The sequence below is a fragment of the Pholis gunnellus genome (genome assembly GCF_910591455.1).
Source record: "Pholis gunnellus genome assembly, chromosome: 3".
Lineage (NCBI taxonomy): Eukaryota > Metazoa > Chordata > Actinopteri > Perciformes > Pholidae > Pholis > Pholis gunnellus.
This window is the reverse complement of record NC_136529.1, coordinates 21,824,886-22,106,929: the sequence shown is the minus strand read 5'-3', so window position 1 is coordinate 22,106,929 and position 282,044 is coordinate 21,824,886. Positions and strand designations below refer to the sequence as shown.

At 43.0% G+C, this 282,044-nt stretch overlaps 18 protein-coding genes across 24 annotated transcripts in view; 6 read left to right on the top strand and 12 right to left on the bottom strand.

Moving 5' to 3' along the window:
• Positions 1 to 51,651, top strand: part of cdh4 (cadherin 4, type 1, R-cadherin (retinal)) — a gene marked incomplete at its 3' end in the record, with an annotated part of 174,740 nt that extends 123,089 nt beyond the window's left edge. Inside the window, exons 6-17 of the mRNA XM_079186667.1 lie at positions 12,306 to 12,461; positions 16,322 to 16,466; positions 25,113 to 25,285; positions 33,080 to 33,217; positions 38,658 to 38,843; positions 39,148 to 39,401; positions 43,862 to 44,013; positions 47,869 to 48,105; positions 48,905 to 49,138; positions 49,261 to 49,400; positions 50,799 to 50,963; positions 51,445 to 51,651. Coding sequence (XP_079042793.1) covers positions 12,306 to 12,461; positions 16,322 to 16,466; positions 25,113 to 25,285; positions 33,080 to 33,217; positions 38,658 to 38,843; positions 39,148 to 39,401; positions 43,862 to 44,013; positions 47,869 to 48,105; positions 48,905 to 49,138; positions 49,261 to 49,400; positions 50,799 to 50,963; positions 51,445 to 51,651 — 2,187 coding nt within the window. The remainder of the gene's footprint in view (positions 1 to 12,305; positions 12,462 to 16,321; positions 16,467 to 25,112; positions 25,286 to 33,079; positions 33,218 to 38,657; positions 38,844 to 39,147; positions 39,402 to 43,861; positions 44,014 to 47,868; positions 48,106 to 48,904; positions 49,139 to 49,260; positions 49,401 to 50,798; positions 50,964 to 51,444) is intronic.
• A 10,727-nt stretch (positions 51,652 to 62,378) lies between these two features.
• LOC306715942 (transcription initiation factor TFIID subunit 4-like) lies at positions 62,379 to 71,311 on the bottom strand. The gene is made up of 15 exons (XM_079186448.1): positions 70,588 to 71,311; positions 70,302 to 70,435; positions 69,686 to 69,796; positions 69,064 to 69,153; positions 68,800 to 68,922; positions 68,526 to 68,615; positions 68,223 to 68,435; positions 67,983 to 68,103; positions 67,791 to 67,893; positions 67,487 to 67,656; positions 67,270 to 67,400; positions 66,904 to 67,029; positions 66,078 to 66,134; positions 65,870 to 65,992; positions 62,379 to 63,690 (listed from the first exon to the last, which is right to left on the bottom strand). The coding sequence occupies exons 1-15, from the start codon at positions 71,294 to 71,296 to the stop codon at positions 63,526 to 63,528; spliced, it is 2,466 nt and encodes an 821-aa protein (XP_079042574.1). The 5' UTR covers positions 71,297 to 71,311; the 3' UTR covers positions 62,379 to 63,525.
• A 2,150-nt stretch (positions 71,312 to 73,461) lies between these two features.
• On the top strand, positions 73,462 to 75,932 carry LOC306694146 (protein LSM14 homolog B-B-like). The gene is made up of 8 exons (XM_079156875.1): positions 73,462 to 73,635; positions 73,777 to 73,940; positions 74,066 to 74,195; positions 74,287 to 74,466; positions 74,578 to 74,655; positions 74,904 to 75,044; positions 75,151 to 75,277; positions 75,379 to 75,932. The coding sequence occupies exons 1-8, from the start codon at positions 73,509 to 73,511 to the stop codon at positions 75,533 to 75,535; spliced, it is 1,104 nt and encodes a 367-aa protein (XP_079013001.1). The 5' UTR covers positions 73,462 to 73,508; the 3' UTR covers positions 75,536 to 75,932.
• Positions 75,933 to 77,618: 1,686 nt separating this feature from the next.
• On the bottom strand, positions 77,619 to 86,445 carry cdh27 (cadherin 27; the record flags this gene model as incomplete). Its single annotated transcript, XM_079186355.1, has 14 exons — positions 77,619 to 77,828; positions 79,085 to 79,171; positions 79,577 to 79,692; positions 79,801 to 80,019; positions 80,107 to 80,331; positions 82,397 to 82,539; positions 82,740 to 83,047; positions 83,245 to 83,427; positions 84,214 to 84,345; positions 84,557 to 84,720; positions 84,804 to 84,945; positions 85,265 to 85,414; positions 85,635 to 85,757; positions 86,425 to 86,445. The coding sequence occupies 14 exons, from the start codon at positions 86,443 to 86,445 to the stop codon at positions 77,619 to 77,621; spliced, it is 2,223 nt and encodes a 740-aa protein (XP_079042481.1).
• A 353-nt stretch (positions 86,446 to 86,798) lies between these two features.
• On the bottom strand, positions 86,799 to 98,306 carry LOC306693911 (dysbindin). Its single transcript, XM_079156575.1, has 4 exons — positions 98,101 to 98,306; positions 87,903 to 88,055; positions 87,666 to 87,809; positions 86,799 to 87,581 (listed from the first exon to the last, which is right to left on the bottom strand). The coding sequence occupies exons 1-4, from the start codon at positions 98,141 to 98,143 to the stop codon at positions 87,328 to 87,330; spliced, it is 594 nt and encodes a 197-aa protein (XP_079012701.1). The 5' UTR covers positions 98,144 to 98,306; the 3' UTR covers positions 86,799 to 87,327.
• A 9,219-nt stretch (positions 98,307 to 107,525) lies between these two features.
• Positions 107,526 to 116,315, bottom strand: LOC306693908 (bone morphogenetic protein 7-like; the record flags this gene model as incomplete). Its single annotated transcript, XM_079156571.1, has 7 exons — positions 107,526 to 107,675; positions 107,767 to 107,877; positions 107,982 to 108,055; positions 108,187 to 108,393; positions 108,673 to 108,821; positions 111,643 to 111,832; positions 115,910 to 116,315. 7 exons carry the CDS (start codon positions 116,313 to 116,315, stop codon positions 107,526 to 107,528), a joined length of 1,287 nt encoding a protein of 428 aa, XP_079012697.1.
• A 1,889-nt stretch (positions 116,316 to 118,204) lies between these two features.
• On the top strand, positions 118,205 to 122,837 carry rae1 (ribonucleic acid export 1; the record flags this gene model as incomplete). 2 transcript variants are annotated; one of them, XM_079156573.1, is made up of 13 exons in its annotated part: positions 118,205 to 118,298; positions 118,900 to 119,018; positions 119,108 to 119,212; positions 119,377 to 119,469; positions 119,569 to 119,655; positions 119,741 to 119,827; positions 120,101 to 120,172; positions 120,278 to 120,385; positions 120,598 to 120,704; positions 120,802 to 120,877; positions 121,459 to 121,653; positions 121,785 to 121,870; positions 122,449 to 122,837. In XM_079156573.1, coding segments are annotated over exons 2-13 (1,107 nt in total). In that variant the 5' UTR covers positions 118,205 to 118,298; positions 118,900 to 118,928. The 2 variants fall into 2 exon arrangements, with proteins under 2 accessions (XP_079012699.1, XP_079012698.1); XM_079156572.1 differs by lacking the exon at positions 122,449 to 122,837 and having other exon boundaries at positions 121,785 to 121,874.
• A 1,856-nt stretch (positions 122,838 to 124,693) lies between these two features.
• Positions 124,694 to 134,909, top strand: LOC306693910 (RNA-binding protein 38-like). Its single transcript, XM_079156574.1, has 4 exons — positions 124,694 to 125,115; positions 127,333 to 127,456; positions 127,931 to 127,985; positions 133,047 to 134,909. The coding sequence occupies exons 1-4, from the start codon at positions 124,903 to 124,905 to the stop codon at positions 133,393 to 133,395; spliced, it is 741 nt and encodes a 246-aa protein (XP_079012700.1). The 5' UTR covers positions 124,694 to 124,902; the 3' UTR covers positions 133,396 to 134,909.
• A 12,110-nt stretch (positions 134,910 to 147,019) lies between these two features.
• On the bottom strand, positions 147,020 to 150,623 carry tada3l (transcriptional adaptor 3-like). 3 transcript variants are annotated; one of them, XM_079156773.1, is made up of 8 exons: positions 150,539 to 150,623; positions 149,936 to 150,183; positions 149,270 to 149,710; positions 149,036 to 149,171; positions 148,837 to 148,940; positions 148,574 to 148,680; positions 147,683 to 147,874; positions 147,020 to 147,562 (listed from the first exon to the last, which is right to left on the bottom strand). In XM_079156773.1, the coding sequence occupies exons 2-8, from the start codon at positions 150,143 to 150,145 to the stop codon at positions 147,370 to 147,372; spliced, it is 1,383 nt and encodes a 460-aa protein (XP_079012899.1). In that variant the 5' UTR covers positions 150,146 to 150,183; positions 150,539 to 150,623; the 3' UTR covers positions 147,020 to 147,369. The 3 variants fall into 3 exon arrangements, with proteins under 3 accessions (XP_079012899.1, XP_079012900.1, XP_079012898.1); XM_079156774.1 differs by lacking the exon at positions 150,539 to 150,623 and having other exon boundaries at positions 149,270 to 149,375; positions 149,463 to 149,710; positions 149,936 to 150,276; XM_079156772.1 differs by lacking the exon at positions 150,539 to 150,623 and having other exon boundaries at positions 149,936 to 150,279.
• Positions 150,624 to 151,029: 406 nt separating this feature from the next.
• LOC306715509 (actin-related protein 2/3 complex subunit 4-like) lies at positions 151,030 to 153,674 on the top strand. The gene is made up of 6 exons (XM_079185906.1): positions 151,030 to 151,184; positions 151,859 to 151,977; positions 152,282 to 152,393; positions 152,476 to 152,571; positions 152,837 to 153,007; positions 153,163 to 153,674. The coding sequence occupies exons 1-6, from the start codon at positions 151,182 to 151,184 to the stop codon at positions 153,166 to 153,168; spliced, it is 507 nt and encodes a 168-aa protein (XP_079042032.1). The 5' UTR covers positions 151,030 to 151,181; the 3' UTR covers positions 153,169 to 153,674.
• A 5,206-nt stretch (positions 153,675 to 158,880) lies between these two features.
• On the bottom strand, positions 158,881 to 172,177 carry pfkfb4a (6-phosphofructo-2-kinase/fructose-2,6-biphosphatase 4a). 4 transcript variants are annotated; one of them, XM_079186672.1, is made up of 14 exons: positions 167,904 to 168,742; positions 166,729 to 166,845; positions 166,492 to 166,588; positions 166,329 to 166,395; positions 166,149 to 166,223; positions 165,783 to 165,839; positions 165,567 to 165,688; positions 165,151 to 165,358; positions 164,918 to 165,064; positions 164,717 to 164,821; positions 163,779 to 163,908; positions 163,149 to 163,211; positions 162,954 to 163,018; positions 158,881 to 160,052 (listed from the first exon to the last, which is right to left on the bottom strand). In XM_079186672.1, exons 1-14 carry the CDS (start codon positions 168,103 to 168,105, stop codon positions 159,993 to 159,995), a joined length of 1,515 nt encoding a protein of 504 aa, XP_079042798.1. In that variant the 5' UTR covers positions 168,106 to 168,742; the 3' UTR covers positions 158,881 to 159,992. The 4 variants fall into 4 exon arrangements, with proteins under 4 accessions (XP_079042798.1, XP_079042796.1, XP_079042795.1 ...); XM_079186670.1 differs by lacking the exon at positions 167,904 to 168,742 and adding an exon at positions 171,982 to 172,177 and having other exon boundaries at positions 158,883 to 160,052; XM_079186669.1 differs by lacking the exons at positions 158,881 to 160,052; positions 167,904 to 168,742 and adding exons at positions 160,886 to 161,690; positions 171,982 to 172,177.
• A 2,469-nt stretch (positions 172,178 to 174,646) lies between these two features.
• On the bottom strand, positions 174,647 to 188,999 carry mapkapk3 (MAPK activated protein kinase 3). The gene is made up of 10 exons (XM_079186673.1): positions 188,215 to 188,999; positions 182,876 to 183,015; positions 180,124 to 180,188; positions 179,862 to 179,941; positions 179,626 to 179,752; positions 179,354 to 179,429; positions 179,092 to 179,216; positions 178,006 to 178,091; positions 177,814 to 177,894; positions 174,647 to 175,759 (listed from the first exon to the last, which is right to left on the bottom strand). The coding sequence occupies exons 1-10, from the start codon at positions 188,509 to 188,511 to the stop codon at positions 175,604 to 175,606; spliced, it is 1,233 nt and encodes a 410-aa protein (XP_079042799.1). The 5' UTR covers positions 188,512 to 188,999; the 3' UTR covers positions 174,647 to 175,603.
• Positions 189,000 to 189,292: 293 nt separating this feature from the next.
• Positions 189,293 to 217,385, bottom strand: dnah1 (dynein, axonemal, heavy chain 1; the record flags this gene model as incomplete). The annotated part of the gene is made up of 72 exons (XM_079186354.1): positions 189,293 to 189,414; positions 189,837 to 190,071; positions 190,290 to 190,496; positions 191,053 to 191,197; positions 192,227 to 192,357; positions 192,576 to 192,746; positions 193,261 to 193,437; positions 193,670 to 193,849; positions 194,015 to 194,185; positions 194,319 to 194,450; positions 194,968 to 195,126; positions 195,403 to 195,547; positions 195,660 to 195,856; positions 195,949 to 196,100; positions 196,187 to 196,382; positions 196,540 to 196,765; positions 197,239 to 197,399; positions 197,522 to 197,671; positions 197,974 to 198,093; positions 198,251 to 198,376; positions 198,613 to 198,744; positions 198,962 to 199,132; positions 199,247 to 199,438; positions 199,717 to 199,888; positions 200,011 to 200,210; positions 200,473 to 200,608; positions 200,981 to 201,177; positions 201,392 to 201,622; positions 201,891 to 202,069; positions 202,454 to 202,627; positions 202,872 to 203,029; positions 203,125 to 203,285; positions 203,460 to 203,600; positions 203,687 to 203,788; positions 203,914 to 204,072; positions 204,773 to 204,892; positions 205,008 to 205,202; positions 205,285 to 205,462; positions 205,557 to 205,711; positions 205,816 to 205,907; positions 206,008 to 206,194; positions 206,310 to 206,396; positions 206,714 to 206,863; positions 206,952 to 207,065; positions 207,637 to 207,742; positions 207,834 to 208,022; positions 208,111 to 208,224; positions 208,365 to 208,528; positions 208,676 to 208,816; positions 208,943 to 209,122; positions 209,214 to 209,319; positions 209,687 to 209,808; positions 210,625 to 210,789; positions 210,900 to 211,109; positions 211,453 to 211,703; positions 211,804 to 212,002; positions 212,241 to 212,396; positions 212,650 to 212,791; positions 212,903 to 212,985; positions 213,074 to 213,193; positions 213,343 to 213,568; positions 213,688 to 213,881; positions 214,014 to 214,161; positions 214,399 to 214,697; positions 215,071 to 215,282; positions 215,406 to 215,563; positions 215,696 to 215,951; positions 216,059 to 216,229; positions 216,319 to 216,451; positions 216,571 to 216,721; positions 217,011 to 217,188; positions 217,352 to 217,385. The coding sequence occupies 72 exons, from the start codon at positions 217,383 to 217,385 to the stop codon at positions 189,293 to 189,295; spliced, it is 11,694 nt and encodes a 3,897-aa protein (XP_079042480.1).
• An 8,262-nt stretch (positions 217,386 to 225,647) lies between these two features.
• On the top strand, positions 225,648 to 230,208 carry LOC306693971 (netrin-4; the record flags this gene model as incomplete). The annotated part of the gene is made up of 10 exons (XM_079156661.1): positions 225,648 to 225,768; positions 226,311 to 226,804; positions 226,894 to 227,214; positions 227,521 to 227,647; positions 228,190 to 228,378; positions 228,663 to 228,879; positions 229,023 to 229,150; positions 229,264 to 229,332; positions 229,435 to 229,605; positions 229,771 to 230,208. 10 exons carry the CDS (start codon positions 225,648 to 225,650, stop codon positions 229,905 to 229,907), a joined length of 1,974 nt encoding a protein of 657 aa, XP_079012787.1. The 3' UTR covers positions 229,908 to 230,208.
• Positions 230,209 to 230,477: 269 nt separating this feature from the next.
• Positions 230,478 to 232,420, bottom strand: chchd4a (coiled-coil-helix-coiled-coil-helix domain containing 4a). Its single transcript, XM_079185937.1, has 3 exons — positions 232,282 to 232,420; positions 231,778 to 231,876; positions 230,478 to 231,690 (listed from the first exon to the last, which is right to left on the bottom strand). The coding sequence occupies exons 1-3, from the start codon at positions 232,301 to 232,303 to the stop codon at positions 231,314 to 231,316; spliced, it is 498 nt and encodes a 165-aa protein (XP_079042063.1). The 5' UTR covers positions 232,304 to 232,420; the 3' UTR covers positions 230,478 to 231,313.
• A 1,232-nt stretch (positions 232,421 to 233,652) lies between these two features.
• On the bottom strand, positions 233,653 to 238,464 carry LOC306715902 (protein transport protein Sec61 subunit alpha). Its single transcript, XM_079186384.1, has 12 exons — positions 238,363 to 238,464; positions 237,472 to 237,539; positions 237,314 to 237,379; positions 237,142 to 237,220; positions 236,838 to 236,969; positions 236,547 to 236,656; positions 235,975 to 236,128; positions 235,710 to 235,870; positions 235,382 to 235,579; positions 234,999 to 235,190; positions 234,833 to 234,909; positions 233,653 to 234,719 (listed from the first exon to the last, which is right to left on the bottom strand). Exons 1-12 carry the CDS (start codon positions 238,367 to 238,369, stop codon positions 234,533 to 234,535), a joined length of 1,431 nt encoding a protein of 476 aa, XP_079042510.1. The 5' UTR covers positions 238,370 to 238,464; the 3' UTR covers positions 233,653 to 234,532.
• A 5,140-nt stretch (positions 238,465 to 243,604) lies between these two features.
• LOC306716120 (inositol hexakisphosphate kinase 2-like) lies at positions 243,605 to 249,839 on the bottom strand. The gene is made up of 5 exons (XM_079186699.1): positions 249,347 to 249,839; positions 246,993 to 247,215; positions 246,292 to 246,443; positions 245,626 to 245,801; positions 243,605 to 245,130 (listed from the first exon to the last, which is right to left on the bottom strand). The coding sequence occupies exons 1-5, from the start codon at positions 249,588 to 249,590 to the stop codon at positions 244,465 to 244,467; spliced, it is 1,461 nt and encodes a 486-aa protein (XP_079042825.1). The 5' UTR covers positions 249,591 to 249,839; the 3' UTR covers positions 243,605 to 244,464.
• A 24,604-nt stretch (positions 249,840 to 274,443) lies between these two features.
• Positions 274,444 to 276,000, bottom strand: LOC306694166 (G-protein coupled receptor 22-like; the record flags this gene model as incomplete). Its single annotated transcript, XM_079156899.1, has 1 exon — positions 274,444 to 276,000. One exon carries the CDS (start codon positions 275,998 to 276,000, stop codon positions 274,444 to 274,446), a length of 1,557 nt encoding a protein of 518 aa, XP_079013025.1.
• Between the last annotated feature and the right edge of the window lie 6,044 nt (positions 276,001 to 282,044).

Below are 282,044 nucleotides of genomic sequence, written 5' to 3'. Positions count from 1 at the left end.
GCAGTCTGAATATGGGAGAGAGAAGACCCTCCTTTCATTGAACCAGGCCTCAAACACTGGCTTCCTCTCTGACCCACGGTTTGGACAAGGAAACAAACAACATGAGTTGGAAATAATTGAGCACATTTTGGACAGTCATTTAATAATTATGTTATTCCACAGCCAAGGGAAAGGACCAGACAGAAGTTTGTGTTTGCTGTTTCTATTCCTCTCTGCATGACTCCATGTCCTTTCCATGGAGCTAAATGAAACTGTAATGATATCTGTAATATACAGTCCTTATCATGCATTCACATATCTTGTAGAAGAACGCAGGTCTTAAGGTGAATAGGTGAACCGGCCTATTAAAATGCATCTCAGCATGATTTGGTTCACCTCATTATTTTGAATAGCCCATTACGGTAGTGCTCATGGGTAATATAATACGGCACAGTGTAGTGTTGAATGTGTCACAGTCAGAATGACTGGGGGCTCCTCATTTAGAGGGATTTCATCAAAAGCAAACGGAAGCACACAAAGAAAAACAAATGTTCACTCACCACTCAAGTTAACTTCCCCCACTTTTGCAGAAGAAAACTTTAGAAACAGGAGGGAACGTGTGCCTTTTTTACTGTTATTTGATTTGATTTTCTCTACACACACATATCTATATATATATATGTGTAATATACAGTCCTATGTATGTGTGTGTAGGAGCAAGTAAGCTCAGTGATATTGAAATGTCAGTACTGCTGTTTGCTCAGTACCCAAAATGAAAACACGGTGGGTTATTTACAGCCTCATATTGCGGAGTGTATTTCATTACAGCTCGTAATGAGCTCGTAATATGCATTTTGGATACGCTTGTTTCGTCTGCAGTTTTATTGCATCTCGTGTTGCATTGGCATATATTGTTTCCACTGTATCTAGTTTGTGTATGTGGGTGAGCGTGTGCACGTGCGTGTTTCCACCAACATATAGGTAAATTAGGTAGTACGATGTACGCCATTAGATTACATCATTCGGGACCAAATGTATCTAAATTTAACACTTAACAGAATTCTTCACCCGGAAAAGGAGAGGTTTTCAAATCAATTACTTTGCTAAATCCACCAGCACAGTTTTCGAATGGAAAGCACATTCCTTCACTTCTGAAAGAGGCAGTGAGGGACAGTGAAGGACACACAGCAGCAAAATAAACCTCCACTCATTCAGCATACAAAGCACATGTAGTTTCAGCAAAGTATTGCATAACAAACGACTTCCTGTAAATCATCTCATGTCTTATACCACCTGATTGATTGGCAGGGAGTCATAGCTCAGTCATTGGCTACTCTGAGTTTCAGTTGTTGGGGAGCCCAAAGGCTTTAATTCAATGTTTTGTAACTTAAATAATACATTCAAACGTAGCATGATATGACTGGTGGCACTCTCTGTAAGGAAGGTACTAACAAGAGTTGTCAGCTCACCCCAGGTTACACGTTACTTTATCTTCAAGGGGGAAGTCTCGAACATGGCAACGTTTTGACATGAACCCTCATCCTGCCAACATATACAACATGTATATGACGACCAAATACGCTACTATAAGAAGTCATATTTACAACAACAAAAAAAACGCTTGGCAAAAGTCATGAAGAATCGCCAAGACAGAATAAAACACCTGTGACAAAAGGTAGACTACCACTGGGGCCTTCGGGGATGAGGGTTAATGTCAGAACTTACATGATATCTGCGTGCTTCTCGACAGTATGAACATCTGAAAACACGAGGAGTTTGATTGTGCAACATCAAAATCGTGGGGTTTAGTTGGGTTTAAGCTATTTAAAGGGCTGCAGGGGTTTGAATCTTGTGGAACTGTAGTTTCTATACTCTTCACTACTTGAACAGAGCACTGCTTCCTGAGTAGACTGTGTCACATTTTCTGTCCTAATTGCTAAGCCACACAGCAGTAGGCTCCGTTACATCGAACTAAAGTCTGTCTGTCTATCCTCTGCATATCTCGAGAACCGCTCATCTCCACTTCATCGACTTCAAACTTGATGCTTGTGTTGCTGGGGACCCACGGGAGTGCTTTTGTAGAATTTGGTGCAATTTAGACACGTGACACGTTCAATGTGAATAAACTCTAAATAAACAGCAGCAAGCTAACTCCTCTTCACTTCCCTGGAATCAACACGTGCGGTTAGCCAACTGGAAGCACAATCAAAACCAGAGTGTATTTCAACAGTGTTTTGTGACTTGGCTGTGTTCTTCTCCCCCATGAGTAGGACCATATTTCACTAATAACGTTACCGCCAGCAAAATACCTGCTTCACAGCGTCGCTGGTGTGTTTTTTCAGGGGTGGATTTAGGGATTTCGGTCTTGCTTTACTTGTTGGTAGAAGAAGTTTTTGCTGAACAGCAAACACAACAATACATCTACACCAATCTTCATGGCTGAGCTGAACAGTGTGAACTAAATTATTTCCACTCTACTGACAGCAGGTAAAGATCATCATTTAATTAGCATAACCATTTCAATACCTCAAAATGACTCCAATAGTTCAATCTGTAATTCCCTATTGCATAGCCGTTAACACCGAAAGAGCCAGTAAGAATTAGTTCATACAATCAGTTGCTCATTACATTTCAACTCAGCTCAATTTTCACCCACTCCACCTCCATCTAGAGTCCATGTCCTCTCGAGTGGTCCAGCAGATGATGATGACTCAAGACTATTCATGTCGTTTCTTTCCTGGTTTTTTTTTGTTGCTCTTTTAAGAAGGTCAGTCTTGACTTGCTTTTAGTGACAAACCCACAGAGAATTATAATCAAACTCTGCAGTTCCCCTCATTGGAACATTGTTGTGTCTTTTAGCTCTTTGTTTCTGTTTCTTTTCTTTCTCTCATTAACTTCATTTCAAGCAGCAGCCGCCAGCCTTCAGCAAACACTTTACCTGCCCAGCACCAACAAACTGTGAGAGAAAGTTAGGAACTATAGTGAAGACATAATATACACACATAATGTAAGTATTCTGTCAAATAGTCCCTTGCCTTTGCTGTTGATGGATGTGCAGGTCAGTGCAGTCTAACATAATGTGAGAATTTCCCCATGAACACAAATCGCTTTCAGCTTAAAAAGAGCACGTACAGTATGTGTAAACATTTGTGCACATTGCCTTCTGTTTGCCGGTCTGTGCCAGCGTCTGAGAGTGCACGGGTGTGTACCTTCGTATCTGTGTGTGTCTCCTACGCATTGTCTGTGTATTTGAGCGCACGTGTGCGTTTGTCATTCTCTGCATCCCCAGTCAGACAATTAGAAGGTGACAGTCCCATTAGAGCCGGCCCAGTCGTACAAAGGCGGAGTGTTGTTGTGAGTGACACAGAGCTCAGCCTCTCACTAAATAACTGTCAGTCTGCCCTCGTCCCCTCTGACCCCTCTGGCAGCCTCCCTCTGAGCCACTCGAACTCCCCCTCTGGACTCCCATTGGCAGCCTTAGCAGCTCCCTGAGCCAAGCATGGCCCTCCTTTCAAGCCTGGCCTCTAACTGATTGGTTGGACCCCGTTAGCCTTAGGCACGCCAGAAGGGCTTTCAACCGGCCTCAGGGTGCTGCTGATTGGCCAGGCTGTCGGGGCCGCATGTCCCCGATGGGAGCGTGTGGCAGCAGCTTCGGTTGAAGGATGCAATCTGACAATGGCGGTAGGTGGAGGGGAAAAGTGCAAGAGCAGCAGAAAGCTCCTCGCATCCCCCTCCCTCCGTCCATACCGCTACCTATCTATATATCTACCGCTGCATGCTGCTGTCTTTCCCTTTAGTCAGCCTTCCAGCAGCCAACCATGTCTTCACTGTAATTATCTTGTGGGATATTCTCTGTGCATGGAAGACCTGTGGTTTACCTATCGTTCTAGTATTGGAAATCCTTGTGTAGAGCAGGAGAAGTGTGCTATTTATCGAGTTGCAACTCTCCAGGGGGTCCGCGGTCTGTTTGGGGGCGGGTAAGACAGGAACGGCGGCCTTCTTCTATTCCCATCGCAGAATTATGGAATGTGGTTTTCTTTATAAAGGAGACAGAATGGCTCTATTTGCTCTATTCTTCTCCCCTCGGTGGGAATCGGGTGAATTAATGCCATTGTTAATGCAGAGAGACCGCTGGTACATTTCAACAGGATTCTCTCCTTTCGCAGAGCTCATCTAAATTGCCTGGCTAATGCTGTAATTGGGTTTGTGAGGCACTTCTTAACTTCCATTAATATTTGTTCTCCTTCTAATTGCCCCTTTCTCCGATCCTACATTTCATTCCTCCGTCTGGTTAATGGTCTGAGGTGGAGGCAGCGACTTGAGAAAGCATCTAATCTATTTTTGAGCAGATACAAAAATGTGAAAGCGCCGGGACGTCTTTCTCTCCTCTGGGTAACGACGGATGACATACAGGAGGGAACAGGAGGGTATTCAAGTTCAAGAGAGAGACGACAGAAAAGGTTGGCGGTCAAACTTTTTAGGGGCAAACTCCAGATATCTTTGATCCATATGAGATTGGATAAAAAAAGAACTTTCATCTCACGACTTCATATCTGTTTTTTTAGTTTTTTTTTAAATTTGAAGGTTATTTATTGGATATGCTGCCGGGATTCAGAATGCTTTCTGGTGTTCATTAAAAGAGATATTTCTTGACGATGCCTCTGCGTCCTCAGATGTGGCCTTCTAAGCTTCCTCCCACTTTTCACACTCACATAACTGGATTGTCTTTTTCTCTCATGCATCACATTAAAACACCTCCTCTGTAGGGAGAAAAACATCCTCCCCAAAAGGTCTCAGCTTTGTTTCCTTAAATTGCCTTGAGAAAGAGAAAGTCTTACCCTATTATCTTTAAATCCAAACCCACTTCACAGACGAATTGCCTCAGGAAACCTTAGCAACTCAAAGGATTCAATTCAATTGACCGCGTTAGAAAGTGGAGAAGGATGGCGGAATAACAGTGTCAGTACCGAAGCAGACAAACCGTCCTCAAGTGGCGACTTTCGCTCGTTTCGTATTGATGGGACTCTCACTGCTTCCCTCCCGCTGGGAGCATTGGGAGGAGAGTGAGAGACGGAAAGAGACAGACGAACTGATGCGGCGGCACAAACACAGAAAGAATGGCGATGAAAAATAAACATATTGCAGAGCTGCATGGAGCTTGGTTCATTTCCCATTCAGTTTCTGATCCATAATGCACTATGCCTGTGTGCCGAGGCCCAGACGCGGCTGTTCGTTATGAGTATCAGGGATAACTGTGTGCGACGGTGGCTGTCGGTGGCTCTCGCTTGAGATATATTAAACCTGAGCTCTCTGCAGCTCCTCTCTCACACACAGACCTCCAATGTGACTATTTTTAAAACCATCCGCACCATTCCCTTCTCCAGACGCCACTAAATGACAGGTTTTACCCCTCTTCATCGCCGCACTCTCTCGCGTTTATTGTATTTTGTACGAGGGAAAGTTTGAAGGCTGGCAAAAAAAAAAAAAGAAACTTGAGGTCCCACATTTTGTTTCCATTTTGTCAGACTATCTCTCTTTCTTTCATCTTGTGCTTCATATTTCCTCCTCCTCCTCCTCGTGGGATGTTTGTGTGGATGGCCTATCAGATTATTTGAATTCCTGCGCCCTATCAGCTTTGAAGAGTGACAAGCACACAGCAGGAGAGATCAAAGCAATGCAAAACTGAAATTTAAGAGGAAGTTAAAAAGCATGTAGTTTTGCCATTTCCCTCATGTTCAACAAAGAGAAAACAGATACTGTATAACAGCAGGGAGAGATGAGACGTTATCAAACAGCGATTTTCAAGGATGCCTGTGTAGTTTTCTGATGCCCTGATGCTTTTGATAATGCCGTTCAACATGGCAGTTCATCCATTTGCGGTGACTCATGTAAGCAGCCATTTCAGCGCAGCCACGAGTGTAAAGGTTTATTGTCAGCTCTGAATATTCTAAACCCAGTGGTGACACTGAAGGCAGACTGCTCAAGATATGAATATCAGTAGTCTCCTCCAGCATGATAGTGTCATTTCTTCCCTTTTAAACCACTCACTAAGGTGTCAGACCTGCTGTGAATCTGCTATGGAAACATACAAAAAAAAAATGAAAGCATATTTTGTAACCATTAAAGAGCTTGCTAGCGATTCTCCAGGTCGACAGGCAGCCGTGTATAAAGGAGCAGTAAAGCAAATAGAAATTAGACGTATGAGCTTGCGGCGGAAATTACGAGAAATTCACACTACTTGAGGGAAATCTGAGTCATTTGAAGGGAGAAGAGTAGGAGCATGAAAGAGCAAATTAGATTTGATTATCTTTAAAACCCCTGTTCAAAAATGTCTGATTGTGTTCCGCTTACACTAGATCCACATGATGGACCAGCCATCATCGACAGAATACCTCAATCTAATCCTGAATTTTGCCTCATTATTTATATTTTTGGATATATAGAAAGTCTGAATAATCTTCATCCCTATTTTACAACCATTTTGTTTTGTCTAATGTGCTCCCGTGCCAACGTAGACAGGCGGTTCAGAGTCTAAAAGCAGAGCAGGCTTGTGAGTAAATTCGGCATCCAGTCAATAAGTCGTCTCTATTGAAGGCATCCAGATATTTGGCAGACGCTGTCTTAATTATGGTTGACAGCTATGACGGCTAAAGCGTGACAGAGAGGCCTCCAGAAAGGCTCAGTCATAGTCTGTGCCCTGAGTGTTTGGCATCACTTCCTCCCACAATGCACCTCAGCATGGAAATGCCATTAATTTAGCTTTACTGCATATTAACCATCCCTCAAACTTACATACTTGCATACCAAACTGCTGTGTAGTAGGCGTTTGTCTATGTTTGGCTAGTGGCGCCACTCAGTAACATAAATAGCTGACTTTATATGCCACTTGCCTCACTCTATTTACTTTATACACATAAAACATTATTGCATATATCAAACGTATCTATATTGGGTTAGGATTGAGAACACAATTATTAAAGCACAACCCGTTATAAAATAGAATTATTTAATAAAACTATACGTTTAAATGTAACTCCAAGATAGAAAGAAATAAAGAAAAGATTGCACATAGTGAACATATATGAAAAGGATTGATCGAAAGGTAAACACACAGAGGGAGAGAGACAAGACGAGAGTCTGACTCTCCTGGAGGACAGAGAGTAGATTTAAACCATCACCCAGTTTCTCACAGACTCACGGGATTTTATCTTTCAACCTGGGTCTTCTTTTCTTTTTTTTTATCTTAATTGTTTCTATTCTTTCTGAGGGTCATGTTAAAGTTGCACTCGCCAACTCCATTAGAAAGATTTTATTTTTTAAAACGTGGTAAATGGACTGCATTATTATAGCGCCCTTCTACCTCACCAGACAAAGCGCTTTACAATGTACCTCTCATTCACCCACACATTCACACACCGAAGGACGGCCTCCTGATACATCGACTGGGGCAAGCAGTGCAAGCCTCCTAAAGCTTTAAACTTCCAGTCTACATTGCCGCTAAAACCTTTTCCATCTGTAGCACTAAGGTGCTACACAAGCTACAGACAAAGCAACCGTTTATATTCAGGGATTTGACCAAAGCAGGTTAAAATAACAGGAACGGGTTGAACTGGCTTCTTTGCAGTCCTAAAATAATTCAGCTGCTTCTATTTTACGTGCATGTGTGACATTTACACGTCTTTAACCTACAGTGGAGCACACTTTTCTTTTTTATTTCATGAGCATTTGATCAAATGAAAAAAGAGGCAGCATTGTCCTCTTGATGATAGAGTAGCTGAGCGTAAATTCATACTGTGTTGAATAGATCTGTGGTATTGAATGATCCCGTGGTATCCTGGTGTGGCTCTTGTGAGCCTGTGTAACCTCTGGGGGTGTTTGATGTGCCCTAAAGGCAGAGGGAGGAGGCTGAGCCCATAAAGAGCTATAAAGAGCGAGAGAGAGAGAGAGTGAGAGAGAGAGAGAGATGTGTGTGTGAAGCCGAAGGACTACAACACAGACCTGAACCATTAAGCGCAGCCGAGACATAAAAGAGGCTATCAAAGAGTGTAAACTACAGATTCCCATTATTGTGTGACATTAGCCCATAGCACACAGTAACCCTTAATGATCCCATGGGTGCCCGCAGCACACTGTCCTTTAATGACTTGCTGGTTGAATGAATGTTGCTTCCTGGAAGCCAAATACTGCCAGGGAAAAAAGAGCACTCCAGCTCCACGCGCGCACCTCCTTTGCATAGCAGAACGCTGGTCTGTTCGCTGTGCGGTTTCGCTGAAAATAAGTCCGACGTGGATTGAAGGGATGAAAGGCAGACTACCATCAAACAAACAGCAAATTAGTCCCTGTTTATGTAGGCATCAAACTATTTATGCAGATAGGGTGATCATACAGGGTTGGATCAATTAAAGGAGATATGGACAGACTGAAACTTCACACTGCGCTAATTAGGCAGCCAGCCACTATGCTCAATAAATGGAAATGTATTCCTTTACATTCCTTTCCCTCTGTCTGTTTGCGTGCCTCGAATCACCCTGAGGAGTTTAACAGAACACTAATTCCCCATCTAATTTTCCCCCAACTCCTCGTTGCTTTCGCTCCCCGTGTCTCTCTGCCTCCATCCCTCTCCGTCTTTCTTCTCACGCTGATAGCTTGTCCCACAGGATCCCAGTAGTTGTCAGTAATCAAGGAAATCACTCTCAAAGAGTTACAAATAGGTCACTTATCTGAAGTCTGGTCTGATCTGACGGAGACAGACAGCCAGTTAGTTCCTTGCATCTGCTATTTTTTTGCATGATTAGTAGCTATTCTATCTGCCAAGAGGTACTGAAGTGAAAGAATGAAGGACAGCGATAGATAGATAGATGGAGAGGGATGGAGAGGAGGATAGAAATCCCAGCTTTCATCATTAGCATTCCATTGAAATGGCTCAATTGAGCAGTTGTCACTCATGGGATTCCCAGGACTCCGAGAAGCCGTGTTTCTTCATTTATTCAATTTATTGATATAAAGACTCTTCATTAAGAGACACCGGCAAATGTGACATCTGGTCTCAGGTGGCCTTAATGTGGAATTTTAAAGCAGGCGTGGAAAGCCGGAGGCCGCATGACGTGTAAGAGCTCCTTTTGTCTCCTCTTGGGGCTATTCCACCAGTGTGGCAGCTACACGCTGTCTGCTTTGAAGCTCCAGCGAAGAGACGGATCGCACGCGAACACTCAGACACTCGCACCACCAGACACGCAACCGCGCGCGCACACGTCCGGATGCAGAAGCGCAGCGCCGTGGCAGGTGAAAACTTCACATGTTCGTTTCCCACATGACGGCCTTGTTAATTATTGAACCGAGCTGGTCCTTTTGATCCTCGCTTTGGTGTGCTCACAGAGAATCTCTTACCTGTCAAACACTTCACATCACACACATACACGGCTACAAGCTGCCTCTTATGCACCCGAGAAAAATACTTACATTCAGAAATAGATGCAGGGTAGTGTTCTTTGTTTTTTTTCTCATTGCAGTATTTTTTTTTTGCATGTTCCCACAACTCGACCACATCTGGCTGAGGCCTTGACAAATTTGTCTACTTCACAGATAACACAGAGAATTTCTCAGGCATGTTCTCGTTACTGCGATGCATAATCCGTCTGTTCTGCACCGCGTTATGACACTGATGAGGGTGAATGATCAAATTAAGTTATTATTGATGCGTCATTTCATCCCGCTTTGATTGGCAGAGGGTGGGCGTCGTGAATAATAAATGTAATCAGTCTTACAGTATCATTGTCATGCTACAGTGATTACATGTACGCCAAGTAGAAGAGCCTGAGTGCACAGATTGATAGGAGTAATACTACGCTCTGCATTACACCTGAACCTGCGAGGCCCACATTTGGATCCTGTGTGAAGCGAGCTCAGGAAATGAAAATTGCGGGTGTGAAAGCTCACATCAGAGTGCTACACCGTGGGTGTGGGAGGACCACGTTGGAAATTAAGAGACGGGGTTTCATGTTCAAACAGAGAGATGTTTTATGCAGAAGCCGCCGTCACTGCTGAACGGATGAAGTAATTTCATTTTCATGCATGATCTGCAGCCCCACAGACCGGGGAAATTGCAGAGGAGGAGAAGAGAAAGATCAAGAGAGAAAAAGAGCCAAGCCTTCCTTTTCTCACCATTTGACTCTGGGATTATTACCTCTGATTTGTAATTTGTAACCATAGTGATGGTTCAGTCCCAATAAAAAAAAGAGTCAATCTGAGTTCGGAGGGAAGAGGGTATGAAGATAAAGCACCAAGAGATAGATTAAACTGTCCAGGATCCATAAATCCATAAAATCAATCCATATTACTGGATTTATAGAGTCATTGGCCACTGTAATTTGGTTAAATGATTCCTGTGAATCGGTATACTAAGCGTGAACACAGTAATCACATTACAGCTTTGTATACTGAGTCGTACTGTAGTTTGTTTTAGATGATGATTCCCAACCACAAAGGGTCATGAGATGAATCGCTGTGGTCATGAAACAATTGCTTTTTCAAGTTTGGAAAATGGTCAGAAACATCTGAACAAACTGGTTCACAGGAAAAACACCAGGACCAGACATTTAGGCAAGGTAGGCAACTGTCTGGGGCCCAATTATGCAACTCATCTGTATTCTACTTCCTGTGTACTTCAGAGGAAATCATTGTTGTACTACACTACCATACATAGAGATGTTACTGGTTGCGTTACAGATTAAGATTTTTACTCACAAATTGTATCAATTTAAATATGATTAAATATTATTCATTAAACTTAAACATTAAATTCAGAACATATCAGAACACAGATTGCGTTCACACACAGGTCTCATCATGGCGGCGGCTGGGCAAGCGGCTTGCAGCTAACGGTGCTAACAGCGCGAACAGTGCTTGCAAAAGCCGCCCTGAGCATATTGAAGATATTGAATATATCGAAGGTCCAAATTGCACCAACTTCAACACTGCACTTCCTTGGGTCCCCAGCAGTACACACGCCAAGTGTGAAGTAGATCGGATGAGTGGTTGTAGAGATATGCAAAGGACACACACAGACAGATATTCTTTGATTTATAGTTAGATAATACTGCTACAGCGACGCCTATTGACACCAAAATTTCCCATGGTCCCTCACAGACATCATATCTACACATAACATGTTTGGTAATATAAGCTTTGCCCACAGAAGGTATTTGAGCAAACTGTATAGAACTTTAAAAATCCATAAAAGTCCAGAGATGTTCTGCACCAATTTGGTGACAGTGCTCAAAATTGAACGTATGATCATGTTAAAAAAGAAAAAATAATAAAAAAGAAAATGTGGACACAATTCAAAAATTGTTCCTGAATATGGATAGATTTGTCTGAATACAAAGAAAAAAAGAATTTTAGTTTTTGAGGTTCTAACGTTAAGTTGTTGTTGTAGCATCACCATCTGGCCAAATCACTCCCAGTTCAATGTTCTTAGGTCCCCAGCAATACACCGGCCTGGTGAAGTAGATCGGTTCTTGAGATATGCGAAGAACGCACACACACTCGCACACACGCACACACAGACAGACGTACAGAGATTCTTTGCTTTATAGTTAGATGTCACATTAACGTTGCTGCATTGTGTTGTGAGATAGTTGAATCCTGGGAGCCCATTGGAAATCAATGGCACAGAAATGCTTCAATCCCATCTCCTTTTGTCTTCTTTTGAGTCAGGACGGTGCTGAGCAAAAGTATTGATATTTCTATTGCAGTGGCAGTGGAGGCGTACAAACTGAAACTTGTTCAAAGTAAAATATATCACTCTTTAAATGTCACATTTAGATTAGTGTGAGAAATAACAACTGAGGTGTTGAAGGTGAAACAGGCACATTGAGATATTAAGCGCCAGTCAGACGTGGTTGAGAATAACGGGCCGTTAGCCGTCAAAAATACCAGCATAGCTGGTAGTAAGGTCCTTTTACACTTGCTCAAGGTCTGCCGAGACGCCGCCATGCAGGTAAAGAAAACCAAAAACTCAACAGGTCAGACAAAATCACCTGAACGTGGCTCTCGTTCCCTCACTGCACGTTGTTCAATTTTCAGGTTTTAGCTTCAGGCTGTAGGTTCAAAGCGTGAGCTCAAAAAGAAAGAAAGCAGTGGAAATGTTTTCATCTGTGTTTCTATCAAACACCCCGTGTCCTTTCACGCTTCTCTAAAACTGTATTTCACAATGCGTTTTTTTGACAATTCATACCTCTCTGCTCTGATCGTGTTGTGCTTTCTGTTGCAAGTGCAGGAAGAAAGCCGGGGCAGTGTTAAACTTGTTTCTCTGGTTCTGTCCTCAGATCCGCTCTGACCAGGACAAGGCGTCTGGCATCCGCTACAGCATCACGGGAGCCGGCGCCGATCAGCCCCCGAGTGGGATCTACAACATAGACCCCATCAGCGGCAACATGTTTGTCACCCAGCCCCTGGACCGAGAGGAGAGAGCCTCCTTCCATGTAAGGACGAAACCAGTCCGTCTTGTCTGTTTCTGCCCCCCCCCCCCCTTCCCCCCCTTTTGCTCTATTTCCGTCCATCTCATTATCTCCTAATCATCCCTGTGGAAACGAGCCTCGCCTGTCCTCTTCCCCATCTACCTTTCATTCTAACCCTAATGTTGCCTGCCGACAAAACAAAAGCACAAGTTGGAGCGCGTTCAGAAAAAAAAGTGTACAGTGCCTCCACACCAGCGTCTCAAGGTTCTGATTGATGCCGAAGCCAGCGACGAAAGCTCGAATGGCTCGACAAAACACTCAGCCACTTTAACTGGCATTTGTATCAAGGTTTAACCGCACAGAGTGGCGCGGCGTGGATAGAGGAACAGAGGGAAGAGAGACAGAACCAAGGTGGAGTGGAGAAAAACTGTTGTCTTTGTTCTCACCATCAGAGCTAATGAGCAGGTGCAGCGTCTCGTGTGTACGAACATGTCTGGAATGCTGATTGATACACAATGTGTGTTTTTACCATAAACACGGTCGGGTCTCTCTTCTTACTTTCTGCGTGTGTGCGCCCCGTCTTTCACCGTACTGCTGTACCCCCCCTTCCCCACACATGTTGTCCCACGCTCACCTTGTGCACTATACAGCTGTGCCGTTCAAAGGTGCAGGCCAACAGCTGTACAGTTAGCACTGCATCTGGCCCATAGGATTCCTCGCCACACACACACACACAGGAGGCTGGAGGTTGGAGTTCATGCCTGGCCCCTTCTGGAACCCCCGGGGTTAAACAGCTTTATGAGTCTGTGAATTAAATGTGCAGACCACATGAGACTTGTGTTAACGCTATAGGCCATTGGTTTACATACACACATTACAGGCTTCCGTTTCTATCCAACATCCCCCGCTCGAGGTGAGTGCTGGTGTCAGACTCCCGACACCCGCGTGCCTGACAGCATGATAGATGGCTGCGCTGCTGATAGAGCTAATTCAAAAGCATGCTGCCATCTCAGAGGAAGAATAGAATAAAGGAGAGTGGATCTCTGTCAGTGCACACATTATAAACACCAATGCACACGCGCCTAAGCAAACACTAAGCTCTAGATGATTGCCTTCTTGATTGGTTTGTCACATACTTGTGTGAGTGTGTGTGTGCTCTATTTAGTTTTAGATGAGCCTCTTGTTATCTTACTTGCTGCGTTCAGGGCTCTGGACACCACTGCGCGTGTGTTTGTTGTCTCTCCATACCTGCTCTTACACTCAACCAGCAAATTGGGATCAATAAAGCAGCCCAGGTTATTGGTCCCTGGGAAAGGACAGCCGCTCAGTAAACAGTTCTTATTTGACACTGCCTGTAGTGAAAACAGCATGTTAGGTTGAGGGCACTTCAAGTTGAATGCGGCTCCTGTTTAGACTCCCGTGGACCAATGCTGCCTGTGATGCGATGTATGATTTAGTGTAGGAGAATGTAGCCAGAGTTCGACCCAGGGGAAATTTAGTCCATTGCTTACTTCCTTTGAACTAGACAGGAAGTCCCCAGCACTGCCGCACTCTCACTGGCCAAACTTTGCTTGTTAGTTTTGGGTTGAAGTGAAAAGAGCGACGAGGCTGCTGTTTTTGACAGACCGGCAGCAGAGGGGAAGTGATCTGCGAGGTGAGGAGCGCGGAGGTTAGCGTCAGTTTTGTCACAAATATGAGAATGTTTTTAGGGTTGCATGAATGTGTGTACTTCAGTGTACAGTGAGTGTTTGTATGTGTGTTTTAAACCGATTACAATTAGTGTTTTATGCTGTACAGGTTGGAAAGCCCCTTGAGGTAAATTTGTGAATAATTATAATATTTATTATGTCTTGATTATTAAAATGACACAATTATTTGCTCAAGGTTGCTGACGGTGCTTTTTGTAGGAACGAACCCCTCACTTTTGTTCGCGCATGAAGCCATGTTATTATTGTACCTGTGTCTGAGGAGAACTTGCGTATTTAATTACCCAGGTTAAACGGAAAATTGATTTCCAATTTTAAACATCGTCCTAAACCAATTTGAATTAATTGATAAAAGCGATTTATAACGCAGCTCCAGGGTAAGGGGACCGCCGGGCCAAATACAAACTGTACTTCTCCTCTGTGGTTGGTCCAGTCATACTAAAGCTCGCCCTGCAGAATACTGATGTCGGTACACACACACGCACATACGCTTGCAGTCTGCGAGACGCACACACTCCTCCAGGCCCCAAGATCGCATTTCCAATTCCTCCATCGAGCACACAAACACAGTAACATATGAACCGACTCTGGCGCTCACGCACGTGCACACAGACGCGATTATAGAGGTTTAGAGACACACATAGGCAGGGATGCACACACATATCCACAGGCAGAAAGGCCTAAATATACACACACAAAAAACACATTTTACCACAGACAAAAAGGCACAATCATTATCACACATTCACACCCACACGCACCGGAGCAGTCACACATATCCCAGTCACACATCCCTCAGCGTGCAGTGTCCACAGAAAACAGATTGGGCTTGTTTGTTTGTTGGGTCTCCTCTCCATCTTTGTTTGCTGTGCTCCGGCCAATAGAAAACTAGCATCTTAAGGACCATTAAGTGGCTAAAGAGGGGGGCTCTTTTGATTGTGTGTTTGTGTCCCCCCCCCCCAGCGTGTATTTGTTTGCTTTTGTCAACGTCCGCATCTGAATTGGTGTTTGAAGGCGGCGCGGGCGAATGCTCAAGCGGCCGCGTGTTCGGTGATGTTTCGAAACATCTCTGACAGGCAGGCACAAAGCCGACATGATTAGCCGCGTTGCGGCGAAGCGCAGGTGCCGCCACTCCATCTTTCATGTCGCCCCACAATACATCACTTCCTGTGAATAGGCTGGCTGGCAGGCAGATCCTCCTCAACTGTTGTTGACAAAATATTTTGCTGCCAGTGTGTCAGCTTTAGCCAGAAAGAGAGCCTCTCACCACGCCAAGCTGTGATTGAATAGCATTTCGGCAGAGGATATGTATTCCTAGGCAATTGGATGAGGGTAATGTAAGTCACAGTGAACAGTGCCGGTTTGGTTCCAGGGCTATTACAAAGCTCCGCGTTATGTTAGATATCATTAGCGGGGATTGGTGGGGAGTGGAGGGTGTGTAACAGCAGCGGTGGAGATTAAGACATCCCAGTGTCGATGATGATTGCTTTTGTCAGTCCTCCCTGTTCTAGCCCCCACTCCCCCCCCCCACTGCCTCTTTGTGCTTTCATCTCTCATTTACTTGCACAAGGCTCAGTCACTCTCCTCCTCTCCTTCCCATCTCATTCAGCCTTTTTTTCACTTTCCCTTTTCGACACTCCTCTCCTTCGTTCTCTTCCTCTTTGCTCTCACTCCTCTCGCACACCGCGAGTTGTCGAGGAACAGCTCATCAGTCGGAGACATCCATCCAAAAGGCTGGCTTTTGTCGAAAAACAAGCGCGAGACAAAAAGAAGCCACAGCGTGAGCAGAAACGCATCTCTGATATTTTCTCAGGCCTCTGGCTGCGCTAACAACAAAATAGGTGTTGTTTGTGTGTCCGGAACATTTCACGACTTTGTCCCTTTCCGTGTTGTTGTGGTCCGTGCCAAGATACCAACAGGATACTCGTGCCCCGTTGGCAAACAAGAAAACGGACCGTTTGCCAATTAGATGAAGTTGCCAATTAATAAAGTCAAAGTGTGTGTGTGGGCGCCGAGTTTGTTCCAGTCCAGACATTCTGCACACGCTCATATCAATCAAGCCAGCGGCCTGTTGTCAGTTGAGCTACTTTTGGAATATTTATTCACGCTCATGTTCAGCATTGAATGCTAATAACGCCATCTTTCTTTGTGTGCGTTGCTGTTTCCCTCTGTTGGCAGCTGCGAGCCCATGCAGTGGACATGAATGGCAACCAAGTGGAGAATCCAATCGATCTGTACATCTACGTGATCGACATGAACGACAACAGACCTGAGTTTCAGAACCAGGTGTACAACGGCTCCGTGGCTGAAGGGTCCAAACCAGGTAAGAGTGACCGGGCGTGTTTATTCCTGCTTTGAAATACAACAAAAAGGAAGTTTTGTTTTGTGGATTCCCTGCTTTGTTCTCACTAATGCAGCTCCCTCTCTCCCTTTCCTCTCTCTATCTCTCTCTCTCTTCTCTGTCTCAATTTATTCCTCCCTCCCTCCCTCTTTCTCCCTTCCTCTCTCTCTCTGTCTCTCCCTCCCTCTCCCTCCATCTCCTTCCTCCCTCACTCTCTCTTTCTCCCTCCCTCTATCTCTCTCTCTCCCCCACTATCTCTTTCTCCCTCTCTCTCTCTATCACTCTCTCCCTCCCTGTCTCTTTCTTCTCGCTCTCTTTCCTCCTCCCTCCCTCTCTCTCTCCCTCTATCTCCCTCTTCTTCTTCCCTCCCTCTATGTCTCTCCCTCCCCCTTTCTCCCTCTCTCTCTCTCACTGTCTTTCTCCCTCTCTCTCTTTCTCCCTCCCTCTATCTCTCTCTCTCTCCCCCACTATCTCTCTCTCCCTCTCACTGGCTGAGTCAGGGAGGAGAGAGTGACTTTGAATGGTCGATGCCAACGATGCTGCATAGTACTTTTAACAGATACTTGTGGGGATTTGTACATAGACTTTGTTGTATGTATGCAAGAGTATCATGTTTGCGCCTCTCAAATTCAGGATTACCGAACATACCAACTCAACAACAAAGCTCACATTGTGACTAAAGAAGAAGCAAACAGGAAGTGTCGCTTCATTTTAGGGGAACAATATCAGCTCAAACTGCGCTTTTTGTTCAGCTCTGACAAGAGAATGGAGTCATAATAGAAGCCATAACATACCTATAAATACAAGCCTGCAATCATCTCCAATTGTTACACTTCAAAATGTATAATGTAACAACTGAAGTGAACACAGAAAATGCAATAATCCATTTGAAGCCGTTTTTATTGTATTGGTTTGAAATACTAAGAATTGCTGGAAGACAATGTTTGAAATGACGACCTCTCTTTGTTTAATGATCTGGGTTACATCCTCTACTTCAGTCAAATTGACCAATCAGATGCTCTTTTTTTTTTCCTCCACTCTTCAGAGGGCCCTTCAGAAAACCTTAATGCTTCAATCTTACTCACAGTGTCCTTGACTAAACTTGGACTTGTATGCCCAACCCGACATTCTGACGTGTGAATGCGCCGTGACTCTTGACGTTTTCGTGCCGGTTCAGACGAGGGCGAGTTCATGAGATATTTGTGTCACAGTATCTTGGCTGGATGCATCATTATCAGATTCTGCAGAGCATGGAGAGATGTAGACCCTCGCTCGGAATCCGGGAACAGAGCTGCGGTCAGTGCGAAGCCAGAGACGAGAGCAGAATGCGCAAGTAGCTTTCATGTCTCGACTGGAAGAACTCTTGTTCTAACAATCAGACCCCGAGGACCCATGTTTGTCTTCACAGCGTTCAGATATTGTTCTGTTGCAAAGTTTAATCTCAGGGGAATTTGTAAACAATATAGGAAAGCATGTTGTGCGTGTACGTGTGTGTGTGTGTGTGAGCAAGTATGGGATTGACTTTGTGTGTCTGTGTGTGTGTGTGTGTGTGTGTGTGTGTGTGTGTGTGTGTAAACTCTGGTTACTCCTCAGTGGAGCGTGAGTCTATGTACAGAGCTCCTAATTAGCGAGGGCAACCAGACATTCCAAAAGCTACTTTCTTCGTTTTTTCACTCTGATAATCTCTGTTTAGTTTCAAATGAGAGCCTGCGACGACAAAAGTCTTTGAGTTAGATTTAGTTTTGAACAGAAGGTAATCTGTGATACCAATTAACAAAAAAATATGTTACACTGTGTACAGTGTAATTACGCTGCTCTTCATTAAGCAATCACTGCCAAGAAACATTTGTTCGTGGAGCGGAACAATGTCAGGTGTTGAGAGTTGTGTCAGAGAAGCTTAACGTGTGCGGAGCTGCCTTTGCGAAGTCATTTGGTCTCTGAATTGATGAATTTAAATTAGAAAAATAGGCCGCAACGCCGTGTTGGCCTAATTGCCTGTTTAGCCGAAGAAAACGGGAAGGACTGCGATTCATCTTCAGCGTCGGTTTAAGGAGACGTTCCATACTTTTCTGGCCCATTTAAGCCTTTAATATATCCTCCGCCAGTTAAACCGTTTACTCACTAATAATGAAGTTCCGCACAGCTTTGCTGTTCCCAGCAGTAGCGCAGATAGAGAGAGCGGGTTACACATGTCTTTTTTTAAATTACTTTTGTGATCGGATGCACCAGATTAGAACTCAGTTGTGTCCACACTTCAGATAATGATCCAATATCTTTTGTGATCAAAGGAGCGGCTGGAAAACGGTGGATAAACACATTTAATTTCCTCTAAAGTCTTTACAATAAAAGTACCCCGTTGTTTTTTGGCTGCTTATGCTGCATTCGTACTCGTCATTTCAATGGAAGTCGGTGACATGAAGCTACAAACTGACTTGTCGATGTGTTTTTGTTTTTAAAAAAATGCTGTTACCCAGTTCCTATTTAGCAGCATAACTTCATCCACGAGCATGTGTGCAACATTTCAACGGTGACTCATTTACAATGCAGCTGGCCACACTGGACCGTTTTGTTGCTTTTGTTGCTTGTAAGGTGAACATCGCATTACTCTTCCTCCCTGCTGGATCGGTAGACTTGTTTTATTGAAAAATAGTTGCCAACAAAGCTTAATTAATTCAGTGATTAACACATTTTCCTATACGTTCTTCACCTTAGAAGGTCCCCCAAATGCAGTTTAGATAACAAGCATTAATTGATATCAATTCTGACTTTGACTAAACCTTTTGGGATGCACCTTTCTTTACACACCAGAAACTCTTGTTACATAGAATCACAAAACCTATGGCAACAACAAGAAATATTACGACTAAATAACAGAACTATCTGAACAATGAATGGAGAAGAATGTGAGGCACTGCCGAGCACAAATAGTACTTATTTCTGGCTTGGGAATGCCTCAGATTCTCTGGATTTATCACATTTTCTCTCTTTCAGTCTTTACCTTTCAAAGTCCTGAAGAGCACGTTAGCTGCTGTTCTATTTGTTCATTTATTTTCTTTACACTTATTCACTATTTTGGCCCACTACAGCACCTGAGCTTCACAGATCCCCAGTGTGCATCAATCAGACTCAAAAGACACCCATGGACGTTCCCGAGGTGTTCCTCCAGGTGACACTCTCTCGTTGCCTCCTGCCTACAGGTGGTGTTTTGAAACCTATCACAGCGTTGCGGCTGACAGGTTCTGCTCGGGGCGCGGTGTCCAGCGATGCTGCCGGAATATCTCAATTCTCTGTCTCCCACTGCCCGCAGCAGGTTCAAACAGTGGTGAAACATCAAAGAATATTCCTATTAATGATTCACAACAACATACAGTTACAGTCACAAACATCTATGGTAGCCATGCACTGCTTGTGCCCATCAGGACACGGAGAACTTAATACTTAAAGAAAACCATGCTAATATGAGATGCAATAGTTGAGTGAGTTGCGGTTGTCGTAAAACTTGTGCCATGAAATGTATTTAACGACCCTGCAATTAAAAACACATTTTCTCACTTACCTCTTGATTCTGTGAAGACAAACTTCTCAACAGAAGGAAAGAAAAAGGAAATGATCTGCATGATAAGACACTACTCAGTGTAAGTGCTTTAAACTTAAGAAAATGCCCTGACGGCATGCAGCCGATGCTAATGCTTTATTATCCGAATAAGAGCTCAGTTGAAGACGTATTTATCGGCGCTGTCTCAGCAGAAAGATGTATATATCTATATAGAATCATTTCAAATGTTTAATGTTTTGAAAATGTGTGGAACAGCAACAACCCTTCATTATGGATAGTAGTTCGATAAAAAGCCTTGGGCCCCTATTTTGTTTCCTAAATGCCAAGCAGAGGGGGTGATATGTGTAAAGCCGCAGTGGTATCACATTCTGTATCTACAGACCCCGATATCAAAGGTTCTCCAAAGCATTACAACACATCTTCACATCTAGCGCCGTGTAAAAACCATCAAAGAAGGGAGACCTACAGGGAACCGCCCTTATCGCCGTCACCAGATGTTACGTAGTGAGAGATCCGATCAAGCCGTCAGCCAGGATCAGTCTGAAACGGCTTCATTTGTCACTTTCTTCCTCCGGGCCCCTAGCTCAGCACCGCGTGAACCTGTGACTGATAGAATTTAATTTGTGCAGGTAATCAAATGTAACAAAACAGTGCATGACAAAATGAGCTATCGGAGCACATTCACCTCTTATTAATGAGTAAATGGGATTCAATATGAAACTAGGATTATCCTGAGAAACCTGTTAAATGTGTGCAAATAGGTTGAGTATCATGTAAACAAAACATCTGTAGCTCAAGAGCTACACAGTACACACACATACATTGAAAAAAAAATACATTAAACACATTCGCCTCTTCAAGGTCACCAAAATGATCTGGATTTCTGTAAAATCCTCTGGACTGATGCATGAGAGGGTCCCTGCGTTGTGTTTCGTGGCCTCGGATAAAGATATGCTTACATGGCGTGACTTCCCCAGAAAGCCCTCACGTTGTGATGCTGCAGTGTACTCAGAACATCTGCCCTGTGACGCTTCTGTCCTTCTCCTTCCCTCCCCCTTCGCCCCGACTCTGACCGCAAGTTGTTCCCTTTTATGGAGCGTCTTCCTCAAAAAGGCCTCCCTAAATGAGAGTGCAAGATCAAAACCAGCCGCTGAGTGCCTTCTCTCACAGTCGATTTGCTCTCCAAATGGGGGGACAGGTGCGCTGCGTCTCTCTCTCTCTCTCTCCCGCTCTCTCTCTCTCTCCCTCTCTCTCCTGAACAGTTGCAGAGAGGTTTAAGAGACTTTCCCTCTCCGTCTTACCTGGGGGGGGTAATTAGGGATCGGCACAGGAGGGAAAAATGGAGGCGAGCGGAGGTGAAAAAGCACAACAATATTTCAATCAGTATTTACTTTGTGCGCAGGTGTGTCTCACTGTGCTCCTTATTGTTCGTCCATCATGCCAATCCAGAGAATTTCTAACGACACAGAGCGTCAGCGGTTAGCGCTGTCACTTTGGTATAAAAAAACTGTCTCTGTGTCAGTTTCCTTTTTCTTTTTTTTTTGACAAGTTTGTTCACACGCAAGCAATGCGGAGCAGATAATTAATTGTACCTGTAGGTATAAGTGTTATAAATAGGTACTTTAACAGCTTCACAAGCGTTCTGGTACAGTGTGTTCCAATGGCAGGCTGTCAAAACATCATCTGACCCTTTTGTTGAATCCCACAGTAGTAGACACCCATTTAGCTTAGAATGTGGACCGCAGGCCCTCCATGGAAAACTCCCAGTGAGATACGTTGACGTGCATTTGGAGTCCAATCATGCCAACTTTAGCCAAGACATTTACGGAGAAGAAGAAGTTTCTTTAAAAGTTATTTCAATGAATTTGTATTGTATTTCCATAACGAGACTTGCGAGAGACAGATGTAATAAAGAATACTCTAATTCAGTGCTGCCGAGGCCAAACTATCTTGACCTTTAATCCCTAGAATGGTTCAAGCCCCAAAAACACTGGATCCTACTATTCCCATAAATAAAAGCCATTTTAACGTTAATGGCATTGTCTTTGCCAGAACCGCAAAAGGCAAATGTTTTCTCAGGTTAAGTAGTTCTACCTAGTGGAGTGCCTCCTTAAAGAACCAAAGAAATGCAAACACTACTGCTCATCTTTCGTACAGATGATTCAACCGGGATCATTTTAGGCCCGTCCGAGCTTTGGAAGTGCTCCAGCCTCCAATCAGCAACCATTGTCCAATGCAGAAAATGAACAGTAACTGCAACCGGAAAAACCCTCGACATCCGAAACAACTCCTCCCATGTAGTTGCTCTATTGCCTTTCTGTGTGACAGACTGGAGTCCTCTGCAGGTTCGTCTGTTTGCCCTCCACACTGGCTCGGGCGTCAGCCTGCATGAGGGTAAACAGGTAGCGATGCTCCTCAGGCACGGCCATCATGCAGTATTAGTGAATAGTGAGCATTTGATCTGGCCTTTGCATCGATTTAGTAATGCTGCCTTTTTCTGACCTCATTTATTCCAAACGGTTTGAATGGTTTTACTCTGTCTTCGTGTTGTCGGAGAGTAGTGGGCTCAATTAGAGGCCCCTGTGTGAACACTGTGTGTCCCCTTCATCACCTCCTCCAAGATTCACCGGGTTTCAACCTTTTCTCTTCCCTCCCTTCTCTCTCAACCTCTACCTCGCCTTCTTGCTCTCTATCCACTGTACGGTGGCCTCTTTTTCAACCTCTATCTTCCCTCCACGGATGAGAGTTATTATCCTCTTACACCGTCCATCCCCTGCCCTCTCTGCCCCTTACTTCCCCTTGTACTTTTGCTTTTAGTGGTCTTTATAAACCCTCACCTCTATTCTCGCCTTCACTTTCTTTTTCTGCTCTGCAATTTCCTCCTCTGCTTCCCATCTTTGCATCTCCGTGTGTGTATCACCCTGTTACTGCTGTCTATCTCTATCCATCTTCCTTCTTTTTTTCTCCTCTATCTTCCCTGTAATTGGGAGGCAGATGTTGACTCTGGCTGACTAATGTTTCCGCAGCAGCTAGACCTCACCGGTGATCTCAAGTCACGTGAGCAAAATGGCCGACAATATGCGCGCCTGCCACCAGTTACATTTTCAGCTCCAGCGATTTTGCCGGAAAAGCAATTAGGATTTGGAATTAGTGTTCAAATTAAAGAGGAATTAAACAGGCTCAGAGATTAGCCCTTTCAGGCATGGCCGCCCCTCTGTGGATGTAAAAGCGCACCATCATCATATCACTGAATCCTCCTCGTTGAAGTGAAAGGTAGCAGCACTGACATGTGATTCAACATCACGTCCTCTCCCTCCCTACGGGACTGGAAAGGCTGATTATATATATATTGACGCTGTCCTCGGTGGAATAGCCGTAATTGTTTTTCTTCTTCTTCTTCTTCCTTGGACTCTTTTCTTTTCATTGCTGGAAAAAAAAGTGACAAATCCTTCTTAGAAACTTAATGACGTTTGAAATAGAATTCGAGGCTACAATTATCCTGTCCATACAGGCTGTCACAGGAATGATGGTGCCATCTAGACCCAATTATGAGAATGGAGTCACCTGTAACTGCTCAGACCCAGAAGGGACAGCCGAATCTGCCACCAGTCCGGCAGCTCTGCTGGCTCGGCTGAGACAAAACTTACTTCTGCTGTACACTGAAACATACAAGCTTTGGGGGTTTCTTTGTGACTTATTGTAATTGCTTTGGATGTGATAATTGAACATTGTTGGTTTAGTGCGTGGTCATCATGGCACCCACCACCCACCGCCGTGCCCACTGAGGTAACCAGAGTGCTCATGCATTAGCTGCTGAGATGCTTTTTCGTGCTCACTTACATAAAAACAGTGGTATGTTTTTAACATTTTTATCAAAATTACAACATGTAGGCGTTATAATTACCACTCTCTCCTTTCCTCTGTTTCCCCGTCAGCTTTTTATACTACAGCAGCTCCGATGTCCTTGTCTCCCTCCTTTTATACGTTTTTCTCTCCTCACACTGTCTTCTCATTTGAGCATGTTAGTGCTCCAGCCATCTCTCCTCTCTGCTGTCCCCCTCCTGCGAGCTGACAGTATTTTTTTTGGCTGCTGCAGCAGCAGCAGCAGCAGCACCAGCCGCCTGTAAATAGCTGCCTGATGGAAAGTGACATTTTCACAGAACCCTTTGAGAGAGGCGAGGTGATCTCTCCTCTTTCCAGCACAAAGTGCTCCTAATTGCCTGGTCGCATTTGTGAGCCCAGCTGACAAACTCGTGCAAATCAATAATTCTGCTCGGGGAAGATGCGGGGCCACGGGGCCCCTCGCACTGATACGTGCTGTGAAGACACACACACATACACACACACACACACACGTGCATATGCATACAGATGCACACATATACGCACATATATGTACGTAAACGCAGACAAACATACACTCTTTACACTTTCACACACACACACACACACACACACGCACTCGCCACTGCTATGCTGTCTGCCCTCAGTGGCAGTGTTTATCCGTGATTCTAAGACAAATGGGGAGAGAGCATCGGAGCATTAAGGGCAGCCACGGTGCCGCTGAAGGCTGAAATAATGGATGGTGGAAATTGCAGAAGACCCAGCGCTGCTCATGACTAAATGGACTCTGCAGAGGTGGAAACTTTGCCGCACCAGCTTTCTATATACAAATGACAGAACAGCGCAGCCTGAAAAACGGGGGCTTGTTTAACAGCTTTTGTTTGTGTTTTCGTGCTCTCCTCTGGAATGGCTCTCGCTCTAAAAGATGCTTTGCCAAAGAACAGAGAATGTCACAGCAATTAGCAAAGTCTGATTGACTTGAGTTTCTCTTTGATATTCTTTAAATGTATTAACGGTAGCGGGAGACCTTCATTGTGCCATACATATTTAAAAAAAATGTGTCTGAGCAAAGGGACCTTGAAAAGCACATCTTTGTATTTTAATGAATGCCGCGACATGTTTTTTTCCCATCTTGCTTTCGACCCAACTTGACCCTCTCTAGTGCCGTCATCTACTTTTCAGATAGTTCTATCAGAGTCTCCCCAGCTAACTTAACTTTCTCTCCACAGGCTCGTCTGTGATGCAGGTGACAGCCACCGACTCCGACGACTCCACCACAGCTAACGGCATGGTGCGCTACCGCATCCTGTCACAGACGCCCCACAGTCCCATCCCCAACATGTTCACCATCAACAGCGAGACCGGAGACATAGTGACGGTGGCAGCCGGCCTGGACAGAGAGGTCAGTGTCGGCGTTGTGTCCCTGTTACTCTCACCGTTCGATCATTTCCCGTCTCATTTGTGTCTCATTTGTGTCTCATTTGTGTCCACCTAGCCATGAGATACAAGTCAGTGACTTGATGTCGTATTATTATTCTCCTGGCCTTCAACGGTTTGTATGACACATTCAAGGTTTAATGTAGAGAGCCAGACAGACCAGAGCAGATTTCTTTTTTTTACCTTTGAACAGAGAGAGGCAAGCTGTTCCCCGTCTTTACACTAAAGTACAAAATGTATCCTGGCTCACGCTTCAGATTTGTACCAATCTCCTATCTGAGTCTTGGTAAGAAAGGGAATAAGCATGTTTTCTAAAATGTAGAACTATTTCTTTACCCACCCAGCCACCAAGATGCCCATAGTCACTCTATTTTGGACTTACTTGATTTAAGTTGGAAGCCATGCTACCGAGCTTCTCCCCCGATGTGCCCCCTGCTACAGAAAGAACCGTATTATTTCACACAGCAGTTTTGCAGGAACAAAACCCCACATCATTTGCTCACACACGCACACAAAACACAGCTGGGTTGTGCTTCACAGCTGCTTGTGTCTCCATGAAAACGTCAAGTCAATCAAATGTGGGTCGGCCACAATACAGGTGAGTTGTCATGATTAATGCTTGGTTTAAATGTCTTTATTTGGTCAGACCATTTTGACTGTTGTCAAATAATGAACTGAAAATCCTCTACATAAAGGTCTTCTTTTTCAACATCCGTTTACCATCAGCTTTTTCTGGATGCACAATGCTATTAAATAGCGACCTGTAAATCCAGTCCTCCCTGCCTCACAAATCCCAATTTCATCCCTGGATGTCACTAAACCTTAAAAAAAAATGTCAGGATTACTTTCAGCAGCTTTTCGCCCTTTCAAAAATGTCAAATAAAACAAACCAAGCACCAAATGAATTCATTCGTTCCAGTCATTTGTGTAGAAATATAAACAGCAGGCTAATATCTCGTGTTTTTTTCTCAGTGCATAGAGCAGGGCGGATATAATGGCAACGCAAATCCAGCACCGCTCTGCTGACAAGGTTGCGGGAGCTTTCTCTTCACTGCCGTCTTTTGTCTCATCCACTGATGATGTGTGCGCGTGTTGCTTTCTGTGGTTGTTCACCAACCCACACACCACCACCACCACAACACACATCTTCCATCTTAATCTGCTAATGAGGAAGGTCACGCTGGGTCGATTTTTGTTTATCCCAAGATGCATCAGGTGACTGTTGGCCGTATAGTGTTTCATAGCAGATTGTTCATCCCGCCGCCTTTCTCTCACACACAGACACGCAAAACCTTCTCTCATCTCTCTCTGTGGTGCAAGATAACAAACCAAAAAATACAATTGGCAAATACAGGAAAACGTTCAAATTCATATGCCGCCATTATGAGAATAATCTCATCCTCGTAATTTAGTTGGCTGATTTTACTACCGACATTAAAGCAGCGTTGAGTGTGTCTCATAATGTTTATATTCTGAGAAGTTCCGCTGGTCCCTCTCGACACTAAAGCCGGCCAGGCAACACTTTTGAAATTAAAATTGGATTTTACCAACAGTTAGAAGGAGCGTGTTTGGAGAATAATTACGGTTAAAATCTCAAGAACAAAAGTAGGTTTCGATAACAGAAGAGTACAATACCGTACATCAATGCTCGTTCTTTATTCAAATGTTTCACGGAGCTGGCATGGCATGATAGCGTCGTACATTTGTGGGACAACATAAATGAGTCAAGTGAGTGCGAGCCAGTTCTGTGTCCCTGTTTCCAGCTTGGCCCTGGCGGCAGCAGTAGCAGCTGATGTGAGCGAGAGAAAGCTCATTAATCTGGACACATCAAGCCAGGCTCGGTCCCACCTGCCTCTGATCCTCCCACTAAAACTGGGACACACCTGGGAGTTCACCCACCTGCTGTCAAGGTCATCATCGCAAACACACAAACGTGCTCAGACACACGGGCACGTGCTGGCATACACTTTACTCCAATGCAGTTCTGTTTGTTGTTTAGATGCGGTGAGTCTCAAACAGAGTGAATGTGAACAACAACACGAACGTGCATACTCGCTGTATGGACACTGGATACCTTTATAAACACCTTTTGCTGCACAAACGTGATGTTCCACATCTTCTCTCCCATCTCTTTCTTTCACACTTTAGCTCATCCTCGTCCGCCATGCTGGTGTCTAATTACAATATCCATGTGCTAATTAAGGGGTGAGGCAGGTTCTCTCGTGTTGAGGAGACCAGGGGGTACATGGAGGTTAGCCTGGTATCACTTTCCTCTGACACCGCTGAATACCAATTATTCTCCATCACTCGCCGCCTGCAAAAACCTCTCTCCTCTCCTGACCTCACATGCTTCCACTGTGTTCCTGCACACAAGCTAACAAGCCGGGCTAAAGCGAATACGTGTGTGTTTGACTCTGTGCATCCTACAATAGGACATGGCCATTCGTATGCGGGTTTATGGTTTGATTTTGTGATGTGCTGCATTTAAAAGGTTTGGGTCAACATTTAAATTGCAATAGATGAAGGTTTAGGTTAGAGTGTGTACAGTTTATAGGGCTGGGACAATATGCGTATCTAACAATTCATTGCTGTCACAATACTCCAGTGTTGATTCGATATGTATCAGGATTTTTATGTATTGCAATTGTACAGGTATTGCGATTCGATATTGCAGTTCATTGTGATTTTTTTTTAAACTTTTAATAACACTAGACCGTGGGAAAAAGTTGAATCAAAACTTCTAGAGACTTTCACTTTGTATGTGGTCAGAGATGTCCTGAATTCAAATGTATCAGTAATTGTAAGGAGTTAAATCTAAGAAAAAAGAAATTTCCGTGACAAATTAAACAATTTGTAATTCTTTTATTTAGTAATTATTTATGTTAATTTAACACGGACACAGGTAGCATGCATTTAACATAAATGTCAGTTCATGGGTACATTGCAGTTGTAGTGCTGGTGGATTTGACCACGTAGATGTGAGTGAAGGCTGGTTTGACCGTAGTCGAGGCATCATATTGGATGTATTAACATTACTGCAAAATGATAACGCTACCTGTCCATGACAAAGTTTGCATGCAGCGTTGCTTTAGCCGCGGCAAACTCTGCTCTTTCTGACAATGTTTGAAACCCAAAGTGTTTCCATACTTTACTGTGTGTGTAGTGTTTACCATATTTGGGATTTAAAATGTTAGGGTACAGGGCATATCCCCGCAGAACTCGGACCGTCCACCGTTTTTTGCTGCCTCGCTTCAGCTTTGTTTTTCTTGAAACGCATATGACATCACGTTTCTCATAGATTACAACTACGAAAGCAGTAACTTCATCCTACCCCTGCATAGACTAAAATAAAGCAATTTAATTTAAATTATACCGATTTAAGGCATTAAAAAAAATGTGAATCTTTTCTTTTTCTTCCACCCCTACAGTTTTTTTGTACAGTATATAGTATGCTGTACCAAAAATAGAGTCGTCTATCAGTCTACCGTGAGAATACATTTTTAATGAAGTTCGAGTCTGGTGCAGCAGGTAGCAGAGCGGGAGATGTCAGGGTGCCACAGCTGGCGTGGATGTTCTCCCTTTGTGCCCTCTCTCCATGGCTGCGATTCTACTGGCAGGCAGAGCTGTTGTCTTTCATTACCCCAGGCTGTCTCAATCTCCCACGAGTCCTGGATTGGAACGGTCTGGCGTGGCGTGGTGGGGCCCGGCGCCAGACCGTCCACCGGACCGATGCCAGCTCTAGGTTGGACTGTCTGGCTGATGATTAGGACATCGCCTGGACTGCCTCAAGGACATGAGTGCCCACAGCCTGGCTCTATTACGATCTGCAGAGCCCCACTGGATACAAGCGGACGTCAAGCATCCTAAATGGGTCTGGGATTTTATTGTCTCAGAGACCCTGAGTTATGTTAACGCCTCGCCTTGCACCAAAGCTCCAGGAGCCAGACAGCAAAGCCATCGGAAGATTGTGAGCAGGTTACTGAATGGAGAATATTGATGCATGCAGCTGGATGTTGACTGCTTGTTGCCCACATTCAATCAAGAAAACATCCACTCAATATCCACCTTATTATGTGCACCGAAGAAGTATTGAATTGGACCTTGTTTTGTCTTTAGAAAACATGAATTGTTGCACTTATGCCCTTCTAGTTGTTTCTCTGCCCTCTCTTGTATTCTATTTTGGTCTGGGTTTAGGTCAACAGCTCTCGGATGAATATTGCCTACCAAAGCAAAATCTTAACAGATATTTGCAAATCCATTCTTTTGTCTGTTCTTTTTTTCCCATGAATAATCCCTCGATGACTTCTCGACACCGGCCTATTCTTTAATTAAAGGGCTTTGTCTCATTTGTTTACAATAGAATTCCCCAATACGTCCACAAATATTTGGACCCCATAAAGGACCCTTTGGGAGGATGATCTGGGAGAAGAAATACTAAATTACCTATGGTCAAATATTTTCCATTGTATCAGCACAAGACATGCCTACAATCCTGCAGTATATATAAAACTAATACCAGGTTATCTCAAATCCATGTGATAAATGTCAGCATTTTCCTTCAAAACTTATACACATATTTACCTTTGTCCATCCTGCAGTACTGGAAAGAAATGTAAACACTATTTCAGATATTGACACACCTGCTTTATTCACGATCTCTCACATTCCGTCTCTTTCTGTATGTCGACAGCATAGCTTTCAGACTGAAATATCTCAACTATACCTCTATATCTAGACCAGACTATCTTAACTATACTGGATGTACTGTCATCAAATGTACAGATATGGTCCCCGCAAGCTGAATGCTCATGACGTTGGTGATACACTGACATTCCCTCCAGCAGTTCAGATTTTGTACTTATGCTATGAAATATCTCTCTATTTAAAGAATTGGCACAACATTTGCTATAAACATGAACGGACCCCAGACATGTTCCTAATTACATTAGTGATGAACATAATACCCTTCATCGAGCACCACCATGAGGTTGACATTTGTAATTTTTAGTGAAATGTCTTAGCAAATATTGGACGGATTACCCTAAATTGTAGAAACGTTGTTGATCCACTCACAGTTCTCTAACAATGGGTCGCTGACACTGTGGGTCACTGAGGTAGAGAACAAGTGTAGTCAGAAGAAGGAAGGGAGCTGGTCTCCACAGTTTTCGCCACCAGCACTGGGCCATTTGAGACAGATTGTAAGTGACAAGCTAATGACTCTGGCCACTCGGAGCCTGGCAGGCCTGAACTCAATCCTCAAACGACACAAGTAAAAGCAAGTCTCTTACTCTCTGAGTGGTCCTTTACGGCACGCCAAGTGGAAACGCACACTCAGCGCAGGTATAATTAATTCACCACTGTATGTGCTTCGGCAGAAAACCACTCCTCTCCATTTTCTTGTTTGACACCACCTTACATGTTCAGACCATTATTTCCCTGACTTTCTTCTTTGTTCTTCTCACTAAAGAACAAGTCCATTTGCTTCCCAGCCCATGAGCAGCCAGGTTTTTCCCACCGGTGTGCTGCCTGGCTTGACTTGTCGGAGGGGAGCTAACAATGATAGCCTTAAGCCATTTTCCTATTTCTTTCTTCAGTCTCCTGGTTGGTGAACAACCTCATTTGTTCTCGGATTGGGTTTTTTTTTATAGTTGGTGAAGCTCTGTGTACAGGTGTTTCTCTGGTCTCTCACGGCTTTCAACTTCCACAGATTAAGTCCGTGAGGCTCAAGGCCTTTGGGGGAGTCTGGGCTGTTGCTGTTGGTCGTGATACAAGGGGCTTTATTTCCTGCCAGCGCTGGACTCTGATCTAACAGAGAGATTTTCTGTTCAGCACTTCTGTAGGACTCATTAGAGAGCCCTTTATTGGCTTGTTCGGGCAGATACTTTTGGACAGCAGAGTGTGCTTGGCTCTGTGTGTGTGTGTGCGCTCGGTGTGCTCGTGCACGTGGTTACACGGTGTAAGAGTGTCCCACCTGTTCCCACTCACTGGAGCGTCAGCGGATGTGTATGTGTGCACTAGAAGGGCCATAAACTCACAACTGCTCTCAGATGAGTGATATAACCCTGCAGGGGAGCACGCATCAGCCACATCTCATACTGTGTGAGAGCTCCACCTGCTGGCTCAGCTCCCGTCACTTTTCCTCACCTGACCAAAGAAGACAAAGGCGTTCATCAAAGCTCGAGCCTATTAGCCTTCTTCAGCCATCTGGTGCTTTCTCTAGATTGATGTATGTGACGGGATCTAAACGAATCTGCAGAGAGTCGCATTCATCGGAGGCTCTATTTACTGATGCGCTCTATGAGGGGAGATGGTATTGATATTTCATTACGAGTCTAATAAAGGGCAGCCAGTATTGAGTTTTTATTAATAGGGCTGGTTTGGTGCAGATTAACATGTCTGCGCCGCTCATAATGACTTGGATAGATGCTAAATGACTCCGGTTGGGTGTTTTTAACTGGCCTCAATGGTTTGACTGATCCAACAATCAACTGCATCCGTCACGACCGAGAAAATAGTGAGAGTGAGAAAGGAGATATGGAGATACGCAGAGACTGGCAGAGAGACAGGCAGATAGAGAACAGACAGGCGGAGAACACTGAGCAACCAAGATGAAATCAAAAAGATAGCAAGAGATCAAAAGAGGTGCAGAATGTGAGTTAACAAAGGGAACAGAATAAACCAGAGGATGAGGGAAAAAGCCACGACTCAAAGAAATAAAAAAGCAAAGCAATAACTCTCCAATCTGTTTCTACCAGACCTCTGTCTTGGTTGGTTCTGGTTCCTCCAGGCAGTCCCTGACATCAGTGCCACTGGCTGTCAAGTCATTAGTAAGTGCGACCCACCGGGTGAATATCTCGAAACTAGCCTAATAACAAACAAACATTAGACCATCGATCCGACGCATTGTGGATGCTCCACAATGCAGCAGGCCCTGTGCGCCCAACACTGGCCTGTCCTTGACGTCTACACCCGCTCCCTCTCTTTGCTCTGACACAATGGAGGTTGTGGATGGATTAATGGGAAGAGAAGAGACCACAAAGCACAGAGGCTTATACTGTCAGGGTGGAAACACTCACACACACACACAGGGTCTTCTTTCCAGTGGTGAGTCTGGGGACAGACTGAACTTTCAGCACCATGGACAGTGCCACGATGTTGGGATGTGGATGCACTGTCTCTCTGCCTCTTTGTTTTGTGGCTGTGTCTAAACTAAGCCTAATGTTTGATGGTGTTTCTTGTAATGGCACAGTAATATAACAGTGTGTGCTGCAGTACACTCTGGAAGCGACTCCCCCTCACTGTAACTGGACTAAATAAGGCCCATTCACCTTCTGGTATTATCTGCAGCACTGTGGTGCATCTTAAAGTGGCAGCGCCTCCATTAAAATGAGTGATGATCCTGGTCTGTTCCCACAGCGGAAAGCCAAGACTTTTAGGCAATAATGGATGAGCCTTTTACCAACACGGTGCTCCCTCCCTGCAACTTTGTGTGTGTTCGTGTGTGTGTGTGTGTGTGTGTGTGTGTGATGTCTATCTGTTATTGAGGAAAATAAGGTTCCTAACAGTCTCCAGTTTTTCTGCTGTTCCAGTGATTGAGTAGAATGAAGGGACGATGTGTATACATGGCTGCTTTTCATTCATGCATTCACGTATTCATTAATTCATATGATATATGTCATTGTCACTTGGCAAAAATATTTATTTGCCGCAGCATTTTAGATATCAATCCTTGGGTTTGTTTTCTGCTTCTTTTTTACAGAAAGTGTCCCAGTATACCATCATTGTCCAGGCCACTGACATGGAGGGCAACTTGAACTTTGGCTTGTCCAACACAGCCACGGCCCTCATCAGCATCACCGACATCAACGACAATCCCCCAGAACTGACAGTCAGAACGGTGAGTCCCAGACTTTTCTTCCTGGTTCCCTCATTTGGTGTCGTAACCATTTTTTTTAACAGCTCCTTAGTCAACATTAGAGAGTGGCTGTATTTTCATCATCTTGTTGTTTGCTATAAATAAATTATTTAAAGACATTTGCGGAGGATATTGCATGGGGGTCAAGGGGTTGGAATGAAATTTTTAGATTGTTCAGCCACCCTCCCCACCCCAATCTTCTTTCGGTTCTGTGCTAGTCGCGTTGTAAACAACGAATGAGATTTGGGGACATTCTACAGCAAGCCTTTTGAATGTTTTTACAGTCCCACATCCACCAGCCATCAGTGACTGGGAGGACGACATATGAAAATGTACTGAAATCACACATGAGGACATTTTAACTACTTTGTGGCGTCGCCGCTATGAGGAACTACAAAAGTACCGAGGCTAATCAGTGCATGCCGGTAAAAGCCGGCATAGTAAAGCACATGTCGGCACATTAGTTCATCTAGAGAAAGAATTAAACCTAATCTGATAGCTATTTAGCTTTCGTCAAATTGGTGATTTTTGGGTTAATATATTATCGTTTTTTATACCCAGTGCGGACCTGTGTCCACCCTTTCTGACGTGAAGAGTAATTACACACATATCGTCAACGTGTGCCTTTTCTACACTGACCGCTGGTCTCTCACAGCCAGCAGCTCTTCACAGCTCTCAAAACGTTGGCGTAAATGTCTAAAAATAGGCATTATTTGGATAAAATGATCACATATTTGGAATCTAGATGGATATTTTCAGCTTTTTTTAAAGCCTGAGATTGCAAAATGAATGGCACTTCTGCTCTAAAACAGAAGTAAGATTATACAATGACGTGATGCAGAAATGCCCTAGTTCAGGCAAAGAATAGGATCAATAAGGAATGTAATGTCAATATGAGGTCAGACTCCACCAAACAGTTTCACCTCAGGGCTTGACCCTGCATCAGTCATTTTAACAATTGCTCATTTAATCTTTACGCTACCCCATTGTGCCATAGAGCCATTATGCTGCATACACATTAGCATATGAGGTTTTATTATTCTTGGGCAGAACAGTGTACACAGGCCTCCGTGCTCCCAGATAATATTCGAAAATATGTTATCAACAACAACCACGCAACAGTAGCTCAACTGCAATGTGTTTTCATAGAGCGTCGAGATGAAGGGAATGCAAATGCAGCATTCAAAGACAAAGATATAGGATAAAGACAGCTATAATAACAATATGAAACAACAGTGACAGATAAAGAAAGGCTGTGCAAGAACATATGGAGGGACAGAAAAAGCCACAGTGAATGAAAGTGAGAAATCAAGATCAGTTTTGGTGATGGGAGTTGCACTCCTCGCTCCTTTCCTCTCTGTGTTCTTCCTGCCAGCGGGGCCTCTGGTGGCCGCGTTTGTCTGCAGGCATCTGGCCCCGGTCCCTGATACCTCCGCATTGGTCTGACAGGAAGCCATGCTGGCCCACTTTTGCACGGCCGTGTGTGCGGTGAGGTAGGGAGTTACTATATGTGAGGTTATTGACGAGTAAGCAGAAGCCCTCTGCCTCATCTATAGCTTGTATTCTCTATTCTCCTGACCGCAACCTGACAAACCTACAGGATTGTATAGCTGCTCCTCGTGCGAGCGCTTGGATTTCTTAGATTCCAGAGAGAAACAGATGCTGTCTGCAGCCGGGCTCAGAGGCAGAGCGAGCAGTGTGTCAGCGTCACACACTGTGATCCCTGTCTCCGCGGCGGGGCCGGCGGTGGCGTGCGTGCCAGTACAGTTCCAGCCGCATGCTCTGATAAGAGCTCCCCAGCTGTCAGGGCTAGAGCTCACCGAACAAGGCTGCCGCTCCGCTCATAGCTGCGACGTCCCCGTCTGCGGTGCTGCCTCCGTTACTGCTCGTCACCAGGGCGGTGCCAGCTAGCCAGAAAATGGTCATGCTGCACTTCAATAGACACTAAAAAACTAAAAAACTAAATTGTACATTGTCCTTGACATATAGAGTACACGGGGATGTATGCTCTGACACGTTTGTCCGCTCTTCAGGGTGTCGTTACTTTCCCCGAAACCCTGCTTAGCAAATGACTGTAGATTTGCCTGAGCTTGTCAAAGGTAATAATTAGAAATTAATAAAAAAAACGTGTTCTCGTTGTATGTCCTTATGACGCAAACAGCCCCACGCTCTGACCTGAACATCCACGGCAAAAGAACATTTTTATATATAATATAAAACCAGATGCCATTTCCGCTGCTTTGTCAATCTCTACTTTTTGTTTTGCTTCCCACACAAACAACTAGACTCGGAGCAGTTCAGTAATTATTTGTGCATGACAGACGCGAGAAGAATTCATCGCTCTCTAAGGGAGGCATGGAGAAAACATAAGCGCGCTAATTAAGTGAAATTGCTTGCGGGGGCGTAACCCGAGCTGATATACAGCATCTAATTTGAAAAAAAACTAAACAAAAAAACAAGAGAAATCTTTTATTCATTTCACCACATGGGCCTGGACGTGCAATGTTAGTGCTATTTGTCATTGTGTGATAAACAAAAAAAAGCCTGGTACTTGGGACAATCTATCTAATCGAGGTATCTAATCAAGTGTATCACACCCCTGCTAAAGTGTACTCCAGTGGTTCTTCAGTCAGTGAACACTGATGCGGAGCAGGAGAGTTGTTTGGAAGACTTGTGGGGTTGAAAGCTTGAACTCCAAGACACACAGGCTTACAGATCTGAAGAGAGTGCTTTTGGTGATTCACCTGTAGAGCTGCAGCTTCTAAATAGCTGAAAGAGTTGGAGTGCCAGAGATTATTCACCACTTTCCCTTGCTTCCCACTCTTTGACTTTGATTTGTGTTAAAAAAAAGAAAAAAGCGCAGTACTGCCAGGAAAAGCAGCTTGATATGTCTGTACAACATGAAAAATGAGACTGTTGGTAGACCCCGGTTGCCAGTAGCTGTATCTTTATTACTCTATAGTGGAGACATAACAGCGTCTTAAGTGGACTGATGGCAGTCTGATATTAGTAGGAGTCTGTTTTGGGACATTTATTGGTACACAATGCTGTCATTACCCTTTGGTGGTGTTCTCAATACCCCATGAAGGAAAAGAAGTCCTCTTTTAGTCTTTTTTGAGCTGTAGCTCTGCTGTCTGAAAGGGGACATTTTCATTTGCTGGGTCCTTTTTTCAGTAAAACGGTAGTGGATTTCCCCTGCCGGGCAGTGCACCTTGATGCAGATTTATATTTCTAAAATGGTTTGGTTTCTGCTACAGCGCTGTAGCCACACTGATTTCCCCTGGCTGTACTACTGTAGTACTCAAACGTCTGAAGGCTCGTCGTGTTAATAGACAGTTTCAAACATGAACAGCAATCATTAGAAATGATCCGGCATAAGTGGCTCTGTTTCTGAAGGGTTCTGTGTAGTGCTGACCTGCATACATTTGTGATCTATTGGCATGTCGGAAGGCTCATAAATGAAGACCCTGGCACAATCTGTCAATGCGGATTCTTTGAATGGTGAAGTTATAAAAGTAATTTTCACCCCCAGGGTCAACATCTGTAGGCCTAAAATGTCCCCATCTCACCCCCCCGCCTAGGTGTTTTTGTCTGCCCAAGTTCTTTAAAGCAAAACTATGCAAAAATTTGAAAACAAAATGAATTATTCCTTTTTACAGATGAAAAGTAGGATTCATAAGCAATAAAAACGCACCTTTGTTCAATTCAACCCACTCTGTGTTTTTGGAGCCACGGTCTCACGTGGTGTGGTATGACCAGTAACTCGTGTGACTCACTCTTCAGTACATGTGCCGCCAAAACCGAACACACTGAGTCTTGAAAGTGACTTTACTGACCAAATGAGTATCTCATTGGTGACTGACAGTACAGTCGTGAGCTCAGCCGTGATACACGATACCTTACTTCCTGGTTGTAAGCTTTTTTTCAAAAGAACATGAAAACCACACACAATCTTCACCTGATGTTGCTGTACGAGCTCACGCTGTTCCTAAGATATAGCAACTCTAATTCAAGTTTAATGATTCTTCTTCATTTGCGTCATTTGAATTTTATATTCAACTGGCGAAATATGGCGGAGGTTTAACGATTACCTCTGAGTGAATCTTATTCGCCCTGCTCCTTTTCCCCCCCTTCTTTTTAACTACCAAATCCTTCAGAAACTGGAAGTCTGTTTTCTCTGGTGGCTTATCAATGAGTCCACATTGCATTTTAGTGAGAGTGGCCATTTTGGAAGCGTCCTCCCCTCCAGTCAGCACCATTGCGTATGCCTCTGAGAGGGCATACTCCATTTGGCCGTCTGACAGCGCAGCCCAACAAGCTTGGAAGGTTCGTGGTGCTGTTTGTTGCTAAAGCCCGGGGTGGAAATGAAATGGAGGAGCCCACGCGCACAAGAGACTGAGAGTGCATATTTAATTTGCTCTGTGCTTATCAGCGTGGTCGTACTGCAGGGGATAGGAGAAGAAGAGACACGCGTGCATGGAGGGGGGGAGGGAGGGAGGGAGGGAGGGAGGAAGGGAAGAAGAGAAAGAGAGGAATGGGGCGGTTTGGACGCTGCTTCAATCCCACGATGATGAAGCCATTAAAGTGAACAGCATCTGGCAGACACACCCCATAAACAAGTTAACGCTTCACAAGAGGAAACGTGGATTATTGCCTGACAATGTGAGCTTTTAGTGTGTTTGTGTGCGTGTGTGTGTGTGTGTGTGTGTGTGTGCCTTGGAGTGCCCATCCCTCTGTAGCTTGGTAAATCCCTATAGAGAAGGACATGCATCCTTTTGCGCAGTGAATTCTTCTTCAGGCTCTGCAGCTGTAACCAAGTTTTCTTTCAGAGTTAGTTCAGAGGGGAGTTGTTTCAGATTGCAATATAATGAAGATCATTAGCCAAAGATTATTGCTACCACTGCCTTAATTATAGTACTTATCTAATTGCTTATTAAGACCTAGATTTGGTGAAAGCACAGAATCTAAATTAAATGGGTAAACACCTAATTGAACAAATCCATTAGTTTAAATAAGAGTTTCATATGAGCAGGCATGGCGTGGAATAGGGGACAGCATTAAGATAATGGGAGATATGATTTCCTATTATCCACATTTTAAACAAATACGAATCCTTCTGTCTGCTGTCTTTCTCTCCTATCTTTTTAATTTCTGCCCCATTTGTTTCGCTCTACACTCTCAATGTAATGAGCATTATTGGCATGACCCTAAAAGCAGTTTGTTTTCCTAATAACAGTTATGGAAAATGCTAAAAGATTGATGATGACACAAGCGAATGTTAAGAACCTCAATAAATCAACTCATTAGCCTGCATTAGCCGACTGCTGGAGCAACATCAGCATAATGTTATCTCTCCCATGCTGCCTGCTGTCACCTCCCTTCCCTGCCTCCCCTCCCTCCCTCCCTCCCTCCTGCTCTGTAGTTTTCAGGGGAGGTGCCAGAGAACAAGGTGAATGTGGTGGTGACCAACCTGACGGTGGTGGACAGGGATCAGCCCCACAGCCCCAACTGGAACGCTGTCTACCGCATCGTCAGCGGAGACCCCACCGGACACTTCACCATCCGCACCAACCCCATCACCAACGAGGGCATGCTGACGGTGGTCAAGGTACAAGTGACGCCGCGCGTTCGGCTTCTCCACACACATCCCCGATGTCTGCTATTTAGCTTTGTTCTCCATTATTATTCCACATGACATCTTGCGTTTCCACCTGCTCTGAAGTGCCAGATGTTGAGTACTTTGGTCTCACATTGTTTTCACTGAATTATATGTCATTTCTCAAATTGGAACACAATTAGAAATAATCCCGCAATCAGCCACACTCATTTCCCTCCCATTTTGTTTTCTGCATCTGTCTCTCTCTCTCTCTCTCTCTCTCTCTCTCTCTCCCACCTCCTCTGTTCTTCTCTAGCCGGTGGACTTTGAGATGAATCGTGCCTTCATGCTGACCGTGGTGGTTTCCAACCAGGCCCACCTGGCCAGTGGCATCCAGTCCTCGCTTCAGTCCACAGCGGGAGTAACCATTTCTGTTCAGGATGTGAACGAGCCGCCTGTCTTCCCTGTCAACCCCAAGATGATCCGCTTTGAGGAGGGTGTGCCCGCAGGGACCACTCTTACCGTGTTCGCTGCTCAGGACCCTGACCACTTCATCCACCAGATTGTCAGGTGCTTTAAACCGCAGTGGTGTCATAGACCCGAGACTATTATTGTTATAATAATAATACCATACAGCTATCTTCACTTATCTACATATGTGTGTGTGTGTGTGTGTGTGTGTGTATAATGTCTTCTCCATTTAGATCTACTAAGGCCAATTGAACTGTCTATTGGGACTCCACCAAAGGTGGGGCTGTGGGGACTAATTGTTGTGTTTTTGTTACTCTTGTTAAAAGAAAAAAAATTGGAAAAAAAAGACACAACGCAGTGGCGCAGGGTAGTTACAATGGGCCCCAGTGTACACGATTATGACGGGCCCCAGTGTAGTTATGAAGTTATGAAGCACACACCCACACACCTTCTATATCGGCTCGTCACATGATCAACTAGATTAGATAATATCAACAAACATTACCCAGCAATCATCATTAAATATCTGTATATGACAAAAGTACCAAACTTGGTGAACGAACTTGGTTCATTTTTGAACACGTCTAATTCCCGAGTGGCAATCTGAATCCCCCCCCACGTCACGGCCCCCAGTGCAGCCGCACTGCTTGTCTTCACGCCCCCGGCACGCCGCATTCTGGAAGGTTCACTTAATTGCTGCATGTGACACAACATGACACAACACAAGTACACTTTAGACATCCTGATTAGCATGTTTTGACAGGACCTGCTTAACACGACATATCCAAATTATCTTTAATACATTAATTGATTTTTCGGCCTTTATATAAATGATATCTTATAACACAATATTAAAGGTACACTAATTAGAGTAAGTGTCATAAATAATAAAGCAAACCATAAACAAAATTACCTCCTACACACGAATCAAAAAGACATTAATTTATTAAGGAAATGAGGAGAAAATGTTTATGGAAAATGCAAGAACAGAGTCATCATAGGAATCCACCTCCTTAAATACTGCGTTTTTGCAGTATTAATACAATATAGTATTTGCTAATTGTCATAAAGTCCCAATAGATCCTTTATATTTATGAATGAAATTATTTTGATTTGATTTATGTGTACTTTTTTAAAGTTTTAGTTTCTGTGGGTGACACTTTGTCATGTCAGCAATCACTGCTCATGCCACCTGCTGCATCCTCAACCTGTTTAGTTCAAACAACCATCTGTCATTTCTTTAAAACACGGAGATTCTGGGATACATTTGCAGTTCAGGACTCTCATTACTGTGAGGACTAAAGCTCCTCTGAGCTCCTCTTGACAGTCTGTATAGCGAGGCATTTCCAATATTTCGCCCACACTGTGTACTGTATGTATCTCCTTTTCAATCAGTGTGTCACCAGTGTTTTATCAGCTGTTAGCAGTTTCTCCACCGTTTATCCCTCTTTGGTGACATTCTCAACCGACCCTCCGCCCACAGACCGGGCTCCGGTTACCTCCCCGTTGCCAGGCGACTGGTGTAAAGAGGTCATCCCGTAATGAGTTGGACACTGTCTGTCTGCCCTCCTTAGATCCCTATCTTCTCTTCCTCCTCATTGAACCCATCCTTCATCCATACTGGGGTGGCACACCGCAGGCATGGTGCCATCCAGTCATCGACCCTGTGTCACAGAAACTCCCACATGCCCACTAAGGTCCAGCGGCACCGTTCCACTCCGCAGCCAGCTCCAACGTGAAAGATTGATTTATCTTAATGTCAGTGAGACGGCCTCTTCCACTGAGGAACCCAGTGGAAATGTTACTGAATTGATATTGAGGGAGGGAGTGGGAGATGTACTCATATATATATACACACTGCACAGAGGAGTGAGCAATATCCACTCTTCAGGTTTCTTCTCCAAAAAAGACATGTCATGCAAACTAAGTGGGCTCAGCTCCTCTGCTCTTTGAGAGAAGCAACTCCTCTTTTACTCTCTTTTTTCCCCCTCCCTCCCTCCCTCCCTCCCTCCCCATCCCGCTGACCCTGTCACTTTCTTCTCTGTCAGTCTGTGTGTCTGTTATTGATGGGAGCTCAGAGCTGCTGTCTTCTCCAAAGCAGCTTGCCAGCAGACGCTCAGCTCATGCTCAGACAGCCTCATCTCTGCCGCTGCTGCTGCTGCTGTATTCCCTTTAGGTGACCTCGCTTGAACCCTCACTGAAGTTCACAACAAAACAAAAAAGACACAGAAATGCAGAGCCGTAGACTCACAACATGCACACGAGCTCCCACAGAGGATGAGTGAAAGGTCTGTGCGTGAGCAGTGGCTGGGAGAGGAGCCAGCTCATGTTTCTGAATTCTCTTGCTTTTTCCTCTCTCTGGTGGAAAAGAGAGATGATGTGAGGGCGAGCCTTTTTGCCAACTGATTTTGCTGTTAGATGTGATTTAAGTGGCAGCATGAGCCAATTAATGTGTGTTGGTGTGTGTGTGTGTGTGTGTGTATGTGTTTTTCTTTATTTGTTGTTAATATGAGAATATTAGCCCTGCTGAGTGAGGACATGTTGGTTAGTCCTCACTTCTAAAGGGTCTTAGTTTAAAGCGTGTGTTTAGGATTAAAGGGGTACTGTGAGAATTCAGCAACGCACTTCCATGAAGACTCAAGAGAGACAAATTAGAAAAGGAAAGGTCAAAATCAAATCAGCATGGGTCGAGACATCCTGACATTTACACAATGTCTACACAGCCCGCAGAGCAGAAGCAGCAGATTAGCAGAGCAGCAGCACCAGCTTCAGTCCTCAGGCTGTGTCCTCAAGTGATGCGTTCACGCGCAGTATTGAGTGTATACTGTACGTCACTTGCGTTTTGGCAGCGCTCTGAGCCTTCTCAAACATTTAGTCTCAAGTGCGGGTCCAGCTTCAATAAAGATGGATTCTACAATTCCAACAATGCAACTCAACAGTGTCTTTCATTGGACCCTCCAACCTCCAAAATGACCAATTATTTCAAACCCTTCACCGCAACTGTGTAATGCAAGACCTGTCATCAGTGGAGTGCCCTTTAAGGTTGGAATTAGTGGTGAGTTTACAGGTTCTCTCTACGAGAGTCAGAGCAAATCTATGATTGAGAGATTGCCTCTACACGGCTCTCAACATGGCGACGCCAATGCAAACAAAAACAGTGCTGACAGAGCTACTGTGCTACGCTTTTGTGACATCGGCGTGGGTCAGAACGGCGTTATTAGCCGTAAAACTACCGTATGAGTGTAGTGCGAAAGCGGCGGCCATGAGCTCACCAGAGGGGCGCAACAGAGACACGTGCGCTAAAATGCCCGAATATTTTTTCAGAGGAAAGAAATAAATCATTTTTATTAGTAATTCCCCTAAAATTAGGAAAAGTCATGAACTATCACAGCTGATTTAACTGTAATGTAGGGTATGTTTTTGAGCTGTCAATGTGGGCCAGGAGTCTCCAGGGCCCCAAACAGAACATTAAGGGTTAAGGGTTAAGACAATTTGCTCTGCCATCTGCACATGGAGACAGCAGGAGGTGACATCTTGTTGGCACAGGAAGGAGATGAGAGTGCCAGGCATGACACGCAAGCGCCAGTCTAACCTGCAGGGTAACAACAGATCCTGACTAATACTGCATGACAATGTCTTTCTCTAGAAATTAGATTTATTTTCATGTATTTATTCAATCCTCTAAAGAAGAAAAATGTGATAGCTGTCATTATGTCCCTTTATCTGCCTGTTTACTAAGTGTGCACCAGCGTAGAAGTGTGTGTGTGTGTGAAGCTGGCGGTGGTTTTTTCCATGCCTGTGAGGCTCAAACTAACCAGTGTCAGCCTCCAACGCACATTAAATAAGCCCCCTTTCCCCCTGATCACTTTTTCTACCGGCCATGCTTACATTCAGACACACGCCTCTGATCTCTCTCACTTTTCCTCTCTTGTCTGCTCTGATCTTTCACCTCCACCTCCTGTCGTTGTGGTGACACGCTGACAGTCTAACCTTCTCATGAGACTTCTCGCTTGTACGCAATTAAACGTTTCTCATTTGAGACCTGAGAGAGAGAGAAGCGCTTCCTCCGCTCGGCAAGTTTTTAGGACTCGTCATAGTTCTTAATGGGATTCACAGACTTTAATTGCAGCTGTGACGTTCCACTCCGTTGACGTATCGACCGGTGACAGCGATGAGAGTTGCTGTGGCAGCTGTGTGGGTACAAAGAGCGGGGAAGTTGTTAAGACCGCTGCTTGGCTGTTCTGCAACTGGGTTCAGGTTTTCATCGGTCTTCGTGCTAATGAGCTGCTGCTATGATAAGCTCGGTGAACATATGTTCCGCTTTCCATGTCACTGTAATATATCAAAGGTGCTCACCTGGTATTGCTTATTATGGTAATGAACATTCAACCTGGTGATGGGTACTTTGGAATAAAAGATGCAGAGCTGCTGGAATTCAAGTAACAATTGGCTGCAAAAGTCAACATCTGGCATAAGTTTCCATACTATTTGTGCTTGGATTAATGAAGTATCTGGCTTTCTCGCTGTCCCTCTGTCTCTGTGGATTTGTGCGTGCGAAGGTACTCCAAGCTGTCAGATCCAGCTAACTGGCTGAAGATCAACAGGACCAATGGTCAGATCACCACCATGGCCCTGCTGGACCGAGAGTCCATGTACGTCAAAAACAACGTGTACGAGGCCACATTCCTGGCGTTCGACAATGGTAAGTCCGGTAAGTCATGATGACTGTGTGTGTTGTGACTCTAAATAAATATTAAAACAGTAGGACACGATTTTCGATCCACCACTTTGGTCTAGACCACAAAAAATCTCTGCAACTATTCGATGGATGGCCAGGACATTTGGCGTAGCCATTCATGGTCCCCAGAAGATGAATCCCTATGACTCTGGTGATCCCCTGACTTTTCTCTAGCGCCACCATGAGGTTGGCATTTGTTGTTTTGACTGAACAATCCCAAGAAATATTTGGTGGATTGAGTTTTCATCATCAGGTCACAATTGTTCTTTGTCCAATACTTTTATGACCAAATACCTGTATAAGCCCATCAGCCACAGTGCTACTTTGCTAAACATCAGCACGTTGGCATTGAGCATTTTAGTATGCCGATATTAGCATTTAGCTCAAAGCAGCACTACGTCTATGAACAGCCTGCATAGCCGCTAGCACCAATGGAGACTCATAATCTGGTTTGTTTTCTATGTGTTTTTGTTGTGAAAACATTACATCAGCTTCATGTTAATGTTGATAACCATACATCAATCATCATCTGACTGAAAAGGAGGCTGCTTAATATCGTTTTCATCATCCATCATTAGAATGAAAGTACTGTAGCACAGACGGGACGAATGTAGTGGATGTCATTATGGGCTACAACGTAGTTAAGTAACACATTTTCCTGGCATATTTCTCACTGCTCTCGCACTTATCATCCAAACACATTATGAATCATGATGCATTATATTATAAATAGGATCCATAACGTCAGGCAAGGTGCTGTCGTGTGACATAATAGTGTTTGGTAACTTGCTTGGATAAACAGGAACATAACTCTTGTCACTGGCACAGGTCTAACTTATTACATAGGTTAGCGCCTCTAAACTCATTATGGCCAAACTGAGCAAGGCTTCCCGTTGTACTTAATATTAAAATAATTGTATGGACCAGAGCTCCACAAACACCGAGCAAACAGTTGTGGATTTGTGACATGGAACTCCATAAATGGAGGTTGTATTTGTTAAATATGTCACTGCTGACTTCCTGCCAGATACTCTACAGTGTGTGTGAACTGTGAATGTGTGGGCCGTTCTGTTCATATACTGTACTGTATAAAGTAAACGGTGCATAAATATGCACAGACCTTCATTGCCCTGCTTCTGATGGATGAAAAATGAAAACAGGATCTGCCAATGAAGGTCTTGACAATGTATGAAGCTTAACTAAAGCACTACAAATAGAGGCGCTTGCTCTCTGTGTAAGTAGGAGGGACCCAGGTGTTTTTACTCCAGTGAGAAATGAGGGATCGGATGCCCCGAAGCAAACCAACTTAAGCTCAAAGTGTTGACTTCCTATTGATTCTGGAGCCCAGTGTCAACAAGGGGATATATTCCACTTTGATTGAAATTCTCTTTACTTATTCTACTCAAGCGGAGCGAAAGAAGCAACAAAGCACCCGGCCAATCATAACCGACAAGACGGTCGATGGGCCTTGGGGCCTGCCAGGGGCAACGAACCTTTACATAGTTGATGCACCAAGTTACTGTCTGATAGAGGAGAAAAAGTTGAAATATAAAACTGATGAGCTACTGGGGTAAACTATGCTGCATTGCATCAGGAATTTTGTCCTGCTTGCTGACAAGTCTGTGGGCAGTGGGTTGTCAACTGAATATCAAGGCTATAATATATCACTGCAGTCTGTTTGTTCAACGGAGCAGTACACACACACACTTTCTTCATCTGTAGTTGGTAATGTTACGATCACGCAAACGTCCTGCATTCACTTAAGTAAACGTGAAATAGTAGAATCAGCAAACTGTAGTATTCATTTTGCAGAACGACACATTTTAAAGTGGTTTATATTAACTGTATATTATATTATTGGCAAATTATTACTGGTTACTATTATTTGTGATGAATACAACTTTATCGACTTTCAGTGGAAATTCATTGTGAGAATACAAACATTTCGTCATCGTATTACAAGAGTTAATGGTTCTTGGCTAAATGTACTCACACGCGACAAACATTTGTTACTAAAGCTCTTGATTTACATGCGTTTGTCAGATTATTTCACATGTGATTTTGCATCAATTTGCTATATTGTGACATCTATTGTTGCTGGAAAAAAAACACTCTTATCATATCGATTCAAACCATGTGAATGAACCCGACTGATGCTCGGTTATTTCTGTGTTGCCTACTTTAATCTAACAAATCATCATATCATAATAAAGGATATAAACAATAGATCCCTCTAAAATGCAGTAAATTAGAAGAACCTACCTTTTTTTTAATTGAACTACTGCACTTCAGTTAATTCACCCCTGGAGAGGAGAATGATTAGATGATCACATCCACTGATTTTTATTGAGTCATTTTACAGATTTCTCCATAACTCAAGAAAAAACAACCTTAATCGCCTGCTATTTGTTTTACAGCACACTGGAGTCTGTTGATCATTTTAATGCTGCCCATATGTTTGTATCAGTAATTTGAACCACATCCCAGTAGAAGCAAGCACTAAAATGAGAGAGATTATCAATTATGAGTATTTGTTTTGCAGCGTGCCCACACTTCTGCCAGTGCTCGGATCGCTTTAAGCCCCTGAAAACTTCACATCTTAAAGTAATTCCCTATTACATTGAATATTAATGACTAAATAAGAAACTATCAAAGTAAGATTTTGCGAGAAAACATCCTTCTGTGTTATTTATAATGTGGTTTTAGCACTCAATAACGCTGCTAATAAGCTTCATTTGGTGTGTGGTTTGATCAGATTACATTGATCGCAGCCTGGCAACGTAAATAAACAACCCCATAACTCTCACATTTGGATTTAGATGTTGCTAAATCCTGATTGATGCATGGAATTATGTCATCGCATCGCCCTGACTTGGCCTTCTTGTGTTCATGCAGGACGCCACCGCTCAAAGTAACAAGCTGATTGAGAAAATACATTTCCAGGGCCTTTTTAATATTCTATTCAACAAAATCAGTTCGAGGCATTGAGTCAGACTTGCATGTTTAACCTCACTCTAGAGTGCAACCTCATTACAAAATGAGACAGCCCAGCAAGACAACTTCCAGTTCACTTCACTTTTTTGAAAGCAAGCGGTGCACTAAAAAAGAACAATGCGGCGCTTATTCCCAGCACCGTGTTGAACACCACCGAGAGCAACAGAAACAGCGCGGCAGGAAAAACAACATTTCTCAGTCAGTTATGCGCCGTAATTTAAGCACATAGGAGATTTGCTGCAAATGCATAAAACATCAAAAATGTGTCTCACATCCTGATGGTTCTGTTCCGGCCTGGCAGCTGTGAGAAACCCTGAATAAGTTATGATGAGCTTGTGTTGCTGGATGTAGCGAAGGGTTAGCGTCATTACCCAGTGGGCTTTCGCAGAGTGCAGATAACAGTAATCTTTATGTGAGCGTTGTCCCATCCAGAACGAGTCTCGCTTCGGCCTTTTCAGGAAGCAGCCACATCTGAACTAAACTGAAATATTAAAGTGTGCGTCCTTTCATTTGTTCTGGCTGTTTTGTTTGGGTGCTCTGTACAAATGTACTCAGTATTGTCCCTCCACTTTCAGCCCCTCAGTAAACAAAACCTCTCTTCTTCCCAATTGTTCATTTGCCTGCACGCCTCATTTTCTCACTTCCGCGCTCGAATCAGCTAGAAACATGTCTCTCAACTCCCCATTCCTGTTTGTTTTGTTTTTGCTCCATCTTCAAAATCCTTTCCTTTTGCACTCCTCTGCCTCACAGCCGTTCACTCCTCTCTCTCGATCGCCACGTTATTATCTCGCCATCTCCTCCTTTTGATCTCTTTACCTCCTCTCGTTCCCTCAGGCTCGCCTCAAGCCAGCGGGACAGGAACCCTCCAGATCTACCTGATCGACGTGAACGACAACGCGCCGGTGCTGATACCCAGGGAGTCCCAGGTGTGCGAGCACGCGCGCCCCAACTCCAGGGTCAACATCACAGCCGCAGACGCCGACGCCGACCCCAACGTGGGGCCCTTTGTCTTCGAGCTGCCGTCTTTCCCCGCCAGCGTTCGCCGCAACTGGACTATCTCCCGACTCAGCGGTACGTAAATGCTGTACATTGCTTTTACTGCAGCTCCGATTCATATTGCAAATGTTTCACCCGCCCGCGTGTGATGCATAATGTAGGAGGTATGTGGGGAATGATATATTTAGCATCCCCATCTGAATTAAACCATAAACGTAACAGATGGGATGCAAAAGCCCTCTGCAGAATAACTGGTGACATCAATCAGGGGACCAGGGATGGCTGTAAGCTGCGAGAGAAGTCCAAGTTTAACAAAATGTCTCACAAAGCTCACAGTGAGAGACGCGGGTGCCATCCACTGTTGACGTACGATCCATCGTTTGTGACAAATGAGATCCATTCATCTCTCTGTCCCCCGAGCAGCCGATCTGTCACCTAATCCACCCAGATGGATGTATCACAGCAGTTTTCTTGAGGACAAATCTGATCACATACCTGGATTCTTCTCCCACCGAGGCTCTTGTCTTAGCTTGACTGAGTGATAGATGCTGAAGGTCATACATTGTGTTTTCTTTTTATATCTCTAATGCCTCCTCGCATACATACATGTCAGAATGATTGCTGTGCAGTTTGTTTGGTTGCAGCTTTTATTTGGTGTGTCAGTCCCTCGTACCTACGCACATGATGACATGATATCCTGCAGTAAACAAAATGTAATTCCTCCGCAGTACACTGTCTAATCTTATTTTACCCTTCTTCTTTTTCTCCTCCTCCTCCTCCTCCTCCCACTCACTTCCCTCCATCTCCTATTATTGTCCCCACGTTCCACTGTTTTCTCTCCATCACCAACGCTATCTCGCTCCCCACTCTCCAGGCGACTATGCTCAGCTGAGGCTAAGGATCGCTTACCTGGAGGCGAGTGTGTACGAGATCCCCATCATCGTGTCCGATTCGGGGAACCCTCCTCTGTCCAACCGCTCTGTGATTAGAGTCAAAGTTTGTCCCTGCGACGATAACGGGGACTGCAGCGCCACAGGGGCCGTGGCGGCCGCCGGCCTCGGCACCGGGGCCATCATCGCGATACTCATCTGCATCATCATACTGCTCAGTGAGTGTGGAACAAGCAAACCTCTGCACTATTTGGATCGGCGTATCAGTATGTATCGTGTCGTGAAAATGAGAAAAGGTAGTTTGTAAGACTACAACTGCTGCCGTTTCTGTGCTTCACAGGCATGGTTCTGCTGTTTGTGGTGTGGATGAAGCGCAGAGAGAAGGAGCGGCAGGCGAAGCCCCTGCTCATCGACCCCGAGGACGACGTCAGAGACAATATCCTCAAATATGATGAGGAGGGAGGAGGAGAGGAGGATCAGGTATCGTTTGACGATCATAAATATATACATAATGAACTAAAGACATAAAAGGCTGTACGCTTTTTGTTTATAGATGGTATTTACGGACTATTCTGAAAGGTCGGGAATGTATTGATATATTACATTAGACAACTTTATTTATCCCTTTAAGGGAAACTAGTTTGGTCAACCAGAAACAAAAGAGACACAAGTCAAACTAGCTACTGTATATTCCAAGAGGACATCAGCATGGTTCAGGAATCTGTCCAGTCACTCAATAAAAAATCAATCAAATTAATCAACTAATGATTATTTTAAATATAGTCTGCTGATATTTTCTTGATTAATAGTTTTGTGAATGTCAGAAAATAGTGACACTCGTCGCTAATTCCCACAGATCATGGTGATGTATTCAGATTGCTTGTTTAATTTGACAATCCAACCCAAAAATATTCAGTTGACTAGCATATGTGACAAAGAAATGCATCAAATCCTCACACTTGAGAAGCTGGAACAGGCGAACGTTTGGCATCTTTGCTTGAAAAACGAGTAAATCTTGTCAGTTAATTAATTATCAAAATAGTCGTTGCGAGTGTTGCAGCTCCACAATTATTAAAGATAAGCTGACACATCTGAAACAGGACCAATGTTTCAGTTAATGAATATGAGATGAAACGCTCAACTCCTCACCAAAGTTATATTCAAAGAAAGACATAGAAAATTGACAATGAGGATTGAGAAATAATAATATACTTTTTGTTCGACTTCGAAAAAAGTTTTCAGTCTGCAATCTGCCCTGTGCCCTACAAGCAAGTGCTGAGGCTGAATGTGCTGCTTGGCTTGAATGCCAAGTACAGTTGGAAGTGCAACTCTTTCCATGTGAGGAGTCCCTTTTCTGTGTAGATATAGCTCTATAAGTTATAGCCCTACCTCAAACCACAGATTCTATCGCTTCCAGTATATATTTATCATTTTAGACTTCCCTGAACGTCCTTGTTTCTAACAGTAAAACACTAGGAATTGTGGGTAATTCCCTCAAGCAAAGACTGCAGCACTGCAGATTTACAAAAAAGGGCTGAAATCTGTCAGAAAGCCCTGTAGCACAGATGTATCTGCAGGTCAGCCCTGAGCCCTCGCAGACTGAAGAGCAATGATCATTAAAGTCTGTGAGGCTGTGAGGACGGACAGTGGGAGCCGTACCCACTTGGGGCTAGATTCATAACACAGTGCATGTCCAGTACTGTATATAGAGAAAAGGGTTCATGATTTGGGGTTTAATTGCTAAGTGACCCAACTGAATGCTTTAAAAAAAACACATTTTAACAGCAGAGAAAAAATTGTTGAAAAAAGTAGATCATTATGTTAATACGGTTCAAATCTTGATTTTCATTCACCATTCCCTCTATGGCCTTCATCCAGGATTATGACCTGAGCCAGCTGCAGCAGCCCGAGTCTTTAGACCACATCATCAGTAAGCCGGCGGGGGTGCGCAGGGTGGACGAGAGACCTGTGATTGCTGAGTCACAGTACCCCGTCAGACCCAGTCTGCCCCACCCTGGAGATATAGGAGACTTCATCAACGATGTAAGTTCAAGAATGGAAGGAAACTGTCTCGGTGTTGCATAGTTCCCTGAACTGTTTCTGTGTGTAAGCTGGGCAGTATAGCAGTGTCCACAGACCTCATTGATGTGACTCGTACAAAGGTTTATTTTCCAGAAATGTGCTCCCATCAGCAGGGGGACTGTGATAAATATTTGTCCCCCTGTACAGAGCTCAGTGTCAGGCTCTGAAGCAGCATTCAGACCATGATGGCACAGTAAAACCCTAATGGCTGGGTGAGCAAGAAGAGATGCGGTTTATTGCAACTTTTACTGTCTGGCCACCTGAGCCTGTGAAAAATCATCATCTTGGTTTTATTGTTGATGAGCAAAGACTGGCTTAAATCCAGTGTCGCTAAAAGACCATCCTGAGAGTATGTAGGTCTAACCACACCAAACAGGAAGTGTCGTTACTGTAGAGAGGAGGTTGTATATCGTTCATTCTTTATCTGTCTTTATGTCTCCAGGGTCTGAGGGCAGCAGACAACGACCCCACAGCTCCTCCCTACGACTCCCTGCTGGTGTTCGACTACGAGGGCAGCGGTTCAACCGCCGGATCCGTCAGCTCACTGAACTCCACTAGCTCAGGGGACCAGGACTACGACTACCTCAACGACTGGGGCCCTCGCTTCAAGAAGCTGGCCGATCTCTACGGGGGAGGGGACGATGACTGAGAGCGGGGGTGCTGGGTGGGGCTGCGGCAGGAGTCAGGAGAGGCGGGGTCGGTTGGATGGATGCTCCCAGAAACCGGGCAGGGGCCGAGAACACAACGCAGTCTCCACGGTAGACGTGTGAGGAACAGACCTCGCTGCGTTAGTTTGCTCACAGCGACCGATGCCCGCAAACATGAATCCCCGCTGCAGCGCAACTGTATTCTGGCTTTATATTTCGTAGTGGCGAGTTTCTAGTGTGACGTTTTTGTTTTTTTTCTCTTGGTTGTTCTCTCACCGTGCTGGACCCCGGAGCTTTCTGGGGATGAATCAAGGCGGTCGTGAGAGACACGAGTAGTGAATTTGTGCTGATTTGATTTTTTAAAAACGAAAAAAACCATCTCTTGCTTTAGTCTCACACTGAAGAGAATGTTTTTGGGGGCGATGCTCTCCGACTCTCTCTCTCTCTCACTCTGTCAACTTGAATTTCCTTAGAACAGAAGCACTGTCATTTTATAAAGTGCCTTTTGTGGTGTGTTTTTGTATCAGACTCCTGCTATCTCAGGATCGGTTGCCATTTGTGCAGTGCAGTGGAGGCGCGTTCTCTTGTCGCCCAACCCCCACCCACCCACCCACCCACCCACCCCCTCACGCTCCTCAAACCAGCCCTTCCTGTCACTCTCCCCCCTCCCCTTCACAGTGGTGCAGATGAACAACCCCAGCAGCCAGTCCCAGGAGGGAAGGACACAACCAGGGCAGACTATCGGATATCATAACCCAATGAATTATGGCCTAATAGACGAGCCAGTAACAGTTGCTGTGGGGAAGACAACACTCTTCCCCCGAGGACCTGCTCAGTTTGACTTTCACAAGCATCACCTGTCGACACGCTGACATTGTGTGAGACCATTTTTATACGTGTGGGGGTTTTCTAATTTAGTGGAGAATGCCTGCCTTTCCTCTGTGGACTCACGAGTTTAGGAGCCTTTATGTTGAGATGCTTGCCTGCCTTGTATGGTTTTGTGTTGCTCTCTCCACAGTGTAAAGCTTATGTAGGCATGATCTGAGTAGTCAGACGGTGTAAGAAAGCGGAACTTGAAATGACTTGGAACAATCTGAAAAAGATTTTATTTTATTTTTTTGTCGCCTTGAACATTCCCGTTTTTTATAGGCCAACAAAAATATTAAAAGGTGCATGATTTTTATTTATTTTTTTCTCAAGCTGTTTTACTCAAAGCACTTGTTACTATGTGGTGAGAATGTGAAAATAGTCAGCGGAAACTATATGAGTATACTCTGTATAAAGACACTGAGAAAATAAAAATACTGTAAGATACCTATTTTTGAAGTATTGATGACATAAAAGTTGCTGCTCTTTCTCTAGCTCTTCATTGGGCTTAGGGGATTTTTGGCCCGTTCATTTTTAAGATGTGGTTATTTTTGTTTCTTTGTCTTCTGTTGAAGCATTATTCAATTTTTTTTTTTAAAGATGCCTGCTTAAACATGTTATGTTTCAGTTTTGCTCTGCTTTTGTTCTCATGAGATTGTTTTCTAAAAAATGCTTTGTTATACTCCTTTTATATGTGAAAACACAGCCTTCCCCTTTCACTCTCTATTGTCTCTGACAGATGTGTTCCTTCTGTTGGCCTCTGACCTCGGGGACAGAGGAGGGTTCATTAGCCATGCCTGCTGATAGTTGTTCTATTATTCAGTGTCCTGGAATTCTTTTATTCAATCATCTAGATACTGGATGTGTGCTTCAGAAAATAAACAAGACGTGTTTTGAAAATGTGCCATCTTTTTTTTTTCTTTTTTTTTATATTCCCTGCATTAATCATCCTCAGGTGTATGCTGAACTGTGTGACGTGGCTATGACTATAATTGGACTCTTTAGATTATAATGGGCTCATCTTGTTTTGAGGATCATTTATAATTGCAGCTCCATGTCGAGTAGCCTTGACTAAAAAAAACCCCTATGTGTTGGAATTTCTGATGTGTCCCCCCCCCAGTGGTGATATTGAAAAAAAGATACATACATTGTATGCCTCTAACCCTCCATACACATAGAAATTCCACACATAGTAGCTTTAAATTACTGCATTTTCACCTTTGTTCATGAAATTATTTTGTATTTTGCACACTGAATGACCATCTTTATTTTTTTACAGTTAAATAATGTATTTTTAAGTGCAGCATTTTTTCATTTTTACGTGATAAGCAAAACAGACTCCGTTTGGAATTACGCAGATAATCTTTGACCCTATTGTTTGGAGATGGCTTCATTTTCTAACAAAACACCCGCTATCCGTCCTTTTATTGCATCCCAGAAGAGGGAGTAGGAGAGGTCAGGAAGTATATTTGTGTCCGTTCCTGTGATTTCAATTAGTCAGCTGAAGCACCAAAAAACCCACTGGGGACTTAAAGGGATTTAATCCTCTCCGGCTGTGTGTCTATCAATTAGCCACACCATTAATCCCCACGGCGTAATCTCATTAGATAGAGCGCCTTTAATGAGACACCCAGAGAGAAAGCAGAGAGGCAGGCAGTAAGAAAGAGGGAGAAAACCGAGGCGGTGGCGAGATGCAGGTAGGCCGTGTGTAGAGGTGATTAGTAGGATGGAAGAGAGGGTCAGCAGAGAGAGAGGGGGGGGTTACCAAGCACGGCAGGGACGATGCACAACATTTAGAAATGGTTTGGGAAAAAATGGTTGAATATGAGGAAGAGAAATCGAGCGATACTTCATCGTGTGTTGTCCACTATGGCTCGAGATTGGAGGAGTGGGCAACGGAGAGGGAAAGATTCCTCATCTACTGGAGTGTCCCAGTAATGAGAACATCCGGTAATAAACCTAAATTAACCTTTCCAGTAGTGAATAGGGAAGTCTGCTATGGACCAGGCAAAAATCTGGACCTATGTCTCTGTAATAAGAGAGCCATTCAGAGGTGGGCTCCACTGCTCTGAACTAATAATCAAGTTGGTAAAAGGTCATCTTGGTCATAGCCAGTCAGCAGATAAGCAGATTAATTTCAGAGAAAGTTTCTTTGATGGGCTTAGCCGAAGTTCACTTGGTTTCCGTGTGGCAGATAGGCAGAAGGGAAGAAGAAAGCACACTCGAGTTGCCCCCTTGATAAATGGCGTATATAGACAGAGCTTTTTGCTGCTGGCTGGCAGCCAGTGCCTTGTGTGTTGTAAATAAAGTTCTCCTCTTCAAACACGTCCAAGCCTGGCTTTTTTCATTTCCTCGCTATATAGCTAGTGAGTCTCTGGGGCTGGTGCTGGGAAAAAGTCCAATTTGAAAAAACACCACCGGATGTTGGTTCTGATGCCGGCTGTGTGATCAACTGTTCCTACTTTAGTGTTGATGTTGCTATTCAGCAAAGGTACCGCCCGGTACGGGCTGGCTCTGCTGCCTGCTTTTCTGCTGACACCACTCTGAGCCTCCTGCTATTTCAGGACTTTAGAACGAGATCAAAGCAGCAGAATAAATTTGATGTTCCTGCTGCAAGTGTGGGGATGGTGGGGGGTGGATATCTACTGTTTAATGACCAGCCATTTATGGATGGCTGGTCCACGGGAGACACTCTGCTATTACCAGGACAGGATGTTCATATCAGTCTGTGCATTATCAAACAGCATTTGAAAAGAGCATTTCCTGCTAATCGTGATTGCTTTTTGAAACGGAGTATCATATCAATAAAGGGCCATTTTACTCCCCTACATTTATTCAGCAGCTTTAGTTACCGTTGGTGAAGTAAACGCAGCCAGTGAAGTAACTATTGCAGTAGAACAGTAGTTTGTAGTAAAGCGCCACAGGAATGAGTCCTAAAACCCGGTTCCCTAGTCTTAAAGTCAGTGTTTTGTTTTTTATGTGTTAATGTGTTAGCTGCCTGAAATAAGGTCTGTAGTTAACACAAGCTTAAGGGATTTTAATGTTTTTCCCTACGTTACAAAGTACGTAAAATGCACCTCTTGTGGATTTTGAGGCTGTTAAGTGTTTTAAAAGAGGCTGGTTACTAACAAGTGGCTAAATGAGACAGAGTGTTCTGGCCCACTAGTACGCTGTCACAGCCTCGTTGTGTATATTCTGCTCATGCAACCGTGGTGTAGCTGTGCATTTGTTGTACCCCCAATGATATGACGTGTAACATCTCCTCTTTTAACCCGCCTTCAAAAATACATCATCCCTGCAACGCTCTATTGTAGCACTGCCTATAAAAAAAAAAAACTGGATTAACAACTGAGCAAAGCAGGCAACTACCCTGGGGCCCCGCTACCTCCAGGGCCCCCAAAAAGCAGGCTCACTAAGTCAGTTAGTTGCACATGAATTAATAAATCGCTAATTTGAGAACACTTTGACTTGTCAGTACTAAAAACCACAGTAATTACTTAATTAATGAGGTGTTCCAGTAAGCTATAAGAGTGAGTGTGTTTACATGGATATGAGTATAATACCATTCATGCTCAAAACTGGTATGATAACAGGGACACTCATGTCCATGTTTACACACTCAGGGTGCATCAACTCGTGTCTATTCGAAGGGTCATATGTCAACATCTATTCCTAAGAGCTATATTATATAAATTATGTTAGAAATAAGGGATTAAGACAAGTTAGTTTCTAATATTAGTTGGATGAATTAATTATGTAAGGCAATTAAACTGAAGGTAATGAGGGCTTAAGACTTACCATATATACCCAGTAGGATGCAAATAGTTGAATAATGAAATGAAACAATATTGCAGAAAACAGTGGGTAAACTAAATATAAATAAACACTGATTGCGTCTTTAGTTTCAGGTATATTTGTTTGATTGGTCACTGTCGGGTTGAGTCACTACCACCTGTAGTAATTGGTCGCAGGTCCGGAAGAGGGCGGGATTCAAAAAAGAAAACAGCGGACAGAGCAACCGGAGCTACTTGCTACTTGCAGACCCCACGGTGACCGGGATAGCTGTGTGGCTCCCCTGATGAAGACCACTGCTGGGCCATTCAGATGCGACGAGGCTGCTGACCGGAAAGGACGAGGATTTCACCTCCGCCACCGCGCGGCATCCAGCGGGGAGGGTTCCACAACCAACCGCTCCTCCAGGACTGACAACTAACTGTGAGTTGAACTTTTCAGATTCAAGCCTGCAACTTTTTAATTAGTAATTTTGCGTTTTACATTAGTTAACTATTTCTATTTTGCACAATTTAAGCAATACAATTAAAATAAACCAACATAACAGAGATGAATAAATATCACAGTGCAGGAAGAGGCAAAAAGCCAACTGGGTTTATTTGAAGCCTCCATCTGTATAATATTGAAATTTGACAATATTACAGAGAACATAAAATGAATATGCATAAGATATGACCATGTAAAATATTATTGTCAAGATATGAAATATGACAACAATATCAATAAATTACAAACAACAAAATAAAAGGTAATTGTGTCGATTGTGTGCCTGCCTGTGTGTGCGTGTGAGAGTAAGCATGAGCTTGTGTTATATTGGTTTATACACCTGCATTAACTCCTAAGCAATAGTAATTCTCCAAGTCACTATGAGTGAAACAACTATAAATATAACGGCTAAAACAAGAAAGACGTTAACAATAATACATTAAAAAAAAGCAATTACAAAACAGCAATTAGATTTTCTTTTAGGCACCTTTTGAAGCATTTTATAGAGGAACATTTTATTGTTAAAACTATATATTTAAACTGAGCTGAATTCAAACTTAGTTTGTTATGGGAAAGTGTTAGTGAGAAGGGGTTAGGGGTGAGAAATAGGGTAGAGGGGGGAAGAAGGGCGCTGCAATGCTATACATTTTACATGAGTGCATACGTTTTAACACTTACACTATGCATGTTCACACAACTGCCAAAACGTATTTGGATGTGGAACTATTCAGGAACATCTATCATGAGATCACCATGAATGATGCATTACGGGATTGTCCCTGTAATATTTGTTGACGTCCTCAACACAAGTACATGAAACCTGTGGTGGTGCTGCAAATGCCCAAGAGCCCCTTCGGAGGCCGCCTTCTCTTGATGATTACATGCTAGAGTGCGGCTGGAAATTCAATCTGCATCCTCGAGCAGAGCAGCTGCTCTAATCAACTGGGTGAAATTCTTCACCTTAGCCACAGGTTAAGTGCCTTTCCTGGGACACTGGCTACATGTCTAAATGGTTTGAGATGATTCCTTCACAGCCAAGTTAGTCTCTGGTGTCCTTAAGGGTACAATCAAGCTTCCATTCCCATCTGCCCAACCATTTCCCTCCGTCAGCATCACTCCAGGAAGACAGACCAAAAGCTTACCATGAATAATGGATGTGCAGCACACTCATTAGTATAAATAAATAATTGACCACCACACGTGAAACAGAATTAATCTTGTAAATGTATGATGATGATATTACAATAACATGAAGGGACGGAACGACAACCTACGTGTCTGGCCTTGTTTCCTTTGTAAGCTGATTAGTTGCAGCTTGATGCCTCTTGTTCTTTTGTTTGTGTGCTATGTGTTTTATTGTGATGCTACTATGGATGAGGCACACATAGGCTAATTCATTTCTTTGGCCTAAAGTTCTCTCATTCATATTCCGTTTTGTTTTTTTCTGATCCAGAATTTGCAGACATTTCATTTATAGTAGTTCATTATTGGGCTGAGTTTGCGTATTTGCGTGACTATATGCATGACAATGTTGGTCTGTCGACCTCTCAGCCAAAACATAATGTAACTCTTTATTATTTTCCACATTGTTGACAGCTTCACTCCTTCCAACTTTACCTTTCACAATAAAAGCCCAACTTAAATTTGCTCAGCATTTTGCTCAGAGGTAACTCAAGAAAACAGCTCACCACTGTCTCAAAGTCTCAAAGTCCGTGTAAACTGTAAATGATATCCTTTTACTTTGTTATTGTTGTCTAAAGTGGTTAGTTGCATACAACTCATAATTCAAATGATTAAGGAATGAATAATTGTATTTGTATACAAAGTCGACTACATTTACCATAAACACTGATTCGACTTCCACATAAAAAGTGGCGAGTACCCATCAAGATGAATCACTTTGTCCAATACTTCAGTTCAGTCTCCGTCGGCTAATGCTAGCATGCTTATTAACAAGATGGTGAACATGGTGAACATAGCTGCTCGGGATACTGTGCGTTAACTTTTTTTGCACATAGCACTGGTGCTACAGAGTTTGAACGTTTTGTAGCACAGGCCACAACATTGTAGCACGAGTATCAAGTGAGTCCACTTTAGTTCGAGACAAATCAAATTGTGTGTGTGGAGAGGGCGTTGAGCATACAAAAACACAGTTTAGAAAGTCATTTTCCATGACTTTTGAATGGAATATGGTAAGTGCTATTACTGCTGCGGTACACTGACACTGTAGACAATGTAGACTATGAGTTTTGTGATTTGGTTCTAGCTATTGATTATACAATAGATCTGGCAACTCTGAGATGTTTGACAGAGTATTAACTTAATGTTTAAATGTATATTAAAGTTTTTTTAGACGTGATACTAAAACTTTCTCTGACCTCGAAGCCTCTGGTTCCCTGGTTTATCAGTGAAGTGTATGAACTACACTGCGACTGTGTGACGGCTGACTCATATGAATGGGTGACCGCCAGACATCCCGAAAAGCTCGGGACAGTCCTGATCCTGAATTACAAGCGGGTCTCTCGAATCCCAAATTCTGTCCTGTTTGTCTTGAAAATGTAACTAAACCTGAGCTTTGATTAGTTATAGCCATTAAAACATGAAATACTGATCGTTGTGAAACATTACCTTGGTGTTGCGCAATGCTATGTCCGTAGCCTGCATGAATTATGGCTGTTGTAGTGTATTTTTTTTTTTAGCCATGTACAGTTGGGCCGCAAATTGAAAGCTACACAACAACGCATAGCTGTGACGCGCATAGCTGTGATTGAAATAGAACATTTCCCATCGCTGAGATGGAGCCCAGTGTCCCAGAACCTGGCGAGCATTCAGCCAAAGAGCAAAAACATTATTGCAACTACCGGGAGGAGTGGTGAGGGAAATACCCATGGATCATTGCTGCCTTTACGACATCCAAACAAAGCATTTTGCACCGCCCACCCCCCAACTCCCCTGTACCCAATTTCACTCCCATTCTCATCCGGTCACCCTATAGTTGCCATGCAAGCATTTAGCTCAAAGCACCGTTGTGCCGAAGTACAGCCTCACAAAGCCACTAGTATAGCCATACTCTGTAGTTTTGTTTTTTACATGTCTCTGTGTGAACCGGAGGTGTGTATGCTCAACACATTTCGGTGCCTGTCCCGCCTCATATAGGAGATGACTTTATAAACGGAGATGTTCCTCTCCTGTGGGCTGACGGCGCCTGCTGCTTGACCTGATTCAACTCCATTAAAGAGGCCAACAGGCTATTAACCCCCGCGTCAATACTGCACAGGTTTAGCCACACTTACAAACCCATTTCAGCAGCAGTCATAAACACTGGCCTTATTATAGTATCTCCGGGCCAAAAGCAGGCCGGCCCCGTCGACCCCATAACAAAAGAGTCCTAAAGTCAGCATTAACGCGGGTTGGAACAAGGGCACACAGGAAATGGACTTGCGAGGAGGTGTAAACTAATGAGTTGTTGAATGTTATATTGCAAGGTTTGATTATTCAGGAAAGGCTGCAAATCATTCACTTTCATACCAGGATGAGAGTGGTTATAGGCTACTGGATTTGTGCATCTTAATGGACGATAAAGTGCCACATCAGTTCATCCAAATCCCATTCTCACGTTCCTCCTTGGGGGGAGTTTTATTCATAAGCTCCAAGCTTAATCAACAATATGCAAGGAGGCGTTAAAGGGGATAAAATTAATTAACTGACTCTTAGTATTGCATTTGTCTCACAGTGTGAATATGGTGGGATTACAAATGGAATTTTGAATTCATTGGTTTGCAAAGTAGTCTCAATGAAAGAACACCACAGCCCCCTTATTTATCTTGCTATAGGGGTCTTACCTTTAATACAAATGTTCATAACCATCTGATTCATGTGAGTGATGGGGGCGGGGCGGGGGGGCTTTCATCAGCCTCTAACCATCATTAAAAGTGAGCCCCTCTGTGAGCGTAAACAAGCGACATAATTTCAGGCTGGAGCAGGAGCACCCTGCTGAGAAGCACTATCGCTGCAGTCAAATCACATTTTGGATTCTGACAAAAGCAACAGAGCAACAGTCACAGTCACGCACAGTGCCTGCTCACGCGCGCACACACACACACACACACACACACACACACACACACACACACACACACACACACACACACACACACACACACACACACACACACACACACACACACACACACACACACACACACACACACACACACACACACACACATTAATGAACTTACTTTTATGTGTGGTTTGTTATATAATCTCACCCGGGGGTCATAAATGACAACAATGAATGTAACAAATTAATAACAGCCCCCCTTTTTAAATGAATGTCACGGAAGGAAACGGCGATGTTACTCCTCTCCTCTTCCCTCCGGCAGGCTCGGGGTGTTTACCCAACACCCTCAGGTGCAGTGACTGAGACGTCGCTAGGCAACCGCACCATCCCCGTTGTTGCTCTGCCTCTGGCACTCAAGTGGGAGCTTATGTGGACTTAACTCTGAAAGAGCAGCAGTGTTGAGGAGTGGAAGGAGGATTACCAGGAAAAATATTGGATTGGGCTGAGGCACGAGGGTCGAGGCCTTACCTGAGTCACCAGCACCAAGACGGACTGCGAGGCCACGCCGGTTCTGTACTCATGATGGAAGGCTTGGGTTTTTTTTATATCCAGCTCTGCTCTCTCACAGCATCACAGTGCTGCGATATAATTGGCAATCCAGGGTGTTTCTCTCCTTTTTCTTTTTGTCTCACAGATTGGCTTAGTGGTCTGTATTGTCCAGCAGAGCAAAGCGAGAACATGTGAACACTTAACGTCAACCAAAATGTAACAAGATAATATTAACTATAAAAGAAGAACCTGCCGTTTCAGTCCACGGGAGAATCCTATAATGGGGTAAAATTGCCACCTAGTGGCTCCCAGATGTACTTTCATTATAGAAAATGACAGTGTGGCTCATCACCACTGATGGCTCCAAATATACACTTATTGTTCCTCTTTGGTCAACGCCGATACGAAAGCTGCTCCCAATCATTGCGGCATCAGGCAACTGTCCCAGTGGCAGAGCGGCCTAATCATTTCCAGCCCATGCTTGTGGAGAACGTTCGCAGCTGATGTTGCAGCTGTTGCCAGTGCGCCGTGTGTTGGGGCCCATAATGGAGACGGACTCAAACGAGACTTCCCAACATAGACCTGCACAGACTGGTGGCAGACTGTGTGTGTGTGTGTGAGTGTGATTTGTTTTCGTTCTAGGTTGAGAGCTGTGTGTTCTGCTCATGGGAGTTGTGCTCACTAGATGCCTGTGTAGACCCAGGGGGACACGCATTGTGTACTACATGTGGCTTTGCAGATGTTAGAGGATTAAGTGGAATTATCTGTGAACAGGTAGTCAGAAGGAATTAAAGGCATTCAGCTCATTCATGTACAAAGCCTCAGTATCCTCAGTGCCACACGGAGCTCCCATCCAGATGTTCTAATAATGCAATGCTGCCCCCTAGTGTGATACAACGCAATACAAAAGCTCTCTCTTTAAACACCAAACCATACCAGTTACTGTAAAATCATTATTTATTCAAACTATTTAATAGATAAAATGTGGTTTTCTTTATGCTGGGTGGGTCAATTCTATACAAAAACCATGTGTAAACTTTAGGTGTAACATTTACAAATATACAAGAAGATGCTCCCGAGTCCTTCTTGAGTCGGAGGACAGTGTCGGTCACTATTGAAAAAGTAAAAATGTGTGTTGGTGGGCAGCTACAAAAATAGAAATCACTTTCAGGTAGATGTATGTTTGGTATAGCAACACGGGTTAAAAGCTTTCTGAAACCTACTAAGTTATAGAAATCAATACATGTCAAACTAATTTCATAAAGAAAAACTTAAAAGATTAAAAAAAGAACAAAGAACAAACCCCTCTTCACTCACTGAAATCTAAAACACCCAACAACATATCAAACCTTATTTTAAACATATCCTATGCAGGTAAATGCATTTAGTTTTAAATTGAAGCTACATGAAACAACTGGCACGCCACGGGAAATTAAATAAATAACTAAACATTCATTTAAACTCAAGTTTAGTAAATAAATATGCTGAACAGATAAGGTATAGTGATGGAGATGACGGATACAGAGCTACTGCTTCGTGAGTTACAGCACGGTTAATTGCTTCAGGGTGGCTATATGGCTTATTGATAGTTAGGAAGGCAACTCAGTAGGTTACACAGTTTGGAGTCAAACTAATAACAAATCATCAAAATAAAATCATTGTTCAATAAAATGAGTCGGCGGTGGATTAAAACTTGATTTGAAAACAAAATGATTTTCATTGCTTTTAAGTCTAATGCGCATACAAAGAATCTGAAAACATACTGTACTGTGCGACGGTGCATAATGTACAATAAGTCATGTGTTCATACATAAACCCTTCCTCATAACCCACAATCCATTACTGCACTTTTTGAATAGTTATACAGGGTAAATAGCATTAGTCCATGAGTGCTCTGAAGCTAAATAAGCATTATTTAAAGGGGGGGGGGGGGGGAGAGAGGCCATCCAATATGGTTATTACTGTACTTCAGGTTATCGGGTATATCCAAAAAGCTTCCAAATGTGCCATGTGACGCCACTCTCCTCCTCCTCTTCATTTAGAAGATATGCCGTCTCTGTGGTGGGAGCGGTTGGTCTCTCCACACACGTTCCCCCTCCTCTCCCCTCTGACGTCGAGCCTATTTGAGAAAGCCCTTGTAGAGGAACTGGGAGTGACTGGTGGATCTCTCGTTCTCCAAACAGAAGAGCAGGTCCCTGAGATTGACGCGCGTGATGCGCTGCCGCGTGGGTCTGGAGCCCGACGGACCAGCCCCGCCAGACGGAGAGGAACCCGGTCCTGATCCCTGACAAGATGGGCGGGAGAAAGAGAGGTTTAGAGAGTGTGTGTGTGTGTGTGGGGGGGTGTATGTGACATGTATATGATGAGTAGACCCAAAGAAATATTCGGAAAAGTTTGTGCCTGCATGCGTCTTTACCCACATATCTTTTATATATTTTTTTTTTACATTGAAATGAATATTGTTTAGCAGCAGCGTGGCGGAGTGTGTGCACTGTTTGAAAGCCCCATCTGGCTGGAGCCTTCCCCGGGCACAGTTTGCATGTTCTCCTGCATGGGTTGCTCCGGATTCAATTCGACAATCCAAACGCATGCGGTCAATGAAATCCATGCAGGAGAGCTCGTACCCCAGAGCGCAGCCCTATTTCTGCAGTTACCGGGGGGAGTTGGTGGAGAGCTTGTGGAATAGCTCAACTAAATAGAAATGTACCATTTGATCAAGATAAATATATCCACACTGCATGAACACCAGCGAGCCAGCAGAGAGGTTTGAGTAAAGCTATAGGAAAATGATGAAATATTGAAATAGATAGCTATGGTTTAACTGTTGGTATGCATGTGAGAGCACTTAAATAGACCCTGCCTCTTGTCAGAAGCATGATGGGATAGACGTCCGCTCCACACAACCCTGAACTCCTTTGAGAGCAGTAAAGAAATGTAATGGATAGATGCATGTTGGCCAATGAACTTGTCCTTTACTACATCAGAACTATTTTTTTCCCCTACAAGAGTAAGGTTTTAAAGTGCTTTAGAGCTCAACAGTTTGTGTGACAACGGCACAACACATGACATTTAGAAATGGTTAAAGAAAAGGCTTTTGTGACACCGTAGTGCCATGAAGTACAGCGGGAACCGCTTCTATTTTCATTATTTCTCATGCAGATTGCCATCTAATTGACATTTGTATATTAATTACATGAATATAAAGTAGTGATGAGTATTTGTATGCATATGACTGCTAGCAGACGACACAAGGAAACCTTTGGAACACTACGTTTTAACTATCATGACTTCAATATGCACGCAGCACCAGCCTTAGGTAGCCAGCCTGAAGCAGACAGTTTACTTTACGTTTTAAAAAAGATTGTCATGTATGAAAAGACCAAAGATGAACACTGTAAGTGGACTATTTCATTACTATAACAAATTATTTTAACAGCGTTTGTAAAGGAGTGATTCTGTCCCAAGCTTTGTGAGCCATTGATCACTGTAACCGTGATCATTATAAGTAGTTTCTTGCATGCTTTTAACTCTGTAAATGCCATTTTTTGCCAGCAATGCCATGCAGATTATTTAGGAAGCCCTGCAGTCATAACCTCTATTGCTTATAGAAAAACACAATACTGTTTGGTTTAAATGTTATGTCCATGGGCGTTTGTTTGTTTTGATAACATCTTACCCACTTACCATTTACTGCTCCAGCAATTTGCATCGTACCCAACAGAATACAATTCAATAAACATTATGAAGACGTCTACAGAAGAAGACCAGCACAAAGGGAGGGAAGGTGTACAAATAAACACCACCTTTTTAAATTACTGCAGCCTTTGTCAAAGTAAGTAAACAGAAGAAGGGATATCGCACGTAGCTTCCTGAGGGAATTAGACCGGGCCAGTTATTGCAGCGAATGGTTTGACGCTCATTTCTGAGAACAGCCTCTGCTATTGTGGATGCTCCCTAGTGAATCCAAACAGTGGAAGATTGAATGTGGAGAGAAAGAAAACACTAAACAGAGCTGAACCCCCAACACATGGAGTGTGTATATATATATATAGCAATCAAAAATGTAGAACAGAGAGATTTGTAGTCAGTAGATAAATCAATTAATTAAACCAATAACGGTGATGTGTATAAAAGAACAACTAGCAGATGAATGTGAGTATTTAAGGAATGTGACCGGTGACTTCCTGTAGTCAGCTGACGTTGTGCATGGGTATTGTGTACTCTCAGAACTACCGAGCAGTATGTGAAAAGACTCTCCATTCCGCCTCTGTCCAGCTTATGCTAATTAAGGAACGTAAAGAGATGTTCGCTGCAGGGTGAAGACGGCTGAGGTTGTGAAGGAAAGTGGTGCCAAAAGGTAGATGGTGACTTTATGGATAAACAAGATACGCCACCGCTCCTTTATCCCGCTGGCCCAGGACAAATAACACTATTTGGGGAATGTACTGGGTAATGAGCGTTACCTCGGCTGCAGCAGAGGAGGATGGAGAGCCCAGAATCTTCCTCTTCTTCCTGGGACCGATGGCTGCCAAAGCTGTTAGGTTGGCCTCCCTCTGTCTCATCTGAGCCAGCTCCTGCTGCTGCATCTGGATAACGCACACATAGCAACATGAAAAATCCCAGCATGCTTTGCTTGAACACTAGTTGACTGTCCTGCCCCTCTCATCCTACCTCTTTTGCCTTCTGTTTCAGGCGCAGCTGCTCTGGGTCCTCCTGCCGAGCTCGAGACTGCAAAGCCGAGAACAAGACACGTTAATCACCGATGTTGGCAGAAGCAGATTCTACATAAATTACTTGTGAGTTCACGTCCTCTAAATAGTCTCATAAACATCAATATTTACTTTTTTTTACTGCACAATTCTTCAACAAAAAACATGTTTTTTTAATATATATATATATATATATATATATATATATATATATATATATATGTATATATGTATATATGTAAATTGCTATTTGATATATCACACAGTACATTTGTTAGAAATTGTTCAGAGTTACGTCCTGAGGGTGAGTCAGCATCAATCGCAAGCGAGCTTTAGTCAAACTTTACAGAATATGAATGTGTTTCTGGGGAAGAGAATAGCTGCGGGATACCAAAGCACTAAATGTAGGCCAAACAAATCAGCATTTATGACACCTGCTATTATAAATAAATGGGTTGATCTCATCCAGACATTAAAAATGCAACACAGTATGCCCTATAAAATAAAAATAAAAAAAAATGGATGAAAGTTTATTTAATCCCAGAAGATCTTCAATGCCGTGCCTGCTAGCCACGGCAACAAAGTGCGTGTTTTGATGAGTGCATAAGATGTTTCATTCTAACGCAGAATATTTGATCAAAGTATTTATTAAAGAAAGGAATTGATTGTAACTCTTCCCTACAGCTACCCCATTACCTTTTACGACAATTTTGTGGAAAGTGAATTTCACCAATAGCCTTTGGACATATTTGTATGATTACTATTAGTATCTGTGAGTGAAGCTGCACCTTAGCTGCCTTTAGGAGGATCTCTCTCTCCTGTTCCTCCTTCTGTTGTTTCTCCAGCTGGTCCAGCTGCTCAAAGAACTTGAGCTGAGCACGAACATCACTGCTCTGCTCATGCGTGTCATCCTCCTGCCGACAGACAGCAGAGTGTCACAATGTTATCCCACAAAAGAGATTACAAAAGAGATTACTGCACATATGTGGACTCAAAACATTGTATCTGTCACTTGCATCGTAAATACAGTGGACCCTTTAGTGTCTTAGCGCCAACATTGATTGGATGCAAGCATCTGGTGAAGGCTCAATCTAAACCGTGGGGAGGAGACACGTACACTCGTACGAGTCGCTCTAATGATGCCGTAAACAAACCTTGAAGTTGACGTTTTTCTGCTGAGCCACGAGAGTAACCTTTCCCATCAGGTTCTGGAGCCGCTGCTGAGTAGCGAGGGAGACAAAGTTCACCGCCTCCGCACCCAGGTCTGTCACACCATACCTCCGACCTGGAAAAGAAACGGAGACATCTTGGGGCTTTAGGATAAATAGAGGGATAGATGCCGTTATGTCAAAAATGTTGTACGCGTCTCACCGATCTCCTGCATTCTCCTCTGTAGAAAGGCAAAGGAGAGGAAAGCCTCGTCCTTACAGGAATGTGTCACCGCTCCCACTAGTCTAGAATTGGTTGCGAGGATATTGGCACTTTCCTCAGATAGGTTCACTCCAGCCATGGAGGCCACATCGTTGATGTCGTCCTCGTCTCTGTAAACATAAACGAAGGTGTGGCAAAACAAAAGTTGATTTTCCACCAACAAGTGATGCTTTCCCTAGAACCTTTGTGAATAAGGGACATTTATGGTGAAAACTGATTTGAATTCTGTAATCTTTGTTCTTACTTGAATGTGCCACCCGCCTCTTTCAGCTTGTTCTTTTGAGCCAGGGTCAAGGACGCAACAGAGACTTGTTTAAAAAAAGGTGACACCTCCGACCTCACAGGAACTGGCAGAGACACAAAAGTCTCAATGAATACTACAGGTCACCCAAAGAAAGACAGACAGACGGGGATGTGATCAAATTGACTTCCTCACCCGGCTGTTGCTGTCCCAGCATGATGCGGCCAGGGGCCTGATTCCTGAGAGTCACCATGGGGGTTGTGGGTAAGACTACCTGAGGTTTCAACATTGCTCTCTGCTGTTGGGGCTGGATAACCTGCATGGATGAAGTTCCAAATGCAGATCGTGTAATTATTACAAGAATAATGTCAAGGAGTGGAAATATAAAACGCCACTCAAAGTTATAGATTTGAGTTCGGTCGACAGTCGGTTTACCAGTGAGGGGGTCAGTCCTGGTTTGCTTATGCCGGGCTGGAGCTGAGGCCTGCTGACTGCAGCAGTGAGGCGGGGCACTGGGCTGCCCAGGACCACCGTGGTGGGGATGGGTGAGGTGGAGGCGACCGGACCCGAGGCCTGCTGGGGAAGCTGACTCTGCTGGATGAAGGTTGCCGAGTCTGGGGTGAGCTGCCTCAGGGCTGGGAGGCTTCTCTACAGAAGATGAACGGGTTACAATTTAAAGAAACGCACTTAAAAGACGACACTCCGGGGAAAACGACAATAGAATACAAGCTATCTTACCTTGAGGAAAGGCACAAGGTAAGGTTGGGGGGAGGAGTTGAGCTCTTTGTACAATCTGCTGGTGAATTCCTCCGCTTCCAGTCTGCCCTCCTAGTACAACATTCAGGCATAAAGAGCTGAGAGAGAGCCATCATCAGAGGCTTCCACTTTTAAAGGACAGCTGGGATTCTTTTTTTTTTTACTTTTAAGTCAACAATTGTATTTATTTGTCATTTGACAATACCCTTGTCAAATGAGAAAGCATGTGTGTCTCCTGTATGTAGGGCTCACTCACCAGCAGGTTCTTGACCAGATCTCTCACACTGGCTGCCGTCTCTGTAGATTGCTTCCCAGTGGATGCCAGCTTGATCAACGTAGACAGGAAGTTCTTACATTTCTTCACGTTCTCTATTGTCTCCTGCCGAAAAAACACAGAGCATGAACAGATTCCCGTCTGGTTTTTGAATAACCAGGCTATACATCGCCGCATCTTTTGCCTTCTTTTATGATACGACTATTAAACGACCGTCTTATCCCTCGGGGCCATAGCACAACTCACTCTGCTCATCATGATTGAGGGAACTGCCGTCCCAGCTGTTTGGCTGACGGTCCGGGAGGTAATTCCTGGTGCTGCAGCCCCGACTGAGCTCTGGGAAGACAGACATCACCATCATAAACATGTTATTTAGGTTGTTCAAATGTTTCAAAACCCACGTTTCAAGTCATGTGTGGGTTTTCGAGTTGCTTCAAAGTTGCATCAAATGTCAGGTTCATAAGAGGAAACAGGTGCTCTTCTCCTGCACTGAATTTCAGTTGGGTTTCCTTCCTCAAAAAAATGACATTAGTAAAGACGTCAGCGTCCTATATTTGTGACTGGCAAATCTGCTGACGTATTTCAGTTTCAACTCTTTATAAATAAATGAATTCCTTCAATCTAGGTCTCAACTCCACAACAGTAAATCCAGGAAACAAGTTTCAGGATTACCAATAAACCCAGGGAATGGGAAAAACATTTATCCACACTATGAACCAAACAACACATCTTCTAGAGGATGAGAGTTTGTATCCTGTATTATAGTAGAGTGTGATATTACCAGCTTATGTGTCAAACAGTGAATGGGTCACTTTGTATCATCCGTCAGTCTGTAGCATGAGCAAGTTATGATGTCAGTCGGGGTTACCTGAAGGATGGGGGGTCTGTGAAGAGTGGTGGTCGCAGCGAGTGGCGTCGGGGCGGGACAGCCTTGACGGATTGTGCTGGGGGCCACTAGTCTGTTGATGTTTCCAGGAGCCTGAGACGAGACACAAAACAGGACGTGATGGACATCAAACAGTTTCATCAAAACCAGAAGACATCTACTGTCTACATCGTAAATTACATAAATAAAATGCTAGTTAGAATTTAGCATGAATGTGAATGTGAGTGAATGTGAGTTCATATGCATGTAAGTAATGTAACCGATTGTGTTAAATGTGCAAATGATACCGTCTCAAATCGATCGCATGCCCCTGAATTACATCGAATTGAAACTGTAAACATGAAACAGGAAACATATAGTTGTCCAAAGAATCTAAATAATATATTGTGATGAATACAACACAATAATATACAAGCACACTGCTATCCGTATACCTACACATGAGCTATAGATGAACTAATATTCTACTCAACAGGTGCTACCCTGCGCTATAGGCAGGATGGCGACCTGTACATGGACTATAACACTGGCCGTGACACTGAAGTGACACAATGGTTGACGGTACAAAGCTCTTCCGAGGCAGACTAAGGGATCTTACCTGACCAGGAGGAACGTTTGTCGGTGCAGCGGTCCGAGGGGCCATGCCTCCTTGTGCCTGGGCCTGCATCTGGGCCAGAGCCTGCTGAGGAATCATCAGCAGCTGTCCACTCTCACTGCGCACAAGCACCATCCCTGAACCATAAATAATAACAGTTCTGTGTTATTTAGGGAATCTGGTGCACTACTGATGTTGAGTCTGAGAGGACACATACTTTCTATTGGATGACCAACAAACCAATGATTGGTGAATCAGTCAAATGTGTAAAAACAATGACTTCACTCACCCGGAGGGAGCTGGATGTTATGCAGGCCGATACTGGGCTGTCCCGGTGAGGTCTGGGGCAGCCTTGGGGCCAACATCTGAGGCGTCAGGGCTCGGATCCCGCCGGGACCGCTGGCTACAGTCGGAGGAATCCGGGCAGCGCCGACGGCACCAGGACTGACAGCCGCCTGCAGCGGTGCCGACTGTATTATTGTTGTGGGTGGCTCTGCTTTGATTATGTTCGACCCTGTGCTCACAGACACAGAGTTGGACGGCGTGGTTTGTATGCCTAAACCCGTGTGACCTGCTGTGTTGAGGCTCGCATTAGTATTGTTCCCATTCAAAGTTGCACCCGACCCCGCGGTGTGCACGGGCGGCCTGACGAGCGTCACCGTGGGTCCTGCAGCCGCAGAGACGACACTCGGTGAGTTCACGAGATGCGTCTGAATTACACTGTTTGACGAGGGATGCATTGCTGCACTGGCCAGCCCTTTGGACACCACTGGTCCACTGTTGTTGACAGATATCACGGTACCACTTGTCACCGTCGCCCCCGCCAGAGAGTCGGCACTTCCTGAATTGTGAGAGTTCATAATTCGGCTCCCATTGAAAGTCTGCGCTGAGTGTGAGTCTACTTTTCCCTGGTGATTAGGGAGAGAAGTCACACCGCCACTAACAACAAGTGTTTTGTCCGGGTCGTGTCCCGTGGTGGAGTCCGTTGACGCATCCATGGTTGAACCATGGGGACCTCGTTATGATGAGACCCCCCCCCCCCCCCCAAACACACACACACACACACACACACACACACACACAAACACTGCACTTCCAACTTGTTCAAAAGAAGCACGAACAATCTTGAATTTGTGATGGGTGCAAGACTCGGACACTGTTTTTCTCAGTCCGCTGTTGCTTTTCGTGTATACTCGGAGAGACAAATAGGTAAACAACAGTAGTAGTTACAGCGTACCTGCTTTTGGCAATCGTCTTGACCAAGTCCCAGCTGGACATTAGCTCGCGCTACCTTCTTGTCCGTGAACTATAGCCGTGTAATTACCGGCTGCCTCGTGCCTACACCAGTGGTTGTTGTGACACAATAACGACAGATGTGACTCTACAGACTGAACGGAATGACGAACTACCGCTTTATTCGCCTCTGTGTGTAAAAAAGGCTCATCCAGCGGACCGGACCCAACCGCCATCTTCACACTCCTGCGAGCTTGTGAGAGAGCGGAGGGACTTACCAACTGACATGCGCATGCGCACAACAGCGAAACGTCTCCGTGCGGGGGATTTCGGCGAGCTGTGATTGGCTGCTCCGCATTCTAAAAGGCGGTACCAATGGCTTCAGCTGTCATTCCGGGGGATGAGTAAGACGGAACAACATCGTATCGGAGACGAATTGTCTTCATCAAATATTACATCGTCGCCGACGTGTTTACACAAACCCAATGGCGATTTGGTTTCAGAATTGCACCGCGCGACTATTGGTAGAATAATAACGTGGTTTACAACAAGCCAACGAACCTAATTTCAGAGTGTACTCACTCTTGACGCGCGGGGCAAGATGGCTGCAGTGTTTTTGGCCAACAAGTGAAGTAGCTGTTGTAAAGAGGCGTTTGAGGGAGCCCCGCCCTCCTGTTAGAGAGCTAATAGTGTAGCCTACAGTGCTGTCAGCAGTCATCGGACTAACACTGTGGTTAAGGTCCCACGTGCGCTGATTTTTTTTAGATAAATGCACGATGCAAACTAAGTGTGTGTTTACGTTTTACTTTCATTTTAGAAATATTAGAATCAGAACCGTTTATTTGCTAAAGTATGTTGCACATACAAGGAATGTGACATGGTGGATGGTGCATAACATTAAACAGTGCACACAATATAAACATTAACATTTACAATAAAATATAGTGCACCAAAAAAACACAACAGTACTTTAAACAAGTGTAATGTAAGTGTAATGTAAATCTAAATGTGAGCTAAGGCTACTGTAGTCATGTATTCAAAAGTTAGAAATGTACAGTCCAATCTAAGAGGCGTTAGGCTGTAAGACCCCTCGCTGCTAATCATTTTCTGGTAGGCTTATACACTTTTCATATGAGCAATTATCGCATCCTCACCTTTTTTATCATTATCAAATGCAGCTGCAAGGAATTTAGCATGTGTCAATTGTTATGGAATTTCACGCACAATTGAAATAGAATGATAATGGCATATCATTAGTGTTATATTGTACTACTTATGGTAATCATCTCGTATATATGTTAAAAAGAAAAGGGAAACTGAAGAACGAAATTTGATATATGATATAAAAAATGTGTTAAACCCCTGTAACCTGTATCTACATTTTCAAACTGCCATTTCACAATTTACTTTTCTTTTTCACATCCAAATGTGACTTGATTATCTTGAGTAGTATAATATGATATAGCCTATACTGTGATAATAAATAAATAAATAGTTGATTTTCCATCTTCTCACCTTTCTGGGGAGATCAAATTCCTCCCATAGCCTACATAATTGGCAGATTAGGTGGGACAGATGAATCAAGTGCTCATAATTGTGTCGTCAAGGGAGTAAAATAAAAGTAATTTTTTAAAACCACTTTCCACCGCTCCCTCAAACTCCTCCATGGTCACCGCTAGCCTTTCCGGTCGTTTTGCTTATCATAGCAACAGGATGTCCAGTGTTACCAAGGCCGTATACTCCACACAGGCTTGCGCTTCGTTTCTTGCGGTGTACGCCGGATAGCAAAATAAACTAACCCCTATTTCACACGCAGGTGAGCGCCATCGGCGAAGAGGCGCGTCACTGACAATCTTATAAAGCGCACAGGTGCGCGCTGATTGTGCGCACAGCTTGATCTGATTGATTCGTGTCGGATGTGTGCCGTGGTTCAACGCGCTGAGATTTAGCCGCTGCTTTTGAGTTTTCGTTGCAAACATGAGTGCTGGAGGAGGCACCCCGTACATCGGCAGTAAGATTAGTTTGATATCCAAGGCGCAGATGCGGTATGAGGGGATATTATCGTCTGTCGACACGGATAGGTCCACCGTTGCGTTAGCCAAAGGTAGGTTGGTAGGCCTGTATGCGACACGTGTTTTTCTCTTTGACACTTATCTCAATACATGAAGGTAGAGTGAGCTTTCCGTCTGTTCCTTAATGTAAACTGTATGCTGTACTTAAACAAAACGTATTTATTTCCCAACAGTTAAATCCTATGGGACAGAGGACCGGCACACAGACAGACCGGCACCACCCAAAGATGAAATTTATGAATATATAATCTTCAGAGGAAGTGACATCAAAGATATCACTGTGTCTGAGCCACCGAAACCCCACCATGGACTTCCTCGTGACCCTGCTATTGTACAGGTGTGTGTGCTCTGAGATTTGGCAGAGGTTTTTAATGTTATTTACACATGACGTTCATCAAAATGTCATATTGCTCTATTGATAAAACAGGGTTTTGATTTGTCTTATCTTTTTTATGATTTCAGTCGTCCCTTGGCAACTCTTCTGCTGCGTATCACCCACGCTGGAGTTCATACAGAGACATGATGCCCACCTACAACCAGCTGGCTGCTACTTCTCTACTCAACCAGCAGTACAACGCAGCACTGGGCCTCGGTACATTGAATGTTGTATTCCGCTTTTTTTCCAATGCTAAAGTGGATTGTCAGTGGCTATTTACCCACCATGTTTGTTCCTGCTCCCTCAGTGCCGGGACTTCATGGCATCCCAGCCAGAAGGGCTCCCATGGTCGAGCAGGCTGTCCAGACCGTGCCCTCGGTCAGTGCCGCCCCGAAAAAGGGAAAGACTTCTACCCAACCACAGGCCAAACAGCCTGTTCGTCCAAACCAGCGCTCTGGCCAGGTTCATAAGGAGAACGTTCCCACCAGTAAGCGCTCTCGCACAGTGGCTCATATTGTACAAGAGAAAGCACTCTTCTGTTTTTAGCATTGCTTCTAATCCATCTAAAGGCTTAAACATTTAATTTATTTATGTTTAGGTCGAGCACCATCTCAGCCAAGTGCAGCCAAGGTTCAAGTCCAAGACACTGAGAACCAGAAAGAAAGGCAAAAGCAAGGTATTGCAATTAGAAATGTACGCTCTAAGCTATTTCTTACTGACTTGTTGCAGTATTTTTGTCACTGTTTGGTCCATCAGATGGCAGACTTGCAGCAGGATCTTTTTCCAAAGTAGACTCTTTTAGCTCTGCTGTCTGACATGCGACTATACCAAGACTAGATGAACCTGTTCTAAATGGTTACTAAAGCCGGTTTTACACTAGTCTTTGTCATTTGTCCAAAAAAATGTTCTGGTGCTCACTTGCAGGCAGTCGCAGGTCTAGGAATCGAAGCAGAGGCCAACTTCTCGTGAAAAACTCAAAGGCCACAACCTTGCAGTTTGAGTCAGATTTTGATTTTGAAACTGCAAATGCTCAGTTTAAAGATGATCTTACTAAGGAGGTTGCGGGTATGTTTATTTCAAAGGATATCTGTCAAAAGTGAACATCACGTAAAGCAATTTAGGGTATATATGCATTTTAGTTTTAAGTTTTGTTTTTTGTGAATTGCTGCAGTGGAAAAGTCTGATTCTGGGGAGGCTCAGGACAGCCCGGGTATGCAGGAGGACGACACTCTCGGAGAGAAGTACTACGACAAAGCCAAATGCTTCTTTGACAACATCTCCTCCGACCTTAAGCCCAGGTGATTATGTAACTATTGCTGTTTTGTCTTTCTGTTACCTCAGCGGTTTGTAATGCTCAACAATATATGTAACTTGTTTTTGTTTTTTTGTGCGTCCGAAGGAGAACCACCTGGGCGGAGGAGAAAAAAATGAACATGGAAACATTTGGAGTGCCCGGCCGCTTCCTGCGAGGCAGAGGATTCAGGGGCCGAGGACGCAGAGGGCAGAGCACCCCCGAGCAGCGACCCCTCCCAAAAATTGTTAGTGGGAGGGTGTAAATGCACTTTTGTTTGTCTTTTTGTTAACCTTTTCTGTAAATATTGTAGTTTTCTACTTGTTTAAAAGAAGTACCTCCCTTTTTCCCCCCAATTTAAAGCGAATACTTTTTTTTTTTTTTTTTTTTCCTTTATCCCAAATTCGCATTCAGGGAATTTTGTACTTTGAAGCTTTATTATATGAAATGGGAGAGCAATTTCTTTTAATCAAGCAGCTGGAAGCAAATTTATTAATTTGCAGTTAGCTTGGTAAAACTAATGTCGAATGCGTCTTTTGAACAGGCCAGCAGGCCCGTAATGTAGTTTTTGTTTTTGCTAGATGTATTCAATGCTTCTCTCTACTTGACTGTCTGAATGTAACTCCAAATTGCTTTTGGAGGACAGCTCTACTTTACTTTTGTTCGCCTACTTGTAAAATGAAAACTGTGGAGGACTTTGTAACAGTTGTTATTAAATAACATATAATTATCAGAATGACTTCCATCTCTGTGTTGGCTTTGGCATCCATCAACCTTAAAACCACAGCTTGGCTGCGGTTGAAAAGTCATTTTTGCTTAGGAAGGTTCATAACTGAGTGAAATGACCTGGAAGTATCAAAGTGACTGTATGATAGAAGTGTCTAAATGCTCATGAAATCTGCTTCAATGCTTCCTTTCTTAGCTCATTTAGCATAGGAAACACGACCTTCCTTTACCAAAGGGAAGATGATGCAGCCCCACAATTCCTTGCAGCGCCTTAAAATGCCACACCCTTCGGTGGTCCTTAAACAAATGAAATGCCCTTTCACCGATTTTTGACACTACTTTTCATAAACTAATGAAATTCATGTTGATGAATAGACTGACAACCATTTTCTTTTTTATATGTATTTATTCCCTTCTAACCTGTTAAAAAAAAAAGAATACAAAATGAAAAGTAAATGTGACAAACCAACTCTCATAACGGATTAATTGATAAATGTTCGAAAAGGAGCCGGAACAAATAAACATGCATACCTCTTCACACCTCAATCAACTCATTTATCATATAATCCTTCGTGACTGATAAGGTAAGGCAAGTTTATTTGTATAGCACATTTCAACAAGGCAATTCAAAGTGCTTCACATAAAACCATTAAAACATAAGGCAAAAGAAAAGGAGATTTAAAAATGAGAACATTCATTGAAACATTAAAAACTAAAAAGCAGTGTAAGAAATAAAATACACTAGTAAAATGCAGGAGATTGATTAATATCCTTGAATGTGGTTCAATTAAAGGCAGCAGCAAACAAAAGTCTTCAATCTTGATTTAAAGGAGCTGAGGATCTCAGCAGACCTGCAGCTTTCTGGGACTTTGCTCCAGATATGTGGAGCAGAAAAACTGAACACTGCTTCTCCATGTTTAGTTCTGACTCTGGGAACAGAAAGTAGACCAGTCCCAGACGACCTAAGGGGTCGGGATGGTTCATAAGGTAGCAGCAGATCAGAGATGTATTTTGGCCCTAAACCATTGAGTGCTTTATAAACAGCAAGATTTTAAAGTCAATTCTTTGTTGGACAGGAAGCCAGTGCAAAGACCTCAGAACTGGAGTGATGTGATCCACTTTGTTGGCCTTAGCCTGTATTCCTTTTGCAATTTTAATTCCAACCTTGGCAATGAAGTCATATATTTCCCCAGAGTGTACAAGTTTATATATGAAAATAATCCTAGGTAGGTCTACAATCAAACGGTAAAAAGCTCAAAACTGAATGGTTGAATTCACATTATGCACGTTGGAAATAGTGATATTTAACAGTTAATACTGCACATGAACGAATTGTCTGTTTTAAGAATATTTTATGTATATACATAAATATATACACACATAAAATATTCTTAAAACAGACAATATATATATATATATATATATACAGTGTGTAATGAATACACAGGGCGAAGTATCTGATGCGCTTTTTGTAGTTAATCTTCACCATGATTTCGCCATGCCAGCCCCACGTCGGTAACGTCTGTGGTCATATCACAATCACGTAGCTTAGTGAAAGTGTAGTCGGATTCTCCAAGCACCACAGTTGTATTTTCCTAACTCTTCATGAATTCTCCATCACATTATGTGATGTTTTGTGTATGTGGCGGCTTGCAAATGGAAGCCAGTTTCTTGAACTTGGGGCCCAAGTCTTTCAGCGCGTTCTCGAATGAATCGTCGTCGGGAATGTCGATGCTGTCCAGCTCCGAGAGGTTGTCCGAGTCCCTCTCATCTGCGTAGGGGTGAGGCGGATACTCCGGCAGATCTTCCTCTGTCTCCAGGTGAGAGAGCTTCTGCAGGAGGAGTCAAAAAAACGAGCAAAGTCTTAACTACACTGCGTGCACAGTTATTAGGCAAGTTGTATTTTTGAGGATTCATTTTATCATTGAACAACTACAGTGCTCTCGGTCAATCCAAAATGTTAATAAACCTCAAACCTGATTATTTAAGAAAGTAAGAGTGAGGTTTTGGCTTTCTTAGGAGAATATCTATGTGTGCACAATTATTGGGCAACTAAATGAAAGATTATGAAAAGGAAAGGTCCAACTAGCTCATCTTTAATAATACCAGCTAGTTGGACCTTTTGGTGTTGAAGATGGACTCAAAATCAACTCCCAAAACTACTGCCAGTGTTTAGAAGACACTTTCTTCAAGTCAGTGGTGCAGGAAAAAGTCTGCATCTTTCAAGAAGACCATGATTTTTATGCAGGACAATACTCCATCGCATGCATCGAAGTACTCCACCGCGTGGCTAGCCAGTGAAGGCCTTAAAGATGAAAGAATAATGACATGGCCCCCTTCCTCACCTGACCTAAACCCTATTGAGAACTTGTGGGCCCTTCTTAAACGGGAGATTTACGGTGAAGGAGAACAGTACACACTCTCTGAACAGTGTCTGGGAGGCTGTTTGCTGCTGCACAACAAGTTGATCGTCAACAGATCAAGAAAGTGACAGAATCCATCAATGGAAGGCTTATGACTGTTATTGAAAAGAAGGGTGGCTGTATTGGTCACTGATATTTTTTTTGAAATTTCAGAAATGTTTATTTGTAAATTCTGAGTTGTTTGTTGACCGAGAGCCCTGTAGTTGTTCAATAATAAAATGAATCCTCAAAAATACAAAACAATTGTGCATGCGGTGTATACAGCGATTCTTCTGCTGCAGGCGCATGCATGCGTGCATGCTTTTACAGTGCCTTACTTTGCAGAGTATACATGATACTGTAGCTGCACTACCAACCGTATGAAGCAGGGCTGGGAGAGCTGCGTCCATTATAGAGCTTGAGTTCCTTTTGTCGAGGAAATTCATTGTCCTCTTGTCATCAATCTGTACAAAAAAACAGTTCACATGATTACGTTTCTTCAGCTGCTTCCTCAAAGTAATGAGCAATAATGACAATTCAAAACAACTGTCTACCTGGTGGTTGCGATGGTTGCCATTGGCTATTAGAGTTTCCCAATTTGCCTACGATTAGAGGAAAGAGTGATACAGGAATTATTTGCATGCACAGTCGTAACTGATAGTTGACTTTCAATAAGTGCATATTACCTGGATCGAGTCGTCATTGAATAGGTAGGAAACATTCTCCGCGCTGGAATGTGTGAAGTGTTTGCTGATGGAGGTTTGCTCCCTGTCCTGTTGAAAAGTGACAGGAGCAACTGTGATAAACGGATCATTTTGACTACAGTGGGTCCACTCAAAATAGCAGTCTTTCATTTTTACAAGGCAGGTTATCATCAAAGTATGTTTAAGAAAACCTTTGAAAGTCCAACATAAAAACGTATACAAATCTGAAGATTATTGCAATTAATCAAACACATAGTCTCCATAATTTCCATCTTTTCCCACCGTTGTTGAATCTGAGCTGTTTCTGTCATGCAGACTTCTCCATTGAGGTGATAAGTAGCGCATCTTATCAGTGTACAGTGCCAGGACAATGTTAGTTAACTTGAGGGGGAAAAAAACAGTGACTGATATTAGCATGAACACAAATCTGGAAAAGTATCACAGGATTGTTTGCAAACGTTTTTAAGCAGTGACCTTGCAGTCAGTTCCAGGTGTCTCAATGTTCGATTCAAGGAGTGTTCCTTCATCACTGGTCTCTAAAGGGATGAACTTCTTTTTGCAGGTGATGACGACCGCCATCAGTAGCAGAACTGTCAGCGAGCAGGAGACCACACAAAATGCAATTTGCAGTGAGTAATCAGAATTGTGACGATATCACAGTATTCTCTGATACTAAAGGCAACCATGTCATTTCTTACCCAGGAGTAAAAACAGTGAGGCAAACACTACGCCGATAGCACCGGAGGCAGCTTTTGTGGCAACGCGGCCGCTTTGGCAGTTGGATGTCACAGAGCAGTCGCACACGGTCACACTGAGGATATAAGCGCCAAACTGTCCCTGCATGTCCGAGATCTTCAGATTAATTGTATGCGGGCCAGCCATCACATCGGGCATCTTCACCAGTCCAGCTGTGTATCCTGTGAGAGACAGTCCCAAATTTAAATGTTTTTTTAGTTTTTTTATGTATGCCCCAATATTTCACTTCATGTCATTGCTGTCTCTACCATATGAGGGATCCAGTTTCCATTTTCCGTTGACATCCCCCGGCAGTTCAAATGTGAAAGGCCCTCCGAATGGATTGTCATCCAGGTCAAAGGCGGTGATGTTGGTGGTGGTGGGGCCGTCAGACACACACACATCAACATAGTCCACCGTTAGGTGAGGCACGTTGTCGTTCTTGTCAGTCACATGGATGTTCAATGTGGCTGTGCCTGTCATTGGTGGCTTACCTGTCCAAGACGGGGAAAAAAACAAGAATACGAGTTACTTACACTTATAGGTCAGTATGCTAACATGCTCACAATGACAATGCTAACATGTTGATGTGAAGCAGGTGTAATGTTCACACTATTCTCACCACCTTAAATTAGCATGTTAACATTCGGCAGTGGGAGGTTTAAGCTATTTTGCTGGTATTTGGTCAGAAATGGAAATGTTGACCCCGATGGTGGTGCCAGATGAAAAGGATCACCAAAGTTATTCCAAGTTATCTTTTAACGAGTGCTTGAATATATGTTGCAAATTTGATGGCAATCCATCTAACAGCTGTTGAGACATTTCACTTAAAACCACAAATGTGAACCTCATGGTGGGCTAGAAGAAAAGTCAGATGATAACCAAAGTCATTAGCGGTGCAAGTGATTAATTACATGTACTCTCCTTATTGTAACAAAGTCATGTTGGAGTACTTTTACTTTTTGGAGATTTTTTTTTTTGTCTGTAAATATACTTATGCTAAAATGTATCACAAGCACTTTGTTAAAGTTGCATCCGTTACAGAGTAAAAAAGCACAAGTGACATGAAAAGCCCTGATACACTGAGTGGGAATAGAACAGAGGAAAGCACATAAGAGGAAAGCTCCACGTTCTCTTCATACATCCTTATCCGACGTGGTGACACTCCGGAGAAGGTTAGAGATTTGACTGGATTGAGTTCACGGGTCACGGGTTCAGGTGCCTGAGCCACTAGCACCTCCGGCTCAATCAAGTTATGGATCACACGGTGATCACACGGTGCGGTTATAATTAGCATTATTGAACACCCTCGCAGTTTACAAATGTTATATTCATCTTAATAAATGACGGATTCATTAAACCACCTGGCGAGCACTCATATTTGACGCGCCCACGGGGTTCATAACCTTGCACAGTAGTGGACAGCTGGGTCTGGCTAGCATGCTATATGCTGACATGCTGTGGCGGATACTCAGGCGTGTGAGGAACGCAGTGGGACCAGAGAGGCCGAGTTGACCGGTTACGCTGCGGGAGAGAGACCGGTGGACTGGTCATGCTCTGAGACGTTGAACCTGGACCACATTATGGAGGACTTCACGGTGACGTTTCAGATGGGTGAGTACCACAACACGCTGCTGAGCGCCGATGAGAACGTCAACAACCGCTGGCAACGTAGTTAGTGCGTTTGTTTTACATGTCCACGTGGTCTGCTTTGGGGATGTTTTTGTTCTACTGTTCGATTCTGAAATGAAGTTTCTGGCGCCGTGGTGTCCATAGCTCGCTTTATTTCTTGAGTTTAGTCTCTTTTTCGGGTTCTTTCTTGTGAGGCTACACTGAGGAGCGCAGTTGTATATGTATAATTGATAATCAGTTGTATATTTAGAATTAATAATCAGTTGTATATGTATATTTATAGTTGATAATCGTATATGCACCGACTGCCCGTCTGTTGGTTTGACCAGAAGCGGTCTTGTTGCTGATGTTGTTCAACTTGTGCATAAGTTAAGTGGAACAAATGATGCAATCTGTTTTGTAGCCTAAATATGTTCTTTAATTCAACAGTATCATACACCCCCCCCCCCCCCCCCCCCCCCTACACACACACACACACACACACACACACACATACACACACACACCCCACCACCCCAGCGTCCCCCTTTTTATAATGTCATACATTTTGCTTTTACTTGAGTACATTTTAACAAAATTAGTTTTTCTTTTAAATTTCTTTTGAGTAGCAGATGGTGATCTAGTAGGCTACTTTGTCCACCTCCGGGGATAATCATCTGGGGAAAGTACATGTCTGTACCACATTTTGTGCTAATTCATCCAGCAAATTTGGAGTTATTTCACAAATTAGTTGAACACTTTAAATTGCTTGTGGCACCAGAGGAAAAGTCAGGGGATCACCAAAGTCATCCCTAGAGCCATGCTGCTATAGCATGACTAAAATAGTGTGACAAAGCAGTAGAGACTTGAATAAAACATTTCCTCAGTCATAAAAATATCAAATAATTGGTTTGCGTCTGTGCCATTCAGCAACACTTTGAGTTTTACCAGCGTCCACTGCATGCACTAAGATGGTGTAGACACCGTCAACGACATGAGGGGATTCTCTGTCTGGCGTCTTGGATGTTGTGATGTCTCCTGTGTGTGGATCCACCGTCACCCAGCCAGCAGGGTCATTTCCTACCTCGTACCTGAGGACAAATACAATGTGCTTTAGTATAGGAGTTCCCAGATTAGAGCTCCCACATATTATAACCTAGAGCACTGGACTTTTACGCAAGTGAAAAATTGTACGTGTTGTGATCCAGATCTGTTAAAAATCAGGCTAGTTTTGTTTTCTCTTCCTTAATCCTGCCGACAAACAAACCAGACCGTAAACATAGCCTCTTACACAAAATCTCTTGCGTGACTGGAGTCGGGATCCACAGCTGTCACCTTCTCCACCCAGGTTCCAATGGGTGCGTTCTCCTCCAGCATGGCGTCTTTGACCGTCACACTGAAAAGTGGGGGGTCGTTGGTGTCCTCAACTTCGATGACGACTTTTACAGAGTGAGGCTGAGGATCATCATCCCGTTCACTGGAGTCAACTTTCCAGAGGCCCGAGGGCGTCTTCTCCCTCACTTTACAGGAGACATATGGCGCCTCATTTTCCACTGAAATGGTCAGCTCCACTTGTGCGCCACCCTCAAAGTCTAAAGGCTGAAATTGTACTCTGGGTTTTTATTTTTAATTTATTGTATGCATCATTCATAAAACATTCATTATGTTAAAGCACTTAAACATGTAAACCTCAGGTGAAAGCAGACGTACTGTGACAAGCATGCGATGTAGTAATTACATGTCCGACTAGAGGTGGGGTCGCTGTAATGTATAGCATGCAGCTAGGCGTCACTTACTTTTATGACTGTCAGGATTCCATCATTGGTGTCTGGGTCTGTTTTTATTTGAAAGTGCTGTCCCTCGTCACCCTGAATGGTGTACTTGGCTCTCCATGCCGGGCTGTTTGGGGTGTCTTTGTCCGAAACGTGCAGCCGCAGAGGAGAGGTCCCGCCCTCATCTTCTTTTACTTTGCCAGAGCCCTGTGGTATGAATCACAGGTGCAGAGGTCAGGGGGAAAGAAATCTGCCATGCTGCTTCTCACCACTTACCACCAGGATCAAGTATAGTATAGCCTACATTTTCCACCTTCAATAACTGGGAGTTGACGAGAAAATATAAGTGTAAAATTATCTGGATAAACAAAGCACAGAAAAATCTGTTGTATATATTCCTACCTTATCTGAAAATAATAATAATAATAATAATAAATTACTGACAAAAGCGTTTGAAAAACATTGCGTCCACTTATTGAAAATCATTATATTAGATGATGAAGTGGAACAGAAAAAGTAAATGGGTTTTTTGCGTTATGCAACTCCAACTTGCAGCACGAGTTCCTCTTTCGTTTATTATCGTTTCACATTTCCATTTGTACATTTTGCCTTATTTATTTCTACTTACCAATTTCTCTGTTTTGGTTTGTTTGTTTGCTCTTAAGTCCCCATATGGACAATAAAAATAATACATTTATATTTTTAAACCTCCTACATTGTTTTTTATTTTCCTACAGTAATTGAAAATAGGCTTTTAAAAAAGCTTGGCCCTTTTTGCCCATAATTATAGAATTTTGAAGATTAATGTTTTGACACAAACATGACTTCCTCTCATATTTTCAAATGGCCACAGCAATATGTCAAGTCCAGCATGTACTGTACATCAGAATCATAGATTAGAGGTGTGACTATTGCATGTGTTTGGAAAAATATGTAGACGTGAGTGCTAAAATCGTTGTGGTGATGACATTGCTAACCAGGACAACTGCTTACTGTTTGTCCGCTGATGGTCGGGAGGTGGTTGTTGCCGTCCTCTACGTAGATGACGACAGTGGTTGAACTGGAAAGACTGACTACGTCACCGTGGTCCTTGGCCTCCACCACCACTGTGAACATTTCAGCCACCTTAATGCAAGAAAATTAAAAATAATTAGATTAGATTACTCTTTTAAAAAAGCCTCACATACGATAAGCGTGTTTGTTAACATACATTCACATTGCTCAAAGCGAGCTTGCTGTATTCCCTTGCATACACATCATATTTTATATTCTCTAAGTGAAGACCTTGCAGAACAGCTTGTATTTACTCTATAGTATGTACTGTACAGACACTTGCCTCATGGTCCAAACACCCTTTAAATGAGATCGATCCAGACTTGTCAATGGTGAACTTGGTGTCTGGAGGGTTTGGAGCCACAGACTTGATTTCATAGTGGAATGTTGAATTTGGCGTCCCTCTCTGGTCTCTGTCATAGGCTACCACAGTCAGGAGATGTGAGCCTGTTGGGAAATGACAAGAAAAGAGTGCACTTATTAGACACTGTGAAAGAACAAAAACATGTACTCTTTACTGTAGGCTTTACCTTGTGGGGTTTCCTGCTCAACGTTGATTTTAAACAGATCCGTCGGAAAGCGTGGTGGGTTGTCGTTGATGTCCAATATGGAGATTTCAACTCCTAATGCGGTGTCAATCGACAAATCAGACTTGCTGGCCTCAAATTTCAGCTGCGGATTGAAAGATGTGTCACAATGCAAAGAAAAAAATGTGATTGAATTAATGGATATTGTAAAATGATATGGAGTAAAACTAGATTTAAGTGTGCAACACCACTGTGAGGAGTCCTGCTTGTATGAGCTGCAAGGACCCGAACGAAATAATACTAAATAAAAAATGTTTACTATGTTAACTGTAATTGTTTTATTTATTACAATACCAATATGACATATTGTGCATCCCTAATCAGTGTGTGGAACTTTACAGCAGTGTGACAAAAGTGGATTCCTAGTTGTTACGAAATGTTGGAATGTTATATGCGAGTCGAACCTTAAGCAGTTTATTCTCCTCGTAGTCCACAGCCCTGTGTACAAACACGATGCCAGATTCCTTGTGAATAGAGAGAACTCCTTTTGGCTCCTTATCCACTCCTTCTCCATAGAGCTCAAAGTTTACTCGATATTTCCGCTCAACATTTATCTGTAAGCAACAAACACTTTACAGTTGGCTTTGGGGAGCCTGAGACTTTTTATTTGTCTTTTATACATTTTCATGATGAAATAACTTGATCTGCCATGTTTGGTAACTGTATTTATTATAATCAACAGGTCTATCAATGATATTTGGTATTTGAGCTTGAAAATGAACACATTGGCTATTCTGGCTGAACTTTTTATTTACTGACTGGATGGTTTCTCACCTTTCCCAGCTCATATGGGAAGGGCCCTGAATGCCCCTCCTCAATAGTGAAGGAGTCAACGATCCAAGACCTTCTGTGACGGCTCAGCAGCCTTGAGCATGTTGCAGTTGAGGAATACAAAACCTGAAAGACAAGAAGCCAACCAAACCTGAAGCACTGAACTTCACTATGAAGACATTCTTCCTTAGAATTTGCAGTTTTAATGACACTTCTTTGTTTGAGGCGCAGCTCATATTTTATGGTTTCTCACCAGTTGGCAATGTAAGTGTTTAAAGCTCGTGCTGCTATGTTGGGAAACCAGTTCAGAAATGCACACACACACACACACACACACACATTTCCAGAGAAATGATTACATCACAGTGGGATGCTGTACTTTGCAACTCATTTTTGACTATACAGAGTTTTTTAATTATTTTGTATCAAAAAGGTCAATTTTACACCACTGACTCGCTTAAACACTTGTGGGAAGACATTAACCTCCACGGAAACATGAACTTAGACCAGCGGAGTGATGGAAAATAATATTGACTGTAAACAAAGGTAAAAAAAGTGACTGATTTTCATAGATAACCAAATTCTTGGAACCCTATTATTATAATAAAATTATTGATATTCCATCATTTAAATCATATTGTTAAACTTTCAATCACAATTAAAGATAAATGAATATTCCTTTTTAAGTAACACTGACTTTAATCAGAAATTGACAGCTATAAAAATGAAGTAATAGCGTCTAACTTTAACTGAAGTCATTTAAAAAAGATTTCAAGTCCGTGTTGCTACTTACCAGGAGGAAGCAGCAGAGCATGGTGCTTGTTCAGTACAGCCAACTGTGAGAATGTACGAGGACTGGCTTATTCTGACATTTCAGCAAAGGGAGACGAGACCATGCCCCCTTTTCTTTACACACCCACACACGAATAATAATAATCGTGTGTGTGTGTGTGTGTGTGTGTGTGTGTGTGTGTGTGTGTGTGTGTGTGTGTGTGTGTGTGTGTGTGTGTGTGTGTGTGTGTGCTCCAACATGTCACTGTTTGCTCATGCGGGTTCCTTAGAATTTTATCAACGTTTACAGGGAAGCAGCTAAGCATCTATCTAATCCACCTTGAAATAACCAGGAACAGTTGTGTTGATTATCAGAAGCACATGAATACATTTTCCTCTCTTCCTTTATTGTTAAAACAAAGAAATCTTGTTTGAGATTCATTTAAAATTGGAACTTCGAAAACTATGAATTTTGCATCGGCAGGACAATGTGTTGGTTTGAAATACAGAACTTTTAACAGTATGAAGCCTTCTATTGCGAAATGTACCGGGAATCACCCAATTATCATTGTATTGTTCTCGTCACTGCTTTACTGTACAAAATGCATCATTTACCAACAACACGTGACGTGAGGTCACAAACCGGGGAGCAAATCGTATCTGTCAAAACATGCCAAAACATACATGGAAACGGGTGAGAATGAATAAATCTCCATATTTACAGTTCGCGGCCTCCACCTCCAAAACAAACTCACAGAGCACAACTCATGAATCAAAGGAAAGGTTGAAAGCAGCTGTAGGAGCCAGTGTGTCGCGGCTGAGAGGCCTCTTTCAATAGCTTGTATCCCAAAGTCAACTCTTTTCCCTCGGCCGAGGTGTCAACTACCGCGCTGCAGGCGGAGACCTGTTGTGCAGAGGGTGCTTCCTACGAAGATGGAGTCTGACTTTTCACCCTCTCTAACTCTGGAGGCACGGCTCTTCGCTTGACTGTGCTGGTGTGCGTTTCCTCATCGTCTGACCCGACGACTGGGGTGTCTCTTCCGTTGGCATTGGTGGTCTGACTGTCAGAGGAGGAGTTTGAAGACGTGGAGGACGCGCGGGACTTGGCATCAAGACCCTCAAGGACGTGTCTAAAGAGTCCATTCCTGATGACTTCGTTGTTGTTGTTGTTTTCTTGGACTGTGGGTCAGAAACAAAATCTTTGTTAGGGATGTAACTGCGCAGCGCTTCTTGTAATCTCTGCTCTGTTTCTGGTTTCCATACCTGGCAGCGGGGAGGTCAGCATCCCCTCTTCTCCCCCAGAGCTGAAAAAGACATCCAAGGCCTCCTGGTCAGAGATGTCGATCAGCTCCATCTGGTCCAGCAAGTCCACGTTCACCTCCATGGACGAGATGCTGCCAATTGGAGCTGCAAGAGAGGGGAAGCAGTGAAATGATGCGCATCTGTGTATGAGCGTGCATTTGTGCATGGATTTACCAAACGGCCACCAGTCCGACTCACGCCTCTTATAGTCTCGGATGCACAGGTGCGCCGAAGACGGGTAGGCGTCCACGTCATGTTGGAAGACCTCCTCGAAGAAACGCTGTCTCTCTCTCAGCTTGAGCTGCTGTGCTGCGTCCACATCTGGGAGCCTCTGGCCTCGCTCGGTCTCCGCTTTGCCATCGCAAAACGGGAAGGACATGAAGTTAGAAACCAGCTCAGGGAAAGTCTAACATCTGATACCAGGAAGCTGCATTACAATCAAGGCACCATACAAGGAGATTTTCAAACCAGTTCCTCCTCTCTGGACGTAGGTGTGCTAAGCAGTGAGATAACCTGGTGTTGTATAATATGACGTATTGTTTGAGATCCATTTTGCAGTCACTCAGGGGTCAAATGTTGGTAGCCAGAAGGGGGAGCCATTGAGCTGTAAGTGAGACATCAGGAGGCGGATTCCCTTTTGTATGGACTCATGGAGAGGTAATGAAAAGCTGGTCACATATATCTCGACTACGAAACTATATTGTTGATCAACTGTTTCCATTTGTCCACTGAGCTTCCACTGACAAGCTGCTTTTTCTGTCTTTTGTCAGGACGCTCATAAAACAAGCTTGCCAAACATTCACCACTGTACTAGCCTGCACATTTATTAAATGTCCACAGATCAAGCAGCCAGGTCCTTTTTACTAAGTTAATCTTGTCTGAGATGCCATACGGTCCCATTTCCCCCCCTCATCAGCATCATTCTAATGAGGCTGAGTGCAAGTCGGATGTGTGCGAGTGGATGGGTGAACTGCAGCAGTGTGACTGCAAGAGGAATGAGGAGAGGGGAAATGCTGGACTGTAAATGTCTGACGCCATGAGTGCTCTTTTCTTCCACTGAGAAGGAAACACTTGAGCAGTTGCTTTGTACAACAAGTTGTAAGCATGAAGTGTGACTTGTAAACTAGTGAGCTTTAGAGGGTTTTGTAGGTGGACCGAGCCAAGCTAGCAGTTTCACCCTGTTTCCATTTATTTTGTGCTAAGCTAAGTTTACCATGTCCTGGTTGTAGCTTCATATTTACCTGACAGACATGTGAGATGTCATTCTTCTTATGTAACTCTTGCACATTCTGTGAGTATGCACTGACACATTTTGCATTCTTTTATTATCTCCACCAGGCGTAATCCTGGAGAGAGGTTATGTGTTCGGCCGTGCGTCCATGACTGAGTGCGTGTGCGCCTCCTGTGTCTGTCCGCGGCTAATCTCACGTTCTGCATGCTTAACCCCTCACTCACCACTCTTAACTGCCCCACTGGCTGGTGGGGCCTGTTAGTGAGGCACTAGTCAGCGGCCAGAGACACGGTGGGACAAAAAACTGTTTTGGCTAACGCAACTACAACTACACACACTGCGGAGTACCCTTTGGCCGCTGCTCTGCGGCTCACTTTTATTGTATTTTTTTGACGTTGTGTTTGGCTAACCACTAGCGGAACTACCAGTGTACACACTGTTAAGTACCTCGCCACCACTCAGCCGCTTAGCCAGGCGGCTTGGTGAGTTTATCTTTGTGTTTTGGCATGATTGCATGAAATGTACTTGGCTATATGATGACTTTACAGCACTGGTTGTATTCATTCAATCACACAATACAGCGGTGGTCATTGCAGACACACCTGGCGGAGATCTGCGCTCTACTGAGTGCACCTTTCTAGTTGTAAAGTGCATTTCTATTCTGTTTTTCCACCTCAGCTTATAACTGATATGTTGCAGTGTCTGAGTTATTTATTAGCCATTACAACATGCAGTCAGGGATTGAGCTAATTGGATGAGGCTTTCAAGCCATGTCTAAATTCCAGGGATTGTCTGTTATCGCTGACAATATTAGGGGACTCCCGTTAAGATGCACTACGGCCATAACTTAACAACTGCTGCAGTCAGGATGAAGCTGCAAAGTTGCCTAATAGCAGCAACAGGTTGCAATCCTCGGAGCGCTGTGTCAGCGCAGTCCTCCCCACAAGCCTGTGGTGACACAAGGACACTCGCCTGTCACTGCAGCTTTGCTCTGCCCTGTTTGACAGCCTGCCTCCTGGGTGCAGGGACCTGCTTGGCTCTGGGATCAGACTGGGCAGACAGCTTTGGAGGGAAGAGCAGTATAGAGGACAACTCAAACCCCAGGGTTGGACCGGCTGACTGCACAGGTGTGGACTTACAGTATGTGTGAGACAGAACCCGGAAATATAGACTGGAATTCCCCAAAGACTGAAAACACACAAAAAAGTGATGAGTTGACAATATCTGCCCTGACACAGTTATCATAGTGTAACTGCATGTGTTTGGTTCAAAATATTGAGCTGAAATAATAGACGAACAAAGCATCAATGTGTCTTGCGTAATGACATTTTGTAGGATCCTGTGAATGGACACATTGTCAGTGATCATAACAAGTTTTTTTTAGCTTGATATCAATAGTGCTGTGCAGCCTGACTGGCTAGTCTTCAATAAAAATGATCTGATAAACCAACCTCGTATGCCTTTCTCTGGCTTGTCGGACAAGTTCAGATCCTTCTGTGCACAAAACTGCTCCTCTCACCCTAATTCCTCCTCCTTCTTACTCTTCATCCCGAACCAAAACGTAATTTATTTCCTGTTCCATATGGACTTACTGCATGTCTAATGCGTACCGCATTTTAGCTCCTAAGAGAACAAAACATGTTGACAAAGATCCAGCTTCTCTCATCTCCCTTTTAATGGGATACCGTCCAGAGAGTTTGAGGCCTTCCAAGAAATCAATTTGAAAATAATAATAATGGTCAAAATTGGTGGAGCAGAGACTGAGATACTATTATTATTATTATTATTATTATTATTATTATTATTATTATTATTATTATTATTACTACTACTATTTTAGTCTCTAGTATGGGTCAGGCTCCATAAATGCTGGAGCCTATGCTAACCATAATGCTACTCAATAGCATCTTTTATTTTTAGTCTCCCTGCCTAGTTAATGCCAATATCTTTCAAATTCCGCAGCCCTAATTTACAACTGAGGCTTTCTAGATTTGTAGTCTCCAAACTCAAGATGAGATAATCCCGACCTTTCCTGAAAGCTTAAACGAGTTCACCAGTTTATCATTGTACTTCTATAACTTTGATCAGGATCAGAATCGATGCAGCAGAACCAGAGACATTGTCTTTTTCTTCTTCCTTGTCAAAACCTGTTGACTACATTACCCATAATTCAACTCCAACATTGACAGTTTGGTCGGAGATTTAAGTACGTTATGTAGCTAGAGATGAGGAGCCGTCTGGTGAGCTCACTTCTTTCTAACTCAACATCACCAGATTTTTTTTTCCATCCTCAAACTTCAGCCCCAACTGACGCTGACTCAAGTGACATCTCTTGAGGCAATTTATCAGATTTGGAGCAGCTCCCTCTGGAAACCTGTACACAGACTTTGATGTGTAAAATTGGCGCACTTCACCCTTTTTAAGTAATTTCCATCACTGCTCTTTAACAAGCAGACACAGGAAGTCTGTGTAGGAGGCGATGTTAGTGATTACAATTATGCAATGAAGGAGTCACTCAGCGCCGCCAGTCACATGGCACAACTTCTCTTTAGAAGCTGCAATCTTCCATAAGTAAAGTGAGATGGCAGGTGAATGATTACAAGTTGTCTATCTTGTGCCAGTCGTCTTTATGGGCATTTTGTGTTTGCAGCATTTCTGTGTCTTAATGTAGACGTCGGAGGTTGTGCGAGTGTGTGTGATGCGTCCCTTTTGTTGCACTGTTGCACAATCAGAAACACTATATTGTCTACGGAGTCTTTCGGAAGCGAAGGGAGCAGCGCTGACAAAGCAAGATGTCATTCACAATCAGGAGCTGCCTGTTTGACGCGTGCGTCTAAATGAAAAGAGCTCCTTGTTTAATGTGACCAGCCGAGGACATCGCGTCTGACAAAACACTGTATTTGTGCGAGATGAAAGACTATCCTCTCTTTACTTTTCAGAAGAGGGGCGGACAGGACTTCAATAGAATGTTTGTGCTGAAACCAAGAAAAATTATGCTTTTCATTAAAAGCTGCAGGTTTACACAAATTGCTTATCCTGTTGTTTTTCTTCACGCTCTGTTAAACACTGATTGATCACAGCATTGATTGTTTCCACTTAAAGGCTGAGGCCTGTGGTGAGCTGAAGGTTAGCTACAGATGCATATCCTCGCATTGATTTTGCTTCCCTATCCAGTTCTTTTCTCATTTAATCACCTCGATCGATACGGCTTCCCTGGCCGCGGACAACCCCGGTGACCTCTGATTAGTACAACCACTCACACGGGAAAAACGTCCACTGCTGATGAGATGTACAGTCCGCTGCAGCCCAAAGCCTTTAGTCTCATACTGCAAGATGTCTGAAGGGCCTGTGGCTGCTTAAGAGATTCTTTCTTTGCCTTTCTTTCTGTATGGGTTCTTTCTGCCTTTATTTATTTTTCTTTCTTTGTCTTTCTTGTTTTATATCTTGTTATCTTTCATTCTTTCATTCTTTCTGTCTGTCTTTGGGTACATCCCAAGTCTCTCATTTGTCATTTCCTCGCTCCTCGATCCTCGCTTGAACCGGAAGTTCAGGGGATGCAATTAAGAGACTTGGGATGTACCCCTCGTGCATCCTCGCTCATGGCTCCTCAGAGCAGAAATAAGAGCTTTGAGACGGCCGTCAATATGGCGGCGCAGAACAACTTCCGGTTATGGTCTCTCTCTCTCTCTCTCTCTGTCTCTGTCTCTGTCTCTGTCTGTGTGTGTGTGTGTCTCTGTCTTCTTTCTCTCTTCTGTCTTTCCTTTTCCCATCTTTTTGTGTTTTTGTTCATGTTTGTCTTTTTGTCCCTTTTTGTCTCTCTTCATGTTTTTGTCTCTGTATTTCTTTGTCTCTCTGTCTATTCTCCTTCCTGTTAAACTTTCTTTCTTTCTCTCTCTCTCTCTCTCTCTCTCTCTCTCTCTCTCTCTCTCTCTCTCTCTCTCTCTCTCTCTCTCTCTCCTTCCCCTGAGTCTTTTAGGGACTGGAGAAAGAAAAGGTCATGGGTTCAGACCCAGTTGGACACATGCAGAATGACTGGAACAGACAGAAAGATAGAGACAGACAGAGCGGGCCTGACGTGTTTGTGTGCCACTCTGCCTCCCTACATAAAGACAAACCCAGAGCCCCCGCTCAGGAGGCAGAGAGAGAAAGAGCCCATTCAGAGCCGGACAAAGGCTCAGATGTGAGGGAACGGGACTGGCCTGCTCTCCTTAGTCATGATGCCATTTACAGGAAATCGCTTTGAATTTAGCCACGGTTGAATTCACCTAAACTCAGCCTGTAATGTGTTTAGTTGAGTTACATCCTTCTACGTTTGTTAAATTCCTCCTTTTTGCTTTAATCAAATTCGCGTGAAAATTCATCAACGTCATCGCTTCTCAGCAGATATAATGCATCATCCCCACATGATTGCCAATGCTCATCTGTCTTCACCTTGACTATGCATCTATATTCTACAGAAAAAACATCACACAAATGCCGAGAATCAGGTCACTTTCTGTATCAATGTATTCAAGCATCATGTGCTTCATTCCGAGGATGGGACCCTGAAACGCCGCTTTAGAAGTGCTGCACAAACAGCCGAGGCAACACATTGATCTGAAGGCTAAGTGAAGGAATGGCAGGAGGGCTCGGTGTCGCTCACAGGCTGCCATTAGCCCAGCGCTGTGCAAAATGAAAATGTGAGCTCACTGGCTGGCTCCCTTGTGACGGGTAAAGAGAAGGTCAGGGCAGAACGGAGCAGAGAAAACTGCCTCTCCAGACGATCCAGTTGTTTTTACACTTGTTGGTCGAAGGAGCAGCTCTGGCTATGACCCCAGAGTAAACACTAGTTGAACAGAAACCCCAGTGGGAAACATCACAGCCTCCTCAGCTTTGATTATGGAGCAGTTCTTCCAGACTCTCAGCCTGAGTCTATTCATCCAACCCAAGGCTTTTTCTAAGAAGTGGTTGTCTTTGTACACATGGATGAGGTCATCCCTGTTTAAATGGCTGTGGTGGTGGTGGTGGTGGTGGTGGTACATACTTCCATGTGTGACATCCATGACATCATCCATAAATAAATACATCAATACATTCTAAAATTAATATATGTTAAAATCAAACATATGAGTAAGTACATAGAGCTTTTTCTGGATTTTAAAAATGTGTTTATACTTATTGTTGAAAAAGTCATTTTTTTTTGTCTTCCATGCTTAAATAATAGTGCAGCTGTAACACTTTGTGATTGTATATTGACTAGTTGAGGCATGACCACCTGCTGACTCCTAAACACTGGGACAGATGTGGTAACACTGGTTTGGGCTGAGGCCACTACGAACGGGCTCTCTGCCCTTTCCACCTTGGCACTCTTCATCAGAGGAGCAATTTTATTTCACATAGATGGGTTCTCAACTGCGACGAGACAGAAATAGAGAGAGAGAGAGTGGCTGTAAACACAGAAAGGCTGCAAGTGAGGGAGGAAAGGTCAAGGAGGACTGGAACACTTGAAGAAAGGCTAAAAACGAAGAGGATGTCTTCAAAAAAATCCAGGGAATGACGGAATAGAGGTTAGCCAAAAGTGAGTCAAGAGTGTGGGTTATAGAGATGGAGAGGATAAAGAGAATGAATTCTGCACCGGCTCATTAGTTAAAGAGGATGTCTTGTTATTTTTTACTGAGAGTCTCTTCTGTTTACCTTCCAGCATTGCCTCCAACAGCAGGCTGCTAGCAGTCTACATTGGTCATTAGTGGATCAGTCTCTGTGCTAGAGCTGTTACAGTAATTAATGGTGTCTCAGTGAGGAATGGTACAGCGCCTGTTTGGCTACAGGTAGAAGATTTATCCGGCTCTTACAGCAAGAGCAGAGATCTATGAATGCAATGTGCTTATTTATCACATTGCCACATCCTGCTCAGCACATCCCAAAGGGTAAAGTTTCTCCTCCCATATTGCACTTTTCTATTTTCTAGTGACTCTTTCACATTGCTTTGCTTGTGTCTTTTCCTCATTCCTCAGAGCACATGATGCTTTGAACTAAAGTGGAACAGACAACTGGCCACGCTAGTAAAATGGACGATACTATCTTTGGAGACGATGCACTTGCTCTGTCTCACACTTTTATTTTTGTTTCCCACAAAAAAAAAAAAAAAAATCCCTATTTCCTCTCCAAAAACCTGCCACTTACTGGGCTCCAGTTTCAAGCGCCGTAAATTATGTATGGGAGTAGTTGATGTGTGCTGGTGTGTCTGTCTGGTCTGTATCTCAATGCGTGCATGTGCGTGTTATCATTTGCATTTATTAGATCTGTTGGTTTCCGCCGGGACAAAAAAGCAGCGTCCAGCCCCATCAGCCCAGTCCGCCAGGACAACAATGACAGCGGTGTTAACCCTCTCCTTCCTTCCCCGCTGACAATAGGACTGTTTTGTAGGTCAGTGTTCTGTCCTACTGTCCTCCATCAGTCCACAAGCAGACCGTCATGAATTCTGATCAACACAGCAGGCTTCACCAGCTGACAAAACACTTTTACAAATCCTCTTATCCAGACTTACTATTAATAAACAGCAGAATAAGATCAACATGTACTCAATCAAGCCAACCTGTTAATAATGTTCAAGGCGCTGTATGGGCAAGATAATTAATGCTAAACAAGCGTCATTTTAACACGATTAATCATCATAGAAGCCTTATTATAAAGAAAACAGTGTTCATTGGTTTGTTCCTGTTGTTACAGTAAATGCAACGTGCATCTGGAGTGATGACACTGATGACTGAATCTATAATTACACTCCAACATTGAATTGTCTAGTGAAGATTAGCCGAGTACATCCTCTCTGTGAGGCTTGAGGTTAGGGCTCCTACACATTCCTGTGCCTGGATCAGCTGCCTCTCTCTCTCTCTGTGTTTGTGAGGTCGGTTTAAAGCTATTTTCACTTCAGCTGGGAGAACTGTAGGAATGTTTGCTTAGACTCAACACAGAGTCTCAGACATATCTCAGATGTTTGTTGAGGTTGAGGCGGGTTGGTCCGCAGATGCTGCTGGATACAAAAGACTTAACACTGTTTTATCATGATGTATTGTAGCGCTGACCTTTTTTAAATACTCTTTCTTTATTACATTTGGGAAACTTATAAATGCCCTGTGCACTGCACTATAATTGTATTTGTTCTGTATTATTTGGTCATTTTTTTACATTTTTATTCTACTTTTGATGGATTTTATTTTCCTTGCACACCCACACAGGTGTATAATATAAACGTATTGATTTTAGCAGCTTTAACTTCCAACCTTTTTCGTTTTGTTTTGTTTTGATAGTTTCAAATGATGAATGATGTTTCCTCTTCCCAGCGATGCCAACGCCTCGGCGAACAAACTCCGAATCATTAATTGACCAAACGGAGGATTCAGCTGAACAGTGAGTAGATGGATTTGTTAGAGAACTAATGAGAGGAGCTGGTCTATGTCCCCCAGGGCCGCACAGCTTAGACCGTTGGATTGATGGGATCCTTAGTAACCCATCTACCCACGGCGGTTTAATATAATCATACACAAACACACACAGAGTATATTTAGCCACGTGTGATATGCCACACGGCATTGTTTATAATAGAATAATCTGTGTATTTTCCACATGTGTGCTTTTCACACGTTGGTAAGCATTAGTATTAAGTATTTACGCGTCTTCGGTTTCAACAACTGCGACCTAATTGCTGGAAATTTGCAACTGTAATCATGGCCAATTGCTTTAACAAGGAAATCAGCCAATAATATTTTTCACCCTTTATCGTCTTTCATTTTTTATTTTCCAATATGAAGCTCTGAATGTTGTTTCAAAGCCTTTTAACTTTTAGTTTGGGAAGTAATGTTTTCTTCAACTTTGTATTTGTTGGTTGTCCCCTCTAGCTCATGAAGCTCCAATGAGTAGAGCAGCACAGCAGATAAACATACTGTATTGATCCCTCAGAGAGTGATCCATTAAAGATACTGACGGTACATGTTATGGATTTTTACCTCACTAATTTGCTTAATAAACATAATTTACTCCTTATTCCTATCTGGGTCAAGTCAAAGGGGTCTGTGCTAAGAATACATGGAGAATAGGAACAATTCCTTCTCCACCCGACACCCTGCTGTCTGTAACAGGCTCGAAGCAGCTGGCCGGTCCTTCACTCCACAGCACACCGATGTGCCGCTCTCTGGCACAGTCCCACAATAATCAAAACGCGACAGAGCGGACTGTAGAGGCACAGAGGCTCTGCGCAGAGCAACAGATGGGAGACGTCTTTCTCTGGAGTCGCAGCCCTGATCCTTTTTAGCCTCGTGAAATCACAAACTGATCTCACTGGGACTAATTCAATCGCAGCTCTTGTGTGTTCCATCTGGGTTGGTGTGTCTGTGGCACAAGCTGCAGTCTAGTCGACTACGCTGAGATCTGCAGGCACAATCCCGTTAGAAATAAGAGATCTTTGTCTGGAGGCCTGCGGTGGCCCTAATCCAAGGCTGCCTCAGTGTGTGTGTGTGTGTGTGTGTGTGTGTGTGTGTGTGTGTGTGTGTGTGTGTGTGTGTGTGTGTGTGTGTGTGTGTGTGTGGGAATGCATCCCTGTTCCTGTGCAAAAAGAGTGTGACCTATTCACTTGGTATTACTGGTATATTACTCAGGGTGATGATTCAACATTCCTGTCTGATTTTTGGCTGGTGCAGCTATTGGACCATTCACTTCAGGCAACATCAACACAACAGCAGCTATTTAACACACTGACTGAGCCGTCACACCGGCTTCTACATTCTATCTGAAACACACACGCACACACACACACACACGCACACACAGCGTATGCCTCGTGGAGCAGTTAATACATTTGGTGTCTACCATAAATAAAGAAAACTCCAGCTCTCCTTACTTGACATTCATTTGACACCGTTTGATGCGTTATAGACACAGAACTTCTGACACGTTAAAAGATAATACATGAAATGGAACAGTTGGAAAGGCTTTCATTGTAGCTTGAGTTTATTTGTACTTCTGACAACCAAATATGGAAAATCCTTTCCTCCTCTCCAATGCCCCGCTCTACATCTGCACATCAAAACTGTGTAAATGGAGCAAACTTGTGGCTGCATCTCAAAATATCCACCTGAACTAAAAGATGAGTTTCTGAGTAAATGTTTAGAAGTTTTGAAGATGACTCACGGGGCAGGCATTTGCTGTGAAGGTTGGCTGTCGAGGAGCTCATGTTGCTGGAGAGTTGTAGAAAAGGGAGATAATCAATCAGAGATGATCGGTGACAGTTCAGCAGAGAGGCTGCCGATCATCTCCCACGCCCTCTGCTCACTCGGACTGCTCCAAGGTGACTGATGCTTCGCTGTCCTCCCTCCCAGCTTCCCCTCTTTGACTCGGTGGACTCTGAGCCACTTGGATGAGGCGAGAACAAGTTTGTGGCTTTGTGGAGCCGACCAGCTGACCAATGACAGGGAGGAGGGAGGAGCCGAGAGGGAGTCGGAGGAAAGGATTGATAAAAGGGGAAGGGGGGGATTTTATGTAACGGAGTGGAAAATACCAAGGAGAGACAGGCACATGCCTTTGTTATTTTTGTCTTCTTACACTCCCTCCCTCCCTCCCTCCCTCCCTCTCCTTCCCTCTCCTTCTGTCTCTTGTCCCGTTCTCCCTTTTTGTTACGGATTTAAAAGCTCACTCTTCTGGGTCAAGAGATGTCAACAAATGTTACATGAGTAGACAACAAATATGCCTTTCATTATTGTATTTCTACTTTTCCTAACTGGTTTAATAATAATTGGAACTGATGCCCCTTGAACAATTCAAATGCTTTGGTTTCCTCTTCACAAAGAACATGTCGATCCTTCCAGAATAATACACACTGAATGAGGGATTTATACTACGGTTAAGTTTGGATACAATGTGCGCACTATACTTTTGAAAAGAATCTCAAAATAGGTCGTACATCCAAACATTAAAAGCAACATTTTTACACAATAGTCGAATTGTTTGGTGTAAGATGAAGATCCTCAAGAAAACATTTGAAGAAAGCTCTATTTATTTCACATTAGAGCTAAAATGTTAATTGTTAATTAATTGATTAGTAAATTGACAGAAAATGAATCTGTGCCTGTTTAGTTGACATGTAAACATTAGAGTCATTAGTTTACTTTTTTTTTTTTTAGATGAACCACAAATGCCAAACAGCTCGATCCGGGAGCATTTGCAGCGTTTCTCTGTTTTATATTAATATAAATAATATACCTTTGGTTTGTCAAAAGAACTCATAAAAGTGGTATCTGTAGAGGTCTTGTTGTTCTCAATCAACAGTCCAAATAACCTGCAGATTAATTGTTAGTTGCAGCCCAAATTCACATTTCTCATGGCTGTTACATTTGGCAGTAAAACCTCTGTGGCCTCGAGGGTTTAGGTGTGTGTCCCCAGCCTGAGTCAGGCTCCGGACCTTTGTTGCATGTCATTCCCCTCATTTACTATCGGACTCTCTAATAAATCAATAACAATCTAAAAACAAGGTTTGGCTGCTGAATAATTGACTTAAGACAAAATTTCCAAATAGTGAGTAGAAGTAGATTACAGATAGACTGTGTGTCTTAGACACCATCTAGTGGACAACAGATGACACTTTCAGTTCTTCCTCGTTGCATTGCCGATTACACAATGTTTGCACGCAGAGGTTTCACAGAGCATCATTACATCATTGCCCTTTTTCTCAAAACACTGCATCGGCATTCAAGAGAGCCTTTGAAAGGATGCCGTGCCTCAGATACAGGCCGGAAAAGATGCTGTCGTGAGTCATTGCAAGAATCTGTGTGTAGGAATCGGCACAAAGGGACATGACTTGTTGATCATCCACTTTGATCAACAGCATATGGCACATAGATCTTCACATAAGGCAACAAATTAACAACAAACCTTTATATGCTTACGTGCATAAGCACCGAAACTTTCACTACCGAAACTGGCACTCTGCGTCGGTGCCACGCTGAAAAGTGAAACTTCAAATACAGGCTGTAATGTAGCAGTTGGGAAGTGGTGGGAGTGACTGGCGATTTCTATCCATAACACACACTCGAAACTGTAAATGTCAGTGGTTATGATGGTTTAGCCTAAATATGCATGTGTAATATATGTGTGTGTGTGTGTGTGTGTGTGTGTGTGTGTGTGTGTGTGTGTGTGTGTGTGTACATCTGAGGATAAAAAAGACAAAGATACAGAGAGCGAGAGAGAGAGAGAGAGCGAGTGGGCAGAGGAAGCATGATGTGACTCAAAGTGAGAAATCCTCTCCACCTCAAACTAGATTATGCGTGGGCTTTCTCATGACTGGGGGTTCACCTGCTGAGGCCCTGCAAAATCAATAGCTGAGAACTGGGCTGCTGTGCTGCAGAGGCAGCCATGAAGCAAAAGCCAAGTCCTCTTTCTTGTGTTTTAAAATGAGATGAAAGGGGGGGAGCAAGAAAGCAAGTGAGGAAAAATATATAGAAAGCAAGAGTGTGTGTGTGTGTGTGTGGGGGGGGCGGTTCATGTTGTCTGAACAACCATGAAAGACCTTCATGCTTTAATGCTGACCATTGAACGCTTTGCTCAAATGCATTTGCTTGCCATTTTCAAAACATTCACAGGGTTAGGTGTCGCGCTCATTCAGGATGAAACATCTGAAAGAACATCTGAAAGAACATCTGAAAGAATCCACAACAAGTGAGGGCTATTTTCTATCACATTGCAGATGTGATAGCACGATGTCTGTTCCCTCTTTTTTTTTTTTTTGCTCATGTGTGTGTGTCCACTCTTTAGTCTAAAGCAAGGTTTCCCGCCCTCACTCTTCCAGGCAAAGCGCCAAAGCCATCAGGCAGTCATACGCCTACCATCAGATGAGGAGTTGCACAGCAGTCTCATTTCTAATTATACACCCAACAGCAGAGAGCTGTGGAGCGAAGGAGAGAGCGTGTGGAATATGGAGAGAGGAAGAGGAGTGTGATTACGAATGGAAGAGAGGCTGAGAGTGCTACTCAGCGGCAAACACGGGGTGGGCAAGTTCAGATGAGAGAGACAGCGAGAGAGAGAGACAGACAGAGAGAGAGAGAGAGAGAGAGAAGTAAAAGTAAGAGAGGGAGAGACATCAAATCTGTCTGAGAAAGGTTAACAAGACTGACTGACTGAGTTGAGTGGGAGTGTAAAATGTAAAGGCGAGTAGGAGGGGGGAGAGGGAGCAAGAGAGAAGAGAGAGAGAGAGAGAGAGAGAGAGAGACAGAGAGAGCAGGACAAGAGAAAGGGAGGAGAGCGTGTCTGACAGACAGTCTGTTGAGCTTGTCTGGTTGCTTGATCATTCTGCTGTTTTGTCTTTCCACCTGCAGCCTGGGAGGAGGACACGAGCCAGACAGGTGTGTGTGTGTTTGTGTGTGTGTGTGTGTGTGTGTGTGGGGAGAGTCTGTGAACATGGATGGACACGCACTGTGAAGATGAGTGGCACAGGGAGACGCATGGACGAAGGGATGGATGGATGGAGGAACATGTAAGTAAGTCTCCAACATGAAGCTTCTCTGAACACCAGTTTATTTTCATTTATGTGGCATGTTCTTGTCTTTAAGTCCACCAAGGGAGCCAGTCGTGATACATGGATTGGTTTTGCTCTGAATGCGGGTTGATGGAACTCTTTGCGGTCTCTGGAGGTTATATTTGGTTGTATTGCGCTACAGCTCCCTAGATAGAAACATCAAGCTGACTAACTCACTCTATGCAAATAATCCCGTCCTCGGGCAGTTTATCATTCTCATGATGGCACTGAACACCGGCGTGTAAACATTTCATTTCCGTAGATTAGCGACCTGTGGTGAGCTGATCACCTCATAAGGTGATTCACGATGCACAGTGTTGCAGTGTTGGCCCGCTTGGGTCTGATCGTACCTGTGTGTCGGTCATTGTGGGTAAGCAGCCCACACCTGGAGGCTCTTGGAATGAATTTACATTTTCACTGCATGCATTTAGCTGACAAATACTTATCTAATGTGTGTGTATATACTGCTGAGCACTCGCACAGGAATGTCAGTGTGAGGTTGTTGTCTGATCCCACACACACACACACACACACACACACACACACACACACGTAATAAAGAAACGGCTCATATCAGAGACATGCCTGTCGGGCAGAGTGAAAGAGGTCCATTCAGCGGCGGTGCTCAGCTATGATGATTACATAATGCAGGGCATTGAGATGAGCTTTGCATTGACGGGCTGTAAAAGTCCTACACTGCTCTCTACTTGTTTTTGAATAGGTGAGAAACTGTGAACTGACTCACTATTGTGCATACGTGTAAGGAGGATGATGGGCTCTCAATAGCTTGAGATGTGGGCGATCACTTCAGTCCCATGAGGAAGATAGAGAGTTTAACATCCTGCAACTATTTATTCCCTGAACACAAACTCTTTCATTGTTTCCAGAGGAAAATGTCGCCATGAAAATGAAAATTGTGTCTGTAGGGTATATTGACAGGCAATGAGTTCACCAGGTGGTGCATTCAGAGGAAAACTCGGTCATTTATCAAGATTTTTTTTAAAAGAGAGATAAAGTGACAGAAACCGAAAGTCTGGATAGAGAACCTGATGTTTTTCTACAGCTTGACACCTTGTTCGCGAGGGTATTAAGTGCACTGATATTTGCTTCTTCGACTTCTCAGATCGTGACGACCTTGGACCTATATATCCGCAACGCCTGCCAAGAGACTGGAGTCTGTGATCACAATACCTCCTCAGGCCTTTGCAGGAGGACATGCAGTGCCAGTGTGAGTGACAGGCAGCGTGAGCCAATGAGCTTCACACCGAACCCAGCTCTAGTCCCAGACAGGGACAAACTCCCGCTCAAAAAGAGGGACCAAAGGCCGAGCTCACCATCGCAGCAGCAGCAGCAGCAGCAGCAGTGTGATGCTGCGACATTCAAGGCGCCCTACCCTTACAAGAGCCACAGTGAGTTCAAGACAAAGCACACTGGCCCTTTCCAGCCTGTACCGAGACGGGTTCCTGCACTGTACCAGCCCTGGATGCAGAGTCACCCATCCACCAGGTCCAAACCTCACGACCTCTCTGCATTCAGGGATCACCGTGGCTGGGCAGAGTGGAGACAATTCAACCCCGTGCACCCTGGATGGGCCTTTCCTCCCCACTATCAGCACCACAGCCACTTGTCTGGTACACCTGCACTCCACCTGGGCCATCCACACCTCCCCTCCAAATTCAGCCCCGTCTCCCTGGTCACTGAGGGTTTCCAAAGGGTGCGGGGAGGGTACGGCTGGGAGCAGCTCAAGACAATAAGGGACAAGAGTTTAGACACCGAGAGGCAGAGCAATGGAAGGAACAAAGGACCATATGTGAGGAGAAGAGACAGAAAAGTTGAGCATTTTCCCAGGGTTGAAAAAGCAAGTCCTCCGTCACTGAGCACATGCCTACCTCACTCTCCACTCGAGGACCTCACACTGCAATATGATGTGTTGCACAAATCAGCAAAGGTTGTCAAACATCCCGCTTCTGGACATTCCCTGATAACAGTTTCCCCTGATGATAGCTCATGCAAGAAATACACCTCCATGAAGGAGGACGCCTTGAGATCTTCTGCTCTCCCATCTTCTGAGCAGGCTTCTTCCTCCTCTTCCTCTCCGAACCTTTTTCCCTGGCTGCTCCCTCACTTCGGGGCAGGCTCTCTGATCGAGCTCAGGGACGGCCGGCTGAGGAGGGTGGAGCACCTGCAGACGGAGGACTTCATGCTGGGATCGTTGGCCTGTCCAGACCTGCGCCTGAGCTGCTGCACGGTGCAGAGCATCACCCCTTCAGCCTCCTCCTCCTCCTCCTCCTCCATCTCGCGCCTCCTCATCCTGCTCCACGACCAGCAGTCCCAGGTGAAGGAAAATCCCTTTGTAGTATGAAGTAATCATAACAGGCCCTTAACATGCATCATTTTAATAAATCTACCCAATGTTGCATTCGGATCATATGGGAGATGCTGCACAATCTTTGAATTTGACATTTAAAGTATAAGATAAATAGTGCAAATACTTAAATCCTCTCAAATTCTTCATGATAAAATGCCTTTAGTCTTTACTATTACATGTTAAAGGGCAAGGCTGGTGATATTTTATATTCTGAGTAAATACAAAATAAAATGGTATTGTCTATTGAGCCAAAACCTGATGTCTCTCAGTCCTCTGCGCCATAGAACTCCATCATCCAAAAAATATTACAATGCATAAATTGGCCAAACTAAGTGACAATGAGCATACACTGTCCTGGTAGCATACAATACCAGCACACAACATCTGTGATAATACGCAGTTAAAAATAGTCCCCATCTGCACCACTAACCTCTGTTTCAGTAACGTTTCAGGAAATAGAGCAGCCTTTGTAAAAAATTGAAACTATACGTTTGCGACCATGTCTTTCCCACACAGTGTATGGAAGAGGTTTCTCGGAAGTATTGTATAAAAAAACATCTGGCACGTCAGTTTAGGGTTTTGCTGACGGTAAAGAAAATATCTAGAATAAGCCCAACTTTATACTTTTAAACCCACTATGCGTAGATTTCTGACATTGGTGACACCCAAAGACTGACAGACACCAATGCATTCCTCCACGCCTCAGTTTTCACTGCGATTCTTTCATTTTTCTACAAACAAAAACTTCTGCCATAAGACATAACATTTGACAAGTTCTATTATTCTCTCACAAAAATAATAACAACAATGGGACTCATCTGTCTTTAGTTTTTAAATATAATTCCCAAAATAGATATTGACATTTAATCATTACTGCCTAACTTTGTGTTTGGCATGTGGTGAAATTATACTAACCACTCAGTTATATCTCAGGGGCATCAGTGTGAACTGTGAGAATAGCTTATCACCAAACTGACAGTACATGCATTCATCAATGGCCTCTATTGAATCCATTGACTGCTTCAGATAAGTAGCCTACATAAAAAATAAAAAATAAAAAGATTCTCCAAACAGTAGCACCCCCTAGTGAACAAGTGTGTAAGCTGCATTTCTGTGTCTCATCTTCCTGCACGTATGTATCATCCTCCTCCAGGAGCTGGTGGACGTCTATGTGGAGTACCCGTTCTTTGTGCGAGGGGTTGGCTGGTCCTCCTGCAGCCCTCAGAGGACTGCCCGTCTCTGTGGCCTGCATTGCCGCCAGCTCAGTGTGGGAGACATCTGCCTGGCTCTCACCCCTGTCTCGGCCTCCCAGCCTCCACCGTCAGCCACCCTGGAGCCAAAAACCTCAACCATTAAGTCAGAGGGAGGGTGGGAGTCCCTAAAGGCATCACCAGCCCGGGACCCTCCAGGGCCAGTGCTGCCAGCAGGGGGGCAGAAGAAGACGGAGGCAGACGTGGTCCGCAGGAGACACTATTCTGCCCCTGAGTTGAGAGGTCCAGGGACTAACTGCATGTAGTGAGGAGGGCTGATGCTTCAAGGACACGAAGCATGTCGATCTCTTTTAAGCTCCGCTATACTCAGCCTGTATTTGCTGTCTTTCTACCTCCCGAATCATATTTCTGTGCTTGACTGTCGTTGTTTCCATTGTACCGTAGGAGTAAAAGCTAAAGATGAAAGATAAGATAAACTCTCAGGATTCCCCCAGAGGGTTAACCTTTACTTGCAAATTTGTCAGGGTAAGTCAGGGATCAAACACTGACAATATAAGTTGAGTTAAACATTACAATTTCTGCAACGTGTCATGTGACGCTATGTGATTTATTTATTTTGGGAAGCTGTTTCAGTGACAGTGAATTTGAAAAAAGCTCTTGCAGGTTCAAAGAATATTGTTTGGGTTCTAAAGCATGTTCAAAGTGTTCGTCTCATCTCGAGCACTTCTGACTAAATCAGCCCACGTTCCTTGAACAGCAGAGAAGAATACTCCCTCAGGTCTTTCACTGCTCATCATATCGTCTAACGTTGTATCTTTTCAGCCTAAGATTATGTAAGACTTCTTTATGATCGTTAACGACGTTTTCATTCCAAATGATTGCATTTCCTTAATTCCTGTTGGAGTGAGTTTTCACATTGACAATCAACACCTCTTTGATTGCATCACTGGGATTACGTTTTACGCTTCTACCTCTATTTTCTATTTAAGGTGACAGATACGTATGTTCTGTTTTTAACGGCGTGGGCTGTGTTGTAATATGCTGTGTTGGAAGCTCTCGGCTTCTCAGTGAATGTCAGTGTGAATGCCTTTATTTGCCTGCTTGTCACAGTATATAGCTGCTTTGCTCTTTTTTCAAATGTCTGTCCGATTGTTAACAGCGGAGATGCTTCAAAGTACTTTAAAAGCACAAATCTGTGATTGGCGTACAATGTCATATGTCAGCACTGCAATGTGATTTTTGTACATAGCACTTATTTTGGCAAACTTGTAAATTGTGCAAAGTTGAAATGAAAAACCACATGGGCTCAACTATGATGTCCCAATTAGGGCAGACAGGGTGCTCTACACACAGATGGTGTGTGTGTGTACAATGTGAAACAGTTTTCTCACTGTTTAATAAATATATGTAAAGTTTCTGCCTCATTTTCACATAAATGTCAAAAACCCATGAACACTTACAAAACATTCATTTACAAGCCAGAGGTGCGTTGAATGATGCTGCAGGGAACATCATTGAGGCCAGATGAGGTAAAAAACACACACCTGCTTCTTGTTTTATAGTTTCCTTTTATTAACTTTAATCGGACTAAATCAAATTACAGCTTCCCTTTTATCATGAGAAAAGCAGCTGCAGTCGGGGCGAAGAAGGCGCACACCCTGATGTCCTTCTCATGAAGATGAATCACTGACATCGTGCAGATTTCACAGGCCTGGTGATGTCAGGAAAACTAGGTCCAACAGGCAGGTCGTCCAGTCTCACACTGTTACGAACAGTCTCGGCTGCCGTTCTTCACTGCGCTCCTCTGAATCAGCAGCACACACACGCGAGCTGCCAGATGTTATACACCTGACCTGGTCCAAGTGGCCTGCTGAACAACCAGTTCAGCAACAGCTGAATCTTTTTTTTTTTTTTTCAAGTTCCCCCTGCTGTTCCAATTCAACAGGAAGATGGTGATTTAAAGTTGTATGAGCTGTGGAATCTGTTACTAAATGCACATTTCCACCCAGGCAGTATTTTATATTCTGACGCCTTATGGTCAGTGCCTGAATTCAAATGCAGAGAGATATGAGTTGCCCATTAAGGATAATAGTAACCTTTGAATTTCATGTTTCCAGCACTGAATGTTTTGTTTGAGTCTCTGAAGTAACTCCACATTGCTTGGTGTCCTTCCAGTGCACTTTTTCTAGTCGAACTCAAGAGAAAGCAAAAGAAACGCCTTTGTTCAACCTTTCTCTGTTACCAATAGTTCTATTTGGTTTGTGGTAGTGGTTAATACTGCGTTGGAGGCTCAGCTGCTGCTCATAAAAAACAGAACGCCAGATTATTTAAAGCTCGTTCTGTGGCAGGAGCTCCCTGGTGACCAGCCAGTCAATCATCTCTTGTCTCTGGTTCCTTCACTTTCGCCTTTTTCAGCGTCCCCCTCTAAAATTGCAGAAATCACAGGGGGGGGGGGGGGGGTTTTGAGTGGTCAGTGGCAGCCACATGCTCTGACCACCATGTTGCGATACTTCTTGAGAATAACGTTGGAGCTGTCGTCAAAGTAGAGCACTGAGATGCCGTGGAGCTGCGTGGGGGCACAGCAGGGCTTGGGCACCGTGCCCGGGTTGATGAAGTGCACCTGTGGTCAGAAGAAGCATAAATTAATCTTCACAGGAAGTGGAGGTTGTAGTGAAAGTGCCATGTCATCATTGGGGCTGTCTGGGACTTACCAGAGTTTGCACAATGGCGTGATTGGTGGCATTCATGTAGGAGTTGAGAGGGAACGCGCATTCTCCCTCGCAGTAGTACGCTGCATAGCCCTCTGGTGCTATGATCCAGTCCTGCTCAGAGAAAAAACCACCGGTATATGCCAGTTAATTGTCACTCTAGGACATGTAACAAGGTGAAATTTTATATAAAAATGTGATTAAAATTGTAATTATACCTGCCATCCCAAATCTCTGAAGCTGACATACAGCTCATGCTTTTTACATCCCTCTTTGGAGATGCCAAGGTTATCTGAGATGGAAAACATGCAAGTATGAGTACACACAAGTATCAAAGTAGAAAAAGTATGAACGGCCAGTTTATCAGAGTCACTCAAACCATGACTAGAGTTGATGATAGTGAGATCTGAAGGGTTCGGGCACCTGTTGCAGCCTCCACTGCCTTTAGTGCATCTTGAACAGTCCTCTGGGGTTTGGAGCGGTTGGACTGGCGCCCCTTGTGGCCGTGGGCAGAGCGGACGCTGCGGAATCGCACCTCGTTGGCTTTGAAGAAGGCAACCATGAAGGGCTGCTTGTCCTGAGGTCCACTGCCCGTCACCAGCCCCGCCAGTCTGGGGTTCCTCCTCTGACCTATAATGGGAGAACAAAACTATTAAGAGAGTCAACCAACCACTGAAGATGACAATAACACACATCTAAGTCTCTACTAAGCAATCATTTGTTCATCCTAATATGACCACAAAACAACCAACTTGCTCTCTGTAAGAAGCCCCGACAGACAATTACTCAATATGTGGTGGTCCTTTGCCCCACAGGATTAGAAAGCAGTAAATCATCACTCCAGACAAAGACTGTAATCGTGCAATTGTTGCTGTTCCCCATATGAGTTAATGTATGGCTGTGACTGACCGTGGCTGTCCTCCAGGACCAGGTGCAGGCCGAGGTTCTGCTCAGGGTTGACCAGCCAGAGGTTGCTGGTGTCGGTCAGGTCAAAGACCAGCCAGCCCTCCTCTGCAGCCCACACTTCTCGCTGTTCCAGCAGCAAGAGCTGCACTTCACTGAGGAGAGGAGAGTATGTAATTGAATTCAAGGCATTTCAAGGTTGAAAGCATTGAGTGCCAAAACCCAGGTTTTCAATGGAGTATTGGAGTATTGGAGTAATGGAGTAATGGAGTATGTTCGGCTGCAGATGTAAATACTCTAAATTTTGCTTGGTTTGACAAAATGTCTACTGTGATTTGTTACCCATCGCTTCTTTTTACGCATATTCATTTTCATTCCTGAAATGAATTGAAAGCAAAGGCTGTCTAAAAGTGTCTGGTATGCATGGAAGGAAATTGTTGGCTGTCATGCAAGTTGCATCAAAATTAGTTTTTAATAGGCTAGAAAAAGCCCAACTACATGTGTGGTCCCGTAATTGTTAGAAAGTACTTGGACAACTTGTTTTATGTTGTTTTGGCAAAAGTACGCCAGCACATTGGGTTAAAAATGAAACGACCACTTTGAGGTTAAAGTGGTAATTTTCAGCCTTGTATTTGAAGGTGTTTACCTCCACACTCTGGGAACAGTGTAGGAATTGTTACCCTCTTTCTCTGTATTCCCCCAATTCTAGGACAATGCAGCAGGAAAATAATGTATAAAGACAGCCAAGAGGTTTATGGCCTAAAAGTGGAATGTTGTTGTTAAGCCAAGTCAGACACCTGACGTCAGTCCAACTCAGAATGTGTTTTGCTGACAAAGAAATTATTAATGAGGCTACATAGTTAATGTATGTAGGCTGCGAAGGAACCAAATATAAAACATGATAACTTTGAATAAGTTTACATTGTCCAATGACGCTGTGTCACCTAAAACTGTTCAAATATATAGAAATGGGGGCATTCCAACCTTGTTTATCAGATGTGGATTTAAACAACTTCAAACTAAAGCTGAGAGACATCTATTAAACCTAATAGTCATTGTTTCAATTTGAATCAAATATGTGCTGAAGCACAGAGCCAACACGACAGAAAATGTAAAAGTGTCCGTGTCGTGAATTGAATCAGCCAGAATTCTTCAAATAATAAATTAAAACAACAAATAAAAAATATTTTGAGTGCAGATTAAAGAAGATGTGTCTTGTCATTTCAGCCTCAAAACGATGTCTATAGCAAACTAAACATCCAGGGTGAGTCTCCTTCATGAAGCATCATGTGAATCATGCAATCCACCCACAACCCAGCAGCCATTATAAAAGCAGCACTTTCTTCACATCCGAGAAGAAATCTCCTATACTGATACGTGTCGTCTTAAGGGCAGATTTCACAGACAATGGCTGTGTTTGCAGACTGAGTTTCAGACCCTCAGGCAGACGTCTGCCTGTAGTCCTGCCGGCTGCTCGTCTGTGTGGATTGGCCTTTGTGTATCTGTGAATGACAATGGTGTTGCCTTTAACACCGTCGTCAGCCCCGCTGTCACCGGTGAAGGACTTTAAACCTACCGCTGCCAGCAGATGACTCATGTAGCTTTGATTTGTGAGAAAGAACAAAATGTGTGGGGTCTAGGTATTCTACAGTCGTGTTGTTATCCAATTTCAGAAGTGGTTTGAAAACAGTGTGAGTGTACAGAGGCTGGCAGGCTGAACGGCACAACAGAGCTACTGACAGTCAGACAGACAGAAACATGGAGGAATGACCATCTGTGTAAGAGAAAGAGAGTGGATGTCTTGAGGGTGGAGAGTATTATTTGCTGCGCGTTATAACTGCATGTCTCCTGGGGACTGTCCCGTTCTGACTGCGTGAGAGAATAAACTTGCTCTGGAGAGAATAATTGTGTTTCTGTAATTGACACTAATGTCTGTGTAAACAGCTTCGGTGCTGACACTCACATCAGCAGAAATAACCTGTGGGGAAATGCAGAGAGACACGGCCAAAGCAGACAGCTGAGTGCACATCCAGCAGCCTAACAACCAGCCAGAACAGGAAAACACACAGTAGCACAGAGGTGTTTGTTTGAACTCAACCACACTATTCAGACCATGTCACTAGCATAAGAGGATAATCATGTGTACCAGTGAAACAAGCGTTGATGACTTCATTTGAAAAATGCTTTAAAGGGTCAGTTCACCCCAAATAAAAATAAAAAAACATGCAGGTTTGGTTTTATATCTGGGTTTTGAGATATCTGTCTGAGAGACATTTGCTCCAATACAACAGAGGATCATTTCATTACATTGGTGGCGCTCACAGTACTGAAAAAGGACATTTAAAATATTCACCAGCAGCATGTCGTAGGAACTGGTTTCTAGTGTAGAAATAGTCACGATGTAAACTGTTGACGGTGGGCATTGTGAACATGTTGCTGACATTAGCTGAAATTTAGCTCGTAGTAATGCTAGTGTAGCTGTAGAACTGTTTAAATGTTACTTTCCTATACTGAGAGTGACACAAATGTAATAACGTTTGGTGTATTTGTACTTTACTTGCGTATTTCTTGCGTATTTCTGTTTACTTCATATTTCTACTTCACTACATCTCAGAGGCAAATAGTGTAATTTTTACTCACTACATTTATCTGACAGCTCCAGTTACCAGTTATTTAGCTGATTCAGATAAACACTACAAAATATTATCAATAAATAAATTACCCTGGTCTTTACTTTTGGTACTTCAAATATATCTTGAAACCAATACTAGTGTACTTTTACTTGAGTAAGGTTTTAAATGCAGGACTTTTACTTGTAACTACTTATACTTCAGTCAAATATCTGAGTACTGTAACGACTGCCTAAATGCGAGACACTACTGAGGAGATCAGGCTAATACATATGACAAAGGATAAAGCAAATCAAGGGTAAGCAGCAGTAATTCCTGTGAAATGTTGTAAAGAAAGCATCCGTACCTGTTTGGAGGCTCCTGCAGGACCTGGTACACACCGACTCTGAATGTCTCGTTCTCATAACGTTCCTGGGTGAAATCTTTATAAATCCTGAACTCTGCTGCTGTGACAACCTCGCCCTCGGGAAAGTGGGAAAGGTCGAACCGAAATTGTCTTCTGTGTTGCTGGTGCGAAAGATCCTGATCCTGATCGACTATCGGAAAGAAAAACAGAAAGCAATAGAGGTGATTAATCAACATTTGATTGAACTGCTTTATCAAAATGCTCCATTTATAATCCACCAGATAATGATACCATTATAAGAAGTGATTTATTGTTCGCCGCATCAGCTGACACACACACACACACACACACACACAGTGAAATAATACTTCTGCATGGGAAAGTTTGCACATCTGAGGGAAAGGCAAACCACTGTTTGTATGGTGAGCCAGTCGGTGGTTGCATATCTGTCAAAACTGTTGCAAAATCAAACGTTGCTCTGATGTGTGTCACTCTGCCCACATCTCGGAAGCACTGGGTCAGAAATAGGGAAAATCCTGCTGTGAAGCGATTGATCTAAGCATCACTAAAGTCTGCCATACGTGCCAATATATGTGGGGGGGGGGAAATAACACACTCCGGGCTCAGTTCGGCTCCCTGTTTAAATTGCACACATGTGCTGACCACAAGAAAAGGCCCGTTAAAGCACTGCCCGGAAAACCGCAGCTGCCAGTGTGCTTTTACAAACACACTCACATAAAGTATAGAAAGACACACAAATTCATGTGTGACTTAGCTACCAGAGTCTGTACCACCCACACCTCCCTGATCATTTTGCCATGTATCGCTGTGTATGTGCGGGCAGAGGATAAAGTAAAGCAGCAGTCGCTGATGGCACTGTGGGGTTTCCGACCCGCCCTGAGCCAGCTGAAGCTCTCCAACTCTCAGACTTTCCAGAGGAACGGTGGTCAGAAAGACCCCGAAAGCTTCCTGAAGCTTTCCAGTGTCGTTGTTTTTACAGCGTTAGCCAATGTGTTTGTCCTTGGAAAGAGCAGTGGAGGTCTCTGGTGAAGGTGTGCAGAGCGGAGCAGCGATTAGTCACCTTAAACACATCCTGCCCACTGGCGTACACCATGACATCATCATGACATCAGCCTGCACTCCCACTGATGGTCCACTATTGTTTCAGTGCACTGACAACCAAACACACAGCACCTCAAAACTAGAAACAGAAACTGTTTTTTTTCACAAAAGAGCACACACACACACACTACACTGACTCACAGGCTTCTAAAAACAATTCTAACGACACAGAAACACACACGTTGATCGTTAAGAGCAGTGCATTCTGAGCCCTGCTAGTCATTTGTTTGACCGCAATTAAATGCTGGAAGGGAACGAGGGGTGTTTTTATGAAAGCAATAATTGCTTGTAAGGACTCGGTGTGTTTATGTTAGGGACCATTAGCTGCAGAGATCAGGCCACAGATATGCAAACTTCCCTCTGGGAGGCATTTCAACACTTCAGATTACTCCTGACACTGCGGGGCCACACAGCCACGAAGCTATCATTGACCTGTGGCAATTTTATAGTAAATGTTTTTTTTTTACCCTTTAGCATGGGTGGTTTAAAGATGTATCATCACGTCTGCATAAAAATAAAACTTCAAAAATTACTAAAATATAACCTTTGTGGATAATAATACACTTCAGACATTATTTAGTCATTCTATGCAACAGTCAAGCTCAGGCTTTAATTTTCAACTGCTTGAAGTTAGTTGTAAACCTTTTACTCAAGTGAACATTTTTTCGCCCTTTAAAATCCATGAATGTCTGCATGCGCTGACAAGTTTGACAACATTTCTAAAGCTGTTTCCTTCCAGATTATTAAAACCACCAAAGAGGCATTTGCTGAACAAATATACAAGTATGTATACATTTCTATCCTACAGACTGTAGCACCATGTATGCTGATTGACGACAAACCAAATCTACTGTAAGTATTTCTGAACAAGGTTTAAAAAGACAGACGTGGGCTTGAAGAGTCTCGTCAGAGAGGAATTATTTTGCACACAGTGTATAAATAATGAGACGGTTAATGCGATTTTCTGGTGGGGTAAAAGAAATTCTTAGTATGATCTCCTTAGGCTTCTTACAGATCAGCTTAACAGGACAAACACATTTCTTCTCGCTTGCTCTCAAAAACACAATACACCTTCTGTTCTCCAGCGACACGGCCGTTCCTCCAGCTGTTAGTAGAGCATTTTGTACCCTTTCTATTTTCATTAAAGCCAGTGACATTTCTGGTCATCGGGCCTTTTCCCATGCACTGCAGGTGTGTTGAGGTCAATGCAACAAAAAAAAAAGCCCATACTGAACGCCGTCGATACGACGAGCACGAGAGCAGAACTGCAACAACTAAGTCAGTCTTCTGCACTACATTTGATGTATTTCTTTATAAATAAATGTACAAAGAGGGACCACAAAATGTGCAGCGCAATAGCAGCTGCCTTGTGTAATGTTGCATGACAATGAGACGAATGCTTCCTGCTGGTGTTTCTGAAGTATGACCCGTGGTTTGGCATTCTAACAGAAGGAAACACATGCAGCCATGTATGTGTATCAACATGTGTGCAGTGATGCAATATACTGTGTGCGTGCATAGACTCTTTGATATGACTACACAAGCCCTTAAATATAGTTTAACAAATAAAAAAAGAGGGGTTGAACCTTTCACTTTAACTTTCCTCAATCCTTTCCTTTTTCCATAATTTATTTCATACTGAGTAGATGACAATTGTCTAAAATATTATTCTATGCATTGTCCACCTGCAGGATGTACCTGGGTGCACTGGGAGAAGGGGCTGGGCAGCTCTACAGCAGCTCTCCCTCACACTGGAAGTTGTGGTCTTTGGAAGGGAAATACCATAATCCAGTTCAGTCTTGAAGCGATCATCCAGGGACCACCAAGATAGAGTCACTGCAGCACTTTGTGGGAGCCCCAGCTAAAAACTCTGACAATCATCAGCACAGGAGGAGGCCGTGGTGGGCTTGAGAGAGAAATAATGCACACTCATTGTGTCCGTTTTTTCCTCCTTCCTCTTTATAATCAACCCCCTCAGATGTGGAACCACAGAAGTCTGCTATGAGTTTTCAGAAACAATGTTTCCAGATCTCATTAGCTAAAGACCGTCAGTTAAAAGTTCATGACTGAGGACACAAATTGTTATGTTTTTTTTAAAGCCTCCAAATGTTTTGTATTAACTACACATGTATACGCAGAGAAATAAGTCTAAATGGCTCTTCAGTCTAAAGGCTTCCATTCAATCTCAATGGCATACAAACAGACAGAATGGGTTAAAGGTTTATTGGAGCTGTATCTCAGATAAAAGAAAACTTCATCTGTTCAGGTTGACCTATAACCCGCCTCCTGAGGTCAAAGGGGGGCATAAAGGAGACACAGGTTGGTTTTGGGTGTAACCACATCCGGATAAGAGCCAGAGGCACCATGCCGTCTGCTGCCTCACCATAGTGATATCAGAGCCGCTGTAGGATCTCCAAGGGAAACAAAGGAAGGATTTGCCTTTAATAAATGCAATAATGTCTGCGTGAGCCTGTGACCCATGTGATTTGCGCCCTCCAAACAAACACACAAACACAATACAGGAATGCAGTGCACACAACACAAGCACCTGCACTATCAGGGATTACTACAGCAATAACATGTGATGCAGTTAGTATCTTGATCTAACTTGACTCTCACTCCCTAGAGGTTTAGAAATGCCCGTCCAATTCCTGGTCATGCGAAACAAAGCTATGCTAAAGCCTCCCCCTCAAAGCTTTGAAGGGATTCTGGTGAAATCGGATACAGGCATGTTGTCATAACATTTACAGCTCGGAATGCTTAATGCCTGATCTCAAGTAAAGAAAGTGACCTAAAAGCCACAATGTCAGAAACACACACACTTAACCAATGCACTCTGTGGTGGCTGAATATCTCACAACAAAATGGAAAGCATTTTAAATCTTGGATTCAATCAGATAACAGAGATGAAACTTGAACCCCTGGACAACATAATAAGTACTCATTGATTTGGACATTTTGCAAATAATACTCCCATAGGCTTATCATTTAAATAAATAAGAAACATGTTCATGAAGCATTATCAAAGTCCCTCTAGTAACGTTTAGTAAAGCCTAGACTTTAAAACATATGAACACAAATAGAGAATGTTATGTTCGAATTAAAAACAAGACGCTGTCCATATAAAGTCAGATTGTAAACTTACCGAGATTGACAAAACTCATCACCGTGTCTGCGTCATCTAGCAAGCGGCTGTCCTGTGGGGTCACCATGGGGGAGACCTGGGTCGGTAAAACGGGCTTGTAGTAGGAGTATCCGGGCAGCTCTGCGTCTGTAGAGATGGTGTTATAGAGGTCCAGCATGAACATCGGGGCAGCGTTGTATTTGGTGTGGACGTGCGGCCGCGGACGATGCGGCAGCCCCAGGATGGAGAGGATCTCCCGCTGCATCTCCCTGCGCTCTTGGCTCCGCAGCCGCCGCTGGATGAAGCTGGAGCGCACCTCGTTGTCCACGGAGAAGTTGGAGAAGGCGACCTGCGTGGCCGACACGCAGTGACCCCATGACTGGAGGATTGTTATCGTCACCAGGGCGCTTGTCACAATTGTTCCCATTTTTACGCGCGGCTATAGTCGAAAGTCAGGATAAGACTTTGGATGCGCTTCCTACATAGCCTACACACTTTCCCTATTAAGAGTAAAACACACTATCCTTTCAGAAGAGCGTGCCCTCATCATCTGTTGTTGCGCGCTGTCTTGGTCGTGCGCTCCTCTTGATGGGAATTTGGGAATGGATTTTATCGAGGCGCTGTTTCAGGGGAGGGGCAGAAGGGGTTTAGAGTGGGATAAACCAATACTGGAAAGATTGGGAGAGTTTGTGGGGGTGAGTCAATGAGGGGTAATAGCTCAGTGTCCTGTCATGAAGTGCACTTCTCTATCTTGGTAATAAGATAGGGTGTGGACCTTTCACACAAAGTGTCCAATCACTGCGTCCTTTGTTTGGACATGATTGTTTGACCACTGATGAAAGTGGACCTTTTTTTGTCTTCTAGGCAGTAGCCTGCGAGCCATGAACCCATGGTTCATCTACATCGAATTATTTTCAAATCACATTCTCCATAATTTTTAAATGTATTGTCACAGTGCCTCAACACTGGGAACATGGGGTTACTTTAACACTTAGTGAAAAAAAACGCTTAATGATCAGTCCAAAGGTAAAGAGGTAAAATCCTTTAATCCCTCCTTCAACGCAGACACCTTTGAACTCAAACAATAAACTCGGGCCCACCCTAATTGTTGAGGGGTTTGAGTGATCAGCAGTACAGGCACATGAAGGGACATGCCAATAGCCCCAATGACTTACTACAACAATGTGTAAAGCACTCTGTGACTCCTTTAATAGAGAGGTAATGGGGGTGGGGTGGACAATGTATGACAAAGCAAGAATCCTACTAAATACAGATGTGTGCTTTACCGAGTTACTGAGACAGCGGTGACTGGATCAGAACATAATTGGAAGTTAATGTGTCATAGCCACAGAATAAAGTGGCCTTTTACTAACCCATACATGAACTAAAATCACACAACCAAATTTGCACTTGCACCATACAACAGTCACTTGAGATGTTTTATTTTCTACCAGCAGAAGTCACTTTATGACTCATCCCTGTATACTCTTTTAACGACAAGAGTCCCCCCTTTCCACTACAAACATCTGTAAACAGTAACCATTTAAGATGGTGCAATTCTGTTTTGCTTAAGGACTGTTAATGCATACAGGTCCTACTGACAGTATATCCACGTCATCATCCCAGATCCCACACATTACAACTGGCAAAATCAAAATTTGAATATAAAAAGAAAACAGGCTTGGTTATTACCAGTGTTAGAGAGTACATAGTATCATTATATAATTATAAGTAAAATAGTAGGTAGGTAGCCTACTTTATAGTATCTATTTGATGCTACTTCTAGTTCACTATATTTCAGTTGGCAATATTGTACATTTCACTCCACTACTCACCTGAAAACTGTCACAAATCATATTTATTGTATGTACAGTCATTTTGATATATTTCTTGAATTAATTTTTCTTTCAAATTTAGAGTCAAATTCCTGTGTACAATGCACACTTGGGTGAAAAATGTGATTCTGATTGTGGTTGGCACTCCACTAGTATTGTACACATATAGACATATTTTACATATGGGTGCATTTTTGTGGCAGGCAGATGAGGTGCACACTTGAACTACTGGGGCTCGGGGTTGTCGGTTAGGAATGATGGTAACCTGGCCTTCACTTCTTTTCCACCTGATCTGAGATAAACTAGCTTTCGACGAGATACAGACCGAAAAATCGGCAGTTTATACCACACAGATCTGAGTTACTTTAATTATACTGTCCATCAACGTGACTTGCTTTCATGTACTGCCTCCAAGCGTTTTGCTCGTGACATTGCATGTTTTTTTTTTGTACCGGGTCCGTTACGTCATCAAACTGCGACATATCGAGGAACAAGCGCCACATTTTCTGATGCGCCAAAGTATTTGGGCATTTCCAGCGTTACGGCACATTTATCTACAGCACAACACATTTGGGGTGAGTATATCCATGTGGTCGTAAGACTTATCTGCAGATAATACAATGTGTTACACTGGGAAGTTTGTCTTAATTGTCTTACATTAACGTTAGCTACCCTGCCACAGCAACTGATAAACTGAGTTAGCGAACGCTAGCTAGCGTTGAAATATCACGTTGTTTTCTTACGCTAATGACTGAAATAGAGAATGTTAAAGTTACCTACGCTCAAACGTATTTTATACACCAAACACGGTCAAACTGCCCATATGTTCTCACGTTAACAAGCTAGCTGACGTTAGCATTTGGAGCTAGCAACGGTAACTGATGTATCGTGAGTTAGCGTCAACATTAGCATCGTCTTGCCAAGTGGCAACTGTTTTGGTTTGTTTCCTGATATATAACCGTAATCTTTTTATTTTAAGTTGATAACTGAGTGCTATGATAAAGGTCGGTAGCTACAGTAATGTTGTGTAATGTACAGTATGTGCTTGCTTACACTCCCTTTTTAAGATGCAAAGCTACATACAGTGAGCGTCAGCTAATGCTACCTGTTACCTCATGATATTGATGACAGTCTGCTATTGTGTAGATTACACCGTGTCTCTGTCTTCTCTCTCAGGCGTGCGGTACGAATAACGTTGATGTACTATGAGTTTATTTGGGACAACCTCCGGGTTTGGAGCAGCAGGGGCAGGAGTCTTTGGAAACGCAACAACAGACAGCCACAACCCCATGAAGGTACACCAGCAGACTACAGGACAACAACATTTTATAAACTCTTATGATGGTTCTCTGAAAACAGTTTTTATTTGTTTATGTTCCAACAGGATGTTGAAGTGACTTCACCTCCAGATGACAGCATCAGCTGTCTGGCGTTCAGCCCCCCCACCATGCCGGGGAACTTCCTCATCGGAGGATCCTGGGCCAACGATGTGAGTTATTTATTCAATGATAATAATGGTGAACAGTCATCGATTTAATTTATATTATTCACCAGGCTTGTCTTCCATGAAGGACTACTTCTGCACCAGATAATGAGTATCGTATAGTATGCTGGTTAAACACAGTCTACGTATGTGGTATCATCTGACTGTAGGTCCGGTGCTGGGAGGTCCAGGACAATGGGCAGACTGTCCCCAAAGCCCAACAGATGCACACAGGTCCAGTGCTGGATGTATGCTGGAGTGACGTAAGTGTCTTCATACGAAGTAGCTAAAGCCCCGGAGTAGATGCTATCTGCTGGGCCATGGAGTCATTTATGATGCGCGTTTCTTTTTTTTTTTACCAGGATGGGAGTAAAGTCTTCACTGCTTCCTGTGACAAAACAGCCAAGATGTGGGATCTTAACAGCAATCAAGCTATGCAGATTGCACAGGTTGGATGAGAGTAAACAAATGAACTATGTGGTCATAATAATGAAGCAGAATCATCTTACACTTCTTCACCGTTTCTCCTCCCAGCACGACGGTCCGATCAAAGCAATCCACTGGATAAAAGCCCCGAACTACAGCTGTATCATGACCGGCAGTTGGGACAAAACACTGAAGGTACAACAGCACACAGAACATTTCAACACATCTTGTTTTTTTGCATTTAGGATCCCAAGAATATCTGAAAATTTACGATTGGCCATTCTGCTTCCCGTTTTCTGGTAATCTTAATTTCAGTCACCTCTGGACCATCAGCATTTTATCAATCTGCGATGGCAACTATTGAGACTTTTTGGTTGTATTTGTGTAGACACGTAAATGTAACCATGCTACTCACTTATCAGAGCTAATCAGATAGTTGGCATATCTACATTTTGTTTTTCTCTTCAGTTCTGGGACACCCGCTCTCCCAATCCCATGATGTCTCTGCAGATGCCAGAGAGATGTTACTGTGCAGATGTCGTAAGTGGTTTATGAGGATTATAACAAACACTGTAATACTTAGTGAGTAGATATTTAAATATGTGACTCTTTGTGTTGTTTTTTCACCTCCCTGGTTATATGTAGGTGTACCCCATGGCGGTTGTTGCCACAGCGGAGAGAGGCCTGATAGTGTACCAGCTGGAGAACCAGCCCTCTGAGTTTCGCAGAATAGATTCTCCTCTCAAACATCAGGTGAATTATTCTCCTCCATGAAATATTTTCTCATTGTCTTTTCTTAGTTCTAACATCTCTCTGTGTACATCGAGCCACTTCTTCTGGTAGTTTTATGTACAGCCGGATTATCTTTATTTTACTAGATGCTGGATATAAAGTCAAACTTAAGATAGATCCTTTTCATTTATACCTCTTTTGATCCAATGCACATTTCTGCCCTGTTCCCGCAGCACCGCTGTGTTGCCATATTCAAGGACAAACAGAACAAGCCCACTGGCTTTGCACTGGGAAGCATTGAGGGCCGGGTGGCCATCCACTATATCAACCCTCCAAACCCGTGAGTGTCTAAAACAATCAATAAGTTAAGACACTGCTATCACTGTCAAAGGCCTGAAGCAAAACATGACGTGAATATGTTCCCTGATCCCATTCAGAGCCAAAGACAACTTCACCTTTAAGTGTCACAGGTCGAATGGAACCAACACAACCACTCCACAGGACATCTATGCTGTAAGTTGTTCATGGTTTCTGAAACAGTGTTTACATTGTGAAAGGTTTGTATCTTTTGTGCTCTGAAATGAGATTGTATGAACTCATTATGTTGGAACATAGACCCATTCCACCAGTTTGTTGACTTTATTGCAAATTCTTACAATAGACCTTTTTGCACAACAGTCATTCTGTTTGTCATCGTAGGAAAACCGTAGGTGGAACTAAGGACAAAGGTGATAAATGCCTTGGAACTGACTAACCTAAAATTAAAATGAATGTAATTAATGGCACTTTAGCACAGTGTTCAATATCTAAGATCTATATTAATGTGAATATGGCTTAACATTAATGTAATTCGCATTTTTAAATGCACCCAATTAATATATAGTTGCTGCATTCTTTGAATAATGGAATGATTCCCTCACAAATTTGCATTTGTCATATCCACTGATTTTGAATGCAATGAGGTTGACGCCCACTTTGCTGGACAGCCCTTGTGTATCTTTTCACAGACTCATTGCAAAATAGTCACACTAACCAAACTAGTGTTAATGTTCCCTCGTGTCTCACCTCATGATTTCCATTCCCCCCACCATCAGGTGAATGCCATCTCCTTCCATCCTGTCCACGGCACGCTGGCTACTGTGGGCTCAGACGGACGCTTCAGCTTTTGGGACAAAGACGCCCGCACCAAGTTGAAGACCTCAGAGCAGCTCGACCAGCCTATTACAGCTTGCTGCTTCAACAGCAACGGCAACATCTTTGCATACGCCTCCAGTTACGATTGGTCAAAGGTAGGTGTTAAATCTTTACAATTGTGGTAAGCAGGTGTTTGTATTTCAACTACATCAGTAGAAAACTGTGGCATGCACCTCATGCTGGCCTTCTCTCTTTGTAATATTGTGCTCTCGTCTGAATTCGTCAGGGCCACGAGTACTACAACCCCCAGAAAAAGAACTACATCTTCTTGAGGAACGCTGCCGAGGAGCTGAAGCCTCGGAACAAGAAATGGTGAGAGAAGTGCAGCCACTGTCTGTAAACCTGGAGACCGCGGTCGCCGTACTGGGGCTGCCCCTCTTCTTCAGCACCTTTTTTGTGACTCGCACTGGGGCCTTCAAGGCACCCCGTGATCCCTGGCATGCATAACGTGGGCATGAGTCCGATGTCTGTACTGCCGTGTAATAATACAAGTAGCCATTTAGTATGGGAATGGTACCGTACTGACCTGAGTGAGGTCATTTTGAAGGCTTCTGTAGTTTGTGCTGTAAAGCTGCACTTGTACAGTCAGGAATTTTGGGATGAATTTAACTTGTTAGCACGAAGGCTTGGCAGAGTTTTCAATGACACAAAGAGGTATTTAATGATTATTTATGTAATTATGGAGATAACAATGAAAAGATTCAAGAAACATTGAACACAGGCTAGCAATGATTAACAATGAGTCAATTGCACTGATTGATTTTTGTCTGCTGAAGTGTGATACTGTTTATTCTGTGCAAAAAGGGGACACGGTGAACACTCTTTTAGGAATAAACAAAAAATCAAGAAGAATGTTCTTTGTGACTGACGGCTCCCTCCTGTCTTTTTAGATTCGTCGTGCCAAGTCGCATCTCTTGTGAAGAAATGTGGAAGACCTGCTGCTTAAGTGTGTCTGTGTGTGCGCTCGAGACTGACTCCTTCCTTTCGGCAAACACCTGGACCAATGCCGTGGTGCTGCGTTCTGTGCATGGACCAATCAGAGGGGCCTACCCAACCTGGCGTTTGATGACAGCTACGTGACAATTGGTCGTAGGGGTCATCATAGAAAGGGAGGGCTTAGTTTGGCATTCGTTTTGACGTTTCTAATTTTTTATGTGTCCAGCTCCTCTTTTTTCAGTTTGTTTTTTTACAGCTATCCAAAGACATTTCTTTCTCTTATGATTTGCTGTTACTCCGTGACTAAAACTGGGATGTAAAATAAATAACCACGTGCATACTATTAGATTTGAACATGTTTATTCCAACCTGAGGGAGTAGGTTAAATATTAACCTACTGTGTTTGGTGTTTTACGGGTGTGTTAGTGATTCACAGAACTGTCTTGTGCATGGCAACCCATTAACCACTCTCTGGTGTTTCAGCTGTAAATCTCTCTATGATGTAGGTCTCTCACACATGTTGGTGTCTTTACATTGGAATCATCACAACATCAAAAATGATAAACCTTGGACGTCTGTATCACAATGGCCCCTCCTGTCTGCTTGTTTTAACCCAAATTGACCAGCAGGTGGAGCACTTTGCCCTTCGGTGTCTTAACTGCAACAGTTATGTGGGAAAAGTCAAAGAGCTGAGGTTAGAGAGCAAAGCAGGACAAATGAGATCAAAGCAGTTCAGTGGGGTTCTTCATCCAGGTTAAGTCCTTTTGGCCCCCGCCAAATACATGGCTGGAAATGGGGGTAATTTACCAAGAGGATATGAATGAGGTAGCATGGGGAGCTACAAAGGCCATGTGTGAAAAGTGAACCAGTTCATAGAGGAGAAGGTGTGAATTAAATGCCTTTTTATTGAGGTCATTAGTGTGTCACCTAACTGTTAACTTGACCCTTGGTACTTAGCAGTGGAACTCCAAGGCACCGGGGGCGGGAAGATATGCTGCTGCCAGAGCTCACCGGCTCCTCTCTGCTTTTCAAGGGGTGACACTTGTACCGCACCTCTAGACCACCGAGTCCTGTCCTGTACCAAGTTTATCTTACCCGATTGAGTCCACGCATGAGCATATGTGAGGCTGACTCACTGGCTCCTATATTACAAGAAGAGTTGGGGTTTTTTGGGACAGTCGGGCAATTAGAAAGCTTACTGTTGGATTGACCTGTTGCCATGGACCCTTTGGATCAGCCCATTCATGCAAAGAGGTCATCAGTGTTTCTACGCAGCATGTAGAGATGTGTAATGGCATCAACAGCACTGGAAAAATAAGAGCTTGAAGTTCCAGTGCACATGTTTCCAGTGCCTTTTTTCTTTCTTTGCAAAATGTGCCAGTCATTTGCTTTTATTATAGGGTAATAACAGGAGGCCTGTTCTAAGGGTCCAATGAAGTAGTCATATTGTACATTAACCAGTTTAACAAAAGGACACAGCTATCTTTACCTGTCAGGGCGAAACAAATGTCCTCTCCAAAAGGGATTAAGGAAAAATCAAAACAACTTTATACATACTTGTAGTGGTTTTAGATTAATGTTCCGTGGCATGTTGTGCTGTACCATTATTCCAGACTCTAATTTAAAGAAGATTTTAAAAAAGACTTAGAATATTGTAAAAGTAAACAATGATGTGATTTCCCATGATAGGACACTTTTTAAAGGGAAGGTTACATGCCCAGCATAAACAGGTGTCTTAGTTGAAGTGGTGTGGTATCCACTGTTCTTTTGTTTATGACTGCATCGCATAATTCATGTATTTTTGCGTCCTGTTCATGGTGTATGTGCTATGTCGCAATTATAACGTGAAGTCGCGGCAAAAGCATAATGGGCATACTGTAATGGCTGCTTTTTTTTTTGTTAAAGTTTGAAAAAAGGTAAAATAGGTCAGAAGCCGAGGCAATTACTTCCTCATTACAGTAGTACCGTGTACCATGTGGCAAAGCCGCGCTTTCTGCCGTACAGTTCGGGCTTTTCTTTGTGTCGTAAAGGACAAAAGCAGGTGCAGCACAGCGCCGAGGAAGGCGGACCAATGGGAGGAGCCGCTGCCCAAGTGGGGCTCTCACCGGTCACGCTGATTGGTCTAGAGGTTCGGTGGGCGTGGTCTCGGTCATGGCATATAAAAGCTCCCGGCACTTTTTCCTCACAGCGGCAAAGAAAAGAAGTTTGGACGCGTCCTCGGCAGCTCGTACTTGTCATCATCAGGTTGCAACAACTCGGAGCGGAGGTCACAACACGAGAGGGAAGCTGCAGCATAATAACAGTGAAATACTCAGTTGTGTTGGACTGATGCTGGGACGTTGTTAGGCGCTTAGTACATTTTTTGTTCTCCAGCGTGCCTCTGGTGTTCTCTCTCCCACGACTGACCAATGCTTCTGCATCAGTTCATGAACGGCGCCCTGGAAGTCATGCATCCCTCAGCGATCCAGAAAGACACTACTTTTACCAAAATCTTCGTCGGTGGGCTGCCGTACCACACCACCGACGCCTCACTGAGAAAATACTTCGAGGCCTACGGGGACATTGACGAGGCTGTGGTGATAACGGACAGGCAGACCGGTAAATCCAGAGGATACGGCTTTGTGAGTACAAACAACAACAGCAGCCATGCACCCGACATCCACCATTAGACACGTAGCTCTCAGTCACAACTTCTAACACTATCACATTATAACTTACTTTTTTTGTCAATAAAACATGCGTGTTTTTAGGGTGTCTGCACAACACTTGCCTTTGTGCGCGTTGGTGTCTTTCCGCCATATGGGAATTATGTATCAATACGCGTCCTTGTGAGGTGCATCTACTGCATGTAGTCATTTAGATGCATGTCAAAGGGAATCCTTCACTGAAGCTTACACTCGTCATTAAACAGCATCTGCTTTGTTTTTTTTTCGACTGGCTTGCTGTTATTTTAGCTTAATGGGCATGAGGGATCACACGAGTTGATGGGTAACTAAGAAGATTATATTTCAACATATGTCAGATGTCCCCCCCTCTCAATGGAGCCCCCCCCCCCTCCTTACTCACCCTTGAGCAGCCCCAGCTTATGGCTGTGTGTGTGTGTGTGTGTGTGTGTGTGTGTGTGTGTGTGTGTGTGTGTGTGTGTGTGTGTGTGTGTGTGTGTGTGTGTGTGTGTGTGACAGTTTGCACTCCCTGCTCGCTTTATATGGTTATTTTGGAGCAGTGGGGAGGTTGACCTTGCACACCCTGCCCTCCATTGTCAAGTAACGGAGCAGTCGGCCGTAGCACGTGATTTGCATCACATCTTGGCTGCTTGGAAAGAAATTCCTACAACGACAAATTGGCTCTCTACTACTCTACAAATTAATGTTAAGCCTCCCTTTGATCTTATCTTTTCTTTTTTGGAGTCTGTGAGGAGTACAGGCCATTTAAAATACCTTTTAGTTAACACAATATAAACCACGCTGTACTTTAATCGACCCTGCCTTCTGATCTCTGTTCATGTTGTGTACGGTGGGAAAAGTGCTGTTTATCGCCACATTAATAACAACTTGAGCCCCCTGGCCACGGTTGCTTGAAGTCAGATTATTGAGAAATGTCCAAGGACTCTTGTGATGTCTCATTTAAACCTACAATAATAGGTTACTTGTCCTGTTCCAGACACATAGAGATGGTTATTCTCTCTTGGACACAAAGAACAGAAGCGGCCCAAGAAATGCAAATATTTACCAGAGCCTCCAAAAGACACATCAGTGCTAAAGTACTGTCAGGCCAAAGAAGGAATGGAAAACTGCCATGTGTGCATGTTTATCTTCCAAAGTCAGAATCGTAAGACAATTGCTCTCGGTGTTTACACATCAGCTCCCTAACTCAGAGGAAAGCCGTCCCGTGAGTCTAGCTGGTATCCAACGGCTGTGTGTTGAGGCCGGTGTTTCAGGTTAAACAGGCTCGGGGAGATGAGGGTGCTGCCAGGGACGCGGCGCGCATACCCGTGGTTGATCAGCACTTTCTGCACACTTTCCGTGTGGCATGAGGCAACCTGCTCATTCTGTTTTCTGAGCGGCCCGGTCGGAGAGGAAGCTGGCAGCAGGAGTGGAGGGAGGCGCTCCGAACGCTGAGCGCACCTTTTTTTCGAAACGCACACTTTAGAGGTGGATTTGTAAACCCCCCCCCCCCTTTCCCCACAGCAAGGCTCTTCACAGTGTAAACACAGCCTTGTTCCTTCCTGTGTGTTCACAACATAGGCCCTGGAGTGGGCTTTGTTCCGGATCCTTCCACAATGAAGAGGCATACTGCCTTTTTAAAAACGTCCTCTTAAACAATGCACGGCGTGGCCTACATTCGCTGCACACCGAGGTGACTGAACCCTCCCGAGTTGGCAGAATGTGGCAATCAAAACAGAAGGGCTCGTCTAATGCCAGGAGGGAGAGAGGAGGGGTGGACTAATACCAATCTCCTTAATAAATGTGTCCCTAATTGGATAAGCTCCTTGTTGCTCTTCCCAGAACCATATTTCAGCAGGTCTGCCGGGCCCGAGTGGCAGTCAAGTGGCTGGCTACTGCTGCTGTGGGCAGTTTTCAAAGCTTATCATTGTGTTCTTTGTTTGTCGTTTCTCTACAGTGGAAAGCCTGTAGGGGGGGTTTGTGATAAGACCAACAGACAAAGTCCATTTTTATGCATCGCGAGTGCTTTTGGTTTTTATTCTACCCTGAATAGTTGACTTATCACCAGCCGTGCTAGAGACTCCTAGAGAGAGACTCCGTGCTACCGTCCGTTACATGAGATGATGACATTTTTTTCATTTTATTTTAAAACCTTGTTCTCGACTCCGTCACCAGGTGACAATGACAGACCGAGGAGCAGCTGAGAGAGCCTGCAAGGACCCCAACCCCATAATCGACGGCAGGAAGGCCAATGTGAACCTGGCCTACCTGGGGGCCAAACCCCGCAGCATACAGACGGGTGAGATGCTATATGTTGTGTTAATGTTCAGTTAACTCAACCATGAAGTCGTGGAAATAATGGTCCTGATCAACCAATGGTGATTGCAGCGTAAATCACACAGAATATACGGTATGAATATCCAAAACGTAAAACAATAAATAAACAAAACTATATTCAAATAAAACTGGTTTTAAAAACTAGAGCTGCAAGCAGGTGTACCCGGGTTCAAGCAGTGTTAGTCCAGTAACACAACCCATACGGTCCATATGCAGCATATTTTAAATTGTCAACACCAAATATTTTTCAGTTTCCCCAGTGCATAAATGCTTCACTGGTGCTTATTACGCATTCGTAACTGTTGTTCCATTTGTGGTAGGTTGGAAACAGGCACTGCCTCTGTCTCTCCGTGCCCTCTGTGTATTGTTCTGTGGTCCTCCTCTGTAAATGCAAATATGTGTGTGTGTCTCTGACAGCCGTCCTCCTATCTTCCAGGCATATCCATCGGAGTGCAGCCCATTCACCCAGCGCTCATCCAGAGGCAGTATGGGTAAGTGAGCGGGAGTGGGCGCTTGTATTGCACTCTGTGGGACGCCACTAGGCTACTGTTTCTTTGACAAACGGGGGGGGGGGGGGGCCTCTGGAAAGTACATGTCAGTTTCTGTGTCCACATGCAACTCCAGAAGTAGGCTATTAGCATATTTGAGTTTTGTAGGGCCGGGTGATGTTTCACGTATCTGTGGTAATAGAAGAGCATTCCAGAGGTGAATGTGTGACTCACTTGTGGACTTCTGTCCTCTTGGCTCGTGTAGCTGCCTGAGTGGGCTCCGTCGCTGAGGCGTCTTCCTAGAAGTGGCCGTGTTGTAGAAACAGCCCGGGTAGCGTCTCGGAGCCACGGTCTGCTGGGCAGCTAATGAGCATTTCACTGATGTAATGAGTCTCCTCATCCCCCGCAGCCCTCAGATATCATCTCTCGCCACTGTTCATATAATACACGCCAAAGAAAAAACCTTCAGATCTGTCTGGAAGATTAACATACCCAGAGGGAGTCAAGTTAACTTTACAAAAGTGGTTTTGTGTTCCGATTTTGATTCCTGGTGCTTTATAAAAATACAAACAAACGGCAACATTTCTATGTTGAGATCTAAGTAGCCCTGAGAAGAAGCGGTTGATTATTTGATGAACAGAAAGGTCATTTATCAAGTATAAATGAAAACATCTGTTGGTTCTAGCTTCCTTCAATTTGCTCATTATAAATTGAAGAAAAAGATATTTCACCAGAGGCCTTCTCCACTGTTTTAAGACTACATTATTAATCCAGTAATTGAAACAAAATTATCAACAGATAATCTATAATGAAGGTAATAATTACTTGCTGCACAAAATATGTTTTCAGGAAGGAGCTGAACAGAAAATGAACGGTCAACAACAACTGATAATCCGTTGACTATTTCAGCCGTTTTCCAGCATAAATAACAAAGATTCAGTGACTCTAGCTTTGTCAAAAAAAGCTGGATGTCAACTTGCTCTTTTTAAAATGTTAAGTGCACTTTAATTGTGTCTGACATTTCATGAATTACATGACAAATAAAAACCACAACGGGCAGATTGATGTATAATGAAATAATCGGAAGTGCAGCCCGATCCAGTTTTTGACTCCAGAGTGTTTTAAGAGCTACACGGAAATCCCAGGACAATCCACGAAACAAAAGAAGAAACATTTGGTGTTTTTTTGTTTTTCTTTACGGTTGATGAACCCAAAAAAAGACAAGAAATTCATATTTGCCATACTCTGTAATACCTTACTGGGTCTGAATGATTAATCCCAAAGTCCACTAGGGACATGTCCCGTCATGTTCCAAGACCATAGGGGGGTGGGGGGGCACTAGAAGGTCCCTCCAACGTCTGTGCTCCAGCTACCATAGTGAGCACGGATGGCACAGAAACCCAGAGGGTTTGAAATGTGGAGCACAGTGCTGCTTTGAGGCATTTGCCAGACAGGTGCTGGCTCGTGTTACAGCCTTCTACACCCCCTTAATCTCCCATGACCACCACCCCCAGAGAGGCGCACGGAGCACCTGTCCGCCTGCCTCTGAGTTTCCTATGTGCGGCGGGTGACAGACGCAGGCCTCCCTAAGATGCAAGAGGGCACAAGTGGCTTTTCTTTCTGCCTCTCTACCCCCCCCCAAACCCCTTGACAACATATGGTGTGAGGACATGGTCTGAAGCAGGATTTTGAACAGTGCCGGAGTGTTGCGTGTAGCGGTGGTGTGCCTGTTCGGACTTACTGCTGGGAATGTATATGCATGTGTGTGTTTGTGTGTGTGTGTGTGTGTGTGTGTATAGCTGTTGTCAGCAGATGCCGTGGACTGTGAGGGCCAGAGGGGGTCACCGAGGTCGGGGACATAGTTTTGATGGGGAGGGGAGGAATTGTCAGTGTGCTCGCAAATTCGTCTCCTCTCATGCATCACCTCCTCCACGCCGTCCCATTTATCTACACTTTCCCACGTCGCATCGTGTATCCCTTTATTTTTTATTACTTTAAACACAGTTTTTTTTGTTTTTTTACTTTGATTTATCCAATTGAAGTGCTGCCACTAGCAGTGTGTCGGCTACAGACGCTGAAAACTGACACCTCTGTGAGACTGTGAGGGAGGAGGGGGTTTAAAGAGGTGGTGGGGGGGGGGGGGGGTGTATCTGGGGGTGTTTTCTGGGACTAATGCTTAATGAGGCAGTGTGCTCCCTAGGAAACTAACCTCTCCAGGTGCCAAACAAAACACCATTATTTCCTCCTGTTGCATTCACAATCCTCTGAAACAAAAGAGGCAAGGAAGGAACATCAAGTCTCCTTACAAGTATTGTGAGGTGTTGTTTAATCCCCCCCCCCCCCCCACACACACACACACACACACACCCAGTCCAGTCCAGTCCTGTCTGCTTTCACACTTTGTGTTGCAGTGAGTCATGCGCTGAAGGTCGTTTTGTCTTATCGTGTAGAAATATTTAGCTGCTCGGTGTGATATCGCCCAGGCTTTTCACATCAGCTCATTATGGTGCCTCCATGATGATGATGAGCATCACTTCAGCCTGTATCTGTAACGTTTTGAGCGTCTCTCTCGCTCTCTCGCTCTCGCTCTCTCTCTCTCTAGTGTTTCCGTCCGCCTGAGTGACACTATCTCAAACACACACAGACTGGCAGTCAGCACAAAGCCAGCTGACCTATGGTCTTCTGGCCGTCATCCACATTCCCCCTGCAACTTCCCCACAATCCACTTGGCATCTGGTATCTCGGTGGCCCCGGGAGCTCACTGCTGTCCCCAACTTGCCCTGGTCCCCGTCCCTCTCTTCTTTTTTTGATAGCAGCTAAAAAACAAATTCCATCTCTCTGGGCACACCACAGATATACTACAGGAGGGCTTTGTCTATCCTTGACTCCCTTCAGGCGTACATTATTTACTATTCCACTTAACCTAAACAAGGTCACTTGAATTTTAAGCCTTGATTAAGGCAAACGGCCTGTGGAGACGCACCGCGGAGAAGGCGGGCTTATTTTACTACATGATGTGAGTGAAAGCGTGTGTGCGTGTGTGTGTGTGTGTGTGTGGCTCAATAGCACTGTGAGGGCAAAGTGTAGATTGCATTCGTGGGTCGGAGGTTAACTTAATTTGCTTAATGCTTACTTGTTACTTGCTGCTGTTATCTGGATTTATGTCATTTCTTTCCGCTTCACTCACCAGGCGGCTCAGTGAGCCTCTGTGACTTGTTTCTACTTTGCCGTTAGAAAATGTCCTCATGGTGGAAAAACTCCACATTTCTTTTAGCCAACGCCGTCCCATCAGCCTCGCTCTTTGTGTGTGTGTGTGTGTGTGTGTGTGTGTGTGTGTGTGTGTTTGCAATGTCATATCATAGGTGGGGATTCTCCTTAATTTCTAATGAATACACATCTTTTATATTGACTCAATGATGCAATAGACCGTAATGCTGTTTCTGACAATAATCACTGCCATCCTCCTATCCAACCTTCTGCCGTGGCTGCTCTCTGCTGCCAGCTGACCAGTGCACCAGCAGATGATCAGAAGATGCCCACAGTGCAGGACTAGTCCCGAGGAGGGGTTTTGAGGAAATGTCTGCCCGCGCCCCCCCCCCCTCCTCCACTTCCCCCTTCCTCCCTCCCTCAGCCAGCCAGCCAGCCTCTCTCCAAGGTGCCAGTGATGGCTTGAGAGTGCAGTGCGGTGTGCTGTGATGGATTGGAGTGTCACTTTATCTTTTCTCTTCTGTGTGATATGAACTGAAGAGGTTTTTGCTGATTGTGGTGTGACTCTTTCCCTATTATGGCATGGTTTGGGGGTTTGCTGTTGTAACTGGTGTGGGTGGGTGGATGGAAGAGACGAGGGGGGAGTTGGAGAGTGTGTGTGTGTGTGTGTGTGTGTGTGTGTGTGTGTGTGTGTGTGTGTGTGTGTGTGTGTGTGTGTGTGTGGGTGTATGAGAGCGTGATGACATCCCTATCCATGCATGCTTCCATCTTTTGCTGTGTCGACTTCACGGCTGCCTCTCATTACTGATCCACTTCTTCTCCTGGATTAAATCTGGAGGGAAAGAAAAAGCTAAGACCGAAATTTAAATGCAGTCCATGAAGGGAAGATTTTCATCAGTACTGAGAGGCGGCGTCTGTGACATTTTGTTGTGACTATCTTGTCTTTGTCTCGTGGTGTTTGTCTGTGTATGTATTTCCCCCAAAGACGTACTATCAAAGATAAAGGCTCTCCAAATGAAAGTCGGTTACATCACCCTTTTAAATGGGAGGGTGGGCTCCTCACTGCCACAACCCATCCCCTCCCTTTAGACGGCAAACCAAGGAGAGATACTTCAAGTCCTGACTTAAAAAATAGACTCCTATACCAGTCTCCCCTTGCCTTTCCTTCATGGGTAAAGTGGCAAGAGAAGGAGAGACGGCACAGTCCCCAAACCGAGCCGCTTTAATCAGCTACATTTGAAAGCTGGCCCGTGAGGCGCCCGGGCCTGATGAGCTCCCCCGCCACCTCTCCCTCCCTCCCTCAGCTAGCATCGTCGCCTGTGATCACGAGATGTACCCTCAAGTGAGAACTAGGAGTCTGCAACTTCTGCACAGCCGTCATGTACTTCCCTTTTTGTGTGTGTGTGCGTGTGTGTTTGAGTGTGTTTAGCGAGTGAAGAGCAGCAGCTGTTAAAACACTCTGTTGATGCCTGAGTTTGAAAACCTGCCAGTAACGGCTGACTCTGTCATTCAACCCCCCCCCCCCCCCCCCCCCCCCCCCCCCCCCCCATCTATCCCAGGAGGCCCAACCGAACAGGTTTTGTAGGTTTTACTAACTGACACAGACAGTGTTGAGTCACCTTCGCCTCCTAACCTCCTCTGCCTCTCGTCTATTTAGTCTTTAATAACGGTGGCTATCTGTGTGAGAACTCGCCAAGTTCAGAACACCAGCAGAGAGTTTATATTCCCAAACATGCTTGCCCTCTGGGAGTAATGTAAACAATGGAAGCCAGGCCCTGAGATTTCTCTTTCCCTGGAGCTTCAGCACTTCAGTCTAACACCCACCCCCCCCTCCCCGGTCTTTGTGTCTGTCTACAGGTTGGCCCAGCCATACGTCTACCCACAAGCATATGTGCAGCCCAGCCTGGTGCTGCCCTCTCAGGTTTCCTCCGCCGTCAGCAGCAGCCCCTACATGGACTACAGCGCAGCCTACGCCCAGTACGCCCAGGCGGCCTTTGAGCAGCAGCAGCAGCAGCAGCAGTACCCGTACGCCGCCTCCCCGGCTAGCTTCCTTGGCTACAGCTACGCCACCAGCCCCACGGCCACCACCGGTCCGGCCGCCGCAGCAACAGTCCCGGCCACCGTCCACCCCTCCGCCGCAGGCCCGGCCCAGGCCTTCCTACACTACGCCCCGCAGCAGCACATCCAGCCGGACCGTATGCAGTGAGCCTGTGAAGGAAGCGGAGCAGAAGGAGCCCTATAGGTGGAGGAGGAGGAGGAGGAGGAGGAGGAGGAGGAGGGGGGAGTAGTAGTGGACGCAGACCTTTTTTGGACAGAGGATGGCAAAAACCCCCGACAGGGTGACCCAGCTATCATCAGCAGAGGCTTTCAGGAAAAAGGGTGGGTCTATTGCACTATAGGATCAGAATGAGCCGTTTGCTCATTGGTTAAAGGGGTTGGGAGGGGTTGGAGGACTCTCGAGGTTCAGGTTGGGAAGCTAAACGGCATAAAATATGTGATCACTTCCAGAAGCCGACACTTCATTTTTTTATTATTATTATTATTTTTATCGTCCTTTATTATTGTATTAATGTAATTGTCAATATTTGTTTGTATGCCTTTCTTATCAATGTTTATGGCTCAATCAGATGTGTGTCCATGGTGCATATGGATGAGTGGAGAGCCACCTGGGACACGTCACACCTCTTTCCTCCCGTCTCCAGAGTATCTGGGGGCGGATATGAAGGGCACTGCTGCTTTTAGGACACTCGGGAACAGTAAGATATCGGGGTGGTGATTTGGGGAGGCGTACGGCGAGCCTCTCCTCTGTGATCCCATCCTGGTGCCGTCCACAGTGAGGTAAAGCACCGTCTGCACCGCGAACAAACTCTTCCCCCATCACAGGAGGACGACGACGACGACGAGAAATTTCGCCTCAAGGACAAAAAACGGAAAGATAGTTTCAAGTATACAAGACAGTGGGGGCTCCATTGTTTTGAGACTGTGATGTCTGGACTACACTTTTTTTTTTTTTTTTTTTTATATATTCTTATTCATTAAAGAGGCCTTAATAAAAGAGAAACTTCTTTTAGAATCTCCTGTTTTTTTCTAGCGCCCCCCCCCACCACCACCACCACCACAGAACCAAGTGCATAGAGCCGTTTTGTAACTGGCATTTCAGCAGTCAGTCACATTAATCTGGCTTACTTGGGTCTTGATATTTTCAAATGGATGTAGATAATCACATGCAGTATGTGGGCGGTGGGGACCAGGAGGGCTGTGTATCGTTGTTTAAAGGTAGCTGACACTGAGCTCAGACACCGGTGTATTTCTCTTCTTTTCCTCCTTTTCTCACTGAGATTGTTGCTCTCTAAGGACATTCATGTACAGCAATTTGAAATGTTTTCAGTCATCAAGTACATTTACAATATTTATATGTAGGTATTTATATGAGGTACTAAGTTAAAATAGCATATTGTTTTTGTTACTATGACTATAGTTGTGGCACTGATGACATTTAACCTGCAGATCCACAGGTGTCGTGTCCCATTTTGTTATTTTTTTTTGTCCTTTCAGTCCACAGATCCACCATATCTGTGGATTTGCCCTGGTGCACGACAACCACAGTACAGTCCTGTTGCATCAGAAATTCTCTAGATTTTTTTTTTTTTTTCACTAAAGATGTCTTTTACAGTCCCTACAAAGAAGCCATACCAAAAAAAAAAAATCAAAATAAAGACTTTGTACTTAAAGATGCCTGTTGCCGTCTTCTTTGATTGAAGCAAGTCAAAAAGGGAGCTTAATCCTGTCCACGGTTCACAATGCCACCCCTTGAGTTATTTGTGTGTACAGTATGTAATGTCATTGCAATGTCACTGTACTCATAACAAAACTGACAGGCAGATGCTGCTGTGATGATACTGTGAAAACCCTCTAGGGTGATAGGGTTCAGTTATGTGTGTGCATGTGCCTGTTATCAAGGCAGTGTGTGTGCAGTTAGATCCCGTACAGGAGGGGAGCAGGGAGGGGGGGGGGCAAGAGGCCAGACATTTATCAAGCCACAAGACCGCCACCTGCCAGGGGTGCTGGCTGTTCCCCCGGCTAACACACTTGCCTACGTTCTAGAGTTTTGTGTAGAAGCCCTGAGGCCCTGTTATCCAAAAAACTGCTTAACAAGCTCAGCTGGCTCTGTTTCCCAGCAGCGTCTCTCCATGTTTGTGATTACATCAAATACTTTGGAAGATATGTCATTTATAAACCTCACTTTGACCTGGAGAAAGAAAACACAGGCAAAGCTGTTAGAAACATAAAGGTATCCATTATCTTATTGTCCTTACCCAGGGTGTAATCTTATAGTTTACAGACTTGAGTTAAATGTTTTTGTGTTGCTTTTTTATTGAAATACATTCCGACCTTATTAGACGTTCTGCACTTTTACCTGTTCATGTCAATGAGATTCAGTTCAAATGATGTCTTTTTCTGATCCCTGATACCCAGTCGTCCGCTTGTGTTTTATTCCATTAAGTTTGGGGACATAATAGGAATGCAAAAATAACAGAGTCCACTTAGGGGGAGCAGTGCTTTAAGATGATGTCATGTATAGATTATAAAAAGTCGTAGAATAGTCATAACAAGTATAGTATGTAAAAACAAATCATGCAAAACATAATTGTATAGTCTGTCATAAAGTCATAATTTAGGAAATCTTAAACATCAATACAAGTTATAGTTGTCATATAGTATGTCATAAAAAGGTAATAGTATGTCATAAGAAACATAAAAAGTCATACTATATGAACCATAGTAAAGTTTAAAAAGTCTGATTGGAGGACCCTGCTCTCCACTTAGCCACAGTCGCCCAAGTATGTCTAAAATAAATTCTTGAAAAAGTCAGTCATGAAAAAAGTAATGTCATAGTATAAGATGTCGCAAAAAGTGATGGTATCTAAATGCCAATAAGTTTACAGTTGCAAAAGTAAAATGTTGATGTCAGCAGGTACAGGTAGTCCTATAAGTTTCTACCACGTCCACCTTCTAGTATCCTAACAACTCAAAAGGTTATTTACAAGAATTCATGATCTAGAATCACTACTATGGGTATTTCCCATAATGCAACTTGGTGGTGTCTTTTGTAAGACCATCCTTGCCGAGTAAATGCCCACGTCCTTTAAACTCCACTCATCAGTTTGTAATGCACACTTTTTCTTATACATTGTATGTCTCCAAGAAGACGACGACAGGGTTGTTTTAGTCAGAAAGCACCTCACCCACAGAGGACATTACACAACTGATTTCACATGTTGAGTGAGTGTAAATACATAAATTGGCGTGCGTGCCCCTGAAACAGATTCGGTGAAGGTCTGTTGTATATCAGTTTTTAGTTTTTTCAGTGATGACAGCGTAGTGTGTTTGTGTTAAAGAGCTGTGTCTTGGAACAAGACAGCAGGTATAAGTACAAGTAAAAGCTTGATAGAAGCCATGCCAGTGTGTTGGGACAAGTTGCACTTCTTTATAGCTAAATCATGTCACCGATTTTTAAACACACTTGCATTCAACAGAATTGATGTCCATGCTGTTGCTGTGTTTGCTGGTTGTCACTGTAGCGATGCCGCTCTGGTCCCCCTCTCTTATCTTCACTTTGTCACAGTTTATCTTTCATTATCTCTCCTCCTTGTTGTTTGTGATCTCACTCACACATTTATTTACTCAACTTTTCTGCTTGTCATTTGTGTTTTCTCTTCCCTTTAACATCTCTTCTTGTCTCCCCCACTTCAGCACTCGTGGTCCTGTTTCTCTTCACGTGCCACTGTTCCTCTCTCCCTCTCTCCCTCCTCATCCCTCCCCTCTCTTCTCTGTCTCTCTATCCCTTCGCCCTTCTTGCGTTCTCCTTGTGAATCCAACCAGAGCGGAGCAGAAAGGGAGCCGAGCGTCAGCTTGATGAACGAGGTCATACAGGCCCAGCAGACATTGTTATGCTGAGTCACCATAAGGCCTCTCTCTCTCTCTCTCTCTCTCTCTCTCTCTCTCTCTCTCTCTCTCTCTCTCTCTCTCTCTCTCTCTCTCTCTCTCTCTCTCTCGCTCTCTCTTTCACATGCCCATGCAAAGTTGGTTCGGTCAAATCTCACTCACCACACGCTTCTCGCTCTGTCGTGCAACTCTGACGTAAAGGGATTCCTCAGAACTGTCATTAAAAAAAAGTCCCACCTTATCAGACCTCGGCTTAACTTTACTCACAAGCAGGCAAAGACACCGCTTGTTTACAAGGTCTTAACACCATGTAGCACAGCATGTTCCTTTTAAAAATGTTCTCTCTATAATAGAAATATAATTTATACATTTTCTACATGCATATATGGCACTGCCAAACAAGTTATCTTTTTATGCTTAATCGACAAAACTACAACAGTTTGGACCTCAACTTTGTTCTGCCTTTCTCTTTGGCTACATGCTTGCTGTGTATACAATAAGTAATAATTGTAACAGCTTGATTAATTACATCTAATCAAAGCAGAGTAATACTATTTTCTAAGCTACATACATTTTAAATTATATATATGATATTCCCTTGTTTAATTTCCTTTCCTTTTAAACTCCTCAGTTTGCAATGGGCTATATGATCGTGCATTAACATTGTTTCATGCAAATGCTCCTTTATTAGATGGCCTCTAAAAGCCCTGGCGAATTCTACCCATGAATGACCGTGTCTCTAGATCCTCCTGTGTCTGTGTGTCACGACAGAGTCCAGTCCCACATGGGTCTGTCGGGGGCCTGGTGAGTGTTGTTACTGTGGCTTCAGATAGGCCTCTGATACAGGCTATATTTACCCAGGCTCTTAGAGGAAAGGACCAGACCCCAGAAACCCATCAAATGCTCTTTACCGTGACCTTTCCTCTCTCCCCCCCCTCCCCCCTCCCCCACGCCAATAAACCATTCAGATAACGTGGTCTAGTCAAGAGAGATCCCAGTTTCAACGAGAAGACAGTCAGTAGGCAGCTGAAGGGGGAAAGTAAAAGTCCCGGTTAGATCAGAGTGATGTGCAGGATGGTGTATAGTTGAAAAACATAATAATTAGCTTTTACTTGGTGTATTAATGCTGTTTATTCATTATACGCCAAGCTAACTGGGGATAAATAGTGAGATTAACTGTAAGAAAGGGGGACTGTAGCTCAGAACAACCACAGCTGATAGAGTCAGCAATGAAGAATTTCCAAACGGTTGGGACACCTGTACCCAGGTGCTAAGATTTATGTAAGAGAAGGATGTTACACAACATCCTACATACCTGCACAAAGGTTTAAAGGACGACGAGACATACGGCTATAACGATTGAGAAGCAGTTCAACTGGCTGCAAAGTTGGAAATAACCTCGAAAAAAGCCGAGTAACCTGATCATTCAGCAGAGTGAACGATTCCGCTGGTTCAGCCGGTAAAACTGGGCACATAGCAGAGTCTTAAACCAATATACTGCTCGCTTCTACATAAACATGTCCCTTGGTCCCTACCGTGACCTATAGTCAGGGATGCAGGCTGTTGATGAAAAAGAACAGGAGTGAGTGTCGGTTATTTCTTCTTTCAAAAGTCCCTTCAACTGTAAGAAGAATGCTATTTCACTTACTTTACAATCACATACTCCCCTATTGGGAAACAATAAGCCTTTGTCTTAAGTCATGTTGTAAGTCAATGAAATTGTTACTTGAAAGGGACGAGGAAAGTGTACAACCAGGGCTGTGGAGGCTGGGGGTGACAGAGATTGAGATATTTGTGGATCAGTGTGAGTTTTCAGGGCTCTGGCAGAAACAAGTGCTTATCCAACAACAGGTCTGTTTCCTATCAGCTGCACTGATGGCCCTTCACGCCACTCACAAAACTCTCGCTCCTTCTGGCACTTCTGCTGGGGCCGGTGATAATGAGGCGAGCCGGAGGAGTTTATCAGAGTTAATGGGAGTGAAGAGGAATTAATTAGTTGGCCAGACAGATAAGACAGACGCAACAACAGCTGGAACAGGGTGAAGTGAAGTGAAGTGCATCTAAATCAACTGTGGATATATGGGATAAAGTTGATTTATCAATCTGTGTGTGTGTGTGTGTGTGTGTGTTTGTGTACGCTTGTTTGTGAGTTCATGAATGTGTCTCCTAGCCCAGTAGTAGTTGCCTTCACTCTGGGACTTCATCCAAGTCTCCAGCTCTGTAATGTGATCTGAGTTTCTCTCACTCAAGCAGAGCCTGGGGAGGGTCATCACAGCCCCCCCCCCACACACACACACACTCCCCTCACCAACAGCCCCTATCCCGACCCCAACGGAAAGCAGAGCCGAGGCGCCACAGACGCTTTCAGCCCCGCATCCTCTCATGTCCATTTCACACCACACCAGTCGTCCGGCAGTGTCGGCATGCACACACAGAAATGAGCGCTCCCCCAACAAACGTGGAGCAGGGCTTTGCAGAGAGTTGGTGTTTTGTTCCTTTTCCTCCTGCACGTGAGCAGCTGATGTAGCATGAGCAACACCCTAAACGGGGTGAGACAGAGCAGTGGTACAAGAAAGGACAAGAGAGGAGGTGAGAAGGTGAAACGTGCTAAAGCTCAGGGTGAAGCGAGGTCTAAGCTCTGTTTATAATATCACATATCACGGAATAAATGCCTTAAGCTTTGGCAACACTATTTCTGACACTTGTTTGCTGTGTGTGTGTGTGTTTTCGTAAGATGCTCAGCTAAGAGGGAGGTTTGTTGGTCCTGTGACACATTTCCTTATCTCTGGCCAACATGCTTGTACAAACCAGCGCCTCCACCTCGAACCTCAAACCCAGCCAGCCGCTGTTGGGGCACAAAAAAAAGAGGAGGAAGGGGGTTGGGGGTTAGCTTTAGCAGGATCAGCAAAGAAAGAGAGAAAAGCAGAGGCCTGACAACTACTGACAGCTGAGCTTCCTCTCTCAGTGGGGCTTTCACGACCACAAACTGACACAGTCTCACACTGGCACACACACACACACACACACACACAGATCGATCCACTTCAGCTGTACACATAGCAACTGAGTGGTCACGCACGAATTACACCCATTTTGTCTCTCATGCGGAGTTTGACATTGACTCAGTCAGACTGTGCTGTGGAGTTGTCTGTGTGGAAGAGGAGCTCTTATGTAAGAAGTGCTGATGTTCAGTGAGTGACTCTGTTTGTGTGTGATGTTTTCTACGCTTGCCTCTGGTACACAGTTTCAACTCGGACAGCTACGGTGATTTGTGTGTGTGTGTGTGTGTGTGTGTGTGTGTGTGTGTCCACATGTGTCTCAGTGTGTGGCCACGAACACACACACACACCCCACAGAGGACAGTAAGCAACAGGTGTAAAAGAGGATGTGAAAAACACAGTGAACCTATTTTCTCCCGTTTGACTTCTGATCTTTTGCTGTCACCGCTAGTATACGAGGACAGCTGTGAAAATGATCTTGTTAGCTTCACACAGAGCGTGGCAAACAATATGTGTGTGTATCGCTGTGCAGATCACCGTAAGTGACCTGCTTCTGTGTCTCCGAGTGAAACGTCTTATCTGTGGGGTGCGTTAACCAGCACATGACCGGTATATAGCAGCTGCTGATTTCACAGACGACAACAGCAGGAAAACAGCACAGGTCGTCACTGGATAGGCTATGCAAGTAAATCACATTACACACTCACATTGATGACGCAGCTGTTGGATTTGTTAATTTGTCATGTGGGGGAATGTCCTGCAGTGAAGAGGTCATCTTTATGTTGCTGACTCAAGCTTGATCATTTAAAACTGAGGAGCTTCAACTCTATTTCAGGTAGTACCTGTCTTTTGAGTGAGCCACGTTCAATATAAAACCGGTGTGCACCTTCTTAGTACGGCTTCTTCTGTGATTAATTTCCTCAAAGCAGTGTGCAAAGGGCTTTGCGGTACTTTTTGGTGGGTGTGTCAGAGGTGTTACAGCAGCAACGATAGGCCTGTATAAACCCCACTTTATTAAACAGGCAATGCGCACAATGGATCTACTCACACAACAGGGTGTGCAATGCACCACTGTTTCCGTTTAAAAAACTTCCCATTCTTCCAACTTGGGAGCATTCACACATTATTGCAAGATGATTACTGGTTATTTATTTCTAGTTGTTTGCATGAAGTGAAACTAGAGACAAGCAAAGAGTGTTTAGAGCCTTCTAGTTAGCTGAAATTATGTTACAAGCATTAATATTGGACTTTATTTAGATGTGACTGCAAGCAATGGAGGCTTTGCAGCCATGTTGACAGTTATATAAAAGGAAGTACTGTTCCTTTCACTAAGCAAGAGATATTGTAGTCGCTGGAAACTTTGAAATTTGAAATATCTTCAAACCACAACTTGACATTTTACGCTATGATTTTTGTTCAGACTAAACAAAAGATACAAAAAGTTAACTGCATGTAATTCTCTATCTACACAATCTTCCTTACATATATGTCTTCTCTAATAAAGCTACAAAAATATATATATATATATATATATATATATATATATTGTGTATATGTAACCTTTTGACAAACACAGAACAGCTGTTCCCAACTGTTTCCAGTCCTAATGCTAAGCTAGGCTAACTGGCTGCCGGTTGCGGCTAAATATTTACTATACAGGTATTGATCTTCGCTCCTAACTCACAGCAAGAACACGAAAAAAAACACATTTCCAAAGATGTCAAACTATTCCTTTAAAACAAAGCCAAGTTTAGAAGACAGAACTCTCTTAAGAAAAACAGAATGACCTTAATGAGGATTAGAGAAGTAAAAAAGCCCAAAAAGGGGCATCTTTGAGCTTGAGACTGTGTTGATATGAATTGTAATGTATAATCCATCCTTGGAGGTATTTTGGGGCATAATTTCATCTGTATCTTCATTCCTAATCTCCTCCACTGTCTTGAACTCTCAGGCCGAGAGCCTCCTCCCCCATCACTCATTTCTCCCATCATTTGTTCTTTGGAGGTTTCTTCGAACCTCTCCTATTTTAGTATGTTCCATCGAACATGATTTGCCCTCTGGTATAGAAGAAAAAAAACTCCCTAAGCGTCCATCCTCTCTCTCTCATAAAACAGCGTAGCCCTGTGTGTGCGGCTGTGTGTTTCCATGCACCAACAGTCATGTTCCCCATCATGGTGGGAGTGATCAGGTCTCAGTGTGTACAGGGATAGTACACCCAGATCCAACAGCAGCTCTTTATAAGGACAAGGGCCTGCTGCCTCTATATTTAGATGGACTTTATTGGGCCTCTTGTCTTCGTTTTTTTTCTCCCCCCCCCCCCCCCCCCCTCCTGTGCTGCCGCTGTTAGAAATCTCTCACCAAAGCCATGTGGGCGGCCGGCCCTCCTCTCCGTCACAGCGAGGGGAGAGTGAGCCTGATAATGATCTGGACTGGGTGATAATAACAGAGCAGAGGAAACGAGAGAGAGATGGGAAGAGGATGGAGGGAGGATGACAGGGAAGTGGTGGGTGGTGAGAGAAGTGTTTTTCATTGCGTCTTCTTCTCTACTTCACCGACCATTATCCTCAGTGCCGGTGATGTCGTCTCTCTGCCCCACCGTCCTACAGCTCAAAGGAACTGATCTGTTATCCATCCGGCACCCTGAAGTCCCACAACCACTGGACGGGTCTCTTCTAGTGCCATCGCTACAATACGCACACCATAATGAGAAGCTACAGTGGCAGACAGTATTGTATGTGGAAATATGAGCATATACATTCCCCTTATTGGTCCCCTTTACATACCTCTGCTTTCTGGCCTTATCTCTAGAGAAGCATATTTCTCAAGAGCTTTGACCTCTGCTGTCCAAATTTACTGCCAATGACAAACAGTGCTTTAACATGGCGCACTCTTATCCACCTATCTCTGTCTTTCTTATCTTCCTTGCTAACCTGGTGATTCTAATAGAGTATAGTCAAACACTAACGGACCCTTGTTAGCTCTCACTTTGCTGCCGAGGTGAAAAGGAGAAAAAGCTTTGCTGTGTATTTGCATCAGATGGGAGCTAATGGACTTGGCAAGACTTGAGCCTTTACAAAGAAAGGACTCAGAAAATGTGGAGTAAACATGGGCTGAGAATTGTTCACGACAAATTTTCAGCGACTTGTGTTATAGTCCTAACAGCAGCAGTAATTGAACCTCAGTCTTCAGCAATGTTAGCAGCTCTGGGAGGCTGCAATTAATCAGGCCGACGTGATCTCATAGAACTATTTGAAATGACCACAAACTCTGAGCAGCGCATTACGCGGTGGTGGCACTTAATGTGTCAAATCACATGTTGGCACCACAGACACAATTTAACGTTAGGTTCAGGCAAGAAAACCACTTAGTCGGGTGTAGTTCAAAACAAAAAGGTCAACTTTTAGCACACTGTGTGCCACCACAGCGTAATTCACTGTCCCGTGGTTGTGGTCATTTCACGTATTTCTTTGAGATCCGCCTGAATTAGGCCTGCTAAATGATAATGCTAGCCAGGCAACGTGCTCACAATGACAATGCCAACATGCTGATGTTTAGGGAGCTGTAGCTTCAACCATGGTCATGATGATGGCCAAAGTCATTACATTTCATGGCAAAATCAACCAATAGCGATTTTTTCACCAAAAAAGAACAATGTGAACCTGATGATGGAGCAAAAGTCTGGGGTTCAATCAAATCAGTGGGATTCATCATCTTGCAACCGGCAATAGCTGTTGAGATATTTCAGCCGTGACCAGAACGACCGAACGACGGACAAACCGACATTGCCGTCCATAGCATGGCTAATAATGCCCTTGGCAACTTATAGACTACACTTGTCTGACTGGGTTTGTTGCCTCAAATACTGTAAGTGAAGAGCTTGTCTGTGACTGATTGGGCTTATCTTGTACAAACTACCCTGGAGACATGGCAGGCTGGAAAGGAGACCAAAGGATCTTGATCTTTACCTCACAGGCAGGTGGGGCTGAACGAGGCAAAAAAGATTTGCATATGAGCCGCCAAATTCAGGAGTCACTCAAGAAAAGCATCAACTGCCATGCAAATGAGAAGCAAATGAGATTCAAACCAGACCAGGGTAGTGTTTTTGTGTGTGTGTGATACTATGTACAACCATCTCACCATGTATCCAAGCAGTCATTTGTACCACTGACTAAAAGATCTGTCAAGTTTTACCACAGCAGCAATAGCAGCCCTCTGGGGAAAGACAAGGCATGACATCAGAATAGTGGAAGCAGCACTGAAGACAATAGTTCTCTGTGCGGGAGTAGAGCCGAGGCGTGGCCTGGCTCCACAGAGGGTCGTCTCAGTGGACCAGTCAGCCTCAGCAGCTGTCTCAACCTCTGTCTGTGTCTCTGTCACACACACAATTCCAATCTAGCATGAAAGCTGACATAGCATTAGGACAAAGGATCAACAGATTTATGTTAAATCCCTTAACTCCTATGTATCTGTGTGTGTGTGTGTGTGTGTGTGTGTGTGTGTGTGTCCATGGTCAGTTCCAGCTCAGGAACGCAGGGACGGAGGTGGAGTAGGAGGAGAGCCCCGGAGAAAGAAACAAAGTTCGTACAAACTGACAAAACAAAGAGCCAATGGACAGAAAGGCCCCCACTGACAGGAGTCCTGGCGTGATAGTAGCCTAGATAAGTGTGCGCGCACGTGTGTGTGTGTGTGTGTGTGTGTGTGGGCTAATGTAAACAAATTACACACAGCCTGCCAACATGATAGCACTGTATTTACACTCCATTTGTCTTCTCGTAATTGCTTGAGGAGATGCAGGAAAAGCTTCCAGACATGCAGCCGCTGCACATCTTGTGCCAGAATGCTGAAGTTCAAGATACTTACGCAGACCCTCCAGTGGAGAGCCCTGTACTTAAAACAGCCATAAAGGTTTACAAACCATGACATAGAGGAGTGAAGAAGCTCACCACGTAGCTGAATTTCACGTTGAGAGGAGAGGGAGAGCGAGCTACATCACTGAGGGGAGCTGAGGCTGAAGTTAGAGCCTCTTCAGAAGTCTGTCTGGGTTGTCAAAAGGAGTCCAGCTAGCCTTTAAAAAGACAGCTCAATGCGTGGTGTGCAAACAGCAGGCGGGCATCAGTGAGCATGTATGAGCGATGTACCAACACAAGACCCACCTGCCCTTCAGTTTAGGTCTAATGACAACAAATGCAAACAATAGCCCTGTGCAATACGCCCAGCCTGGAGGGCCGCCTGGCTATTTGTTCAGCCTCTCATTCACCTGTGAGCAGGATTCAATGGGTCTGCATGTTAATAAAAGCTTTCGTACACACACGGGATGATGGCATTGTGAATTTGCAGAGGCCATCGACCTAAACTATTTTTTTTTACATGAGGATCGGGCCATTCTCGCAGCCTCCAGCCTGGCTGTAAGCTCTGCTCAAGGACACTGAGCTTGAGTTTGTTTTATCAACCAGTCCGTTCTGAAAAGATGGTTTAGATTTAGACAGTTTCCACTAAGGGTCTTACAAGCATACTGATAAGCTGTATATACACTACACATGTGTGCGTATACAATTAAAAAAAGAACCTTGTTAAGGTGAGAGGTATCATAGGTGCTGCCATATAATAAGATAAATGTATTTTCACACAGTAACAAACATCCTGACAGCACCATTCCTCTACACTTGCCAAAGCCTTATGATAATTCTTGGGCACAGCGGGTAAAACAAACAATTAGGAGATTGATATTGATGTCAATGCTTTCACCTAAATATATATATTTAAAAAAAAAAGGATTTGGAGCGACTGGACATGGCTGTTAAAACTTGGGTGGACACGTGCCTGTGACCATGTCATAGTCGGTGGAGGAGCAGCGTGTCCGACGTTTGTGTTGTGAACCCTCAAGCAGATGCACAGCGGTGAGAGACACACAGTCTCCTGATTTCTACTACTGGGATCAAGATAGGATCACCACACTGACACATGCTGTGTTGAGCTCATGTCAACCACAGGAGCCTTTGCTATGCAAATTCTATGGGCCTCGTCAGTCAACAGACGATGACTGCCATCTTGTGGTGACTCAGCAAAGAGGAGCACTGTCCGCTGTTATGCGAAGAGTTTAGTAAGATAAGACACTGTTTAACATGTTCTCTCACAAACGGGGAAAGTGAGCCAGAAGTAATATAATTACTCATTCCTCCGCATATTGACTTTTAAATGGAGCAAAAACAACAAGGTGGCTAAATAGAAAAAAAAAACATAAAGTAGAAGTACTTGTATGCTATTTTGCATATTCACACAATAGATTGTATGACTTTACATAGTAATAAATAAACAAAAAAGAAAGCGAGTTAAAAAAAACAAAAACATATGACAAATAATCTCGCTCATGGCAGTTGCCTTTGGCTTACCTCACAAGCTGCTCCCTCCTGTTGGTGTAATAATATTACTGTAAATACCAATAGAACTTATTCTACAGCCAGCACATAAAACAGTGGAGCAAGTTGAACCTCTGGCTTAACTTAACTTAAACATACATAAATATGCACAGAGATAAGAGTCATTAAAACATCAATGCACACATTTTTTTGTTGCATAATGTGTTTTGAGCATGACCTATTTAAGCCTATAAGCTTGATAAAATACAAAGTAAAATCTAACTTTCTGTCTATGCACTGTGGTGGCAGTTATGGAAAATGGTCAACAATAGGAATATAAACATAGCAACATAAGAAATATGAATTGATCCAATGATGTTTAAGCGTTATGTGAATCAGTAGCAGCAGTGTTTATTCAGTACGCAGAGGACTCGTCGTCTGCACTGACGAAAAGACCACGGCGCACACTATGATGATGATGCATTATCCTCTGAATTGTGCATTTCATACACTTACAAAAAAACTGTCCTCACGTGGTACTGATTTATTCAAACATTTGTGTATTGTTTTCACAACATTACAATAGTAAAAGAAAAAAAACAACATAAACATTCACCTGACAAAGAAAAGGAAAGTCTCTTTTGCGTTTTAAATGCTACTGATCAATCGAGCATTCTGCTGTACACGACCAACAAAAACGACTACAGAAATGTCCCTAATTAAATCACGCAGACCCGCAGTAAACAGTATCACACATCATCATAAATACAGCGGTTTACTGACCACCTAACAGCCGTCACAGCTATTCTTGATTTGCGTCAATCTGTGGGAAAAAGATTCTTCTTCCAACATTCTTTTCCGGACAAACACCAGACGCTTCTATCCGTCCAGTAACTTGAGGATGCTTTCCCTCTCCTTCAGTGCTTTCCAGGCCTGGTCCTTCTCCTTCTTGGTTGGAGTGCGTTTCTTCTGCCTGGCTGCCATGATTCGCCGAAATCCCTCCATGACCTCGTTGTCAGACACCCTGACTCTCTGCCTCAGCTCTTGCTTGCGCATCTCCTCTTTTGCCAACCTGTGAGGCAGCAGAAGTACAAAACTGAAGGTGAACTGCTGGTTTGTGGATCAGACTTTAATTGAAGTACAGCTTACTTTGTGGTACATATATATAGTCATTGTTGGCCTGTGTCCTCACCGGAGTAGCTCCTGCTTACGGGCTCTGTTGTGACCACTCAGGGCTTTGAGCTCCGCTTGCCTCTTCTGCAGCTCTGCCAGGACCTCGTCCTCAGAGTCTCCTCCCGGTCCAGGTCGCTCCTCTGAGTCCAGCAGCCCCTGAGCCACCAGCTCCTCTTTGATCCGAGCCTCTAGAGAACGTGTGTGAGGAACACTGGAGGGGGACGAGACAGATCGAAGGTATGAGACATGTGACAAAAAAAAGTTCAGGATGACAATTTGAGACTAGACTCACAACCAATATACGGTACAGTAGACAGGCGGCCGCAGTCAGATTAACAGTGTGACCCGCGTACATGTGTGGAAAGATTAAATATACTTCACATACGGCTCAGTTCTGTTTAGTGAATGTAGCTACAGTTCATGAAAGTACAGCTACAGACCTGGGTGATGTGAAAGACTATAGGCCTCATTCACAAGTCTGTAAACACACAACTTTTAACTAAATGCAGTAAATATTAAAACAGCATCCATTAAACAAGGCTTTAGTAGACAACAGTTAATCTACTCAACTGATACCGTCTCATCCTTATCAATTATTTTTAATCAATGTATATTTTGAAGCTTCCTTTAAAGTTTACGAATGAAGCTTACCATCAACAAAAATGGATTGAAGCAGAATATTTTGTTAGATAAAAACATGTGAATAGATATGATCCGTTTAAAAAAATTAATTTGGACTACACAACGCTCTAAAAGCAAATGTTTGGATCACACGAGTCATACAACATTCTGCAGTCTGGTACGAATGGCTTGAACATGTGTTTATTATCCTACGGTGGAGATCTAATCTAATCTAATCTAATCTCGATGCTTCTGATTTCTATATTCAAATGCAGCGTTGGACAACTACCTGAAAGCTTTTCCTTGGCTTCTAGGAGACGTCCCAGCGCCATCAATAGCATCCTTCCCTGAAATGTCCGGAATGGGTGAATCCTCCATGGGGGATATAATGTTCTCCTGGAAGAAAAAACGTGGTCGTGTTTGAGCGTTTTCACATTATTCAAACATGAATATTTCAGATGCCATACCTCACTCATCAGTCATTTGTATTTTTAAAAAGGCAAAATGCATTATTGGAAGTTTTATCAGTGCACGTGATCGCAGCATACTGACCTCTACAAGGGCCTGGAGCAGACGCTGTGTGAGAGGACCGAAGGGACATCCGTCTTCTGGAGATTCATGTTGGGACTCTGACTTTTTCAACAAGGAGTCCACATCTACAGCAGTTGAACATGAACAGGAGTATTAAGGTGGATACATGCTTGTGCAGCATGGTTATGCCGAGGGCATACACTGGCCCATGCACCCTCACCTTTTGCATCCAGCTCAGACAGCGGCCCTCCCATGAGGCTCTTCTTCTTGTCATTAGCTCGTGCTCCTTCCCTCTGCTCCTCCAGCAGATCTTCCTGAGCCCACCGCTGAGAGTAGTGTTTCCCCAGAGCCGGAATCTACAGTTCACACAGACAGTACAAAAAGCTCAACACACACCTAAAAATGATAATTGTAACACAATAAATAAGGTAGGTGGGGTTTTTTTATGTCGTACTTTGAAATACTCAGCCTCATCCTCCGGGGGTTTCAGAAGGTCTTCTAGCAATCGTATCTCTTCATTCGTGATGTCGGCACAGTATGGCTCAACTGATGCCCAAAATCTGAAAAAATAATAAATAAATAAATTGCCAGAACAAACAAAGCCAATACAGAACTGAGCGATATTATAAATGGCGGTTGTTGCTGACCTGTTGGGGGCATCGTTTTTAGGTGTGCGTGGAATGTCTTGCGGATCGTCTGTGAATTCATACTCGGGGACTTTAGGCTGCAGATTTTTGGATTTGGGTCTGCCAGGACCTGGACCTGGTGCGTGAGCGCCTTTGCCGTCCAACTTCTGCTTTTTTGGTTTGTGGCGAGATGAGGCAGCTGGGTCTGGGTCTTTTCCCAGCTTCAGAAAGCGCTTGTCTCCCTTCTTGTCCTGCCAGTCTGTGAGGATCTGAGAGGCAGCGCAGAGAAGAGGGGTTACAAACAGGACTGGATCACAGACCCGTGAGGCCCCTGGGCACATGTCTTGTGGTCACAAATAGCAAACCAACACAGGAGAGGCAATGTGAAAAGTGACACTTTTGCTGTCTGACCATACCACAAAACAAGTTAGATGAATGTGTGTGTGTGTGTGTGTGTGTGTGTGGGGGGGGGGGGGGGTCCCAACTTCCTATACCTGTCTCTGCTCCTCTAGGGCTCGGAGGCGGCGACTGGCTGAGGAGAGCAGCGTCTCCAGCTCCAGCTGCAGGGTGTCGAGCTCCTCAATGCCGATGCCATCGTCCTCCGAGCGGCCGAGCACAGCAGTGTAGCGGGGACACACTTTGACATGCTCGACGGGCTTGAAGTCGTAGTATTTCAGTGGGGGGCAGTCCTTCAATTCACTCATGATGCTGTGTGGCGAAGACCTGGCAGCGTCTGAAGGAACTGATACAAGAAGATGGGCTATTATGATCATTAAGACACTGACACAGAGGTGTCCAGCTGTGGTTCAGTTCGTCTGCATCTCTCCATCAATACATGCATTAACACACACACACACACACACACACTCAAGCACGCACGCACGCAAATACACGTACACGCAGGTCCGCTGTGTAGAACGCGAACTCGCTGGGCCCAAACGGCCCAAATTACTGTTACATGTAAATATCGGTAGCTATGATTTCACGGTTTTGCACACGAACATTTTACATTCAGTTGACCAAATTACTAGAATTGAATAGAACTAACGAAAAGCACAGATGTATATCGAAGAATGTTTAAGAGGATTGATATTTACGGTTAGTGTATGGCGTCCATGATGGATGGAGCCATTATGGTAACGGAGGGGTGTGCAAATTGAGAAAATTGATACATGGCCTCTTTTCGATAAAGTCGCTTTTAGAACATCATTTTATCACACCATACTATACACATTGCAGGTTTAGGCTGTGTTATTGTGTTAACATAGCAATATAATCTTGAGTGATGTGACGGCGAGTACCGAGCTAATGGTATCATCGGATCAAACCATATTTTGTCACGGTGCATACTAAAAACATTTTCGCTAAACCCGTCGTTCTGTAATCTAATTGGATCATATGTGTATTGCAACGTTGCTATTTAACATTGTTTTATTCAAGAACATGTTAAAAAACAGTAAAAATGACTTCTGAACCAACGGTTGCGGAGCGCTATGTCTCCTGTTCAGAGAACGGAATGGTTTCATCGTAGGGTATGTTCATTTTATAGAAAACATACCCCAACTGGGCGGAGTTATAAGCGAAAAACGGTTGCATGTCTGTGATGCGGAGAAATCCGTCTCGTCAAACCAAAGAGCTATATAGAAAACAAGCGCACCCTATCTGTACTAGACGATGTAGAATTTACGGAAGAGGAGTCCCAGGCGTGGCTGAGGAACTTCCGTCTTTTACAACACAAAAATGGTAAGTGTCTTGCTCTAAATGTACCTGTATATTTCATTATTTAGCCATTTATCTCCGCTAGCTGTTGCTGCATTTAAGGCGAGATTAGCTAGCTACCGTCGTATTTGTCGTAGACGGGGGTTTGTGGTGAAATGAGAGGACGGGCATCCTTGAAACGGTTTGCAGAAACTAAAGTGATCGAGCTGAGCTGTCTTTTTCCTCTCGGCCCCCCTTTTTCTCATCATTGCGAAGAGTCAGCTCCCCCAAAAGCTCTGTCACTAGACTAGGAGGAAGATGTGTATCTGTTGTGATGTAGGAGGACGTTAAATCATATGGATGAGCTGCAATGTCGGTCACCGATCTGCTAACGTTAACGCGAGCAAAATCAATGTTTTAAAAACCCTGATATGGATTACCATCATGTTTTTCTTTCTAAAAATGACTGATAGTCGTTCTATCTCTAAAATATAAAGATGGAAACCTTAAAATGTAACTGAGCAGCATCCACTGCACATTTTTGTTGGTTCCTGGTCAAACATGACCTCACAGGCTGACCCTGCTAATCAAGTCCCCCTCACTAGACTGGGAGGTTCAGTATGCTTATTAAACCTGATCCAAACTCTTGACTAACAAATGCATCGTCCAACAAGATCTCCTTGATACCTAGATAATGATCTAATGCAATGTCTCCTCAGACAGCGACTCTGCGCCCCTACTTAAACGCTGTGAGGGCCACCTTGCAAGCGGCCCTCTGTCTGGAGAACTTCTCCTCTCAGGTGGTGGAGCGTCACAACAAGCCGGAGGTGGAGGTCAGGTATGTTTGATGGCATGTGTGTTTGGAGTCGTGCAGTCTCATTGGTTGTCCCCCCCCGATTTTGCAGTTTCTGCAGCTTTCACACAAGTGCAGACTTGTGCCAACTTGCATAAGAACATCTATGAGGGGAGGAAAAAAATGGCACGAGCAAGGCCTTGAAATGGGCTTGCGGGGACTTGCCGCAGCCTATTTGGAGGTGTCTTTTTCAAATACAATGAGAAGATTGCGAGTTATTCAGCAAGTGACTTTAAGAGCCACTATGAAAGACAGTAATTTAATTTTCTTGATTGTTCTGTGGTTACAGGAGCAGTAAGGAGCTGCTACTTCAACCTGTGGTGATCAGCCGTAATGACAAGGAGAAGGTTCTCATCGAGGGATCCATCAACTCTGTCAGAGTCAGCATTGCTGTCAAACAGGTGATTTATAAAACAGGCTGTTATTGGTTATGAGCTATGCACAACACGCACTAAAATGCATTTTTAAACTTCTTCACTGCAGGCTGATGAGATTGAGAAGATCCTTTGCCACAAGTTCATGCGCTTCATGATGATGAGAGCGGAGAACTTCTTCATTCTGAGGAGGAAACCAGTAGAGGTGAGAGAGAGAGAGATGAACGGGTAATCTGGGTTTTGTATAATTTAAAGAATGTGAGGAACAAAAGAGGAATCGATATACAGGAAGAATTAAAAAATAACAGGAACAGAGTTTATCTTTAATATGAAAAAAATGTCGAAGTGCTCTTTATGCAAACATGTCATAGAAACGATACACTGGCATAAAATCCCTCAATAATCCCGTGATTACAATGACACAAGTGATTTCAGGCTTTTCTTTCTCCCTTGCACTATTTTCCTTTCAGGGATATGATATTAGCTTCTTGATTACCAACTTCCACACGGAGCAGATGTACAAACACAAGCTGGTGGACTATGTCATCCACTTCATGGAGGAGATCGACAAAGAGATTAGCGAGATGAAACTGTCCGTTAATGCCAGGGCCCGCATCGTTGCTGAGGAATTCCTCAAGAACGTAAGAAACTTGCTCTCTGCTTTTAATTTAGATATTATTTTGGGTTGTTTTTTTTCTGCATATAACAGTCCGACTAATAGCTGTAATTGTGGACACATGTTCTGTATTGTTAGAGACAGAAACATGGAAAATAATTAGATTTCTCCTCTCCACAGTTCTGAGTGCAGTGTTGGTCCCAAACAAGCAGGGAAAACGCTCCAAAGGGCCAATCGGCACAAGAGTGGAAAACTAAAGGAGTAAACAGCCAATCAGCGAGGAGATGAGAGGAACATGACCAATCCGGCGATGACACCATTTGCACCGTTCTCGAGTATTTCCCTGTACTCATGAATATCAATGACTGTATATGATGAAATATTTACCAGTTTCATTTTCAGCCACGTAGAACAAATCCCCATTCAAAGGCGGGTCCTTAAAGTATTAATCCAGATGATAGCCACGAGCACAGGGGCATTGAGAACGCGCCGTTGCAAATAAGGTTTTTGTATTTCGTGTATGCGAGTCAAATTTAGTTTCCCAAAAATGTCTCTGTTCAGGAACGCCATGTTTGCGGAAAGTAGTCTGTGTGGCGTTAAATGACTGTCATGGAGCAAGAGCTGTCTATAAATAAACCACCAAAACACATGTATGAAAATATTGATGAAAGATAATAAAACTCTTGTTTATACCTTTGGTGTTCCTATTTAAATACTAAATATCATTCTGTGTCGTTTGTGCTGCTACTGTACCTTTAAACAGATCTGTTCTGTCTGAGGAAGTTGTTTGTATTCAGCTCTTCACCACAACTCTCTTTATATACTTACTGTGTTATTTCAGCTGTGGGGAAAGGGAAGTAACACAGCAGACTGTGACACATTCTGCTTTTACACCATTTGTTCACATGAATGTGACCCAAATGATTCAACTATAGACTGTAGTAGAAAGTGGCAAATTCAAAATAAGATAAGAATACCTTTTAAAAATTCACTCTTAATTTCCTTGGGAGTATTCGCTGGACACACACACACACCTCTGATCCACAAGACTTGTAATGCTGGACGTGAAATGCCTTGCTCAACTGCACTGAAGTAATAATGGTTGAAGAAGGGTTATCCCAACCACAATTGTGCCACAACCTATTGGCATATTTTTTATGAAAATGGCAAAATAAACATAAAATTAAAGCTGCAAGCAGCGATGTACGGGCCCTCGCATCCTCCCGCACGTCGGAGGTACTGGCGGGATGCCGGCAGAAGCGGCCATAAATATCTGCGACCATCAGACAGCGAGCCCACAAGTTAGACTTATTTTTAATGATTGGACTGTGTGACACTGGAAATTATGTAGTGCAAATATTTCACCAGTTCCTGTATCCACTATGTGGCGCTAGAGAACATGCGCAAACATGCATTATGTTGCTCTATATCAAGTATAGACCACATCGTGTAAATCCAATTCAGTGTGTCACATAACGCTGTCTTCCTGTTGCCAGTAGGTGGCACTATGATTTTAAGTGGAAATTGGAAAAAAGTAATTAAAAAAGTAAAGTAACTAAAAAAGTAACTTTAAAAGTAAAGTAACTTTAAAAGTAACTAAAAAAGTAAAGTAACTAAAAAAGTAACTTTAAAAGTAAAGTAACTAAAAAAGTAACTTTAAAAGTAAAGTAACTTTAAAAGTAACTAAAAAAGTAAAGTAACTAAAAAAGTAACTTTAAAAGTAAAGTAACTAAAAAAGTAACTTTAAAATTAAAGTAACTTTAAAAGTAACTAAAAAAGTAAAGTAACTAAAAAAGTAACTTTAAAAGTAAAGTAACTTTAAAAGTAACTAAAAAAGTAAAGTAACTAAAAAGTAACTTTAAAAGTAAAGTAACTTTAAAAGTAACTAAAAAAGTAAAGTAACTAAAAAAGTAACTTTAAAAGTAAAGTAACATTAAAAGTAACTAAAAAAGTAAAGTAACTAAAAAAGTAACTTTAAAAGTAAAGTAACTAAAAAAGTAACTTTAAAAGTAAAGTAACTAAAAAAGTAACTAAAAAAGTAAAGTAACTAAAAAAGTAACTTTAAAAGTAAAGTAACTAAAAAAGTAACTAAAAAAGTAAAGTAACTAAAAAAGCAACTTTAAAAATAAAGTAACTTAAGTAAAGTTATGACTTTTCGACATGGTACACTGACTTTTTCATGACTTTTTTCGACATCCTATACTATGCTGTTTATAACTCCGCAGCAACTCCCTTCATCAACATCGATTGTCTTCCTTCAGGATGGAGTCCAATCGCCAAAGACGTTGCACTATTCACATTTGTACAATGTGTAATAAATTATTGTGAAATTCTAATGAAGTCTCTCCTGATTGAATGACTTTTTTGACTGTTTTTCGACTTTAACCCCAGTAGAACAAACTGAAAAAACACAATTGGGTTTCATCATTAAATTCTTTTCTTTACTGCATTTGCACATAATTCACTGAACACACGGAAGTCCAGAAGCATCCAATACATAAACTGACCGATAAAAACAAGGTAAAAACAATACGTCTGTAATAAAATACACTTTCATGTTCTTATATGAATAATATAAAAACAATAAAGGAAAATATTTAAATTGCAGTAATTATTATTTACAAAAGGCATTTTCTTTTAAAAGGAACTTTTACAACTTCAGTACCTAAAATAAATCAAACTATATGCAGGTCAGGTGCAGTAGTACAAAAAGGCTTTGATATCAGGAGAGTAAGGTGACAGTTTTACAGCAGGACAGAAAGGCTGGATAAGGCCTGATGAACATTAGGTAGCCTGGAGGAGTTCACCAATGAGGAGCGAGTGCTTTTCCTCCGTTTCGTCTCTGGCCGGTCCAGGTTGCCTTCCAACCCAGCTGATATCACGCAGAAGTTCCAAATCATCAAGGTTGATAGGGTGAGGTCATCGCTAACGGAAATAACGAGCCTGTTGACGAGGGCAAACATATCAATAGTACAAACTACTAAACTTTTTCCCCCTATCATGTCCTACAGCCCGTCAACGGCCTCCCTACTGCACAGACCTGCTTCTTCCTGTTTCGCCTGCCCCCTTACACGAGCCAGGCCATCCTCGCTGAGCGTCTGCGTTACTCCATCCACAACTGCCCCTCCATCGACAACTACATGCTGACCCACAACACCGATGCAACAGACAGCTCCGACACAGAGGAGTGAAGCGGCCAGCTGTGGTCAACCTGGTGATGAATGTATCTTCTCCCATGCCATGCACATTATGCACTGAACACAGACTTCTATTCGCCAAACCTGTAAGGTAGTGTACTGTACTGTTTATATGTTGGTTGAAATTAAAGATATGTGTAGTTTTGGTTTTCCAAATGTGCAAGGTGTTGTAATTAATGCAGTGCTTACTCTGAATCAACACTACAGGGATACGGAATAAGAGTTTTTCAAATAAAAATAAAGTAACTAAAAAAGTAACTTTAAAAGTAAAGTAACTTTAAAAGTAAAGTAACTTTAAAAGTAACTAAAAAAGTAAAGTAACTAAAAAAGTAACTTTAAAAGTAAAGTAACTAAAAAAGTAACTTTAAAAGTAAAGTAACTAAAAAAGTAACTAAAAAAGTAACTTTAAAAGTAAAGTAACTTTAAAAGTAACTAAAAAAGTAAAGTAACTAAAAAAGTAACTTTAAAAGTAAAGTAACTAAAAAAGTAACTTTAAAAGTAAAGTAACTTTAAAAGTAAAGTAACTTTAAAAGTAACTAAAAAAGTAAAGTAACTAAAAAAGTAACTTTAAAAGTAAAGTAACTAAAAAAGTAACTTTAAAAGTAAAGTAACTAAAAAAGTAACTAAAAAAGTAAAGTAACTAAAAAAGTAACTTTAAAAGTAAAGTAACTAAAAAAGTAACTTTAAAAGTAAAGTAACTTTAAAAGTAACTAAAAAAGTAAAGTAACTAGTAACTAAAAAAGTAACTTTAAAAGTAAAGTAACTAAAAAAGTAACTTTAAAAGTAAATTAATTTTAAAAGTAATTAAAAAAGTAAAGTAACTAAAAAATCAACTTTAAAAATAAAGTAACTTAAGTAAAGTTATGACTTTTCGACATGGTACACTGACTTTTTCATGACTTTTTTCGACATCCTATACTATGCTGTTTATAACTCCGCAGCAACTCCCTACATCAACATCGATTGTCTTCCTTCAGGATGGAGTCCAATCGCCAAAGACGTTGCACTATTCACATTTGTACAATGTGTAATAAATTATTGTGAAATTCTAATGAAGTCTCTCCTGATTGAATGACTTTTTGACTGTTTTTCGACTTTAACCCCAGTAGAACAAACTGAAAAAACACAATTGGGTTTCATCATTAAATTCTTTTCTTTACTGCATTTGCACATAATTCACTGAACACAGTTTGTTTGAAAGGGTCCAGCCAAAAAGCCATATGAAATATTTATTTCCATCACCTATGACACCTTCCTTGTGCCAGTAGGTGGCGCTATGACTTTGTGAAAATGTTGGCATGGAGATGTGTTCAGGCCTGGACCAGCATCATGCAAAACAAGTTTGGGGCAGATTGAATAAAGTACCTTGTAGTTACAACAACTTCCTCTTTCATGGCGAACGGCACGAAATGTGCCTGACATGGCCGCCACATAAAACGAAGGTCGTTCAATGTCAGTACACCATTTCAGTAACTTTTCATCATTAATGTCTTTAGATCATCTAGACCAAATTTGAAGTTGATTGTATAAATTCTGTGGGAGGAGTTCGTTAAAGTACAATGCCTGAAAACTATGAAAAATGCTGAAAAATGCAAAGAAATGAGAGTATTACTGCATCGGCCCCTAGTGGTTGTATGGAATAAAAATTTTAGGGTATGTTACAGGACACAATGTGAACATATGCTACAGATTTCGTGATGATAAGCCACATGGTTTTGAAGTTATATATATTGCTGTAGAAGGCCAACTCCTCATGAAATTCATTGGTCCATATATTCTTAATGCAATAAGATATTGTTACGTTCCCCGTTTGGCATCTAGGGGATGCGGGGAGTAACGGCGTTTGTTTCCCGGGGAAAGAGAGTCAAGGGCAACTGAGGATGGTTTAGCGCGATATTTATTCACAGACAGGCAGACAGGGTGAGTGCTCCAATGGTGCTCCCCAGCTTCACGCCTAGGCTGTGCTCCAACCCACGTCCGTGTGGCGCTCCTCGCCTTTTAACCACGGCCTAGCCGCGTTCAATCACCTGTCAGCCAGGAACAGGGCGGCACCCGAGAGGACACTGAGGATAATCAGAGGAGAGCACAAACACACAACACGTAACACCCCCTCCCATAAAACCAAACATCCGTTTGGCCACAAACACACCCCCAGAACACATTAGACCCATATTATACGAAGCAAAACATTTCTCACCCATCAGCCACCACATTGTCCGCCCCCTTCTTGTGCCTGATGTTGAGGTTATAACCACATAAGTCACTGGCGTGGAACTGGAGCCCACATATACTTCAAACTGTTGAAGGGCTAGAAGCATGGCCAGCGTCTCCTTCCCGATGGTGGAGTAGTTCAGCTGGGGGTGCTTGAACTTCACCCAGAAGTAACCCACAGGATGGCATACATCCCCCCCTCCGTCCTGCAATAGCACAGCACCAGCTCCTGACGCGCTAAAAAGATTTGAAACCGAAAAAAAAAGATTTGAATCTGAAAAAAAAAGATTTGAATCTGAAAACATAAGAACACAAATATGTGAAAGTGAAAAACGAAAAAAAAAAAATGTATTCAAAATAATTCTAGAACGGAATCAAAATTATATTCAACCCCAAAAAAAGTTTCATTCACTTATTTTTATTTTGAATACATTGCTGTATTTTTCAATGTTCAAGACCACAACTTGAACTTTAAGTTTCAGATTTTTTTTTCAAATGAACAAAACTTTTGACCTGGATTTAGCTCCATAACCATGCAGCCTCCTCCTCCTCCTCCTCCTCCCCGTCAGCTCCTCATGTCAGGGAACCAACGTGTGACGGAGACAACAGAATCTGACCCAACCTCCATCAGCCGTCACCGACACGTTATTAGTAAGCCAATCTGTCTCACCGGCACCCTCTACATGTTCTCGATAAATAACAGAGCAAACAATTCATTCATAAACAGAAAATGAACAAGCAACATTTGAGATATTCTATATATTTTAGCATAAGTGTGAATATAAGACATTAAATATCTTTGGGTTTAGAGGCAGTTGGTAACACAAAACAGCATTGTAGAATATATCAACTTGGGCTCTGATGCCCATTTCTTTATTTCTGACTTTTTATAGACTCAAATATTCAACGATAATGTGCTGGCAGATTCACTAGAGGTAAAATAATCATCAGAGCAGCCCCAATAAATACTTAGTCCCACAATGACAGAGATAATGACGGACTGGTTTATACAAATAACATCTTTAACTGGGACGTACATTTTGAAGTCATCACCCATATCAACAGCTTTGAGCTTATATTATTTATTTATTTTCCAAAACCTTTACACCTCAGTTCTTCACAAAAACATGTTCGTATTTCATTGAAGGTCTGTTTGTTACATAAAACAATGATTGTACAAAACGGTAGCATGTCAAACATGCAGCAGAAAGATCATTTTTATAAAGCCACGTGGTTAATGTTATTTCCTTCAGGGTTAATTCTACTGCTGCACAATATCAACACACTGTACATGAATATACGCTGGTAACAAATACACAAGAATCTACCGGGAGCCCAGTGTTTGAGTGATAAATAATCTACCAGCTATGCTGCGCACCAAACCGTGTAGCTTTCAATTATGAGCACGTGGTGTGTTCAGGTTGAGCTCCTTCAAATCATGAAGAGACAGACATAAGGGATACAGAAAGTTTGTGTGTGTGTGTGTGTGTTTCAGAGGTGAGGATGGAGGAGTAGGCAGCACATCACCCAGACGGTCACCACCGTGAGCACGAGAGGCATTCAAAAAGGGAGCGAGAGAGAGAACGAGAGGTCCAACTGCAGTCAGAGGTGAGGGGGGACGGTGTGCAGGGCGTCTCGAGTTGTCCGATGGATGTTCACATTCTGGAAAGAGGAATGATTCGATGTCAACATGCCGTGTTGAATAAACACTGCATGTGTATCAACACATTTACAGGGAGTTAAGAAAACGGTGCAGAAAGTGCAATTTAGTTTCCACGCATCAAACATAAGATATATACAACGTCATGCCGTATATATCCCTGATGTTTCTGCACGTGTGGCGACTACTACTGTACTGTGGCACGGCTTTCGAGACAGTTTGCCATATTAGAAATGTGTTTTTGATCGATACATTAGATGATTTGACCTTTTTTTCCTTTGAAAAGTCAAGCGAGTGCAGATTACCAGACCTATTTCATCACTATGTCTATTTGGCAGCAACTCTTGGGAAACTTCATTGGCATTGGAAGCTCATTCCTTTAGTCAAAAACTGACTAAGCCTTTAAACAAAGTGCCAGTATTACGCTGGGAGTATCAGCGCACGTTTTGTTATCTCTCTAAATGGAGGCAGGAAGAAATATGTGTGTGTGAGACACAGTGAGCGTTTTGTTCGGGGTGATGAATGGCAGCACTTTCTTATGCTTCCCAGTGGAGTCTTTGCATTTGAATGAATGGGAGGAACCTCAGAGTCTTCAGTTCTCACAGCAGCAGGAAGAGAAACGCTGTGGATCGTACGAATAAGAAGGAAGTGGTCTGACACTTTTGATCCTCAAGTATTAAGAGTAAGAAATATCCAGCTCAGCAGTCTAGACCTATTTTATCTCAAGATAAACCATCAAGGACCTTGATTCAAGATAAAGAATTCAACTCTCAGATACTAGAGCGGAAAGCTATTTTCATTTCACATTTTCTTAAAGTGAGGCACAAGAAGGGTGGGGTAGTGATACGTGAAATGGTTTGAGTTGTTTATTTCGAAACAAACAGAAATATTTCCTCTTATGTATTATACTTTAAGAACCGTCACAATGTTGAACACAAAAACAATGAAACAAAGTATGAATGTACTTCGAGGATCTCCATTAGACAGTGCTAGACATCCTAAAGCTAGAGACAAGCTGCAATAGAGGACATTTAATAAGAAAATAAACAGTTGATTCGTTTGTGTGCAAAATATAAAAAAGGCACAATTTTGTTTCGTGCAAAGCTGTGAAACTAAGAGTAGAGCGACCTGACTTGTACCAACAGAAATACAAAGTGAGAAGAGCGCTAAAGGTTAACATGGTAAAATAAGTTCAACGGGCAAAATCTATAAGAAAACAAACTAAATCCCAACAAACAGAAAGGTGCTTCAATTTCAATGCGTCACACTTTGGATTACGGGATCAGTTCAGAAAGCCTTCATCTGCTTTTTATTCATTCTCCAAAAATGGGAGAACGTGCTCGAGACACAAGATCCGCATCAAAATTAGAAACTGGATTCCAGTCAATTACCATCATCATCATCATCATCATCATCATCATCATGTCCTATAATATAAGTGGAGAAGGTCAGAACAGTGGAGGGTGATTCAATCAAAGGAAGGTGGAGAAGAAAGACTAGAGGTTGCCGAGTTTGCCTGGTAGTGTGCGTAAAGATGGGTGAAGGAGGAGGATGGGTGTGTGTGTGGGGGGGTAACTGCCTCATTGGTGAGCTGGCACTGTTAGCAAAGCCTCCTTTGACATCCGTGACACTTCTACGTTCTGTTTGATAAAAAAACAAAACACACAGAGAGGGGGAGGGATGAAAACACATAGGAGATACTAAATCCACTGCACACAGACGAAGCAGAGACCCGGACGTTTAGAGGTGTGTTTATGTGTCTGTCACTTACTGTATGTGTCCGTCACTTATGTGTTAGCAGTGCAAGAAGAAATCAAACCACTGCAGGCCTGCTTTTCTTAGAAAATCAGAGGATTTCTCTGCTACAAAAACATGAAAAAACGTTTGATCCCACAAAGAGGCGTAATGGACGATCATCTAAAAAGATCATCCTTGCATCATTTTACATTACTCAACTCAAAATGTGTATTATGACGGGTATATTTCACAGAGAACTACTCGACTACTTTTATCAGTCTATCAAACTCTAACACGATCCACACACTGAGGCATATTTATCTAGAGGGTGTGACGGTGAGAACGTGGAAGGTTGGACCAACTGAACGTAAGCCTGGTCTTAACTACGTAGATGCACGTTCATGTAAATGCCTTCACAACTATAATAAACATTCAAACCAGCAGCGTTATTTGTGCTTATGAGCCATAACTATCCCATAAGCAACTTTCAATTGTAAAAAATATAAACCAACTCAAAAAACAAAATCAGATTCTGCTCAATATTTAGTGATGATCTAGCTGGTGTGACAGACAGGGATCACACCATACGTCCCGCACTGCAGAAGTCGGATGAGTCATATTTAGCTTTGGGTACATAGCCTGTAGTTTTAGTTGTAAAATGGCTGCAGTGCACGACTCTCTGTGCACCACAGTGGCTACACACACACTCTGCCTTCTCCAGTCACCTCACACAGCACATCTTCAACACCTCCCGCACAGATAACTTTCTTGTTAATAGTTTCAGTTTCAAGCGGTTTTACGACATTCAGAGGGAGAGAGACAGTGTTTTTTTAAGGAAATAGTCGCCTCATAACCGACTACGGCCATGAGGCGATAAATGATTGTTCCAACTTGGATTTTGACTTTTCACCAGGTCCTGACTAGGCATAAGATTTACACCTGGTCTAAGTGAGAAGAAGGCTTAATTAAGCCTAGGTGGTGCAAACAGTAACTATTAGGTCGGGCTTAGAACGGCGAGTAATGACCGACATTAGACCTGTGGGTGCAACCGGCCCCTGAGGCTGTCGTAGCAACCCGTTTGTGAACCTTCCCTTTCACAAAGTGGCTCAGTGTGTGTGTGTGTGTGTGTGTGTGTGTGTGTGTGTGTGTTTTAACAATATACCCACCTCTGGCCTTTCTCTGTGTGTGTTGACTGCATCCACGTTTAAGCTGATGGACTCCACTTTACAGCCTGAGCATGCAGACAGAACATTTGTTATTATTAGTTCAGGCAACAGAAAAAAAGTGCATTTCCCCCCCTTTCTTTTAATGAGAAATAGATTTATCAGGTGCAATATATGCTAACAGGAGACCAGTCTCACCGTAGGCCACTGGCGTTAGCTTCAGCACAGTGTGCAGCGGGCACTTCAGGTAGGGCAGCTCCTCTGTGTGGAGACAAACACACAGATTCATGAAACAAAGAACTCTTATTCCTGAACAACACTTACATCCACTACTTCTTTGAATCTATAACTTGTGATCTTCAAGGAGTCATTTTTTATAGAAAGGACAGGAGTGGGAAGGTAAAGATATTGCTCGAGTTAACACAAATACATTCGTTACAGTAAGTGCAATGAAAACTTTACGAGTAAAAAGACGAGTCATTTATTAAAATGCCTATTCAACAAGGATAAACTTGTGTCCGTAGTGTCCCATTAATCACTGGTATGTTCAAGCCACAGAGCACTAATTAGTCCAATAGTTAATCTTTATGAAGCTAATCCGAATTAGCAGCAATAGGAGGACAGTGAACAGGATGAATGATCGTAACGTGTCTTCAAGATAATCTTATGTAATCTTCACTCTACTGGTTATTCCTGTAAAGTTTTAAACCACACTTTGTAAGTGAATGCACTCCCTCAACTTACTTTATCTACTTCTACTGAGTGGATTTAGTGACTTTCTACATCTCCCACCACCTCTGAAGAAGTCAGTTCAGTTTAAGGACTGACCTGCTGTTTTGTCCAAGAAATAGGCCAACAGGCAGCGCATGACGGCCTGGTGACAGACGACCAGCACGTTCTCTTGGCGCTCCAGCTCCATGATGACCGGCTCCAACCGCTGCACCAGGTCCTCGTAGGACTGAGTCAGAACAGATGGCAAAAAGAGGCAAATCAGAGAAAGAGCACACCAACAACAAGTCAAAATAAAATAATGGAATAAAACAAAGAAAGCCATGAACCAGTAAATTAAAACTTCCACACAATCTGCTGAATAATCAATCTCTTCAACAGATTTACATCTCTTGCAGGTGGAAAAATCCATCTAGGCCGTCTAGACCAGCACCAGCTTTAACAAGATTCTCCTAAGCCCTGTCCGGCTGGGCAGCCAGCTAATGCCCACATCCATCTTCCTGTGTTAGATTAATGGAGAGGTAATGGGATGAACTTAAGGTGAGAACAGACCAGCAGGCACACGGTAAACAAGCTGACCCCACATTTCTGGCACACACACACACACACACACACACACACACACACACACACACACACACACACACACACACACACACACACACACACACACACACACACACACACACACACACACACTCACACTCACAGACTAATGTGAAGTCTTTGTTTACTGTAATCTGGTGTTTAGCCAAATCATTCTGAGAGGCTGCTTGTCCAAGTTGAGGCTCATTAGCAGAGAGTAAGTGGCCATGTGGACACAGTTTTATTGGGTTTGTCGTGACGTGTGAGTTTTTATGAGAAAGAGAGAGACCTTCCTTATCTTCACAAAGGAGGACAAACGGGAAGTTGAAACATTTAAAAACAGAGACACACTGTCCACAAGCATGCTACTTCAGTGCTAAAATACAAAAACAGTTAAATAACAACATCCCATCATTAGACAAAACATATTAAGTTGACTTTTAGCCACTGACCTCTCCTTTTGGGTAGCGATAGCGGTATTTGTCCTGGTCCCTCAGAGCAAACTCCAGAGGATAGTGACCCTGAATCTCCTCATACATCATCTCCTCACACACGCCCTAAAATGACATCACAGACAGATTACACTTCGTTAACGTCACACGCATGCAAGCAGACAGCTGTGCTTGCTTAGCCGTCATGAACGTAGTACTCACAGCATCGATCTCGTTCAGGACCTTCCACTGTTCGTAGGGCACACTGAGAGCCTCGGCCGTCTGGATGGTTCTCTTCATCTGGCTGGTCCACACCTTCAGGTCGCTGATGCCCTGAGCCTGGATGAACTGGCTCAGCTTCTTGGAAAACTGCACGGAGAAGAAAGAAATGTTAGCGTCTCTTCTAGTCAAGTGATAAAAACTGAAGAGATATGGATGAAAAAAGTCAGATATACCTCTTTCCCTCTAGGTGTGAGGCCAGAGTCTCCACCGATTCGACCGTGGACATTGAGCTCGCTCTCACCGTGGCGGCACAGATAGATGGAGCGCGGCGTGATGTGAATGTTCATGAGGTAGTAGACTATCCGGCTCTGGATGTGGTCCAACACCCTGTTGACCAAGTAGCGCTGACCCACATCCATGATTTTAATGAAGGAGAGCTCCCTGAGAAGAGACCACAGAAACATTAAGACTCCTGTTTAACACAGACGGAGCCGAACCCGCGTACAGATTTGAGAACCACAGGACAATTAGTTGTGAAATGACCAGAGTGTATTTGACAATGCTAATATGCTAAGCTAGTTGAGCCCATATTTTCCTACTGCTAGGACATCTTTACTAAACACACTCTCCACACCAGCTTTCCCCTCACTTGTCCAGGACTTCATCCAGCGGCTCGTAGGAGTTTTCATAACACTTGATCCTTTTCATGAAATCTTCCGCCGCTTCCTCCGTGTTACAGTTGGTGTAGTCGGGGCTTCCCAGCTTCACTTGCTGAACAGAAACAGCAGAGAGGAGTGAGCACAACTTGGACGGGAGTTCATTTTCTCTCTTGAGATAAAATAAACAGATAAACTCATTGACTTACCACTATGTTCTCCTGTATGACATCTGGGTCTTCACACACAGACTCCACGAAGAACACCTGAGAGACGAGGAGAAGGAACTAATCAAGCTCAGTGTGAATGTCAACCATGGCTAGTTAGCTAGCTAGCTAGCTAGCATGTCTCTCTACTGAGCGGCAGGGACCGCTGGCCTTTGAGTCGTTACTGCAAAACCTCACCTAGTGACTCAGCAACTTGCCGTAAATTGGTTTAGTTTATAAGGACGTTGGTACACATAAAAATGGCCACCACTCTGACCTGCTACATTGATTTGAACGTGAGCATCCATTCTACTTCTACTGTATTTCTATGATGTGAACTAATGCAGTATGTCCTCCCACAACAGTTACCTTAAAGCCATTCTGGTCTGCAAACTGGATGATGGTTTCCCGTCTTTCTCTGGTAGTGTTTGTTGCATCAAAAACCTGTGTAACATAGACAGAACAATTGATTACGCTTGTTAGCATCGCACACCATGTTTGACCGACCGTAACCATCTAAACCAAAACTGCATTTAACATTTGACCCACCGCCACTTGGCCTCCGTCTTCTGTGAGATACTGTCGCACATCGTTCAATGCTGCTGAGGCACATTGTCTGTAAAGATCAAAAGATAACATATATTAAAAAACGTCACATGGCTGGTGGTTAAATACCTTCTTAAGGCAGTCCGAGGCCAGTTCACACTCTTACCGTCTGATCTTTAACCCTTCCTCGTTGTCTGGACGGAAGAACTCAAAGGACTTGTAGATCTTCACACACTCTCTCCTGTACTGCCCAACATTGAACTCTACGGCAAAGATGGAGGCAAGGACACATGAGAGAACTTTCTCTTAGCATGAAACTTGTGATGCACCTCCTAAAATCCATTCCCTTTATTCTCTAGAATCGATGCGTCTAAACTATTCACTCGAGCCCAAGAAGTCGTACCTCTGGTGGGCACTCCGATCCAGTTGAGATAGCGGGTCAGCTTCTTGGAGATGTAGGTCTTCCCCCTGGCAGGAAGGCCCACTGTCACAATCAGGGTGGGACAGTTGGTCATACATACTGCAACGAGAGATGGAGAAGGGGAAAGAAAGCTTAAGTAAAACGCCTCAGTACAAGCATATCATCTTATCTCAAGGTTTTGTTCAATGACTATTCTCACAGCTTGGAATATGCCTCCCCCAATTTTCAAAATCTGTCTTTATACTATCATTTACAAGAGTCAATATTAACTTAAATATTAGATTGTCCATTATCGATATGGGTGTGTAATCCTGTGTTATCTGCCACGAAGATAAAGTCCCATCACAGAGGTCAGAGGAGTTGTGAAACGCTGCACTTGAACTACTCAATACATCCGGAGAGAGCAAACAGCTCGGGTTTCCACACTCAGCTGCAGTGTGTGCACAGACAACTGGGTCAGAGAGCGAGATAGTTTTCATGGGGTGCTACTTCAAGTTTTCTTGTAAGATAATGTTTTAATATTCCCCGTCTGTAAAAGTATGGGGGAAAAAAAGACTAAACTAACTATCAGAGGAGGGCACCACAGTCTGTCCTGGTGCATGCATTACACACCTACCTTCTTGATTGTTATTGACTTTACCAAAACCCACTTTACTCCACACAAACAGACCCGTTCACCCACCACAAGCTCCTGATTTCAATGCCATTATAATTGTTTCCTCGGGTGAGGAGACACTGGCCATACAGACAAGTGACAGCAAATGCAACAGCACATCCACGCGGGGGTGCAAATCCCTCACATGACTACAGGGATACAATTCGTGTTTTATCAACAGCCGGTGGTTGGCTTAGCCCACAGTAACAATGACATTGACACCGCTAGTATCAGTCCTTTTCTCCTCGATGCGAGCAGCCTTCATCATGTGAGTCCTTACATAACGGAGTAACCCAGATGGCTGCAGCAGCAGCGAGTCACATGAACTATGCGAACTGTGGTCCACGCGTTTATAACCGTAGAGACGTTAAGCTAACACATCACGGATTTATTTATATATATGCTACATTCCACATGCAGAGGGGACGGATTAGCATTAGCTTCTGGTCACCGGTGAAATGGATAAAGATGCTAACAAGTGACGCCACGTCATTATACGCACCCTTTCTTTGAGAAATGTGCTTTTCAGGAAGGCCATTTTTACACGGCATCCAGATCTTCTTGAGTGGGTTTTGAGTGAGTTCCCGTGGTTTTGACGGTGTTTTGTCCTCCATTCCGTCCGGCAGGGAGGAGGTGGAGGAGGCCGCGGCGGGAACACGGGGCCTTTTCCCCGAATGCTGCTCTGAATGCGACCGGTGTTTCATCCGCGCTGCTCTGCGGTGATGGAGATAATTCCGGCCGGTCTCTGTCTCGCTCTCAGAGCTGTTGTCACGTGCTCCAGTCAGGCCACAATGGAAATCAACGGTTGGCCGTAATGGCCGTAATACGGGCGCAGCGCATCTTCTGCTTTACCGTAAGTGACATTAGCTGCGCTGAGTGCTCAGCGACAAAACACAAGCTATTCAAAGCTGCTTTCGGGCACAAGTATAACTGTGAAAAAACGACGTTTTGGACTTATTTGGGCAACAGTAGATGCTGATGGAGTGATGCAATTTTTATAGAAACCCTCTTTCACAAAATATGTTGTGATGTCATAGCAGGAAAGGCCCATATGTGTCGAATAACAAGAATGATGTCTGCCTGCAGTGGAAAAAGTCTATTGTCTTAAATTAGTTAGCCACTTAGCTAATTAAATATTATTTTAGCCGCTTGGGGCAGCAGGGCAACCAAAATACAGTTTTAAAAAAGTAAAATTGCATCATTGTTGTGTATTTGGAGGCCTGTCTCTGGTCACCCAAACATAGGTCAAAAACTCTACCTTCTAGTTCATGATTGAAATATCCAACTCCTCCTTGGCTGCTAAATACTCCATATATGTAACAGGTAGTAGCTAACTTAGACTGTCGGCTGTTTCTGTAACAAAGCCTACACAGAGCTTTATCACTGAAAACAGCTGCCTGCTAGGACTGGAAGTGGGATTGATGAGAGCGGTGAACCAAAACAGTTAAGCCGCGAGGGAGAACTGCTACTACGAGCAACCTCTCTCACGTCACAGTCATTTGCTCCATTGTCTATCGGCATGGTCCACCCACACAAGGGGCTTCACTCATCATGTTGCCTGATTTCACCTCTTCTCAACACTGTGTGGGCGCGTAAGGATTGTGCTTGATTCATATCTCCCTTACTCCCTCGCTGTACATGTTTAAGTGGGACAAATTACACTGTAATTGTTCTTACCGGTTCATATGGTTATTTGATGACCTCATATAATGTAGCACAGCTTTGCCCAACCTGAGCAGAGGTCTATTCAGCCAGAATGACTCAAAACACCTGGGGCCGTATTCATTAAGCTTCCTAGTACAAATTATTATTATTAGTAACGAAATTCCTCCTTAGAGTTAACATGAGATCCAACAAGTGAAGAACAAAAACAAGGAAAGATAAAAGTTATTCACAAAGCAACTCGGCCCTTATGAGATCTCCTAAAGAGAAGAACTGTTTGGAGAAAGGAGGCTGTGGCTCAATGTAATAATCTAATCAATAATGTAATATATTGTAATATAAAATCTATATTTGATTTAATATAAAATAAAATATATATTTGATATAATATAAAAATATTTGAATTAAAAATAAACAAAAATAAATGTATTTTTTTCCGTACAGTTGAGCTGATGACAAAGCATTCCACTTGTGTTGGGTCTATAGTGGACTCGTTTTTAAAGAATCTACTATTTCATATATGTATTCAATTTTTCTATCAGCTTACAAGTTCCTCTACTTTTAAACAACAAAAGGTTAAAAGGTGAAAAAAAGCTTTTCAAAAATAAACTAAACATTATTCTTATATTCTGCCAGCTCATTGGTTTGGTTAACTCAAACTGCTTTGCTAAAGTTTGCAAAAGATTTAGGTCACGGTTAAAGAAAACTGCAGGATCGATAAGCACTCACAGCTGTGCGCCATACATGAAACTCAAACCAGCAGTGGGAAACAGCGAGCCTTGCTCGCTACAAACGCCAAAAATATGCCGACCAGCACCTCTAAAGCAACAGCAGTGCTGTGTGTGTTGAGCCAGTATTTGTGACAAAAGAAAAGCAAGGCACAGGACAACAGCTGGATGTTTTATGGGGATAGAGTACGAACCCAACCACTACTCTGAGTATTCAGATTCAGATTATTTTTTAAGAAATGTCACAAGCCGGAAAAGCACAGGTGTAAAAATAATAAAAGGAATGATGACTGTCCATTTAGCTGCTTCAGGTTCAGGTTCCTAGTATTGTGCATGTTGACTCACTGTCACACTGTCATAACTTACTGGGACATTTTAATACCATGACGCTATTGTTGATGTTATTAGTAACACCTGTGCTTTTCCTGCTTTGACAAGTCAAAATATCTTGTGTAAAAAAAAGATCTATTGTGTATGTATTGTCTATCTCCTTATTGTGACAATAATGCCACACTATTTCTTGGTACTGCTAAGGGACAAATGTTTTAAACGTATTTGATCTATTCTTATCGAGGGTGCGTTCCATCATGCACGAGCTAACAATGCCCACGAGATGGCAGCATTACTCTCCCTCTTCCTCTGTATGTGTGTAGACTAGACTTTTAAACTAGTGTTTAATAAGACACACCTGTAATGCAATCCAACTCAACAGCCCTGCGGCAAATTCCTATAGATGGAATGTTTATAATGTTCAGATTGTGTGTGTGTGTGTGTGTGTGTGTGTGTGTGTGTGTGTGTGTGTGTGTGTGTGTGTGTGTGTGTGTGTGTGTGTGTGTGTGTGTGTGTAGGTACCAGAGGATTTCTATAAGGGTGTCTCTAATATTTTATCTCAGAGTGCCAGAGTCCGGTCACTCTGCTATCACAATTGCCATGGAGATACATCCACACTTACACAGTGTCAACACAAACTGAACAGTTTAGGTTTTATAAAGACAGGACTTTGAGGTGTACCGGACTGAATGTGCAGGTTTACCTGATAAGGTGGTAACTGTTCATCTGTTTATGTGTTCCTGGACTATCTGATGCACTGATTATATTAAGCTTTAGTCAGAAACAGGGCCTGTGACCTAAATATGGTGAGATGGAGGTTTTTCTAATTAAATTGCTCACTACTTTCTCTCTCAAATTCCCTGACTGCAAGTAGACTATATAATACATGTCAGGTTCATCAGGTCCGCACATAAATGGCACAGTATCTCATGCTGGGGGTATATTTTTAGCTCCTAAACACAATGCATTGCAGAATTTAAAAAAGCATACAAGCTGTGGCACATAGCCTCCTGTATATTGTCAGATGCATACAAGTTGGTCAGGCAACATGTCTTATTTTAAGTAGCTAGTCATACGCATGCGCACTTGTGGTGAAAATGTCAACACACTGGGTTTTTTTTTTCCAAACGTGGTTTCTTGCATACTTTACACTGGGCAATGAACAGGAAACAGCTCGGCGAGCTCCTCCCCAACACAGCAGCTGTCAGTGCTCTGATTGCTGCTAGCAGCTTTTAGCCCCTAAACTACACTGGACAAGTCATTTCCCAATATAGTATGTTAACGTTACACTCGACAGTAAACCAATATATACCCACCACGCCTCAGAGACCGCTTCAGCTCAAGAACCAACATAGAAGACTAAAACAATAAGAATGTCATCGTAGCAGCCCAGCACGAGCTGTACAATCACAACAAAAGCATAAACACAATGCATAAACAGACAGAAAACGCAAAGCATCAACCGTCAGTAGCATCTCCGTCATGATCAGTGTATGTATGGGAAATGACAATACGATTAACTGAAAAGAAACCCGAGGAGATCCGCTTCAGGCTGCACGAAGCATTGAGAATGTTTTTTGTTTGTTTTTTCGGCAGCAGTCCAACAACATCCGCCTGGCTCCTGACCCTCTGTGTGAAAGCACAGCTGCTGCAGCTACGAAACGAGGCTATGGTTGCTATAATAAACCCAACGATTGTCGCTTGTTGTTGTTATGTAGGGTAAAGGTCTCAACGGTGACAGCGCCAACACACCGATAGCACGTCGGTGCTTCTCGACCACATCCCCCCCCTCTGTCATCCGTCATCCGTTTAAAGATGCACAATTAAAACTACTAACGCCTTCAAAGCGACGCGTCTTACCCGCTTTCTGTGTGAGCTTGGTGCGGCTGGAGCAGCCTCTCATCATGGGCGTCTGTCTGATGGAGCGCAGCGCTTGGCGGTGTGTATACGTGCGTCAAACGGCAGCCTGCTGAGCGCTTCTCTTCACTGATGCTCACCGTACAATACGCACTTACAGGCGGACCTCGGGCCGGGAGGGAGGTTTTCTCCAAAGCTGGCTGGAGTGAGGTAGCAGCTTACCTGCCCCCACCCTGCACTCTCCTACACCCCACCCACTTGAGAAATATCCCCACATGTCGCGACAGGGCTGAAGTTGTTCCATTTCTTATGACACTTATGGTTCAGTTGAGGATATGCATTGCTGGAAACATTCCAGCGCATAGAGTCACTAAGATAAAGGCATATCACGGACACTTCTGTGGTTGTACCACAATATAAATCCACCAATATTCAACATTAAAATCCCAGACAATACGATTTCAGAGAAGTAATTCCCATACTTACCTGATAGGATACTTTTTATATGATACATACAATAGCAAAGTTTATGTGTCGGAATAAAACAGGAAAAGTTTCCCAGCAGCAGTCAAACTTGCAGAGCTTGTTTTTCTGCTGTGCTAGTCAAAGTGTTCACCCTACTTCAAAGGTGCCCACGTTTAATTATGTAACATCGGGCTTTGAATGCTTTGCTCATGAATAAGCAGAACTCAGAGAGTCCTTAATATCACATTGGAATGAAATCTCTATAATTGATCAAATGTTTCTTAAAATTGGATTGCATTACTGTGCATCCTTTTATTTTTTGACACAACTAAACCATTACTGGTGCAGCCTTTTAGAAGTTGTTTGTGTACTACCTGTATGTAATTAGGGTGTGACAGGGGAACATGAGGATAATTATCTGTGCCAAGTTTACTAAGAGGCAATGTGTTATTCACAGGAAGGTTAGTTAGAAGAAAATGAGAGACAGGCGTTACAAGAGACCTGTGCACACTGTGAATGAGCTGCAGGGTTTCATGGCTCAGATGGGATGAGACTTCAATGTGTTCAGTGTTTATCAATTTGTAAAGATCTGCTGAAAAAGTTAAAGGAGGAATGATGTGGGGTTGAACATATTTTTTAAATACGATCCCCAATTTCAGATCATTTACCCAGCCGTCTCATCCTCAAAGTACAGTGCTATGAAGTCATGCACGTTCCGTGACCTGGGAAAAGCACACTCTCGGGTTTATATTTCAGTGGCAGTCATGATACCTTTACCATCAGCCTGTGATAGTGGTGCCACTTATTGTCAAGCACAAGGCCTTTGATTGCACATCTGTGGATGAATGAGACAATCACACACACACACACACACACACACACACACACACACACACACACACACACACACACACACACACACACACACACACACACACAGGAATCGTAGAGTCCTTCACACCATGGAGGCCATGAAACATAAAGAAAGGGAACGAATGGATCTCAGACAGTTTGAGACCAGTTGGACTGAGCATGACAGAAAAAGTCAAAGGTCAGATGACTCTCTGACCTTTGACTTTTTCTTCCTCCCCAAAAGGCAAAGTGATCCAACACCCCACCGACACATATACACTCGCCCTGCACGCCACACACCCAACCACACTCACGTACTCGTCAGACTTGTCTCGCTGGGCTTCATCTCAGAGTTTAGGGGTTACACTTGTGCAGCTTTAAACGTTGTGTAGTCGCAAACACAATTTACCTTTTTTTTTTTATGACTTTTTGGAAATTCTCCTAAATCCTCTGTAAATATAACAATCCAATGAAAATGACCTTACATGACCTTGTAATAATCAATGATCAGGCCTCAGTCTGCTCCACACGCCAGGCTATTTCATACATATACAACTTTCATTGCACAGTTTTTGGAGAGATGTTATGTCTTTTATCAGGAGGTACTGATTCTGACTGTACCCTATATTAAAATAACAGCACGCTTGAAAATAATGAATCAATCGAAACCCCCAAATAATCATCAAACCTAACTGTTGACCTCTGACCTAATAAGAACTGTTGTATACAGGTGTCTCCGTGAGCCAATGTCAAGGAGGCTGGAGGGGGAGGATCAGTAACTTGTTGTGTTTAGTAACTCAAATAGCAAGTGCATGAGACACTATTATGTCAACAGTGGTGTTAGAGATACATGCTGTAATCATGACTGCGCCTGTCTCTGTGAGGTGGCCGACGAACAAAGGAAAAGTACTTACGACTGCCTCCCCATGAGGAAGTATATCATTTGCAAAACTCTGTAAAATTCCACTAACAAATACACTGTTGTCCTATTCTGAGAACTTTTATACTTCATGGAGCACCGGACAACAGCTGAGAGGTCGTGCTCTATTTGGGCCACATCTAATAATGGCTGACATCCTGCATTTACTGCGGGGAAGCCAAGTAGTTTTTTTATGATAAGCTTCCCTTAACCCATCACCTAAATACTGCATGTGATCAAAGTGGGGGAAAGGTACTCAACATACAATCTAAACATAATATTGTTGACCTTTCCAAGCCGAAGTCCTAGTCAGATAGCTGCGTTCCAAATAACTATGCCACTGCTGCTATTTATAGCGGCCTCACAAAGCCTGAAAGGCATGAATACAAAAGCAATCAGGTCCTCGGAAAAAAACACATGAAGCTTTGCTTTATAAAGTTTTATTTACAACCGTATGAACAAATCCAATTTCTACACGGAGTGGATGTACCCGATAGATGAGGTTTCCATTATCGAAAGGCTGCACTGCTGATGTTTTAACGTGAAGTGAAACTGCAGCCCCCATTTACTGGAAGCAGCTAAGTCAACCCCCATAAACACACGCGCAAGACCTTCCTCAAGAAAAGTGTCACAACCAACCATTACACCACTAAAACAAGAAGCTCTCTGGCCCTCACACTGACAGGAAGCAGACAGGTTGTGTTTCTGCCTCTCGTAGCTCCATTAAGAAGACACGATGTTTATCTGCAGCTGTGACACAGAGTAAAATTCACTGCAGGGTAATAAGTGTGGGGCTCATTTTTATTGTTGCTTCAATGAAAAATACTCACTCGGGTTGAAGGCAGCGGACGTTATTAACAAGACAGTCAGTGTCAGGCGTTGCTTTGACAGACGGCGTTAAAACCACGCAGGTAATGGTGAGTGCACTAGTTTCAGTCGGTCCACAGTTGCTTTGTCTCTCTTTGGGTGTGATTTGCCGACTAGTGCATAGTTACAAAAGGAGACCTGAAATAGGCAACCCGGCATTCAAAGACACAAAACGCGAACGCTAAAAACTCTTACAAACTGGCATGGTCTAAAAATGACGTACATACGTAGAAATGATTAAAAACAGATAAAACCACAGTGAACAGAGCGGTTGATTTCTGCCACTGACAGGAGAAACAGGTGATATCATGTCTTGATACGTCTTATAAATGTCCAGCTCTCACTGTGATGTTGTTCCTATGTTGTCCCTTTTATTTCCTCGCCATCCAGTCTCTCAAGAGTCTCTGGCAAATCTCTAAATTATCTTCTCCTGCACAAATCAGCTTTTTACTCCCTTTGGTGAACCGCTTGTCATCACAATCGGCCGTCCCGCTTGGGTTTCCACCAACAGTCCTCGGCGTCTCACTGACTTTGGCAGACCGTGGAGCCACTCTTGGCCCCTGCAGCGGCCTTCTTGCGTCTCTTGTTGAGCAGCGGGTTGCTGGAGGTGTCGAGATCTTTGATCTTAACCTGGTCATAGTCCACACGCATGGTCGCTAAAGCGCTGGTCATCTCTTCCTGTGAGAGACAGGGCAGAGCGTGTTAGTTCAGTGAAGAGGGCAGCGATGATACTATACAGGGGAATAATGTAATATTGCAAGTACACTTTTGTTGAGTCCTATTCTCAACCAAGACGTTATTTAAACTGGGGCTTTTTATATTGACTTTGCAACTTTTACCCCCTTTACATCAATAGATTTGAGCTGATCAGTGCAGACATGCAGAGTTATATAAGAAGGTTGATACCACTCTTTCATTTGTACAGTAAACATGTAGCTGGTGCCAGCAGCTGGTTAGCTTAGCTTAGCATTAAGACTGGAACCGGAGGGAAAGAGCTAGCATAGCTCTGTTCAAAGGTAATAAGATCAACCTACCAGCACCAAATGGTCAGGTTGCCGTTTTATGGGTCTATGGTTCTGGCATAGACATTGTCCGGCACATAACCCCTCATAAAAAAAACACAACTTTGCATTTTGACACGCCAGCTTTAGGGGTGCTGGAAGGTGTTTTTTATTACCCTTGGACAACAGTTTCCGGTCTTTATGCTACACTAAGATAGCCGACTGCTGGCTTTAACCTTAACAAACAGACATGAGAGTCTCGAAAAGCCAATAAGCCTGCTTCCCAAAATGTCAAAGTACTCATATTTCACCAACAGATTGGAAGTGCAGGTAAAAATAACCAAAAGTGGACACGGTAGAGAGAAACCGAACACTTTTATGGGTTTGGGAATTCATCACTGTCCGGGGACAAGAGGGGACTGGTCTGCAAACTGGAGCTGAGAGCTACAGCGCTGAAAACGTGAACCCTCAAACACTTCATCCTTTAGGGTTCATGATTTGAAGCCACTTGTCAGTCGTGTCAGTCTACCTATGTAGAAAGAGTGTAACGTCTTTTTGTGCTTTTTGAGAAGTGGTTGCTCAGGAGTGCATTCCGTGAAATGTTTTGCACAACGTAGCATTGCCCATGGCAGAACTGAACGGAGGCGTATTGTGTCCGTATCTTTTTGAGGAAATGTTCTTTTCATAGCGTATCGCTTCGAACCTTCTCCTTCACCTGTTGTGGAGGAATGTGCCATTCTCTCCATGATGTTCGCTCACATTTACAGCCACTATAAAACTATGCCATTGCATATGTACATTACGTACAGTACTGTGCATTAAGCCCACGGTGACTTGATAAGAGCAAACAGCGTTCTTGTTCTTTAAACACATTGCTTTGTGTAAATCTAGAAACAGAATTGGAAAAAAAAACACCACAGGGCAGCTAAGATCCTCTGTGTTTAAGTGTGTGTGTTAAACAAAAACTGTATGTGTGTGTGTTAAATGTTCGTTACACTGAACTAACCCATAGTACAGACAAGACTGTGACCACTGCCTCCCCCTATTGGCTATCGGGGGAGCATCAAGATGGTGATACATAAAAAATAGTCCAAGGTTTGAAGCATTTTAATTTGTTTCATTGACTGAAGGGTGTAAAAAAATAAAATAAAATTAGCAATTTTCCTTTGCTGGCTTTCATGTGGTAATCATTATAATCACTGGAGGGGCAATCCCATTTTTTATATTATATTTGTCATATAGAGTACTACTTAGCCCGTAAAAACGGTTGTATGTGTGTCTTCTGTGGTTCTGGACGAGTTTTGTAAAGGCTGAGAAAATTACCCCGATGATGTCACAGTGATGTCATCAGGGGGTATCTCAGTTTGGGCTTGGAGACTCCAAATCTTAACAAAGAGTATCACAAACTGAGGGAGAGGAGTTTGAGCATATGGGTATTTACCAGGCATGCATATAAGACGCTCTTCAGTTGCATTCTGGGAAACGTAGGATCCAGCACTTTCAGAGCTTGCCCCTTACTAGAGACTAAACGTCAGGATACCTCGGCCTCTGCCTCATTGATTTTGACCATTCTGTTTTTAATCTGTCTCTCACTACTCCCTACATTTACAGATGTGTAATACTTCATTGCTGGAGTGGCCCTGTAACACTGGGGACAACCTAAAGCTTTGAGCTTAGAGGTTGTAATGTGAATATGTGACCAGAGGGGGTCAGTGTTGTTGCGCTTCTGACCTTCACATCTTCCCACATCTCTCTGTCCTCAGTCAGCACCCGGGTGGTGTGGAGCGGAGTGGAGGGAACCACCATAGACTTCTGCAGAGGGCATAAAAACGATGTAGATACGAGCAAACAGATGCGCAGACAAACAGGAAGCAGTACAGGAAGTACACAATGTCTATCTGTACTTGATCCACAGATTCTTACATTAATCCAGGGGTGGTTCATGAATTGAGTGATGGTCATTCTCTCGTTAGGGTCTGTCTTCAGTAGCTCATGGATCAAATCTTTGGCTGGAAGAGCAAAGGCAATGCAAAGATAATTACATTATCAGCAGCAGAACACATACATGCCTAATTGTGTGTCTTGTGACGCTTTTCAAGGGCTCAGGGACAGACTGGCCTACTTTCACAGCGAATAGGATTACTTGAGAGAAAAGAGTAAGCGCGAGTGAAAAAATAGAAAAATAACAGCTTGTACACAGCATCATGCACTGTCATCGCAGTTGGTTAGGAGGACAACACCAGCTGCATGATGTGTCTTGAGTTATCTGTCTCTGATGTCTCATAGAGCGATTGTTGTATTTCTTTAGAAGTAAAACTGAAGCACCAGGAAATAAAGCCAGTGAGTGCTGGAGATGAGCCATCGTGACCTGCAGGGCAGCAGACAGACGCCATAGTTTACCTTAACCATCGTTGGAAAATGTTGTGCGTTTCAAAGAGACTGCACTTAGGTAAGGACACGAGAAGCTAAAAGGTGTCGACGTAAACAGAAGCTGTCTAAAAGCAAAGTGCAGTACTTCACCCACATGATGTGATATTTTCAACCAGCTGCAGCTGAACACATACAGAGGTTTTCTGTATGAGAATGTCTTTGACGAGGTCATCCAGTAAATCTGTAGAGGCAGGTCGTTTTAGGATTTCCTTAATTTTTTGACCCACATACTCTGCGTGTTCTCAGCAAGTTTAGTTTTTTAACCTGTCACATATTTTGTGTTGAATACAGCTGAACACACGACGCAAGTGTTGTCACTGACGTTGACTGTTTTTCGACGTTAGATGGCTGCATGACAGAGTGATTTAATCGTTATGGAAAATTAAACTTTTCATAAATGTGTGGTTGAAGATGTAAGTTTAATATTCCATTGATAGCAGGTTGTATTCTGGAAAATGTTTTTGGAAAAACTACATTTCCAGGGCTTGAAATGGAGAGAAAAACAAGCATTTTCAAATGTTTAAGTGTGAGAGTGGACAGGGCCGGTGTGTGTGTTTTTTTGGAGAGGGGGCTTCACACCTTCCTGTGACACCTCAGCCCACTCTGGGTTGGGGAATTCATACTGGCCCATCCGGATCCTCCTCTTCATCCCCGGAGAAATGGCCTGGCCGGTGTTGGAGTAAAACGGAGGGAAGCCACACAGCCTACAGAGACAAACAGGTTGAGACAGACTACCTTTAAAATCTTGAACGCTTTGTTCGAAGGCATCCATACACCAAATGAATCACACAAAAAAACATTTGTGGCGATAGCCACGCTGCCCCCCACACCCATTACTCACAGGATGTACATGATGACGCCCAGAGACCACATGTCACATGACTTGTCATATTTCTCCGGACCCAAAACCTCAGGAGCTTATCATCGGCAAAACACGAACACATAGAAATAGATTATAAACAAATATAATGGAGATCAGTGGCAAAAAATATTGTATTTCTTATCAAATAAATAAATAAATAATAGAAATACCATGTACGGAATACATGACAATGTTTCCAAGCCTTCCCTCAAACAGTTCACATGTCAGAAAAACAAGATAAAGCAACATACCCACGTAGTACGGCGTATAACAGGGGGTCTGCAGAGGGTTGTGTAGCGTCGTCTCCTTAGCAAATCCAAAGTCTGTTAATTTGAGGATCCCATTTTTTTCTTTAATGGTGTACAGCAGGTTCTCTGGCTGGTTAGGAGGCAGAGGAAGAACAAAAAAATATGACAAAATGTTCTTCAATGACCCAGAACGGATCACATTCTTCATGATTTGGGTGGTGGTCTTGATCGCTCTGCACCTTGATGTCTCTGTGCGCGATGTTGATGTGGTGGAGATACTCAATGGCCGTGCCGATGTCCTTCATGATCTCAGAAGCCTCTGGGAGGAAAAGAGGAGAACACACTCTCAAACCAGTTCCAGTATCACACAACAAAAGATACAAATAAAACATTCTGTGCTTTCTCTGTCTAATGTTATCCAAGATGGCTGCCTTATATCGTCCTTCCCTGTTAATAGCGGTTTACTCTCTCTCACATCCATCACAGTCCATCAGTCCTCACCTTTCTCAGTGAAGGCCTGGTCTCCTCTGGCCTGGATTCGGCTGAACAGCTCTCCTCCCTCCATACTGGAGACACACATACACACACATTCACAAAATGTACAAATGACGATCCAGGGCATTATGTCATCTCTGTATCACAGATATCAACCTTGAATAAAGTAATAATATTTTCTGAGCATTTCTAAAAACTTTGTAGGAAGAACATTTTTCAAATTGTTAAATGCTCTCCATATTGAAATTTAAGTCATTTCATTGAGGGCAAATCACTGTCAATGAAATCACTGAATTAGTGGATGAAAGATGATTGATCCTTCACTGCACTAAAAGTACTAATAACATACTGATGACACAATCCACTATGAGTAAAAGTCCTGCATTCAAAACCTTAGTAAAGTATTTTATTATCAGCAAAATGTACTTAAAGTACCAAAAGTAAAAGTACCCGTGGAGTAAAATGTTCCCTGTCAGTGTTTTACAATGATATCCGATGTTTTTAGGATATATATCATTTCTGCATTAAAGTGTGTGTTGCATGTTTTTACCTCCTTTATATACTGTATCATATTCTATAAGATCATTGTATGTTTGTAGTGTTGAGAGGCGGATTGAAAACCACCTTTAAACCGCCACCGAGGGTCTGTGTCGGGAGTGATATTCGGCCAATCCAAAGACGAGGATTGTAACCAATTAAATGTAGTGATACAATGGGGACGACGCCCACTTACTGTCAAAAAAGAAAACAACACGTGCGCGGATCTCATTTGTGCTCGTGGATATTGACTGTGATTTGCCCTCATACATTTCTACTTGAGTGAGAACAGTAATGCATCTGCACTAAGCACCACAGTCACAGTGTAAACGGGTAAACAGGTGCAAAGTACACTGAAGGTGATTTTGATTTTGAAACGATCAGCTGACATGACCACAGCAATGACATGTTATTGGCTATACGAAATTCCAAGCTATTATAATTAAATCGTTGCCACAGTTAGTTTGACAAAAACACCTTTTTTTTCTACATGTACACAGTTTTACACTGAGAGCCACTGGGTTGGTTTTCAGTGGAAATCTGTTGAACACTTTCATCGAAAGCTTTCAGTTTCTTGCAAAGAGAAACGATGCGTCAAATTGAAATTCTAAAAACCGAACCGAAATACGGAAGAAGGGAAAAGTACCAAAATATTCTTATCTAAGGGATTTTGTAAAATTATGTTTTTCATCATTTGAACAGTAATATGGCTGCTTTGTCTCCTCTGTAGTCTCGTTCATAGCTGTTTTATAACAAAGTAATTCGTTTAGCAATAATAAACAGTATAACAATACAATAACTGAGGAATGGTGAGACCTATGACCTAATTCTTTTAAAGTTCAGACAGTTTCAGAATCACAACCACTGATCAAACGGCTCTCACTGATGCCTGAGACTCTCCTCTCCGGTCCTCAGACAAAGGTTTGTGCACTAGTATGACGCGGAGGTAAGTTACTCAGCATTAAGTAAGAGCGTACGTCTTGTGGGTCCTAACACACACACAGATGAACAGATAGATGAAAGAGAAGTCTATGTGTGAATTGACTGTACCGCCGTCCTGCTCTGACCCTCAATCACACAGGAAGCAGTGAGTGAACACAGAGCACACACACGCACACACACACACACACACAGAGAGACATACACAGAGACACACACATACAGTACAATGCAAACAGTTGCTCTGTCACTAAATGTGATGATGAGAACCAGCTAATCACTATCTAAAATCCCCTTGAAGTTACAGAGGACGGTGTCATTTCTCAGCTGTCAGCCTCTGTGGTTTCTTTTTTTCCACTGAATTATTCTGTTTTTTTGTGAGCGGCAATAAAAAGGAACAAAGTTCAGCTGCATGTATACACGTCAAATCTCTCTCTCTGTCTCTCTCTCTCTCTCTCTCTCTCTCTCTCTCTCACACAATTCTGTCCCTATATCTCACCATCAGTGCAGACGTCTTCAGGCCTTGTGACGGACCTTTAACATGCTCCCAGTGGCACAAAGCTTCTGCTTAAGGCTCTAATTTGCGTGAAAACATACGAGCATATTATAGAGAGAGTGGCTTTAGTTGAGTCCTGTAATACGTCGATTATTTTCTTGAGACAAAACAAACCCGCGGTGAAAACTGAAGCAACAGTTTCAGTCTTATGTGTATATAAAGCGCGTTGATTTGTATCAGCGGCCTCTTGTTGAAATATATATGTCGGGCCACACGTCTGTAGTCGCCACCGAGCTTGTGTTCTTTATTCATCACAAAGCAAATGCAAATATTCCAGTGGAAACCTGTGGAATCTGAGCAGAGTCATTGTAACTTCCCATTTTCTGGGCAGCGTTTGTTTGAAAGAGGTTTGTTTGAATAAATCCACATCATCGTCCTTTTTAAGATCTGTGCTCCGCGGGGCAGATCAGAGAGAGCAGAGCTGTGATCCAGGAGGCACTGTAGTCATCAGCTCTGTTGCCAGTTTGAGCCTGATAATAAAATAGCTCACTAAATCATCACTGTCCAATTTAAATAATTTCTCTAATCAATTTCAAACTTCATCTTAAATAATCCAAACCATCAATTGTTTTATGAGACAGGAGAATTTAATCATTACGTTTTTTTTTTCAATAACTTGCGCTAAATATCACCAAATATGCAGACATAAGGGAATAGATCGTTGTCAGGCGTGTGTGTGTGAGAGTGTGTAAGCTGATGGGTAGAGTGGTGAAATGCGAGTCCTACCACTCCATGATGATGAGCAGGCACTTCTTTCCCTGATGCATGTTTTCATACAGGCTGATGATGCGAACAATATACGGTCCTCCTGATACTTGCCAGTGGAGCTCCACCTCTCGTCTGGCTTTGGGGCTGTCGTAGAGAATCTGGGAGACACAGAGATGTGATATGATGAATATGCATTTAATTAGGGATTCGTAGAAATTCAATTTTAAGAGAATGACAGGACTGATTAACTTAATATATTCATTTCTATTGCTAGATTCTACGCTGGTTCAATATCGTCGTTGATCGGCTTTCAGTGGAATCCCACCACGTTTATCATGTAATAGTTTAATAGTGATAGTGCATTTTAGAGCAAACTCTAATTAAACAACTCACAAAATTAATTATTTAAGTTTTTGCTTTACATTTATGAAGTTTTTTGGTCTCATGTAATTTGACTTTGATTCTTAGACCAACAGAAAATCAATCTGCAACAACTTTGATTGATCAATTAATTGTTTGAGTCGTTTAATTTTCTTTCCTCGTTCCAGCTTCTGTGTGAGGATTTGCTGCTTCTCTCTGTTTTATGACTGTAAATTCAACATCGTTGGCTTTGGGACTGTTGGTTGGACAAAACAAGCAGTTTGAAGACTTTAGACTTTAGACTTTAGGAAACTGTGATGGATATTTTATTGTATAAACAATAAATGGATCAATCCGGAAAATAACAGGTGGTTTAATCGGTGATGAAAATGATTGATAATTGCAGCGCTAATGTTGATATCAGAATGAATGATTGTTAATGTTGTAATGATGATGTCAACACTATCACGAGACCTAAAACAGCATCTACAATCGGTCAGGTCTACAGCATCAAGTCAAATATTATGATAATTAAGGTCAAAACAATTATATTTAATTTATTCATACTTATTTGTGACCTATACCATCAATGTAGTCATATGTAGTTCAATAATAATTACTTTTTTTTGTTTTAGTTGGTGAAAAGTGAGCCTCAATAGTGTAGAGAAAAATAAAAGCTTATAATAATGAACAACATTAATGCAACTGACTGTCTCCACTGACCCACTAAGTGACGGACAAACACAATCCGTAAGGCCGCCTGGTCAGGATGTGCGTTTGACATGCACACACACATGCACACACGCACGCACACACCAGCAGGTGGACCTTGACATAGCACACATCTTCAGTCAGGGTGTATTTTTGGATGTGACAGGAATGGAGTGATCTCCTGCTGTTCACAAGGCCTGAGCCTGGAGTACATGACACACATAGAGGCTGACTCATTGACGTACAAAACACGCACACACGCACACGCACACCTGTGTTCTCTAACAGGTGACTTTAAACTTCTCAAAATGTGAAAAGAAAACTTCTATGGGTGGAGATAAAACAATTTCTCCTTCCCAAATGTTAGAACGCCCCCTAACATTGTGTTTGAGCTCGCTAACGTCAAAGAGGAAGTGAGGGCCGAGTGTTTCGGAGCAGCAGCGTGTTGAAAGTAGAAGTTGAGGGTTTCCGGTGACTTATTCCTCTGATCTACAACTACGTGTGTCCTATTTTGTAAAGCAAAGGAGTGGGCAGGGTTGTGTCTGCTGTATCATTTGAAGCTTTATGACTTTAATCAGAGCAGATAGCATGTGAGCTGCTGTCCTTAATTTCCTGCATTGAACCAGAGTTGGCTACAATAAAAGAGGACTTTATTGGATTAAATACATAAATAAAACATGGGGGGTGCACAAAGAGACGATTAAGAGAATGAGACAGACAGTTAATCTTCTGATGGACTCTTTTCTCATGTGAGGCCATATCATGACGACTAAACACACGCTTGTCCCTGATCGTGCTATAAACCAATCGACCACATCCTCACACTCCTCTAAACCAATCAGATCTCTGTGCATAACCCACACTGAGACACACACACCGTGACCTGATAATGCCCACTGAGTTTAACAGACACACACACACGCACTTATATGGCTCCAGCATGTTTACACTCTATCACATATTAGTGGCTTAGAGAGTCCTGATCTGTCTGTCTTGATAAAAAGGTGAGTTATCTTTACAACTTCTACCAATAAATCGCTGCTCATGAAGTCTACAGCAGAGTGGCATACAGTTCATCAATGAGTGTTAACATTCGATCTAATGATTGTCTATACCGGCTTTGTACAGCAATAACACTATAGTGTTAGCGGTTACCAATGCCACACTACTACAATACATTTATCTTACAGCTAAAGTTATGGCAGTTTAAAAATAACAATCTCAACGCAAGTTAGCATGCTAACTTTAGCTGATTAGCATGCTAACTTTAGCTAATTAGCACAAAACTGCATAAGTTTAGTCATAAACCAGGGTATTGGAAGAAAAAAAATTGGACCTGATGAAAAGTGAAGGGATCACTAAAGTTAATACAATTCATCCAAAGCCAAAGGGCAACATGAATGTCAACCTCATGATGGTGCGAGAGGTAAAGTCAGGGGATCAAAATCAGTAGATTCATCTTCTGGGCACCTTGTATGTTTGTGTTAAACCTCGTGGTAATATGTCCAAACGTTGAGATATTTCCAAAGTGGAGGACAGACCAACAGACCAACTAACACTGCCACCAAAACAGTTTTTTCTAACAATAATAATAATTCCTGTGGAATTTGTTATCATACTATATATAATATAATACTATTTAAAAACAACGACATAAAAACCCCAAATCTCACTCAACACACTTAGTGCACAGTGAACTTTCAACTCAAGTGATGCTTGACATCAGAGTTAAACTGCCATTGTACTTTACATAAAACCTTGTGAGTAAAATCCTAACTGAATGTCCCCACTAGGCAAAAAAACCCATCAACATAAGTACACTTATGTTTATCTATCTATTTGCAACCCAGCAAGATCCTTACTGTTGGCCTGTTTGTATTTATTTTACACACTGATAACCTGTTTTTCTTTTTGGCATTGCATATATAGTGTATATATTTTAGATTTGCCCTTTATTGTTATTTTAGATTTGTATATTTGCACTTTGTACTGCAATCTTAAGTTGCATCTTAACTTCCTCTGTGTTAAACTGAACATCTGAACAGTGATCAAATGATCGAAACCAACACAAAGATCCTTTAACCAGAAAGGATCTCTCGTTGCATTCATTCATTCACGACAACCTCATGGAGCTTCAGTTCTGCAGCATGTTTCCTCCATGCTACCGTCAAAGCGGGTAATAGGCTTTAATTGCCCACATCGAGCAGCTAAAGAGTCAAACCCAAACCTCTGAGACTGATTAGCTTGTTTAACCGGTGGCCTGGAGCGAAACTGCGTAAGATCTGATTGTAGTTTTGATACACCAGATCTCTTCCACAAAGAGCTTACCAAATTGCTGAGAATTTCCACGACAGTTTGGTGTCTGTGGGTCCCAGAGGAAACCCAGATGTGTCACAATCATGCCAAAGGCCTGACCACAGTGGTGAACACACACAAACACATGGACTGTGAATTGGATTGCCAGTACACAAACCTGTGGCTTGTACAGCTTTCCGCGAGCTAAGCTGGAAGGCACTTCAGGCGCTAAGATGGAACAATCAGTGACCAAATACGTGCCCCCAAAAGGTATTAACAGTTAATGGGGGGGTGCTCAAGAGGACTGCCGCGCACCACGGGGCTCTCCCAGGTCCTCCCTCCTCCAGGGACTCAGACAAATCCAAGTTAAAAGAATCCGGATGACTTTAACTGAATGACATTAAAAGGATGGCTCCCCTCCAGCTCTGCTGCAAAGTGGATTACATCGTTACCACCCATCCACTACGTTTAGCGCTGAGAGCAACACTTAATTAAAAAGCCAGTGAGCTGGTCAACTCTCTTTCATGAGTGTTTCATTTTGTCATCTCTCAAAGCCTTTTAACAGCTTTTTTTCAGGGATCAAAGTTGTTTCAGACACAGAGTGGTGGGTTTGTGGTGCTTCCTCAAAGCTGGGGTCCGGCTATAGCTTTCTCTGGTGGAATCTGAGGTCTGTCGAGCACCAAGCGAAGCTTTTATGGATGCAGTCAGCAGTTACATGACTACACAGAACAACATTTTCACAGATTAACACACCTTCGCTTTATAGCCAACAAGAAGTTTCTACTACGACTTTATATACAGTATATATATATCTTCCTCTCCGCTGTCGTTTCTAAACCGTGCTCTTCTCCCTCTCTGACATGACACTATGAGGCATCCAATCCCTCTTGCTCTTTTATCTCTTGTTTTTGAGTCCCTATTGTCTGCTGCAGTTCACTCCCTTTCTCATCCTCTGTTTCTCGCTCTATCCCAGTGTCTGGTTATACAGCTACCGCTCTGCTTGTGCCACTGCTGCCCGGTTTGGCAGCTCAGATCCAGATGGATTACTGTAAGCCAGTAAATCTCAGAGTCTGTGCCAAAGTGGTGACAGCCTGACGACCCAAGCCTGTGTGCCTCTAAAGGGAGGCGTGCTCAAGTTTCCACTGCCCCCAGAACAAGGTGCCACTGTCAAAGTCCACGTGACCCCATGAAGCAGCGTAACATATCATGGCACATGGCTGGGTGCAGCCTTTTAACTTGCATCTGATATACAGTGATCGGCTGAGATTCACGCTCAGCCTGTCCACATGTAGAGCATGTGAGCTCAGTGGGCAACATGAGCGGTACATTTCAAACCCAATATGAAAAGCAGAGCCCAGACACGCTTGTACACCAGTCATAGTCTTGACATGAGTGTAGGTCTCTGAACAAAGTGACACAAAGAGGAGTTGTGTTTGTGACTACACAAAAATGTATTTGTGTTTTAAATATATTTGTGTAAAATCATATCCATAATTTCAAATGTAGTCGGGTATTTGTGCTCTTTTGGCCGTCTCAACTTTGTAAGAGTTTTAACAGTTTAACAGCGCCAGTGTTTGTCTGTGACAGAAATCTGACCTCAATAAAGGGCCAATGTTTTTGAATCTGGGCTACAGACTCACTAAACTCACTTTTATATAATTTACAAATGTTTCTCTTTAAAAGCTAAATGCTCAGAATATTCCTCTGCTCTATTACATGCTGCACTATTCCAAAATGATTGACAGCTTTGGACACTGTGACTAAAACAACTTAAAACAAAGTGAAACTATTTCTCAAGCGGGATCATTTGGCGCACACACAATGCTTAAAAGTCTTCCATAATGCTGTAAGTGACCTACACCACACTGACTAACTTTGTGCTGACTGGGCAAATTGAAGTTTACTTATGGGGAGTGTAAACAGAGCTGAAGGGGTCTATTGTCTACTTCCCTGTTGATAACACAAACATGTGTGTCAGGTGACTTCAGTACCTTCAGTGCGCACCTCTCTCCAGTCTTCTTGTTGAAGCACTGAAGAACTTTTCCGTTGATCCCTAAGCCCAGAACCTTACTGGAGATCTTATACTCATCCGTCACCGCGTTGCGCTTTATCTCCACTTTGGGATAATCGGGCAAGGCGAAGTGTGTGGACTCGCCGCCCGGGTCCTCTCTGTCAGTTGCGGGGGGAGCGGTCTGCTGCAGTTTCGGCTCCTCGGCCGGGTAGTCCGGCTCTGCCTCAGCCTTTGGCGCTTGCAGCGGCTTCTCATTTCCGTTTCCATTTTGCAGCATGTTGACACCGGCTTCTTGTCACCGGCGGTACTCCGGAGTAGAAAAAGCGCGAGTAATTCACCAAAGTAACGCGATGACGCCCGCTGCCCTCCGGTAATTGCGTAAAGGTGAGAGGAATCCTTGAGCACCGCTGGCGCGTCTGGTTGTCCTGGGCACCGCAGCCACTGTATGGACTGGGCACTGTATGGACTCCACACACTAATACAGTTTAGTTTAAACAAATAGTTTATAAAACAAATCACATTCGCTTAAACTGCCCAATAGCTATTCTTCTCACTGAACTTTAATACCCGCCAATTTAAAAAAAAGAACTATTCTTTCAACCGGTCAAAGCTGTCTCTTCAGAAAAATCCGAATATTTTTTAGATTCTCTGAATGTCACAAAATGTAATTCCAGTAAGAGACAGCAGTGTGACGATATTCTGTTGATTCTGCTGATCTCAGCTTCCCGGTGATCTGGAGTCCTTTGGTAGTGGTCACATGGCCAGTCACTGTCACCGTTTGTTTAAGCACCACCCTCATACAGTTAAGTCATATTTCCCATCTATGTGGAAGCCTTAAAGGAGCAGGACGTATATTCAGTTCAGTGTCCAGTGAGCACTGTGGAGAACAAGTGAAGCTGGGAGGAGAGTTGATTTAAAGCAACCCACTGGAACAGGATCCCCCTCAATCAAAGTAAAAACATCTAATAATATTACACTCATAAGGCACTATGAAAAACAGTTTATTACACAGTGTGGATACAACTGATGCTTTCTTTTTTTCTTGTGTTTGTACGAATTTAGTAGTCCAGTGCGCAGATGAGGGCTACTCCCCGTTTGATCCAGTGTCTCTGGCTGAGATCTGTAGGCAGTTCCACCGCCATCACATAGTTGGTGGAGTGACCGGTTGAAGATAAAGTCCCTACAAAAGCACACAAAGCAGTTCAGTGACATAAAAAGCATTTGGATTGTTTTGTATTTTTGTTCTATCTGAGTTCAGTGTTTCTGAGCAGTCTACCATGCCAGCTCACGGGGTGTTGGCTACTGTGCTGTGGGTGGAAAATACAGAGCTGCACTTTCAGACGCTTCGTGAAACAAGACACTAACTGGAGTCTATTTTGGGTGAGTAATAAAACCACCAAAAGGGGATCCACACAAACACTAGAGTGAGCAGAGCAACACCTATAGTCGCAGTGAACAACAGGGTTAATACGCCTCAGCAAAAGTTTCAGTGAATCAATTTTTTCTTGACTAAAAAAATTAATTCCAGTGCGATCTAATCTAGCAAATAATATTAGTTGTAGTACAGATGAATCCACTCAAGGTCAGATACTGTGTACTAACCAGCACGTGTGAGGGTCTTGTAGGCGGGGCAGACATAGACCCCAGAGGTTGGAGGTTTGCGATTGGGTTTGGGGATCAGCCAGATGACGGGCATTTCTGTGTAGAGCTCCCTGGGCCTGGACTCGCTGAGTTGACCTGCTTCGTAATCCCAGCGAGCCCCTTCCAGGAATAGACCTTGGATGTAGCACCCTGCGTTTGGGCTCTCTGTTATCTCTGATACTGACTTCACTATTACCTGAGGTAGAAGGGATTACAAAAGAAATGAGGAAGAGACTGGGTGACAGCCTGTATAAACCATTAATAGCAAATCTTCAAAGTAATGCTAATAAAAAAATGTACCCTATGTGTCGATATTCATACAAAGTCAATTTAGACGGGTAAATATGTAGTGCTACACCCGAAATCTGTATGTTTTTAGCCAGTGGGGCTAAAACGGTCAGCTTAATGTCAGACCTCAAAGTCAAATCCAATTGTGTCGATGGAGGTGCCGGAGCGACGGGCGTAATTCTGCAGGGTTCCTGTGAGAAAAGCCTGGGGGGAAAAGAAGCCGCTAATCCAGAAAACAGATGGAATGCCATTATTGATCCATCTCTGCAGGTAATTGATCCTCTGAAGCAGGTCTGACACCCAGGAGGCCAGCGGCTTTAGAGACGGGTATGCCTGGAGGGAGAGAGAGACGCATTCCCAGTCAAAGAGCTATGTATTCTTAGAAAACAGAGGCTGGAACTATTAGAGCAGGACAGAAATGTCTCCAAAAGTTTATCGATAACTTGTACATCACTCCCAAATGTCAAATGTTCAAGTCTCATCCCCAAATGCATCCACTGAAACACACAGATGGATGTCACAATAGTATTCAGTTCAAGGGCCCACTGCTGTATTCTGTACTGGCATTTTCAGTTTGCATTACCTAAAAAATCCTCTACGTTGACTTAGTGTGTGTGAGTCAAGGTGTCACTCTGACATTATCCAGGGTGAGCCATCCTGCCCACAGAATTGCTAAATGCATAACAATATGAGACAGTAATTGTTTACAAATAAGGATTTTGAAATGAAGAGAATTCATTCATATAAATGCAGCCTTTTGTGGTGTGGGTTGTCTTCATCATGTTATGCTACATAATGTTTAACAGTGGTTGTAACTAACATCTGAGCAATGGGCACTGGTACCCACAAGAGAACCAGAAGGAGAATAACTGGTGTGTGTGTGTCTTGCCTTGGCTTTCCACATATCGGGCACCACATTGTTGAACAGGCTGTTGGCCATAAGCACCAGTTCTGATGACATCACCACTGAACCCTTCAGAGCCTTCACAATATCACTGAGACTCTGAGAGATGACTGCCAGCAGCGTATTATATCTGAAAGACAAAAAGATACAAGGAGCAATTACTGAAGTACTCATGATTTATACTGGCAATACCTGATTCAGTACTCAGTCATTCATGTTTCCTACTATTTGCCAATTACAAGAGCATGTGCATCACTTGTGTTGGTTAATTTGATCAAGATGGGCAAAGACAAATACATAAGAATTATATGTCATAAAGGGAAGTAAACATGTAAGATAAATGTTTCAAGAAATCACACTGAGGGTCCAAAAGTAGTAAAATAATTTCCCATTCTTTTCTTGCAGCCTAAGACAACTTAAATATGATTACTGCTAACATACATGCTAGATTTAGTTTCAAATCTAAATAAGTAATAATTTGTAAATTACTAATAAGTAACTATGCGAAAAACTCCCAGATGGAGTATAAATGTTATTAATGAATTCATTGATTAGTCCAAGGACAAACATATTTTATAACAAGCAAACAACAATATAACATCAAGTAGTTTAACAACACTTAAAGATAAAAATGAGAAAAGTTTTTACTACTCCACAGTGTAAAAAGAAAGATGATATATTTGCGAGAAGCTGAAAGGACCGTTGATCAATAAATCAGCAATTACAATTCCAGCTTCCAGCTGGAGAGTTGCTGACATCACAAGCTACAGCTACTCACACATAACCAGATGAAAAAGCAGTTATTATTACAGTATGATTACCTAGACGTGCAATTATGATTACAAGCTGTGACTTTTGAAGGGTACAATTTCAGCTACTTGACTTAAATAGAGATAATACACTACTGTTGGTTACGCATTTAATTACTGTTTTCTACCTCAAAAGTGAAACATTGGGACATTGTGAAAAATCACAGAACTATTATGGACACTGAGCTGCAAATGTTGAGCTAAATATTGTCGAAGAGGCTTCCAGTGCAGCACACATGGTAGTTTCTTTCTCTGATCTCAAAGAATTACCAAACTGTATAATTATGTTTATATCAAGGAGACCTGAGGTGTGGTTTGTGCAGTTATCTTTTAGCACAGCCTAATGTTACCTGATGACCTCCTGGATAAGCACTGTGTTCATGGACTCTTCATCGAGGACCGGGTACTTTTCCTTCACCTCTTGAACACTGAAAGGCTGAGGAATCTTTTCCACGATGCCGGCCACTATCTCCTCCACTCTCTGCGGTACAGGAACGGGCACATCACCAATGAAACACAACATGTCTCAGCCGTAGTCCAGGCATTTAGAAACACACACATTATATCAAATCAATGCTCAGTTCAGTATTTTCAGAGGGGAAGATGAAATTATGTTTTATGTCCCTGCAAACTATGACATTATACAAGTAGTGCTAAAAAATTGAGAGTAGCCAAAATCAAATCAACAGATGTGTGTACCTCCTCCAGTGTTTTGAGCCCAGCAGGTGCAGCTCGGGGTTGGAGACGGTCGACGGCTCCCAGCAGAGCGAAAGTCTCCTTCTGGGCAGAGCTGATGTTGCCGTTGTCATGGAGACCAAAGATCTCAGGTGCATCATTGACGGGCAAACCACGAATGTACGCCAAGTAACCCTAGAGTCAGAATTATCATGACACCAACTGTTATCAATGAGTTTCAGAGTCAGCAGTTCAGAAGTTGATGCGCTTTGATTTACTCTAGTTAAATCAAACTAAATCTTAAACACAACCTGTGGTCCAGCACATTTCATTAAGCTAAAGTTAGTCTTCTCATTAGAAAAATGTTGTGTGTCTTAATAAAGGCTTGTTTCACCCAGTCTTGCTTAATCGACCCTTTAATGAGTTATTCAATTTAGCTTGACTGTTTTCTGCTTTTAAAATAATGATCTCCCTTTTTTAGCGTTATGCTGTTTAATTATAAAGATATCATCATGTCTCATAGATGGTTGTCTGGCAATTCATCACCTGAAGACTCAACGATAGGTAAACTGAATAGAGAGTGCCAACGTGATTCCCCAACCTTTGAAAAGATATGCGGTTTTGGAGTATACCAACTGATGCAGACAAAGATCAAGTCTAATGCACTACTCTTATCACAATCTTTTGAATGCTCCTGTGTTTATCTCACATTGATATCCAGATTGGTGTCTATCTGCCGGTAGACTCCAGGTGAAGAGTAGACATGATCATCATTAAGCACGGCGGGACAGTAGAAATCTTCCAGCACACTGAGCAGACATCGTCTGTCCCAGTCATCTGTGACGCGGCCGCCATAATTAATCTCGCCTGCAGTATATTTTAGCACCTGGACAGGTAGAGGACAAAAAGGCTCAAACACACACTCATTCTCTGAGACAATGTGCGTGTCTTACTACAGGGCAAGGCACATGTCACAATAGCAATTAACTGTGAGCAATGGACATGTAGAATACAAGACAAGTTAGGAAGAGAAAGGGAACAGCATCAGCGTGATTGGAAATGAAGTGGCTTTGGAACTATTGCTATTGAATATTGACAGAAGCCTTCTCTCCTCCCACCTTGTATGGGACGTCCTGGTACTCGTCCAGGAACATTTTGAGTTGGCTGATGCAGATGTTCAGGTCTCCGTCTGTGAAGTCATAGGGAATGTTAAAGCCCAGTGGGCCAAACTTCCTTCGTTCCAGAGCAATTCCATGGAAGAGACACAGAGACAGGAGCAGAGACTTGAGGTGTGCGGTCTGGAGAGGAGAGCAGAGGAGAGGAATAAGTTAGATATACTATTAGGTACTAGATGTTCTCAAAAACAAAAGTGATCTACGTGGCAGGTTTTCTAATCAAAAGTATAAAGTGATAAATACAATAAGCTGGAACAGACTCAGATGCTGACAGAAGACTAGGCAGACCTTGGTGGAAGAGGAGATAAAATCATTGGTGAGCCTTAGGTAAGTTTTCTGAAGATTGGCCTTGATTCCCCTGGGAGGCTCAATGGTCATCTTTAACCCATTTTGGAGAATGGACACCGGGAACTTGTTGCTGGGGAGACTTGTGAGCCACAGACGGAAGTCCTTGTGCACCTGTTTGGGGTGTTGTGGGACATGTGGTGCCCGTGGGCAGTAAAGGAAGTATTAACACTGGCAAAGTAAAGGAAAGCTTGTCGAACATACAATACGACAATAGTGTGAAGTATGTGTGTGCATATGATCTGACCTTTTCTGATTTGATGTTTTCAATGAGTCTCTCCAGGGAGGGCATCCAGCTGGGCGCCAGGTGACAGTTCTGGATAAAGACCCACTGACCTCTCTCCATGGCAGAGTGCATCAGGATCTCAGCCCGGGGGCCCTAAATCACACAACAACAGCAGAAGAAGAAAAGGCAGACATGAAGACAAAGACAACGACAACAACACAAAAACAGTAAGCTTAACACAAGGCTTGAATTTAAGAGAAAACATCCACGTTTCCGAGAAAGTTGTTCCGTATTTAAAGAGCGAGTAACATAGTCATGAAATGATCTCCCTTCATCCAGTTTGACATTCTAGGAGTCTTTCAGAAAGGCTCAAGAGCTCTAGACAGAAACTGAGGACAGGGTGATGTGACAGCCCAGTATGATCCAGGATTCTAACTCACATAATTGAAAGTAATGTGATAAACACACGCTAACACCTATTGAACTCTATTTATGGCCTATGGCCATAAATAGAGAAACAATTAGCACATAGGTGGCCATTCTTAACAAGACAAATGAGAATGGCCTGGATCTGTGAGAAAGTGTTGCACAGTGCCTCTCCCCAGGGTCAGAGAGACTGTACGAAAGAGAGAGTGAGAGATAATTCCCAGGCACCGCCCATGACCCTGACCTGGCCCTGGCCCAGAGACATGGCACTCATTTTCTTGGAGAACCGCATGACATCAGCAAACTTGTAGAGGTCAGCAGCAGGGTCAGTCCCAGGGGACAGGACAAAGATGAGGGGAGTGTAGGGGGACGACGCCTTGAATACCACGGACAGGTCTGACATCTGTGGAAAGATGGAGAGAGAAGGAATAGCAAGCCATAAATAACGCTGTGGCACACTGTAGAGCAAACAACCGGAAATGATTTTCAGGTGAAGTTAGCAGAGTTGATACCGTGCTCCAAACATTAACCAATGTTTGCACTGATGCAGACCCAGCCAAAACAAATGGAACCATTATTGCCATGTTAATATTACCACACATCTAAGCCACTGTCAGAGAGATAAGACATATTGGTTTTAATATCAACATTAAGGCAAGAGGTAGGAGAGTGATGCTACCTGAGGCTCAATGAAGCGTTGTCCCAGCTGAGCTGAGACAAAGTCCTGCAGGCCTTGAACAAGACAGTCAGCCCTCAGACAGCGCAGGACCAACAGCTTCTGGAATGAGTCCAGCTTTGTCTCCCATTCTCCAGGGAAAGGCTCCCTAGAGGCAAACAAACACACATGCACACCTTGTAAAATATTGACAGCTTTAGCACAGTTCAAATTAAGGAAACAAGTGTGCACTTGTCAGCATAGTGCTTCTCTATGCGTGCCTGTGAGGCTGTTTGCTGTCAAAAATGATCTTGAAACCCTGCAGATATTCGCTGAAGCTCTCTGCCAGGTCGCTGAAGTTTTCCAGAGCGCTGAGGCCCAGGATGTCCTGCCAGGCGCGCTCCGAGAGCCAACTCACTGCCGGGTTGGTCAGCTCTCGGACAGGCATCCCTCCAGAAAGCAGGTAGTGCCAGTCAGTCTGCCACGGAGACACAACACAGATTCATTAAATGTACCTGGATTAACTCTGTAAACTCCCCCTAAGACTGTGTAAACTCCCCTGTTTCTCACCATATCAATTTTGTTCTCATTCATCATGATGCGAGCGCAGAGGAGAAAGGCGAACATGAGTTTGTGCTTCTCAAACAAGCTGCGGCATACATTGCTGTACAGGCTGAAGGTGAAACATTCATTGATGTTGGCGATTCTCTTCTCCACTGTGTCTGTGAGAAACATGGCACAAAAGAAATTTGTGGAAGCAGAGAAACATCCCTTCATCTGGTTTCAATGCTATGGGATTTCTTTCTACCTGCTCTCTTAGAATTGGCAATGTCAGACACGAAGATGTCAAGGAACCACTCCAGTGAGTACTGGTACATGGGGTCAACATTGGACAGGCTCGATACACAGAAGAAGAGGATCTGAGCACGCACAGCCACCGGCACATACTCCAGACGGGTGGCGTCAATGTCCTGCTCTGTCTTCTCCGCCACCATCACTTTGGCCTACCAGTAAAACCAGCTTGCGTTAAATCCAACAATAGTAGCTTTTCAGTTTGATGACAAATCGCTTTAGTATCATATATGAGGTCTGAAGGTAGAACAACCCTTCCAAGGTAGGCCATATACGATATTAGAGGTAATAGCTCTCCCACTATTTTACCTTGATCTCTCCAGCTTTGATCTTGAAAGCCAGCAACACTTGGATGAGCTCCTTATTGTCCACAGGGTTTCCCTTTGTGGAGCTGAGTCGGAACAGGATCTCATCTTCAATTTCTTTTAGCTCCTGCTTCATCTTCGCGTTACTGATGATCAGCTGGTACTTAGCCTCCTTCAGGTCTGGAAGCTCCACAGCCATCATCTGGTCCAGCAACTGGTCCTCGAGACCACTGAAAACGCACATTTACACAAACACAGGAGACCAAGACATAACTATTAAGACGTTCATACCCTGAATTTGATTCTGAAAAGAATATTGGTTTTCTATCTGGCGTACAGTTGCAAGCAGTTTTTTTAATAAACCCTAAAATCCTTAGCAAACAATTTGATTTTGAGTTGTAGAATGCTGAATATTTTTTGACAATTGACAAACAGATGAGACTGAAAGACAAATAGACAATTATGCGTTACCACTGCTTTTAAATGTTAGTTATTATTATATGCTTTGCACTTAATATTTCAATAAATACACAGCCTGTGTATTTTGGATGCTGGGCCAATTAAGACAATAACCGTTCCATCAGATCTACATGTTGAAGGAGCTGAGTAAAGTGTGATCCTACCTGAAAGAATTGATGATAAATCTACAAAAATGAAGTTTTTAAAATCTGAATTTTGCTTTTATCTGTTAAAGGCATGTTACCTGGGTGACAGGGTGAAGTTAATGAGGGTGACTTTGGTGGAGACCTCTGGAGAGTAGTGTGGGTTAGGCAGCTTAGTGGTGATATACATCTTGAAGTCTTCATGGTAAAAGATGACTGAATCCCTGAGCTTCAGCATTGTTCTACCTTGCTGCTTAAATGTCTAAGGGCAGACAAATGTGACTTAAGCAGACCAGTATGTGGTAGATATTTGCATGTAACACTGCCATACAATAAAAGTGATTTTTGTTTGTAATGTGTGTGTGTGTGTGTGTGTGTGTTCACCTGTTTCAACAAGACAGGTTCTAGAGCAGGATCTAACTCCTCTCCTATATTCTCCAAGAGGCAGGGTTTACCAAATCTAATGGCGTTCTCAAGACTGCGCAGGAAGTCCTGGTCACTTAGCTTCATAACCTCCAATCCATTGTCCTGCTCCTGGGTGACAACAGGAAGCAAGTACTGTATGAATGAACAGTGGATTAAATACTGACACTGAGAAGCTTTCCAGAAGAGTTGTGGGTGATGTGGAATATGAGGTAACCCCCAACAGAACTGTACACCCACTGGTTGCCACAGAGCCAAAGCAGGTACACGTGTATGTACTGAACCTAGTTTAACAACATATTGAGCACCTGTACCTGTGAAGGAATAAATTCAGATCTTGATAAAACTGCTTTTCATGTGTTTTTGTCTCACTGGCACCCTCTGCAGTTTAGATTAGCACACAGATTTCTCACCATCTGTTTGATCCATGTGTTGGCTTGTCCCTGGGGATCAATGAATAAAGGCCAGCGCAGAGAGTTCTGGGCAATCACACCATTCTCCACTGATAGGTTATCCTTGGGCAGACCTGACATCTATGCACATAGAAATGACAACGTATGATGACTGTAAAGGTAAATGATCATTAATAGTTGATCTAAAACTGATTCAGTCTGATGGTCTGACTAATTACAATCAAAATGTTAAAAGGCTTAGGCCCTGAATGCCAGCTGATGATAGGATGGCTCTGACCTGCCAGGAGTGGATCTTGACTGGATCTCCTATGGTGTTGATCATGTTGGGTTCGTCAGTGTGTGGAACACTTAGCTCTTTGAAACAAAGCAGCCACTCCTCTGATATGGCTGCCCTGTACTCTCCCTAGGAACAGACAGAAAAACAGTGGCACACTATGACTAACATCCCCACAACTACAAGAAAGGTCAAAATAAGCACAGAATCAAAAAAACTAAAAGACCAAAATAACTACGAAGAGACACAAAATGACCACAAAGAGACACAGAACCACAGAGAGATGCGTAACGCCAAGAAAGAAACACAAAACAACCACAAAAGATATTCACACTCATGCACAAACTGAAATACAACCCACTTACAGTGAAGGGCCCCAGGTATGCTACATATCCTGCAGATAGGAGTACATCGCCTGCCACATCATTGACTATGTCATCCAGATGTTGCACTGTTTCCTTCCAACGCACCTCCTCATCTGCCAGTCCACCAATAAACTGGAGAAAACAAATGCATCATCATTATACAATTATCAATATTAACGAAGTTAAATATGTTGAGATTAACTGAAAATTAGGATTTTTTTTATTGTCATTAGAAAATATTACACTGCATTTTCTTTGGCCTTGCCATTTGAGAGCAGACAATGCCTGTTAGAGAACATCATATCCCCGCAGGGATCAAGTCTTATCCCATCTTCTCTCTCCTACTGACCTTGTCTGCTCGAACGAGGCGAGCCTCACACAGTTGATACTTGTTGTCCAGATCTTTCTGAGCCACAAATTCCTTGAACGCTTGCAAAGTGGTGGTGCCGGCCTCCAAACGACGCCTCATCTTCTCCAGCTCCTCCTGCATCTTACTCACATCCTCCGTGATGCTAAGAAGCTAAAGGATCACAGAACAGTAGGTAATCAGATAAGATTGCTAATTAAGCAGCATATGTACACAAATTACAAATTGAATTTCTGGCATGTTTATTTTGCCAGTTCAGTGTCTTGCCTTGTCCAGGCCAGTCTTCATGCGCTGTCGTGCACTGCTCAGTTCTTGCATCTTTCGTCCAATGAGAATTGAGAAGATTTTGAGCAGTTCCAGGTAGCTTTGGGGAGTGACACAGTTGTGTCGAGAAAGCTCAGCCAGGTAATATTCACACTTCCTGGCTACCATCTGGTGCATCTTTACACACATCAATGTCTGAAGAAGAAAATCAATTAGTGAGAAACTTTGTTTTTTCAGTATCTTAGAGTTTTGATTTCAGTTTTTTCCATCTTTCCTTTTCTTTTAAGGTGGCCAGTAATCTCTATTTATTTAACCAAGGTATAAAAATGCATTTGAGACTAAATGATCCTGTATCCTTATTAAATGGCAGTTAATCTGCTGCATGTTGATCGCTCCTGGTTGAACTGCATTACCACACAAGTTGACAATAACATAGGACATGTACATGTTGACTGTGTTCTGTGCATCCTCACCAGTCCCTTCATGGCTGTGGGGCTGGCTTCTAGCTCAGGCAGCTTATTAAGAAAAGATGTGGCCACAGCATGCAGAGCCTCCTCTGGCCAGTCACTGAACCAGTCTATGGTGCAACACGTCACCAGTGAGGGAAACTGCCTCAGTCGTGCACGAAACACCTCACCGATAGGACTGCAGAGGGAGAAGTGAGAAGTGAGAGTAGTAGAAAGGGAAACATGGATGGGTATAAGAAGAACAAATGTATCCACTTCTTTTAATTTGCTTTTGACCAAGCGATCAAAACTTTGTACAACCTCATGCAGAGTACAGTGTGGATGTTGCTGCGGACCCTCCTGATGTAGGCAGCCATGAGGTTGGCTTTAGTTGGCTCTTGGACCACCACTGGCTTCATGGCTGTCAGGATGCGCTCCTGCTCGTCTGTTGTATACAGGTTGGGAACATCCCCAGAGTTCAAAATGTAGTTGATATCCGCCAGGAAGGACTCATTCTTAATCTGGGATATTAACACAAAGGTAATGATGAGTAAAATGCTGCATTGTCTTTATGCATTGTATACTCTACATGTTGCATTTTTGTTGTTGCATGTTGCACATCTCATTCAATTTGAATGACTAAATAGATGGAAATAAGTGACAACAGTGCACCAACATTCCTACTACAAAATTCCATTAGAGAATGTACTATGACTGTGTTAGTGATGTTAATCAACTACCACAAACTTGCCGTCTACTGAAGCAGGTGATTAGAGTTGTTACCTGTGTGTCTACGAAGAGGAAGGTGATCTGCTGGTTCTCAAGGCCGGCCTTCAGCATGATGCTTTTAATATCTTCTCTCCACTCTGTCTGACCGTAGTTCTTTGACAGCTCAATCTGGAAACACTGATATTGTGACCTGAATATGGACAAACACTATGAGGACTGGGCCACAAGATGCGTCTGCATGCTTTAGGACATTAACAGTAAATTGTATATACTTTTGATTGAATGATCTTAAAAGAATTTCCCTTTAAAAATAAATTCAAAAGCACCTGCTATTACTCAGTAATCAATAAATAATGCAACTTTGGTATTAAACAAAAGTAACTAAATGTTGATTGTTACATATTACTGTATCTATCTCATGTGTCACTATGATGTTTATAGTTTGCTAAAAATAAATGTAAAAAGCTGCCCATGAGTTGCAAAACCAGCAGTGCAATCCTTCTGTTTCAAGAGAGTTGTACTCTGCCCGTTGGCATGGGAATCACACAGCGTAGAATCTCACATATATGAGGCCAGCCTGGTGAGTGACTGACGCCCGCTCCCAGCCACTCCAAGCAGCAGGGCATTGCCCAGAGGCTGGCGCAGGATGCGGCTAATGCGGCACACATGCTCAATGGCATCCATGAAGAGCACCAGCTTCATCTTGGTGGTACTGATCTGGTTGACGTCTTCCATGTAGTCATTCATCACTTTCACCAACTAAATTATATAATAAATGGGTAAAAGAATCAAGCATTTTGGAAAAGTATACATTCCCTTATGCTGTAGAATAGAAAATAATTATTATGTATTTATAATTATAAATACATAATAATGTAAGTACAATGTTACTCCCCTTAAGCCAACTGATCAGCTGTTAAGCAAAATAAAAACATACCTTAAAATACTTCCAGCACTGGTTTCCACCACTCACCTTTTCCTTGTCTTTGATGAGCGTGTAGACCTTGTGATCATCTCCAGGATTCATGAAATCTCCATACAAAACAGGTTGGCAGGTTACAGCCTCTTCAAAGCTGCAGTCAAACTCCTGAATGCAGTCCTTTAGGATCCCGTTGAACCAGTCCCTGTCCTCAACACACACCAGGCGATCTCGGAAAACCCGACAGCTTTCGTGGTACCACAGCTGCAGCAGCTGCAATTTGTCCTAAAATCACCAAAGTCACACTACTTTTATACTGGCTGTATTAAGATGTACTTTCACCTGAGTTAAATCTTATTCAAATATGATTATTCTTGGGCATCAATAATATGTGATGCATCAATTGCTAAGGTGGCATAACGCAAACACTGTTAATACAAGTTGCTTCAAAAGAAATTTAATTTGTAAGTACTAAATGGATGAAGTCAACAATATATTTCATAATAGTAATCTGATTAGGTCACATTCATTTGATTCTGTTGTATCTGACTACCTCTATCATTACAGCCTTAGCCATCAGGATGCCCTGGAAGACTTTGGACAGGTCTCTGAGGTTAAAGTTGTAATGGGACTTGGCTGGAGTTGGGAGGAGCTGGGACGCAATGGTGGAGTAGACTCTGATAGTAGCGTCTACAAGAGGCTCATTCAGCGGCTGGATTACTGGCACAGGTCCTGATGAAAGACAGCAGGATAGAAGAGAGAACTGAAACAATTGAAAACATTAAATTCATGTGACCATCTATTAATTGTAAGATTTTGATTTGGTCAACAACATATGTAAATGCGCTGTGAATAAAAAATTTTTTGTAACGTCTTATAACATACAAGCTAACTAACTGATACTGAGTATTAAAATACATGTTTACACTCTTTGCACTCTTAATCTACTTCCTATGTCTGTGTCCCTGACTCACTGCCTGGTTCCTTGTTACTCATATTTCCACTTGAAAGAGAACAAAGATTCAGTTACAAACTATTGTTAGTTTTTCTTTTTCACCAGCTTATGTCGAGAAGTATTCTCTACCCTCTGCTGCACGTCTAGCAGACCCGACTCACCCATCCAACTGCCCAGAATGGTGGAGAAAATATTTTTCTTGCTGGCATCTTCCATTTCAGTGAAGGACAGGAAATTGAAGTGGCGTGTGAAGCGCTGGGTGATGGGGCTCCGGCCTCCACCTGGGGGTCCCATGGCGCAGGCAAAATTGATGTCCACTAAGTGCTTGAATGTCCCTGTTTAGAAAGGATAGGGAAACAAGAGAGAAGCTCAATCTAATGAGACATTTCTTAAGAGCAGAAATAACAAAACCCAAATCTATGTATTCAAACAGTAACAATTAATATTTTAGGCATGAAGACACACTCTAGAGCAACCTATTAGTGCAATAGGACAATAAAGGGTCAACATTGAATGTCAAAAGCTCAAAGGAACAACAACAGGGAGGGAAAAGGGGGAAAAAAACTCCGGTATACCCACCTATATGTTTCCTGTCATACCAGCCTCCATGGTCCATCCACTGCCTCAGCAGTTCAATAGAAGGATGAGCGCCATAGGTCTCCAACATGGGCATGTTTAGGTCATCAATGAAAAAGATCAAGTGCTTCCCTATTGGAGGTCCAAACATACCTTTCCGCCTGACACAAATCATTGAAATGGTTGGTCAAAAATATATTGTTGTGTTGTAAATGATGTGTAGTTGGATTGACAAAGTATAGTCGAGCAGAAATACCTTTTGTCTAGCTTACTGTCAATATAATCTTGAGTCTGGTTGGCTGAGGTGCGGGCAGAGAACATGAGGAAGTGTGTGATGTATTTAGCAGGCATGTTCTTCAGCAGCTTGTCTGACATGGTCAGTGTCTTTCCTGTGCCAGTTGGCCCAATACAGAGCACCTGGATCACACACACACACAAATATAAATCATGTCTACGGGTGCCTTTCCAAGGCAATGAAAGCATTCCAATGTAAAGCGTTTATTATTGGATTCTGAATAAGTGCTTCAGCATAAAATGTTCACAGTTTTTGTGGACAGATGTGTGAAGCTCAACTACAATCAAAGTACTCACTGGTTTCTTATTGGTCAAAAGCATATCCATGAGGAAAGACATTTGCACTGTGCCAGCAGTGGGAACGATGATGTCAGCATAATTTGTCTTCGGGGTGATCACAACACTCTGTGCGTATTTCATCCAGCTGACCCACTGGACCTAAAGTACAGGCAAAACGATGATTGAGTGAAAAGCAAAAATGCATCTGTTGCTCTTAATTGCATGACATATTGGGATCAGTTTACATTTCTTTCCTCGTCTTCTTTATCATCCTCAAAGTTACTAATCCCTGCATCATCCAGTCTGTAGTCGTACACCAGTCCCTCCTCTGGAAAGTATAACTGAATCTGAAGAACAAATACTTTAACGTTAATCAAAATATACCAACGTCAAGAAATAATCCAGCTGTCAATAGAAATTACAATAGAATCATTTTGGTATGGGGATGCTAAAGTGGAGATGCTGATATGACCTTTTCCTCTGCCATCTTGTTCTTGAGCCAGGCACTGAAGCGCTTACAGCTGGCTGCGTCTCCTGTGGCTCCCACACTCCACACCAGAGAGAAAAAGAACCAGGGCTCAATCAGCTCCTTCAGACGGTCCAATATCTTTTGGGGCGGTAGCATCTCATCCTACAAGACAATTAAGGATTGGTGGGGGATCACAATCAACACAATTCATATGTACAAAAGTACTGGAAAGATTTTTCATGAAGTTAGAGGAGAAATCAGGAACTGCACATTAATTTACACTCATGACGTTGTTGTTTGCATGCATCGAGTATGTTATTGTCGTCAAGTAGCATGATTGCTAATATATTCATTAGTGAAACAGAATAGGTGCAACCCAACAAACTCAGTCAATGTTTTCAATAGCAGGGCATCTTCTGTATAGTTTCACCACACTTGACCTCACTACGGAAGCCCTGTGTGGCAAGTGAGACAAAAAACATCTGTTGATCCATTTTCTAAGTCTCATGTAAATTGCTTTCTCTCCTGAGTGTATGACTTTAGAACAGGTGGCAAAGGTCATAAACACAAGAGAGAACACCGTTTGGATGAGACTTAGAAAATCTTCCATCAAAATGTTTTTTCTCACTTGCCTCGCAGGGCTTCCGTACCATACAGGTGATTTTGATAACCATACATTCATTCAAATCCCATTGCAGTTTTTAAATGAGCTCAAAACATTGTGTATTGAAGTAGCTTGTACAGCTTCTCTAAAGCACTAAATATTTACCATACAAAGCTCAAACTATATATGGACTGCACAGAAATCCATATATATATTCATTTCATGGGGGCTGAACTAATAAATAAAAGCAGCACACACCTCTCTAATGGCGAAAGGATTGAAGAAGCAGTCCATAAGTTTAAGCAGGCTGCAGGTTAGGTTGCTGTCCAGAGAGGGGATGACCTCCTTTACTGATGTGCGGACAAATGTGACTGAGTCCTGTTAAAAGTACAGAAAAACAAAAGCAGCACGAACTTTATACAATAATCATCTACTATAATGAAAAGCTTTAGGATTCCCTGGTGGTGTCTTTCAGTTATTTCTCTCCTCTCACCTGTAGGAACCTGGCAAACAGGGAGTCAAGCTGCTCTGTGAACGGTTTCAGGGCTTTAGGGACTCGCCTCAGCCAACACTCTGTAAAAGGGATGAGGCCCAGGATACTGGGCTCCAGGTAGACCATACCACAGCGAGACACTGTAGCTGGAGATGCCACCGCCAGGTCTTGTACCTCAAACATCATGGTCATTACCTACAAGGGCAAAAACACAGAATGTCGGAATGCACATGGGACAGAGGAAAACACAGGGACACAAATGAAGACTTAACCTTACATCAGTGAGCTTGATTATTTCCCCAGAGCTAAGGCACAGTTTTTTGTTGTCATCCAACACAGTGTTCATGTTCTCAATCCATATAGCATCCACTGGCCCATCAAACATGTACCACTTATTCTCCTTGTCCATGGATGCTGCACCTCTACGGATAACAGATGGGAGGATACCATCCGTCCTGTTGACGTGGAGAAAATGTGTCTGTGTATAGTATAAGTCTGACTGGTTTCTTTGGTTGTTCTGTAGTTTGAGTAAAACACAGCATCACCTACCACTCGTGTGTGAGCAGGTCATACTCCCCGTAGAGCTGCCCGATGGTGATAGACTTGGGGTTGAGGACATACATCTGAACCGCCTCATACACACCCCCACTCACAGAGGGCTGGCCCTTCAGAGCTGTTATTGCCTCACCTAGTATCTCATAACACTAAAACACACAACAGTAATGCTTACATACACATCTCTGCAAAACTAACGTTGGAGAACTGTGAATACAACTGCAAACAACATCTTGACAAGTAAAAGGCTCACCTTGGTTTTGCCTGATCCAGAGGGTCCAACCAACATCAGGCCATGTCTCACCACAGTGGTCTCATACAGCTGAATACACTTACTTATATACCCTGCAATAACCACAAGACTGTCATCTGCTCATCCTAAAAACACAAGTACCTGCATATCTAAAAAAATTTACATATTTTATGTACTTCCAGAAACACTAACCATCCACATCTTTGAGGTTCTTCTTGGTGCAGACATTACGCATGCACTCTTCGAGTGTTCCATAGTTGATTGGCTCCGGTTTTGTTTGAGGGAAAAGATCGGACACAATAACGTTGAAGAGCTTCAGGTCGTCCTGTAAAAACTTTGGCACATTCGCATCTCGAATGGCTCGAAGACAGATCAACTCCTGGGAGACAGCAAGATTGCAGAAGAATGATATTAATTTGACAAACTCGATTTGAAATTTGCGTCATATTTTCCTTTACTTTATTTCCATCATGAACAAGAGAAACATTTCTAACCTCATTCATGTCGGGATTTTCTCTTTTCAGGTTTCCAGCAGCTGAGATCACAGTCTTCACAGCTCTCAAACCAAAGTCATAATGATCCTACATTTAAACAAGAGCAAATGTAAACACATCTTCATATCTTTATTATTCTTATACACACACACACATACACAAACATCTCTCCATCCTCTCTGGGATGTATTAACTATGTAACTATGTGTTGTATACCAATATTTTATAGTTTAATGCTGTTAAATTAAAGTATTAAAGTTTTATAAAGTAATGTCTATCACAATATATACACGCCAGCGTAACAAGCTTTTTCAATCTTACGTAAATCCACTTCCCTGGACAAATATTGAATTTACATAGAAATGTAAATGTGATTTCTGAGCTCCTCTGAATCCATACAATACCTGAGAGCTAAGCTGCTCAAAGGAGAGCTTAAAACTGCTGGTGATCTTCTTGGAGAGGACTTTGGCATCAATGAAGCCAAATGAGTACAAGGAGGTCTCAGCTATCATAGCATAGTCAGGCACCATCATGGCCACAGGACGAAACAGTGCCTGTAGAAGATATAATCTCCTTTGTTGAGCTCCATCTGCTTATCCTGAGTGTTATACAGTTATCTAAAATTAAATCATCATATCAAACCTTGAGATTGTCAGGCAGTTCCGAGCGTCCAGCATAACCAGGAGTCATCGTGATGAATACAGCGCAAGATGGGACAAGAGGGATGTCTGTCCCCTCAAACACAAACCTCTCTGCCTGAAAACACAACATACACACAATTATCTTAGAAATGCATGATACTACATTTGCTTCTTTTTGTGTGGAATGCAGTGGTGGTGAAAACAAATATTCTTTACTTAAATAAAAACAATGTATATATTTTACAACTTCATCGTGAGAAAGGACTCAATGAGAAGTAAACTTTCATTCCAGATTTTATTTGCAGCAAGATTAGTCACTTTCAGAATTTTAATGATTGACATAATTGACTTTAATTATGTAAAAAGTAAAGCACATTGCTGCTGTTGGTCTCTACAAAAATCGGTTGTTTTTTTTACAATACTACTGTAAACGGTACTGCTTCCATATCTCTGTAATTGCTCCAGGAGGTGAATGTTTCTTCAACTCAACTTATGAAATAAAATGAATGTCATATTTACTAAAGCATAACATTTGTCCTTTCTTGAAATGCAGTAGAAATAAAGTACAACATGTATGCACAAAATTGAAATACTTACTGCACTTAGACATAGTATTTGTACAACTCAAGTACTCTGTGGTTAACTATTGCAGCACATGAATTTCTATTGAATTAACTTCTTCTCACCCGTTGCTGTTGGGCCATTTGTATTGTGGTGATCTGTTGTGCCACCACAGACAGCACTTCCACATCAATGCGATTAAACTCATCAAAGCATGCCCAGGCCCCAGAGCTGCAAAAAGGAAGATGGACAAAACATGAATGTGATTGAAGAAGATATTTAACAGCAGATATTCTATCACACTTCAGTAATTGCCTCTCACCTGGCCAGTCCTTTGAGAAACCTGCCCATTACAATGAAGTCCAGCTGATCAGAGCAGTTGAAAACAACTGTCTGGATAGCCAGAGCCTTTCCCAGATCTTTAGTGGTTTCTGTCTTTCCTGTCCCTGGTCGACCTGTGAGAGCTCCTCCAAACTTCAGGTGTAGAGCTCCTGTTAGGGTCAGGTAGCATCTGAAAGAGGCAGGGGGTAGTGTATTCAAACGATTAAATGACATTCAGGGAAAAAAACAGCGTCGACAACATAAGACTTAACAACTACCTGTCAGTGAGTGGGGTGATGACCAGACGTCCAGAGTTACCAAGGTACTCGTATCCATACAAAAACTCTGCATTCACTGCGCGGATGTACAAGTCATCTTTTGCCCAGTAATGTCTACAAACAGTATCAGATCAGATCAGTATCAAACTTATTCTGCACACAATTAATTGCAATGGTAGAATACAGTGAACTTCAACGTCACGAGTGTGAGAACTAAAAAGCAAAAGAATTACAGATCAAAACAAACAGATAACCTGAGCTGGCTGATCCACTCAAAGTCATTGATGCTTGAGACTTCCTGCTCCACCAGTTTAGCCGCAACATCCTTAGCATGGACCTCTATGACGATAAGGGCAGACAGCACAGCTCGTTGCATCTTAGACAGACGTCCTCTCACCAGCTGCACCAAGTCGCCCAGCTTCAGAATCAAAAGGGGAAGTCTTAAGAATGTAGTGATCAGTACACTGTGTGCACAATGTTAAGTGTAAATGTGAGCGACATGTATTTTTCAAATATTATGGATTTTTAAAGTTGTAAGTTCGAATATTGGCCTCATGTTCCACACCTGTTTCTGTAGTTGGGGATAAAGGCGGTTGGACAGGTCTCCCTGCTCCAAGGCCTCAGACACCTCAGCAGTCCAGAAGACCTGACAGCCAGCTATCACCACTTGACCAGGCCACGATAACACCCACTCTACACGAGGTTGCTGAGGTGTCAGGAGAGCACACACAGATTGTAGAAAAAATGGACACTTTAAATATGATTTGAAATTGTACAAAAAAGCAATAAAAGATTGGAAATACACATCAAAGTGAGAGTTAGGGTCGCAGACCTCCGGATAGACTTTGAGTGAGCGGTCAATGTTATCCCTCAGTGTGGCCTTCATAGATTTCTCGACCACCCTGAGCCAGTCCTCCACATTTCCAGTAGGCCACACTGGCAGTGACAGCTTCACCTCCGCCCCTTCTCCAGAGTGCATATGTGTGATCTGTAGATCTGGCTGGAATTGAAGCTGGGAACCGACAGAAGTCTCAGTCGTATTTGGTATGCATGTTACATTTTCAGTAATATATGAGCAGAGCAATTGTAAAGAAACAACAAACCCATGCGATGTTCTCAAAGCATTTGCGCAAGTGCGGTTGTACAGCAGTAGGATCTTTGGTCTGGGACAGAATCTCCAGGATCTCATCATCTGACAGGAAGTAAAACCTAAAAGGACAAATATCCACTGATCAGTACATAGTACTAAGTCTGAGTAATCAAAAGTGTTTTGAAGTTTAGCATGGAAACTCATTTCTGGCCCCAAATCGTCCACAAATATATGATTATTGATAAATTAGCCTTTACTTTTTGAAGGCATTGGCTTGTTTTCCTTTTGTTATCAAAGCTACCTCCATTTATAGCAACTAAAACAAGTTTATTTGGCCAATCCCTGTTGGCGTGATTGTTACTATCGTATGAAAAAGTGACATCATTTTCAGGGGAATGGTATGTGGAATCATTTCATAACTTTGTTATTAACACCACCAGCAATTGAGAGCCAGGGGAATCTCAGGACACTTTCAGCGAGGCTTACCTGGGGAAGGATCCTCTTTTTGTCTCCAAGTATTCACTGAGACCCTTCTGCAGCGGTTCCAAAAGTGTGTTGCACACTTTCAGTTGGTGTTGTAGATGAGCATCTTGACACAGCTCAATTACCTAGAGAAAAATGCAGAAACCCATATTAACAGTTTACAACAATTAAGTTGTATCACTGTATAAGAACAAAACCTTTGTCCTTTAACCCTTGTTCCTCACTATAAAAAAGTTGCTATAATGTCCCGAGAGGACAAAAATGTCTGCATCAAGAAATCTGCCATAAAATTATATTTGAATATTATTTACCACTTTTACCAATTTAATCTTTTAACCAACATGTGTTCTGAACATAAATGCAATGAATACATTTTCATTCATTTAACCCCTTAAATGTCAGTTTGTTTTCATAGTGCCTCGGTTTTTATTAAACAAAAAAGAACAAAAGACATTTTTTAGTATGGAGACTATTTTCTCTATACTAAATGCGAGGGGATATTTTCAAAGTCTGAGATAAGTCAGTGATCATTGACTTTGACCCATTTTTATTTTGTGTGCAAGAAACCAGAGAAATAGCATACCCATAGGGCAAACATAAAAGAAATGGCTCAATATGGTGGAAAATAGTAAAACCATTTTGAAGATATGATAGAATGCATGATTTATGCTGTAATGGTTATTGGATCAAACATTGTAGTTTAATGGGTTTCATAGGGAACATTTTTGTCCATAGGTCTGAGTGTCTGCATTTTGGCTAGTTTATTATAGACTTTTTATGGAGATGAGGTTGAACTTCTAAATGTCTAAGTTAAAACAAATAAACAAAACACACTCTTGCCAAAATGTATGCTATTTGCCATAACACAGGCAAAAAAATAAGAATCTAAAACTACAAATTGCCACAAGGCTTTTAATATGAAGTGTTATGGAAGCTCTGACCTTTGGATTATTAAAGGCTTTTTTTATGATTTCCCTCCATGATTTATCCATGAGCTGGAATAATTTTCCTTGCACAGGCAGCTGCTGGTTGATATCACCAGAGCTGAAGATGGGCTCAAAGTAGAGCCAGGAACGCTGGTATGTCAGCCACTCCTCAAGCACATCCTGCAAGCACCAGAAGAGGGCAGTAGCACAACATAAGACACTGCAAAATAATGATACAAAACACAAGACTATAAGTGTGTGTGTGTGTGTGTGTGTGTGTGTGTGTGTACTTGAGTCATCCTGAGCCTGCTCTCCCAGGTGTTGATACGGCCTTCAATGTTTTTTTTGAATGGAGAGGACATGCTTTGCATCATGACAATTTGGTCATTCAGCAACTGCAATGTTTCGTCTGGGCTCTTCAATATGTAGGTGCCTGTCTCCTTGTAGGGCAAGACATCAAAGACTACTTCCGACCACTCTTCTTCCATCTTTTCCAGGGCCTGAGTGAGAAGGCATTTTAATGCAGATATTCACACACTGGCCATGTGCATGAGCAAGAAAAGTTAGTGGAGTTGCTTTGAACAACAACAACAAAAACACTTGTCCTCTGTTTCTGACCATCATCACTTTGTAGGTGTAACACCCCTCTTAAGTGATCCTATTGTGACAATTGCATTATAACTTGAACTACATTTAGATCATGCAGAGAATAAAAATAGGCTTTCCAAATGCTGTCCAAACTTTGCAGTTCCGTAGGGTCACTCCATTCATTACACATCCTAGTACTAACTTAACACTTCATAAAACACTGTATTTAGAATATGAATCCTGTTCAAAGGGTACCTGTTCAATGGTGTACTCTTTCCCAGCCACCTGAGACACGTGAGCTATGTCATCCAAATGGTTCTGTAGACCAAGCTCCAGGCAGCGAGATAAGGTCAGGTTGGCTTGGGGCACAACTTTCATCTCAATGCGTTTTGAAAGCATCTCCCAGTGTCGGCTTCTCATCCCCGAGTTATTCAGGCCCTGAATCAGATGGACGGAAGGTTGGAAGTCCTCAATCTGGCTGTGGATTACAGATGCCATGTGGCACGCTGACGTCGTGTGGGACAAAGAAAGCAACAAGAAAAGAACACGTCAGACATATCACACTTCACGTTGTCAAGTTTGAATGGTGATAGATGTGTCACCTACCAGGACTGTCCTTGAACTGTTCAATACATTTGTGCATAGTCTTGGAGGCATTTGAAACAGTGTGCTCAAGCTGCCCGGGGTCTATGGAAAACAGTGGGTCATTGAGCCAGGTCTCATGCCAACGAAGCCAATTAGAGGTGGTGATCCAGAGATCTTTAAAAGGCTGGAAGTCCTTTACAAGCTTCTGCAGCTGATCATACTGTAATACACATTTGCATTTCATTGTCAGAAAAAGTATGACAAATACCCGATGTACTATATGTAATGACATCTATGAATACTAGTTGAAAGTTTATTAGTTAAATGTTGCTGTATATTACATACATATATAGATATACATATATATATTTATACATATATTTACACACATATATATAGGGGGGAATATTCTGGCAAAATGTATTTAGACATCATTTGATGGATTCTCTTTCACTTACATTAGTGACAGGAATATCAAACAGTCGTTCTCTGGCGTTGTAGGTTTGAGCCCTTGTCTGACACTCCTTAAGTTGCTTGCTTGTACGCTTTATTTCATTGGCAATGTCATGGGCAAGATCCATGTCTGCATGAGATGCAAACCCAGCAACCAGCATCTACAAACACAGTTGTGGGGAGTTAGAACCAAATAATATAAACTTACTTTGACTGAACCTAAAAATTCTAACATTAAGACAGAATAAACTAAGGCCTGTCTAGAGTGGATTATTTTAGAGACTACTGACAGAAGTTAAGGGAGGACAGTTCAAAAGAAGACATCTGAAAAAGTATAAATCATCAAGGGGGACAACTGTAAGTCCAAACAAGGCTGTGAGTTCAATTGCTGTTGAACAAAAAGGCTCAACTGACCATTAGAGAGTTTAGTTGTTTCTCAAAGTCGTCCTGTTTAACCAGATGGATCGTATGGAAGCGCTCCTTGTCCTCAGCATGCTGGATGGCTACTGCTTCCATCTGGCTGATTATCCTTTGAGGCCACTCAATAGCTGTCCACCTGAAGGGATTTGTAGCTAAAGCAATCACTGTAATAACTCAACAGTTTTCCTCTTATTACCCCAAAATGAGCGTATACATTAGAACACTGGCATGATGATATTACACTTACTTTTTATCAAAATCCTCATTTGAAAGACAGTGGCAAAGTCCTTCTATTACCTCATAGCCTGGCAGGATCTTGCCAATATCTTTCTGTTGTGGACAGATTATCATCAGATTTATTGACAAAGTAACCCTTCATATGACATATAACAGAAATAACAATTCCATGCATGTGCACCTTGTAACTCTTGAGCTGTTCCGGGATTTGCTTTATCCACTCTGTCTTTTCAGCCAGTTCTTCAATGCTGTTGACCCTTTCACATAGCTTTCTACTCATTCTGTTGCACTCTTCACATGCCTACGCACATACAAGATAAAAACGTATAATCAAAGCTAAAAAAGGTAGGAAAAGGCCATTTTTAAACTGAAGTAAATGTAGATCTTGCAGAAAAGAAATGCATTATCAAAACACTTTAATGTATGTATACATATATAAAAATGACTTACATTGTCAATCTGTTTGCGTAGCTTCAGAGTAAGGTGATCCAGCATTGCATTGGTTAAAGCCATTTTTTTGTTAATGAGAACCTGACGTACAGCCTCTACAGAGACAATAAATGGACCAATGACAATAGAGGATGGAAGAGAGTGCTCGAGCCTTTCCTTGTCTTTGAGATTTTGTTCCATCTCTTTCTTCAGCTCTTGATATGTCTGTTCTGCATGTATATGAGATCTGGCAGAGAAGATTAAAAAGTGACTCCATTTAATGAGAAGAGCATGCTGTACAGACCATAAATATGACTGAGCCTTAACCTTGTGGGAGAAGGATACATAATCTTTAAACAGACTTACTTGAGCAGGGTCTCTATGTCCAAGTTGTGTAACTCCAAGTGTTTCTCGTATTCAGCAGCATAAGCCCTGAGAGGTATGGCTGCTTGTATCAGAGCATTGCGGACCTTCTCTCGCAGCTCAGCTACCTCTGGATCCAAAAGATCCACTGACTTGAGCGGCGGATTGCAAATGAAGGACACATTCTGCAACACAAACTGGCATGGAATAGAGAGGAACCGTTAAATCATTGACCCGTAGAGTCATTATCATCATCCACGGACAGAAGAACCTATAATGATCACGTTTTACATTGCATTTCTTTATTGCTCTGTAATTCAGGTGATTACCTTATCAGGATGTTGTACGTTGTGTGTGGCCAGAATGGCCTTATCAAACAGGTTGACTATAGATGTCTCAAAATCCTCCAGTGGAAGGCTGTAATGCACCCCAGTCTGATTCAGAACCAAGTCCACTAGGAATAGAGGGTTTTTTGGCCTAGTTATAGAGAATAGAGTAATATTACAAACACAATACTGAATATTTAGGACAGTAATAAGTTGTATATAAAGTATATGTATAATAAAATATATACATACTGAGTATATAATGTATAACTAACTCCAAGATATAAGAACAGCATAAGAAAACACAGATGCATAAAGCACAAAAAGTGTGTGAAGATGTTTACATAAATGAATGTGTGCCCATGTGTGCAACTGCATGCTATCCTACTTGTAGGGGCTAGTGATAAGGTCGTTCCCCCAGGCCAGGTCCTGAGGACATGTCAGCACACTGTGGCAAGCGTTTAACAGCAGCTGAGTCCAGCTGACCAGCGACTTCTGCACGAGGAAGCACAGGGAGTCCTGCATTTGTAAGTGCACCACAACCATCAGTCTGTACACCTTGGACAACTTGTACACTTCCGAGCAAGACTCGGTCACATTGTACGCGCCTTTGCCACAAATATCCAGGTTGGAATGGATGCAGTTGCTTATTATGGAAATCCATGCCTTCCTCAGAAACAAGCTTATCTGGAGAGGGAGGAAAAGATTTCAAGCTTCTTTATTCATGTGATATTCAGGTGTCTTCTTTATCTGCATGGTATCTCTTTCTGGTAATCCACATCAGCAACAAAAATGTATCCATGGTTATATTTGATTTAATAGGATTTGTAGAGTTTATCATATGATTAAGTGAGTTGTTGCTGTTAATCTTTTACAAATGGTTTGACCAACAATAAGCTGTAATTGCCCAGATGACCCATTGTTTTAGCACTAGTGGTAGTTACATTTGGGTGCTACGTCTTTAGTGATTAAACAATACATTACAATTCTTATTTAAAAGAAATAAAAGCTACTTTGAAGCCCAGTATGCAGAAGAAAAGCTACCCCAATGCTACAATACCTGAGTATGTATTTTAGATTGGATGATTTCAAACTCGTGCAGTTGTAGTGGCTTGGTTGAGGTGACATTGAACAGCCTCATAGTTGCTACTTTGTGGCACTCAGACCGTAGATCACATAATGCAGAGATCATCTCTGGCTTTGTTAGCATGGTATGGAAGACAAAAGCAGCTTTATTCTCCTCATAGGGAAAGCAAGGAACTGGATAACACCCTGTACATAGATAAAACAAACAAACAGATTCTCAGGGTGAATGCCATGATTTGGATGTTAATACATTCCGTTAATCTTAACTTCATTGACTCAAACAAATGTGTACAAAGCAAACCGTCTTACCTTTTTGCAGAACATACTCAGGAACCTTCTGTGGCAGTGTGATGTGGGAAAACTCCTCTGGGTGGCTCATCACTACTTTCTCAAAGATTATGCGGTTCATTGTACGCTCATAGTCCAGTTTGACCTCCTTATCCAGATCCTCTGTACACTTCTCCAGACTGCACACAGAATATTCTCTTTATACACCCTGCTATTCAGTTTACATTTCAACTCAGTGGGATCTATTATAAAACAGATCGTTCTGAAGAAGGAGACAATGACGGAATGTAATATTCTCTGACATTACTCACATTTTCAGCCTGAGCCGAGGCGTTGAAAGCACGAATCTTTTGGCACGCTGGAGACTGTGGGTATCAATAGATGGTGTTCCACTCCAGAAGGGCATGCAGTCCACAGACAAGTGGTAGAGAAACAAGGCTTCTGTGTTCTCCCGATAGCGCAGGGCAAACTGGATCCGTTCCACAAAGACTTGTGGGTCCTCACCACTGAACATCAATCTGATCCTGGGAACCCAGAACTTAGTGCCTGCTATCATAGTGTTTACTTCTATAAAAAAGGAGGGAGATGAAAGGTATACATACATGGTCAACAGAGACCAGAGGAAATCATGAGATTATACTGTGTCATTATAGTGCTAAGACATAAAAACCAACCAGGAGATTTGCTCTTTTTGTGTTCCTTATTTAGAGTGGGATTTCCTTCTTCATCGGTCAATTTGCTGTTTTGGAGAACTTTCTGTACCAGGTACTGGCATTTCTCCTTACTATAGTCAAGAACCCCAACCAAATGCCAGCTGTACCCATGGGAGGGGCTTTTGGGGTCCACTTCAAAAGAGAGGGAAGAGAGTAATCACCCAAGAACAAAAAATAGTGTACATCTCTGTGTACACAGTATATTCCTGAGGACATTTTACCGGAGGCAATCTGGTCATCTGTAGGCAGCAGGGCTTTTGCAGGAACAGGTTTTTGATCAAGTGATCGGTCAGCATTGCCCAGGGCAAGCCACTCACCTGGGGTCCGGCAGTCATAGTCCTCATTGTCAAATACCTAACGGACAAACACAGGAAAGATGAGTGTGGGGTGCTGCTGTGCACCGAAAATATGGGATGTAACAGTAGTTGGCTGCCCAAATGTTAAGGAAAAGATTGCAGCAGTAAAAGACTTACCTCCAGGGGGAGGTAGGGCGATACAGGATTGTCTGTTGTAGTCACATGCTCATCACTATTGCTCCGATGTCTTGGAATTAGGAGATTGGAGTCAATGCCTTTTTCTGCCAGGAGCTGTTCAAAGTCTAACTTAAAATATTTCCTTCGACGTCTACAAGAAAACAATATAAAACGGTATAAATAAGTCTTAACAGGCAGTTCAAATAAACCAATTTGTGGACCCAACTAAACCAGCTAATGTACAATAAGAGAAAATCACAAAATGTGTGCTGCATGATAGAAGCTCACTGTCTTACTGAATCACTTATGACCAGTGAATTTGGCATTACAGTATGTGCAATACCCTTACTACAAGAAATGCAGGAATAGAATGGAAAGCTCCACAGCACTAGATGATGTGTCCTCTTCTGCCATACATGGTGCTCACAAACACTGCATACCTCTCCATCTCTAACTTGCGGGGGATCTGGCCAGGAACGGATTGGAAGGGTATCTGGACCTTGGGTGCATTTCCACCTCGGCAGAAGTACGGATTTTGTGTTTCGTGTGAGTCAGCTCTATATTTATTGTTTAGGCTTTCAATGATCCACTGGTCATCTGGAGTCTTGAAGGTTGTAGCTAAGGAAAACAGTGCAGAAGGACACAGATTTTTATAAAATGTTGTATTTTAGAGAAGCACAATATGCTCCTCTTATGAATACATAGTTGTCGTATCAGAAATAATGACCTACATAAATACCTACATGTCTAAAAAAATGTATGTAATACAGCAGCATCGCACCTTTTGTTGTGTTGAGATCAAGGAACTCAGACATGGAATGATCCCGGGACCTCTGCTGGATCTCAAGTCCCGCTGTACAGGACTGATCAATAAACAGGAAGACTCAGTCTCTTGGTTTTTGGTCAGAACTCAACAGAAGCTCAGTGTTTTGCATGGGATTTATAATGAAATGTCTGTCAGAATATGAAGGAGCATGAGCATCTGTGCCTTTACCTGGACCTTCAATGTAGTGATGTCTACCGAATAGATGCCCCTCTGTTTATTCACAGTGTATTTTCTGATTGGAGGGAGTTTGCACCAGGGACTTAGAGCTCGAGGTTTGCCCGGGGGATGAGGCACGAAACCAGGAAAACATTTCCTTTCCATCTCCTAGCAGAATAAAACAACGTTATGTGTAACGTTAATGTCAAACAATGAAGCCTGGATTTAATCCTGTTCAGCTGCATCTCAAAGGACAGTACACTGGACTAGCTGCCTCAACCTAATGGTTGTCTATAAAGAACATTGTTTATGTTATATTTACATTGTTGCTTAATAAATACAAATGAAATGTTGCCTGTGTCACTTGGTCTTCTTTGTCCTATAAGTGGAACTATGACTAATGCAAAATGTGGATGAAAACTGTTATATAGCTATATTTTGTAAAAGAAAATGTGAAATTAACAACATCCACCGGCGAAACATGTGTGAGTAACTTTTGTCACCCGAGTACGTTAAACCAACTGCCGTTGCCAAATGACTGACGCTAGTCAGCTGTTAGCGCTAGCAACATTTAACGCAACGTTGTGCTGCGATAGTTCCGAGTCAGATTGAGCCCCATGACATTAACAAGCGACGTTACGTAACGTTTTCCTATTTCATTTTTTGACATACCTTATCTTTGAATTCAAATGCGAGTGCTAACGCTTCTTTTTAATTGTCCTTTGCATGGCTTACAATATTGGCGAGCTGAACTTTTGAAATCTCAGTTTCCAAGTGAAGGAAGTTAACTACTCGGTTTCTATGCGACCAGATTATAAACGTTACACACGGCACGGTTATCATGGAGACGAGTCGCTGCACCAACGGCAGAGAGAGAGGGCGCGCGAGAGAGAGATCGCGAGAGAGAGCGAGAGAGAGAGAGAGAGAGAGAGAGAGAGAGAGAGAGAGAGAGAGAGAGAGAGAGAGAGATCATGAACACGATGTGTGAACACAATAAGAAAAACACTAACAAAGTAATTGCTTAGGGTCTCTTCTGAGATAAATATGAATTCAAACCACACTCAGTCCAACTAGTCCTCTAATTTGAACAGCTGAATAACTGCTGGATAAAATCATTTACATCTGGAAGCAGAAGACATAAAACATAACTCAAAATAAATAAAAAACGTTGTATATATTAGTATTTAGTTTGAGCCTCTAGTCTAGATACTCAAAACTGTGAGTAAACCACTACAGAAATGTGACATAACACTGTTCTCCACATGGTAAGCACCAGAACACTCACATCCCATGCTGTTCCTGGTGAGGATGGTGATGGTAATGGCAGTAATGATAAGAATTTGATTGGAATGCACACTTTGCGCAGATTTCCAATCTTTTCCGGTAACACTCATGACAGCTTGAATGTGTCCACAAGGGGGAAAACCCCCATTGACCCGTGCGATCCCCACACTCCTGGGTCACAAGGGCGTCATAACCTTGTCTGTTTCCCATGGCAGATCACAGGAATCATGCACTGCGGCCCCTGCTCCGGCCCCTGGCCTCTTCATTTGAAACCCATCAGAGCAGCCGGAGATTGGGTAACCAAGCACAAATGAATAGTCTCATGTGTCTAAACCCTTCACGTGTCACTTGCATAGGACATGCTACCACGCAGATATGGATACATTAAGGTTGAGAGGGGACCGGAGAGTCACTGAGGAGGTATAGTGTGGCTGGGATCATGAGGACAAGGGGGTCAGAGGTGACTACATCACTGTACAACACTGAACAAAATGCTTTACAGTGGAGACAAGGAAGACAGTTCAAATAGAGTGACTTGATATGGATGCTATGGATGTTGCAATACTGTGTAGCGGTCATTACTCAGTGTAGGCCCGTTTAAATGTTTAGTAAGAGGCCTTCTGCTTCATTGGCTTCTTCTCAATAGAGTTCAGTCTCAAAACAATGACATCACCAGGAAGACTAAACCAAATGAAAGACTTCCCCAAGGGTCTAAATAACCCCACATCTAATAAAGACATTATCATATCAGAGTGGCCTCAACACTCAAAGCTTCCTGACCACAGCAATTTATTAATCATTAACACATGTTTCACGGTATTGATTAAATCAGTGAGGAGATCCGGGGCCAGAGAGGTTTCAAAGAAAAGCCCACGAGAACCACAAGTCTCTGATGAGGTGGTGGTCCTCAAAACATGGTCGCCTACCAATGTTTGGTTGGCAGCACTGTAGCCATCTCTGGAGCCAGGAGCCCACCGTGGCGATGGGACTTGATTGAACAGATGTGCCCAGCAGCTCTGGGTGAGTGGAACTGATTAAATCCTAACAAGCTTTGTTACAGCTTTGATCCACCCTGTACTCGTCCTTGATTCACTTCCAGTTCTAACGGTCCAGCAGTAGATATATATGCTGACATGAAAGGTCTGGCTCAACATCAACCATTGAAGAACATCAATATTAGTCACTTACATAATCACTCAAATGCATAATCCATCCTCTCCCCTCTTCATCCTGACATCCTTATATTATTTATCCACTTCTCATCCTCCCTCTCCCTCAACTTTCACAGTATTGGGATGTTGTGAGGGTCATGGCTCTGTGAATATGACTCCAATTTTACGCTAATGACATCAGCATGTGCCGCTAACTTTAGCTCCTCTTGAGGGCCAGATGTTGGCTGATGGGATCAAACACTGGCTATCCCCCCTCTTACTGTCACATTGTTGGGCAAGCCAGGAGGGTTTAGCAGTTGCGCATATTCCCACATACCTCCAGCAGAAACCCACAATCCAACCACAATTGCAGGCACACCCTTACATCGCAGGGTGATTTTATTTTTGCATTTGCACACAGGAATAGAAACATACAAAGGCATGCTGTGATTTCCAGTAGAGGCTCATTAAACCTTCTTGAGAATAGACTGATATTTTTGTTTAATTTCATCAGAAAACTGTGAAAAACATGCAGGGATCATTAGAGCATTAGAGCATCAGAGCTATAAAGTCTTCCTTGTGACTTACACATCGACATTATGGAACTACCAGGAACAAATAGAACTCCTGGACACCTTGTGTGAGTAATTTAAACCTCACACTTACAACCTAATACACATCACTGCACCCCATTTTCAAAGCACTCTTTTTTCACTTTAAAGGGCATTTGAGCTGTGGTCAATGACTGTCACTGGTGTCAGTTCAAAGATGGAACATAACCGCCGCGAGGGCAGCAATGGTCACGCTAACTTCACAGTGTTTTGTGGCAGTGCATTTTACAAGAGCAAAGCAGATACCAGCAACATACATATGAGGCCGCCTCCATGCAGATGTGGTTTTTGACTTTGCACAGTCATATGAAGTACTGTTGTTTAACGGTGACCCTTGTGCCTGGCTATACATTGAAGTTTCCGTCATGGCTTGGATGACTCACAGGTGGACTCTTGGCATGCCAATAAAACCTTGTTTAATGAGCAAAGGAGGGCCTCAAAGAAGCAAAGTGGCCAGACATGAGAGATGGACTGGAACCCCCAACCTGTGGCCCAGGACCTCAAACAGCTGCATTTGATTTTTTCTCTCTCATTTGCTACATTTGTTAGTGTGACTTTTAGGAGGAGAACCAAAGTCAGACAACATGGGTCATAGAAATATTGAGCCCAGGCAGAGAATTTCAGTGATGTAAAGTTAAAGAACTAAAGCTGCTTGTGTGGATTTATTATATTCGTGACATTGAACTCCAATGTATTTATCCCAACTTCAGCGTGCTGACCTCCGACCCCGAGCACACTTGATGGTATTTTTTCAGCTAGTTTATCCTCGTGTCAAACGACAGTTCCTTTGAATCCATTGAAGTTCTTTGAGGCAGTTAAAATAAGTTGTTATGTAAGCCAAGTCACTATCTTTTATCTAAGTGGGTGTGCGACTATGAGCTGGAAGAATAAGAAAGCAGTGACTGGAATCTGTAACACATGTGTGTGTGTGCGTGTGATTGTTTTTGTGGTAACAAACCAGTGTGTCTACTGGCATTCCAGTTTGTTTACGTGGGTGGGCGATGGAAAGCCAAGAACGATTTATCAAGAAACTGTGTCTGTGCTTGTGAATGTGCATACTTGTACATGTGTTTGTGTGTCAGAGGGACAATGGTTTTATGTGAGCGAGTTGTTGACGCACAAGAGTACATTTTGGTCTTGTTAGTTGATGACATCATAAAGGGATATAAAGAAGTCAGACACAAGGGAACACAAGACTGAGGGGAGCAGTACTAGGAAGTGTGTGTTTGCAAGTGTGCTTGTGGGTGGGAGATTCATTTGTTGTCCAATAATAAACAGGAGTTGAAGCTATAAATAAGTCACCACCGCTCAGCTGGAGTCTCCGCAAGTAAACCACTCTTTAATATTTCTGAACTTCCGCCTCGTTAAGCATTAATAAAGAATAGATGGAAACCGTTCTGCATAGTTTCCACTTACACATACACACAATTCCACACACAAGCTAACAGATGCACACAGTATTGGTTTGGCAAGCTGCCTGAGAGCTTCACTGAGGCCCTGATTTGTCATCCTGCCTCATCTGGCCTCTATCAGTTTCTGGTCCGACAGCTTAATCCGTGTCATTCATCCTCCCACATCAAAGAGGCAACATGCTATCGAAACCCATCATGCTAGCACACTCACACAAATTAGAGGTGCGAACAGACTTTGAACCGTCTCTTTGTGCATATTTTAAAGAAAACTCCATGACCTTTAAATCATAGCAATCATCCAGAGGGAGGACATTTTCTTTTGTATGCTGTCCACATCGATTACCGTGCTCACAGTGATAATAAATTAAAGCAATAGAACAACTCAAACGACCCTAAAGACAGACAGTCCTCTTGGTTTTGTTAGACTTGAAATGTAGGCCTTTGTTGTTAACCTATCACCTTGACCTTTCATCTTTAAACTATGTCAACTGACTGGCTTTGGGGAAGAGTTTTAGGAATTGCTGTATGACTTTAAGTGCAACTGTCTAAACTGGAATTTCTTGGATCTACGGTATATATAAGACATCAGTACTGTGTACCTTAGATTTTTAAAAGCTATGAGTCTTCCTCCAAACATTCAACAGGATAATTACCTCTGACCTCAGTGCTTACCTTAAGTACCTCCTATTAACCATTGCACTAGTGGCTCTTGTGGCCAGTGGATAACGTCATTAGGGCCTACTGTGTGCTGTTATAGTCTCCATAACAACAATTCCATAACAAATTGCGACATGTAAATTAGACCGTTATATAAACTTCATCGTTCCAAATGAACGCTAACTGAATAGACGTTCTATTTGGAAAAACAAATCCGAGCGTGATCATGTTGGCTCAATGCAGTAAAGTCATGTAAGGAAGCAGCTTAATCCTCTTCATCCGTGGATGAATATATGATCTGACATGTAGAACACAAGGACCGAGAGAAGACATGGAGGGAGATGGAGAATTGTGGAGTGACACCATGTGCTCCACACACAAACACTAGGGATTATAAGGGCGGGAAGGGGGAGTCCCTGTTCATCTGACCCCAGCTCTCTAACCCCCGGCCCCTATTAAGCCCTGTAAATGAGAGAAAGAGGAGCAATTAGAGAGGCAGTCACGCGGCAGGTAGGAGATCTCTGTGACCTTTCCTGGCTGGTATTTGACCTCTCCCAGCTGGGGGCAAGGATAAATATACATCCTGTACATCGAGAGAATGCATTCGCTGAGGTACTGAAAGACAAAATAAGAAGACATTCTTCTCTCTGCACTTAGAATGAAACGTGTCGTTAACTGCTGTGGGGATTCTGTTTTTCATCCTCCTTGATACGCTTACGTTCTCAACAAGCACTTTATTTGATGTGGGCAGCTTTGCATTCCAATATCAGAGAAAATTACCCTTAATTACAACTTAGTCAATTAAGAATGCAGTGTGTTTTTGCATTTTTAAAGGCGAAATGAGCAACCGAACTTAGTTTACTTGCACTTGAACCAGCTGCTCTTAAAATGTTTTATGGCTCTGTTGCAAACCTTGGCCTCAAACCTCAGTGACGTGAATTCATACAGTATGAACTTCTGCCAGAACCAACCTGATTCTGTCAGTGTAAGCAAACCCACAGCTGGACCACACTGAAGATTTCTCTCTATGTTTTATCCATTACAAATGCACACAGGTCCTCCCATCCTGCAACCATGTGAAAAGATGTTAAACTCATTTCCGTGTGTCCCATCGATCCAGAACAGACTCCAAATCAGCACAAGGCAGCCATAAACTATGTCTGCATGCCACTAAGACAACCAGATAACAGCTCATCCCTCATAAATGGCATCACCCTAATCTCCCATAAAGCTATTCTTAGCATATACTGCACCACTGGAGTGTGACGAAAGGAGAAACTGTGAGATGCCAGAAGATGGAGAGCCTCCAGGTTTTATTGTGTGGAGGCATGAGACGCTGTAGCTGGTGTTACGAGTGGAGATCAGGAGGACAGAGAGATGAAAGGAGAGACTAGCGAGGGGTGAACAAAGACAAATGCACTACTGGAGTGATATACGAGTTGAGAGACTGTGGAAAAGGAAATAAAAACTTTAACAGGGAGATACATTTCAGATCAACACAGATGGACGAATGTCAGATTAATAAGGATTGATGACTGGGACAAAGTGATGATGCGAGTAACCCACTACTGGCTGTTCATAAACATCATATTGTATTTTCTGTCAGAGCAAACACTGCCCATATGGCGTTCCTTGGTAATTTTGTTTTCATTCTCCATTCATGGGGAAAAGCAAGGAGGCCTGTAAAGAATTTGCATGGTATTAAAGACATTTATGGAAACCAATCCAATTCTGAGCGCCCATTCCAATTTTTTTCTGAGCCCCCTGTATTTGAAGTTGAGCCATGGTGTTTATTCTCTAAGGGAGGGAAAATAGCAAAAGACTCAAGATTTCCTGACGTGTGTAGTTAAAATGAATTTAAAATGAATGACTGTCATATATCAGACCATGTATTCACTATCCAGGGCTATAATGAATAATGGCAGAGTAATCTATCCAGTCAGGCAGACAGATGAGAGAAAGACCCTTTTCATGTTCAAGTAATTTGCATTAAACTCCAAGCTGTCACATTCTTTTAGTGCCACAATGCTCCATCAAGCTGCAAATACTGCACTGAGGACTATTTTTGTCTCCCTTCTCAGGTTTCTTCCTGCTAGACTTCAAAGAGACCTGTAAATTGGAATCGCTGCAGCTGAAAAACAGAATAGCAGAAGCAGATAAACTAATTTCCTCGGTCCATTAAGAGGCCCTGGTTAGTGGAGGGACCTGGTTTAACTGGTATGCGCTGTGCGGCTGGTTCACATTAACTGCGTTGACGAGCCCGTGCAAGTCGCTAGTCTGTCTTCCTCTGCACACGATCTTCTAGCAGAATCGCAAATGGATGAATGTCGGCCAGAGTGGAGAAAAAATACATCTTCTTCATCCAGGGTAGTTTTGGTTTAGCGTTGTTGCGCTACAACGTCCTCACCGTGTGTGTGTGTGTGTGTGTGTGTGTGTGGACGAGGAGGACCGTGGATAAATAGAGCGCACACTCCTCTCCTGTGCGTAAACGCGCAGAGCGCTGGAACTCGCTGCGACTCGGAGCTCTCAGATTGACTGTGAATTCATTTCAACATTTACATGTATTAATTAGCCGAGAATAGGACACATCATTTTCATCGTTTAGAGACTTTTTGTTGCGCAAAATGGATGACGACAAACCTCTATCAAATCTTAATTAAGTTACATTTCGTTGTTACGTCAAATATGGAGCGTTCATTCTAGGACTGACCAATGATCCATCCCGTCCATCTTTGGCTGCATTGGAGGCGCAGAATCCACTTCTGTCAGAGAGACGCACTAGCTGTTACTGAGGATGCATTGAACTTTCTGAAGGATTTTTTTCCCCCCACATTGTCCCCGGAAGGATATCGGGAAAATACTCCTTGGATTCATCTGTACACTTTGCGCATTGCGTAATTGGCAAGAAAATGCGCTTGGCCGTTTGTCAGGCTGTACATAATGTTGGGACCAATCTCTGCTGCAAGGCGTTTGTCACACCATGCATGTTGTAAACACAGCAGAAACAAGGATGAGCGTGTCTAATGTGCTGGGGAGAGGTCGGCATCAGATGCTGGTGGCGCTTTGTTGGCTGTTTTTGGTTCTAACGAGGAGCGGAGCAGGTGAGGTGCATCATCATCATCATCATCATCATCATCGTCTCTGTTGATCCTCTTTCTCCAAGTCGTGCATCACTGTGGCTAAACTTGCCTTTTCGTTTTTGTGGTTAGGCTATGTTATTGATTGAGCAGACCGTTATGATAGCTCAGCTTGAGTTAAATTGCTATGAAATTGATGACCTAATGATGTCTTATGTGAGTTCTTCTTTGTGTTTGCTTAAGTTTCGCTAACCCAAAAGTAAAGTAAAGGCCATATACCTATTACCTGGGCTGCATGATTGTGTCTTGCCATTGCATGTAACCTGATAGTTGTAATGCTAATGAGGAAAGAGTGGGATTATGTGTCACATTAGAGCAAGCAGCAGTGACACAATGGTCAGGCAAATTAAATATTCATGGCAAACACAATGAAGAGGTTTTGTCCATGTCAGTGCTGAAAGTGCTCGTTCTTTTTTGAAGATGTTTCTGTCACCAGATATACTGTAAAAGCACTGATCTGAATACCTGTATGTGTCCTGCTGCCTCTCTATCCCCCTCTGTGTCAGTCTCCAGATGTGTGGATCATGCATGTAGCCCACCAATTGGGAACTTGGCTAGTGGCAGGACCCTCTTCACCCACTCAAGCTGCTGTGGGAACAGCTCCTTCCACCACAGTCCTTGCCCAAATCCTCTGGTGAACCCCCGCCTCCTGTGCCCCGAGGACACCCACCCATCTGCTCACATGACTGACGACCCTTTCTTGCATCCGGATACCTGGTGGGCATCAGGTGCGGGCACCGCCAAGCAGGAGCAGCAGGATGAGATCCGGTTGGACCTGGAAGCACACTTCTGTCTGTCCCATGTAGTTTTGGTGTTCAGGTCACCACGGCCTGCTGCCATGGCCATTGAGCGTTCCGCTGACTTTGGAAAGACATGGGAAGCTCTTAAGCTATTTGCGCAAAATTGCAGCATGGAGTTTGGTTTGCCTGATGATTTTACTCAGCCAGGCTCTTTGTGTACATCCCGTTACACCAGCGCTACACCCTGCCGTGGGGGGGAGGTAAGAGAATATGCACAAAAGATGCAACGTATTTTCTTTTGGCAGATCCACAATGTTTGATTCAGTGCTGATTGGTGCTCTCCTTCCAGGTAATAATACGGACACTTGACCCCAGCAGTGTTAAAAGACTGGACCCTTACAGTCCAGAAGCCCTCGCCCGCCTCACCCTCACTAATCTCCGCATCAGACTGCTAAAAGCTCAGACCTGTCCTGCATCTCTGAATCCCCCTGCGGAGTTGACAAGCCCCACAGCCTCAGCTCTGAATTCAACATCCACCAGAGAAAGCCCAGCTTCAGCACCTTATGCTATTTATACTTTACTGGCCAGAGGGACCTGCCTGTGCCATGGACATGCCGAGTACTGTGTACCATACAACAGCAGTCAAGACACAAGACAGGACAGTAACATGGTGAGTGGATTTGTCCTGTGTGTGTCGGTACAAGAAAAGTAAAAGACCGGCTATAAAAGAAAAACCATCAAGAGAGAACGTCTATCAGTTTTTGCACTCGCCTGTTTTCTATTACAGTCTTGCATAAAGCACATGTCAGGAAGTTAGGTCCAGATGTACAATGTACTTACTGATGGAAAATTTGCCAGTGATTTTCTCTTAACACCACCTGCCTGGATCTATTTTATAGCCCAGACAGCAGGTGTTTGTAACGTTTGCCAGTGTCGGTGAAGTAACTGAGCAGCACAAGATGTGTTTTTTTTCCAGGTGCCTGGTAGGTGCCTATGTACTCACCACACAGCGGGGGATCACTGTGAGAAGTGTGCCCCGCTCTACAATGATCGTCCCTGGAGGCCGGCCAACAGCAGCAGCGGGGAATCCAACACATGCCAGAGTAAGTGACCACAAACAGGACTGCACGATACTCATCTTGCTGAGAAAGAAAAGGCCAGAGAAGAGCTTTAAAGTGAGCTTTAAAGTGAATTAAATACTCATTTCTTATTTAAGGCATCACATAGCATTGTTTCAAATACATACTGAAGACGTTTTTAGAAAAGCAATGATTTTAATACTTTTTCAAGACGTTTCATTTTTAGATCAGACCCCAGACATACAAACAAAAACATGTTAAAGGGTCTTTTTAAGACCTATTCAGAGATGGCCTCATATTGCTCATCACATGTGGTCAGTGCACCTTTGCTACTGGCTGCTTGGACCCTGGTCTACCTCTCCAGTCTTTACATTTATTTCTGTATTGTCAATGTCAGCACAGGATGCAAATCATTTCTCCAACACTAGATATATAGTTGCCTATAGTATACAAGTACGCTACATAGACTAAACAGACTTTTGATTCATTTGTCACCCATGTTCCCTTTCTCTCTTCTCCCCTCCCTGACGTCCTCGCTGACATCACACACCGCTGTGTGACTTCAGAGTGCCAGTGTCACGGCCACGCAGAGAGCTGCCACTTCTCTCAGCGGGCATGGCTTTCCTCCGGTGGCACCAGTGGGGGCGTTTGTGATGACTGCAGACACAACACTGTCGGGCGCAGGTGCAAGCGCTGTCGCCCCGGCTACCACCGCCACCCATTGCTGCCCCTCACCTCCCCCCACGCCTGCACACGTAAGAGACTCAGAACTGGGGGGGGGGGGGGGGGGGGGGGGGGGGGGGGGGGTCTCATGCTCTGGCGTGGGATTGGCTAACGCGCTTTCAGACAGAAAAGCATTTAATGGTTGATTTGACCCCTGTGGAATTATTTCAAAGTTAGGGATGTTTGTGGATGAAATGAAAAGGAATCATAATGTTGTATAGCTCCATCTGCTGGCATATGTTTGTAAATAGAATAAGAGAAAAAGAACAAATGTTTGAGCAGCAAACACAACTGTATCTGTGTCTCTGTTCCTCAGGCTGCTGGTGTGATCCACAGGGCTCTTTGCCTACTCGTCCAGGAGAGGAGGGACCGTGGTGCCACCCTAGAAGCGGGCAGTGCCACTGCAAATCTGGTGTGGGCAGCAAGCGCTGCAGCCACTGCCTGCCTGGCTATTGGGGTTTTGGTGAGGAGGGCTGTAAACCCTGCGCATGCCCTCACAGCTGTGACCCAACCACTGGGCAGTGTCTGGACAGGTTAGCCATGTATGCTTAATTCAACAAAATAATTTACACGTGAACACAGAAACTAAAATGTAACTAGATGTGGTTAATTAACAACAAACTAGTAACTATTAACAATGAACCTTAATCTGATGAGTTCAATTCCACTTTTGCAGCTACTCAAATAACCAGGTGTTCAATGTGCCCATTGGTGGAAAAATCCCTAATCTGGATCACATGTTCACCATAGAAGAAGAGGTACAGTGGTCGAAGGAGCTTGCGGTCTCTGCTCTGCATTACACAGGTGATTAGTACTTTGACGTTCATAAGCAACGTCAAGGCTTAACATTGTGGAATCATGCAGTGTAATTATGGAGATCAAAGTGGATTGGCATATAACTCAACATCTGTACACAGGAAAGTGTAGCTGTAAGGAGAAAAAGCTGAGAAGTGTGTCTGACCTCTGCAAGATCAAACATGATTATGGTAAGAAATGATGACCAACTGTCACTTGTTTCATAAAGTGTGATCCCTACTTGCTTTAGAATACCGTCTGCCTTCTCTTTTTTATTGTGTGGCTCATGACAGTGATCAAGGCTAGTGTGCTGTCTGCTCACGACAAAGGCAGCCACGCAGAAGTGCAGGTCAAAGTTCGCAAGGTCCTTCGATCAGGCAATGTGGCGCTCTACTTAGGGACCATCAGCATCTATCCTCTGTCCTGGACCAGCCGCGGCTGCACCTGTCCTATTCTAAACCCAGGTAAGGAGAGTTCAAAGCAGGACAAAGAAAATGTATTTGTGATGTGGTACCTGAAGCACAGCACTGGTCAGTTCAAAGTTTTCTTGAAGAGACTTTCAGCATTAAAAGATGAATATTTAGTATATCAAGCCAACACCAAAGAGATGTCTTACCTTTTTCCCCCAGGTATGGAGTACCTGCTGGCAGGCCCAGAGGAGGCTGGGACAGGCCGTCTACTGGTCACCATGCAGAGTGTGGTGGTCACATGGACACCCCGACTCGGACTACTTATATCAGAGGGTCTGAGGAATGGATGTACGTGAATATAGATCCAAAACAAGTGGAACCGGCTTCAGAGGATTTCACAAGGACATTTCAGACTGTGGACAATTCAGAAAAAAAGACTGAAAGTCGCTGGACAATATGCTGCGTCATCAGGAGGAAGTTATCAAAGAGTCAAACTCATGATCGTTCTCGCTTGGAACATTGAAGAAAGGTACTCGCAACGTGCGAGTGTGCAACACAAAATAAAGACAAATGAATTCCTACATTTGTTAAGATCCGAGTCCAGGAAATATATTCAATGTTTTTAAGTTGTCATCATACAGAAAATATAAAAACCCTTGAGCTTTAGCTCTGTGAATGTCTAGTTGGGTTGCATTACTTGTATATACAACTTTTGTTATAAATAGTAAATATAATACATTTTGAAAATAATTTGGATTCAATGAAATTAAAACTATAAATTACTAATATACAGGCAATATAATGAGATAAGTTAAAGCTGTAAATATGATGGTGTGGTTCTGTCTTATTGTCCACAACTTGTAAATATTCTGGGCAACTTCAGGGAGAAAATCTCAGACTTTCAACATGTAAAGAAGATCATTACTGACCTACGAGGGCATCGTGCCTCCACTTTAGAAGAACAAAAGGGAAAAGGTAAGTTGAAATTGTTTTGATTATAATTTTAATCTGGACATGTCTGAGAAATATCCATCAAGTCTTTTAAGGCCTGAATGTCAGTGAAGAGTGACCACAGCATCCAACTGCAGACTCTAGACAGAAGACAACAAGAATATTTACGCAGTGACAGTTGAATGTGCCAAAAAAAACACTTTGGTCTACAACAGATACAGTCAATTAGGAAATATGACGACCATTGTTCATATGCGGCGAGATGAGAACCCTGAAGTTTCTACAAGATGTCAAGAAACAACTAAAAACATCTCAGAAGCTGAAACAGTGGCCTTGTTTTCTTACCAATTACCTGCTTTTTGGTCTCTCAAATGATGCAAAGCAAAGGGATGAACTGTTGAGTCATAGTAAGAGTCAAAACTGTGAATTCCTAAGAAAAGCTGAACATTGCTCAAATAAAAATCCAGTGATTACGGTTTAGATCTGTCAAACAACACACATATTGAACGCTAACAAACAAGCTATTCTGATTGACACGCAGTAAATTAAATTCCAATTGCATATAAAGTCTTTCAACTAATGTCCCTGCAGCGAACAGCTTGGCCAGCTGTCATTAAATCATATTGTACAATGATTTTTGATTGCTCAGCAAACAAAGCAGCCCAAACTCTTGTACAAACGCTACGTTTCTCTGCCTTCACAAAGTCCTTCTCCGATGGCCTGTAAGTATCGCCCAGGAGTGTCAGAGCTCTGCCGTGGAGAGTCAGTTATGTTGGGCAGTGCTTGCACACAGAAGCCCGGGTGACGGGCCTTAGCTGGCGGTCTGGTTGTCTGTGAGCGACGGGCTGTCAGGCGAGACAGCAGACTCGGATGTTGCGGCGGCTGTGGTAGAGTCAGTTTCAGGGGGCAAGGCGGAGCCCTCGGTCGGGCCGGTGGAGACGGAACCGGAGCCGGACTCCGCTTGGGAGGAGCTTTCTTTATCTTCATCCTGAGGATAGAGCTCGGGGTACCTCTGCATGCACTCCTGCATGTTGCGGAAGTTGTCGATGCACTCGGAGCCCTTCACCTCTTCCGTACTGTAGTGGAAGCAGGAAAAGGCCTCTTTGAACTGAGAGCCGCACGGCCCGCTGGCCATGCCGCCCAGGCACGGACAGTTCCAGTTGACGTCTCCATTTGGCAGGATCAGACCTGAAGAAGCAGGATCAAGTTAGAATACATTTATGGAGGTAAGGAATGTTTGAACATCAGGCCCACTGTTTCCACTAAATGACTAACCCTGCTCCTCATAAGGATCATTGGGGTCATCTGCAATGAGCTCAGCGTTGCTGGGAGCCTCGTGGTCCTCCTTGGTCACAAAGATGATGCGGTCTTTACCTTCATTGACAAAAAAACACAAGCAAGGAAAACACCATGGGTTACAGACAAGTAGGAGACCTGGTCCTGGAGAATACAGCTGTACTATTTGGTTGACAGTGACCCCTAACGGCGCACTTTGACAGTAGCTCTTCGACTTATTAACCTGCTCTCACAGGACGCTCAGGACCAGAGCTAACAGTTTCTCCCAATTTGCGACTTGACGTTACGTTAAATAAGTGCAGCGAACAGTGTTACTATGTCGTCACAATGCCAGAGCCTATCATAAACATACATGTACTACTGTTGCTTTCCTCGTCGCTAGCCATGTAGCTAACCTACTGTATGTTAGCCTAGCATGGTGGCTCGCTCGATGACATTGGACGTCACGGAGTTTAAAAATGAACGAAAGAAAATTGGCATTACCTTCCTGCTTGCAGTACGACATTCCTTCCGGTGTTTTTGTCCGTCGCCCGCTGCGGTAAAAGATGACCCGTGTGAGAGGAATTTAAGGCTACTTGGCAACTGCAAGGATCTCATTTGACAAGCTAACCGGCGTCCGACAGCCCCGTTACACCTCTGATCCTCCGGTCACATGGGGGCGCACCGTAATGACGTCACACGGTCATTTTAAAGAAATATAATAAATATATGAACACAAAAACAGGTTGTAAATGTTTTCAATTTAATTCATACTACAAGACATGTATAGGTGTTTATATATATATATATATATATATATATCATTCTTTAAAAAAGTGAAATCAAAATAAATTGTGAATATTAAATAAACTGAATTTACAAATAGATTTAACAATAATGTCAGATTATAATTTGGACCTACAGAGTTGCCTCGTGCTTCCTATTTGGTTCTATTAGTCGTGTGACCTGTGAGTGATGAGTTAACCTGAGCACCTATACATTACTATTACTGTCTACTACGGAAGCGATCAGGGGAAACGGTGTGTTGTTGTCCGTCACTCCCTCGGGAGGTGATTCATTTCTGCCAGAGGTGTGCATGGCAAACTACAGGTGGTAGCCATGCTCACACAGCCCACGGTCTAATATGCTACAAGCTTCCATGTAAAGAGCTAGCAGAGTGTATCTGGGACAAAATGGTAAACTAAAATGCAAAATATATCCATTGATGCATTGCCTCATAACTTATGTTTGGTGACTCATTCTTCAAATCATAGGATATCTAGTATTAGTAAGTAGTAATGGGTAACCGTACTTCTGGTTGGTCTTGAAGGCATTTCATCTCTTATTTATCCCCGTTTCCATTGTCACATTAGAGCTCTGTTAAGCAACATTTAATATAAACACTGAATGTAATGTGAGAAGGTTGCCGGTAGTAATGGACTGGCATATGCAGTTTGAATAGCAACCCCCTCCCACACCCGGTTATAGAGTATATTTTACTCTTTACTATGTGAAACAAGTTGATCTTAAACCTCATACAGTGAGCTCTAGTGGAAGTTAGGTGATTTGTAGTTACAGCAACTGAATTAAACTACTCGTTATAAATCAAATAACTCGTGGGACAAACTTGTCTCATCTCTAGATCAGACTAACAGCACTAGTAAGTTAATAAGCGTGTCATAGCTTGTTGCTCTAAGTTTGTTTTACTTCCCTTTAGTGTCATATTCAGCTTTACCTATCAATGATGTGTGCCAACACAATTCATTGCTATGTCACTATACATGATTCTTCATTATTTCACCCACAAATAGCATCCTGTAGTGGTCACAGAACATGCAAGGACGAGACAATAGGAATCAAAACAAAACGTCCAAGTATGTTGGAAAAAAAATCCTGTTTTTTTTTAATAACACAATTATGTTTGTTACATAAAGTAAAAACCAAAATGAAACCCCTTTTCATCCCTATCAAACCCACCCTCATCCCGACCATCTCGGCAGTATTGTGCAGCGATTCAGTCTGGGAATAAAAGAGCATGACGATACTGACAAACACTTTCCTTTGAGGACACTTTGCCCTCCATAAGACCAGAGTGAATATAAACATAGTCCGTCATTTAAAATATCAAAATAAAAGGTAAATAAAAAAACCACAGACAGCTTGTCTGAGATTACAAGAACCCTATTTAGGAGTACAAGCATATTTATACTTTTCACATCCTACTATGGGCCCCTAGAAACCTCAAGCCTGATTGCTACTTTTGATGAACATGACATGGTTTTCTTTCATTTCCCCCGAAATGTCCAGGCAGTGCTTTCAGCTTGAAATAAGCACTGACTCGTCGTCGCCGTCTTAGTGTTCCTTGAACATGCTGCACTGAACAATGCCTGAGGTAAGTGAAAGACATCACCTCACACGCGTGTGCTTGAAGGCATTCTTCAGCTGATAAAGACAGTCAGTGGGTACAGAGGCAGCCTGCAGAGAGATGGGACATAGCTATTGGAGTAAAAGGACTGAAGACGCACAATGCTGTGCTCAACGCTGGGAGTAAGCAAAATGATTTTTCACAGCTTTGACATGCTGGAGAGGTAACGATGGAAAACACAAGGTGGCGGAGAAAGATGACCTATCCCAGCAGCAAAATGTACTGTTTGTGCGATTTGCAAAATAAAAAAGCAAAATAAAAAAAGATGATTGGGGGGGGGGGGGGGGATGATGCTTTGTGTCTGATGTGTGTCAGAAGGTTGGTGTTTTTCTAGAAAAGCAGTGCTCCCATGCTGCCCACTTCGCTCTGCTCCTTCACAAAGATTTCAAAGTACTGGTAGATGATGGTCACAGCCAAGAGGATTCCTGTACCCGAACCGATGGCACCCAGGAAGTCCGCCATGACAGACAGCCCTCCTATGCAGAGGCCACCGAAGGCAGCAGCTGTGGGGATGTACCTGTGAGGAGTGAATGCATTATAAAAACATACATATTCTGGGAGGACAATTTTCAATGTGCTGCAAGTAGCAAACATGAAACGCGAGACTCTGTTTGCACGGTTGCTTTGTACCTGTTAAGCTCATGCACCATCGAGGTCTCTCTGTGTCCCCTCATTACCATCTGCTGCTCCTTCAGCTGCTTTGCCACCTGAGACGCACAAAGTGATATAAGCAGGTTAATTTCATGCGGGACTAACGCGAAGCAAGGAGCAAATGCTTGCACAAACACAGACTTACATCTTTGGCAGAGGATCCTGAGACCTCAATCCAGGTCTTGGAGAAGAAGGCGCAGGAACCGAGCATGAAGACGATGTAGATACCGGCGTGAACCGGGTCGTCCAGGACAGAACCGAACGACTCTGGAGGAGAAAGGTAGTAGCAGAGACCGGCCACTGGGTAGGCCCGAGCTGGTCCACCACTTGTGGCGTCCTGAACAAAACAAGATTTTGATCGTAAGATGCTGATCGTCCATGACTTAAATAGATCACAAGAGACAGAACCTGACGGACCCTCTTTATGACAATAACTAAGACTCCTTGATACAATCTAATGGTCTGCAAATATGTCGCAAAAGACCGAGACCAGAGGTGCTGGAGGCGGAGCATCCGTTGTATACTTACAGACCAGGTTCCCAGGAGGTTGACGAGGAAGTTGCCGCTGAAACGCGTCGAGAGCATCTGAGAAATGACGTAGAGATTGGAGACCAGGGCCGACTGCAGGATGATGGGAATGTTGGAGGTGTAGAACAGTTTGATGGGGTAGGTGTTGTATTGACCACGGTAGCGCGCTGACTTTATGGGCAGGTCCACCCTGAAGCCCTGGTGAGGTAACAAAGTGTGCCGATCAGTAAGCTGATAATCTGCTTCAAAACATGTCGTCCAAATTCCTTTAGTGCAACAACAGCAGGTAAGACACGGGGACTGTAGTTAGTTGGTGTTGCCGGCTCACCTGGAAGTATATGACCACTGCAAACACAAAGACGGTGGCGATGAGATTCATGAGGTTCGGCAGGTTTTGTCTGTAGAAGCCCTCTCTCAGGGCGCGCACCTTGTCCGTGCGGGTGGCCAGAAGATGAAATAGAGCAATGATGGCTCCCTCAAACTCAGTACCTGGATAAACAACAGGAGTGCCGGGGTTAGCAGTTATAATACAGATGATGTCTCTCGTTTATCATCACTTAGCTTTGAGATGTGTTCGTTCCCAGTACTCATACCTCTGCCAGTGTTGACAGTGGTGGGGCTGAAGGCCTTCCAGACGATTGTCTCACAGATGTTGGTTGCGATGAAGAGAGAGATACCAGAGCCCAGACCATAGCCCTTCTGGAGCAGCTCATCCAGCAGCAGGACAATCAGACCGGCAACAAAGAGCTGAAGAAACGGACAAGAGGTTTTGTATTGAGCCAATTCAGGCAGACGGCCAGCTTTTCAAAACAGCAAAACATTATGAGAGTCACAATCAACATGTCAGGGGTTGAATTTTCTAATATTCTGCCTACTCCACGAAGGGAGACGATTACAATTTCATCTTAATTTGTAAGATATTTGTAAATGAATTTGAAAAGAATGTAAAAGAAAACATGTACTGCACAAGAGCTAACATGTTTTATAGTCAACCTCTAAGTGCAGACAGCTGTGAAGAATGTGAATTACATATCTTGGCTGAGAAATGTAATGTTAGCAGGTTAGATCATTTAACGATTAATGAGCTAAAACACCATTTCATACACAAGAGTTTGTTTCCAGATACAAAGTGAAGGCAAGAGAGCAGCAGCGAGTTTGTATTAACCTGAATGATGATGAGCAAGCATATACCAGCACCCATCTCTGAAGGGTCTCCATACATGCCAGTCATAACATATACAATGGCCTGTCCAATGGTGATGATCATTCCAAACACTGCAAAAAAACAGAAAATAAATGATTTGCAATTGGCCATCTTGCAGGGAACAGCTACCACTGATGCTACTAAACAATAAACAGTGTGTGCCATCTTCAAAGCAAATACAAAAAATCATCAGTTTCAAAAGGCATGTGATGAGGTCTAAAAATAGCAAATGTAGTGAGCAAGTAGACTTACATTTCTGAGCTCCATTGAAAAGCGCTCTGTCCTTAGGAGTGTCTCCCACCTCAATGATCTTGGCACCAGCCAGCAGCTGCATGATAAGGCCTGAGGTGACAATGGGTGAGATGCCCAGCTCCATCAGAGTACCTGGAGGTGAACAGCAGTAGTGTCAACAACAGCACCAGAAACAATGCATAAGGGCCTTTATCTGTTGACCTTTGACTTGTGATATAAGATTATGTCAACAATTAAGATTATTTCTATTTGTTGGAGCTCCACAGGACAAAAAGGAAGTGTTAAACATATACAAATCAAGCACCTCTGTTGGACGCCAGGATTACTCTCATCCAGTAGAACGGATCTGCTGAATCTGAAGACATGATGCCAAAAAGAGGAATCTAGATCAAGAAAAAAAAGATGTTAAACAATGTCACAAACCAGTATCACCCCAAACAGAACCAGTAGGTTGGTCGTCATCAACAGATACTAACCTGGCAGCACACCAGGAAGATGAATAGTGTGATGGCGGTCCATAGTACTTTTTCTCTAAATTGAATCTAGGATTAAAAAATGAGCACACGTCATTCATATATGCACCGTGCAGACATGATGCAATGTAATTATACATGTTAACAGGAACTTAACGTACCTTTCTTTCTGGTTTCTGAATTTCTGGCAAGACCGCACAGAACGGCTTGATGACCTCCAAAAACTTAACTGCAGAAAGAGATTGTCAGACGTGAGTAATACTGCATTTACACCACACAGTCGCAGTATCACATCAGATCAGTGTCATCTTAAAGCTTCTTTCAGCAGGTTATGTTAGATGCTACGTCATCACTAAACCCCTCAGGTGTACAGCTGCCAGCGGTCACCTGGCCAATGCAGCAACATCTGGATATACAAGCTAATAGACTTGAGCAAAGGTTGGAGTAACTAGTAGCCAGTGTGTAGTTGTTTAACCGTTTGCGGGGCTCGTTGCTGCTGAATGTTTCGTCTTGGTGCCGATCAGCTGTTGCAATCACTGAAATTGACTTTGACAGGAAGCGATTTAAAAGATTCTACTCAATTATTTTATCTGGTACACGACTAGTCACTTTGGCTGAATCTACAAACGTGCTCACACAGAATAAAGGAGAAGAAACCAACATCAAATCTGTCTTTTCGTGGCATGATCCTGAACAGCCCATAGAGCTAGCGCGATGCTAACTAGCATTAAATCACAAAACGAGTGAGCAAATCACTTTAAAACAGGAAGCTTCTGCAACCTATTGTAAAAAGAGGAAGGCAGGGTGCTCGTAATGAGCTCAAACGGTGAAGCGTTACTTAATCCAGTTGAGACGGAATTTGATTAGAATAAAAGCTTTAAATTAGCTCTCGGTATAAGCTACAAGCCACCTAGCGTTAACCTATCCAAGGTTAGCTAATTAGCTTGTCGACGAGAGCATTATTGTCTGTTATAGTTCCGAGATTTAAAAAACAAAAAGGACAGCAGGCATTTTTTTTGACAACGTGTCTACAAGAAAAGAATGTCACGTACTCCCCATGGTGTCCTTTTAGACCGACTCCTGCCGTGTTTACTGGTACCGGGTTTGAGTGCTCAGTGGAGTCAGTAGTGTGGCTCCATCCAGCCTCTCCGCGAGAAAAGAGAGAGCAGTAGAGACACGTCACCAGACAAGCCGCTAACACACGTCACTTCTCCGAGACACGCGCACACCCATCACACGGGACTCACACAACTACACACACGTGCACACGTACGTGGTGTGCGTGCAGTCGTGTCTATGAAGACACGTTATTTAAAGGTGATGAACAAAACCAGAAAACGCACGATTTAAATTGTTAACATATATGAAGGTAACCTCATGTGACACAGAGGTCTTCCATCCTCCAGAGGGCGCCGTGCTCTGGACTCATCAGCTGCTCTGATATGTTTCACCATAAAGAGCCTCTCGGTAGCAAGACTAGACGAGGACCAACAAGTGACATACCTGCAAATCTTGCAGAAGAGTCATATGATACAAACTGTCATGAACTTGTAACCACCACTCTTCTGCTGCTCATTTTGCATTATTAGCCCTATGCTACGATGATATATATATATATATCTATATATATATACACCACAACAATAATAATAAATAATAATAATAAATAATCTTAATAATACTGTGGCTGTGGAATAGGCTACTGCATTGGCATAGTATATATGCAAAAAAAACTGTAAAAAGTTTAATGTAATATTTTATTAAAATGTATTTCCTGTAAAAAATAGCAGTTCAGTGTTTTAAGATGAAAGAATATCTCCATCCTGGTTAAAAAGCTCTCAAAACGGCTGTATAAGAAAACTTCCTGTGCCCGAATATTAAAAGACAATACCCCCCACACTATATATATATTATTGTTTTGTGTGCTTTTGTTTTTGTTGTGCAGCAAAATAGGAGTACAATGTTACTTAACCCCGGTGTGCAATGACACTAAATGTACCTTGTACCATTGCAGTGGGCTTTTTGGAGTGTTCTGCAAACATTCATAATACATTCAGTTCTAATAAAATTATTTGAGAAGCAATCTAATTTTTTCTTTAACGCTATCATTTCTCCTGAGACGCTCTCACCACTAGGGCTCAGTGTTGTTCCTTTGGTGAAAGTTAGCTGTGTGTGTGTGAGAGTGGTATTCTATTAGATGAAAACAAAGAAAAACAAATGAGATTTAGATGATGTAGATTGAGTGTAGAGAGGCTGTTTGTGCATATGGCTATTATAATGAGAATATTTCATCACTTTGTTTTAGTTGTGACGCTCTAGGTCAGTGATTGTGGTATTGAATGGCGGTGAGCACCTTTGGCTGCAAAGTGCTGGTGGCACACATGGCCACTGACCCATAATGATGACACGATAGCACCACAATGATCGGAGCTTTCAGGCATCTGTATATCTGATCAGTCTAAATTTTCACACACACACACACACACACAAAGATAGTGGAGGATGGTTGGGAGCCAGTACATCTGTCCTCAGATAAAGACATGTTTGTTCATGTGGTTACATAATGACCACAGAGCTGTGAGCTAACAGGTGAGAGAAAGCAAATACCACACAAACCCCCTCCAGTCTCTGCTTTTCACAGAGTTTTGAATAATCTGTGTAAGATCTTCTGCACACTTCAACCTGTCAGTCATAAGGAAAGCAGTCAACCTCCGCTTTGATATGTTGAAAATAAGTTGTTATTATTGGCTGGGAATCTATTTCTGAATTCATCAAATGCATGCTTTGATGAACACAGAGCCATCCAGATATGATTGTTTAATCTGCTGTGCTTTAATGATCTGAAAAGGATAACTCAGCCTAATACACCATGTGCAATCAGTGCCTCAACGCCAGATAATTCAAACAGTCTGTGGCAATACACAAATATGTATTATCTTTTGGTACAGATGAAAAATCCATGCCAATAAAACATGAATGCTGATTGCATGTTTTGATAACTTCGTCATTTTGCCCCTACAGTTCATGGCTAAGGCTGTTCCTGTGTGTACCTGTGGAGGACATTATGACTGTCTGCAAACTTCAATTATGTAAACTCACCACTGTTTCAGTGTATGCCTAATACATGGAACCTCAGGCCATGGGAATAGATCCAGGGCCTCACTATTTACACTCTAAATGTGTCTCTATACTAACAAAGGTGAGAAGACATGTTGTGCCTCAGGCTCGGTCCTCAGCTGGGAATGAGCATTATCAAAAATGTAAAAACACACATCCACACTATTTATGAAGGTCTTATGTAAATCTACCACTGAGGATAGTCCATAAGTAGGGGAAAGGGAGAGAGGTATCAGTGGGCAGAGATAATCCCAGGGTACACATTATAATCCTTGGCTGCTGTATTTTCATTTTCATTTCATTTCATAATAAACTTGTCATAACACCACATCTGGCACCTGTCTATCACTGAAACCACGTCAGACTGTGAACAGCTGAGGCTCCATTTGGAAGGCACAGACACTTATGCCTAAACACTGTTCCACAATGGTTTTATGTATTCATAGTATTTCCATTTTTCAAGTGTAAACCCAAACTGCTGTAATCCACAACTAATCCAATCGAGTCCTGGCATTGGAATAGTGTAATGGGAGCCAGAGTAACACCCATGGAGGTGATTCCAGAGGGTAAAGTCTTCCTTCATTTCACCTTCTTTGATGAGCTTGAACAAAGACGGTGTTTAGTAAATCTGTGTCTCTGATGGTTCATTGCAGTAATTTAGAGGTCAGTGTAAATTAGTTTGACAGAGTGGCCCGGCATGCCGTGAGTACGACGGGGGCCTCAGGCAAGGTCAGGGCCCGACGCCTGGCTGACAGCGTCACTGCCGCCGTTATGTAACCCTCCAATTACATCTCGGCTGCACTTTGCTTTTTCCTCTCTTGCTTTTTGCCGTCTGTTTCTCTGCCTCTCTCTGCTTCTGTGACTGGACAAACAGCATGTTGGCATGGTCATTGTTAGCAGGTTAGCATACTGACATTACGCTGCCATAATAAAGGCAAAAAAAATTATCTGAAACAAGGCTGAGAGTCTACTGTGAGACACTTTATGCTAAATTTGCAATAGAGACAGAGACTTGATGTCGCAGTTTATAAGACAGAATTAGTTAAATGGACATCACCTGTGTGTATTCACAGCTGTCACTCAAATGCAGTTCCATGAAGGAGTGTGCTTGATTTATCCGGAGCATACATTCCTGCTAGATCTGTGTGTGTGTGTGTGTGTGTGTGTCTATCAGCATATGAAAAACAGACAGGATGTTGGTGATTTTATGCAAGAAGATTAGGCTTAAATTGTGTAGCATCTATCAGGATTCATTCACAGGGTGAGAACATTTAAAATCGATTTAAGGACACAGTGTAATAAGTGAGAGTGCTTCACAGTTATAAGTAATCCTCAGCCTGTTGCAGATAATGAGTGAACTGCTGAGAGAAAAGGAATTGAGTTGGTGGAAGTGAACAAACAAGTGAAATTGATTTTGCATAACGCATGACATGGACTTCCGTTGGCAAAGGATGACTTTTGCGATGCAAAGTAATTGTTGTCTTTCGCAAAACATGCACCAATCATAGGACTGTGTGCTTTGAATGGAAGTGTGCACCACAATGTACATATGCAAGAATGTACACTTTACAATCACTGACTAAATGCTCATGAAATGATGGCGCAGACTTGATGAATGAGTAGAGTAGTGAAAGAGTTTATTCATGTTTTGGGACTCTCGTGACCCAAAAAGCTTTGACACTATTTCATTCCCAGCAAAGCCTGCTGTTGCCATAGTGATTTTAACCATTATGCAACTGCTCCACATCACAAAGCATCGAGCTACAAGGACACACATGCACACGTGTGTCAGACCGTGGCACGCAAGCTCCATGGTATAGAATAACAGAGATGTACCGTGTGTGCAGTGTTATTTGCATTGCATACATACAATACGATGGCAGAATGGGGTCATATTGATGGTTGGGAGCAGCCCACTGATCCTGGGACTGTTACGCAACATTGTCTGACCCCCCCCCCCCCCCCCCCCCCTCTTCCCAGTACAGTTGAGATGGAAGAGCTTATCTTTGTCATCTCTCCATCCTCTGATCTACCAATCTTTCTATCCCTCTGCAATCACACAGCACATTAGCATCAGATCTATACTGCCTCAGGGACTGACTGTGGCTTTGCAGCTGATCTTTGAAAGTATATTAAACATACATTTGCATCTAAAAGTTGCGTGCAAATACGGTATGTGCTCATATGCTGCCCCCGACCCAGACTCTTAAAGAATAAAGTGTCTGTCCTTTACTGGGTCACAGTAAAGGTTTTGACCTTTTATTGCACTGTCCTAAACCACCACAGGATTACAGAATAAGCCAGCTCCAACATACGGTATATAAAGAACATATGTGTTGACAGTCCACCAATGATATTATTGAGGAAAACAGTGTCTGCACAGCTAGCGGTGAGAAATATGGAGGATTGCATTAAGATTGATATGTCAAACAGCACACTGTGTCCACAAAAATGACAATGAATGAATATAAAATTGTGCTTTACACTTCAAATTGATTTGAAATGTGTGTGTCAGATTGATGTCTATGGCAGCAGTACATTCCAGAGAGAGTGGCTTGTGCTTTCTGTTGACACAAGCCTGTGTCTGCTTAATAGCTCTTCTCCACACAGGCCGCCGGTACTCCTCATGACACAGCGCCTGTGTCTCTTAGAGCAGATTGTTCTGACTCCTCTCTATCCGCCTCAGACTGGTAAGAGATGGCCGGGACTGGCTGAGGCAGCCCAGGGTGTCGTCATCCTCCTCCTCCTGCCAAAACAACCCGTCTCTGTTTTAACATCTCTGAAACAAATAAATTATTCTAGACTAAGGGAAAAAAAGGTCTATATGACTGGGGAACCTTGTGTCTTGGCTGCACTCCACAGCATTTGCTCCAGTTATTTGTCTGCAAAGCAGATGGTGAGAGTGGGTCTGAATGCGGACCCATACTTTCCAGGGTATTTGTAGAGACATTAATAATTCTGTCATCACGTGTTTGTGTTGGCTGGCGCTCAGAGAGCAGTCAATTGTACACACCCAGGGGACGACCTCACATCCTGGATATTTACATGAAATTTGATTGCTGCACATTTAAATTAGCCAAGTCTGTGGCTTCTTTCTTCCACCCAGTGATGATAAAGTTCCTGACCTTTTCAACAAATAACATCAAATATGAAAGAAGACAGATGTTAACACAAACCTGTGTCTTTATTTTCTTTGCCAACAAACTGTGGACAACACATACATACAAGATAGAGGTACCAAATGTCAAATAACAATATTAATTAATATCATTATTATAACATCAATAACATGGAATGTAGTACTCTTCATTCATATTCTTTTTTGAAGTTTTAGTTTATTTTATGAAACATGTCAATTAAAGAAATAACTCTATATCATCTGTCCCTGATACCTATATGAATATAGTCTCTTTGAGTGGAGATGAACAGGGATAGAAGGATGGCTGAATGAACAGGCAACAAAGAAGACTGGAGGGTGTGGCTCTGTCCTCATACAACTCCTGCTCGCTCTCATGACCCTGTACCAGTGCAAACACATACTTGTTCAACAGGATGTGCTTGTGTGTACAAATTGCTGACGCCTTCTTTGGAATCGGACATAAGGAAAATATTTTGTCTGTCTCAAGACTTCAAACTGCTTTAATTGCTGCCTACCCATTTGTCCCAACAGTTAACTGTGTTATACAGAATGATGACGTCGGGTAAATCACTACATCAGTCCCAATCTGGGAACCCATCGGCTATCAGTCTGACAAAAGATAAGATGCAGAATCTGTTTATAGAGATTACATCAGTCAAACAGATGGCTGGTTTATGTTATGTGCAGGTCTCGCTCGTATTCAAAAGACGGACACACACAACAACAGGAACATTGAGAAGCACCAACGTCAGAACCAGGAACTGGGTCCAATCACAGGCCAGGTCTATTTTTGAAGAGGAAAGGAGAAATCTCTCTCCGCCTCCGTAGTCCAGTCCTCCTCTTTGTCCTCTGTGTTACTGTGCATCTGTGTCTGAATGTATGTGTGTCATGTCAGTCTTCAGTCTGTGCTGTGGTTCTCCAGCTCGGAGATGATGGTGATCAAGTGCTGGATACCAAAGATGTAGTCGCTGTCCAGGCCCTCGTACACCACGCTGTCCCCGTGGTAATGTCTGCAGGTGGTGTGGGCAAAATCTATCATTCTCACATCCACCAAGGGGCTACGAGCGTCTGAGCGGGACAAGCGAGCCTGGCTGACACCTGAGCTCCCGCCACTGGTGCTGTCATTGCTAGACGTGGAGGGTCTGCGAGGAAAACCAAGTGCACCTGCTACTTCACCCTCCTCCATTTCTGGTTCAGCCTCCACCTCCTCACCTTCATCTTCTTCTTCTTCTTCTTCTTCTTCTTCTTTTTCTTCTTCTTCTTCTTCTTCTTCTTCTTCTTCTTCTTCTTCTTCTTCCGAGAGGCCGTCCTCAGTGTGTTTTTGGTGGGGCGCTCCATCGTAGATGATGAGCAGAGAGCTGGAGTAGAAGCGATAGGATTCACAGGTTTCCAGGGCAGCTTGCAACTCTCTGAGCCTGCACAGCACCGATGAGAAGAGTTCACTTCGTAGACGCCGTCCGCTGTGGAAGAATTGGAACAAAGCCTCCTTGAAGCCCAACACAGTCAGCCTGCGGCCCTGGATCTTGTCCATGAACATCAGCTGGCCCGTGTCACACCGGTACACCTGAAGGGATGGAGAGACATAGAGGGGTTGGAAAAGTAGAGAGGGAATAGTGACTACTTCTATAACACCCAAGATTGGATTGGCCAGGTAAAAGAGATAATTAACGGTCAATTATACAACAAATGTTTTGCGTCTTTTTTTCTAGTTTCTTCTTAAATAATCCCGGCAGTGAATGAAAAAAGGACAAGTGTTCCAATGTACAGAGCCACTGTTTGATTGGTCATAGTCAGAGATGATGAACAGATCTCGGTTTGATTTAATAGCTAAAGGAGAATTTCACTGCCATTTGATGCTTGACAGGTGCTAATTTCAGACTTTTGTCGCAGGGTAGATTCCATAACAATACATGGCAGTGAGGTTTATTAAAGGAATGATTACCGAACAGTAGGAATAGTCTCATTAATACCGAGATAAAATATAACTACAGCACTTTAGAGGTGTTTCCCAAATGTCCAACTGTCCCTTTAAAACATAGCCATGAACAGTGAAGCTCACCTGCATGCCAGAGAGGCAGACTCCTAAAACAGATGCTGTACTGAGCTGGCACTTGTGCATCTTCCTCGCCTTTTTCTCTTCGGGGTCCTCATCTCCGTGCTGCCGCGTGCCCATCTTCAGGTCCAACACACACGGCAACGTGTGCCGCCACGTCAGATTTTCCAGCAGGAGGAATTCTGGTAAAGTCAAGGAGGCAAGAGCCGTAAAGATGTGGCCATCTCTTACACTAATCAGATCACAGCATAAAACTGCTTAACAAGGTTAGATTAAAAAAAACTGTGTTCATCAAAGTTTTTCCCTCCACAGGTTTAACTGTATTCACATAAATGCTACAATCCATGCAATACTGTATGAGGCAAGTCACATCAATATCAAGTAACTAATGGGAGTGCTTTGGAAGCACAACTCCACCAGACAAAGACATTGATAGCTAGAAATTGTAGGAGGTATCGTCCCTCCGGTTACATGCTGGAGCCACTGACAATCATGTATACATTTCAGTTGCATCAGGTGTTAAGGTGTCCTGGCGGCTCAGTTGGCTGGGGCAAGTACCATGACCTCTAGCCTTGAAGCTCTGGACATTAAATCTTAATGCACTGTGATACTGAATGTCGTCAAAATAGGGGCCAAAAAAACAGTGTAGTTGTCAGTCAGGGGAAAGGATACTGTATTGGTTGTAGTGCATGGCCTTGTCCTTCATCTTCTGCAGGTATTGCTGTTGGGTCCAGGGGTTGTGTTTGAGCTGTGGTACAGCGTTACTGTGACTGCGCTCCAGTCTGCAGTAGAGCACCTCGGCCTCCTCCTCCAGCTTGTTAACACTGGACGGCAGACGGAGAGAGAATGTCATTAGATTTAGGCACAAAGAAGAAAGAAAAAACAAACTCAGCATCTGCTTGGGATCGTAGGTAAAGTATGTGTGTGGGTCTTAGAGTATAAAAAGAGGGCAGTAATAAACTGTTATATTGGATGTAAAGAGGAAACCAATGCTGTTGTGTCTTTCACTTACTATGATCCATCCAAAACATTTCAAATCAATCTCAACATTTATTTCGCCGTCAACCAGTATCAGACTTATGGACGTTCTGCCACTCCAGGCCAGGGCTGACTAAGTATTTGTGTATATGCAGACATGCATCTATTGTAGTTATATAAGCCTCTCTCTGGCTGCCAAGACCAAGGATCAGCCTCTCACAGTATGTAACGCCTAAGGTTGTACGTGTAAGTTAAAGTGTGCGTCATCTGTCAATTCATGTGAGTCTACAGACTACAGCTTTACCATTCATGGCAAACGAAAGATTATTGTAAATAGATCGTAACTGTCCCACAGTGTACTGCTGTCTCTGATGGGACATTTTCTTTCATTTCACCTCTTGTCCTGGTCTTTACAAGAATGGCGGCTTCTGCCATCTTTGCTGTAATTTTCGCTGTCCACAAGCGGCCAGGATGCCATCATTTTCCCCCACATGTGCATCTCGCTGTCGGCCAAGGGGTCCTTGTTTTCCAGATCATCTGCTGGGTCACTCTGGATGGGGTAAGCAATCAGGCAAAGGTTCCCTTCTTCGTCCTCCTCGAAGCTCACTGACACCACACCTGAGAGCCGAACATAGAGGGAAACAGAAAAACATCTGGATCATGAAGCAAGGAAGATAATACTGAAGCAAAGCAAAATAAAGCTGACAACATAACACAAGCTCTTAAGTGCTAAGAATCTCTTATCCCCAACCTGCTGCTTTACAGAGTAGTTTGTGTCTACACCCACATCTCTTTAAGACATCTGTCCTAACAATACCTGGACAAAATCATGACAAAGGATGGGCCTGAGATACTGAGCTCTAAAAGCAACACAGAAAAGGACAGAATGAGAGAACAATCAATCAATCAATATCAGTGTGCTGGCATTGGGTTTTAATGGTGTAAACCCATACAAGAAAACAAACAATGCTCTGAAGTAGTAATGGAAAAATGCATATAGCAACACAGAGAAAATAATAGCCAGACATAAATGACACAAGGCTGCATAATTTCATTTTCTGTTTATTTGCCAAAAATTGAATCTCACACAGATGATGAGCAATATGCATAAATACCATACAGAAACAACACAGCATCACTGTAATTGTACACAGAAAAAAAGATATGCTAGTCTACAGGCTTCACCTACGAATGGAGAGCACAACAAATAGCAGTCAGCAGGACAGGTTAAACATACATATCATCATCATAAAGTCTTTCCTCCCCACGGTGTCCAATAATATGGCTGAAGGAGAAGGAGAGGAGGACTGAGAAAGTAAGTGAAAAAATAAGTATGAAGAGGTGAAAATGCTGAAATGCACAAAATATTCAAAGCAAAGCAAGGGAAGGGAATGACAGGGGATGTTCCAGGGATGACAACTCGCGGTTGTATGCCTTCGCCAACTAGTGAAGTTGCAGTTTACATCCATGTCTGTCCAGACTCATATAATAGATGTAGTGATAAAAGGTATTATGTGTATTTTTTGGCGAAATGGACGTTATCCCTATAATGATATGCACGATTCCAGTGAATCATTTCCAGTAAGAAACATGCATTCTTCAGTTAGAGACTATTTGTACAGAGGAGTACAGACTTTGTGGGCTATTGCCAGCGGAACTGGCAATAGCCCACAAAAAAACAAAGAGCTGGTTGGTGGACTTCCGCAGGTGCGAACAATCTCCTCCTGTACCAGTGAACATCCAGGGAATGAATATAGATGAGTCGAGGTCTAAGGACAGAGGATGTTGTTTGCTGTACAGCTTGTGAAGGCAAATTTTTTATTCGTGATATAGGGATATAAAAATAAAATTGATTTGACTTTACTTTGTCGTTCTTGTTCTGCTGTTTGTCTATTGTTGCGTATGTTAATAGAGGGGAACAAAACTGTGAAATATGGTCACAATCACACCTTCTGTTCCTGAGTTATGGCGTTGCATAATGGCCAGAAAAGCGTTATTGCAAAACATCATGATGTCGCAGTGAAGTTAGTTAAATGTCATCATTTTATCCTATTAGACATTTGTGTATGTTGATGGCACTGAAGCATACAAAACCGGAAGACCTTGTAGAAATATGTGTGTGTAGATATACAGCTTCCCTCATTAAGAGGTGACATGTTAAACCATCAGTCCACCACGCTCTGTTTGCTCACGTCACTTACTGTGCTTCATTTTTTAAGATCCTAAAAAGGGTGTGGGGGCGATGTGACCATTGGATTTGTGGACTAATCCACAGTCGTCTAGAGGTTTAGGGGAGGTCTGCCAATGTTGACATTTCAGATGTAGATGACCTTGTGGTGGATTTTGGGATCAAAGCGAGGAAGAATCTCACTTGGTATCATTTTCACCGGGCTGGCTGTCTGCCAGAAAAATAAATGGGTGACGTACCTGTGTTAGTACAGCCTCCTACAAATAGGACATCGCAACCGGGTGGTATGTTTGCAGGAGGCCCACATATAGCTGCAGGTGCAGCACCCTCCTGTGGCACAGTTTGAAACATGCTGCTGACAAGCACCTGGAAACAACACTTGAACAGGAGCAGGGAGCTCTGTTTCCTTTAAATCTAAGAAATTAACACACAACCTGCAAAGCATCATCTCCCACCTGACTTTCACATAAGCACATAGAGCAGTGAAATAAATAAAGAGAGATGAATAACACCACAGCATAACACAACACCGGTTAGCGATGGAAGGATAGTTTGCATTACCTCTATACTGGGGGGTAAACTTCCTCATTGCTGCAGGCACACTCTTGTAGAACTGATGTTCGCGGGGGATGAGGGGTTTGCAGATGGTCTGCTCCCCGAGGCGCAGGACGCAGCAATGTCCCCCCACTTGGTGTAGGAAAGGCTCAAGCATCACCCCTTTCTCCATGTAGCACTGCTGCTGCTGTTGCTGCTTTTGCTCTGCATTTATGGCCTTCTGGGCCTGAGCCTCCACAGCCGGACCCATCCTCCTCTGGTCCTGACCACACCGCCGTGGGCATTAAGACAGAAAGGAGGAAATAGAAGAGAAACAGAATAAAAAAGCCAAGTTCTAGTGGATATCTTCTTCCTTTTTAAAACTCCTTGTCTGGCAGTTCTTGTAGCTGAGTAGAAACAGAAAGCCACGGAAAGTCCTTTAGATGTTGAGGTTTGGACTAGAGCTGCAGCGGCAGATAAAGAATACAGAGATCCTGCTTGTGCCTCCACTTCAGACAGAATGCTCTGTGACAGCTGAGAGCTGGCTCACCACTGGTAAAGCTCTCACAAGCCTGACACTGGGCCCACCCCCATAACAAGCTATCCGCCAATCAGGAGCGCCCAGAGCAGGTTGTTGGGTGGTAACCCTTCAAGGGAAAGAAGCTAGCACACAAAGACAGTGGTGGGAGGGGAGAGTCTGGCGGAAGGGAGAGAGAGAGAGAGAGAGAGGAAAGGAATAAAAACAAGGGGGAGGACGAAGCTGAGCCCAGCTGTTTTTCTCTCTGTCAAAGCAGGTTTTAACAACCTGACACAACAAGTAACACCATTTCCTCATATAAAGTGAGGTTTAGAGAAAGGAACAACAGAACAAATGGGAGATAGGAACACAGAAACTGGCGTGCAGTAGAAAATACACTGATAAAAGTCAAAACAAAATGACTTACTAACTACACAGAAAACTTTGACTGAAAGAACCAAGAGCTTTGACATGATAAGCAAAACATGCAGGTCCACCAACATGGGTTGCTTTCATTTTTCATGCAGTTCTGTTGAAAAAAGCGTCTCTTATAGCAGAAGGTAGCTTATAATCAGATGCGTGTCTCTTTAAACCCTCTCACTTGTGGTTCTGTCTGGCTAGTTTAGTTATGGGATTAAACAAAAACAAAATGTTTCATGATCTTATGATGTGATAATAACAAGCTTTACTAAAAGTATGCACACTCCCTCATACACATGAAAGATGATAACAACAGCGGATTTCTGGCCCACTGGGTCAATGAAAATGTCTAGCGGCAACGGGCAAACTTGAAGTAAAATGGTCACACTTGAGCGGTCTGATGTGGTGTAGCAACAATATGCTAGACTATAAAACTAGATGAATAAGAGCTGTGGGGAATCCTGCCTATATTTAAACTCCATTGTAAAGGGAAATTCTTCCAGACCATAGCAGAGCCTATGGCTCAATAAGAATTAAATTGAAAGATTTAAAGAAACTGATAAAGTAGAAGATGTCGATGGCAGCAGAGGTTGTGGATAAGATAAGGAGGGGTGACAAGAGCGGGTTACTAGGAACTCATGCTGTGGCCAGAGTGGAAACTATAATCCTCATTCACCCTCCTTCCCTTCTTGACACAGAATGTCGTAGCAGGCAAAACAACATCTGATTAGGACAGTCATTCCCTGGTTTCTCCATTCATGTGCGTCCACCTTTACGCTGCTGGTGGGAACACACAACACAGGTGTATTACCAAAACGTGTGACTATGTGCTTGCCTGCTTGCACAGGCAAGTGGGTTTGTGCTGTACATTGCAGTTGGACACTGGCTGGTTGTGCAAGGAGCAGAGTCAGAAAGCCAGATCCTAATCCTAATCCTCCCTTAAGGAACACAATTAGAAATGAAACCATGCCAAACAAGTAGGAAATAGCCACAGTTACACTTAAACACACGTGTGTTTTGCTTTCTGTCTGATGGTGGACACAGAAGTGGGTTAGCTCTTAATCCCTGAGTTTATGACCACATGGTTGTCCTGCAGCGTTAACCTACAACTATGTCAATGTCAACTCCTGTATTGCATGCTATATTAAAATTAGATCAAAGAGAGAGTGGCAGATAGTTGGCAATATCAAGAAGCCAAATTTAAAGAAGCTCAATCCGGAATTCAAAAACAAATCTATGATTGAGGGATTGCCTCCACACGGCTCTCAATGTGGCGAAAGCTGAGGGGCTAGGAGCTAAAGGTGCTAACAGCATGAACAGTGCCAACAAAGGCAACAGTGCTAACAGTGTTAACCAGAGGGGAACCAAAGGGTGGGCGCTAAACTTACGCGAGGACGACATCGGTCGGAACAGCGTTGTCAGTGATAACTGTGGTATGAGAGCAGTGCAGAGGCCACTAGCTGGCCAGTGGGGCCCAAAAACAGGGACTCTTAGCCAGACCAGCTACTTAAACACAGCACAGAGAAGCATGGATTACAACACACAGAGAGGGAGACTTTATTCCAAAACAAGTACCAGGTCCCGATTACTTTCCACAACTTCTGCCAATGGAAAAGCAAAAAGAACGGCTCCAAGCGTGTCGAGGCGTACCATGCAGTGGAAATGCAGCAATTGAAGCCCAAACTGTAAATTGATTCTGAACTGTGCAGTTGAAATTACATGCTGTAGAGAGCAACGGAAATAAAAAAAGGAGACAGCGGAGTGAGCGCCGTGACCTTGGAAGAAATGGGCCGAGACCAGCATGGGGCAGTTAGCGGGGGCTTTTCACAGCGCCGATGAGGTATGTGCCGGTCGCAGACAGAGACACTGGGATATGCAGCTAACAGGAAGTTGGAATCCAGAACCACAACAGGTGTGGGAAACAGCTTTGCAAATGGATTTCAAAGTTCAGTTTTTTTCTTCAGCCTTATGATTGTCTGTCACAATTTTGGTTTCTTCTATGACAGCAAGCGAGATTCAGGTTCAGTTAGGAAACTAGACTGATTCCACACACTGGAAATGAGCTGGATTTAGTTAACTCTGAAATCAATCTGAATAAAACACACAATATATAGGATATCACTAGATTGTCACAGGGGTACACACAGTCAATGTCACCAGTCCATCACACAAATAACAAAGACAGAGAAGCCCCACAGAATGTACCAAAAATCAAAGTACGGGTGGGTGCAGTTTGTCTTTTGCCTTTGACATTGGAGGAGGAAGCTAATATGGAGGTGCTGAGTGAATTTAGATACAAAACAAATGGGACACAGTAAAGAGAGACGGGGAATGTGAAGGGCAAAGTAGTAACAAAGAGCACTCACACGCACACATAAACTTGGAAAGGTCTATCACGTGGTTCTTACTTCCAGTAAACACAACACGAACAATCTTACAAACAACTACTCCTTTATACATAAATGGCTCTTATAAATGTGATGTGTATGCTCGGTGCTTTTCATGGTTGTCAGAACTAGTTTGTTGTGTGCTTTTGTACTGCTGACCTTATCTAGCTCAAGAGCCTTAAAAGATTTAGGATGAGACAGATAATCTGAATGAGGTGGCATGAGTCTGGATCTACCTGGACCATTTTAGGCAGTGGCCATGGGTAAGCATGCGAAGACACATCAACTCATATTCAGGTGAGCAGAAGTCTCAAAAGTCATGAAAATCACACATGTAGTCAGGCAGAAACGAAGCAACACATACACAAAAAAAAGGGAAATAAAAAAACTGCACCAACACGTAAATACAAACACACAAGCTCTACCTCAGCTGTTCGGGCACCTGGCATGGGTGCAGCGCAGAAAGGATTTTACCCGTGTGGTGGTTTTCGGGGTCATTTTACAGACTGATCACCTCACATGACATCACACCAGATAAACACTTAAGCCCCCACTAAAAATACCACATGCTGGAAGTAATTCAGGCAGCGGACTAGCTATAAATAAACAGCTTGATCCATTACAAATGCAAGAGACAAATAAACTCAGGGACCATACAGAAAGGAAACAATTCACTTGAAGGACAATTCGCACAGAGGACAAATACCTGTGTTTGGCAGTAACACCAACCAAACCTGCCTGTGTTGGCAGTTTGAACTGCCAACACAGGTATAGCAGGTTGATATAGATAATGGTTGATTCCATGGAAGTGTGTCAGTTCCAAGGACCTGGTGCTGTGCATGCCAACCCACTGCATGGATTACTGGCACACGGAAATGCAACGAGGCCAGTGTTGATGTTGTTATACCCATGATTTTCTCGCTATCACACAAAATTTAAACCCGGGAAATGTTAAAGGCCAGTTTCCTTAGGCTTCAGTGAAGTCCTAGTTGATTCAAGGAAAAACGGTGAAATGGGAATATATGACATTGGAGATATGTCATACAGAAGGTGGAGTTTGGTGAAGATGACGATGGTCTATAAGAAAGATGGTTTTGGAATTGAGAGATGTCTAACTGGAGCGAGCACAAAGTTGGGAGGCGGGCAGGATTAAAGCTGTGAGCGATCAGAGAAAAGGGGGGCAGATATAACTTGTTCTGGAAGACACAAAACTCCTGCCAGTGGTAAACTATCTCACATTAATTATCCAATTATACAGACTCACAACAAGAGCAAGGGACACTCAAATAGTCTTTAGTTTCTGGCAAAGGAGATGGTTTCTTTTTTGTCTTTTTCTTCTGAAATCTTTTTTTTTTCAAAGACAGACGTACAGACAATAACATAAAGCAGGTATTATGACGTAGGTAATGAAATGATAAGAGTCCGGGACTATAGATTACAATTAGATTGGGTTACGTAGGGTGTGTATGGGCATGTGTGTGTGTGTGTGTGTGTGTGTGTGTATGTTTTTATAAGAGGCAACAGTATACGTTCGAGTATCCTATGAGATGTAGTGGAATTGTTGCAATGGTAATAAATAAATATATGCTTCAACAATAATATCTAATAATAATAAAAACAATATAATGACATGGTTTCACATAATGGTCATAGCATAATAATAATATTAATATAAGCAATAATTATAATAACCATCATAATAGTTGTGATTACATTGACATAGTCATTTGTTGTGCTGCCTTTGGCCCCAGCGCCGGCTATGAAGCCGTAAAGCTCGGCACCACTGGACAGAACGTGGGAATGTGGACGTCACACACTTCCTGGATTTATGCTTAAAGGCGTCCACACTTCTCAGAATTATTAGACAGACACTGGTTTCAGTCTATTGACACAATGCAGTCTGGCAGTTAACTGCTAACTGGTTCTTACACTATTGAATGCCTCATGCACACTGTGTTTTTATCGCTGGAACAGGATTTGGCATTCATTGACAGCAACGTTATGGGACAACATAAATAATTAATTTGACATCAAGCTACAATGTGAAGAATTAAGCCCAATTTCTTAAAGATCCCTTGTTGTTATGCTGTTCTTCTGTGCATATCGCCAATTATATTTATGTGTATCATATTTACACAAACTAAAGAAGTGAGCCTTGTACAGTGACAATAAATCCACATTCCCTAAGTTGTTTTGGTTCTGGCATTCCCTCACACAGGCCTGGACTGGACTATTTCCATGTCCTTTTGGCTATGTTCCTCCTCTGCAGCTGGGACGGTCAAAGGGCATTGGCTCACCCCCTCTCTTTAGTTTATAGTTTCTAAGAATCTTAGAAACTAAGAATTCTTAGACAGGACAGCAGAGGAGTGTTTTCTCTCCCCCAACAGCTTTACGACTTGGTTGGAGAAAACCTCTGCCTCTCACACGGACCACGCTCCAAAAAAAAAAATGTAATTCTACTCAGAGGAAAACAACAAGTTATTCTCATCACAAAACCCCGGTCAACAGTTGTGAAGCCAATAAGCACGAGATTGAGTGGTTCTTTGTATTTAAAAAACAACCAATGTTTCAGGAGCAGAAACAACGTGATGAAATAGTTAATATCCTCAAAGTATTACTGCAAATATCTCCTTAAACACAAACCCTGAAATTACATTGGTCAGTAGTTGTCTTTATGCCTAACCTTGACCGTGCAAGGCTGTGGGCAGGTAAACGGTAAACCCCAGATAACCATTATAGCCGCTCTGTATTTGCCAGGAACCCTTGAGTTGTGTTACATCATGTGAGCAAGTGGTACCTGTCGACATATCAGTATCACAAGCACCCAGTCACTCCTAACCCAGCTCCTAACCCAGCTGTATTTGGACTGAATCTTGTGGACAATGACACAGTTGTATGTCAACAACACTCAACACCCCGTCCGTGGCTGTACATGCGGCACCGTAACAGTGTGGACACCCAGACAAAACACAAAATACAGCAGATGCTGCAGTTGCAAAAGAACAGGCCAGGGGTGAATCTATTTGCATTTTTAATGCAGTGTCAGTGTCATTTTCATGCAGCGGTAATTTACTTACACTTTTGCATCGACATGCTAGACCTGACTTGCCTTCAGACATGGGTACCATAGCTTTCCCATGTATTTCAAAAGCCTGAAGAATACACAAGTACTTGCTTTATTTGATCCTAATGGCAAGGTCTATATGTTTGAAACTGTTAAATGTAGAGCATCTGCTCACATAACAAACACACTCTGTTTTCACTCACACTCACACTCATACACCTTATTGTATAGTATTAAAAGCTAGGCAGTGACATAAACACAATGGCATGCATCAGTGTCTCCAGACCAAAGCTCTTTCTCACTCACATTGTTGTGCATATAGCCAAACAGAATTTGGACGCAGCTATGTCTTAACCAGAAGGGACACTGCAATGTGTATCTAATAGATCAAGTATTTAAAAGTATGGGACAGAGTCATACTCTTAAAAGAGCCAAGAAATTTAAGACAAAAGGAAATGTGAGAAGAAAACTGGATAAGGTTAGATCGGGACACTAAAGGAAATGATGAAGGTACAAGTGAACGAGTGGAGCCTAATAAAGGAAAGACTGAAGGTAAGATGAAGCTATGGTTTGAAAGCAGATATCATCATATCTAAATAAATGAGATCATTATAGTGAGAAGACAACTTCTTCATCCAGGACACCCAATACTGTAAATTATCTCAGCATGCAAAGGCAAACAAACTCAGCCTCTGCTGACTTCTACCCAGATGAATATTGATCCTTGGAAAAAGGCCACACATGTGCAAAGACATAATACGGTTAGATCAGGCTCTAAGACGGAGTACAGGTACAGCAACTTAGAGGTTTGGTGCACTGCAGACTGACTTCCTGGAGTACATGTTTTTACATGCACAAACAAACGCAAGCAAGAACACCCGTGTCACACGCATACTTGGCTACACACCTGAGAGTCAATTCATTGTGACAGACATGATGGACACCAGGGGCTATTGAGTGTTGTGTGCTACTGTGATACTCCTCTGGATGATTTGACTCTGCTGTTCCATCTGCTTGCATGGCAGGCTGCATCTGAACTCAGAATCTCATCACAAGGAGCATAAAACAGTCCTAAAACCAGGATGGGAAATAATCTGTCACCTGTAAAATGCTTGTAGATGTTCGATCTTGTTCATTTAGCCTTTGCGAGACCTGCTTTATGTGGTAAAGTAGGTCATGCTGGCATGGCATGCTACTTTCGTTTCCTACTAAACTTTAAACTGCTGTTCTCAAATATTTCCACAGTAACGTATCCACTATAAAACATCAGCAACACACTAAATATATACATTTTTCACCATCCAAAGCAAACACATATAGAGCTATTTTAGTATTAAGTATAGTATTCCATATCATTTTATTGGAAGGCAAATATGGCACAACTTGTGATTCAACATTTCTACATGATTCCTATAATTACTGTACTGATTTCACAGACTGATATCAAAATGTAGGAAGAAGCACCATTTAGTGTGGCCTTATGATGGAGGTTTTATGTAGTATTCCATTAGCACAAAAAAGGATGACTGGGAAGAGACATACAGTTCCACTGTAGCACAATTGAGAAAAAAGTGAGGAGATGTATTGTGAGGTCTGTGATGAAATGTGTGTTTACACCGTCTGTGTGGGTATGGATGTTGGCGGGTGATACAAAGCAGCGTGGGCTGCGTTGGCAGCAGCACATTGTGTTTCTGTGCCACAGACAGCTCTGCACTGCAGGGCTTGTGTGTGCACATGAGGAAGAGTGCACATGTCAGAGGATTTGAGAAGAGCCCATCCAAACTCCCCTCTGAAGACGCCCTCCCCCCCTTCAGACAAAATCTACACCCCTTACTGCACTAATGAAGCCCTCATTTCTATCCCTTTGTCAAGTGCACATCCAGTACTCAGTCATACCCAAAATAGCAGCATTACAGAATACAATTCACTACAACTGACATCTAAAGAAGGCCACTTCTTTTCCTGTAAAAACACACACGTTTTTTCCTCATAATCAAAATCTCTGATATCTTTCTAACCCTCCTCTCGTCACTCTGTCTCTTTTTCTCCTGAGCTAAAGTTCTGTACCTGTGAGCGGTGCAGGTGATACAGAAGCATGGATGGAAGGATTGTGAAGAGGGTGCCGAGACATGCTGGGGTTTGGGGTGCTGGGCCTGATGATGGTTTCTGATTGTGCACTGATGGGAAAAAGCTTGGCCTTCGTCAAGGAAGCTGACTGAAGAACACCTGAAACACACCCAAAGAGAGACAGAAAGAAAGGACAGCTAAATAATAATAATAATAATAATAATGATAATACCATTATTTATAAAGTGCTTTTCAAAACAAGTTTCAAATTCACACAATTTACACACAATACAACAAGCAAATAGTTAGTTAGTACATTTTATGATAGAAAACAGTGAAATCAATAAAAAAGCAAGTCTGAAAAGACAATGTGTTAGCTTCCCTGATCTCTACCAGCAGCGTCAGAACAGAAAAGTCACCTTAAGCTTTTAGGTTGGACCCAGGTATGGCCAGGAATGACCTAGCAGAGGATCTCAGGTTGCGTTTAGGCTCTTAGGAGGTCAGGAGATCAGTTATATATTGGATATATCCCTATGAGCATTAAAAGTTATCATTAAAATCCACTCTAAGACGGCGTGATGTGTTCTCTCCTGTTGGAACTGGTTATGTCACGCTGCAGCATTTTTAATCACCTGAAGTTTATTGAGTTTGTGTTGTCAGGCATGACAGTTATCTAACCGGGAAGAAATGAATACATGCATGACTGTTTCTAAATTTGTAGCAGGTAAAAAAGACCGGATTTTTGAAAATTGTCTAAATTGGAAAAAACATGATTAGACAACAGAAGAGAAATGATGGTCAAAGTTGAGGTGGTTGTTACAAATATTACCCAAGTTTCTTCAAGATTAGTAATGTTAGAGATTAACACTATCCAGTTATTGATAACTGTAATGCACATGTGGAGGTTGTTTAATTGATTTGTGTCATTAGTGTCAAAGGAAAGATATAATTGTGAATTGTCCGCATAGAAATGGTAACTGACAATATGTTTTTAATAATATAACGTAGCATGTAAATGGAAAATAGTAAGTGCCCAAGACATATTTTAGCGATAGTGAAGCTGATTGATAATTCCCAATTTCCTGGAAGATAAAAACTGAACCAATCTAAAACCAAACCTGAGGAGCCAACCTGAACGTTAAGATAATATGATCAACGGTGTAAGAAGCCGCAGACAGATCCAACAGTGTGTTGATCACAGTCAGCTGCTTAGTGAAGATCATTTAAAACCCTTCGGAGTTCGGTTTCAGTGCTATAACCTGCCCTAAAAACTGCAGACTGAATTTCCTCAAAGACACGATTACCATTCCTAAAATAAATGACCTGCTCTGACACTTTCAAGGAAGAGCAATTATTTAGATTGGCTGGAAATTAGTAAGATTATCCATGCCTGGTGTGGGTTTTTCAAGGAGAGGTTGTTTTAAAACGGGTAGGACTGGTATCAAGAGAGGAGGTAGAGTTTTTGATTTGTCAATTAATGTCCCAATAATAGCAGGGAGAGGATGTTTGACATTTAAATCTGAATTTGAGTGGAGAAAAAGAAGCTTGAATTATTTATCAAGACCTTGCAATTATTCCAACAACCTATTTCCTTTTTTTGGGAGGGGCGTCCAGTTCCCCAAGATAATTTGACAAATGAAAAGATTTACTGAATAGTGCAAGGTGTGGAGACCTGAGAAGTCCTAGGGTACAGATTTACCCATCGGATCAACACATACGTAATGAGACATGGACATGCTGTTGATAACAGAAGGTCACATAGTCGTCATTTCTAAATCAGACGCAGGGTCTATCCCTCTGATGACTTCCTTGTGTGGCATTTATATCAGTATTAACACAGGGCATATCAACTTTCTGTCCAAATGTCCAACCCTCACTTATCTCTACTCAGAGCCAGGACAATGTTTGGCATTTAGATGGACTTTCCTCGCTGGCTGGAGTTTAGTTACGATATAGTGTACCATAAAGGGACGGCCTATTTTTACCCCCTGGTGAAGACGTTTGAATCAACAGGTATCCTGTCTGTACCTCCAAGTCTAAACTATACTAACATACATAACACTAACATGACCTGGTCTAGTCAAACCATACCCGAGACACAGTCAGGGTCAAAATTGGAGGTAAAGAATGAGCCCACCAGGTGGAGAGGGGAAAGACTGGGAGCAGAAAGTAAAAAATGAGTGCACCACTGAATTAAGGGTGAATTTCAGATAATTGAGGGTCCAGAGAAGTCCATGCCTATACCTGAAGCTCAAACACCTTTTTCCTGGCTTTGTGTGCTCGAAGGACAACGCCCGCAAAACACACAGAAACACATAAACACCACTTCAGAGTTATGACTGTGCATATGTTGCTAAACAAAAAGTCAACAAAGTTACACATACGCAGTCATAAACAAAGCCAAACCCCCCAAAATAGAAACCGTTGTTTCCACGCCACTGACCTCTTATACCCTGACAGTGTTTTTTTGGAATCGAGGGATGTGAGACAGAAGACGGGCTGCAAATGTGGAGAGACAGTGAAGGGAGTCAGACGCCAGACAGACACACGGATATGAACTCTAAATGAGCTGTCAGTGCCAACAAATGCTTCGATTGTGCAAACAGAGGTTAAATATAAACTCAGTAATCCCTCAACAAAAGGGCACTTAACGAGTGTCAGTCAGATATAGTAGGATGTGAGCTAGAGGGAGCGAGGTGGCAAAGGCCCAGGATTGTGCCAGGATTGTGCCACTGCTACGCAGAGCAGGTGGAACGGCTTCATCCAATGGAACGGCTTCGTGCTCCGCGCCCTCTCAATGACAAATACCACTCTCCCCTACGCTGTCCAAGGCCATCAATCCACCAAACCTTACAGAACAATGCTTCTCCTTTCAAACTGGGCTCATGGCTACTAATCCCAGAAAAAAAAGAATTAGCAGATTATGCAGTCTCAGGATTAAAACTCGTCACACTTTCCGTGAGCGAGAGATAATGACTGACTGGTGAGAGAACGATAGCCCTGTTGGATTGGGGTAAGTACCTGAATTATTGAGAGAGGTCAAAGAAGCGCTGCTGGCTCCAGGCCGAGGACACGCTTTCAAACTTGGGCTTCAAATGAGGTGCCGGCACAGTGTTACTTTCTCTCCACAACACAACTCTGACGTGGTTTCATCTTGTCCATATCCAGTGTCAAGTGTCTATTTCTCCCTTAGTTTTGATCTCAGAGGGAAGCTCTTCTGTGCTCCTGTATATATATATATCAACCAATATTTTATGTAAACATTGTGGGAGAGGCATTAAGCAGATGTATTCTGAGGTATTTTGACACAGTACATTTGTGATCATCAACGAATGTTTCTGTCATTAAGCCAGTGTTTGCTGGCCAGTTACTCGTTCCAGTGTGACCCCCATATGCCTGAAAGTCAAGAAAATGTGTGACCATGTCTCTGTGACACCTCTAAGTGGTGGATAGACCTACAGTATACATATAGGATCGCTGAACAATACTCTAAAAAGGTAAATCAGATCAGACACACAAAAACATTTATCTAGTTAGAAGCACACTGGTTGGTTTCACCAGCAAAAAGCTCTTCATCCCTTTCAGCGCAGTGCCAGTAAACAGTGCAGTAAACATGGCAGTGTGTATGAGCATGTGTAATAAGAGCTGTCAGATCAGAGGTTCGGGAGATTAACAGGGGCTGAATGATTGACTGCAAGAGGCTGCAAGCCAAACGGGGGCAAGCGACTCAGATGCTAGCCGTGCTGTGGCTCGAGAGTTGGGGATAACTGAACGAGAAGAGGGACCACAAAAGCAAGAACTATACCGCAATGCCTATTCAGTTATGTGAAAATGGCACTTTTAAGCACTGTGGCTTGGATATGCAAAAATACAAATTGCTTATGAAGCATCAATCATCTTCTGATTTGTTCAACTTTTTGTTTTGCATATGTTTTACTTGGTCTGTCACCTTGCATGAACTGCTGGCAGCCTTGTCAACATCACAACAGAGAAGTTGTCAGCAGCGGCCTCGCAGAGTTTGTTGCTGCCAGGTAAACAAGGGGGAATCCAGGAGTCAGGGGAGATCTCACCCTGCAACAAAAACAACATACACCGCATTAGGAATTAAGTCTGCTTAACAAACTTCCACTCCACCTCTGCATATATTAATCCAGGCCTTATGCCGCTTGATGTAGGTTTTATAAGGTATTTGGCTAAATCAGATGGACAAATGATTCTTTTATCGCAAGCCTGATTCTTTATTAGGGCTGAAACTAACAGTGATTTTAATTTGTGGATTAATTGATTAATCTTGTCAGAAAATACTGAAAAATGTCCAAGTCTTTCTGAATTGCAATTACATTTTCTGGTGATTTTCAGTTCATTTTTTAATGAATGGTAAATTCAGTTCAAATTAAAGGAGAACATGTTGCAATGTCTCACAAAGTCAATTCCCATATGATTATTCTTTTTCCTCGAATGTATACCAGAGCTGCTTGGCTTTGCTTGGCAATATATCTAAATGTCATTGAGCAACTGCTGTTACACAAGGTGAATTACAACCTTGAACAACATGGCCCCAGCTGACATAGATAGTACAAACTAAATGCATATTAAATAATTGCAGATTATCATGCAATGAGTAAGATGAAAACTAAAGTTATGGGTGGATGGAAGCATAATGAAGTGTGTGTGCTGAATGTTAACTAACCGTTTATGTCAGCGTACAACAACGTGCTGTGGAAAAATCGTGCAACAGAAAATGAGATGTGATCATGAAAGATGCGACGCTAAAATCTATCTTCAGCGAGACGACAGCTTGTCATCATCCATGTAACCACCTGGCTTTAATTTTCAATGACACAAAATACTATCACAGCATGGGGGAGGCCAGCCAAGCCAGTCAGAGCCCTTTGCCAGTGGGGGAATCTTCACCATAACATGTTACGTAAGTGCTAAAGAAGAGTCCTATTCATGAGGGGAGATACCCACGATTTCACTGACTTGTGAAAAAAGGCTGGTTCACTGGCTGGGCTGGATTTGAATTACAATAGCTGTATGCCAAATCAAAATGTGGAAAAACCTAACCAAATGTAGTTGCACATGGGAGAACTTTGTCTTTCTGCAAGAAATCTCCGAAGGTTTAGGCAACAAACCTACTCGGTTATGTTGAGGAAAAGATAAAGTATTTGAAACCTATATGGTGAAAGATAAGTTAACAAATGTGATTCTTTGTAGTAAGAACAGGCAAACGAAAATAAACACCAGTCTACAGCTGAAATGATCAGAGGGATTGATGAATTAGTCGATCAACAGAAAATTGGCAACTATATTTATTGATTGCTCAATTCATTTCAAAAGACAAAATTTAAAAAATGTCTTTGGTTCCAGCTTCCCATATGTGACAATTTGATAAATGTATTATTGGTGAAACATCTTTGGGTTCTGGACCGTTCGTTAGACAAAACTAAATACTTTAAGTCGCCACCTTGGGTTCTAAGACGATGGACATTTTCTAGTTTTCTGGCTTTTATTGAACAACGTGAATTGCCTAATTGAGCAAAACACTAATTGGCACAATAAAATAAGTTTACTTTGCAGCTCCAAGATAAGAGGTCCAGCAAAGCTACAAATGCTATGACGATACAACCAAGGATAACCCATTCTTTGATTCAACAGCCCCAAATATCAACCACTTGCACAAACATACGTCTTTCCTCAGTAACCAGTGTTTCCCTAACTTAACCATAACCACCTCACTGCCTTCTACTTACTTCAATACCCTGCACTTCTCTCTCACACAGACACTGCTCCTAACCTCACTCAAACAGCAACTTGAGTGCATTTTTAAAGGCTCACTGTTAATTCTAGTGTTACACAAAGTACCTTGAATTAGCTTCAATTATCTAGCGCCAGCTGGCTGTCTAGCGGTAACCTTGGTCATGACGTTACACAGCTGGCTTAAGTTAGTTGTTAGTCAGGATAGTGCGCGTTAAATCAGCAAAAAGCGGTCGGTTCTGTTTATTGTTTATCCAGCGTTACGGTGCATCACGCAGCCGTAAATATTACGAACAGTTTGATTTCTACAGTAAGCTGAAAGTTCCTCATCGTAGCCCGTGTCATTTTCCGGTTTCGGCAGATGTCACTAATTGGCTAACTACTCCGGAAGTAGTAGACGGCAAAGTGGGAAATCAGAACAATGAGGTGGGAATTAATTAGGCCAAGTACATTTACTCATACTTAGTGCATTTTAGGGGTTAGTGGTACTTTACTCAAGTTCTCCCAATATTATTATTATTCAAAATGTGGAACAAACTCATGAAATATGACGAATTTCTGTATATTTTTACCAACACCGTGAAGTAATCGGACTTAGCTCCAGATAAACTATTAACATTCACTTTATAAGTAAAGTGATTGTAGACCTAATCATTTTGGTGCTATCACTTAAATTCAAAGATAGAGAGAGAGAGAGAGAGAGAGAGAGAGAGAGAGAGAGAGAGAGAGAGAGAGAGAGAGAGAGAGAGAGAGAGAGAGAGAGTTTCTCTGTCTGAAAAAGTTTGCTTTATGGACCCAACCCTACAGTGATTAGTTGTCATCTCAGTTGCTTGCTCAGCTTCTATTTTAAAATTCCTCATTTGGGAAAACCACCGATGTACCACCCATGTGAGAAAAAATGCACACATGCTCAAACACAATGACAGTGACGCACACGTTTGCACCAACAAAGGAATGAACCAGCACGACAAACACAACAGCACTGTCACTGCAGAGAGTGTGACTGACACATGTTGGCGCAACACGTTGATGCGTTAGGTAACGAGCCTCACCTCAGTTATTAACCCTGGCAACAAGTCAAGGGGGAACAGAAATGAAATGTAGACGCATAAGAACGTGACGTTGGTAGTGAATGTGATGCGTGTGAGGTTTTGGAATGTGGAAGTGCACAGACTGGTGCACCTGGTAGTGTCAATCTCCAGAAGATGACGTCAGTGATCTTCATCTGGTTTGGACATGCAGAGCAGGAGATCAGCCAAGTGATCATATCCTGATATGATGATGATCCTGGTATGTGATTCTACATTCAGTGGTAGAAGCAGAGAAGATTTACTAAACCTAGAAAGCAAGTGGTAATGTATGGGGAAGTGAAGCAGGGAGCACAGTGTACTTAGAATACCAAAAAGGTATGTTTATTATTTCTCCTTGCTCATACTTTTTACCGCAATTCCTAGTAAAATGCATTTTTCAAATTAAATTAGTAGCATGAGGATTTTTCCACGGCAGAGAGTCACAAGACTAGAGATATATAAATTCTAGATTTGTTTTTTTCACACAAGCACTCAAAGTTTATCCCCATTGTTTGGATGAAGAGAACAGCAATTGCATATTTTTCTCAATTGTAGCTTTGATTCAATGACGTAGATCAGCACCGAGGCATTTGCAAAAGGTCAACAGTGTTCAGAGAAAGAACAACTCCAATCTGAACAACAGCATCTACGCAGATTACACCGAGAAACAAGCGTCCCCGCTGTCCTTGGAGCTTGTTCATGGAACAGTGAGTGGGTTCGTTACTTTCTACTCAGTCAGTCGGAGAAGACAATGCCTCCTTTTTGTCTAGAAGGACAAAAGCGATGTCAGACTTGTTCCCTTAGACAACCTTCCCTTGTCACACTTGGACAGTACGCACCACGGTGGGTTATGTCACAAGATCTCCACAACAAGACCATCTTCGAATTATTGCTTCTCATCTGTAGGCCAGATCTCTTCAACTTAGGGACACACTTATTTGGGACACGCAAACAAAATTACACAGTGTGTCATGTTGCCCCAACATTCAATGGTAAACAAATGTGAATTTTACAAGAAGGTTTGAAAAACACCTTTAAGTTTGATTTTCATTGTGTTTAATATCTCGCAAATCGTGTCTCTGCATGTTATTGTGATATAAGTAGACAAACAAGCAAATAGTTTGCTGCAGTCTTAAGTGGTAAATGGGATGCAGTGAATTGGGTGATGTGACAGTTCTACTTTCTGATATGAAAAATAATTATGCTCATTTTCAGGTTCATTAATCATTGTATTTTGGGCTTTTACAAGAGCATATTAACATTCCTTCATATAAAAAAAAAAAAACCATGTTAGTTTCATCATACTGTCAACTAGTTCAGCGATACTTCTTTTAAGAAGAAATAGGATCGAGGCGGATGAAACTTAATTTTGGGATGAGAGTTTAGACTTTTTTAATGTTTTGTGTAGCACACAGTTGTTGTTAAACTTCTTGCATCTTGTCCAGCAGCTCCTCCAACTTTAAGATGCACCAGCTAGCAGGGCCGCTTAGCTTCTTGGGGGCCCTGTGCCAAATCTTATATTTTTTACCAAATGCCACTTTTGACAGATAAAAAAAATACTTGATTAACCTTAGCTGCATTGTTACCATCAAAATCAAAACCAACATGCAAAGAATAAATAACAAACCAATAAAAGTATGTACTTTATGATCAAAAAAGGAAGAAAAGCTCACTTTCTACAATATGGGCCCTTTAAGACACTCGGACAGAAACGAAAGTGACTGACAGAACAGAGCCATCTCTTCTGTCACAGACCTGGGATGGGTCGGGTGGTTGAACTCGTTCATCAACTTGGTGTGTGATGACAGCGGCTTGAGGAATCCAACAGCGGTGGATTCCTTTTGACCTTTCATACTTTGTGAGCACTCAAGAATGTGTATAGCAGCGGAAATTTAAGAACTGTTTGCAGCGCCACGGAAGGCCAGGGCATGTTTAACATCGCTTGAGCTGTTTCCTCATGCAAAAAGCAGGTGTTTTCAGCCAAAAGCTCAAATAAATAAACTCAGGGTAGCCTAGCACCAAACAGCAGACAGCGATACATTGATGCAAATCATTCAGCCGCTAAGGAGCCAGATATGTCCCTCAGGAGTTGTCAGAGATCAGTTGACAGATAAGAGGGTGGACAGCGCCAGTTACCTCGGTGTCTGCATCGTCAGAGGATTCATTTTGATCCTCTCGCATCATCACCTTCGTAAAGAAAGCCGTCAGAGTCTCAATCACTGCTCAGGGACTCCAGGCTGCCCGTCAAGGTGCTGAAGTCTTTATGCACCTGCACTGCAGAGAGCGTCCTGACAGGGAGCACCGCCGCCTGTTTTGGGAAGAGAGATCGCCCTGCAGAGAGTGGTGCCGTAACTGGGGAGAAAGTTTGCTGTGTAGAAGTTATGCAAGCCTTCAAGCAGTGCCAGACTGGCCGCGGCCTCTGTGGGAGCTTCTTGGAAGTGGAACTGGAATGAATAGAGATTAGAGCAAAAACATCCTCTCTACGCAACCATGAATCCGTCCGGCTGTCTGGACCGTTCTCCACCTGCAGATTTCATTCAACCATCTAATTGAATTGGTTCAGGGCTTGACTGGCATCTTAAGGCATTTTTGTAAGTCTCCAAGAGCAGTGGGAACAAAGCCACCAGGAAACCAAACTACAGTTGTGGAAAAACTCAAAAGGGGGGAAGAGAGAGAGAGAGAGAGAGAGAGAGAGATTGCATAACCAACAGAAATAAATTACATAGCAATAAATGAGAAATCAGAACATCTATTAGAAAACAAGAGGAAACAATTACTTTGTAATCTCTGTCGACTAATGTGCTTTCAGGGGTGGATTGAAACTCAAACACCTCAAACACACAAACACAATTGTGTGTTTCAAAGGCAGGCGTACAGGCAACATTACATAACTGCAGTGTAAAAAAAACAACCTTCTTTTTAGGAAAAATATGTTCATGTTGCTGTGGGAGGGTTTTGTAGCATAGAGGTATCTTATTGATCAATCGAGTATTAGCTAATTTTATTATGGCCACTTTTAAAGCTCTCCCTTTGAAAGCAAACAAGTTCCAGGAACAAGCTGTACTACACACACACACACAATGGTTTCTTCACAACCCTGCAGCTCAGCAGGACATTTTACACCTTTTCTGTCCCCTCCTGACAATCTTCCACATTGTTAGTTCTCTGAATCGCTTTCGGTCGGTTCATTATCAATGCACTGCTGATTAGCACATCGCCCCAGAAAGCCGGTTGGTCATTCATTCAGGTTTCAATGGGAATGACGCAAATCTGTGACCTGTTTGCCGCCCCCGCGGCCTGGACCTGCTTCTCTTGGACCGAGCCTCTCTCTGGCCTCTACACGCCTCAGCTGGCACTCAGACAGGTGAGAACGACTGAGAGATGGTGGACCATAGGAGGTCCCCGAAACCTGATGCAGTCCTGCTGAGGCTCTCTTGGCATGATATTGTGCCTGATGTGGCCTGAACTTTGTTTGTTTGTTTTGTTACATAAGTGCTTATTTTGCACCAAAGTGTTTCAGCTAGAAACACACTGAACCAAATGATATCCAATGTTTGTCTCTATTAAATCCTCAATGTGGCTTGCTAGCTGGTATAACATTAGGCTACTTCTTTATCCATCACTTAAACTTATAAGCAGTGAAAAAAATTAAATAATTATACACACCCATCTCATTAACATACATGTATTTATACTGGCATTATATCAGCTGTTTCAGATCCTACTTAATATGAAAATATATACGTACCTGGATGAAATGTTTATCATTATCCGTTGTTAACCTTGACTTGTTCAACTCTTCAGTTATTCCTCTTGTCAAATGTGCGTTTAGCCTATAACAACAAACAACCCACTTTAATACATGCACAGAAACAAACAAAAAATGTGTTTTGTCTAAAAAAGTAGAATTCTTCATTTTGAAGCCTTCTCAAACCTGACCTACAGTTGTGTCATTTGAAATGCAATGGATACCTGTGTATTGCACTCTAACAAAATAAAAACAAAGTATCAAAACGCTCAAAATGCATTTGCTCATTTGCTCTTACAGCAGTGTGTAGTATGTGTGTGACCGACCATCTGGATGCACCTCAGCAAGCTACCGCCTTTCCAGGATAACTGAGCTACTTCTGCATGCACAGTCTATGCAGGTGCAGCAATCAATGTACTTCAGTTATTGTTAGTGTCTGTGGTTGCAGTGTTTCACAGTCTTCTTCAGTGGGCTGAAACTCTGCATGAGTCCTGCCATCTGCTGGCTGTTAAATGTATATGTATGTATAATGAAGTTGGCTATAGCTCATTTAATCGTCAATTAATCGTTCAGTGATTTCAAATAATTTACGATAATTAGCGCGTTGCACTCCAACTTTACATCATCTCGGGGACAGAGGAAGGGACACACTTTACAGGAGTGTGTGATCTGTTGATGCACAGCACGCCTGAATAAATCACTCAACACGCGGCGATACTACTTTAGTCTACACAAGGGATTTAGCATTAAAAACTGTTCCCTGCAGAAACCTACCGTCCACTGGGATTTTCACATTGTGTGACTGCGTTGGAGGTGAATTTAGTGCGTTTGAGGTCCTCTGTTCTGCACAAAAACAAAACTACATGGCTTCCTAGTTCAGGTAAATATGTTATATTGTGCACTACTAACTAGTTTTACTCTTCTTTTCAGTGTATCGTCAGACTACAAATCAACGTTTAAGGTGCATGCCGTCACTAAGCTAGTTTTTCTGACTGGGGAAGATTTGCTAGGACTCGTTTCTGTCTGGATCCTCTAATTACCAAATATTGCATGAGGTTAGGACCGCCTACCTCATTAACATGAGGACACAGAAATACAGAAATGAAAGTGAACAAAAATGTAGAAATATATGTATCAATTGATGCACCGTTTAGGTTTTAATTTATTCAATACAGTAAATATTTATCTATTTGTTTATTTTTTGCATTGTATATCAGTACAATTATACAATTGCCCATGATGTAGACACAATCATTTACCTTTTGCGCTCAAAACGAACCAGGTCACTGCCGAAACCCGGGATCGAACCAGGGACCTTTAGATCTTCAGTCTAACGCTCTCCCAACTGAGCTATTCCGGCGGATGAAGGGGGCTGATCACCCTTTTCATGTAATTTGTCGGTCGACCCACCAGAGGTCAGTCTAGCTCAGGATATTGTTTACCTTATTTACAGTAGGGAATGTTTTGATTATTGTCCCTCATGATAAATTACAAATATTTGAAAGCTTTTTGATCTTTTGTCTACAAAACGGTTTCCTTAATTAGAAGGAACAAATGGCCTCTGATATATTTGCAAGTTGCTCTTGCAGTGTGGTGCAATATGCCGTAATATGCACTGTATGGCACGTCCTGGGTAGAGTTAAGGTTTTTATAAAACACACACAAATGTGCATCATATAAATTCAAACACACGCCTATTATGATTGTTTTATCTTGGCTTTCATGAGGAGTCACCTTATTGGGTTTTTAGATGCAGTTTCTGCGATAGATACAGAGGCCGGTGCACTGCACACAGAGTCAGACACGATGATGTTAAAGTTTGAGTTAACTTGACTTGAGTGCTGTACAAATTGAGAAAGAAATGAAAATAAATGTGACCCTTTAAAGTTATGACCCCAAAACGTCTATTGTAAACACTACATTTAGTCAAGCTACCCCAACAGGGACCTCTAGCTGTCCTTTTCCAAGTTAGAATTCTTCATAACGTAAAGTCCAAATCTCAGGTTGTTGACAGGCTGGGAAAAGACTGTGGCAGAAACTGGGCAGAATATTGCCAAGATGCAGCCACACGTTCAGGGAGCATGGAGTCCATGATGGAAGAAGTCAGTCATGATGCAAGAGCCCTTACAGATGTGTGGCAGATGTTAAAATCGAGGGCAGACTGGCCCTAATAATATTTATAGGCATTTTCACTCAGCAGTCTGAGTTGATGTAATTCAGTGTTACAGATTATGATTACAGTTATTCATGGTGTCTAAATTCACCACAACAATGTCTGGTTGTTTGTATGAGCGCTGCAGCAGGATCTGGCCAGTGGCCCTTCAGCTAATGCATCATCATATGAGCTTTTGATGCACAGTACTGGAGATTGTCATCATGCTGTTCGCCTCACAGTGGGGTTTCCCTGCTCCGTCTTAGTACTACATGTACCCTTTATCATTCAGCTGTAAAAAAAAAAGAAAGCATTGCTGTTATAAAATCAGCACACAAGCAAGCCATGCAAAGAATGCAAACATAGCCCATAGTATAGTAGGTTTATTCAGATTTGTTTATTACAAATGTTGTGTTATTCATAAATGTATTCATAATTCCTGGATTTTATCCCATTGTAACACATTTACATCAAAGGGATCTTCCTTTCTTTCTGCTTTTAGGTCCTATATCGTTACATTAACAACAGTCCTAAACCCAAAATTGTTTCTCATTGTTTCTCATTGTATTTTTGAATGATTTTCTTGTTCTCACGTCTCGACAGACTTCCAGTTTTGAACATCGAAGGAGTTTGGGAGTTTTGCTTGAGTGAGATTAAACCTTGAAGTTCTTTAAAGTCCTGTGAAACCATTTCTTTCCAGAAAATACCTCACATGACCTCACTAGACTACCTTGTGCTTCTCTCGTAATGTTTGTGTCATTTGACAGTAAGACAGCTGCACATGTGACCTTACAGCTTAATACTCTGTTCTCTTTGTATGGTTTCACTGTTCAATCTCTACTCTAAATATAAATGTATATGGACAGTTTATAGCAATTAATCTTGTAAAAATTGTGGATTCGTTTTTTGAGCATTACGTGTCAATTTTAGCAACCTTTCATAATGAGCACTGCGTTACGTTGTTGATTAACAAGCTGCAGTGAGAAGTCAAGACCTGTTTGAGAGCTGTGTTTGCTTGTATTTATCCTTGCCTGTAATTAATGGAAGTTTTCATCGGAATTTAATGTTTGTGACCCACAGAAGACGGTCCACAAATGTGTGATCCACAAATAATTCACTATCCACAAACATGTATTTTATTTAATTGTGTTGAGTAAAGTCGTATATACAAACATTTTTGAAATCATTTCTCAAACTCATTGGTGTCTTTACTCTGAAGGCAGTGACACAATGGCTTGAATGGAATGCAACTATAAAATGTTTCAGTCCAGTGCTCTCTCAGCTGAACTTCAACTTGCACAGGTATAAGATGTAATGTTAGATAACAACCGCAGAGGTAGATCTTGTATTGTGATGTATATGTATCATTAATTCAAATGTCCAAATGGCTAATTCTTTTTTCTATTATTTAAATGTGATTTGACTTTAACCAAATATCAAAAATCATCAAAAGTAGCAGCAGTTTCCTGATGGTTCTGGTTAGGATTAAGTGCTGCCGAGTTACTTTGCCTTGCGGGCTTCATCCCACATGGATGACCTTCTTTTTCCCATACTGCAGAGGTCTGTATCACCTTCCTCCCACGCAACGCAGAGCCCACGCAAAGTTTTCAAACAGCATGCCGGTAGCTTTTCAACTAAATGCGTACAGTATAGCTCATTGTGAGGAGCAGGACATGAACACTGGCAGGTACTGGAGGTGCTCGTGCCTACCCGTTGTGAACGCGGATGCACCCACTTGAAACAGGATTCAACAGAAGGATGGCTTCTCATCAGAAAGTATGAAACCGGTTCAACAGTGGAGTTTAACTTCACCATGCCAACAGTAACAAGACAAAGCTAAAATTAACATACAAATCGCACCACCTACTCACTTTATTATTGCTTTCTGATAGTTATAAATGCACAAACAGTTTATCATACAGCATGCCGTCGCTGCCCAACACAGACCGCAGAGAATAGCAATACATATTGAACACGAGCATATCTTTATTTATTGCAACAAGAGGACAAGGCGTTCTTTGGCTCAGCAGGATATCACCGCGTGTGTCCCTTCTGGTAACAAGGAAATAACCATGTGAGCAATATGGACAGTGGTGTACATTGTCCTCATGCTGTTCCCCTCACAGCAGGTTGTAAAGAGGGGGAAACTGTTGTGACAGCTCCACCCAAGGCCAGGGCTGTATGAATTCATACAGTCATGAGCACAGGGGGGGAAAAAAGCAGCAAATCCAGACCTCAGTATTTCATATTTATTGATATAATTCCAACATTGCATGGTGATACATTCACATAAGAACACCACCATGAAGAAAACCTATAAAGATAGCATATTCTTGCTGTACATACAATATAATATTTTATGTGTTTACATTCAAGAATGCATTGTGTGTGTGAGATGAATCACGTGGCCTCACTGTGAGTACGGCATCAGTGCAGTGAACACACACACACACACACACAAGTCCTATTAAGAATCCTACAGTCGGTCAGCGCTCGGCTGCAGTGACAGTTACTCTCTTGTGTTGCTGTGCACTAAGGTTGAGTTGACCCACGGGACCACATGTTTGGACGAGCCGGCCGCAACTGAATCACTCCTCTAAATCTATAATCACATACAGTCTTAGTGACTTGTATTGTAGATTTCACATGAAATACGTTTTGACCTGGTCAATATTTACATGTACATAAATGGTATTTCAAAAGAGAACTGCATGCTTTTAGCATGCCGGAACCTTAAATATAATGCAATCCAAAACAACAGACCGACAAAGATTACTACTTTTCTTAAGGCTGTACGTATTCAGTTTGTGTTGAGAATGTTTCAGAGAGGTGTTCGTTGAACTCTATGGTTATTTTTTGCAAATATCGATTTTGGTGATGAGACTGCATTATATTGAAAGGTCACCTGTCGATTTTAAGGTGTCATTCTGACTAGCTAATTCAGCACAACCAGTTGACTTTACCCATAAGTCTGTCAACATTTAATACAATAAAATAGATTTCTTTTTTACTATTTAGAGGACTAGCTAGACATTTTGGGAAAGGGGCTTATTGACTTTCTTGACGAGAGTTAGATGAGAAGTTTGAAAGCACTCTCCTGTGTATCAGTGGTATCAATCTTCTCATCTAATTCTCTGCAAGAAAGCCAATGAGCCTATTTCCCACAATGTTGACTTCAATCTATGTACCTACCTGCTCCAAGCAGTATATGCAAAACATCAATAAGACATTACACCATTTTGGAGCAAAAGAGCTGCATTTATACAAAAGAGCGCTGCAAGATTTCTTGTAAACACTGTAACATTGACCGTTTAATAACTGCTTTAAGCAAAACTGCATTTGATTAAACCCTGGCACATTTACATCTTATCCTCATATCGTGTCTTGCTTATAAATATCCAACATGTTCCCCTTTGAGTTCAGAATAGACATCATACCATCAGAGCAGAACTAAGACAGAGACAATATCAAACACATTCAAAGAGTTTTTTGAGTATTTATTTGTTCAAAGTGTATCAAATCTTTATTTTTAAAGCTGCCTTGGAGCATTAGAGTGGGTGGCAGACTAGATCATCTGCTGGCTAAACACATTCTTTGGAGCAGTTAGGTAAGCACCACTAGGAGACTGCTCTATCATACAACTGCATATGTGAACAGACTTCACCATTTGACAGAGTGCAAATTATATACACGGGTGTGTGTGCTGTTGTATGATTTTCTTCAGCCGCAGAACCTGTGTTCCGACAGCATCCTGCTCTCCCTGCTGTGAATGTTAGCTGTCTTTAGCATGGGCTTGGTGGTTACATTAAAACATCTCCCAGAGGTGGATATGTGTTTATTTATTACACTGGCTTCACGCACCAGTGAGCTTAATAACAGAGCACACCTGTGACTCTATTTTTAATTACTACTAATAACTAGCCTGGCCCATGGGTGTCAGTCTCACAGGACCTCTGCCAGGCAGCGGTCAGTACCTTCGCTTGCTTCCAGCCGCACCTGCCGGCTGGTTTTTCTGTTCTCCACCCAGGAGTTGTGTATGACGGTGCCCCCTGGTGAAGGGTCTACCTGGAGCAGGGACACCACCCTCTTCTTGACCTTAGTACGGAGGGCACGCCGCAGCTTCTGTCGGGTGAAGGCGTAGAGCAGAGGGTGGGAGACGGTGGTGCCGTACGACAGGGCCAAGAACCAGAGGCGTAGGCTGACCAAGGCGTCACTGGGGCCTATACCCAAGATTAGCATGTTGGTCACGGAGAGGGGAGCCCAACAGCACAGGAACGTGGTGATAATGATGAGGGACATCCTGAACACCCGCCTCTGTCGCTCTCTCCGATCCCTGTGTCGCCGCACTGCCCTCCTCAGGGCAATGATGGCAGACACGGAGGCCTGGACACCCATGGTGGTGGGCATGGCGGTCGCAGCGCCTGTGTCAGAGGTCACGAGGGGGGCGGAGGACAGGGCAGGGGGGGAGGTGGCCGTGGGAGTGGGGGAGGGGGAAGGAATGAGTGGAGGGTGGCAGAGCTGTTTGGTACCATCTGCGGTGCACTGCTCCCCTCCTACCTGCCCACCATCGTTCATTTTGAGCCCCGCCTTCTGTTTTTTCTGTCTCTTGTGGGGCCCCTCCTGCCCCTTGCCGGAAGGGCCCCTGAACCGCGGACCCTTTTTCATGTGGGAGCCAATGCGGATGTTTAAAGCCCTCAGTATTCTGGAGTAGGTGAAGAGCATGACTGCCACTGTGGTGAAGAAGATGGGTACCTGCAGGATAAGATGGTAGTACATAGCCAGACCTGTGTGGAAGCCCTGCCCACCGACGCACAGCAGTGTCTGGTTACGCCACGCTGGCGCCAATGCGGCACTGATACCATGCGAGGACAACGACAAGGGTGTCACCTGCCCTCTCTCGTCTGCTCCTTCTGCACTGGTGGACCACTGCACCTCCAAGAACGGGATAAAAAACACAGCTACTGAGGTGATCCAAACGGCAGCCAGGAGCAGCGTTGCTCTACGTGTGGTCAGCAGCCTGTTGGCCGGACGCACTGAGATGTCATATCGGTCCAAGCTGATGACCAGGATGTTGATGGCCGTGGCTATGCTGGCAAAGGTGACGCCGGCCTCATGGAAGCAGCAGAGCAGGGCCATGTTTGGTCCTGGAGGCAGCAGCACAACCACCAGAGTGAGGGGCAGACACAGCACACACACCGCCACATCCAGCACATGCAGATTCACAGTCACCATATTGCTCACCGAGTCCACTAAATTGGATTGAGAGCAGTAGAGCACCAGCACCGTCAGGTTGCTGCTGAAACCCAACACCAGCTCCAGCATGAGGAAGGAGGTGAGCGACACCTGGAAGCCCAGCGAGTATGGCGTGTACCAGGACGCCGGGCCGCTGGCCAAGCCCCCCCCTCCCTGCTCCTGAAGGAGTCCCATCCCCTCCAGGCCGGCCACCGTCCCACCCCAGTCAGTGGTGGCTGGGCCTGAGGTGTAGCTGTCCGTCTCCATGACGACCTCTCAGCCCTCATATATTGTATTTGTCACGCCGTTGATGAGCTCCCATGATGCACCCGACTGAGCCTCCATGATGCAGCGGTGAATAACAGCTTGATGACAGCGCTGCGGAGACAGAAGCACAATTCATACAGATGAAAAATGAACTGGGGAGGAGCCAATCAAAACACATTTTCTCTCTCATAGCAAGTCAGACATCTCAACATTACCTAGGATAGAAAAGTTATGACACAGAGATCATAACAGACATTGTCTATCTATCTACCTGCCATACGATCAATTGTTATAAATAAGCATGCATCATTCCCAGCGTCTGCAGATTGAACAGGTGCATTATGCATCAGGCCAGCCTTCAATCTGTCTCCTTCCAGTATCTCTGATTACTGTTTTGGCTCAGCCACAGCCTGAGACCTGCCCACAAGCTGTGAGAACCTACAACAGGCCATCGCTTACGTGTACTGGAGCTCTTGGGAGTGGGCATTTGAATCAAGATAAGTAATCAGACCAATCACTTGCCCTCTCAGTGAATCAGTAAAAACCAACGTGTTTTGACACACACGCACATTTTCTTTTGAAGAATTGTCTAGAGAATAATTTGCACATTAACTACATAGCTTGCTGATAAAAACTGATATGACTGAACTAAATTGTCAAAAACTTCCATAACTTTCTTTCATCATTTGAGCCATCACATGCAAAAGCAGACATTCAATTATCAAAATCTGTCAGACATACTTGTGTATTCCATAAATATTAATATTATATCATTATTATACAATATGTTACATGCAAAACAAATACATTTACTGTGTATGTACAAATGTGTATATCCTTTTACTGTGTACTATAGTATTGTCTTTTCGCAGTAAACTTTTACCTACATTCTTGAAGAATGTCAGTTTTGCTACTTTGCTACTTGCTGTACTCCAGTAAGCAGTCAGTACAAAAAAATAACAAAACAGAGTGTAGTACATAAGAAACCTTTCCAGAGATGACTGAAAAAACTGTTTTTGACTCACACGATGACAAAGCGTTTCATTTTAAGGAAGTGTTTTGTGTGAGTTCCTACCTTTTGCAGACATGCAATAGAGACTATTTAAAAAATGTGCCAAAGTGATTGAGAAAAAACCTCAGTGTTGGAAGGTTTCCGTTAAACTGACAACCACTCAATTAAAACATATTTTAGTGTCAGTGCTAGTATCTAATTCACTAAAATATACTGTGGAAGGAGGTCAAGGAAAAGCTGCCTAAAAAAAACTAAGGTAAACATCAACCACAAAGCAGATTTCAGGGAGATTCATGTGATCAAAAAACAAGTACAGTAAGTTGGCAATTGTAACTACAGTTAAACCACCAAAACAACTAATTCAATCTCTATTGAAGCACATTTCAAACATTAAAAGAATTGCTCTTCATTTTGGGAAATACACTTGGAGCTGGACTCAGGGGTTGTTAAAAAATATGTCCACCAGCACTTCTAACGCTCACTAACATGTATGCTGTTTGTTCAATAACAACATAAACACAAATATGAAGTTACTGTACATGCTGTAAATGTTTCTTGACATTTACAGCTTTGTGCTTGGCAAACTTATCTGTTTGCCAAGCACAAAGCCTATTGCATGTGCAACACCTCCGCTGGTTGACCCAACAAACTCACTGTAGCAACAGTTACTGGTCAAGCAATAGTTACACCCACACATCTCTAAGTACGTGTATATTTATGTGTGTATTTATGTAATTATGATGTAATTCAGACAAAGTCACCTTATGACTCTAGCTTTATCCATATTGCACAAACATTTCTTTAAAATAACTTCTAGCTCCTGCAGTCTTACTAGGATGCATGCTCAATGTATGATGAGTGGTTTCAGTCACTATGTTTAAACATTTGGACCTTGGTGGGGATTAAAAACATATTAAACAGAAATTGCAGGTTCATCCCATAATTCCCATCTTGAAGAACACGCAGTTGATTAGCAGGAGGCCACTGATTGCACCTGCAGGAAATCACTTGAATGAATCCAATCACAGCCATCTTCTCCCTGAAATCACCGAGAGGTGAACATCACAAACGCGACGTTAAAACATTTGCTGACGACACCTAAAAGTCAAAAGGAACAGGAAACAAGTAACACGACAGATCAACTGTCGACTATCAAAAACAAGACTGGAAACAAGACTTTTGGTTGAGCGATGGACTCATTTTCTCCCGGTTTCTGTTGCCACGGCAACTACACTACGAGAGCCTAGATTAATGAGGGCACAGGTGTGATCGTATTGAAGTGTGTGACACCGAGCTCTTTGGTGACGCCACGCTAGTGACAGAGAGACGGTGGAGTAGTAGAGTTAAAACATCTACAACAGCATTCCCACGGGAGACAAAAAACTAATTCCCTGGCGCTCAGTCTGCCTTTTCTGTTGACTTTCATGTGTTCCTCTTCTCCCCGGGCATTGTAAACAGCAGACTGGGGGAGAAAATGGAAGTCCCCTGAGAGCAACCGCAAAATAGTATCAGCAAATTACACACTTTGCCACAGTTTCTACAGCACTGTTTGAGCAGTTGGCTGATACAGATTTGTGGTTTAGTTAAAACTGTGAGAGATATCTCGTGGGGATGTGAGGACACATGAAAGGAGGGATACTGGGGAAAGTATAGTGAGTAACAGCCAGTGAAAAAATTGAATGTGTGCATGAGCGCAGCCCTGCAGCCACTCCGCTTGACCCACGTTCCAGCTGGTCCGTTCGTGAGCAGACTGTCTGATTTCCCCCAGAGGCTGGAATTGGTAGAGAGGGTGGAGGGGGGGAAGGGGTGGGGGGGGGGGGGGCGACATGGGATTTGGAAAGTAGTGGATTCTTGTTTAAAAGAGGGCATGCATGCACCTGGAAGTAGGACATCTGAAATGCCTGCTAGAGAGCTGAGTCGGATTACAGAAAATGTAAGTGAAGGAAGTAGAAAGGAAGGGCGAGCCAGGAGCACTGGTAAACAAGATGTCCCAGGGAGCTGGTTTCCTGGTTCCCTCCAGTACCCAACGGGCTGCTTCTGTCCCAAAAGGCTCCACTTATGATTGCATGAGTGAGAAGCATGATGACTGCCTGGGTTAGATGCTTAGCACAAGAAAAAGCAATCTGGTCGTTGAATGGCACAGGAGCCGATGGGGACTGGACCTCTATGTGATACACAGGTGTTCCTGTAATCTAGGGAGTGATGGTTTTGGTGTGATTTTTGAACAGTATTTTTTTTATAAGGGTATGTTTTCTACTTCTGTTTAATCACTGTGAATTAAAAAGGTTGAGTTGCATTCATGTGAAGCAGAAGTGTGAAAAATCACTCAACCAGACCCTGCTCTAATCCAACGCGCCTCACGTCTGACACTGGAGAGCGCTGTGCTGTTTCCCCCCCCCCCCCCCCTCCTGCTAACTAATGTAAGCCAGAGGCAGTCAAGTGTGAAAACCAGGCGCTGGTCTTAAGATGGCTTCCTAATTATGTTGCCTGTGAGTGGAAGACACTCAACAGGGAGTTGCCCAGGTGACCGTGTGTGTGTGTGTGTGTGTGTGTGTGACCATTATCTGGCTTTGCACTTAACATCCTAACATACTGAGAACCAGGAAAATATCACATCAAGGAATGCAGTGAAGTCGAATGTGAAAGCAATGACACATCTCTGTGTAAAACTGAATGTCAGGTGATGATGTTGAGAACCAAGAAGTCGTGTGGTTTTGTGATTTGTGAAAAAAAGACTAACACATTTCATTGTTTGACAATAAACTGATGTTAGCCTTGGTCATATCTGGCTTCAGTTGATGCCTGATATTTTCAGTGCAAAATGCAGAAATGTGCAATATGTAAACGTATTAATTTCATCCTGCAAAAGCATTTGACATCACATCTGGGTCCTAATCCCTTATCCTGTGTTTTTGATTGTGTGTCTCTGTGTTTGGTTTGATCTCATTTCAGTTCTATTTATATGTAACGACCTACAATGTTTAATATGTTCTTTTGTATGCAACCCGTTCATGGATGCTTGCTTTATTGCTTTGGGATTTTGTTTTAATGCCATTGTTCTTCAGGATAATCAAGTTGAACATTAAACCTTTTCAGCAATTCAGGAGCAAAATAGTAGACATCACCATTTTCCAATCTAATTTCTTAATTTGCATCTCCACCCAAACAGTCAGACGTGAATGTAACAATTTGAAGCTGGTCGCTAGGGATTGTAGAAAGTAATTCTGGGCAATACAGGTTCAGGTAAAGTGGAACAAAAATGTAAATTACAACGGTTTATGACAAAACACGCAGAGACTGATCTGATAATAATTTTTCATTTTAAGAGTTAAAGCCTCAGCAGGGGGGTGATTCACAAACTGGTGCACCACATCCAAGGCTGCCACTATACAGATCTAAGTGACGCCCTACAACTCTTTCCCCTTCTTTGTAGGAAGCCTGAAACTATGTGACAAGAGACTGTATAACATGTATAATTGAACAGCTAGTCACACCAGCAATCCCCAGGAGCAGCAGCATAAAGATTAAACGACAGTGAAGATAATCATGCTATTCATGTGAGACAAGCTGATGTAACAGGTTGTCAAACTGTTATGTCGTAAAAAAAAGAAAAAAAAAAGACTTGCGGAGGAAAGGCACATGAATAGTAATGTAGGAATGTTGGAGTAGTAATGTCTTTTTATGGGAATACAAAGGATATTATATTTGTATTTTCATCAACCACATTAAAAATGATCATGATTTAATTAAATACAGCAACAGTGTGCTAAAACTGTGTGATTACTGTTATTAAGAAGAAATTATAATATTATATAATACATTCATAATGTATAATATATCTGTATACTGTTTACCTTAGTGCAGCATCTTAGGAATTGATGTGACTTTTACATCACATCAGGATCCCACCACTACTGGCTCCCACTCTGCAGCCACACACACACCTACGTACAGAAGAAGCATCTATTGCTTCACAAAAAGCCATGATTAAAAAATGTGGCCCTCTTTCTCTTCATCCTCATCATCATCTGCTCACAAATTCACTGGCCTCCGTGCACATCAGCTTGCTAATGTCAGCGTAAACGCTAAATTTAATGGCCTCCATGTTTACTTCCGTACGACAGTGTGCTGCGTGTGATGTCTTTGTTATTGTACCTCTATGCTACGCTAGCTTCTGAAGGTATATTGAATGTAAACACATGCTGCTTTTGCTTTTGTAACAGTGAATAAAGACGTACTTTACAGGAACACTATTGTTCCTTAATTTCATTGTCTTTTGGTGATGTGGTGGTTCACTTTTAAACTGTGATCTGTAGCTTTAGCTTCTGCCTTCATCTTTAGAACCTTTTTTCGCTGTTGAAGCAGTTTGACATCCTGGATATATATTTTCATGTTTTCAAGAATTTGATCATGTTTATTCAGTGAGTGCAGTTAGTGACATTGTGGACTCCATGGTAGCTCTGACACCTTGACGGAGTAGTAGCGGGGGGCGGGGCTTAGCAAAGGCCCAATTTCATTAATAATTCAGAATTTAACACAAAGGCTTGCTGTGTGAACGTAGCCTTAGTTTATCATGTTAGCATGCTAACATTTGCTTGTGTCATGTCATCTACATATTCATCAGTAAAGCATATCCACATATTTATCTTCACATGAACTCTATAAACATCACAGATTTATAGCGGTTAAATGTAAATCAGTTTAACCTCATTAAAATGCAAACTTATGCAGCAAGGTGACTGAAGAGCTAATCACTTCAACTCAAACGAGGAAAGCTGTGAGGAAAGTATGACATTTCTGTCATGTACGGTTTCATGCACTGGTAGGACAGGAAAAAAGGGAATAGTGTTTATTCTAAGGATATATAATGACACTGTAGGTCCATTACAGAACACGCACTACAATAGAAGACTTGCCGTCACAGTGTGTAGTAGAAATGTTTTGTCTACTTTAGGTTCTTGAAATTAAGCTGACCACCACAAAGCAGAATGTTGATTTTAACCAGACATTACTTAGGACAAAGCACACATAA

What these genes read in the sequence shown, in the direction of transcription:
- LOC306715942 (XM_079186448.1), bottom strand. Translation starts at nt 71,296, where the DNA reads ATGGATGCGTCAACGGACTCCACCACGGGACACGACCCGGACAAAACA. An exon ending in ATCTGGTCAAGAACCTGCTG is followed by an intron (nt 68,616 to 68,799) that starts GTGAGTGAGCCC and finishes ATGTTGTACTAG; the next exon opens with GAGGGCAGACTGGAAGCGGA. An exon ending in TCCTCCTAAAGGCAGCTAAG is followed by an intron (nt 66,135 to 66,903) that starts GTGCAGCTTCAC and finishes TCGGCTTTGCAG; the next exon opens with TCTCGAGCTCGGCAGGAGGA.
- LOC306694146 (XM_079156875.1), top strand. Translation starts at nt 73,509, where the DNA reads ATGAGTGCTGGAGGAGGCACCCCGTACATCGGCAGTAAGATTAGTTTG. An exon ending in CACCGTTGCGTTAGCCAAAG is followed by an intron (nt 73,636 to 73,776) that starts GTAGGTTGGTAG and finishes ATTTCCCAACAG; the next exon opens with TTAAATCCTATGGGACAGAG. An exon ending in GAAAGAAAGGCAAAAGCAAG is followed by an intron (nt 74,656 to 74,903) that starts GTATTGCAATTA and finishes GCTCACTTGCAG; the next exon opens with GCAGTCGCAGGTCTAGGAAT.
- LOC306693911 (XM_079156575.1), bottom strand. Translation starts at nt 98,143, where the DNA reads ATGAGCTCCTCGACAGCCAACCTTCACAGCAAATGCCTGCCCC. An exon ending in CATCCGAGACTATAAGAGGC is followed by an intron (nt 87,810 to 87,902) that starts GTGAGTCGGACT and finishes CCTCTCTTGCAG; the next exon opens with CTCCAATTGGCAGCATCTCG. An exon ending in GCTGACCTCCCCGCTGCCAG is followed by an intron (nt 87,582 to 87,665) that starts GTATGGAAACCA and finishes TCTGACCCACAG; the next exon opens with TCCAAGAAAACAACAACAAC.
- LOC306693910 (XM_079156574.1), top strand. Translation starts at nt 124,903, where the DNA reads ATGCTTCTGCATCAGTTCATGAACGGCGCCCTGGAAGTCATGCATCCC. An exon ending in ACCCCGCAGCATACAGACGG is followed by an intron (nt 127,457 to 127,930) that starts GTGAGATGCTAT and finishes CCTATCTTCCAG; the next exon opens with GCATATCCATCGGAGTGCAG. An exon ending in CTCATCCAGAGGCAGTATGG is followed by an intron (nt 127,986 to 133,046) that starts GTAAGTGAGCGG and finishes GTCTGTCTACAG; the next exon opens with GTTGGCCCAGCCATACGTCT.
- tada3l (XM_079156772.1), bottom strand. Translation starts at nt 150,214, where the DNA reads ATGATCATAATAGCCCATCTTCTTGTATCAGTTCCTTCAGACGCTGCC. An exon ending in CCCTAGAGGAGCAGAGACAG is followed by an intron (nt 149,711 to 149,935) that starts GTATAGGAAGTT and finishes GCTGCCTCTCAG; the next exon opens with ATCCTCACAGACTGGCAGGA. An exon ending in AGCCAAGGAAAAGCTTTCAG is followed by an intron (nt 147,875 to 148,573) that starts GTAGTTGTCCAA and finishes GTCCCCCTCCAG; the next exon opens with TGTTCCTCACACACGTTCTC.
- LOC306715509 (XM_079185906.1), top strand. An exon ending in AAGCCGGAGGTGGAGGTCAG is followed by an intron (nt 151,978 to 152,281) that starts GTATGTTTGATG and finishes CTGTGGTTACAG; the next exon opens with GAGCAGTAAGGAGCTGCTAC. An exon ending in TGAGGAGGAAACCAGTAGAG is followed by an intron (nt 152,572 to 152,836) that starts GTGAGAGAGAGA and finishes TTTTCCTTTCAG; the next exon opens with GGATATGATATTAGCTTCTT.
- pfkfb4a (XM_079186672.1), bottom strand. Translation starts at nt 168,105, where the DNA reads ATGAAACACCGGTCGCATTCAGAGCAGCATTCGGGGAAAAGGCCCCGT. An exon ending in TCATACAGGAGAACATAGTG is followed by an intron (nt 165,689 to 165,782) that starts GTAAGTCAATGA and finishes GTTTCTGTTCAG; the next exon opens with CAAGTGAAGCTGGGAAGCCC. An exon ending in TTTCTTGGACAAAACAGCAG is followed by an intron (nt 163,212 to 163,778) that starts GTCAGTCCTTAA and finishes GTCTCCACACAG; the next exon opens with AGGAGCTGCCCTACCTGAAG.
- mapkapk3 (XM_079186673.1), bottom strand. Translation starts at nt 188,511, where the DNA reads ATGCTGCAAAATGGAAACGGAAATGAGAAGCCGCTGCAAGCGCCAAAG. An exon ending in GAGAGAGGTGCGCACTGAAG is followed by an intron (nt 183,016 to 188,214) that starts GTACTGAAGTCA and finishes TGTGTCTCCCAG; the next exon opens with ATTCTCTACGACAGCCCCAA. An exon ending in CTGCTCATCATCATGGAGTG is followed by an intron (nt 180,189 to 182,875) that starts GTAGGACTCGCA and finishes GTGTGTCTCCAG; the next exon opens with TATGGAGGGAGGAGAGCTGT.
- chchd4a (XM_079185937.1), bottom strand. Translation starts at nt 232,303, where the DNA reads ATGTCGTACTGCAAGCAGGAAG. An exon ending in GTCGTACTGCAAGCAGGAAG is followed by an intron (nt 231,877 to 232,281) that starts GTAATGCCAATT and finishes TTGTCAATGAAG; the next exon opens with GTAAAGACCGCATCATCTTT. An exon ending in TGATCCTTATGAGGAGCAGG is followed by an intron (nt 231,691 to 231,777) that starts GTTAGTCATTTA and finishes CTGCTTCTTCAG; the next exon opens with GTCTGATCCTGCCAAATGGA.
- LOC306715902 (XM_079186384.1), bottom strand. An exon ending in TCTTCCTGGTGTGCTGCCAG is followed by an intron (nt 237,221 to 237,313) that starts GTTAGTATCTGT and finishes TTCTTGATCTAG; the next exon opens with ATTCCTCTTTTTGGCATCAT. An exon ending in TTTCAATGGAGCTCAGAAAT is followed by an intron (nt 236,657 to 236,837) that starts GTAAGTCTACTT and finishes GTTTTTTTGCAG; the next exon opens with TGTTTGGAATGATCATCACC.
- LOC306716120 (XM_079186699.1), bottom strand. Translation starts at nt 249,590, where the DNA reads ATGGGTCCGGCTGTGGAGGCTCAGGCCCAGAAGGCCATAAATGCAGAG. An exon ending in GTTTACCCCCCAGTATAGAG is followed by an intron (nt 247,216 to 249,346) that starts GTAATGCAAACT and finishes TTCGGCTCTCAG; the next exon opens with GTGTGGTGTCAGTGAGCTTC. An exon ending in TCTGCCTCTCTGGCATGCAG is followed by an intron (nt 245,131 to 245,625) that starts GTGAGCTTCACT and finishes CCATCCCTTCAG; the next exon opens with GTGTACCGGTGTGACACGGG.